The 288,358-nt window shown below is 43.1% G+C and overlaps 5 protein-coding genes across 13 annotated transcripts; 2 read left to right on the top strand and 3 right to left on the bottom strand.

Moving 5' to 3' along the window:
- Window positions 1-53,799: 53,799 nt before the first annotated feature.
- Window positions 53,800-134,516, bottom strand: LOC126947233 (arylsulfatase F). 4 transcript variants are annotated; one of them, XM_050777952.1, is made up of 11 exons: window positions 134,403-134,516; window positions 101,509-101,580; window positions 97,544-97,693; window positions 92,727-92,848; window positions 89,226-89,348; window positions 85,389-85,812; window positions 80,009-80,145; window positions 68,214-68,348; window positions 65,462-65,624; window positions 56,537-56,661; window positions 53,800-54,286 (listed from the first exon to the last, which is right to left on the bottom strand). In XM_050777952.1, exons 1-11 carry the CDS (start codon window positions 134,486-134,488, stop codon window positions 53,904-53,906), a joined length of 1,920 nt encoding a protein of 639 aa, XP_050633909.1. In that variant the 5' UTR covers window positions 134,489-134,516; the 3' UTR covers window positions 53,800-53,903. The 4 variants fall into 4 exon arrangements, with proteins under 4 accessions (XP_050633909.1, XP_050633910.1, XP_050633911.1 ...); XM_050777953.1 differs by having other exon boundaries at window positions 80,009-80,058; XM_050777954.1 differs by lacking the exon at window positions 134,403-134,516 and adding an exon at window positions 133,100-133,926.
- A 6,551-nt stretch (window positions 134,517-141,067) lies between these two features.
- Window positions 141,068-168,989, bottom strand: LOC126947234 (arylsulfatase H). Its single transcript, XM_050777957.1, has 9 exons — window positions 168,898-168,989; window positions 165,074-165,195; window positions 161,644-161,769; window positions 159,421-159,844; window positions 155,803-155,939; window positions 150,643-150,777; window positions 147,122-147,284; window positions 145,266-145,387; window positions 141,068-141,435 (listed from the first exon to the last, which is right to left on the bottom strand). Exons 1-9 carry the CDS (start codon window positions 168,987-168,989, stop codon window positions 141,068-141,070), a joined length of 1,689 nt encoding a protein of 562 aa, XP_050633914.1.
- A 17,709-nt stretch (window positions 168,990-186,698) lies between these two features.
- Window positions 186,699-189,480, bottom strand: LOC126947235 (endogenous retrovirus group K member 19 Rec protein-like). The gene is made up of 2 exons (XM_050777958.1): window positions 189,277-189,480; window positions 186,699-187,559 (listed from the first exon to the last, which is right to left on the bottom strand). The coding sequence occupies exons 1-2, from the start codon at window positions 189,478-189,480 to the stop codon at window positions 187,503-187,505; spliced, it is 261 nt and encodes an 86-aa protein (XP_050633915.1). The 3' UTR covers window positions 186,699-187,502.
- Window positions 189,481-201,273: 11,793 nt separating this feature from the next.
- LOC126947231 (arylsulfatase L) lies at window positions 201,274-233,342 on the top strand. 4 transcript variants are annotated; one of them, XM_050777949.1, is made up of 11 exons: window positions 201,274-201,449; window positions 209,331-209,373; window positions 210,989-211,150; window positions 213,879-214,000; window positions 216,175-216,297; window positions 219,687-220,110; window positions 223,592-223,728; window positions 226,557-226,691; window positions 229,583-229,745; window positions 230,966-231,087; window positions 232,971-233,342. In XM_050777949.1, the coding sequence occupies exons 2-11, from the start codon at window positions 209,351-209,353 to the stop codon at window positions 233,324-233,326; spliced, it is 1,767 nt and encodes a 588-aa protein (XP_050633906.1). In that variant the 5' UTR covers window positions 201,274-201,449; window positions 209,331-209,350; the 3' UTR covers window positions 233,327-233,342. The 4 variants fall into 4 exon arrangements, with proteins under 4 accessions (XP_050633906.1, XP_050633905.1, XP_050633908.1 ...); XM_050777948.1 differs by having other exon boundaries at window positions 232,968-233,342; XM_050777951.1 differs by lacking the exons at window positions 201,274-201,449; window positions 209,331-209,373 and adding an exon at window positions 209,550-209,827 and having other exon boundaries at window positions 232,968-233,342.
- Window positions 233,343-238,645: 5,303 nt separating this feature from the next.
- LOC126947230 (arylsulfatase D) lies at window positions 238,646-267,875 on the top strand. 3 transcript variants are annotated; one of them, XM_050777945.1, is made up of 10 exons: window positions 238,647-238,788; window positions 241,575-241,724; window positions 245,537-245,658; window positions 246,799-246,921; window positions 252,132-252,555; window positions 254,651-254,787; window positions 259,588-259,722; window positions 260,410-260,572; window positions 262,803-262,924; window positions 264,242-267,875. In XM_050777945.1, exons 1-10 carry the CDS (start codon window positions 238,745-238,747, stop codon window positions 264,616-264,618), a joined length of 1,797 nt encoding a protein of 598 aa, XP_050633902.1. In that variant the 5' UTR covers window positions 238,647-238,744; the 3' UTR covers window positions 264,619-267,875. The 3 variants fall into 3 exon arrangements, with proteins under 3 accessions (XP_050633904.1, XP_050633902.1, XP_050633903.1); XM_050777946.1 differs by lacking the exon at window positions 238,647-238,788 and adding an exon at window positions 238,843-239,338; XM_050777947.1 differs by lacking the exons at window positions 259,588-259,722; window positions 260,410-260,572; window positions 262,803-262,924; window positions 264,242-267,875 and adding an exon at window positions 255,581-259,577 and having other exon boundaries at window positions 238,646-238,788.
- The last annotated feature ends 20,483 nt before the right edge of the window (window positions 267,876-288,358 follow it).

Here is a 288,358-nt window from a genome sequence, read left to right as displayed (position 1 = left end):
ACTAGGATTGCAACCCCTGCTTTTTTTTTGTTTGTTTTCCATTTGCTTGGTAGATCTTCCTCTATCCCTTTATTTTGAGCCTATGTGTGTCTCTGCATGTGAGATGGGTCTCCTGAATACAGCACACTGATGGGTCTTGACTCTTTATCCAATTTGCCAATCTGTGTCTTTTAATTGGAGCATTTAGCCCATTTACATTTAAGGTTAATATTGTTATGTGTGAATTTGATCCTGTCATTATGACGTTAGCTGGTTATTTTGCTCGTTAGTTGATGCAGTTTCTTCCTAGCATCGATAGACTTTACAATTTGGCATGTTTTTGCAGTAGCTGGTACTGGTTGTTCCTTTCCATGTTTAGTGCTCCCTTCAGGATCTCTTGTAGGGCAGGCCTGGTGGTGATAAAATCTCTCGGTATTTGCTTGTCTGTAAAGGATTTTATTTCTCCACTTATGAAGCTTAGTTTGGCTGGATATGAAATTCTGGATTGAAAATTCTTTTCTTTAAGAATGCTGAGTATTGGGCCCCACTCTCTTCTGGCTTGTAGAGTTTCTGCCAAGAGATCCACTGTTAGTCTGATGGGCTTCCCTTTGTGGGTAACCTGACCTTTCTCTCTGGCTGCTCTTAACATTTTTTCCTTCATTTCAACTTTGGTGAATCTGACAATCATGTGTCTTGGAGTTGCTCTTCTCAAGGAGTATCTTTGTGGCATTCTCTGTATTTCCTGAATTTGAATGTTGGCCACACCTTGCTAGGTTGGGGAAGTTCTGGATAATATCCTGAAGAGTGTTTTCCAATTTGGTTCCATTCTCCCCATCACTTTCATTTACACCAATCAGACGTAGATTTGGTCTTTTCACGTAGTCCCATATTTCTTGGAGAGTTTGTTCATCTCTCTCTCTTTTTTTTTTTTTTTTTTTTTTGAGACGGAGTCTTGCTCTGTCTCTCAAGCTGGAGTGCAGTGGCATGATCTCGGCTCACTGCAAGCTCCATTGCCTCCCAGGTTCACGCCATTCTCCTGCCTCAGCCTCCCAAGAAGCTGGGACTACAGGCACCTGCCACCATGCCTGGCTAATTTTTTTGTATTTTTAGTGGAGACGGGGTTTCACCGTGCTTGCCAGGATGGTCTCGATCTCCTGACCTCGTGATCCGCCCACCTCGGCCTCCCAAAGTGCTGGGATTACAGGCGTGAGCCACCACACCCGGCCTGTTCATTTCTTTTTATTCTTTTTTCTCTAGACTTCTCTTCTCACTTCATTTCAATCACTTGATCTTCAATCACTGATACCCTTTCTTCCACTGCACTGAAGTTTGTGCATGTGTCACATAGTTCTCGTGCCATGGTTTTCAGCTCCATCGGGTCATTTAAGGTCTTCTCTATGCTGTTTATTCTAGTTAGCCATTCATCTAATCTTTTTTCAAGGTTTTTAGCTTCTTTGCGATGGGTTTGAACATCCTCCTTTAGCTCACAGAAGTTTGTTATTACCAACAGTCTGAAGCCTTCTTCTCTCAACTCGTCAGTCATTCTCCATCCAGCTTTGTCCCATTGCTGGCGAGGAGCTGCGTTCCTTTGGAGGAGAAGAGGTGCTGTGATTTTTAGAATTTTCAGCTTTTCTGCTCTCGTTTCTCCCCACCTTTTTGGTTTTATCTGCTTTTGGTCTTTGATGATGGTGACATACAGATGAGGTTTTGCTGTGGATGTCCTTTCTGTTTGTTAGTTTTCCTTCTAACAGTCAGGACCCCCAGCTGCAGGTCTGTTGGAGTTTGCTGGAGATCCACTCCAGACCCTCTTCACCTGGGTATCACCAGCAGAGGCTGCAGAACAGCAAATATTGCAGAATGGCAATTGTTGCTGCCTGATCGTTCCTCTGGAAGCTTTGTCTCAGAGGGGCACTTGGCCATATGAGGTGTCAGTTGGCCCCTACTGGGAGGTGCCCCCCAGTTAGGCTACTTGGGCGTCAGGGACCCACTTGAGGAGGCAGTCTGTCCATTCTCAGATCTCAAACTCCATGCTGGGAGAACCACTACTCTCTTTAAAGCTGTCAGACAGGGACGTTTAAGTCTGCAGAAGTTTCTGCTGCCTTTTGTTCAGCTATGCCCTGCCCCCAGAGGTGGAGTCTACAGAGGCAGGCAGGCGTCCTTGAGCTGCAGTGGGCTCCACCCAGTTCGAGCTTCCTGGGTGCTTTGTTTACCTCTGCAAGCCTCAGCAATGGCAGGCGCCCCTCCCCCAGCCTCGCTGCTGCCTTGCAGTTTGTGCTAGCAGGGAGCGAGGCTCTGTGGGCGTGGGACCCTCTGAGCCAGGCACAGAATGTAATCTCCTGGCGTGCCGTTTGCTAAGACCATTGGAAAAGCACAGTATTAGGGTGGGAGTGACCCGGTTTTCTAGGTGCCGACTGTCACAGCTTCCCTTGGCTAGGAAAGGGAATTCCCTGACCCCTGTGCTTCCCGGGTGAGGTGATGCCTCACCCTGCTTCAGCTCACGCTCCATGGGCTGTACCCACTGTCCTACTCCCACTGTCTGACAAGCCCCAGTGAGATGAACCTGGTACCTCAGTTGGAAATGCAGAAGTCACCTGTCTTCTGCGTCGCTCGTGCTGGGAGCTGGAGACTGGAGCTGTTCCTGTTTGACCATCTTGAAACCTCACATTGTAGCTTCTTTCATAAATTCCTTTTTCTTTTTGCTTTCCATTTAGTCAAAAAACAATTCTGGGAAAACCAAACATGATCTCATTATGTGTTGGAGTTTCCTGTTCTTCAAAAAGTTTAATTAGTCAAGATTTGCTTGGTCTCACAGTGTCTGGCATTTTTTCCAGGGCAGGCAAGAGGTGGATGAGTTTCTAATTCATCGGATCTGATAATATGAATTGTAGAACTTAGGCATCCCCTATGGTAAAGAAGACATGAAATCATCATCAATTTCACTAATCAAGACCACTTTTCCTTCCTTATTCATCTTCATGGCCATCAATATTTCTTGCTCATGATCCTATAAATCAATGGTGTTGAGAAAATCTGTAAAAATTGCAGTAAGAAGATATGAGTAATTTGTGTGTGCATAGTAGTCCATGGTTTTCTTCTCATTTAATTCCTTGTGAAGAAGATATAGTCACTGTGGAGATGTGTTACAAAGGAGCATGCTCGTGTGTGGTGAGGGCATAGATCTACTTTCAGGAATCTACTTTTATTTTCTACCCTGTTGTAAAATACCTCTACTGTTTTTTTCCCCAGAAAACAATATAACCGCCAAGCTTAAGGAGAAGTAAGTTATAAATCCTCCCTAACACAAGCCACTCTTTATTCAAATCTAACTATATTTTGAATTAATATTATTTTGGAGTACCAATAATTCTTGATCACCAATTACACACACACACTCTTAAAATCAACCATAGCCCCTAAATCCCCATTGCCAATGCTCTAATATCACCTCACATGTGTTCATTTGTATACTGTTTTTCTCCTTTTTCTAGGTCTGACTTCTACCTGAATTGGTCATATAATTGGCATATGTTGGCCAGCTCCAGACAAATTTATAAACTAAGTAAATTTCTCTCCCCCTCTCCAACCTCTGTTGCCTCTAAATTCAACCACTTTATGCTTTAAAATTCACCCTTGCCTCTCCCCTTCTCACAATGCAGGTCTTTGTTCTGTCACTCATGAGAAAAGTAACCTGAGATGCCAGTTCACAATGAGGTATTAAGGGCTTTGAGGCGTATAGAAAGCCTCCCCCCACACCCAGAGTCCCAAGCCTGTGGAAGAATAAAAACACATGCAATCGTGACACATGTTCTTCATCTAAAGGACTAAAATAATTCAAAGGAGGTCAGCATTTTAAAAATTAATTAGCGCTTTGCCTTTTGGTGAAAACCAAGGATTCGTCTGTTTTGCAGAAAACTGAGGTCATGATTTCTTTTTACTTCTTTCTTTTTCTTTTTCTTTTTTTTTTTTCATTGAAGCAGACGGCTTGCATTAAAAAATGATCTTTGCTAAGGGAATTCCAGACTTTGGGGAGAGTCCTCAAAATGAAGTTTCAGGAGGTGCCACTCCAATCTCAGCCAATTTGCAGAAAATAACCCTACACAGCAAGACACAAAGGCAGCTCACATTTCTGTCCTGCAAAATACTAGAAGGCAACGAGTCTCAAGGTCACCAAGAGGGGCAGCTTCTGTCTCTAGCCAGATCCTGGTAACTCCCCAGGAACTTATTAGGGAACTTGGACATGCAGTCTCTTTCTGGAGCCAGAATGGCCATCACGGATTCAGCTGATTCCCTCCATTTCCAGAGCCCAGAAAGCCTTCTGAGCTACCAAGAGTGCAAATCTTGGTCAGCCCTGTGCTTCCCCAAAAATGCATACTCTCTGGGAGCAGTTCTCTAGATAGGCCACGCACCCAGTTACCTCATCACTTGCCTCTGATAGTCTATGCCCCTAGTCCCACCCACAATCCCCAAGTCCGTTCTGCTCTGTGCTGTCTCTGCCTCTGAGGCAATTCTTTAGAGGGCATAACATTCCTCGGGTCTCCTCCGCAGTCTTGTTGCATGGTTTATAAACTCCCTAACTCCTGCACATTGTAGGAGAGAAAAAGTAAGATCTTTTCCTCACCCGTCACAAGGTTAATGGCTGAGAGCCTGATAAGAAAAGACAGATTAGCCAGATAAAAGAAAGCATACATATTTATTTAGTATAAATTGTATATGATACAGGAGCTTTTAGGATAAAAACCTAAAGACCCAGGGAAAACTATATATAGAGAAATAGTGTCAGGCTGGAGTGCAGTGGTGCAATCTTGGCTCACTGCAATCTCTGCCTCCTGGGATCAAATCATCCCCCCACGTCAGCCTCCCAAGTAGTGGAGACTACAGGAATGCACCACCTCACCCAGCTAATATATATATATATATATATATATATATATAGTAGAGACAGAGTTTCGCCATGTTGCCCAGGCTGGTCTCGAACTCCTGAACTCAGGCAATCCACCCTGCCTCAGCCTCCCAAAGTGTTGGGATTACAGGCGTGAGCCACCATGACCAGTCAGAAAACTATATTTTTGTGGGAGATCATACAGAGGTGTGATTGAGGGACAACAGGGTGTGATCTAAGGGGAATAAACTGGGGTGGGGGAACTTAGCAAGGGCTGCAGGTTAAGATTCTTCTCTGTGTCTGCGTCTTCAGAAATAAAGATGTTCTTTCTCTCTGGAGATAGAGAGGCCACTTCTTGAATGAAGGTCCTAGGACCTGCTTCAGGGAAAGGTTAGAGAACTCTTCCCAGGTTTCTTGACTTGCTTCAGGGAGCAAAGTGATTAGAGGAGGCGTCCTGATGCCTGTACATCTGCTGAACTCTTGCCGATGAGTGGCACGTGGAAAGGCTACCGTGAGCAAAAGAAGAAGGGAGTAGGGGTTCCGAGCAGGAAGGTGGGGTTTGAGACCAGCCTGGGCAACATGTTTCAGGAGAAAAGGCTGAGGGAAAGTAGGTTTTCTCCTTCTGCTTTTGTTTTTTGTTTTTGTTTTTGTTTTTTTCAAATGCCTAAATGCTGTATTTTGGGGTAGTGTGTGCTGAACCCCATCAGAGTTTCCCCTTCTGCATGCCTAACATGTTGGACACACTGGCCTCCTAGTTCCATGATTAACTTCCCCAGCCATCCTGATTCCATAAGGCACTTCCAGAACCACTATCTGCCTGTCATTACTCGAGACGCACAACACAAGTGGCTCTTTCTGCAATTCCAGCTCTCAGTGATCCCCACGGCACCTGCCATCTGAACTCATGGAAGCGCCAGTCCTTGACTCTCCCACTTCCTCTCTGTGAATACACCCTCTTCAACTTTCGATTTCATTATTTTCTAAGTTGGAAAATTGTGTTTCCTGTTCAACAAGGCTATCTGACCATATGTGGAATTGGCATCTCCTCTGCACCTCTATTATTTATTTTGCTTTATTATTTATTTATTTTTTTTGAGTCAGAATCTCACTCTGTCACCTAGGCTGGATTGAGATGGTGCGATCTCGGCTCACTGCAACCTTGAACTTCTGGGTTCAAGCCATCCTTCCACCTCAGCTAAAAATAATTCTCACACCAAAGTGGCATATTTGGAGATGACATACTCTGATGCCTTTCAGAGTATTTAGGGAGATATAACACACACACACACATACTTTATAAAATTTTATTTAAAAAATTATGCATTCGTACTTGTCATTATATTCACTGATGCAGGAACATAGCTGTTGAGACTTAAATAAGTAACCTAGAAAAGAAGTCATAAAATTTTGTCCCAAGAGCCAAATCTGGTCCACAGCCTGTTTGTGTAAATAAAGTTTTATTTAAACACAGCCCCACCTATACATTTTTGTATTGTGCATGACCGCTTTTGCAGTACAACGATAGAGTTGTGTAGTTGCAACAGAGACTGAATGGCTCATAAAGCCAAAAACATTTACCATTTGGCCCTTTGCTGAAAGCATTTCCCAATCCCTGAACTAGAAGATTAAATGGAAGAAATATCTGAAACTCAGAGTAACAATACAGAAATAAAAACCATGGAGGAAAAGACAAAAAAACTTGAATGATACATTTGGAGAGCAGTGATGCGCTGATGTGTGTCTTTTGCACACATCAGTGTGCAAAAACATGGCACAGATGCAGGAGAAAGAATGACAAAACAAGTAATAGAATAAAAATTCCCTGAGGTCAAAACACTTAAATAACTATTGTTCCTAGCATATGTTCTCAAATCCTTATCATTGAGAGAAATAATACACAAATAGACGGTGACTAGACCATGTATAAAGACAGAGGTCTAACCTATAAGCTGCAGTAACTCATCCAGGAAGCCAACAGCAAGGCCTGTAGCAACCAGCCCAAAATGTCCAGAACTTGATCAATAACTATGGGCTTCCCTAATTTTTCCCCTACTTCCAACTCAGGACCAAGCAGAGAAGCCCAAATGTGCCCCCTAACCAGTCACAAAGGATGCCTCACTTCTAGTGAGCCACCAACTGCCTCCAATCAGAACACACCTTAGTTTTCCCTTTTTCCCCACTATAAAGATTCCCCCATGGCTCTGCCGGCCTTTGAATGTCGGCCAGATGTGAATGATGATGGCTGATTCCTTTGCTACAGCAAGCTCTGAATAAACACCTTGCTTGTTTTCATGTGGGTGACCTTCATTTATTTCCACACCTTCATCTCTAAATTCATCGTTACCTGACCACTGTTGCCTGCCTCTTCAGTACCTGCTGCACACCAGCCAATGCTAACCAATTTTAGTTCCCCAATATCTGCTATTTTTTGCCTATGAGCCAAGGCACTGGGGCATCTTCCTGCTAGAAATCTCAAGCAGAAACCCCACCTTCCTGCTAGGAACCCCTACTCCCTTCTTCTTTTGCTCAAGGTAGCCTTTCCACTTGTCACTCATCGGCAAGGGCTCAGAAGGTGCACAGGCATCAGGAAGCCTCCTGTGATCACTCCATTCCCACCTTAAGATTACATCTAAGTCGTCTATCCCCATGCAACCTGTACCGGGGTAGCCAATGCCCACTAACTTGTCAGTCCTTTCTTCTAGTAATGAAAGTTGATGAATCCATCCTGCTCTTCACTGGACTGACAATGACAAGTGCAGTGCCAAGAATATCTTGGCTTGTCAGAATGCACCTATAGATGAATTACTGTACAAATGTTCAAGGTTTCTTTTTGTTACCAAAGTGATGGTTCTGCCATGAATCTGTCTAACGTGGAGTTTCACAAAAGGGTTTGCACAAATAGGAGAGGCTACCTGTGATCTGCACACTTTCTGTTTATCCCTGTGCAGAGAGGAGCTTTGCTTATGTCAGTTGGATCTTTACTTCTGGGCTAAAAATCCTTGATTTATGGGTTGGGATGATGTAGTCATCTTTGTCCATTTGTTTGTGTCTATTAAGGACAGAGGAGTAAGCTCACTTTGCTTGAAGCCAAAGTCTTTTTTTCTTGTCTTAGTCCATTGAGTCTGCTATAACAAAATACCTAAGATTGGATGGCTTATAAGTAACATATTGATCACGCACAGCTCTGGAGGCTGGAGATCCAAGAGCAAGGCGTAGCAGATTCTATGTCTGGTAAGGACTCATTACCTAGTTCATAGACCGTACCTTCTCACTGTGTCCTCCCATGGTGGAAGGGCCGAGGGAGCCCTCTGGGGTCTCTTTTACAAGGGCACTCATCCCATTCATTAGGCTCCATCCTCACGACCTCATCACCTCCCAAAGGCCCCAGCTCGTAACACCATCACCTTGAAGGGAGGATTTCAACACATGCATTTTGTGAAGACACAGACATTCAGTCTGTAACACACACCTCGTGGAAGTTTTTATCCTTTTACATCTCAAAGAGGAATTGAATAGCTATCTACTGTAAACTGATATACAAAGCATACAAACACACACACACAGTTATTTCATCATTTAAAAAATGGTATCATAGCACATATGTCTGATTGCCTGAAAACTATGTGTACATTGCTGGTTCTTCAGGCTTTTTATAAAATAGCAACAGACAGGACAGAAATGACAGACGCTATTCCCCAGTATTCCAAATACTATGTTTCTCTGTTTTCTTTTCTCACTATGTTTTAGATAAATGTGTTAAAAATGTTTACTATTTAAAGAATAGCTATGTGCAGTGGTGCACCTCTGTAATTCCAGCTACTCCAGAAGCTGAGGCTGGAGGATTGCTTGAGCCCAGGTGTTTGAATCCAGCTTGGGCAACATAGCAAGACCCGGTCTCTGTATAGATAGATAGATTGATTGATAGATAGATAGATAGATAGATAGATAAATGGAAAGATAAATAAATAAATAAAAATACAGACTACATGAAAGGGTAAGAACAAACATAAGCCTTTCCACCTCTTTATATTCCTGTAACTTCGGTTATAGCAACATATACCATTTCACTGGGAAAAGGTTTAGTGCATCTATTAACATGTAATTTTAACATAAAAGACATTATATTACAGATACTCTTTGGAACTACTTTGCTACTCAACTCTCTATCATCTTTTCGTTTGATAATGTAAATAAATACCTTGTCTTTTTCACAGCTATATAATATGCTGTTGTGTATATTTATTCTAGGTGATTTGTCAATCTCTCACTGACATATATTCACATTGTTTTTCTTTACTATAACGTTATCAACATTACAAGAAATATAATTGCATCCACAGCTGAAAGTATTTGTTTAGATTACATTCCTAAATGTGCAATGTGCTTAGTCCAAAGTTGCACATTCATAATGCTGGACTTAGTGTTGCCTGCAAGAGAACCCAATTTATACTATAGTGAGTGCCTGAAACCGCCTTAATTTTCATGTTCACATCAACATTGGTCATTGGGGAAACAGGATTGAGAGGCTTTGTAGGATTCTTGGACTGGTGATTCTTAGCCCTGCTTGACATTGTACTTTCCCTCCTCCCCATGTGTGTCTCAAATACACAGATACGTGGCTATAAATTAAATGAGCCCTACATTTTACAACTTAAGGTCTTCTACTCATTTTAAAGGTTGACCTTCCTAAGATGTTGAGTTTGAGACTGCCTTTAAAATTTTTTTTGAGCTGTAAAAACTTCTAAATAGACACCCAAAGTCTAGTATTTTATGAGTGGATATATCAGTGACTTCCCGAGGCATGAAAAAGAAGATGTAATTGCATATAATTGTGCCTCTCCATAGGGGAGGAAGACGTCTGGCTTCTCACTGACTTCTGACACACTATTAACTTCCCCTTCTTGAGCAATTACTGTTGAGTCCTATATAGCAGACTTCCCATCGAACGAGGATGTCTAACACATTGTAAATGGCTCCATAGGTAAAGCCATGTTAAAAAAAAATGTAAGTAAAACAAAATTATTATTTAAACAAAACATAAGCATGAATAAGAAAGAATAATGATTTGTTTTTCCAAGTGTCTCATCCACTGAGATCCTACCTTCTTGGTGGTTAGAATAGCAAGGGGCTCCATACGCAGTCCCTATAAAGAGTGTAAATTGATAAGATTCTTCAGCTTTTTCCCACACAGTGAACCAGTGTTCAACTCACAGCTTTAAAATAAGGTCTATAATGAGAAAATTAGGGAAAAAAAAAAAAAAAGCAAAATAAATTTCTTTGATTCACAGAGAGGGTAACTGCAGCATGACTTTTTCTCTGAGACCTCCCCTGCCCAGGCCTTGGGAGCTCACCCCTTGCACTGGGGTGCCCTGGATGGGAGATATGGAATCAAAAGAGATTATTTTGGAGCTTTAAGATTTGAATACTGCCTTGCTGAGTTTCAGACTTGCATGGGGCCTGTAGCTCCTTTCTTTTGGCAGATTTCTCCCTCTTGAAATGGGAGTATTTACCCAACGCCTATACTCCCACTGTATCTTGCAGGTCACTAACTTGTTTTTGATTTTACAAACTCATAGGCAGAAGGAACTTGCCTTCTTTCGTATGAAACTATGGACTGTAGACTTTTGAGTTAATGCTGGAATGAGTTAAGACTTTGGGGAACTATTGGGAATACGTGATTGTATTTTGCAGTGTGAGAAGAACATGATATTTGGAGAGACCAGGGGTGGAATGACATGGTTTGATTCTGTGTCCCCACCCAAATCTCATGTTGAATTGTAACCCTCAATTTTGGAAGTGGGGCCTGGTGGGAGGTAATTGAATCATGGGGATGGTTTCCAACGGTTTAGCATCGTCCTTCTAGTGCTGTTCTCATGATAGAGTACTCATGAAATCTGATTGTTTAAAAGTGTGTGGCATCTCCCTGCCTCTCTCTTCCTCTTACTCCAGTCATGTAAGACACCTGCTTCCCCTTCTGCCATGATTGTAAGTTTTCTGAGGCCTCCCCAGAAGCAAAAGCTGCCATGCATCCTGTACACCCTGCAGAACCATAAGAAAGTTACACCTCTTTTTTCTATAAGTTACTCAGTCTCTGATATTTCTTTATAACAGTGTGAGAACAGACTAATACATTCCCCTTGGATAAAATCTCCAGGGCTAAAGCAGAAATACTTGGTTGTCTTCCCTTTCAGGACAGTATAAACTGGCTGGTTCATTTTGTTTTTCTTAGTTGGGTCCCCAGTCTTTTTATTTTACAGTGCAGTTAGAATAAATTAATTTTCCAAGGTAGAACCTTCCAATCTAAAGTATTGATTCAAGAGTTTAGACAGCAATGTACAAAATGAAAGATTTGATTATGCTGCACTTTAACAATCATTCCTTTTATGTTTCAATTGTCCTCCCTGTAATATTCAAGGACAAAACTACCTTCTGGACAAAGTGACAGAAAATGCCCCTGTCAAATGTGTCTTGCCTGAAGATAGTGCTTTTTGGGTTGTTTCATTCAGAAAGCTGTTTTTCCACAGAAACACTAGTAGGGAAATCATGTAATAGATTAGCATATTTGTGATCCTATGGACCATTTAATATGTACCAAAATGTCTTCTTTAATTTTTCCTTTTTTAAGAATATGGAATATTTCTTTATATTTTTTTAATTTCCCACTTTCATTTTAAGTTCAGGGGTACCTGTGCAGGATGTGCAGGTTTGTTACACAAGTAAACATGTGCCATGGTGGTTTGCTGCACAGATCATCCCATCACCCAGGTATTAGGCCCAGCATCTATTAGCTGTTCTTCCGGATCCTCTCCCTCCTCCCATCTCCCACCCTCTGACAGGCCCCAGTATGTACTGTTCCCCCCTCCATGTGTCAGTGTGTTCTCATCATTTACCTCCCACTTATAGGTGAGAACATGCAGTATTTGGTTTTCTGTTCCTGTATTAGTTTGCTAAGGATAATGGACTCTAGCTACATCCATGTCCCTGCAAAGGACATGATTGCATTCCTCTTAATGACTGCATAGTATTCCATGGTGTATATGGACCACATTTTCTTTATCCAATCTGTCATCGATGGGCATTTAGGTTGATTTTATGTCTTTGTTATTGTGAACAGTGCTGCAATGAACAAAAGAGAGCATGTGTCTTTATAATAGAATGATTTCTATTCCTTTGGGTATATACTCATAAGAAGAAAGAGCAGAGAGGAATTATTTTTTCATTTTTCTTATAGAGGTGAAATTCACAAAAGAAAAACTGAACATGTTAAGGAGAACAATTCAGTGACGTTTCGCACATTCACAGTGATATGCAACCATTACCTCTACCTAGTTCCAGAGCATTTTCATCACCACAAAAGAAATCCCATACCCATTAAGGAGACATTTCCATTCTCTCCTCCCCCAGCCCCTGACAACTACTAAGCTGAGTTTTATCTCTATGGATTTCCCTGTTCTATACATTTAATATAAATAGAGCCATACAATATGTGACCTTTTGTGTCTGGCATCTTTCACTAGGCCTCATGACTTCAAGATGTGTCCATGTTATAGTAGTGTGTAGCAGAGCTTCATTCATTTTTATGACTGAATGGTATTCAGCCAAACAGAACGTGGGCTGGATGGCCCACGTTCTGTTTATCCATGGAACCATTGATGGAATTTGGGGTGGTTTCCACCTTTCATGTCTTGGGCACAGAACTGCTTTCAACATGCACACACCAAGTTTTTGCTTCAGTGCTTGTTTTCAGTTCTCCTTAATATATACCTAGGAAATGGAGTGATTGGGTCATATGGTTTAACATGGTTTTAAAGACAAATTTTGGCGAGGCATAGTGGCTCATACTTGTAATCCCAGCACTTTGAGAGGCCTAGGTGGGAGGATTGCTTGAGCCCAGGAGTTTGAGACCAGCCTGGCCAACATGGTGAAACCCTGTCTCTACAAAAAATTCAAACGTTAGCCAGGTATGATGACGCAAGCCTGTGGTCCCAGCTACTCGGGAGGCTGAGGTGGTAGCATTGCTTGAGCCCAAGAGGTTGAGGCTGCAGTGAGCCAGGATCACACCATTGCATTCCAGCCTGGATGACAGAGTGAGATCTTGTCTCAAAAGAGAAAATGTTTGTTCTTCTAAGGTTTCTTGACTTGCTGAAGTCATCCTCAGACTGAATACTTCACAGATTGTGCTAAGAAATATTGTTGCTCATACCAATAGCACTAAATGAGGATGTTGATAATCCTTTGAAAGAAGAGAGAAAAACACAACCATATTTGCAAAGGTAGACTCTCAAATTCATTGACTCTTTTGCTTAATCCCTCTTCACTAGTGCCACTTCCTCCATTTTGCAACACACCCAACTTAAATTCCATGGTCCAACACCTGAAGAATTCTCCACAATGTTTAATTATTTGCCCCATTGTCTATGCAAACATTTACCTGGAAAACTACCATAAAGATGGTAGCTCACTCAAAGGAGTGTGCCCAAATGCCAGAGATCCCCTTTCTACCCAGGGAGCTCATGTCCGCTAACAGTGCTGGTGCCATGGCACAGTTGGGTCCCTAATTGCAACCAGGTCTCCAAAGTGCCTTGTCATCCTACTCGTTGCCATTGACAAAATCAGTGTTTAACTCTCTGCTATCTTCTAACATTAGACCCTTCCACTGCCAATCCCACCAACCTCCCATCTCCCCAACACACAAACACACTCTTAATAGGTAACTGTAGGAGGGGAAAAAATAAAACCTTTGTTTTTTTTATTTCGTTACTGTGAACAGCAAATTAAACTGACAAAAGACAAGTTTACAGAAGAAATGGTTTATTTTGTATGCACGTGGAGAGACCCATGGAAAAGAAGTGAGAACCCCAAAGAGGTGCTTGGGCCTAGGGGATTACATACCATCTTAACACAGGGTGATAAAGTTTAGAGAAGGAACTAGAGAAAGGCAAATGGAATTTAAGCTTCTAGGATGGGGGTAAGTTTGTAGAAGGTGACTAGAAAATGCCTGGTAAGTATAGATTATTATATAGACTCAAGTCATCTCAGGTAATCTCTATCTCTGGAATCATCCACGAGAGGACACCTTTATAAATGAAATTTTTCTTTACAAATGAATTTTCTTTTCAAATGGAAAACATATGCCCTGCTTTTAAGCAGAAAGTGGGAGGGTAGAGAGCTTGTTCTGTGCCTGCTTTTATTCAGTAGTCTTTAGTTCAAAGTAATGCTTGCACCAAAATGTCATATTTTGGGGTGGCATATGCTGATCCCCTTCATAATCTTACCACATACTTCCTGGAAATGGAAAAGCCATCCATAGGGAATTCACTCCATTTCTCAACCTCAGCCCTACCAAACTTTTTGAGTATCTTTCCCTCCTGTGGTCACAGAAGATTACAGAAGGTGTGTCCTTGCACTTTTGCATGTTATAGTGAGCTAAGTAGTATTCTCCACTGATAATTCATAATCTGTGCCCATCTGGAACTTCACAATGTGTCCTTATCTGGAAGTAGAATCTTTGCAAGTTAAGTAGGCCCTAAATTTAATGACTGGCACTCTTATAAGAAGAGGAGAGGAGGATTGAGTGTGGTGGCTCATGCCTGTAATCCAAGCACTTTGGGAGATGACGTAGCTGGATAGCTTGAGCCCAGGAGTTTAAGACCAGCTTGGGCAACATGGTGAAGCATTGTCTGTACAAAAAAACACAGAATACAAAAATTAGCCAGTCTCATAATCTGGTCTCGAAAAAATAAATAAACAGAAGAGGAGATGACACAGAGAGATATAAAGAAAAAGACCATGTGAAGATAGAGATGGAGATTGGAGTGATGCATCTACAAGTCAAAGAACGTCAAGAATGGCTGGCAACCACCAGAAGCAGGAGTGTCATAAACAGTGTTTCCTAGAGCATCCAGAAGGAACCCTTCCTACTGATCTCTTGATTTCAGATGCTTCTGGCCTCCAGAAGTCTGAGAGAATAAATCTCCATTAGTTTAAGCCACGCAGTGTGTGGTAATTGTGATGGCAGCCCTCCAGAAAACCAATGCACACGCCTTGCTGGGGTGATGTCATTCACATGCACCTTCTCCATCCTGGGTCCTGCTGTCTCTTTGGGTAGACCATGTCTTACTAATTATTCTATTTCTTGCAGCTTTAACCGCTTACTATTCATGTAGCCTTCCCTCAGCAACGCCACAAACTGGTGTTTGTCATCATAGAAATAAAACAAAACAAACAATAACAACAACAAACTTTTTTTTTCTACCTCAAGTAAAAGAGAGAATTTCTACTGATGAGAAGTAAAACACAATGGGCTAGTGCAAAGTAGATGTAGAAGCTTATTTTTTCTATTTGTATAAATTTTGGGATATAAGTGCAGTTACATGGATACATTGCATAGTGGTAAAGTCTAGGCTTTTACTGTATCTATCACCTGAATAGTATACATTGTTGCCATTAAATAATTTCTCATCCCTCACCCCCTCAGCCTCCTGCCCTTCTGAGTCTCCAATGTCTATTTTTCCACACTGGATGTCCATGGGGACACATTATTTATCTCCCACTTATTAGTGAGAGCATGCAGTATTTGATTTTCTGTTTCTGAGTTGTTTCACTTGAGATAATGGCCTCCAGTTCTAGCCATGTTGCTGCAAAATACATGATTTTATTTGTATGATTGTATAGTATTCCATTGTGTATATATACCACATTTTATTTTTCCAGTCATCCATCGATGGACACTGAGGTTGATTTCATATCTTTGCTATTGTGAATGGTGCTGTGATAAACACACGTGTGCAGGGATCTTTTTGATATAATGATATCTTTTCCTTTGGGCAAACACCCAGTAGTGAGGTTGCTGGATCATGTGATAATAGAGCTTTATGTACGATTTTGGTTCCCTGTTCCAAGGTGAAACATTGATACCTGTAAGACAGCCATGAAAACACAATAGTTCACAAAGGTAAAAATATGTGGAAAGTATTTCCCTCTCCCCTTCTAGATATGGCCAAATGGGAGGTCACAGAAATCCCTTTTGCCTTTTCAGTTTTTAATTTTGTTTTGTTTTGTTTTTGAGAACGGGTTTCGCTCTCGTTACCCAGACTGGAGTGCAATGGTGCAATCTTGGCTCACTGCGACCTCCGTCTCCCGGGTTCAAGTGATTCTCCTGCCTCAGCCTCCTGAGTAGTTGAGATTACATACAGGCACTCACCACCACGCCCGGTTAATTTTTTTGCATTTTTAATAGAGACGGGGTTTCACCATGTTGGCCAAGCTGGTCTCAAACTCCTGACCTCAGGTGATCCGCCCACCTCAGACTCCCAAAGTGCTGGGATTACGGGTGTGAGCCACCACATCCAGGCAGTTTTTAATTCTTGAATGATACTCTCTGAAATTTTACACAAGATAGCTGTATTTATTTGCCAATCTATTTTAAGCAGGATGTTTTGACTTCCAGATCTGAAATATATGAAATTCATTTCCCATTCATCTCTCTCTTCATCTTTCTTCTCCAAATAGCTGTTAAATGTGTATCTTGTTTTAAATTCTTCTAGTCACATCTACTGATTTTGAAAAAGGTACTTAAGCTTTTTTTCATGTTCCACAAGTTTTATACTGTTTTCAGCAGAACACCACTGAGAAGAATGGAAAATTTAAATAAATTTCAATCAAAGTGGAGTCTTTGGATACCAATAAGAATTTCATCAGCATAGTCTCTCACCTGGCCAACAAATGTTTCATATTATATATTTTCCTTTACTGGGTCTCATTTTTAATTTTATTTTGTGAAGCACCAACATAATCTTAGCGTTTTAATGTCAAATGTCTTCAATTAGACTTCAAAGCTGGTTCCATTCAATCAAACCTGCTAATCACACCAAACGTCTGTTCCCTTCCTGATTTATTCAGTCTCTAACTCCACGAAACACTCACACAAACTTCACCCTTCCCAGAAAAAAACTATTTCTTTTAACTCTTTTCAGGAAAATAACAAAATAAAATAAAAACCTACACCCTAATACCACAGGTTTTCATCAAAACTTTAGTTCTTCAACTTTTATTTTATACCCTTCTACATCCACTTTGGAAGATTGAAGAAAAAGAAATGAATCAAATTTGCACCGTTCTCCATGCTTTGTTTCTGTTTTTTCAAGTGTTAACCTTATGGCTTTGAAGCCACTATTTTTGGTGGGAAAATAGAAGTAAAAAACAAGCAATAAAAAGCATAATAAAGCAGAAAAGTGTCTCTTGCAGAATAAAACATTGTTTGTGGTATGTGTGTGACTGTGTGTGTATATGTTTGTGCCTGTGTGACTGTGTGTGTGTGTGAGTCTATGTGTGTGTGTTTACCAGGATCCCAAGGTCTGTAACCCCCGTGAGAGATGAAAACAAAATTTCACCCACATCCTAATCCAGATGACAGTCTCCCAAGTTGCATTGGAAAGAGTAAAAAGTCCACTGTGTTCTTGCAAACTCACAGACTTATCTGTTCTTTTTTTATACCACAGTGACAAAAATGTTGAATTATGTTTCAATACGGTAAGGCTCCAACGGAGAAGGGAGCGGTGAATTATGGAGTACATTTTTGGAAAATAAAATGGAGCTTTCAGAATGGAGCAGTAAGGGATGAAGACAGGTGCTCTTACTCTACCTACAGTCACTTCAGTCAACGCTGGCAACTATAGAGACTCACGAGGTCGTGACTCCCCTTGTTCATGCTTCATGAAAGTTTTTACAATTTGTGAACGCTCATCCTTAAAAAGAAGAAAAGACAGTTTCAAAAATTAAAAGGGAAAAAGAGACATTCCTCCTACCTCACCACCCCACAGAAACCTGAAAAGGCATAGCAACAAAACTAAAATCCTGAGATAGCAAGTTTTTTCTTACTTGGAAATCCCATTAGAGCTTACACCATGAAAAGTCCTAACATGCATATTCCCATATGGTTGGGAGAAAACAGCCTCACCCCTCACAAGGTGGAAACCACTAGTGCTAAGGACAGAAACATAAGTCCTGGGAAAAGGGACCTGTGACAATTTGTGCCAGAGAAGAAAAGAGATTTCTTCTTAGAGCTTGTCCACAGGCTCTTAGAATTCTAGATATCCTTGCAAGGTGTGGTGGCTCATGCCTGTAGTCCCAGCACTTCGGAAGGCTGAGGCAGGAGGATCACTTAAGGCCAGGAGTTCAAGAACAGCCTGGGCAACATAGCAAGGTCTTATCTATATAAAAATACAAAAATTAGCTGGGCATAGTGGCATATGCCTGTAGTCCCAGCTACCTGGGAGGCTGAGGTGGGAGGATCGCTTGAGCCCAGGAGGTTGAAGCTCCAGTGAGCTGTGATTATCCAGCCTGGGTGACAGAGTGAGACCCTGTCTTAAGAAGAAGAAGGATGAAGAGGAGGAGGAGGGAGAGGAGGCGGAGGAGAGAGAAGAGGAGGACGAGGAGGACAAGGAGGAGGAGGAGGAAGGGGAGGAGGAGGAGAAGGGAGATGAAGAAGGAGAAGGAGGAGGAGGAGGAGAGAGGAGGAGGAGGAGGAGAGGGAGGAAAAGGAGAGGGAGGAGAAGAGAAGAAGAAATGTGAACATTCCCATGCGTGGTGACCAAAAGCAGAAGAATCCTTGTTGTTGTTGTTTTTCTTTTTTTTTTCTTTTGTGGAAAACCAAATGTAATTCAGGAGACAGCAGAGGGAAAAGGCACAGAAGTGAAGTGAAGATGCGGGCAATTTCTGCTTAGAGCTGCTTTCCACTGTCCCCTCTTCAGAGACTCAACACCCTCTGCTCCCTTCCTCCCCCATGAATGCTCATGACACCTGGGGCTGGGGTTGAGAGTCTTTGTTTTCCTTCCCTCCTGCTGGCCTCAGACTATCACAGATGCTGGGAAACTTTGATCTGCTGAATCCTATTCCTCCTAGGAAGCCACACTGGGGTCTGCATAAACACCCCTATGACCTCCGAAGCTCCTGTCCCACTGAGCTGTCCATGAGGCGTCCAGGGAGTCAGTGGGTCAGCTCCTTTGTGTGTGTGGCATGGAGGAGGGGGAACCAGAGGTCCCCTTCAATCCCTTTTAGCTCTTGGTGAGCTTTGTACACGCAACTAGAAACCAAGTTGATGCTAGGCAGGTTAACAAAGGAAAACATATAGATTTTGTTAATTTTTCATGGACCATGGGGATCTTCCTGAGCCTGATGTCCAAAGAGGTGACCAAACCAAGATGCTTTTATACTTTTTAAACAAACAAAGACAAATTTGAGAAGAAATGAAAAACAAAGGGGATCTGGCTAGGGGCAGTGAACTTCTGGGAAAGTCACAAGGAGATATATAGGAGGGGTTAAGCCAGTGGGAATTGCATTTGTTGAGGTCCACTGCAGGTCCCAAAGCCCAGTCTCTGGTGATGAGAACTATTTTCTCACCCTGGTATGGGGAGGAGTCCCCTCCCAGTGGAATCTTTATGGCTTGCTGCCTGCAGGAAGAAATAGGTCGGCTAGCACTTTCTGAAACTACAATTTCTCTAGTGTTTTCAACTCAAAATATGCAAGATACCAAACCGGCTTATTTTGGGAAGACACATCCTTCACTCCTTCAACAGCCCAAATAGGTAATCACATCCTAGGGTATATATGAGCCACCCCGGTGATGTCTAGAAATCTCAACGGCTAGAAGAAATGAGAACGCTTTGCAAACTTTAATGGAAAAGGAGAGGTGGGCGGGAGAGAGGAAGAGAGGGAGAGACAGAGAGAGAATAAGAAAAATGAGAGACAGAGAGAAGAGAGAGGGAAAAGAGGAGAAAGAGAAAGAGAGAGGAAGAGAAGAGAGAAGAAAAAGAGGAGAAAGAGAAGAAGATAAAAGGAGAAGAAAGGAGGAAGAGGAAGAGATGGGGAAGAAAAGGAGAAGGAGAAAGATAGGGCAAAGAAAGAGTAAGAAAGTCAGAAAGGAGAGAGAAAGTGGACAGAAAGACAAGAGAATATGAGAAACATGGAGACAGAGAAAGAAGAGAGAGGACAGGAAGGAGAGAGAGAGAGAGAGACCAGGGAGAAAAGAGAAGCAGAGAGAAAGAAGAAAGAAAGTAAGGAGAGACAATGGAGGAAGACAGGTAGAGAAAAGAGAGAGAAAAAGGAAGGGGGGGGAAGGAAAATGGGGGAAAGTGTATGAGAGAGAGGGAAAGAGAGAGAGAGAGAAAGAAAAGGAGAGAGAGAGAGAGCACGCAAAAACACCTGGGGCAGCTATACTAAAAAAGCCAACAGGCCCAGGACGAGAGAGAAAACAAATCCCTGTGTTCTATCAGATACAGGTTTTTTCTCTCTTCCCAAAAACGTCATTATTTTTCTCACCCCTGACTCAAAGGAATGTCAATGAAAAGAGTCAAACTCTGTAAAATATTTGAAGAGATTTATTTTGAACAAACATTGGTACAGGAAAGGGGTCCAGGAAACAGACCCCAACAGAGAGAGTTCTTGAATCTGGCACAAGAAAGAATTCAGGGCAAGTCTATAGAGTAAAGTGAAAGCAAGTTTATCAGGAAAGTAAAGGAACAAAAGAATGGCTATTCCATAGACAGAGCAGCCCTGAGGGCTGCTGGATGCCCATTTTTATGGTTATTTCTTGATGATATGCTAAACAAGGGGTGGATTATTCCTGCCTCTTCTTTTTCGACCATATGGGGTAACTACCTGACGTTGCCGTGGCATTTGTAAAATGTCATGGTGCTGGTGGGAGTGTGGCAGTGAGGACGATCAGACATCACTCTACTCGCCATCTTGAGTATCTCAGTCCCATTCTCACCCAAGGCACTGTAGAAATTAGAAACTCTCCTCCCCAAGGCGAGTCCTAGAAACAAGACCCCCTTTTCCCCAAAGCCAAGCATAAAACCTAAAAATATAACTCTAATTCCCTCCACCTGCCTTTCCATGTAAAAACTGGCCATAAAGAAATGATCTGAGGGCCAGGAACAGTGACTTATGCCTGTAATTCCTGCACTTTGGGAGGCCAAGGCAGGAGGATCCCTTGAGTCCAGAAGTTCGAGACCAACATGGGCCACTATCTTTTTCTCCCCTGTAAGGGACAAACTTTCCGTTCCTCCCCAGTGCAAGACACACTTCCTGTGTCTCCCCTGTGAAGGACACACTTCCTGTCATTCTCCTAAGAGAGACACACTTCCTATTCCTCCCCTGTGCAGGACACACCTCCTGTGTCCCCCTGTGAAGGACACATTTTCTGTTCCTCCCCTGTGCAGAATACACATTCTGTTTCTCTTCTGTAAAAAACAGATTTCCTCTTTCTCCCCTGTGTGGCACACACTTCCTGTTTCTTTTCTGTACAGGACACACTTCTTGTGACTCCCGTGTGCAGGAGAAACTTCCTGTTTATCCTCCACGCAAGGCACACTTCCTGTTCCTCCTCTGTGGAACATACGCTTTCTGTTCCTTCCCTCTGCAGGACAGACTTCTTGTTACTCTCCTGAGACAGACACACTTCCTGTACCTCCCCTGTGCAAGACACACTTCCTGTGTCTTTCCCGTGAAGGACTCACTTCCTGTTGCTCTCCTGAGAGAGACACACTTCTTGGTCCTGCCCTGTGCAGGACACACTTCCTGTATCTCCCCTGTGAAGGATACACTTTCTGTTCCTCCCCTGTGCAGGACACACTTCCTGTGTCTCCCATGTGAAGGACACACTTCCTTGTCACCCCTGTGCAGGACACACTTCCTGTTACTCTCATGAGACTCACTCTTCCTGTTTCTCCCCTGTGTAGTATGCACTTTTTGTGTCTCTCCTGTGCATGACAAACTTCCTGTTCCTCCCCTGTGCAGGATACATCCCCTGCATTTTCTTTTTGTAGGACACACTTCTTATTCCTACCAGTGAAGCACACACTTTCTGTTCCTCTCCTGTACAGGACACACTTTCTGTTTATCCTTTGTGCAGGACACACTTCCTGTACCTCTCATATTTAGGAAACACTTCCTGTGCCTCCCCTGCTTTGGACATATTTCCTGTGTCGCCCTTGTGCAGGACACACTTCCTATTTCTCCTCTGTGTAGCATGCACTTTCTGTTCCTCTCTTGTGCAGGATACACTTCTTGTTTCTCCCTGTACAGGACACACTTCCTGTTCCTCCTCTTTGTGAGACACACTTCCTGTGTCTCTTCTTTGCAGGACACACTTCCTGTTCCTACCCTGTGCAGCACACACTTTCTATTCTAGTCCTGTGCAGGACACACTTCCTGTGACTCTCCTGAGACAGACACACTTCCTTTTCCACCCTTGCTTTTCTTTTTCTTTCTTTTTTTTCTTTGTCCTTTCTTTCTTTCCTTCTAATTTTTCTTTTTTCCTTTCTTTCTTCCTTTCTTTCTTTCTCTCCTTTCTTTGTCTTTTTCCCTCCTTCCTTCTTCCTCCTCCTCCTTCTTCTTCTTTTCTTTCTTCTTTCTTCTTCTTTCTTCTTTCTTTCTTTCTTGTCTCTCCTTTCTTTGTTTGTTTTGCTTGTGTCTTTATTTCCTTTCTTTGTTTCTTTCCTTTCTTTCTTCCTTTTTTTTTTTTTTTTTCTGTAGAGACAGGGTCTCACTATATTGCCCTGGCTGATCTTGAACTCCTGGACTCAAGCAATCCTCCTGCCTTGGCCTCTCAAAGTCCTGGGACTATAGGTGTGAGCCACCGTGCCTGGTCCATCCTTGTTATCGATCTTTGTAGCCACAGATAATTATTTCAAAACAATTACGTAATACTTCTCTTACAAAAAATCTTTGTCTTCCTTCCCCCACCAAATATGCAGATAGTTTCCTGTGGTATGCACATTTCCATTGCAATGCTACATTCTCAAATAAATATCTTTTCTTTTACAGAGGCTTTCTCTGTTATTTAGGGTGACATCAGTTTATTTCAGCACACTTAAATATTAAAACTTTAGACATTTTTTCAATTGATGGCCTGATTCAAATCAGCATAACCTGTTTGTCAGGAAATCCTGGTTGACAACTCTAAACATTGATAAAGGTGGTGTTCAAAGTTATTAATAAAGCTAAGAAAATATCCAAGAATGATAGACTTTTGTACACTTTGGAAAAAGAGAAGTCTGCAGAAAAAATAAGTTTTAAGACATTTTTGTTCCCTATTTGACATGTGTGTCTCAATATTGATTCAATTGCATAACAAAGTTTAATTCTTAACTAATAAAAGTGGAGGGAATTATAGTGGGATTTATCAACATACTTACTCGTTATAAAAATTGTGCTGGGATTTTTTTCTGTCTTTACAGCATTTAGATGAGGAGAGGCTCAAAGAAACTGACAATGTCTCTTGGTTGGAAGTGATTTTAAAAAACCACATCCACCATGATGATATGATTCAATGCATTTGGAAGTTACGATTCATACTGGATAATTAATCCACTCGCAATGAATATGAACAATGTCATATGTTTTTATAGGATGAGCTTAATGAGCTGGAAAAGAAATGACTTTGAGGCCACAGTACAATTCAATCAATCTAATTAGAAAAGTTTTGGAACAAGTTAACTTTTATTTCTAGTCTATGGAGACTAGCAGGATGACTTGCACGGATTTCCTGGCTAAATTTTTGGCAGTGCAGGGGATCTGGACAGCAGGGATGACGGAATCCAAGAGCACATTAGTTAACAGTCTTTACTAATGAAAAGCCCAGTCTGTGTTGAGAATCCAAAATGGTAATCATGTGTGCATTTTAGCACTGTCGTTTTCTACCCTCACTCTCAGTGATGCCTGGAGGTTACCCTCATGTCTTTAGATAGTTTCTTATTGCCATTTTTATTTTTCCCACCCACCCTTCATCTCCTATTGCCTATGGAAGCATTTGGTGACCATGGTCTTGTTCAACACTAGACACCAGAAGTGGGGCATTGCAAAACAGGTGATGTAGTTGTTTTTTGTTGACCTTCACATCCACATTTCCATTATCATCACACAGCAACTCACCTTGATTGTCTGCATATTATAAGGACCACCTCCAAGCTAACAACTTTCTCTGCTTGATTTTAATCTGTCTTCACCATCTGTAATTGTTTTTGGCATACTATGGCTATTTCAATTAAGTGGATGCTCCTTTTTTCTATCCTATACAAATATTTTTCTTCTGCATTTTTTCTTTTTGTTTTTTTGTTTTCTTGAGAGTCTCCCTCTGTCACCCAGGCTGGAGTGCAGTGGTGCAATCTTGGCTCACTGCAGCATCAACTTCTCAAGCTCAGAAGATCCTCCCACCTCAGCCTCATGACTATCCGGGACCACAGGTGTGTGCCACCATGACTAGCTAATTTTTTTGCATTTTTTGTAGAGACAGTGTTTCACCATGTTGCCCAGGCTGGTCTCAAACTCCTGGGCTCAAGCGATCTTCTCGCCTTGGCCTCCCAAAGTGCTGGGATTACAGGCACGAGCCACTGTGCCAGGCCTGCATTTTTTCATTCTAGCCCTTGCTTTTATTGAAGTGTCCACCCTACTCCTGGTGTGTTTTTATGAATGTGTGTGTGTGTGTGTGTGTGTGTGTGTGTGTGTGTGTGTGTTGTACTTCCTGCATAAATGTCTCTCTGAATTCCTCCTCCCTTCCTGTCTTTGGTACCTCATTCTCCCCCAAGAAACTAGAATTTCTCCATAGAAGTTAGATTTTTCCCCATAGAAACTAGAATTTCTTTTTTTCAAGGTGGATCATAGAATCCAGAACCTCTTTTCTTCATGACCAGCCATAAGACCTAAAAATATTACTATAGCTCCCCCTGCCTTTCTGGGTAAAAACTGTCTCATCTCCGTGTTTCTTTTAAACCCAAATGAACTCGGTAGAAGTTGACTCAAGTACATGGTTACTGTAATATTAATTTGGTAAAATTATGCCTAAGCATTTTCATAGAAACACAATTGATTACAGCAGCAATTATCCAACTTTCACTCTCTTTAATTATAGTTAGATGTTGCATTTCCATCTTTGTGTATTTGCATGCAAGGAGGTTATATGGATTCCAAATATAAGTGCAGGCTAGGAAGAGGTGTCACCAGTCATCGATTCTGAGAAAGGTCCCTACAGAGCCTGCCTGAAAAGCATTTCAACAAAAAGGATGCTGTATCTGGAATTCCAGTGTGAATTCATGCATGTAACACAATCCAAGGAAAGAGAGGCCCAGTGAGTCCCTCAGAGCTTCTCGGTGGTATCTCAATACTTTCTGCTTTATGTTAAGTAGAGTTTCACAAGACCCACAATATTTTATGGTTTTACTTTGATTTTCCCAGTAAGAAAATTGCAATAAAATTCACATTAAGATGTCAAAGGGAAAGGAAAGAATTATTTACCAGTATTCTACCAAGTGAAAAACCAAAACTTCTCTAATGTATCCAGGTAACCCAGGTAGACTATTCCATTTCTAAATGAGTTCCTCTCTCCTTTGATTTCTCTAACTACTAACTGTCTACATGAGGCATTTCTCCAACATTCTTTTGGTCTTCTTCTTCACTTGCCCATCAAATATGCAATAAAACAGAAGACCAGTGATAATAAAACATGAATTGTTTATAGGAATGGCCTTTCCCTTATTCCTCAAAGAGATGATCGCTCATAAGAACATTTACTTATTTGTTTGTTTGTTTGTTTGTTTGTTTAGACAGGGGCTCACTCTGTCACCCAGGCTGGAGTGCAGTGGTGCAATCTCAGCTCACTGCAACTTCCGCTTCCAGAGTTCAAGAGATTCTCTTGCCTCAGCCTCTCGAGTAGCTGGGATTGCAGGTGCATGCCACCATGCCCGGCTAATTTTTGTACTTTTAGTAGAGACAGGGTTTTGCTATGTTGGCTAGGTCTTGAACTCCTGACCTCAAGTTATCTGCCCGCCTCGACCCTCCCAAAGTGCTGGGATTACAGGCGTGAGCCACCGTGCTAAGCCTGCTCATAAGAACATTTTGTGTGTAGGAAATCTCAACTTCGTGGTGGCTTCAACCTGTCTAATGGTACCTGGATACAAATAAATGAAGCCTAAGGTCAAAGTCAAGATCAAGGTATTCTGATGGTCAATGGCAGACCTGGAGTTTCCAAAAACAAATGTAGAGTCAACAGCAAAGGGCTCAAAAGCAATGAAGCTCACATGCATACCCTGCCTGAATTTGGATTCTCTGAGCTGTATTGTAAAATGAGGATGTGAACACTTTATTCGCAAAGATGTTAACAACTAAATTAGGTAAGGTATATACCATGTCTGACACATAGTAATTACTTAAACATCATTTTGACTAAAAAATAATGGTTTTTTTCCAAAAGAAGTAATTCAGAATGTTATTTTTTAAAGTTAACTCTGCTGCATGCTTTCAATTATATGACATTCTGGAAAAAAAAACTATGGAGACATTAAAAAGATCAGTTGTTGATACAGGCTGGGGGAGGATGGATATAAATAGGTGAAGCACAGAGGATTTTAGGAAAAGTGAAACTATGCTGTGTGATAGTATCGTGCGGGATGCATGACATTATGGATTTGTCAGAACCCTCAGAACACACAACACCAACCGTGAACTTAAACTGTGGACTTTGGGTCATGAAGATGTGTCAATGTAGGCCCATGGATTGTAGCAAATGCACCACTCTAGTGGGGGATGTTGACAGTGGAGGAGGCTGTGCATGTCTGGGGGCACAGAGTATGTGGATAGTCTCTGTATTTTCCACTCGATTTTGCTGTAAACCTAAAACTGCTCTAAAAATAAAGGTCTATTAAAAATAATAATGTGGCAGCTGGGTGTGGTGGCTCATGCCTGTAATCCCAGCACTTTAGGAGGCCGAGGTGGGCAGATCACCTGAGGTCAGGAGTTCAAGACTGGCCTGGCCAACATGGCAAAACCCTGTCTCTACTAAAAATACAAAAAATTAGCCAGGTGTGTTGGTGCATACCTGTAGTTCCAGCTACTAGGGAAGCTGAGGCACTAGAATCGCCTGAACCCAGGAGGCAGAGGTTGCAGTGAACCGAGATCGCACCATTCCACTCTAGCCTGGGTGACAGAGTGGGACTCCATCTCAAAATAATACTACTAATAATAATATGGCGGAAGGATTGCTTGAGGCTCATAGTTCAAGACCAGCCTTGGCAAGATGATGAGACCCTATCTCTATATAAAATAGAAAAATTTCCTAGGCAAGGTGATGTGCATCTGTATTCCCAGCTACTCAGGAGGCTGAGGTGGATGGACTGATTGAGCCCAGGAGGTTGAGATTTCAGTGAGCCATGATCACAACACTACACTCCATTCTGGGCAACAAAGCAAGATCTCACCTTGAAAAATAAATTACTGCTACTACTACTAATAATAAACAACTGTATGATCTATGGAAACTTTGATGTATATTAAAAATTCTTGACCAGGTATGGTGGCTCAGGCCTATAATCCTAGCACTTTAGGAGGCTGAGGCAGACAGATTGCTTGAGCCCAGAAGTTCAAGACCAGCCTTGGCAACATGGCAAAACCCCATCTCTACCCAAAAAAACTACGAAAAATATTAGTGGGTTGTGATGATGGCATGTGTCTGGAGTCCCATCTACTTGGGAGGCTGAGGTGGGAGGATCACTTGAACCTGGGAGGTGGAGGTTGCAGTGATCCAAGATTACATCACTGCCCTTCAGCCTGGGTGACAGAGCCAGACCCTATCTCAAGAAAAAAAAAAAAATCTGTGTCATATGTCATATGGCAAACACTAGGGATTAACATCATTAATTTTAGATTCTTTGTTGACTCACTCAACAAATTCTTGATGTCTACTGTGTGATAAGCCAACTCTAAGTGTAAAGAATACAAGAACAAAAAAAACCTGTCAACATTTTCATCTGAAAAACAAAACTGTAAATTAAGTCAACACTTTATTTTAAAAAATCACTTAATTTTTGGAGTAAATTGCTATTTGTGTAAAGTGAGCTGTGTCGGAGGCTCAATCCTGGCTCACTCAAAGTGATGTCTGTGTGAAACAAAGCCTTTCTGTTTATGAATGGGTGCACTGAATGCAAATGATGTTGCGAAGAACGATGCCCATCGTGTAACAGGATATCTCAGAGGTGCAGGGAGGTGGGAAGATCACATCTTGACTGAGCTTTAAAGCTGAGATTAAAATCAGGTTGGGGGTGCGCCCAAGATGGCCAAATAGGACCAGCTGCAGCCTCCAGCGCCCAGCATGAGTGACACAGAAGATGGGTGATTTCTGCATTTTCAACTGAGGTGCCAGGTTCATCTCACTGGGGAGTGTCAGACAGTTGGTGCTGGTCCACGGGAGCAGCCCGACCAGCGAGAGCTGAAGCAGGGTGAGGCAATGCCTCACCTGGGAAGTGCAAGGGGGAAGGGAATTCCTTTTCCTAGCCAGAGGAAATTGAGACACACAACACCTGGAAAATCGGGTAACTCCCACCCTAATACTGCGCTTTACCAAGGGTCTTAGCAAACGGTACACCAGGAGATTATATCCCACACATGTCCCAGAGGATCCCACACCCACAGAGCCTCCCTCATTGCTAGCACAGCAGTCTGAGATCTAACTGCAAGGCAGCAGTGAGGCTGAGGGAGGGGCGGCTGCCATTGCTGAGGCTTAAGTAGATAAACAAAGCCATGGGGAAGCTCCAATTGGGTGGAGCCCACCGCAGCTCAAGGAGGCCTGCCTGCCTCTGTAGACTCCTCCTCTGGGGACAGGGCATAGCTAAACAAAAAGCAGCAGAAACCTCTGCAGATGTAAATGTCCCTGTCTGACAGCTTTGAAGAGAGCAGTGGATCTCCCAGCATGGAGGCTGAGATCTGAGAACGGACAGACTGCCTGCTCAAGTGGGTCCTTCTATGCAAATAAACTAGAAAACCTAGAAGAAATGGATAATTTCCTGGACACTTACACTCTCCCAAGACTAAACCAGGAGGAAGTTGAATCCCTGAATAGACCAATAGGAGGCTCTGAAATTGAAGCAATAATTAATAGCCTACCAACCAAAAAAAGTCCAGGACCAGATGGATTCACAGCTGAATTCTACCAGAGTAACAAGGAGGAGTTGGTACCATTCCTTCTGAAATTATTCCAATCAATAGAAAAAGAGGGAATCCTCCCTAACTCATTTTACGAGGCCAGCATCATCCTGATACCAAAGCCTGACAGAGATACAACAAAAAAAGAGAATTTTAGACCAATATCCCTGATGAACATCGATGCAAAAATCCTCAATAAAATACTGGCAAACCAAATCCAGCAGCACATCAAAAAGCTTATCCACCATGATCAAGTGGGCTTCATCCCTGGGATGCAAGGCTGGTTCAACATATGCAAATCAATAAACATAATCCAGCATATAAACAGAATCAAAGACAAAAACCACATGATTATCTCAATAGATGTAGAAAAGGCCTTTGACAAAATTCAACAGACCTTCATGCTAAAAATTCTCAATAAATTCGGTATTGATGGAACGTATCTCAAAATAATAAGTGATTTATGACAAACCCACAGCCAATATCATACTGAATGGGCAAAAACTGGAAGCATTCCCTTTGAAAACTGGCACAAGACAGGGATGCCCTCTCTCATCACTCCTATTCAACATAGTGTTGGAAGCTCTGGCCAGGGCAATCAGGCAAGAGAAAGAAATAAAGGGTATTCAGTTAGGAAAAGAAGAAGTCAAATTGTCCCTGTTTGCAGATGACATGATTGTATATTTAGAAAACCCCATTGTCTCAGCCCAAAATCTCCTTAAGCTGATAAGCAACTTCAGAAAAGTATCAGGATATAAAATCAATGTGCAAAAATCACAAGCATTCTTATACACCAGTAACAGACAAACAGCCAAATCATGAACGAACTCCCATTCACAATTGTTTCAAAGAGAATAAAATATCTAGGAATCCAACTTACAAGGGATATAAAGGACCTCTTCAAGGAGAACTACAAACCACTGCTCAGTGAAATAAAAGAGGACACAAACAAATGGAAGAACATACCATGCTCATGGATAGGAAGAATCAATATCGTGAAAATGGCCATACTGCCCAAGGTAATTTATAGATGCAATGCCATCCCCATTAAGCTACCAATGACTTTCTTCACAGAATTGGAAAAAAGTACTTTAAAGCTCATATGGAACCAAAAAAGACCCCGCATTGCCAAGACAATCCTAAGCCAAAAGAACAAAGCGGGAGGCATCACGCTACCTGACTTCCAACTATACTACAAGGCTACAGTAACCAAAACAGCATGATACTGGTACCAAAACAGAGATATAGACCAATGGAACAGAACAGAGCCCTCAGAAATAACACCACACGTCTACAGCCATCTGATCTTTGACAAACCTGACAAAAACAAGAAATGAGGAAAGGATTCCCTATTTAATAAATGGTGCTGGGAAAGAAAGCTGAAACTGGATCCTTTCCTTACTCCTTATACAAAAATTAATTCAAGATGGATTAAAGACTTAAATGTTAGACCTAAAACCATAAAAACCCTAAAAGAAAACCTAGGCAATACCATTCAGGACATAGGCATGGGCAAGGACTTCATGTCTAAAACACCAAAAGCAATGGCAACAAAAGCCAAAATTGACAAATGGGATCTAATTAAATGAAAGAGCTTCTGCACAGCAAAAGAAACTACCATCAGAGTGAACAGGCAACCTACAGAATGGGAGAAAATTTTTGCAATCTACTCATCTGACAAACGGCTAATATCCAGATAAAGAACTCAATTAAATTGACAAGAAAAAAACAAACAACCCCATCAAAAAGTGGGCAAAGGTTGTGAACAGACACTTCTCAAAAAAAGACATTCATACAGCCAACAGACACATGAAAAAATGCTCATCATCACTCACCATCAGAGAAATGCAAATCAAAACAACAATGAGATACCATCTCACACCAGTTAGATTTGCAATCATTAAAAAATCAGGAAACAATAGGTGCTGGAGAGGATGTGGAGAAATAGGAACACTTTTACACTGTTGGTGGGACTGTAAACTAGTTCAACCATTGTGGAAAACAGTGTGGCGATTCCTCAAGGATCTAGAACTAGGAATACCATTTGACCCAGCCATCCCATTACTGGGGATATACCCAAAGGATTGTAAGTCATGCTGCTATAAAGACACATGCACATGTATGTTTATTGCGGCAATATTCACAATAGCAAAGACTTGAAATCAACCCAAATGTCCATCAGTGACAGACTGGATTAAGAAAATGTGGCACATATACACCATGGAATACTATGCAGCCATAAAAAAGGATGATTTGTGTCCTTTGTAGGGACATGGATGCAGTTGAAAACCATCATTCTCAGCAAACTATCACAAGAGCAGAAAACCAAATACCACATGTTCTCACTCATAGGTGGAAATTGAACAATGAGATCACTTGGACACAGGAAGGGGAACATCACACACCGGGTCCTATTGTAGGGAGTTGGGGGGAAGGGAGGGATAGCATTAGGAGATATACCTAATGTAAATGACGAGTTAATGGGTGCAGCACACCAACATGGCACATGTATACATATGTAACAAACCTACACATTGTGCACATGTACCCTAGAACTTAAAGTACAAAAAAAAAAAAAAAAAAAAAAAAAAGCTGAGGTTAAAATGCAGGTCTAACTGGCTTGCAAGTCCTGTTCTTTGTGCTGTGTCAGACATCATTAAACTGTTCTTTTCTCAAGGTTGGGTCAAGGTTGGACAGAGGCAAGCAGGAGCTTTAATCCTCTCTCCCCATCCCTGCATGCTCTTGTGAGTCAAAAAGAACTGTGCAGAGTCCACAGGCAAGGGCTGCCTTGAATAGGACTGAAGTCACACAGAGCATTGATGCAACCAGCGGACTTGCAACGGTGGCTGTCACCTGCTCTCCCGCCTCATCCCATTCCACAGCGTTGACAGCTTTCACGTTCTTTCTTTACGGTTGAGTGCTAACCTGCAGGTGTCTCTTGCATTAGGAGCTGGGGCAGTGACTCCTAGTGCTAAACAGAGCACCTTGCTGCTGAAAACAAGGAGGTCTCAGTGTGAAGAACAAGGGAATGAAAATCAAGGGACCCTCTCTTGTATCTGAGAAGGGCTTTGGCTAGCACTGTTTCAGAGGCATATGGAGAATTTAGGTTCAATAAATTATGTTCTTTATCCTGCTGTCCAGACCATTTATTCTTTCTGTTTATTTCTATCTATATATCTATGTATCTATTTATCTATCATCTATCATCTATGTATGTATGTATGAATTAATGTATCTATATATCTATCTATGCATCTATCTGTATTAGTCTGTTTTCAGGCTGCTGATAAAGACATACCCGAGACTGGGTAATTTGTATGGAAAAAGGGGCTTATTGGACTTACAGTTCCACGTGGCTGAGGAAACCTCACAATCACGGCAGAAGGGGAGGAGGAGCAAGTCACTTCTTACATGAATGGCAGCAGGCAAAGAGAGGGAGTTTTTGCAGGAAAACTCCTCTTTTTAAAACCATCAGAACATTCACTATCATGAGAACAGTGCAGGAAAGACCTGCCCTCATAATTCAGTCACCTCCCACTAGGTTCCTCCCACAACACATGGCAATTGTGAGAGTTACAATTCAAGATGAGATTTGGGTGGGGACACAGCTAAACTATATCACTATCCAGCTAGCTACCTAACTACTTAGCTACCTACCTATCCACCCATCCATCCATCAATTTCATCTATGTATTTCATCTATCCATTCATCTCTCTAAACATTCACCCATATATTCTGTCTTTTTATCTATCATTTATCTATGTACCTAGCTACCACCTATCCATCCATCCATGTATTCTTTCTTTCCTTTCTTTCTCTTCTTTCTCTCTTCTTTCTTTCTTTCTTCCTTTCTTTCTTTCTTCTTTCTTTCCTTTTTCTTTCTACCTAGCTACCTACCTAGTTTATCTATCTAATCTATTATATTTATCTCATCTATTAATTATCCATTTCATTTATCACCTATCTCTGTCTAATTATCTATCTTATCTATCTAGTCTGTCACTTATTCCTCTATCTATCTACATCTATCACCTGTCTATCTATCTCTACTTGTCTATCTAATTAGGTATCTCACCTATTTGTCATCTCTATCTATCTTATCTATCCTATCTATCTATCTATCTATCTATCATCTATCTATCTATATCTAATTTATCTTCTCTCTCTCTGTTTCTCTCCTCTCTCTCTTTCTCTTTCTCTTTTTTCTCTCTCTCTCCCTGTCTGTCTGTAAAGTTTCACCACTTTTCTAAGCTACCACGTGGAGTTGACCATGTGAAACCAAGTATCCGCTACATTTTCACCAGAAGGCATTGTGTAGGTTGCATTTGTAATGAATTCCCCTCTCTCTCACTCCAGGAAGTGATCGGAGCCATTTGGCATTTAATTCAGCTAAACTGTGATTCCATTTGGACTTAATCAACATTTCCATGTAACTCTGCAAAAACAACAAGTGGGTCTACATTTCATCCACAGTGTCAGAAAATCTGGGATATGCATTAACTAGAGGCGATGATTAACTTAACATTTGCATGGCATAAATAAAACTTGCCATAGGTCATTTTGTGTGTGTTTATGTGTGTGTATTCCAACTATAGTTGCATCATCAATTTTTCAAATGACTTTCTCATGCATTTGGGGAAGGTCATTGATTCCATATGGTTATGTAATAGCCATCTGTTCAAAATTTTTTCAACATTTAAGCAATTTCCCTTAATATTTTAACTCTACAACTGAAGATCAGAGAGCTAGAGAATTTTGATTCTGATTTGATTCCATTGTTTCAAAAGCACCCATTGGACTTACGCTATTTTAAGTAGAAGTATGTTTTTTCATGTGAGTGGAATTTCCACATGCTTTGAAAAAATAAGCGGTGATTCACGAGTTTCCCCATAATATGCTTCCCCACAATTGAAACTGGGTGTATACCAAGTACTTGCAAATCCAGGAAGACATGATAACCAATAGTCTTCATTTAAGTTTACCAATAACCAGAATCAGTATAGGTAGACATATTTCTTTGTACACCAAATCCTGCATAACATGAGTAAAAGCATGAGTCCCTATGCTCACATTAAATGCATGTAAATAAATCAGATTAACAGAGCACATGAAACAGAGAGTTTCAAAGAACAATTTCAAAATCCCTTTCCACTAAGGTTACGTTATATTTTCAGCTATTCACTTACTGCTCATATCAATGTTTCACTCCAAATCTTAGAATTTGTTCCTTTACAAAAAAAGTGCTTCACTTTCTTTTATCTCGGAACCAGCAAGTTTTGTTTTTTAATGAAAGGAAATCTTGAAAATTACTCTCTGTTCATTTTCCTAGTCTTTTCCACCCAGCTATTTTTTCCATTGACGTAGATGTGGACATGGAACTCTCCTCCTTCAAAAATTATATTTCGTGTGCTGCTCCTGAAGCATTAAAGGTGTCTGGTGAGCTGGCAGGAGGTAGTAAGGTTTTAAAAACTTTTAAGTTTTTCCCTTAATTCATCCAAGTCTCAGATCACACCCATGATACTTAATTCCCTGCTACTTATTGTAAAGATTCATTAAGCAAATCTGGGGAACTTTTATTTTGCTAAAATACAAGGGTATTTCAGGAATGATAATTATTCCTTCCTTTTCAGCTCTTAAAAACACACAGAAATCCAGTTTACATCACTGGATGCTGGGCAAATATGTCCCATGGAAGCTGTAATAGGTTGAATGGAGACATTTAAAATATGAGTTCACATCTTAACCACAGAACCTGGGAATAGGACCTTATCTGGAAATAGGATCTTTGCAGATGGAATCAAGTTAAGGATCTCAAAATGGGATCATCTTGGATTATCTGGGTGGGCCCTAAATCCAATGACCAGTGTCTTTCTAAGAGGTGTCCTCTTGGGGTCATATGCAAAGCAGACACCTTGTTCTTGGTGAACACAACACACTTTTTTTTCTCCATCTTTGGGCTTCTTCTTGGGAGTATAACTTTTATAACCAAGCATCAAAGTGTCCCACTGGGGGTCAGGCATGGTGGTTCATAACTGTAATCCTACCACTTTGAGATTCCAATGTGGGAGGATCACTTGAGGCCAGAAATTCAAGACCAGACTGGACAACATAGCAAGACTCCATCTCTATTTTTTTAAAAAAGTGCTCCACTGGGAAAATTCTCCTCTTTCACTTGCTACCACCGTCTCCCTCTCAATGTCACCACTACTGCCGAAGCAATGCTGTCAGACCTTTGCCGTTCTCAGAGACAGACACAGAGGAGAAGGGCCATGTGGAGATGGGGGCGGAGACTGGAATGATGCGGCCACAAGCCCAGAGATGCCAGGAATCCCCAGGAGCTGGAAGAGGCAGGAAGGATCCTCCCCTAGAGCCTCCGGAAGGAACTGAATACAAATGTAGTGGACTAAACAGTGGCCCCCAGAAAAATCTGTCCATATCCTAAAGCCTAGAACCTGGAATGAGACCTTATTTGGAAACAGGGCCTTTGCAGATGTAATTAGTTAAGGATCTTGACATGAAATCATACTGGATTACAGTGATTCCTAAATACAATGACAGGTGTCCCTATAAGAGACAGAAGAGCAATGACCGATTCAATGCAGAAAAAAATAAATAAAATAAGAGACAGAAAAGGAAACACAGACACAGACACAGAGGAGCAGGCCATGTGGAGACGGAGGCAGAGACTGGAGTGGTGCAGCCACAAGCCCAGGGACGCCCGGAGCCCCCAGGACCTAGGAGAGGCAGGACAGAGCCTCCCCTAGAGCCTCTGGAGAATCGTGGCCCTGAGATGTTTTGATCTCAGGCTCGGGTCTTCCGAACGGGGGGAGAATAAAGTCTTGTTCTTTTTAGCCACCCAACATATGTTAATTTGTTAGGGGCCTCAGGAATTCCTCCAGAAGCTTTCCTGGAAGCTGCCAATTTTATCGTTTTAGCAATACCCGTTTCCTTGGTCCCATAAGGCAGGAACCATTCAGGGCAAAGAGAACAGCTGGGGTGCAGCCTGCCTTCTTCCAAGTGCACTTCTGCAGGTCACGGGCTTCATCTCTGTCTGGATCCTGCCTGTCCAAGATGGTCACTGGCATCAAACTCTGTCTTGATTTCATGGCATAATAAAATTGTCCCATGCAATTCCTCCCCTCTGCTTTACAGCTTGCCTCCCTTGTCCTCTTCTGTTCTGGGGAAAGCTATAAAATTACACACTGAAAAGAACAGACTTGGCACCCCAGTCTCCTAATTCCACATGTCAGAGAGGCTGCATGTAAAAAAATAAACAGACCGGGTAGATTGTCTTCCCTTTATCGGAAAGTAGGAAAAGTAAACACTTGTAGAGAAAGGGGTTTCTGTTTAGAAGGAGGAAACGTCACTTTTTTTTAGCATAAGAGTTTTGCAAAATGAGCATAGTTGTCGTGAATGTATAAATCTGAATCATAATGAAAACACTGGCTTTTGACTCGGGAGCAAATCGAACTTTGAAATCATGAATGCTGGTGTGTTCTCTCTTTTACTCTTGGGTCTCTACTCTTGAGGGACTTGGAACTTTCTGCAAATTCTTCTCCAAATATTTGGGAGGGGCTCCCAGATGATCCCTCTTGGGGTTATATGCAAAGCAGACACCTTATTTTTGGTAAACACAACACACGTTTTTTTCTCCATCTTTGGGCTTCTTGGGAATATAACTTTTATAGCGAAGCACCAAAGTGCCCCACTGTGGGTCAGGCATGGTGGCTCATACCTGTAATCCCACCACTTTGAGAGGCCAATGTGGGAGGATCACTTGAGGCCAGAAGTTCAAGACCAGACTGAACAGCATAGCAAGACCCCATTTCTATTAAAAAAAAAAAAAAAAAAGTGCTCCACTGGGAAAATTCTCCTTTTTCACTTCCTATCACCATCTCCCTCTCAATGTCACCACTACTGCTGAAGCAATGCTGTCATCTCTTTGCCACTCTCGGCAGCATGGGATATAAGCATGCCTCTCTCTCGCGCTCGCTGTTTCTGTCTGAGAAAACCCCAGAAACCTAGCTCACACCCAAAGCCTCACATAGATTGCAATGAAAGATCTCTTTCCTCTCTTCTTATACCTTCTTATTACTTCCTAAAAGGACTACAGATGTTGATCCAAACATTTACTAATAGTATAACCCCATTCATGGAATATCTTTACTATGTAGTTTTTTGTTTTGTTTTGTTTTTTGGTTTTTGAGATGGAGTCTCACTCTGTTGCCCAAGCTGGAGTACAATGGTACGATCTCGGCTCACTGCAACCTCTGCCTCCCAGGTTCAAGCCATTCTCATGCCTCAGCCTCCCAAGTAGCTGGAATTACAGGCGTGTGCCACCACGCCCGGCTAATTTTTGAATTTTTAGTAGAGACAGGGTTTCCCCATGTTGGCCAGGCTGGTCTCGAACTCCTTATCTCAAGTGATCCTCCTGCCTTGGTCTTCCAAAGTGCTGGGATTACAGGCATGAGCCACTGTGCCTAGCCTGGAAGTTACAATTATTAACAAGACAAAATAATATATAGGTCAGAGGTACGAAAACCAAGATAGAACTCTTTTAGCATCCTCAGGTAGGCATGTATTCAACTTCTGGTCAAGTGTAGATGTCTATTTTAAAAAAATATTTGGTTGGAGAGGACACAGAGAAGGTAAAGGGGTTGGTGAATGCAAATGGGAAGAAAGAATGCTTAATGCAGTTTGAGAAAAGTAGAAGCAAGCCCTGCGATCTAGTCAACAGTTTTCTAAGAGCATCATTAAAAGATGGCATCAGAATCCTTACTCTCTGTCTCCACAGATGTTCACAGCTGAGGAGAGAGGAAGCTGCACTGTCTTATTACAATGGAGTGATTTCTTCTATCAAAAGCAATCAGCAGTGGGATCTGTAGAGACCTGTCCAAGCTCCCTTCCAACCGTATATTTCCATGAACGTGCCCCAGGTTATGAAATCAGTTCCAGGACCAGAGTTCACAGTCCCTCCGAGCCCATTTAGACACGCATTACAGAAAACGACAGTGGTCCTCAACTCTGTATTTGAAAAATAATATGGTCCTAATTATACTAACTCCCTTTGCATGCCAGAAGTCTTATCCATCTCACCTTAAGGTCATGGTTTGGGAAAGGACAGCCTCACACGTGGAAGCCATTTCTCTACAATTTACTAGGTGATCACAGGCTTCGTTTCATCAAACCGTTTTTCTACAGTAGCCTCATAACATTCCCAGAGATACCAAGGTGAGGAGTGGCCATTTGCTGCTATGTTCTTTCCTTGGTTGGTTCCATTATAGCCCTTCAAGGATAGAGCAAATGGGAGTGATGGCCCACACCTGTAATCTCAGCGTTTTGGGAGGCCGAGGTGGGTGGATCACTTGAAGCCAGAAGTTTGAGACTAGCCTGGCCAACATGGCAAAACCACATCTCTACGAAAAATACAAAAATTACCTGGGCTTGGTGGTGCACACGTGTAATACCAGCTACTTGGGAGGCTGAGGCAGGAGAATTGCTTGAACCTGGGAGGTGGAAGTTGCAGTGAGTCAACATCATGTCACCGCACTCCAGCCTGGGTGACAGAGAGACTGTCCCCACCCACCACCCCCCAAAAAAGGAAAGAAAAAAAGATCAAAGAAGACCTCTCACAATAATCCTACTTTTTTCTCAGAGATGGTGGTCTGGAACAAGAAAACAAGGATGAATAATAGTGAAATCAGTTTATTGGAGGCTGTGGATATCATTTAATCATGAATCATTTAATCTACTTGTCTTGTGGCTTGACCCTAAATAGCTCCTGGACCAGTCCACATCGTTCCAGCTCTCATAATGCCAGGAGCCAGGTGGAAGATTTCATTATCTCTTCCCTGTCTTGATTACAACATCCCACTAACTGGTACCGCCTCAATTCCCAGCCTTATTCTTCTCTAGTCCAAAACCCTCTTGACACAGTAGGAGATGAGATTATAGACCTGATTGTGCTGTGTTCTGTGTAGACCCATTTCATGGTTTTCCTCTGTTCCTGGAATAAAGAAGAAGCTCCTCATCTTGGACCACGAGGTCTGAATCATCTGTACTTGTTGCTTCTTTCCTGCTACCTCTCCACCCTCAACGTCTGCCATCGTTTACCTCATTCTGTGTCTCCCAGCCACACTGGGGTTCTTACTACTCCTCAGGGTTGCACCACCCATTTTGTTACTGAGCAATGGGCTTACTGCTTGACATGTCTATAAGCCAATACCAGGGCACTGCTTTGGGGGGTTTTGCTGTTATTGTTTAAGACAGGGTCTCACTCTGTTGCCTGGGCTGGAGTGCAGTGGCACGATCTTGGCTCACCACAGCTTCTACCTCCCAGGCTCAAGTAATCCTCCCCTCTCAGCCTCCCGAGTAGCTGCGACCACAGGCACACACCACCATGCCTAGTTAATTTTTGTATTTTGGAGTAGAGACAGGGTTTTGCTACGTTTCCCACGCTGGTCTCCAACTCCTGAGCGGAAGCAATCCACCTGCCTCAGCCTCCAAAGTGCTTGGATTACAGGTGTGAGCCACCACACCCTGCTGTAGGGTACCATTTCGGTTTTTGTTTGTTTGTTTTTTTCTTTTTAAGGCTTTACTGTGAGGTCAACTGGCAAGGAGATAGGGGGCAGGGTTCAAATCTGTCTTCCTGATCTGGGGAGTTAGCTCAAATGTTTATGGGTTAAGAAGTATGTGGCTGGGCACAGTGGCTCATGCCTGTAATGATGGCACTTTGGGAGGCCGAGGCAGGAGGATTTCTTGAGGCCAGGAGTTCAAGACCAGCCTGGGCAACATAGCAAAACCTGATTTCTACAAAAAATACAAAAACTAGCCTGGTGCGATGGCGCATGCCCGTGGTCCCAGCTACCCACCCAGGAGGTTGATGTGGGAGGATCAATTAAGCCCAGGAGGTCGAGGCTGCAGTGCACCATGATCATGCCACTGTACTCCAGCCTGGGTGAAAGAGCAAGACCCTGTCAAAAAAAGAAAAAAGAAAAAAGAAAAAGAAAAGCAAAGAAAAAGAAGTGAATGGAAGTGCTGGTGTGGCAAGTTTGAATGGAACAGTGGATTTCAGCGCGAGGTCTTCAGGACGGCAGACCTTTCGCTTCTGAGTGGGTTTCTGCATCCTGCTTCCAGTCATGTCCTACTGTTTTTGGCATCAACAGTTCTGGGTGTGATTGGAGGTCAAAGCTTTCTCCCTTTGCCTGTGCCCAGGCTACACAACGTGCAATGTTGGTTCTGTTACAACTGTGGAACAGCTTAAACAATGGTTAAACAATTAGTTGAACTGGTTCAACCTGATCTCATGATTACAGTTTCTGTACTCCATTCCTCGCTAAACTCTACCAGGAAGGACCCAGTGCTTCATATGACCACCCCTTACCCTACTCACCCATCAGATTTTCCTTCAAACATCACTTTCTTGGGGAATCCTTCCTTCCTTTCCAAACTTGGGGAATTTCCTCTACCGTTCCTCTATATCTACTGCCAAACACTCCTCCAGGTACTAATGAAGTAGGAAGTAGTACTTTGTTATTTCTTTCTCCACTAAAACATAAGAGAAAGATAAATATGGTATCCACATTGCTGGCATGCTCCCTCAGGGGTATTCTGTACTCATTACATGCTTTTTGAATATGTAATGTGTAAATTTGTCAATGTATAAATATTCAATATGTAAATAGGCCAATGTGTGAATATTCAATATGTAAATATTCAATATGAAACATATTGAAATCTACTTCAAAGCTCACGGATTTTTTGAAATTTTCTTTGTTTTTTTCACTGATGTGTAATGGATCTACTTAGTTTGGGGATACATGTAATAATTGAATAGATTCATATAATTTGTAAAAATCAAATGAGTACTTGGGATCTTCATCTCCATAAACATTTGTCTTTTCCTTATACTAGAACCACTTGAATTCTTTTCTTCTAGCAATTTTGAATATGTAATAGATTACTGTAAACTATAGTCACCCTACTGACCTATCTAACATTAGGACTGTTTTCTTTCATGGAACTTTATATTTGTACCATTGAATCAACAAAACTGATGTTGATTCATGAGATTAAACAACTACATCTGAAGAGATTTCATCAGTTCTCACTTTGCTGGGGACACACTTCATCCCCCTGTAGGTAATAATTGTATCTACACTGATGACATGTGACTCTGAAGTACTCTGGTTTTTTTATTTTTATTTTTTTGTATAAATAGAAATGGAGTCTCACTATGGTGTCCAGGCAGGTCTCGAATTCCTAGGCTCAAGTGATTCTCCCACCTTTGCCACCCAACATGCTGGGATTACAGGCATGAGCCACCAAGCCCAGCTTATTCTGTTTTTGTTTGTTTGTTGTTGTTGTTGTTTTGTTTGTTTTCTCAAGACGGAGTCTTTCTCTGTTGCCCAGGCTGGAATGCAGTGGCACAATCTCGGCTCACTGCAACCTCCACCTCCCAGGTTCAAGTGATTCTCCTGCCTCAGCCTCCCAAGTAGCTGGGATTACAGGCATGTGCCACCAGGCCCGGCTAATTTTTTGTATTTTTAGTAGAGACGGAGTTTCACCATGTTGGCCAAGCTGGCCTCGAACTCCTGACCTTGTGATCCACCTGCCTTGGTCTCCCAAAGTGCTGGGATTACAGGCATGAGCCACTGTGCCCGGCCTGTTTTTTGTTTTGTTTTGTTTTGTTTTGTTTTTAGACAGGGTCTCAGTCTGTTAACCAGCTTGGAGTGCTGTGGCATGATCTCGACTCACTGCAATCTCTACCTCCCAGGCTCAAGCTATTCTCCCACCTCAGCCTCTTGAGTAGCTGGGACAGCACGCAGTACCACCATGCCCAGCTGGTTTTTGTGTTTTTTGTAGAGACAAGGTTTCCGGACGGGCGCAGTACCTCACACAGGTAATCCCAACACTTTGGGAGGCCGAGGCGGGCAGAGCACTTGAGGCCAGGAGCTCGAGACAGGATTTTGCCGTGATGCCCAGGCTGGTCTCCAACTCCTGGGCTCAAGCGATCCTCCCACCGCGGCCTCCCAAAGTGCTAGGATTACAGGCATGAGCCACCATGCCCAGCCATTGAAAGTGTTCTTTCACTGAAATGCACTGTCTTGTTTATTTTTTTCTTTTCTTTTGAGATAGGGTCTCACTCTGTCGCCCAGGCTGGAGAACAGTGGTGCATTCTTAGCTCACTGCAGCCTCGAACTCCCGGGCTCAAGCCATCTTCCTGCCTCAGCCTCCCGAGTAGCTGGGCCCACAGGCATGAGCCAGGGCACCTTAAAAGAAGTATGCATTGGAGCTTTTGTAGCATCAGAGGAGTAAACAAAAAGCAGCAACAACAAAAGAAACATATTGGGACTGTGTCCCCAGAAGGCCAGATATGACCTGAACTAGTATGAGACATAAATTTACATGTTAAAGAAAATCTCCCAGTGCGGCTGAAGCCGGGATCCCCTAGTGCTTCTGTCTCACCTGCAGAACAACAGTCTCCTGTCATCCAGACTTCCACTCCTTCCTCCGCATTTCCCCTGAGGTATCTCAGTGGCATCTCCAACCCAGGGTTTGCAATGCATAGGTTCTTCCATCAGACCTGCCAGTGGCACCAGGATTCCTCTAGCAACTAAAGCCAAAAAAAAAAAAAAATTGGTTTATACCTATGGTCCCAGCTACTCGGGTGACTGAGGCAGGTGGGGGGCACCTGTAGTCTTAGCTATTTGGGAGGCTGAGGTGGGAGGATTGCTTGAGCCCAGGAAGTTAAGGCTGCAATGAGCTATGATGGTGCCACTGCACTCCAGTTTGGGTGACAGAGTGAGAACCTGTCTCTAAAAAATAAAAATAATAATAACAATATATAAGTAAAATAAATTTAACAGAGTTTAACTGAGCAAAGAATGATTCACAAATTGGACAGCCCACTGAACCAGAGTAGGTTCAGAGAGACCCCGGCACTGTCTCATGGTGAGAGAGGATTTATGGACAGAAAAAGAAAAGTGATATGCAGAAAACAGAAGTGAGGTACAGAAACAGCCAAATTCGTTACAGCTCACCATTGGCCTTACTTGGGCATGGTTTGGACAGTTGACTTCCTTCGGACAAAACTTTGTGATTGGCACAAAAGTGCCAGGTTCCAGTCTGTTTACACATCCAGTTAGGTTTCAGTGCACTGCGTACGGGGAAACCTTTAGGCAAACCTTAAAACATGTCACGGGGCAGCTTTAGGCTAACTTTCATTCAGCACATCCTTTGGCGCTCAGCGCAAATAGAGCTCTTGCCTTAAACATGAACAGTCTGAGAAGAGGGCTGCGCCTGTCTAGTCAGACCTGAAATTTCAGCGGGGTTTTGGAAAACTGGTGACACTTGCCCTAAGTTACCGTGAAGGCTCCAGGCTTGGTCTGGGTGATATTACCCATGTTCAGGGTGAACTTCATGATGAAGGACCTCCACTGTTGCACAAGGCCCTGTCATCAGAGAGACCAGAATAAATGCCCCTTTAGCAACTAAAACAGACCCTAAGGTTAAGGAAAGAAAAGTTAGCTACAGGCTGAGTTCACAGAGAGGCTAGCATGGCAACTTCCTAAACCCCTAAAGTTGTAAGAAAAACCACACTCTTGCTAAACTCCCGAAGAAGAGGAGCTACCAGGCAAATTATCAGACCTTCTAACCCTTTTTTTAAAACAAGGTCTCACTCTATAGCCCAAGCTGGAGTGCAGTGGTTTGATTATGGCTCACTGCAGGCTCAACCTCCTGGGCTCAAGCGCTCCTCCCACTTCAGCCTCCTAAGTAGCTGGGTCCACAGGTTCATGCCACCATGCTCAGCTAATTTGTGTGTGTGTATTTTTTGTAGAGATGGAGTTTCACCATGTTGCCCAGGCTGTTCTCAAACTCCTGAGTTCAAGCAAAATGCCTGCATCAGCTTCCCAAAGTGCTGGGATTACAGGCGTGATCCACTGTGCCCAGCCCCTTCTAACTCTTGACAACCCAGACTACTATTCAGACAGAGGAGCAGCTTTACACACACTCTTTTCTGATAAGCAATTGCAGACCTTACTCGTTTCACCAGCTCATAGAGGCTTCACACAAACTGTCTTTGTGTCCTGTAGTTCACCTCTTCATATGAAGAGCCAAATCCCACCTTTTTTTTTTTTTTTCTTTTTGGATACAGGGTCCCACCTTGTCACCCAGGCTGGAGTGCAGTGGTGCAGTCCTGGCTTACTGCAGCCTCAATCTCCTGGGCTCAACCAGTTCTCCCACCTCAGCCTCCCAAATAGTTGGGACCACAAGTGTGTGTCACCATGCCCGGCTAATTCTTTTATTTTTATTTTTTGTAGAGATGATGTTTCACCCTGTTGCCCAGGCTGGTCTCGAACTCCTGAGCTCAAGTGATCCACCCGCCTTGGCCTCCCAAAGTGCTAGGATTACGGGCGTAAGCCACCATGCCCCACCTCATTTTAATGCTAAAACATAGCCCCTAAATGAACATGGGACATATATTACGTATATGTTTACCCATTGGGCATGCACTCAGCTCCCCTCATAAATATGCATAGCTTCTCCTCCAAACCTGCTGAATATGCATGACTCTATTGTGTAATATGATCCCTATGAGGCATGAGACCCAATCTCTCTTTTCCCTCTTCAGAGAGAGAGCACCTTCTGTTTACGCCAGGGACACTCACTCCCCAGTTTGCAAACTGACATCACCAATAAAACTCTCCTTTCTATTACACTATTTGGCCACCCCGGTGGTCTTTTGCACGACAGCTCTAAACTTTGCTTAAGGCTCTTGTAGGAGAGCAGGATAGGTCACCCCAGAAGATATCACTTTGGCATAAGGGTTATTTTGAGCTGAAGACAAATGGGAAGCAAGAGCTGCTAAAAGAAAACAGAATAAAACTCTCATGGGGGTTTGTTATACAGATTAGTTCATCACCCAGGCATTAAGCTTAGAACCTGTGAAAGGATAAAATATCTTGGGGCCCCCAAGTCACTAAGCTAAAGGGAAAAGTCAAGCTGGGAACTGCTTAGGGTCTCTGACTCCCATTCGAGTCAAAGTCCCCCCTCCTGCTCGCTGAGAGTCGAGTATCTGATCGCCTCCTTTGGAAAGGCTCATCAGAAACTCACATCAATGCAACTGTTTGTGTCTCACCTATCTGTGACCTGGAAACTCCCTCCCGGCTTCCAGTCTTCCTGCCTTTGCTTCAAGCTGTCCCGCCTTTCTAGACCGAACCAATGTGCTTCTTACGTATACTGATTGATGCCTCATGTCTCCCTGAATGTATAAAACGAAGCTGTGCCCCGAGCACCTTGGGCACATGTCGTCAGGACTTCCTGAGGCTGTGTCACAGGGGCACGTTCTCAATCTTGGCAAAAGAAACTTTCTAAGTTAACTGAGACCTGTCTCAGACTTTCTGGGTTCACATACCCATTCGTTATTTTTCCTGATCCTCTCCCGCCTCCCATGCTCCACCGTCCGAAAGGCCCCAGTGTGTGTTGTTCCCCTCTTTGTGTCCACGTGTTCTCATCATTCAGCTCCCACGTATAAGTGAGAACATGCGGTATTTGGTTTTCTGTTCTTGGGCTAGTTTGCTAAGGATAATGGCCTCCAGCTCCATCTGTGTTCCCGCAAAGGACATGATCTCGTTCTTTTTTTATTCAAACAATAAAAGCAAGTCAGCTAAGGGACTGGGGGAAAAAAAAAAAAAGCAAAAACCAAAACCTCTCTGCACTCTCCTATTTGCCGGAAAGTAGGCTTAGACTGTTAATTATCAGAGACACAGGCCTAGAGCAATCTACATAACAAACCTTTACTCAATTCGCCTTTATCTTCCATTTCCCTCCTGTATTTGTCTTCCCAAAGTCTGCAGCTCCTAGGAGCTTAAAAGGCCTTTTTCCTTTGCCTTTTTCCTTCCAGACAAATGTATTGTTCTTGGCTGATTTCTTCTATGCGCCCCAAGTTCTAACCATGTTTTTGAGTTACTCATCACTGAGTTTCACCCCATGTGGATGTGCACTGCATGTCTTAATAAATTCTCCTTTTCTTTTCTTCTTTCGACAGTTTAATTTCCAGGGCGGTAGCTGGAGAACTGAGGAGGACAGAGGCAAAAGTTGTTACTGTTGTTGTTTTTCCTTGTGCTCTGCTGGCACCCTGTTGAAATTCTTAAACATTTTGGAACAGGGAGCTGTTAAAAGAAAACTTCAGACAAGTGAAATTTGATGGAGTTTAATTGAGCAAAGAAAATATTTGATTGAATCAGGCAGCCTCCAGAAACACATCAGATTCAGACAGACTGCAGGGGTGCCTCGTAGTCAGAACAAATTTATAGACAAAAAAAGTAAAGTGGGCCGGGCGCGGTGGCTCACGCCTGTAATCCCAGCACTTTGGGAGGCCGAGGAGGGCGGATCACGAGATCAGGAGATCGAGACCATCCTGGCGAACACAGTGAAACCCGTTTCTACTTAAAAAAAAAAAAAAAAAAAAAAAAAATTAGCCAGGCATGGCGGCGCCTGTGGACTCGAGAGGCCGAGGCAGGAGAATGGCGGGAACCCGGGAGGCGGAGCTTGCAGTGAGCCGAGATCGCGTCACTGCACTTCAGCCTGGGCGACAGAGCGAGACTCCGTCTCAAAAAAAAAAAAAAAAAAAAAAACAGTAAAGTGAGGTACAGGAATCCGAAGTGCGGTACAGAAACAGTGAAATGGATTACAGCTTGGCGTTTGCCTGATTTGAACGCAGTTTGAACACTCAGCAGTCTATGAGTGGTTGAAGTATGGCCACTGGGATTGGCCAACACTCAGCTATTGGTACAGATGCATATTTTTAAGTTAGGTTTTCAATTTTGTTTGCCTGGGGTACCCTTCATCTACAAGGACTCAAATATATAAGTACAGAGTCCTTCTCGGGCCATATTTAGTTTGCTTTAGCAGACGTAAGCATTTTATTTTTACTTTTACCTGTTTCCCCAAGAGCTAAGCATTTTCATTTTGCACTCGGCCTTGCAAACTATATACCTGGTTCTATCCACAAAGGAAAGATGCCAAGAACTGAGGTTGCTTAAGTCATTATTACTCATATTGATAGCAAGAGTGGGTTTCTGCAAAAGTTTGCTCTTAAATGTGCATATTTCCTAAGTCTATACCATCAATAGCATTTCTCTGGCAAGGACTTACATTTGGCTCTTGGGGTTAAAGTTAGGGAATCTGGATTGCTGATCAAAATTCTGCTTAGAAGAAACAAAACTAGGCTGGGCATGGTGGCTCATGCCTGTAATTCCAGCACTTTGGGAGGCCAAGGTGGGCGGATGGCTTGAGCCCAGGAATTTGAGACCAGCCTGGGCAACATAGTGAGACTCCATCTCTATGAATTATACAAAAATTAGGCGGGAGTGGGGGCTCGTACCTGTGGTCCCAACTATCTGGGAAGCTGACGCAGGAGGGCACTTGAGCCTGAGAGGTCGAGGCTGCAGTGAGTCATGACTGCAGCGCTACACTGCAGCCTGGGTGACAGAGCAAGACCCTGTCTCAGAAAAAACGGAAGGAAGGAAGGAAGGAAGGAAGGAAGGAAGGAAGGAAGGAAGGAAGGAAGGAAGGAAGGAAGGAAGTCTTTACTGTTTAAAGAATGAATACAGACTGGAGATGTGGGTGGATATTTGGCATTTTCCAAGTGGGTGTTTCACTTGCATGTCATCTAAATGCAATGGAAAATCAAATCAGGCACACTTGAAGAGGCAGGATTTTTCTAAATCAGAATCCAAGCTTTCTATTCTGTGGAATCTGACTGCCATCCTGCCATCTGCAGCTGGAAAATGTCCATTGCTCAATTACCATCACCAAGAGGTGGCCGGGCAACTAACCACAAATCACCCCAAGGTATCCACCCATACAAACTGTGCTTCCATGCAATGTGTACTTCCTGTGTCCCCCGCTGTTTTTTACAACAGTGCTAAGGAAACCCGCTCCAGCCAGAGGCAGGGCTTCTGAGACCACTGGCAGATCTGAGTAAGGAAAACCCTATAACCCTAACCCTAGGAGTCTTTACTATTTGTGGGTCCATCCGATTTGGGATTTGCTCTTGAATCCCTGTACCACCCAAGTCAAATTTCATAAAAGATTTGGATTGGAAAAAATCATTGCAAGTAGGCTCCTAAATACACTGCTTCCTTAGCTAAATTATAGCCAAGATCTGAGGTGCGGGTGCTGCTTTCAGCCAAGCCTTTTGAGATTATTTATTGTTGGCCCATCTCAACTCTAATTCACATTGCTTTACTCATCCTCGGAACACGGCCTTGAGACAGAAGAAACTATGTATCTTTTCTCCAAATTTAGACCAGTGTCTGGATTATTCTAGGTTCTCCATTTATGTTCACCCTCTGAGGGGTGAATGAGTAGCACAGATCACACATACTAGTTGTAATTAAAATGTATGTGCTTAGAAAAATCCAGATGATAAATGATGCACTTTGATACTTCTGTCTCTCTCTCTCTCCACCGCTACCCTTCTGTCTGTCTTTCTCTAATTTTTGCTTTCTGTTATTCCTGTCTGAAACTTTAGGCAATGCATTCCATTCCTTCAAAGCTATTAAGGGTTTGAGGAGCTTATGTAAAATACTGACCATCTCAGATGGATAAAGTAGGTGGAGGTGAATTTCTGGATTCAATCAAACAGCATGGGTTGAAAAAGGTGTCTTTCCTTTACAAATTCCTCTTCCAAGAATAAAGTTAAAATGTACGCTATCTTTACAAAAATGCAATCAATGTACACATTTATCGTATTAGGAATCTGGAGCAAGCTGTGCAGGCAGCTGTGTTAGCATGCCACCTAGTGTTTACATTCATCTAATGGTTAAAAACACGCACTGCTCAATCAGGCTTGTGTTCCTCGATGCGAAGGAAAGAATATAAATTATTTAAAGGATAATTCAGAATGAGGAAATAATAGACATTCCTTAAGTAACTATATTTGTAAACTGAATTGTATAATTTATCTTTCTATTTAGGGAAAAAGGCTAATTAAGGGCTTAAGGGGCATATGGAAAATATTGACCACCTCAGATAGACAAGGCAGGTGAAGGTAATTTTCTTGATGCAATGGGTCATGATAGGTTAATCAAGCATTGAGTTTGGAGTGTTTAGACCAATGGCAAAGGTTTGTATCATTTTGATAGATGACGTTCTTTCAATTTTAATCTTAAGGTACTTTCAAAGTAACCACTGGAAAAGGAAATATAATACTTATTAAGAGCTACCTATGGGCCTATGGGCTGTGTGCAAAGTCTTTTAGAGATAGTATCTCCATTAATCTTTGTAAGTCCCGTAATAAACTTTTTAGTTGCATTTCACAGATGGAACAATTGAAGTATACATAGATTAGGGAATATGTCCAAAGATATTTAGTTGGTAAGAAGAACAATTCCCATTCACCCCATTGTGTCAAACCCTAGAGAACATTCTTTCCACCTCTGAACACCACTGTGTGGAAAAGAACGTGTTCCCTTGGTGGTACATAGCTTGCTTTTATCTACTACCGTCTCCTTGGCATGTGGTTAAAGAAAATGGAAGGACAGGAGCCAGGGAGGGAGAAGGACCTTGCATGTGGGGTTGACAACCTTGGGTCCAGACCTCATGGTCCTGCTCCCTTTACAGTGTAGACTCACCAAAGCCTCCTCATGTCTCCACACTCTGTGTTCTTCATCTGCAAAAATAAGAGCATTTGAGAAGAAGATTTCAGAAGTTATTTCTCAGGCTAAAATCCTAAGATTCTGTTCTAGGGTATTCTAAATTCAAGGTGAACCTCCTCCTAACAGTGATGAGAAAATGACGATGTTTTAGAGATCTTATAACAAAGAGTGGCAGAGAAATTGCTCAGCCTTTGTAAGGAATTCTTTTGTGGACAAATAAGATCTAATATGGTTGCCCCAAATCACTTAGGAAAAAGATATCCTAGTTTAATAGTTAATATTAAGACAGTTATTTGTCTTTCACTTGACACGTTCATATTACTCCTTAGTAAAGACAAGGCAACAGTATATGTCCATTAAATTAAGACGAACACACATAGTTTTCTAATTTTTTTTTATTTCCATAGGTTTTGGGGGAACAGGTGGTGTTTGATTACATGAGTAAGTTCTTCAGTTGTGATTTGTGAGATTTTGGTGCACCCATCACTGAGCAGTATACACTGCACTCAATTTGTAGTCTTTTATCCGTCACCCCCTTCCCACCCTTTCCCCCAGAGTCCCCAGAGTCCATTGTGTATACTTAGGCCTTTGCATCCTCATGGCTTGGCTCCCACTTATGAGTGAGAACATACGATGTTTGGTTTTCCGTTCCTAAGTGACTTCACTTAGTCTCCAAACCCATCCAGGTTGCTGCGAATGCCATTAATTCATTTCTTTTCATGGCCGATTAGTATTTATTTGTACATGTACATACCACAATTTCTTTATCCACCTGTTGATTGATGGGCATTTGGGCTGGTTCCACATTTTTGCAATTGCAAATTGACGAACACACATGATTATGTCACTCCTGGGGTTGCACCTTTGAAAGACACTCCTGGAGGACAGGTGAGTCTCAAAATGGTTCAGGTTAAGGTATTTTCAGAATAGCCCACAAGGGTTCTTGGCTTAGCTTAGGAAAGAATTCAGGGGCAAACCAGAGGTAGAAGAAAACTGCTTTAAGGAAGTGACAGTGTTACAGCTCCGTGACTGCTCCTGCAGAACAGGGCTACCCTGCAGGCAGAGAGGAGCAGCTTACGGCAGTTTTGAAGTCATATTTTTATACCCATTTATTTTTATTTTTATTTCTTTCCTTGTTGGAGACTGTGCCTCACTCTGTCACCCAGGCTGGAGCACAGTGGCACAATCTTGGCTCACTGCAACCTCTGCCTCCCGGGTTCAAGCGATTCTCCTGCCTCAGCCTCCTGAGTGCCTGAGACTACAAGCATGCTCCACCACACCCAGCTAATTTTTTTGTAATTTTAGTAGAGACAAGGTTTCACCATGTTGGTCAGGCTGGTCTCAAACTCCTGACCTCAAATGATCTGCCCACCTCAGCCTCCCAAAATATATACCCATTTTTAATTGCATGCAGATTAAGGGGTGGGTTATGCAGAAATTTCTAGGGGAAGGGTAGTAATCGTTGAGTTATTGCGTCATTGCCATGGAAAGGGGTGGTAACTCCTGGGTATTGCCATGGCAATGGTAAATTGACATGGCACACTGATGGGCGTGTTTGACTGAAAGCTGCTTCAGTCTGCCCTGTTTTAGCTAGCCCTCAATCTGGTCTGGTGTCCAACCCCCACCTCTGGAGTCAAGTCCTGCCTCCTACTTCAACATCATAGGGTTGATGTACATGGAAATTTGGGGTTGGCATGGCTAGGGTCCCAGTCCCAGCCCAGTAACACCTAAGCTGTGTTCTCCTGAGCAAGTTACAGAGCATTTCCAAGTCCCAGGTGCTCTTCTTGGTATATAGGGGTGCAACAGATTAAATTATGACCTCCTCAAAGGTTACATTAAAGTCCTAAACCTTGGTACCTGTGCATGAGACTTTATTTGGAAATAGGATCTTTAAAGATGCCATCAAGAGAAAACAAGGTCATACTAGATGAAGGTGGGTTCTAAATTCTGTATGACTATACTCTCTCTATATAAGGAGAGAAAGATTTAAAGACCCAGGGCGTAGACATTCATGTCATGACAAAGGCAGAGATTGGAGCGATGTGTCCACAAGCCAAGGAATGTCAAGGATTGGCAAGGATAGATTCTACCCAGGGCCTCCGAGGAAGCACCTTGATTTCTGAACTTCTAGCCTCCAGAGTGGTGGAAGAATGAACGTCCGTTTTCTTAAACCACCAAGTTTATGGTGATTTTTATGGCAGCTCTGGGCAATCTCACACAAGTGTTTATACCTAAATCAAGAGGCTGAATTAAGAAGGAAATAAGAGACTTCATCAACGCTCTGGCACATTCTGGGGGAATCAAAGCAGTGCTCCTCCCAGGTTGCTAATGCCTACTTCCCTTTGCTTTCTAGAACTTGGCTGCTCAGGAGAGGCAATGGCTTATCAGCTGTTGCTGAAATTTCCAGACTGCCAGGAGACCAATTGCTATGTCACTCAGTGCTAGCACGTGTGAAAGGAAAATATCCTGGGCCCCCAAAATGACTCAGGAAAACTCAAGCTGGAAACTGCTCAGGGCAAACCTGACTCCCATTCTAATCAAAGTCACCCCTCTGCTCACTGAGATAGACGTACATCTGATTGCCTCTTTTGGAAAGACTCATCAGAAACTCAAAAGAATGCAACCGTTTGTGTCTCACCATCTGTGACCTGAAAGTCCCCTCCCACTTCAAGTCTTCCAGCCCTTGCTTCAGGTGGTTCCCGACTTTCCAAAGCAAACCAAGGTACTTCTTACATATGTTGATTGATGTCTCATGTCTCCCTAAAATGTATAAAACCAAGCTGTGCCCCGACCACCTTGGGCACTTGTTGTCAGGACTTCCTGAGGCTGTGTCACGGGCACGTCCTTGACCTTGGCAAAAGAAACTTTCTAAGTTAACTGAAAAAACTGTCTCAGACTTTCTGGGTTCACACGCGTTTTGCTGAATTATTGCACCACTCTTGATTCAGTTTCTATGTACTGTTGACAAACATAAACCCTTTTGGTTGGTTAGTGGCCACGTTCAGACTTGTTTCTCTTAATGCACTGTTTCAATGCCTGCTATGTTGCCTCCTGTTGACACAGGGCCTTATATTTAGAGCAAAGCAGCTGGGCAGATGGCACAGGTGTCTGTAGGTGCCTGTTTTCTGGCACGGAAAGACATGTTTAGAAAATGGAAACGAGGCTTGGTGCAGTGGCTCATGCCTATAATTCCAGCACTTTGGGAGGCTGAGGCAGGAGGATCACTTGGGGACAGAAGTTTGAGATTGGCCTGGGCAACATAGCAAGACCCATTCTCTACAAAAGAATAAAAAGAGCTGGGTGTGGTGGTATGTGTCTGCAGTGCCACCTACTCCAGAGGCTGAACTGGGAGGATTGCTGTGGAGCCCAGGAGTTCAAGGCTGCAGTGAGCTATGATTGCACCAGTGCACTCAGCTGTCAACATGAATGACACGGTAACTATCTACACAGGAAGGTCATGAGCTACCAACTTCTTCAGAGGCAACAAATGGTCATCGATGTCCTTCACCCCAGGAAGGCAACAGTATCTAAGACAGAAATTCAGGAAAAGCTAGCCAAAATGGACAAGACCACACAGAGGATGTCCTGTTTTTGTTTTTGTTTTAAATGGAGTCTTGCTCTGTCACCCAGGCTGAAGTGCAGTGGCGCAATCTTTGCTCACTACAACATCCACTTCCCAGGTTCAAACAATTATCCTGCCTCAGCCTCCCAAGTAGCTGGGATTACAGGCATGTGTCACCACGTCTGGCTAATTTTTGTATTTTTAGTAGAGGCGGGGTTTCATGATGTTGGCCAGGCTGGTCTCGAACTCCTGGCCTCAAGTGATTCACCCATCCCGACCTCCCAAAGTGCTGGGATTACAGGAGTGAGCCCCTGTGCCCAGCCAGGATGTCCTCCTTGTATTCATATTCAGAACTCATTTTGGTGGTAGCAAGATGACTGGTTTTGGCATGATTTACAAATCTTCAGTTTATGCAAAGAAAAATGAACCCAAACATAGACTTGCAAGACACAGTCCATGTGAGAAGAAAAAGACCTCAAGGAAACAGCAAGTGGAATGTAAGAACAGAGCAAAGAAAGTCACGAAGACTGCAAAGGCCAATGATGGTGCTGGCAATAGGCAAGGTGGAGACTGGGCGAAAAACAGAAGAAGTAGCAATTCTGCAGTGACATTATCAGCAGTCATTGTGTGGATATTTTACGAGAGAATTAATAAATTATAGACTTTCGGGAAATAAAACAAATTTCAATCAACATTTATCCACAGGAATCCAAAAAAAAGCAGCAAGTGGAATCACCAGTGGGCCTTTAATAATCTGGAACGGTAGATTAATTTATTGGCTCTTAAATGCACTCCTTGCAAACTTGAAAGCACCAAAGATAGTGGTCTCTGGTAGCCTGATTGTAATTATCTCTTCTCATTAGGAGCCTGGGACTGAGAGAGTTCCTCTTCCTTGTCACACAGACAAAATGGGAACACCCCACAGCAAGGCTTCAGCCACATCCTGCCCTGATTCAGTTCTGAGAGTTGGTAAGTCACAGGCATGATGGTTTCCCGGTGTTCCTTCAGGGCGTCGGCCACCTTTTTAATCACAAAATCATGGAGGGGCTCTGTGGCAGGTGTCAGGGGTGTGGACTCCGAGGGGTCCCTGGAGAGATCGAAGAGCAGAGGGGGGTTGTGGTAGGTAACCTGTTCTCCGAAACATCTGCATAACGAGGTGACATAGCAGCCACCAGCTTCTGGTGGCTGGAACACCGGGGTCACATAGTGAGCCTTCCAAACCGCCCCACCTGGAGGAGAAAAGAGAGACTCGTCAAATGATGCGCATTTCAGCCACATCAAAGGAAGTCCTAGCGTTCTATAGCAGGGGCCCCCAATCCCCAGGCCACGAACTGGTACCTGTTCGTGTCCTGTTAAGAACCTGGTCACACACACAGGAGGTGAGTGGTGGGGCGAGAGAGTGAAGCTTCATCTCTGTATTTATAGCCACTCCCTGTTGTTGGCATTACTGCCTGAGCTCCGCCTCCTGTCAGATCAGTGGCTGCATTAGATTCCCATAAGAGCACGAACCCTATCGTGAACTGCCCGTGCAAGGGATCTAGGTTGTGTGCTCCTTATGAGAATCTAATGCCTGATGATCTGTCACTGTCTCCCATCACCCCAAATGGGGCCATTAAGTTGCAGGAAGGCAAGCTCAGGCTCCCACTGATTCTATATGATGATGAGTTGTAGAATTATTTTATTATATGATACAATGTAATAATAATAGAAATAAAGTGCACAATAAATGTAATGTGCTCGAATCATCCCAAAACCATCCCCACACCCCAGTCTGCAGAAAAATTGTCTTCTACAAAACTGGTCCCTGATGCCAAAAAAGTTGGGGACCCCTGTTCTAAACACTGTAGAATGACTATAGTTAATAATAACATGTTACATAGTTACAAACAGCTAGAAGGAGGATATTCAATGTTCCCAACACAAAGAAATTATGCATGTTTGAGATGATGGATGTGCCAATTATTCTAATCTGATCACTATGCATTGCCCATCTCAAAATATCACTAGATACCCCCAATTTTCATGTGCAATGTGTGCATATTATTACGTGTGTGTCACTTTTAAAAAAATTTTAAAACTTCCAATTTCTGGGTCATAAACTCATTTTCTTCTAACACTTTTAATCTTACATTTTATCTTTAGTCTGTCTAGAATTGATTTTTATAAATGAAAGTTTAGCCATGACCGGCCAGGCGTGGTGGCTCACACCTGTAATCTCAGCACTCTGGGAGGCCGAGGCAGGCAGATCACAAGGTCAGGAGATCGAGACCATCCTGGCTAACATGGTGAAACCCTGTCTCTACTAAAAATACAAAAAATTAGCGCGGGTGTGATGGCGGCGCCAGTAGTCCCAGCTACTCGAGAGGCTGAGGCAGGAGAATGGCGTGAACCCGGGAGGCAGAGCTTGCAGTGAGCCGAGATCGCGCCACTGCACTCCAGCCTGGGCGACAGAGTGAGACTCCGTCTCAAAAAAAAAAAAAGAAAGAAAGAAAGTTTAGCCATGACAACTTATGCCTACAAAATAACCTGCCCATAGAAGATACGCAATAAGTATTTTTTTATCTCCAAAAAAAAAAAAAAAAAAAAAGAAAGAAAGAAAGTAAGCACATCAGAGGCATGCGCCCACGGTGCTGGCTTCTCTTGTCTTCTTCCATCTTCTCAAGGCTGGTCCTTGGGTTTCTTTTTGCCCACAGGTCAATGCTAAATATTATGCAATCCTTACAACAAAATGAGAACATTAGAATCCCCTGGTAAAATGATATACACATTTCCCAGCAGACATCAGTCCTGTTTCTAAAAATGTATATATATATTTTGGCTTTGTTTTTGTTTGAGATGGAGTCTCACTCTGTCTTCCAGGCTGGAGTGCAGTGGCGTGATCTCAGCTCACTGAAACCTCTGCCTCCTGGGTTCAAGCGAGTCTCCTGCCTCAGCCTCCCGAGTAGCTGGGACTACAGGCGTGTACCACCGCATCCGGCTAATTTTTGCATTTTTTAGTAGAGACAGGGTTTCGCCATGTTTGCCAGGCTGGTCTCAAATTCCTGACTTCAACTGATCTGCCCGCCTCAGCCTCCCAAAGTTCTGGGATTACAGGCGTGAGCCACCATGCCCAGCTAAAAATGTATGTTTCTTAAAAGTGGCTCCCTGACTTTATAGGCAAATCTTATGTTCATACATCTGTTTTCTTTATTAAGGTGTAATTGATAAGTAAAAATTGCATAGATTTTCCAGGCACAATGTGATGTTTTAATGTATGTGCATCTGCTGAGATAATTAAGTGAAACCAGTTAGCATCTCCATTACCCCCACCTGCCTTTCTGCAAAAGAGCAATTCTGAGAAACTTCTCCAAAAACATGTGTTCAGTGACAGCCCTGGAATGAAAGGACCGGTCCAGGGAGGAAAGGAAGAATGTGTTCAGGATACACCTGAGGGACCCTGCTCCTGGCAGGGAACAGGAAGCAACGGGTTGAGCACTCACTGTCATCCTTGGGGATCCACCGCACGGCGTGCAGCTGGGAGCCACAGTAGTGGAACAGAAACTCATGTTCCGAGTGCCTGGCGTTGCCCTGCAGCAAGGGCATGAGGTCTCGACCGTCAATGACCCTGCAGAGACACAGACAGTGCAGACAAGGAGAAGGGAGAGAAGGGACGTTTGGTCCCAAGCTACCTGAAGAGTACTTGGTGAAGACTGCGTCATGCCTGAGGGCCAGACGACAGGTACTAAGTCTTTAGGAAAACTCACGCATGCTCTCTGGGAGATTACACTCCAGTGGGTAAGGGAAGAAAGCTAAGCTTTGATCCTGAAATGATGAGGCCGAGGAATGTGACAATGCATGCCCCAAAGGCGAAAAGATCGGATCGCCTTGGCTGTGACACAGAGGCTCTCCGCAGCTCAGCAATTGGTGGCAATTTCATAAATCTGAACTTCATTTGCAATCATATTGCTACCCTTTGAAAAAATTTTATGGAATCATTAAAAGTCACATACTTCTAATTTTATATGAGAAATGGAGTAAATGAACGCACAAACAGAAAACCAAGCACCATGTTCTCACTTATAAGTGGGAGCTAAACACTGGGTACACATGAACATAAAGACGGGAACATGAGACACTGGAGGGCTCCAAAACGCAGGAGGCAGGGAGGAGGGAAGGGTTGAAAAACTACCTGCTGGGTACTATGTTCACTACTTGGGTGACGAATTTGATAGAAACCTCAGCATCACACAATGTATCCAAATAACAAACCTGCACATGGGCCCCTGAATCTAAACTAAAATGAATTTTAAAAATTTATATTAGAGAATAGATCTCATGCCTTATATTAGAAAGCAATAATAATAAAAGCTGCTTTGTAATGGGACACATAATAATACATCCCAGATAAGGATTTTTCTCTTTTTCTTTTTTGAGATGGAGTTTCACTCTTGTTGCCCAGGCTGGGGGCAGTGGCGTGATCTCTGCTCACCACAACCTCTGCTTCCCGGGTTCAAGGGATTCTCCTGTCTCAGCCTTCCGAGTAGCTGGGATTACAGGCATGTACCACCACACCCAGCTAATTTTGTATTTTTAGTAGAGATGGGGTTTCTCCATGTCGGTCAGTCTGGTCTTGAACTCCTGACCTCGGGGGATCCACCCGCCTCAGCCTCCCAAAGTGCTGGGATTACAAGCATGAGCCACTGTTCCCAGTTAGGAATTTTTTTTTTTTTTTTTTTGTCTTGGAGACGGAGTTTTGCTCTTGTTGCCCAGGCTGGAGTGCAATGGCACGATCTCGGCTCAATACAACCTCCACCTCCCAGGTTCAAGCAATTCTCCTGCCTCAGCCTCCTGAGTAGCTGCGATTACAGGCTTGTGCCACCACGTCTGGCTAATTTTGTGTTTTCAGTAGAGAAGCGGTTTCACCATGTTGGTCAGGCCGGTCTCAAACTCCTGACCTCAGGTGACCCATCTGCCTTGGCCTCCCAAAGTGCTGGGAATACAGGTGTGAGCCACCGCGCCCCACCTAAAAAGGATCTGAGAAGAAATAAAACTATATTTACTATCAGATACAATGATTTCCTATGTTAATTATCACCGAAAAACCTGCCAGAAATAATGAGTAAGATTAGCAAGATCACACAGTACAACATCAACCTTTAAAAATGACTATATATTTGCAATGAATGGCTGGGAATGACATTATGTTAAAAGTATCATGTACTATAACATGAGAAAGCACGAAGTATTTAGGGATAGCATTTTTATGTGAAAAATTTGTATGAGAAAAGCCACAAAGCACCTAATAAGAGAAATAAATGGAGAAATGAACTATATTTATTGATTGCAAAATTCAGTGTTTTAAGACATCAATTTTCTGCAAATTGATCTATAGATTTAAAGCAATCAATTTCAGAAAGGTTTATGATGAAATGAGGAAACTTATTCTAAAATTTACATGGGAACATAAAGATCCTAGAGTGGTTTAAAATTTTTTGAAGAAGAAAATAGTTTGAAGACTCACTACATAACTCCCAGATTTACTATAAAGCTAGAGTAATTGAGACAGTGTAGTGTTGAAATAAGCGTTTCTTTTTTTTTTTTTTTTTTTTTGAGACGGAGTCTCGCTCTGTCCCCCAGGCTGGAGTGCAGTGGCCGGATCTCAGCTCACTGCAAGCTCCGCCTCCCGGGTTCACGCCATTCTCCTGCCTCAGCCTCCCGAGTAGCTGGGACTACAGGCGCCCGCCACCGCTCCCGGCTAATTTTTGTATTTTTTTAGTAGAGACGGGGTTTCACGTGTTAGCCACGATGGTCTCGATCTCCTGACCTCGTGATCCACCCGTCTCGGCCTCCCAAAGTGCTGGGATTACAGGCTTTAGCCACCGCGCCCGGCCGAAATAAGGGTTTCAATGGATCAATGAAATAGGATAGTCCAGGAATTGACCGATACGTATACTGCTTTTCAACAAATGCTCAAAATAGTTCAGTAGAGATAGGACTGTCTTTCAATAAATGACAGTAGAAAAGTTGGATATCCTAATGCAAGGAAAATAAATCTCAGCCTATACCTCAAACCACATTAAAAAATTCACTCAATGTGGATCATAAGCCTAAATGTAAACCTGAAACTATAAAACTTCTAAGTGAAAACATAGGAGAAAATCACTGTGATCTTTTGATAAGAAAAAAGTTTAAGTTTTATCACAAAAATCACAAGTTATAAAAGAAACAAAGATAAATTAGCCATTATCAAAATATAAAACTTCTGCTTTTCAAATGGCAATGTCAAGAAAATAAACATGTGACCTCAGTCCATTAGTGGGGAAAAAGAAGAAAAGAAAACAATTAAAATATTAAATATTAATTTTAAAAAGTTTAGAGCAATAGAACAAATACTTAATGCATGCAGGGCTTAAAACCTAGGTGACAGGTTGATGATGGGTGTAGCAAATCACCATGGAACATGTATACCTATGTAACAAATCTGCACGTTCAGCACGTGTATCCCAGAACTTAAAGTAAAATTTTAAAAAATAATGTTTAAAAGAAAAGAAAAAGACAAGCCATGGAGTGGAAGAAAATAATCATCCTTTGTATCCACAGGTTTTTTTTTTTTTTTTGAGACAGAGTCTCACTCTATTGCCCAGGCTGAAGTGCAGTGGCGCGATCTCGACTCATGGCAACCTCCCGGTCCTGAGTTCAAGCGATTCTCCTGCCTCGGCCTCCCAAGTAGCTGGAATTACATATGCCCGCCACCACGCCCGGCTAACTTTTGTATTTTCAGTAGAGATGGGGTTTCACCATGTTGGCCAGGCTGGTCTGGAACTCCTGAGCTCAAGTGATCCACCTGCATCGGCCTCCCAAGGTGCTGAGATTATAGGCGTCAGCCACCGCGCCCGGCCCAGAGGTTCTGCATCTGCGAATTCAACCAACTGCAGATCAAAAATATTTCATACGATTTTCTCCTATTTTTTCACCTAGAAGTTTTATAGCTTCAGGTTTACATTTAAGCTTATGGTCCGTATTGAGTTAATTTTCTAATGTGGTGTCAGATATAGGTTGAGATTTATTTTTCTTGCATTTTGATGTCCAATTGTTCTAGTGTCATGTATTGAAAGACAGTCCTACCTCTACCGAATTATTTTGGGCATTTGTTGAAATGCAATATATATATTGATCAATTTCTGGACTTCCCTCTTCTGTTGATCCACTGAAACCCTCATATCAACACAGCACCATCTTGATTACTCTAGCTTTACAGTAAATTTTGGAATTATGTAGTGAGTCTTCAAACGATTTTCTTCTTCAAAACATTTTAGTCTATTCTAGATTCTTTATTCTAGAAAATCCTATGAAATACTTTTGATCTGCAGCGGATTGAATTTGCAGATGCAGAACCTCTGAGTTCAGACAGATGACTATTTGGTTCTACTTCACGGCTTGTCTTTTTCTTTTCTTTTCAACTTTCTTTTAAGTTCGTATTTAATATTTTAATTTTTTCTTTCTTTTCCTTTTTTCTCCACTAATGGACTGAGGTCACATGTTTATTTACTGGATATTGACATTTGAAAAGCAGAAATTTTAAATTTTGATAATGACTAATCTATCATTTTTTTCTTTTATAGCTTGTGACTTTTTTGATAAATCTAAAAACAATTATTTTCTTATCTGAATATTACAGCAATTTTCTCCCATGTTTTTATCTAGAAGTGTTATAATTTTGGATTTACATTTAGGCTTATGGTCCTTTTAGGGACGGTCTTGTCTGTACTGAATATGTACAGGCTTTTTCTTGTCATTATTCCCTAAAGGATTCAATATAACAACTATTTTATGTGGCATTTACGTACATTGTATTAGGTATTATGAGTAATCTAGAGATGATTTAATATATACAAGAGGATGTGTGTAGGTGATATGCAAATATTACAGTATTTTATATCAGGGACACGAGCATCTGGGTATTTTGGCATCCATGTGGGGTCTTAAGACCAACCCCCCACGGATACCAAGGGACAGCTGTATTGGTAAACCACATACCTGATAAGTCATTTTTCCCCAACACTTTGATAAACCATTGCATCCTCAGATTCCCATGTTTCTACACATTAGTGGTTTCCTCTGTTTTATCTTTACTTTTCTTTTTTGTTTATTCTACTCTCTTGTTCAGGATCTCTGGTTATAAATCTGTCCATCTCTATTTTTGGTTGTAATTTGCTTTATCTGTTTTCTGTGGTGAGGTGGTGAAACAAATTGTGTTAATTCTAAAAATAAATTACTATTTGGCTTTTAGAGTATTAGCATCCTTCATTTCTGTACAGGTGAGAGCCGCTTTTGAGTTCTTCTTGTTGATTTCATTGTGTTGGGGATTGAAGGAGATGGGAGACAGGTATCCATAGGCCCTCATGCTGCTGGTGTCATAGACAGTGAGCCTGATACTGTGAATTTGCTTTTTGTTCCCTTCTACATAGTAGAGCTATTCTCTATTAGCAAGGATGTATTTAACTGGTCAACGCACATGCCAAAGAAGTCATGAATTCAAATAAAGAGGCTTGGGAGAACCAAGCATAGGAATAACCAAAAAATCAACCTGATGAGTAGTACCCCGCACGCCAACCTGTACGTGAAACTGAGGTTAGGTCTCCCACCACAGTGCCTTAGACATCTTCGCGATTTTCTTCCACTTCACATTTAACTACAAAGATGGTGCATCCTCTGAGGACTTAGCCTGTGGCTAGTGGAGTCATGGTTGCAGGCAGGAAAGGACAGCTGTACTATACATCTTATCAAGGACACCAAACTCATAACCCTAAACCTCTGATCAAATAAGCGTCTAATCTCATGGCGCAGAATGCACTGGAGTGATGAGTGACTCCAATCAACTCGTTCTTCTTTTTAACATGAGGACAACGGCTGGAACTTGGCAGCAGTTGCCTTCCACCCTCATGCAACGTAGCAATATTGTGCCAGGACATTTCCCTTCTCCCTAACAGGCTGTTGGGCTATGTGGAGTGACAGACTTCTTAAAACAACTATTTCTAAATGGTAGAACATGGAAACTGGGCTTCTCCATAGTTTTTCGGATAGGTTCTTTTTGCAACAACTTCACAGTGGTTTTTTAAATATTTTTTCTGGGCTGGAAACGATGGCTCACACCTGTAACTCCCAACACTTTAGGAGGCTGAGGAGGGAGGATCACTGGGGTCAGTAGTTCAAGACCAGTCTGGCCAACATGGTGAAAACCCATCTCTATAAGAAATACAAAAATTATCCAGGTGTGGTGATGTGTGCCTGTAGTCCCAACTACTTGAGAGGCTGAGGCATGAGAATTACTTGAACCCGGGAGGCAGAGGTTACAGTGAGCTGAGATCGTGCCACTGCACTCCAGCCTGGGCAACAGAGCAAAACTGTCTCAAAAATAAAATCAATAAAAATAAAATATAAAGTATACTTTCTTTCCGTGTTAGCATCATCAATGCCTAACTTCTTTTCAGACAGAAAATAAAAACATCTTTATCTAAAGTTCAGTCCTGAAAATTATAAAATAAATTCCAGCCTTAGTGTGTTGACACTATCTACTAACATCAAACATATATTTTTAAATATTAGAAAGGCAAACTTGGGGGTGTGTCTTGTCTTAATTAGTTCTTGATAGTTTGTTTTTCAGTAAGTTAACCATGACTTCTAAAATATTTTTCTTTTCTGTATTAGTGCCAACAGAACCTAACATTTTTTTGGAGAGGGAGGGGAGAAAATATAAAAATTTATAACAAAAATTTTGAAAACCATGAAATATAGTCTTAATTTCTTTGTCTTATTTTTTTAAGCTGCTTTTCATCCTGGTCAATATCTGTTTGACTTTATATGAATAACTAAGTAACAGCAAAACACACAGGTTTTTATCTATCATCAAATACACAGGTTTTATCTATCAATCCAAAATAATTGCCTTCACTGGCTAAAACCAAGTGTAAGCTTCCTTCATTGGATGGGGGCAACTTTCTTTTTCTTACGAGCTTTGACACATCTGATGGATCTGCTTTTTTCTTGATATAATAAAAACTACTAGAGACTTTTAGCAAAATGGAGTGACTTGTAGTTTCACCAAAGTATTCACATCTTCTAGAATCATTGCAGTAATTCACCTTTGTTTTCTATTGAAGTGTGAAGTCAAATGCAGAAGGAATGGGAATGAAGATGTAATATTTTTAGAGCTTATTCTGACAAAATCAAAATAAAAATCAAATTCTTTCCCTTTTTTTTGTGAGACAGGGTCTCATTCTGTTGCCCAGGCTGCAGTGCAGTGGCAGGATCATAGCTCACTGCAGCCTCAACCTTCCCAGACTCAAGCAATCCTCCCACTTCAGCCTCCTGAGTAGCTGGGACTACAGGTGTGCACCACTATGCCTGGCTAATTTTTGTATTTTTTGTAGGAATTTCACCATGTTGCCCAGGCTGGTCTCAAACTCCCGGGCTCAAGCAATCCACCTGCCTCAGCCTCCCAAAGTGCTGGCATTACAGGTGTAAGCCACTGTGCCTGGCCTAAAAATAAAATAATTTCTGTAAAGGCAAATCCTCATCAGCATCCACAGACCAATATTCCATGAGACTGAGATTCTCCTCAGCACTTTATAAGTCCAAAATATAGCCTATACCAATATCCCAAACTCAGCGCATTTCACTCATATCTTGGAAGATTATTGATTATGATTGGCTCAGTAACTTAAAATATTGGCATTAGTACTAATACTATTACATAATTTTTTGGAAATGTATTATTTAGCTCAAATTGATAAATACTTTTTTTTCAAAGTAGAAGGAATCTTTATTCTGTTATTATTTTACATAAATTCTCAACAAATTCCCTTACTGGCTAAAGCAAGTAAGAAAAGGGGGAGTGGGTGCCAGTTGTGGTGGTTCATGCCTGTCAACCCCCAGCACTTCAGGAGACTGCGGCAGGAGGATCGCTAGAGACCAGGAGCTGGAGACCAACCTGGGCAACATAGCAAGATCCCATTCCTACAAAATGACAAAACTGGTTAGGTGTGGTGGTGCATGCCTGTGGTCCCAGCTGCTCAGAAGTCTGAGGTGGGAGGATCGCTTGAGCCCAGGAGGTAGAGAGTGCAGTGAAATAGGACTGTACCACTGCATTCCAGTCTGGGCAACAGAGCAAGAACTCACTTTTTAAAAACTATGTACATAAATGAGGGATCTTTTTGTTTACAATTAACATTGAGATTTATCCTATTTTTCTTCAGAAATAGATTAGCTTTGTTACATGAAGAAAGAAATATTACAAGAACTCTGTGGGCTTGGAGGAGAGACATAGTTGTGGTTCTAACCTATCTGGATTCCCTTGCAGAGCTGTGATCAATGAACTGTCAATCAATCAGCAGCAAACCTGCCTAGGTTGGTTGCTGCCGGGGAATGCAGCAATGTAGTATGAACGATTTCCTCTTGATGAAATTCAAAGTATTCATGATAGAGTTCAAAGCACCCTCAAACATCCTACCTTCTTCACAGTCTTCCAGATCTTTCACACCAGAGACTAGGATTATTTTTCCCTTTCTTATAGAGATGAGTGAGTTTTACCTACCATGTCTTCATCTCCAAAGCTTCCTGTCTCCATCTTTCTCTCAATTGAAAATGTTAAAATATCTAAGATGGGCCACATTAGATTAGTATCTAAGACTGGTCTCTGACAATATGGGGGTTCCTCAGAAAACCAAAACTAGAGCTACCATGTGATCCAGAAATCCAACTACTTGGTATATACCCAAAAGAAAAGAAATCAACAGATCAGAGGAATGCCTGCACTTCCATGTTTATCACAGCGCTCTTCACGATAGCCAAGCTATGGTTCAACCTAACTGCCTATCAGCAGACAAATTCCTTTTTAAAAAAATGTTATATACGCACAAGGGAATACTATTCACCCCTAAAAAAAGAAGGAATGCCTGTCATTTGCAGCAACATGAATGGAACTGGTGGCCATTGTTTTAAGTGAAATAAGCCAAGCCCAGAGAAAGGCAGACATCACATCTTCTCACTCAATGTGGGAGCTGAAAAAAAAATGGTGAAACTTAGGAAGATAGAAAGTAGAATAGTGATGACCAGAGGTCAGGAAGGGGAGAGACGAGAGGAAGATGAAGGGGAAAACAAGAAAATAAATACATTTATTACCACTGAACTGTATACTGAGAAATGGTAAAGATGGTAAATTATATATGTATATTTTACCTCAATAGAAAAAAAGAAAAGACTGGTCTCTGGCGTATGAAGAATGCTGAATAGACACAGTCATATAGGAAGGTAAAACTGTGTAGGTATTAGGGAAAAAGTGGGTCTGCCAGGATAGAGTCACTCTCATCTTCTGAGAGGGAAGAAGGGTGAAAATAAGCTGTTGTTAACAGTTTATATGACATCACCTGTCCTGAGGGAGACTTCCTCCTGACACTGAGGCGACAGTTGGTAAAATATCCATTAAACTTGTAGGCTCCTTAATCAACCGTCCAGCTGGTACCTTTCCAGGCCATCGAACAATTCCTGGGACGCGGATTCCACCTTCCCAGCCCCCCATGCCTTTTCCACCTATAAGACAATGCAATTACATTCAATTATTGTGCCTAGTTAAAATAGTCACAGTGTTGAATATATTTAAAAGGTAAACTAGTATCAAAAGAGATCACATTTGTATAGTGTCTATTCTATGTAGAGTCCTAGTGGAGTAAGTAGTGCACGTCTACAGAATTATATTTTCCTGTGCTGCTGGTAGGTTTTTGATTAAATAACTAAACATATGTAATATTGGACACTTACATTCTATTTGCATGGCTATTTTCTCTACTTAAAGTGTTCTTATCTCAAATACACACCTACTTCATCTCCAACCTCCCTCATATCTTTGCTCAAAGTAATTTCCTATATTTTTTTTAATTAGTATTTTTCTTGTATCCAGCCCCCAAGATTATGGAACTCACAGTAACCTCAATGAGGCGTGCCTGAACATTTTATTTGAAATGGCAGTCCCACCCCAGAATTCTTTATTCTCGTGTTTTTTCATATTTACTGCCGCCTTCTAATACATCATTAAATTAAATTTTTTAATTAAAGTTTTTAATTTAGTTTTAATTTTTTTAATTAAAATTTTTTGTCGTGGTTGTTTTTTGTTTTGAGATGGAGTCTTGCTCTGTTGCCAGGCTGGAGTGCAGTGGCGTGATCTCGGCTCACTGCAACCTTCGCCTCCTGGGTTCAAGCGATTCTCCTGCCTCAGCCTCTTAAATAGCTGGGACTACAGATGCCCGCCACCATGCCCAGCTAATTTTTGTATTTTTAGTAGAGGCGGGGTTTCACCATGTTGGCCAGATGGTCTCGATCTCTTGATCTCGTGATCTGCCTGCCTCGGCCTCCCAAAGTGCTGGGATTACAGGCATGAGCCAAAAATTTTTAAAAACAGTTATCATAAGCAAACAGAGAATATCTAACATGCACATGCATGTTTACAGCAATGCAATTCTCAATTGCAAAGATATGGAACCAGACTAAGTACCCATCAACCAACAGGTGGATAAAGAAAATGTGGTGTACATGCACCATGGAATTCTACTCAGCTATAAAAAGAAATGAAATAATGTCTTTTGCAGTAACTTGGATGGAGCTGGAGGCCATTCTTCTAAGTGAAGTAACTCAGGAATGGAAAACCAAACAGCCTATGTTTTCACTTATAAGTGGGAGCTAAGCTACAAGAATGCAAAGACATAAGAATCATATAATGGGCTCTGGGACTTTGGGGAATGATTGGGAGGGGGCTGAGGAAAAAAAACTACACGTTGGGTACAGAGTAGATGCTCAGGTGATAGGTGCACTAAAATCTCAGAAATCACCACTAAGGAACTTATCTATGTAACCAAAAACCACCTGTATCCCCAAAACTACCGAATGTTTTAAAAATAGAATGTCTATAATAACAATTTCCACCAAGGATTTGTTTTGGGTCCTAAATACACACTTCAGTGCTACACGCTCTAAAGAGTACACATTCATCACCCTCTGCAAGATGGAGGCAGAGCCTTTACCTCGTTCATACAGAAATTATAATTTCCTACCGAACCCAAGACTGTGGAATCTGTAGTTGCATGAATAACCACGTATTTTCCTATAGAAAATACTTTAAAATCTCTCTCAAGACATATGATAAAATATACTTGACATTTTCCAGATAATTATCTTTGTTTTTCTTTTTCTTTTTTTAATCCTCATTTCACAGATGAAGATAACATTCTTCTAACATCAGGTTACACATTATAGACCTGGCCAATGTAGTACCTTATGGACCTATTTTGTGGACTAAATGTTACAGCAGGACATAAAGTCAGTACATGTGAATTTAATCATGAACATCAAGACAGGCTTCGCTACTTTCTATGCTATACTATATCCTTGGAAGATAGCGTCAGACTTGCTTTTTTTTTTTTTTTTTTTTTTGAGACGGAGTCTCGCTCTGTCGGCCAGGCTGGAGTGCAGTGGCCGGATCTCAGCTCACTGCAAGCTCCGCCTCCCAGGTTTACACCATTCTCCTGCCTCAGCCTCCCGAGTAGCTGGGACTACAGATGCCCGCCACCTCGCCCAGCTAGTTTTTTGTATTTTTTAGTAGAGACGGGGTTTCACCGTGTTAGCCAGAATGGTCTCGATCTCCTGACCTCATGATCCACCCGCCTCGGCCTCCCAGAGTGCTGGGATTACAGGTGTGAGCCACCGCGCCCAGCCCAGACTTCTTAATGATGAAGGATCCCTGGTTTCTGACCTCTATTCTCTAGGAACCACATTCCCCCTCATTTAATCTCTCAATAGTCTCACAAACTAAATGAATGTGTGGATATTTCTTTAAAGACCCCATAAAAGCATCTGCTTGTGCTAACTCCTCATAATTTGATAGGGTTGTCAGAAAGGCATATTTCTAGATGCTCCCTCTACATACATGGCTTCCCTCCACAGAAATGTTAACAAATATAAGACCAATTTTCTTGACCTTGGTCCGATACTTCATTTTACTAAGAGTCAAATTAAACAAACTTGCTCAGGTTTTCAGGCCTCATTCTTTGGCGTCATGCGCTTTAATTATAAGAACCATAAAAAAAGCTTATTCACCACCAGATCACTTGCGTGAGTTCCTCTCCTCACCTTTATATATTCCATTCCATCCACCAAGTTGGGCATGCCCTCGCCTAGCTTCCAAATGCCCTCCATGGTCTGATGTAAAGTAGACAATGGTGTTGTTCCTTAGGCCAAAATCATCGATAGCATCAAGAATCTTGCCTAAAATAATATACAAGAGACAAGTAAAAATAATGACATTATGAGGTATTTCACCCCTAAGTCTAATGGGCATGAGCTATCTAAAGGAAAACAAGGATGGTGTGACCCTTACTATGTCAAAAGCCACAAAAGAAAAGAAATGTGCATTAACAGTTTAAATTGACAAACAACTGAAAGAAAAAAAACTGAGAGGCCGGGTGTGGTGGCTCACGCCTATAATCCCAGCACTTTGGGAGGCTGAAGCGGGTGGATCACAAGGTCAGGAGTCCAAGACCAGCCTGGCCAAGATGATGAAACCCTGTCTCTACTAAAAATACAAAAATTAGCTGGGCATGGTGGCAGAGGCCTGTAATCCCAGCTACTCGGGTGGCTGAGGCAGAGAATTGCTTACACCTGGGAGGCGGAGGTTGCAGTGAGCTGAGATCGTGCCACTGCACTCCAGCCTGGGCAACAGAGTGAGACTCCATCTCAAAAAAAAAAACAAAAAAACTGAGAGCCCAAAATTTTTAAGAAATAAAAGATGACCTGCTTCAAGAAGAAATTACTATGGCAATACAAATCAACATCAGTTGCTACTAATAACATTTAAAAGGGCAAATTCTCCTTGATAATTTCCTTCATGTAGAATGAAAACATTAAACAGAGAAATACAGTTTTTCCCATTGGATATGAAAAGAAGGACTGTGGTGGTATTCTGATGTTGCACAGAATGGCAGCCATGGTTTATGCACCCTCTCTGCTCACGGAAGGCAGACATTGTTACAGAATTTGAGGAGACAGAGGCAAGAATAAGACACTCCCACTGTTGGGTTCACATAATTTATTTGACATATTCTTGCAGATGATTTAGGTAGGTAATTCTTTATCTAACCATTTTCCCTTCCCTTCTTATTTGATATTTTAAATAGAGAATAGGATGACTAGGTGGGGAGAATTAGACTCAATGGGCAAGTGAAAAGAGGAAGAATGTATTCAAAATAAACCACAATTTCAATCATTTTTATAGGAAAATAGCCAAATTCCTAGAGTTCCCAAACCCAGTCTGTATTATGCATAATTATGAAAAAACCTATTAGTCTCAAATGTGTCTAATTCTGTGTGTTCTGCTGTTGGTTATCTCAGAAAACATTACATTAACATTCCTAAGGTACTATACCTTAGAAATTTTCTTCTAGAGCCAAGGCACACAGGTAAGGGCAAGTTAAGAAGTAATTTATACTTTAAAATACTTTTAAAATTTTACCACAGCACTTTTAGCAAAAAATCGCACTGAAAATTGATTCAAGAGAAAATGATCAATGGATGCTAAACCTGACATTGAATGTTTGATAAGAACCAAGATATTGGCTTCATCTCAAAGTATCTCCCATAAAATCGTTAATAATTTCAAATTATTAATGACAAAATAAGTAACTTTATAGTGGGGAAAACTGGAAGACACCATTTAATCCATTGATGAAGAATTTTATAACCATTGTTGGGGCTAATTGACTTCCTTATCTACTGGATTGAGAACACACCATCACTTCTATTTCCATTGAAGGAAATGTCAAACCAACCCAATTCAAGGGACATTCTACATGATACCTGGTCTTTATTCTCAAAAAATGTCAAGGTCTTTGAACTCAAGAAAGAATAGAGATTGCTCAGTCTTTGTCCAGATCAGAGGAGTTTAAACAGATACGACAAGAAAATCCGTGGACCAGAACAGAAAGAGGGTGGAGAAAGTAGGGGTTTTGTTGGTTGGTTTTTGTTTGTCCATTGGTCTTGCTTGCTGTGTATAAAGTTTCTTGTGAGCACAGCTGGAGAAGTTTGGCTGGGATTTGTGAATTAAATCGTAGGAATCCATCCATGTTAATTTCCCGATTTTGATGATTTGCAGTGATGATGTAGGAGAATGTCTTTGTTTTATAAAATACACACTAAAGTTTCTAAATTTAATGAACATCATATCTGCATCTTACTCCCAAATATTCAGAAGCATAAGAAACATGTGGAGGTGGAAGAGAGAAAGAGAGAGAGAGGAAGAAAGAGGATGATCAGGAGAAAGGAAGAGGGAGAGAGAAGATATATTTGATAAATTGCTAACAGTTGGGAAAGATGGGTGAAGGGGACATGGCAGTTGTTTTTACTCTTCTTGCTATTTTTCAGTAAATAGTGAAAAGTAGCAAGAAAAAACAACAAGGCTAACATTTTTCTGATTATAAAAATACAGCATAGCTTGGGAAATACAAAAAATAAAGAAAATTATAAGGAGGAAAATAAAGACCACCAATTTCCTGCCCCCATTGCCATTTGACTATTTAAAAAAAATTGTTACATACTGTATTAGTCTGTTTTCACGATGCTAATAAAGACATACCTGAGACTGCGTAACTTATAAAGAAAAAGAGGTTTAATGGAATCACAGTTCTACGTGGCTAGGGAGGCCTTACCATCATGATGGAAGGTGAAAGGCATATCTTACATGGTGGCAGACAAGAGAGAATGAGAGCCAAGCAAAAGGAGTTTCCCCTTATAAAACCATCAGATCTCATGAGGCTTATTCACTACCATGAGAACAATATGGGGGAAACCGCCCCCATGATTCAATTATCTCCCACCAGATCCCTCTGCAACATGTGGGAATTATGGGAGCTACAATTCAAGATGAGATTTGGGTGGGGACACAGCCAAACCATATCACATACTCTTGTAGATGCATCTCTATATATATTTGGGTTGATATTGCATGCACAGTTTTCAACTTGCTTTTTTCATCCAATATTATTTCTTGGAAAATCTACGTGTTAAAAAATTACTCAAGGCTGGGCATCGTGGCTCACATCTGTAATCCCAGCAATTTGGGAGGGCAAGGAAGGAGGATCCCTTGAGCTCAGGTGTTTGAGACCTCCCTTGTCAACACAGTGAGACCCTGTCTCAATTAAAAAAAAAAAACTAAAAAACTTATTTGTACAATTTAATGGTTGGAAAAGTGTCCATTGTGTGTGTGTGTGTATATATATATGTATATATACATATGTGTGTGTGTGTGTATAGTTTTTTTTGAGATGGAGTTTTGCATTTGTTACCCAGGCTGGAGTGCAATGGCATGATCTCAGCTCACTGCAACCTCCGCCTCCCAGGTTCAAGCCTTTCTCCTGCCTCAGCCTCCTGAGTAGCTGGGATTACAGGCATGCGCCACCACACCCAGCTAATTTTGTATTTTTAGTAGAGACAAGATTTCTCCATGTTGGTCAGGCTGGTCTAGAACTCCCGATCTCAGTTGATCTGCCTGTCTCAGCCTCCGAAAGTGCTGGGATTACAGGTGTGAGCCACTGCACCCGGCCTAAACAATTTATGATGCTTTATTTTTAAGTACCATAAATTATTTAACCATTGTACTGTTGTTCACTATTCTGGTTAATTTTCATACTTTGCCATAATTTCAAATGCCATAATGAACAACTTTCAGCATTAATAATAGTTCATTTTTTCAATTCCTCATCAGTATCTAATGTTTGATAGGTGATTATGGTACATTATGAATGATCATGGGTTTCCTTCTGTGTCCACTCTAATATTTGTACTCTTAATCTGTAAAAAATGTTTAAATTTTGCTGATATTTTTGGAAGGAATTATGTGTTTCCATTATTGATTTATAAGAACTCTTTATTTGTTAAGCAGTTAAAACAATGTCATGTTGTTGCTAATATTTCCTCAGTTTGCATAGGGCCTTTAGTCATGCTACTTATCAGATAACCTTTTGTTATTACTAACACTATACCTCATCCAGATGTAAATTTACTGTTTAACTATAGCTTCTTCCAATTTTTGTTTTGTTTCACTCAATGTCCTCAGTGTGTATGGAAAAGCATGCTAAATCGAATTGGTAATGGTTTTTCCTAAACTAACTCTGTGAATTTCCTTAGGCTGCTGAAGCAAATTAGTACAAATGAGGTGGCTTAAAACAACGAACATTTATTCTTTCACAGCTCTGGGGGCCAGATGTTCAAAATTAAGTTATTGGCAGGGTCACTCTCTCTCTCTCTCTGAAGTTTCTAGGGGAGGATCTTTCCTTACTTCTTCCTCGCTTTGGACAGCTGGCATCAGTCCTTAGCCTTCCTTGGCTTGCAGCAGCCTCATCCTAATTCACCATATCGGATTAGGACCCACCCCCAATGACCTCATCTTAACTTGATTCCACCTGCAACGACCCTATTTCCAAATAAGATCCCATTCTCACATACCTTGGGTTATGACTTGAACGTATCTTTTTGGGGGGATGTAACTCAACTCATAATACAAACTTTCCCCAACACCTTTCAGCCCTGCCACCTTGATTTAAAAACTTTATTGTACCGAATGTAATGTCCTTCTCTTTCCCAGACCTGCTCCAAGGCTATTATTTTCTGCTTCATTGATCTAAAAGTCAAATCTTGTATTTCTGTGTTTTAATTTTTGTAGTTTGCTTTTTGATAGCATTTCTTATGATCACAGAAGTGTTTCTTGATGTTTTCTACCAAAGACTTTCTCATCAGATGTTTCTGGAAAGTTTATTTCCTATCAGTTTATTCGGTGTGTATTTCATCATCACCTATATAATGACCAGTCCCCAGAGGATAGTAATTAATGCTCTAATCAGAGCTACCTTAGCCTTCAATATTAACTTCAAAATAACTAATACATTTATACAATCCACTCTTCCCTTCCATGTATTCAAGTTTTCTTTCATGAGTCAGTTTCAAGATACTCATTTACTGCTTGAAAAATTATTTCTAAATATTTCAGCTATTGACATTGGAGCTATAATGAATGGTAGCTGGTGATCCATCGTATCTTGAAATGCATTATTTTTAACAAAAAGAAAAGGTCTTAATTTTGGTGCATATACCCAACAGAGAAACATTGTAGACTTCATGTATAACTAATGTATTTTTATATATAGCTAATATATTTATGTATAGCTAATATATATATGTAACTGATTATACTATTGGACTAATACTATACTAACATATACTATACAGAAACAAATGTATTTATTATATTGTATGTCAATCTTTAGAAGATATATACTACATAACGTAGTATATATGTATTTATGTATATAATAAAAATGTTTCATAAGTTACATTGTTAAAATATATATAAAATATAGATAATATTAACAGCATGATAAATAACATGTATATAGTTAGGCAATACTAGAAAGCATGCAAGAATTTTCCTGGCTACTATCTAATTAATGCATATGTTATAAGTCTCTCAAAATATTAAGAATAGAAAGATTCAAAGTGTCAGCCAACATTATGCTTAAAAGTAAAAATTGGAACTATTTCATTAATACCAGAAAAATAAGAATATTTTTGTCATTATGTAACCTATTTTTCTACATAACCTGACTGATGCAATTAACATTAAAGTTAAATACATACTTTAACACATAAAATACAAACTTAACATTAAATGTAGTGAACATAACTATGTTGGAAACCCCAGAAAGTTTAATGAAACCTCTATAGTACTGATATATATATGTACATAATATATAATATGCATAGCATAATTGCGATATATATAAGATAGAACCATATACTATATTAAAATCTAATAATTGTATATTAATGATATGTTTATATTATATGAATACAATATATTATAACAATGTATATAAGTAATATAACTATAATATAAATTGTATGTAATATAATTTTATTATAATACCATATGTCATCTATGTGCTAATATGTGTTCTATTAAACTCTAGGGTTTTTAACATAGGCAATTCTGTTCTTTGCAAATAATACTAAATTACTTTGAGTTGTTTGTATTCTTAATATTATTCAATTATATTCAATTATTCTATTTATATCTTAAAATTTAGAGAGATTACATAGTGGCCATGGAAATGATTATTTCTGAGACAGGATTTTGCTCTATCACCCAGGCTAGAGTGCAGTGGTGCAATCGTGGCTCACTGCAGCCTCAAACTCCTGGGCTCAAGTGATCCTCCCACCTCAGTCTCCCAAGTAGCAGGGAATACAACCATGGAAATGATTCATACCTTTCTAACATCAACTGAAATAAATAAATAAATATAGAAATTATATGCTACAGAAATACATAATATATATGCATTATGTATGATAAAACTTTCAAATTATTAATATTAATATGTATAACAAATAATATAAATATATAATATAAAGAGTTAAGTTATATTTTATATATGTATCTCATATATTGCATATAAATTATGTATATATATGGCATAGAAATACATGTTTACAGCCTCCTTTGCAGTTCTGCCCTGTCTGGGGGAGCTGCCCAAGCTGTGTTGCTGTCCACAGACATGCCTGCCCTGGGATTCCACCACTCACAATTGTCTGTACAACAGGCTCAGCCAGAACCCTCATCCTTGTCTCATCTCCTGCTGATAAGGCCATTTCTCCTACTCATTGTTCCACATTTTACTTTCTTATCTGCATTCTTGAGAAACCTGCTCTTCAGATCCAAGTTGATGGACTTTCTCCCATGCAGAAATGCATGACTCATCTGGCATCAGAGATTTTCCCCCTGTGTGGGGCAAGGGTGGTATCTCCATTGAAAGCCTCTCACTGGGCTCGAAGGAAGCAGGAAGCCAGGTTGGGGGAAGTTTTTGGAGTTTTTCTGACTCCTGTGAAATGACAGTCTGTAGGAATCTAACGGGGCTACAGGAGGCTTCAGAGAAGAATGTAGCTCTCCTTCTTCATCTTTCAACCTGACTTCTTTGCCCTGCATAAGAGGCAGCTGAGCTAGGGAGTAAGAGTTCTGGAGCCCAACCCTGGCTTATCTCCAAGAGCAGCCACCAAAGGCCATGTACTTTTGTCTCCTTCTCTGTGAATGGGGATAAATTTGATGATGAAGATGGTACTCGTCTGTGAGGATGTTGCAGGGATTCATCCAGAATACACTGGTAACAGTGCATGGCCCATGGGAAGTATCACTTTTAAAAGTGTTTATTACACCAGCTGGAAAGGCTACTATTAGGTTGATGCAAAAGTAATCGAGGTCTTTGTCATTGAAAGTAATGACAAAGACCTCGATTACTTTTGCACCAACCTAATAAGTCAAAGAAATGTAAAAAAAGGAACAGATGCTGGTGAGGCTGCAGAGAAGATGCAACACTTATATACTATTGTTGGGAATATAAATTGGCTCAGCCACTGTGGAAAGCAGTTTGGAGATTTCTCAAATAACTTAAAATAGAACTACCCTCTGACCCAGTAATCCCATTACTGGGTATCTACCCAAAGGAAAATAAATCATTCTACCAAATAGACACAGGCACTTGCATGTTTATCACACTATTCACAATAACAAAGACATGGAATCAATCCACATGGATAAAGAAAATGTGGTACAGATGCACCATGGAATACTATGCAGCCATGAAAAAGAACAAAATCACATCGTTTGCAGCAACATGGATACAGCTGGAGGCCATTGTCCTAAGCAAATTAACACAGAAAAAGAAAACCAAATACCACATGTTCTCACTTATAAGTGAGAGTTAAACATTGGGTACTCATGGACATAAAGATGGGAACAATAAACACTGGGGACTCCAAAAGGGGAGAAGGAAGGTGGGGGACAAGGGCTGAAAATCTATCTATTGGGTGCCATGCTCACTCCCTGGGTGACAGGATCTATTGTACCTCAAACCTCAGCATCACGCAATATACCCAGGTAACAAACCTGCATGTGTGCTCCCTGAATCTAAACTAAAAGTGGAAATTATTAAAAAATGAAAATAAGTGTTTATTCTATCAGCAGACTCCATTATTCCAGGGCACTGCTGTGGAAAACCCATGATAATTTTTTTTTTTTTTTTTTTTTTTGAGACGGAGTCTCACTCCGTTGCCCAGGCTGGAGTGCAGTGGCGCGGTCTCAGCCACTGCAAGCTCTGCCTCCGGGGTTCACGCCATTCTCCTGCCTCAGCCTCCTGAGTAGCTGGGACTGCAGGCGCCTGTCACCATGGATGTGTTTGTATTTTTAGTTGAGACGGGGTTTCACAGTTAGCCAGGATGGTTTTGATTGCCTGACCTCGTTATCTGCCTGCCTTGGCTTCCCAAAGTGCTGGGATTACAGGCGTGAGCCACCGCGCCCGGCCACCCATGATAATTATAAAAGGCAGGAATGTGATATCTCTACCAGGAATGGCCACAAATAAACTTTTCTAATAAGAAAAGCAACAATTCCGGCTGGGCGCGGTGGCTCATGCCTGTAATCCCAGTACTTTGGGAGGCCGAGGAGGGTGGATCACGAGGTCAGGAGATCGAGACCATCCTGGCTAACACGGTGAAACCCCATCTCTACTAAAAATACCAAAAAAAAATTAGCCGGGCGCGGTTGTGGGCGCCTGTAGTCCCAGCTACTCGGGAGGCTGAGGCAGGAGAATGGCGTGAACCCGGGAGGCGGAGCTTGCAGTGAGTCGAGATCGCGCCACCGCACTCCAGCCTGGGCGACAGAGCGAGACTCCGTCTCAAAAAAAAAAAAAAAAAAAAAAGCAATAATTCCTAGAACTTGGGGTATTGTTACAGCTTCTGGGATAAATAATTTCAGGGTAAATACATGTTTGTTTGAGAATTGCTAAAATCATATATTAAAGCAAATGTTTATTCTTCCTAAAGGCTTGATCCTGGCTGTGTGGACAAAACATTCAAAAACTCTGGGCACCAGCATCATGTACATCTCAGTTGCGCTTTTTCAAAATATAATTTTCAGATATCACAGCTTGTCCACCCAGATTCAACATACCCATCCATTTGTGTAATACTATCTGAATGTCACTAGAAAAATCCCGTTGAAATTAAAGTCACACCCAAAGTGCCTTGTTCGAACACTATGACACATCATCAGTTTTATTAAATTAGATACTTTGGGAACTTTGTTAATTTACATTTTTAAAGCAAATAGTAATTTCTTTTGGTTATCACAGCCTGAGTTTGAATGACCTATTTCATTGATTTTCAAAGATCAAATCAAAAATAGGATCGCTCACACTTTTTGAGATTGAGTGCAATATTAAGAATGTAAACTGTAAGGACTTGCTGCGTTGCCTAGTGCTGGTGGAGGCAGAAAGTAAGAGGGGTATGCATAGCTATCTATCTATCTATGCATCTATCTATGTATCTATCTATCTATCATGTATCTATTTATCTACCTATCATCTACATATCTGTCAATCTATCCTATCATCTATCTATCTTATCTATCAATCAGCTATCTTATCTGTCATCTATCATCTGTCGTATGTATCATGTATTTATCTATATATCTATCCATCTATCATCTATGTATCTGTTTATTCATCTACCTATTCATGTATTCATCTATAATCTATCAATCTATATCTGTCTCTCTATCATCTATCATCTGTTTATCTACGTATCTATCAATCATCTGTTGATCATCTATCATCTATCTATCATCCATCCATCATCTATCTACCTATCATCTATCAACTATCTATCAATCCATCATCTATCTATCCATCTATCATCTATTTACCTATCATCTATCTCTGTCAATCATCTGTTTCTAAACATATGTACACAAACACTACAGACACAAACACACTTATACCTACATAAACATCCATTCATGTGTATGTATTTGGTTTGAATATTATTTATATTTTTAAATACTTTATATTTTTTATGTGTTTAAGACTATGCAAATTGGCTTTGCTTTTTCCAGGTTTAATTTTCCAAAGTGTCTTTTTATTTAGTGACATATATTTCACAATATCTGTATCTGGAAAATATTATACTTTAAATTTGTGTCCTGCCCATATGTGAGTTTCACTCGTGGTTTTCTTTCATTAATGTTGGAAAATTGAAGCCATTTTGCTAATCAATATATTTACCATGTAAGTCTTAGGAAATCCCATTTACATTGTTCTCTCTACAGGATGAGTTCATGAGGGTACTGGATTCTGACTTACCAGTTAATTCCCAACCCCCAACTAAGATCTTGGTGCTCAACAGACCTGAAATAAAGGTTGGCTATGTCACTAAAGAGTCTAAAAATACGATTTCTCCTTCTGTCAAAAAGATACGTGGGCTGGGTGTAGTGACTCATGCCTGTCATCCCAACACTTTGAGAGGCTGAGGCAGGCATATTACCTGAGCTTGGGAGTTCAAGAGCAGCCTGGGCAACATGGAAAAACCTTGCATCTACAAAACATACAAAAATTACTCGGGCACAGTAGCATGTGTCTATAGCCTTAGCTACTCAGGAGGCTGAGGCAGGAGAATCGCTTTACCCCAGAAGGCAGAGATTTCAGTGAGCTGAGATCACATCATTGCACTTAAGTCTGAGGGACAGAGTGAGATCTTGTCTCAAAAAAAAAAAAAAAAAGACATGTGCACTCTATGTTCATCACAGCACTATTCACAAGAGCAAAGACATAAATCAACCTAGGTACCCATCAGTGGTGGACTGGATAAAGAAAATGTGGTACATATACACCATGGAATACTACACAGCCATAAAAAAGAACAAGACCATGTCCTTTGCAGCAACATAGATGCAGGTGGCGGACATTATCCTATGCAAATTAATGCAGAAATATAAAACCAAACACTGCATGTTCTCACTTATAAGTGGGAGCTACTGTCACCCAGACTGGAGTGCATGGAGTGCAGTGGTGTGATCATGGCTCACTACAGCCTCAATTTATGGGCTCAAGCAATCTTTCTGCTTTAGTCTCCTGAGTAGCTGGGACTACAGGTGCATGCCACCACACCCAGCTAATTTTTGTATTTTTGTAGAGACAGGGTCTCACTATGTTGTCCAGGCTGGTCTCAAACTCCTAGGCTCAAATGATCCTCCCATCTCAGCCTCCCAAAGTGCCGGGATTACAGATATGAGCCACTGTGCTCAGCTGGATTTTTGTTAAATAGATTTTAGCTGATCTTGTCACAAAAAAGTAGCAGTGTGAGATGATAGATATACTTGCTTACTGTATTACTATTACTTAATATTACTATATTATGTTACTTAACGATTACTATTTGCTTCACTATAGTAATCATTTTACTATCTATATGTATCTTTTAACATTATGTTGTGAATCTTAAATATACACAATAAAATTTATTTTTAAAAACAAAACAAAATAAGCAGGAGCATAACATCAAGTATACGTGGACACACAGATCAGAGCAATAGATACTGGGGACCACTAGAGGGGTGAAGGAAAGAGTGGGGGAAGGATTGAAAACTAACTATTGGGTGCTACGCTTAGTGTCTGGGTGAAGGGTTTGATGAGATCCTAAACCTCAGCATCACGTAATACACCCAGGTAACAAACCTGCACATGTACTCCCTGAATCTAAAACAAGAGTTGAAATTTTTGAAAAGAAGATTTGATGTGTTATCTGGCCAGCACTGGAGATGCAGTCAAGTAGACAAAGACCCCAGTTGATAAGTGAACGGCATACAAAGAAAGGAGAGGAAATGCATATAGTTTTTTTGCTGACTTTCTCAATTGCTTGCAACTATTACCTCATTTATGTCTCAGACCACCCTGTCCCATAGGCATAATTCTCTTCACTCTACAGGTTGACCAAGAGCAGTTTTCAGGTGTCCTGTCCTATTAGTTTCTGTCCACTTAGGTCCTGTGTCTTACCCATCATGGAGTCCATCTCTTCCACATTATCCCCATACAAGCCATGCTTGCTGGTGCCAATGAAATCGTCCGTGGTGGGGAGAGGTATGTGCACATGAAGAAAGGAGAAAAAAAGAAGGAAAGGTTCCTTGCGGTGCCTGAGAAGACATCAATGAAACTACTTGTGAGTTTTCAACATCCATGAATGTGAAAAATACTGTTTTGGCTTCTCATAGACATGACCTGCTTCCTTCTTCTCCATGCTGCAGAAGATAGAGTGTGTCCACCCAAGGGCCCTATCCTGCATGGAATGGATTCCATGATCCTGCAGCACCTCAACTGCTCCCTAACCCCTTTGGTGATGCTACTGAAATCATCTCTATAAACTTCATAAAATCAATCAGAGAGGAAGGGAGGGGGAGAAACAAAAATGAACTAAGCTTGCAGCATACTCAGCTTTGATCCTGAGGTCAGCTTGCTCTCTGATCTATGTCTTCCTACTTGTTTGGTACCTATTTGTCCTAGAATCACAAAGACCCACAGGATGGTAACATAACATTATGAAATGTTAAGTTTTCCATTTGCGGTAATCTTTCAGGCTGTGCATACCAGGGAAACTACTGATGTCTGCTTCTCTGAAGGACCCTGTGAGAAGCTGACTTACTAAAGCATGCCATTTCCACATTCTGGTGATTTCATTCCCTCTTACCCCAACCCATCAATGACCCCAACAACCTCCATGATTCCCCTAAAAAATCCAGCCCAGAACTCCTTGGAAAGATGGATTTGAGGACAGGCACAATGGCTCACGCCTGTAAACACACCACTTTGGGAGGCTGAAGGAGGCAGATCACCTAAGGTTAGGAGTTCGAGACCAGCCTGTCCAACAGGGTGAAATCCTGTCTCTATTAAAAATACAAAAATTAGCCAGGCATGATGGTGGGCTCTTATAATCCCAGCACTGGGGAGGCTGAGGTGGGAGAATTGCTAAAGCAAGGAGGCAGAAGTTGCAGTGAGCTGAGATTGCACCACTGCACTCCAGCCTGGGCAACAGAGTGAGAATCTGTGAAAGAAAGAAAGAAAGAAAGAAAGAAAGAAAGAAAGAAAGAAAGAAAGAAAGAAAGAAAGAAAGAAAGAAAGAAAGAAAGAAAGAAAGAAAGAAAGAAAGAAAGAAGGAAGGAAGGAAGGAAGGAAGGAAGGAAGGAAGGAAGGAAGGAAGGAAGGAAGGAAGGAGAGAGAGAGAGAGAGAGAGAGAGAGAGAGAGAGATGGATTTGAGGTCTCCTCTCATGTTTGCACTAATTGCCCTGCAATTATTAAACCTTTCTCTACCGTAAACCCTGCTGCCTCAGTGTATTGGTATGTTACTGTGTGGCAGGCATATGAACCTGGTAGTCCTGTGACACCATCACAGTTCCTTTGATTCTCAGATGCCAGGACAACTGTAGAACATACTGCAAGCCAACACAGATCTCCCATATCATGAGAGTGTGAAAAGTCAAATCCAGCTCTGTTTGGGGGATGTTCTCACTGCTCATGAAGCCTCAAACTAGAGTCACACCCTGAGACACATCAAGAGATGGTGGTATGGAAGTCATTTCTTACCAAGATCAAGAGTTTCACAAGCCATAAGCCAGTACAAACAGGAATGCCTTGGCAAGCCATTTGCACCCTGTAGTTTCTCACATGAGGATACACGGAATTAGGCTGACCCACTTTTAACTTTGATAATCCACCTGCCTGAATGATAAGTCCTCAGCTACCCAGGGAAGCACAAAGCACAAATGCCATTCATTGGGAAATTTCTGCTCTGATGAGATATCAAAATATAAATAAATAAAAATAAATGAATTTTAAAAACAAGACTTATGTCATGGTGTCTTGAACAGTGACCCCTCAAAATTCATGTTCACTTCAAACCTCAGAATGGGACCTTATTTGGAAATGGGGCCTCTAGATATTTAATTAGTTAAGATGTGATCATTCTGGATTAGGATGAGTCCCAAGTCCAATAACGCTGTCCCTATAGGAGAAGAGGAGACACAAGCACAGAAGAAAAGTCCATGTGGAAATGGAGTAATGTGACCACCAGCCAAGGGGCATCTGGAGCCACCAGGAGCTAGAGGAGGCAGAAGGGATCCTCCCCTAGAGCCTCCAGAAGAAACCGAATACAATTGTAGTAGATTGAATAGCAGCCCCCAGAAATATATACATCCATATATTTTAAAGCCCAGAACCTGGAATGAGACTTTATTTGGATATCAAGACCTTTGCAGAGGTAATTAGTTAAGGATCTGAAGATGAGCTCATCCCGGAATTAGGATGGGCACTAAATCCAATGACCATTGTCATTATAAGAGACAGAAGATGAGACACAAATACAGAGGGGAAGACCATATGCAGATGAAGCAGAGACTGGGGTGATGCGGCCACAAGCCCAGGGATGCCTGAAGCCACCAGGAGTGGGGAAGGGCAGGAAGAATCCTCCCCTAAAGCCTACAGAGGAAGTACAGCTCTGAACATTAAAGATTTAAAATTAAATAGTTTTCACCCCAAACTAAGCTGCCAAAATAAAGAGTCATGGTCAAAGTGATCAGCTGAATAATGCCCCATTCCAAAGATATCCACATCCTAATTCTCAAAACCTGTGAATATGTGATTTTACATGGTAAAAGGTCTTTGCAGATGGAATGAATTAAGGATCGTAAGATGAAGTGATTATCCTGGGTTATCTGGGTGGGTCCAGTGGAATCAGAAATGTCCTTTTGTAAAAGAGACACAGAGTGTCTGAGTCAGAAAACAAAACCCTACAAGCTAAGGAATGCAGGCAGCTTCAAGAAACTAGAAAAAAGAGAAAACAGATTCTCCCCTAGACCCCCTAGAAGTAACTAGCCCCACCAACATCTGATTTTAGCCCACAAGGTTAATTTTGGATTTCTGACCTCAAGAACAGCAGGATAATAAATTTGTGTTGCATTAGGCCACTATATTTGTGGTAATTTTTTTTATTTTTCGAGACAGGGCCCTCACTCCGTTGCCCAGACTGGAGTGCAGTGGTGCAATCATGGCTCACTGCAGCCTCAACCTCCCAGGCTCAACTAATCCTCCCACCTCAGTCTCCTGAGTATCTGTGACTACAGATGCATGCCATCATATCCAGCTAATTTTTTGTGTTTTTTGTAGAGATATGGTCTCCATATGTTGCCTTGGCTGGTCTCAAGCTCCAGAACTTAAGTGATCCACTTACCTTAGCCTCCCGAAGTGCTGGAATTACAGGCACTAGCCACTGTACTCAGCCCTATAGCCATTTGTTATAGCAACTGTAGGAGATTCATACACTGAGAATCCAGATAAAAATAGTTTCTAGCATTCATGAACCTAAGCCATTAGCTTATTGTCACAACGTCCAAATCTTTATATTTCCTCTTCACCATTGTTTTTTCCATTCAATATTGTGTTATTGTGGATCATATGTAACTTTTGAAACTCGACAGAGGTTTTGGTGAACAATGTACATCTCAACAATAGGATCTGTTCTTCAAGTACTAATGTAAAGTCCTAAGGAGAACTGTGTGGGAATGTTTGAAGACTCGAACTGGCAGACAGAAGAGAATGGGATTGCTTATCTTATACTCTCAGAGTGGTTGGTGCTAATTTGCTCATATTGATGCTCTTTCTGTAAAAATTCATAGAACTCTGCACATTTGGAAAGGTACCAGGGAACAGAAGGATTTGCTCTAAGTGACACCAAGCATTCAGTTCCATCTACAGAGCAAATACGGCTTCATTACTCCCAGATAACATTTTTTTTAAGACAGACTCTCCCTCTGTTGCCCAGGCTGGGGTGCAATGGCATGATCTCAGCTCACTGCAACCTCCGCCTCCTGGGTTCAAGTGATTCTCCTGCCTCAGCCTCCCAGCTAATTTTTGTATTTTTAGTAGAGATGGTGTTTCACCATGTTGGTCAGGCTGGTCTCAGATGATCCACCTGCCTTGGCCTCCCAGAGTGCTGGGATTACAGGCATGAGCCATCATGCCCAGCCCCAGACTACATATTTATCACCTTCACTTGGGCTACAGAGTAAGGACAAAGCTATGTACCAGAGTACACAAGACACCTTACATCCTGAGAATCTAGATCCTAGAATGGCTATTGGTAAAGATTAAACCTCAATCAATATGGAAAAAGCAAATGAAAAATGTGCTCACAGACTTTTTTTTAAAGAAAGAAGGTCCAACAACAAGAAGATAGATACCCTTGAAAATTTCCAGCCATTGTGTTCTGGGATGCATAAAGTTTTTATAACAATCACCTTTGACCATTTACCTCATCCAATTCATGAAATAGCCCTTCCATATCACATGCTCAAAGAGAAGCCTTCCAATTTTATTTTTCCCAAGTAGGTTTTTTTGTTTTTTAACAATAGGGACATAATGCAATGGACAACTTACTTTTTTCATCTGATTCCCTGATATGTATATATATATTTATCTATATCTATATCCATCTATATCTATATGTATCAGGGAACCAGACAAAAAATATTATAAAATATATTATATATATACATGATAGCATATGTATACATATATACATACATATTGTATGTGCATGTATACATATATACATACATATTGTATGTGCATGTATACATATATACATACATATTGTAAGTGCATGTATACATATATACATACATATTGTAAGTGCATGTATACATATATACATACATATTGTAAGTGCATGTATACATATATACATACATATTGTAAGTGCATGTATACATATATAGTGTATGTATATATTTCCTGTTGTAAATTAACATGATGACAAGATGCATTGTAAATTAACGTAAACAATTTGTGAGTTTGAGTTACTAGAGTCTGCCTCCATGGTCTGACCACATATAAATTTCAGAGCCAATAGAGAGACCATGATTTTAATAACAGGAGCCCAAACAAGGTACCACCTCTTTAGGTACAAACTGATGAGTCCAACTGGTCTTCAATACACTTCATATTTTTATCTAACCCTATTACACCATTTAGCAATATTCCATTTCCTAACTCAATATTTTTAATACCATCATCCCCTATTATTTTTATTAATGCATTGTAGATGTGCATAGTTTAAGGGTACACATTACAATTTAATACATTCATATAATTTGTAAAGAATTATTACAAATGATTTATTGTTTTAAATCAGTGTTAATTGGGGTGTCCATCACCTTAAATATTTGTCTTTTCTTTATTCTAGAGTCATTTGGCTTATTCTCTTTTAGCTATTTAGATGTGTACAATAGATTATTAAAAACTACAATCACCCTGCAAATCTATCTAGGTCCTTTTAAAAAAGAGATAATTATGATTATTACATGAATTTTTAATTAGTACGCTTACCTTTCTAAAAAGGAAATCGCCTCCTTTACCATAATGGATCCAGCTCGTTCGGCCTTCATGGGCTGCTCCGTAATCTCGTGCCCCCGCATGAGGAGGCAGTCCCAGTATAAAGGGGACGTGTAGCTGGAGAACCAAGCATAACCCAAGAGGAAAATAAACAGAATCATGGAGAAGATTAAGAGCAAGGGAACGGAGACCCAGCCACTCAGCTTTCCAAAGGTTAGGGTGAGGACAGCAATGGCAACCAGCTGCACGCAGAGCCAGAGTTGACTCTCAAAGGTTAACTCCGTGTTACGAGAGGGGTCCGGCCAGCAGCTGTCAACGAGAGTGAACGGCATGCCATAGTAGTAGTCAAACCCATAATTATATGGATGGTGGCAGTGGTCACTTCGGGAGTCGCAGTTCAAGCCTTGGTGCCATTTGCCTAAAACCAAACACACAAACACATCTACACATCAATATGTCAACATATGCCAGCACATTACAAAGAACATGTGAGCATTCTTCACATCAAACAATCAGCTAATGCACAAAAATAAAGTAGCAGAGATATTTTCCTTGGTTTAAAAAATCCGAGTTCCACTTAGCCACATTGTTGTTGTTGTTGTTGTTCTTTAGTTTACAGAGAAAGTTTGTATTCAGATCTGGTTGTGAGCAACAGGACAGGATAAAAAATAAGGGAGAAAAGTAGAATTGTGAGTTTCTTTCAAGGATGGGAACTACAAATTTTCTCATTCACTGAGACGACAAAGTCATAGCCACAAAGATAGATACATCACAGAGGCAAGGCAGGTTGCAGATGATGGAAGAATAGATACATCACAGAGACAAGGCAGGTTACAGATGATGGAAGAATAGATACATCACAGAGACAAGGCAGGTTACAGACGATGGAAGAATAGATACATCACAGAGGCAAGGCAGGTTGCAGACGATGGAAGAATAGATACATCACAGAGACAAGGCAGGTTGCAGATGATGGAAGAATAGATACATCACAGAGACAAGGCAGGTTGCAGATGATGGAAGAATAGATACATCACAGAGACAAGGCAGGTTGCAGATGATGGAAGAATAGATACATCACAGAGACAAGGCAGGTTACAGACGATGGAAGAATAGATACATCACAGAGACAAGGCAGGTTACAGATGATGGAAGAATAGATACATCACAGAGACAAGGCAGGTTACAGACGATGGAAGAATAGATACATCACAGAGACAAGGCAGGTTGCAGATGATGGAAGAATAGATACATCACAGAGACAAGGCAGGTTACAGACGATGGAAGAATAGATACATCACAGAGACAAGGCAGGTTGCAGATGATGGAAGAATAGATGTATACATAGATATAGCTAGATGGATACAGATGATAGGTAGGTAGATAGATAAATAGATAATACATAGACAGAAAGATAGGAAGATAGATAGATGAATAGATGTATATGTAGATATAGCTAGCTAAATAAATAGGGATGATAGATAGAAAGATAGATGATAGCTAATATGTAGACAGAAAGATAGGCAGATAGATGATAGAGATAGAGTGAGTGGTTAGATAGATAGATAGATAGATAGATAGATAGATAGATAGAAGAGAGGAGAGGAGAGGACAGATTCAAATAAGTGATGGAGGATAGATGGAGCATGTATAGATGTGTGTGTAGGTGGATGGATGGATCGATAGATGACTGGGTAATTAGATAGATGCATAAATAGATCTGTGTTGTGGGTGGATGAATAGACAGATGGGATATGATAGATGAAAATAAATTATGGAGTGTACATCTATGTATACACATGTGTATGTATATATCAATAGAGAGATAGATGTGATAAATATGATAGATACAAATAAATGATGGATGGATAGATGGGGCATGTATGTATGTGTAGGTGGATGGATGGATAGATAGGTGGGTGGCTGAGTAGGTGAGTAGATAGATAGGTGGATGGATATATATGGGCGGATAGACAGATGGATAGATAGATAGACAGACAGATAGATAGATAGATAGATAGATAGATAGATAGATAGATAGATAGACAGACAGAGACAGACAGATAGATAGATAGATAGATAGATAGATAGATAGATAGATAGATAGGATGGATAGATGAATGAATAGATGATAGGTAGATAGATAGATAGATAGATAGATAGATAGATAGATAGATAGATAGATAGATAGATAGATAAACAGACAGGGATAGAGATATAAGGGTGGATGGGTAGATGGATAGAGAGATGTCTAAATAGATAGGTGAATGGATGGCTAGATAAATAGATAGATACAGATGATAGATGGATAGACAGATACATGATAGATGAATGGGTGGATGAATAGATTATAGATGATAAATAGATAGATGATGGGTAGATAGATATATAGATGATAGATAAATGATAGATGATGGATTGATCAATAGACAGACAAAGAGGTAGATAGACAGGTAGATGGATGGACAGATAGATGCATAGAGATATATGGATTGATAGATGGATGGAGAAACAGAGAGAGATGACCAATGGTAGCTATAGATAAATCATGGAGGATGGACCCAGCATGGATGGATGAATAGCTGGCTGGCTGGAAATCCTAGGAGCTCTCATTAAAACTGATTGAAGTAAGGGACTTATTCAGTAAAATGTACCACACCTTGAATGATCACCAAAGGGTGCATGTGAGTCCTGCTAGCATGTGGATGCCCAGCAAACCCCCAGAGGCTGTGATAATGTGTATCTACTAGGAATATTAACAGTTTCCTGTATGTGGTGAGGGCCCAATCAAGAATGCCTGTGCTTCCATCAACCTCTGAGTGTCTATGGGAGTAGGTAGAGAAGAGGCAATGCTACTGGCTTAGGCTTCCTGTCCTGCAACCCCACAGAGATTGCCTTCTCTTATCAACAGCAGATGTGTTACAAAAATTGAAGGGATTTAAAATAGCACGTGATTCTCACGCCAGCTGAAACCCAGGCTTCCCAAACAGGAATGGTAGCTGGAGTTACAACTACTGGGTGGCTGAAGACTTCTATCATCCCTAGCAGTGGGAAGAAAACCTGTGTGGTCCAGTCTTAGTGAAATGAAGAGGCAGGTGACAGGATACACGGTGAGAGACTATGCGGGCAGGCAGAGCCAGAAAAATTTTATGTTCTTGTAATATGTTCATTTTAAAACATCTCCTATCACTGAGCTGTGTGAAGAATCAGACTGGGTGTGGTGGCTCACACCTATAATCCCAGCACTTTGGGAGGCCAAGGCAGGCAGATCACTGGAGGCCAGGAGTTCAAGACCAGCCTGGCCAGCATGATGAAACCTCATCTCTACAAAAAATACAAAAATTAGCCAGTCGTGGTGGCACGCGCCTGTAGTCCCAGCTACTCGGGAGGCTGAGGCATGAGAATCCCTTGAACCCAGGAGGTGGAGCTTGCAGTGAGCTGAGATCGTGCCACTGCGCTCCAGCCTGAGCGACACAGCAAGAGTCTGTCTTAAAAATAATAATAATAATAAAAGAACTCCTGGCACAAGCAATCCTCCCACCTCAGCCTCCAGAGTAGCTGGGACCATAGGCACATGACGCCATGCCCAGCTAATTTTATATTTTTAGAGACAAGGTCTTTCTATGTTGCCCAGGCTGGTCTGAAACTCCTGGCTTTCAGTGATCCTCCCACCTTGGCCTCCCAAAGTGCTGGGATTGTAAGAATGGTCCACTGAGCCTTTACATAAGACATTGTAAAATAAAGTGTTTCCGAGAAAGTCATAAATCAAGGGTAGAACAAAGGACATTATTACCTTATGATCAATGACTAACACCAATCCTTGTGTCTTACCTATAAGCCCCGTGCTGTATCCTTGCTTCTTTAGCAAGGCTGCAAATGTTGTCTCATTAAGAGGGAGGCCTGCGGGAACTGCAAGATTATGGACGACACGTCTATTACCACTAGAAACCATACCTAGAAGTAGCGTGGAAAAAAGTACAATGAGTAGGTGTTGCTATGGAGGGAATATTTTTGTCACTCCAAAATTTGCACATTGAAACCCTCACCTGCAAGGTAATGTTTAGGAGGTAGGGCTTTTAGGAGGGGATGAAGTCAGGAGGATGGAGCCTCAAGAATGAATCAGTATCCTTACAAAAGGGACCCCAGAGAGCTCCCTCATCCCTTCCACCATGTGAGGACACAGCAAGAGGGCACTGTCTATGAACCAGGAAGCAGGTCCCCAGCAGACACTGAAGCTGGCATGCCTTGATCTTGGCCAGCCTCCAGAATTCCTGACCTCAACTGATCTGCCCTCCTCAGCTTCCCAAGGTGCTGAGATTACAGGTGTGAGCCACTGTGCCCCAGCCCACTTCCCTCACCTTTAAAAATAGAACCATATGATTGGATGTGGTGACTCACACCTGTAATCCCAGCACTATGGAAAGCCGAGGCAGGAGGATTACCTGAGGTCAGGAGTTTGAGACCAGCCTGACCATATGGTGAAACCCAGTCTGTACTAAAAATACAAGATTAGCTGGGCATGGTGGTACATGCCTGTAATCCCAGCTACTTGGGAGGCTGAGGCAGGAGAATCTCTTGAACCCAGGGCCAGAGGTTGCAGTGAGCCAAGATTGTGCCACTGCTCTCCAGACTGGGCAACAAGAGTGAAACTCCCTCTCAAAAAAAAAAAAAAATAGAACCATGCAACCCAACAATTTCACTCTTGGGGAATATCAAAAGAATTGAGGTTCCTGAGGAACTCAAAAGGATTGAAAACTGGTATTCAAAGAAAAACTTGCACATGTATGTTCATAGCTATATTCCTCACAATCACTAAAGGGTAGAAACATCTTGTTGTCCATCAATTGATGAATGGATGGAGAAACTGTAGTGAACCCATGCGAGGGAATAGTATGCAAAATAAAAATAAAGCTCTGGCCCAGGCTACCATAAGACATTATGCTCAGTGACAGAAGCCAGTCACAGACTGTCACATACTGTATGATTCCTTTTATGTGAAATGTCCAGGACAGACATGTTCGTAGAGATGGAAAGTGGATTTTTGGTAACCAGGGGCTGGGAGAAGGGAGAATGGGGAGTGATTGCTTCATGGTGACAAGATCTCCTTTGTGGGTGATGGAAATGTTCTAGAATTTGATAGAGGTGATGGTTGTACAGTATTGGAAAAGAGCTACAAGCTACCGAATTGCACACTTTAAAACAGCTAATTTTGGCCAGGCGCGGTGGCTCGTGCCTAAAATCCCAGCACTTTGGGAGGCTGAGGTGGGCGGATCACTTGAGTGCAGGAATTCAAGACCAGCCTGGTTAACATGGTGAGACGCATCTCTATCAAAAATACAAAAATTAGCCGGGCATGCTGGTGGGTGTCTGCAAGCTCAGCCACTCAGGAGGCTGAGGAGGGAGAATCGCTTGAGCCCGGGAGTTTGAGGCTGCAATGAACTGAGATTGTGACACTGCACTTCAGCCTGGGCAACAAAGGGAGACCCTATCTCAAAAGTAAAAAACAAAACAAACAAAAAAAGTCACCAGGTTGGGTGCAGTTGCTCATGTCTGTAATCCCAGGACTTTTGAAGGCCAAAGAGGGAGGATGGCTTGAGTTCAGGAGTTCAAGACCAGCCTGGGGAACACAGCAAGACCCTAAGTAATTTAAAGATTAGCCAGGCATAGTGGTGCACACTTGTGGTCCCAGTTACTTAGGAAGCTGAGGTGGGAGGATCACCTGAGCCTGGAAGGTTGAGGTTGCAGTGAGCCATGATTATACCACTGCACTCCATCCTGGGCAACAGAGCAAGACCCTGTCTCAAAATAATAGTAATAAATTAAAAAGTAACGAGAACATGACAATTAGAGATTAGGATAATTTCCTTCTTCTCGTTTCATTTTTGTTTTATCTAAAATTGATATATGGCCAGGCGTGGTGGCTCACATCTGTAATCCCAGTACTCTGGGAGGCCGAGGTGGGTGGATCAACTAAGGTCAGGAGTTCGAGACCAGCCTGGCCAATATGGCAAAACCCCATCTCTACTAAAAATACAAAAATTAGACGGGCCTCGTGCCACGTGCCTGTAATCCCAGCTACTCAGAAGGCTGAGGCAGGAGAATCGCTTGAACTCAGGAGGCAGAGGTTGCAGTGAGCCGAGATTGCACCACCGCACTCCAGCCTGGGTAACAGAACGAGACTCCACTTCAATAATAATAATAATAATAATAATAATAAATAAAATAAAGTTGATATAAATTGAGCAAAGGGATAATACTACTGTCTCCATGGGTAAAATGTTGTGATGAAAGTTGTCCAAAAATCAGATAGCTATTTCTTGGTTTATGACTTTGTGGGTTTTTGGTTGTTGCTGTTTGTTTGTTTTGAGACGGAGTCTCACTCTGTCACTCAGGCTGGAATGCGGTGGCACAATCTCGGGTCACTGCAACCTCTGCCTCCCGGGTTCAAGCGATTCTCCTGCCTCAGCCTCCTGAGTAGCTGGGACTACAGGTGCCCGCCACCACACCTGGCTAATTTTTGTATTTTTAGTAGAGACGAGGTTTCACCATGTTGGCCAGGCTGGGCTCAAACTCCTGACCTCAAGTGATCCACCCTCCCAAAGTGCTGGGATTACGGGCGTGAGCCACCGTGCCCAGCCATGACTTTGTGGTTTGAAAGAAAAAAAATATATTTTTTGGTGACAGACTGAATGTGTAAACACATGTGGTATTAATTATTTCATTCCAAGAGAGTTTGTCTTTGTTGACCCGGGAAACTCAAACGTACACCTTATGGCTTGGAATTCAGGTAAAAAGCTGTCATTGCATCAAAAGACACTCAGTCACACAGGGCGATCTTGCATCTCTTAGAAGTGCAGTGATTCTGGGGTGGGCGGTGGTAGCTGTGTATGCCAGTGCATCTATGCACATGTGTGCTTTTTCTTTTCTTTCCTTTGTATCTTTTTTTTTTTTTTTTTTTCTTTCTAAGACATGCTCTATCAACAAGGCTAGAGTGCAATGCTGTGATCACACTCACTGCAGCCTCAACCTTCTGGGCTCAAGCGATCCTCCCACTTCAGCCTCCCAAGTAGCTGGGACCACAGGCGCATACCACCATGCTCAACTTATTAAAACATTTTTTTGTGGAGATGGGGTCTTGCTCTGTTTCCCAGGCTAGTTTGAAACTCCTGGGCTCAAGCAATCCTCCCACCTTGGCCTCCCGAGTTCTGGGATTACAGGCATGAGCCATCATGCCCAGCCCTTTTTTACTTGTTAACGTAGCCAAGCCACATTTTTATTTCCTCTCATCCTAACATGAGGGCAGAGTCCAGCAGAGCCCGCCAGTTTGCACACCTGATCGGATGGGGTATCTTCCCGTCAAGAACGCGGACCGGCTTGGGCTGCAGAGGGAGGCGGCCGAGATGTGTTGAGTCAGTCGCACGCCTTCCCTGGCAAGGCGGTCGATGTGAGGCGTCCTGAAGCAGGAGAGGCAAGGTGTATTGGAGAGAAGGAAAAGGTGGGGGGCAGGGGAAGCAGAGAAGAAGAGTGAGAGAAAGACAAACAGAAAGGCACAGGTGGAAAGAGAGAGGAGAAACAGACAGGGAGAGAGGGAGACACCCAGAAAGCGAGGCAGAGAGAGACAGAAAGAAAGGATAAGAGAGAGAGAGATGAGAAAGAGAGCAACAGAGAAGGACAGAAAGAGGCAGATGAAAGAGAGAGATGAAAAGAGAGAGAGAGAAAGAGACAAAGGGTAAGACACACAGAGAGAAACAGAAAGAGATGGAAAGAGAGAGACAGACAGAGGGAGAGAGAAAGAGACAGACAGAAAGAGGGAGAAAGAGAGAGACAGAAAGAGGGAGACAGAGAAAGACAGAGAGGGACAAACAGAGAGAAGATGAGAGAGAAAGAGAGAGAAATAGAAAGAGAGAGATGGAAAGAGACATACAGAGTTTAAGAGAGAGACAGAGAGAGAGACAGAAAGAAATGGAAAGAAAGATAAACAGAGGGAGGGAGACAGAGAGAAACAGAAAGAGAGGTGGAAAAAGAGACAGACAGACGGAGGGAGATAGAAAGACAGAGAGAGACGAACATAAAGAGAGATATGAAGAGAGAGAAAGAGACAGAGAGATACAGAAAGAGAAATGGAAAGAGAGAAGAAGATAGAGAGAAAGAGAGAGACAGAGAGTGATGGAAAGACAGAGAGAGGGAGAGAGAAGGAAAGACAGAAAGAGAGAAAGAAATGGACAGGATGAGATAGACACAGAGAGATGGAGACAGAGACAGACAATCAGAGGGAGACATAGAAAGACAGACAAGCAGACAGAGAAAGGGGGGAGACAGAGAAACGGAAAGAGAGAAGAAGATAGAGAGAAAGAGAGAGACAGAGAGAGATGGAAAGAGACAGAGAGAGGGAGAGAGAAGGAAAGACAGAGAGAAAGAAATGGATAGAATGAGATAGAGAGAGATGGAGACAGAGACAGACAATCAGAGGGAGACATAGAAAGAGATACAAGCAGACAGAGAAAGGGGGGAGACAGAGACAGACATAGAAAGAGATGGAGAGACAGAAAGAGATGGAAACAGAAGGACAGAGAGAGGGAGAGAGACAGAAAGAGATAGGAAGAAATGGATAGAATGAGAGAGACAAGGAGAGAGGGAGACAGAGACAATCAGAGAGAGAGAGAAAGAGAGACAAGCAGACAGAGAGGGGTGACACAGACAGGCATAGAAAGAGATGGAGAAACAGAAAGAGGAGAGAGAGAGAGAGAGAGACAGAGAGACAGACGGGGAGATCTGAAGATAAACAACATCTCTGTTTGTTATGATTTCCAGGTGCCCAGAGGTAACTGCACACGGAGTTCATTTTTCTTTTTTGCCCGTGTCAAGGTGAAGTATAACTGAGATTCCAGGCAGCTGTTGTTCTGCGGGGATCGTATACCTGGGTGCCGCTATATGGTGTCCATTCGCTGTACTACAGCCTTACAAAATAAAATGCTTAAGGGATGGGGTCTGAATCATCGAGGCTAATTGCTTACAGACCTTACTTATGCCTGACTACTTACAGACCACCCACCCACCGGTTTGATAGATACATTTCCCTGCAGTCTATGTAGGTTGCAAAACTGTCATATGATTAAATAACCAAAAGAAGGAAATCCCATCATTTTTGACAACACAGATGAACTGGAAGGGTATTAGATTAAATGAATAAAGCCAAGCACAGAGAGACAAACATCGCATGATCTCACTTATGTGTGGAATCTAAAATAGCAAACTCAGAAGTAGACAGTAGAATGGAGGGTATCGGGCTGGGGTGAGGGTCGAGAACAGGTAGGTTAAAGGACACAGTGTTTCACGGAGCCAAACATGAATGAATCCTCTATTTGATTTATTCCTCACATAGAGGAATAAATTTAAGAGATCTGTTTGCAGATTGTGGTGACTATAGTTAATAAGAATGTATTCTATTCTTGAAATGCCATAATTTTAACCATTCTCACCACATATAAATCATAAGTATGTGTGGTTGTGCATGTTAATTAGCTTGATTTAGCTATTCCACAATGGATCCATGGATCGAAACATCATGATGTACACCAGAAATACACACAACTGTAATTTGTCAATTACAAAATAATTTCACAAGAGACTTCTGGAGGCCGGAGAGACTTCTGAAAAAAGAGTCAGTCTCCTCTTGGATGAAAAGAAAATATAATGAGTTCTGCATTTATTCATGAGAGAAATTATGACAGGTAACTGGTGCAAGAAGAATTTCCAGCTTTACCAAGGTGCGTATCTAACTTTTTTTTCAGATATGGAAGTCACCTACCGACTTTTTTTTTTTTTTTTTTTTTTTTTTTTTTTTTTGAGACGGAGTCTCGCTCTGTCGCCCGGGCTGGAGTGCAGTGGCCGGATCTCAGCTCACTGCAAGCTCCGCCTCCCCAGTTCATGCCATTCTCCTGCCTCAGCCTCCCGAGTAGCTGGGACTACAGGTGCCCGCCACCTCGCCCGGCTAGGTTTTTGGGTTTTTTTTAGTAGAGACGGGGTTTCACCGTGTTAGCCAGGATGGTCTCGATCTCCTGACCTCGTGATCCACCCATCTCGGCCTCCCAAAGTGCTGGGATTACAGGCGTGAGCCACCGCGCCCGGCCCACCTACCAACTTTTAAAACATTATTTATTTTGCAAAGAAAAAAATTGTAAACTGCATTCCTGGAGCACATGTGCCTGGTTTTAGATTTCGCATTATAATCTCACTTCTCAAATTGCTAGTATTTTCAGCAAAACACCGATACCCCACGCTAACATACTCTCTGTAAATATCTGCTATTTATGGACACCATGTTTCTGTGCTTTTGGGTGAGTCCTCCCTTCTTTTCTCATAAGTAATGGTTGATTTTTGGCGACTACTTTTTCATGACTCTTAGCTCTGTTGTCGAAAACTGTGATGACTACCTTCAGCATCTATTAGTCACACAATGCAATGATCTTAAAAGTGTATGATGTATGTCTTATAATGATGTACTCCTAAGCTCAGTATAAGAACGGCTAATACAGATGGCTTCTATAATCCACCACAAAGCTCTGAGTTTGTTTCATATCTGTTTTTCTTCTTTCAGAATGCCCATTGTTAAAAATACAAGCTCATCACCTTAAAGAATCTGTTGGCTCCCCAAATTAGGAAAACAGAATGAATTCTACTGAATAGACATATTCACATTTATATATTTATGAATATATGTAATTGAATATATAAATATATATTCATAAATGTATAAATTTATGAACTTATGAAGAAGGAAATCCCATAATTTTCAACAACACAGATGAATTCATAAATATGTATAAGGTTATGAATATATTTATATATTATGAATATGAATATATATTTATAATAATATTTTTATATATTAATATATATTTACAATATATACTATATATTATTAATATATTTACAATATATACTATATATTATTTATATATATTAATAATATATACTATATATTATTTATATATATTAATATATACTATATATTATTTATATATATTAATAATATATACTATATATTATTTATATATTAATAATATATACTATATATTATTTATATATTAATAATATATACTATATATTATTTATATATTAATAATATATACTTTTATATATTATGAATATGTATGAATATATATTTGTTTTATATAAATATTTACATAAATTTATAAATATATAAATATTTATTATTTTATATAAATATTTTACACATATTTATTTAAATATACTTCTATAAAATATACAAATATGTGTTTATATTTACTTAAATATATTTATATATAAATGTGTATAAATTTATTTAAATACATTTGTATGAAAATGAATATATATTCATAAACATACAAATATGTATCTATTCATGTATATATGAATAACATATTCATATATATTTGTAATATATTATATACTCATATATTATAAATCTATTCATAAATGTTTATATATTGAATATACATTCATATATTCATAAAAGATTGATATATAATATAATAAATGTATGATATATATTTTATGTTATAGAATATATTCATATATGAAATATATCACATATATTTATAATTATATTTATGTGTTTATGTCTACAATGTACATGTATATACAATCATCATGCTTCATAATAGACTGCATGATAGAGGGTAGTTGTGTGTTAGGTACTATTCTAAGTTCTTCACACATATAAACTCAGGGGTATAAAGTCTTCTCTGCATTAGACAAATAAGAAAACTAAGACACAGAGAGGTTCAGCGACTTCTCCAAGACTTCAGAGCTAGTAAATGCAGAGCCAGGACTCGGGTCCGGACAGCCATGCTTTTACTATGACTATCCTGGTTAATGCTAGAGGCGCTGGATGAGCTGATTACCCTGATCTGATCACTATACATTGTATGTATCCCAATCTCACTGTGTACCCCGTGAAGATGGACAATTATTATTTCTTAAGTTTAAAAACTGAATGAGATTCAAATTAAAAGTATTAAAAATGTAATTGTAAAACTATTAAATAATCTAAATAATTTAAAACTATCAAATTTGGTTTTGCATATAGATGCAGTCATATAATTTATCAGCCTGCGGAACCTGAATGACTGATGAATGTATGACTCGCCATGAAACCGCCTTACCTGATGGTGTCATTGCCATAGCAGCCCAGATCTCCAATACCCAGGTCATCAACCATGATCAGGACAATATTAGGCTTGTCGTCATGCACCCTGTGTGCCTGGCACGTGTTCAAGAATGTGCACACCAAAGACATGAAGACCAAGGGGCTCCTGGAAAGCAAGCGGGGATTTTATTGGTATCAGGCTTCTCTGGGTGGATTCAGGATCCACCTCCCAACACAACACAACAGGGGTCTTTGGAGATCACGTGGATCTCCCAGACGTCTACCTAAGCTCAAGAGTGTCTCTCTCCAAGCACCAAGCACTGCTGCTGAATGGTAGCAGAAGTGCCCAAAGGAATGCTCTCTTGCCTTCTCACTTTGCATAAACTAAGGCTAAAACAACAGATGTTAACGTGGATGCAGTGAAAAGGGAACCCTTTTACACTGCTAATGGGGATGTACTACCGCTGTGGAAAACAGTATGGAGATTCCTTAAAGAACTAAAAGTAGATCTACCATTTGATCCAGCAATCCCACTCCTGGGTATCTACCCAGAGGAAAAGAAGGCATTATATATAAAAGACACTCGAAGCCGGGTGTGGTGGCTCACACCTGTAATCTCAGCACTTTGGGAGGCCGAGGCGGGTGGATCACCTGAGGTCAGGAGTTTGAGACCAGCCTGGTCAACATGGTGAAACTCTGTCTCTACTGAAAGTACTAAAATTAGCCGGGGGAGGTTTCAGTGAGCCAAGGTTGCACCACTGCACTCCAGCCTGGGTGACAGACCGAGGCTCCATCTCAGAAAAAAGAAAAATCAAAAACAAAAAAACCCCACAAAAAACAACAACAACAACAAAAACAAAGACACTTGCACATACATGTTTATAGCAGCACAATTTGCAGTTGCAAAAATGTGGAACCAACCCAAATACCCATCAATCAATGAGTGGATAAAGAAAATGTGATGTATAGAGATACATATCTATAGATTTTATGCAAAGTGAGAAGCCAAGAGAGCATTCCTTTGGGCACTTCTGCTGCCATTCAGCAGCAGTACTTGGTGCTTGGAGAGAGACACTCTTGATCTATAGATATCTATATATACCACATTTTCTTTATCTATATAGATCTATAGATATCTATCCATATCACATTTTCATATACATATACATACACACACACCATGGAATACTACTCAGCCATAAAAAGGAATAAAATAATATCATTTGCAGCAACCTAGATGGAGTTGGAGACAATTATTCTAAGTAAAGTAACTCAGGAATGGAAAACTAAATGTTGTATGTTCTCACTCGTAAGTGGCAACTAAGCTATGAGGATACAAAGACATAAGAATGATGCAATGGACTTTGGGGACTCAGGGAAAGGGTGGGAGGGGAGTGAGCGATAAAAGACCACACATTGGGTACAGTGTACACTGCTCGGGGGATGGGTGCATCAAAATCTCACAAATCACCACTAAATAACTTATCCATGTAATCCAACATCACCTGCTCCCCAAAAACTATTGAAATTTTTTTAAAGGCTAAAGTAGATGCCCTTCCAGGAGGGAAGTCTGAAAACATGTACTCAGAGGCAAATCATTGCAGAAGATGGAGACGATAAGACTCCTGAGGTTAACTCCCTCTTCCAGGGTCTTAACCTCATTTAAGGGACTTAAATGAGTCTCTAAGGTTAAGGGATTTAACCTTAACTTAATTCTAAAATTAGTTTTTATTCCAATGTAAGGGCATGTGGGTGTATGTGTTCCTTACAGTACTCTTCACAATGGCCAAACACCTCAGTGTCCATCACTGGATGAATGGATAAAGAAAATGCGGTGCACATACACCATGGAATACTATTCAGCCTTAAAAAAAGAATGAAATTCCGTCATATATGACAACATAGATGAACCTGGAGGTCATTATGCTAAGGAAAATAAGCTTGGCACAGAAACACCAATACCACATGATCTCACTTGTCTGTGGAATCTCAAAAAGTTGATCTCATAGAAGGAAAGGGTAGAATGATGCCCCCTAGGAGCTGGGGGACCAGTGGGGGGCTTGGGGAGATGTTGGTCAAAGGATAAAAAATTTCAATTTAACAGGAGAAATAAGTTCAAAGAATCTATTATACTTGTGTTGACTATAGTTAATAAGAATGTATTTTAGAGTTGAAAATTACTGATAAAATCTACTCAAAGTATTCTCATCACAAATAGGTAAGTGGATGAGGTACCTTGTATTAGCATAATTGAGCCATTCCAAAATACAGGCATATTTCAAAACATCAAGTTGTACACCGTAAATCTACACAATGTTTATATGTCAGTTTTTTTGACTCAAGGGACAATAAAAAAAGAAAAAGAAATTTAAAAAAGAAAAAAAAGAAAAATGAATTTAAATAAAGAAACAAAAAATAAAAATAAAATATTCATAAATATCATTACTCCAAATTTTTAAAAAGTCAGGCTGCAGTGGCTCACACCTGTAATCCCAGCTTTTTGGGAGGCTGAGGCAAGAGAATCAGTTAGTCACCAGCTTGGGCAACATAGTGAGACCCCATCCCTACAAAATATATAAAAATGAGCTGGGTGTGGTGGTGCATGCCTATAGTCCCAGCTATTCTGGAGGCTGAGGTGGGAGGATTGCTTGAGCTCAGGAGTTCAAGGCTGCAGTGAAGTGAGATCGTGCCACTGTACTCTAGCCTGAGCTACAGAACGAGACCCTCAAAAGAAAAAAAAGTGTGGGGATAGCAGCTTTTGTTGGAGAAAAGAAAACAAGCAAAAAATATATAGGTAAATAAAATAAGGAATTACCAAGTAAAGGAAAAGTGGAAGTTGGGGGAAGAACTGAAATGAAGAAAAGAAAGAAATGTGGAATCTGAGGATCACTTGAGTCCACTTCATGGTTTTGCTCAGTCCCAGCTGAGGTCATATTTTCTTAAGGAAACACATGACGCTCTTCTCAGCATATCCCTACTCAGTTATCAGGTAATGAACATTGGACATGTGGATTATTGATTCAATCCCTATCTCATCTCTATATAATGTTTCAAAACCCACTTCAAATATCTCCTCTGAGAGGAAAAATACAAACAGGAGTTCATCCCTATTGGCTCTCAGAGTCCTTTGTAAATACTCTGAAACAATTATAGCCACAGAAGTTTACAATTTTTTTTTTTTTTTTTTTTTTTGCTTTATGCGAACATCTCCTTGAAGATTGAGAATGTCTTGCAGGCAAAAGCTACATGCTCAGGACTGTGGGCCAAATTCCCGAAGTTACAGAAATGCTTTTCATCTGTGCAAAGTTAGTTGAATTGTTTTATCACCCCCTGTTTTTACAATGCTTTAAAATCATATATACGGTTGGGCACAATGGTGACTCACACCTGTAATCCCAGCACTTTGGGAGGCTGAGGCGGGAGGATTCTTTGAGCCCAGGAGTTCAAGACCAACTTGGGCAACATAATGATAACCTGTCTCTACAAAAAATAAAAATAAAAAATTAGCTGGGCATGGCGATAAGCACCTGAGGTCCCAGCTACTCTGGAGACTGAGTCTGGAGGATCACTTGAGCCCGGGAGTTGAAGGTTTCAGTGAGCTATGACTGCACCACTGTAGTCTACCCTGGGTGACAGCAAAACCCTGTGAAACCCCGTCTCTAAAATAAATAAAAATAAACATAAACTCATATATATCTGTTGGAAATTTACAGTTTGTATTTATATCAATTGCCTAACTCTCTCCTACCTTTTTTTAAAAGTCACACACTTACTAAGTTGAGAGAATGAACTTAGTCATCTTATGGCCAGTCATATAAAGACAGCATGTTGACTCATAGTAGGTTACAAGAAAAGAAAAAGAAAAAAGAAGAAAAAGACAGATGATATTAAATGCCTCCATCCGTAAGGCTGAATTCACAAATACACAGAATTATACATTAGATTCAATGTGCTCACAATGTATTATGCAGCTTTACCTACCTGGGCCTCATTGTGCAGCTCGGAGAACCTTCTTGCTGTCTTTGGCAGAAGACACAGACAGGATTAAAAAGACTAAAAAAAAAAAAAAAAAACAAGTATCATTCATGTGTCAGTTAAATTAGTTCCCAGCATGAAATTCTCACTAGAGACTTGGGAGCCGTATCCATAATTCCAACATTTTAAAATTGATTTTCCGAGGTCACTACTACACGAATCCTGAACTCTCAATGAGTTCATTATTTTGACCTTTTTTTTTTTTTTTTTTTTTTTAGATGGAGTCTCGTCTCGTCCTGTCACCTAGGCTGGAGTGCAGTGGTACGATCTTGGCTCACTGCAACCTCTGCCTCCCTGGTTCAAGCCATTCTCCTGCCTCAGCCTCCTGAGTAACTGGGATTACAGGTGTGCACCACCACGCCCAGCTAATTTTTGTATTTTTAGTAGAGATGGAGTTTCACCGTGTTGGCCAGGCTGGTCTCGAACTCCTGACCTCAAGTGCTCTGCTCATCTTTTGGCCCATTTTTAAAACAACTCCTGCTGCCCCAAGTCCCGGGGCTCTTGGCTGAATTGTCTCGGTGGAAAAACCTACCCTGAAACACGCTGGCACAAGAGAATTGTCTCAGTGTCCTGCCAAGCCTACAAGTTTAGACTCAGAAAGCCTCTGTGTCCTGAATAAGGAAAGGGGCAATTAATCAAAATGAGCTGCCTCTTTTTTCACTGCATTAATGCAAATGCAGAAACCACTGAATGACTAATGGTTGTATTTAATTGGCAGTGGCGGGGGCGGGCGGGTGGGTGTTTAGGACTAAGGGATATGACAGCCAAATGCATTACAGTGAAAGAAAAGCCCGTCTGTAGTCTGCAAGTTACTACCCATATTTGTACCTTAAAATAACACTAAGGACAAAATACAAACTCATTCCTCCTTAAATTCATTTTGCTCCAAAGCATGGATACTCTGGTCACATACTACACACACTACATACACACACACACACACACACGCACACTCACACACACGATCTTGGTTAAGAAAGAAAAAGAAGGAAAGGGAGGGAGGGAAGAAAGAAGAAAGGGTATGAGAGTAACAGAAAGGAGAGAAACTTACCCACACTAAAATTGGCTTGGAATCAATTTCTCAATGCCTAAGCTGATCCATTGAGTTTCAGAGTACAATAGGTCAAAGGATCTTTCGACTCTGCCCTTTTCAACGAGAGGTTATAAAACAAAAAAAGGCTGAGAAAATGTGTCCAAACAAACCTCCCCCATCTCACCTATCAGCCGTCTTGTCTCTCTAATGTCTGGGAACAGAACAAACAGGCTGTTCTGCAAAGGCTTGGCCTCTTCTGGCAGCTGCCTTGAATCATTGCCAAAGCGTTAGCCGCTCCATCTCACCTCCCTCTGCCATGGGAGGGCTGGTCCATGCTAGGCTCACCCAGATGGTTCATCTTAATTATGTGCAAATGAGGCAATCTGCACCCCACATTTGCAACTCCTACTACACATCCAGGAAAAGAAAAGAAAAACAACAGCACACCGACAACAAAACATCACATTCAGCGACACACCTACAGCCTTTCTTGCTAACGCTGAATGTTCTTATATGTGATGACCACCAAAGCCATTCATCGCACCAGAATTAAGACTGGTTGTTTTGAGCCAGAGCAATCCTGTTTGATGTCCCTTGCATTGCAGTGACCTCATGGTCTATAGCAGTGCCTCAGGGACATCTGTGCTCCCAATTAAAAGTGGTGGGTGGGTGGGTGGGAGGGAAATGGAAGGTCTTCCCTCTCTTTATATCTTAATAATATTCAACAAGGTGAAGTGTGGGAAATAATTTGGAAGATGGTAGGTGTACTGTTCATCCACACCCTGCCCCAAATGGATGGCTATTATATTAAACAACACAGATGCAAAGCCAGAGAGTAACTCTCCCAGCATTTTAAATAAAGAGTTGAAAATATCAGAGGGCATACATAACCCTCTCCCGACAAAACACCATTTTGCGAGATGGAACACTCCATTAAACATGCTATTGTATGATTCCATAAACTCTAGAAACCGGGTGGGTTTTTTTGTTTTTTGTGTTTGTTTGTTTGTTTTGAGACTGGGTCTCTCTCTGTTACCCAGGCTGGAGTAAAATGATGGTGATCACAGCTCACTGCCGCCTCAACTTCCCAGGCTCAAGTGATCCTCCTGCCTCAGACTCCCGAATAGCTGGGACTACAGGCACCCACCAGTCCATGGATAATTTTTATATTTTTACATAGTCTCACTATGTTGCCCAGGCTGGTCTCAAACTCCTGGGCTCAAGCAATCCTCCCATCTTGACCTCCCAAAGTGCTGGGATTACAGGCGTGAGCCACTGCATCCAGCCTGGAAACCAGATCTTGCATCAGACCAGAGATGCCGATTTCTTCAGGTAAATGTACCTGGAGAGGAATTTTGAACTGGAATGGTCTGAAAACACCAAAAGTACACATGTTAAGAAGATGTGAACTTATTCCCTAGAATGAAAATTTACATATAAAGGGCTGTGCTTTTTTTTTTTTTTTTTTTTTTTTTTGAGATAGTCTCACTCTCTTGCCCAGGCTGGAGTGCAGCAGCACAATCTCAGCTCACTAAAATCTCTGCCTCCTGGTCTTAAACGATTCTCCTGTCTCAGCCTCCTGAGGAGCTGGAATTACAGGTGCCTGCCACCATGTCTGGCTATTTTTTTTCTTCCTGATTTTATTTTATTTTATTAATTTATTTTTTTTATACTTTAAGTTCTAGGGTACACGTGCACAGCATGCAGGCTCGTTACATAGGTATACATGTGCCATGCTGGCCTGCTGTATCCATCAGCCCGTCATTTACATTAGGTATATCTCCCAGTGCTATCCCTTCCCCGCCCCCCACCCAATGGCAGGCCCAGTGTGTGATTTTCCCCAGCCTGTGTCCAAGTGTTCTCATTGTTCAATCCCCACCTATGAGTGAGAACATGTGGCATTTTGTTTTCTATCCTTGTGATAGTTTGCTCAGAATGATGGTTTCCAACTTCATCCATGTCCCTGCAAAGGACATGAACTCATCCTTTTTTATGGCTGCATAGTATTCCATGGTGTATATGTGCCACATTTTCTTAATCCAGTCTATCGTTGATGGACTTTTGGGTTGGTTCCAAGTCTTTGCTATTGTGAATAGTGCTGCAATAAACATATGTGTGCATGTGTCTTTATAGTAGCATGATTTATAATGCTTTGGGTATGGGTATATGCCCAGTAATGGGATCGCTGGGTCAAATAGCTGTAGATCCTTGAGGAATCGCCACACTGTCTTCCACAATGGTTGAACTAGTTTACAGTCCCACCAACAGTGTAAAAGCGTTCCTATTTCTCCACATCCTCTAGGACATGTTGTTTCCTGACTTTTTAGTGATTGCCATTCTAACTGGCGTGAGATGCTATCTCACTGTGGTTTTGATTTACATTTCTCTGATGACCAGTGATGATGAGCATTTTTTCATATGTCTATTGGCTGCATAAATGTCTTCTTTTGAGAAGTGTGTGTGCATATCCTTTGCCCACTTTTCAATGGGGCTGTTTGTTTTTTTCTTGTAAATTTGTTTAAGTTCTTTGTAGATTCTGGATATTAGCCCTTTGTCAGATGGTTAGATTGCAAAGATTTCCTCCCATTCTGTAGGTTGCCTGTTCACTCTGATGGTAGTTTATTTTGCTGTGCAGGAGCTCTTTCGTTTAATTAGATCCCATTTGTCTATTTTGGCTTTTGTTACCATTGCTTTTGGTGTTTTAGTCATGAAGTCCTTGCACATGTCTATGTCCTGAATGGTATTGCCTAGGTTTTCTTCTACGGTTTTTATGGTTTTAGGTCTAACATTTAAGTCTTTAATCCATCTTGAATTAATTTTTGTATAAGGTGTAAGGAAGGGATCCAGTTTCAGCTTTTTACACATGACTAGCCAGTTTTCCCAGCACTGTTCATTAAATAGGGAATCCTTTCCCCATTTCTTGTTTTTGTCAGGTTTGTCAAAGATCAGATGGTTGTAGATGTGTGGTGTTATTTCTGGGGCCTCTGTTCTGTTCCATTGGTCTATATCTCTGTTTGGGTACGAGTACCATGCTGTTTTGGTTACCATAGCCTTGTAGTATAGTTTGAAGTCAGGTAGCATGATGCCTCCAGCTTTGTTCTTTTGGCTTAGGATTGTCTTTGCAATTTGGGCTCTTTTTTGGTTCCATGTGAACTTTAAAGTAGTTTTTTCCAATTCTGTGAAGAAAGTCATTGGTAGCTGGATGGCGATGACATAGAATCTATAAATTGCCTTGAGCAGTATGGCCATTTTGACAATATTGATTCTTCATATCCAGTGAGCATGGAATGTTCTTCCATTTGTTTGTGCTCTCTTTTATTTCATTGAGCAGTGGTTTGTAGTTCTCCTTGGAGAGGTCCTTCACATCCCTTGTAAGTTGGATTCCTAGGTATTTTATTCTCTTTGCAGCAGTTGTGAATGGGAGTTCATTCATGATTTGGCTCTCTGTTTGTCTGTTATTGGTGTATAAGAATGGTTGTGATTTTTGCACATTGATTTTGTATCCTGAGACTTTTCTGAAGTTGCTTATCAGCTTAAGGAGATTTGGGGCTAAGACGATGGGTTTTCTAAATATCCAATCATGTCATCTGCAAACAGGGACAATTTGACTTCCTCTTTTCCTAATTGAATACCCTGTATTTCTTTCTCTTGCCTGATTGCCCTGGCCAGAACTTCCAACATTATGTTGAATAGGAGTGGTGAGAGAGGGCATCCCTGTCTTGTGCCAGTTTTCAAAGGGAATGCTTCCAGTTTTTGCCCATTCAGTATGATATTGGCTGTGGGTTTGTCATAAATCGCTCTTATTATTTTGAGATACATCCCATCAATACCTAGTTTATTGAGAGTTTTTAGCATGAAGGGCTGTTGAATTTTGTTGAAGGCCTTTTCTGCATCTACTGAGATAATCATTTGGTTTTTGTCTTTGGTTCTGTTTATATGCTGGATTATGTTTATTGATTTGCATATGTTGAACCAGTCTTGCATCCCAGGTATGAAGCCCACTTGATCATGGTGGATAAGCTTTTTGATGTGCTGCTGGATTCGGTTTGCCAGTATTTTATTGAGGATTTTTGCATTGATGTTCATCAGGGATATTGGCCTGAAATTCTCTTTTGTTGTTGTGTTTCTGCCAGGCTTTGGTATCAGGATGATGCTGGCCTCATAAAATGAGTTAGGGAGGATTCCCTCTTTTTCTATTGATTGGAATAGTTTCAGAAGGAATGGTACCCCTCCTCTTTGTACCTCTGGTAGAATTCGGCTGTGAATCCGTCTGGTCCTGGACTTTTTCTGGTTGGTAGGCTATTAATTATTGCCTCAATTTCAGAGCCTGTTATTGGTCTATTCAGAGATTCAATTTCTTCCTGGTTTTGTCTTGGGAGGGTGTATGTGTCCAGGAATCTATCCATTTCTTCTTCTAGATTTTCTAGTTTATTTGCTTAGAGGTGTTTATAGTATTCTCTGATGGTAGTTTGTATTTCTGTGGGCTTGGTGGTGATATTCCCTTTATCATTTTTTATTGCATCTATTTGATTCTTCTCTCTTTTCTTCTTTATTAGTGTTGGTAGCAGTCTATCAATTTTGTTGATCTTTTCAAAAAAACAGCTCCTGGATTCATTGATTTTTTTGAACTTTTTTTGTGTCTCTATCTCCTTCAGTTCTGCCCTGATCTTAGTTATTTCTTGCCTTCTGCTAGCTTTTGAATTTGCTTGCTCATGCTTCTCTAGTTCTTTTCATTGTGATGTTAGGGTGTCAATTTTAGATCTTTCCTGCTTTCTCTTGTGGGCATTTAGTGCTATAAATTTCCCTCTACACACTGCTTTAAACGTGTCCCAGAGATTCTGGTATGTTGTGTCTTTGTTCTCATTGGTTTCAAAGAACATCTTTATTTCTGCCTTCATTTCGTTATTTACCCAGCAGTCATTCAGGAGCAGGTTGTTCAGTTTCCATGTAGTTGTGCAGTTTTGAGTGAGCTTCTTAATCCTGAGTTGTAATTTGATTGCACTGTTTTCTGAGAGACAGTTTGTTGTGATTTCTGTTCTTTTACATTTCCTGAGGAGTGCTTTACTTCCAACTATGTGGTCAATTTTGGAATAAGTGCGATGTGGTGCTGAGAAGAATTTGGGGTGAAGAGTTCTGTAGATGTCTATTAGGTCTACTTGGTTCAGAGCTGTGTTCAAGTCCTGGATATCCTTGTTAACCTTCTGTCTCATTGATCTGTATAATGTTGACAGTGGAGTGTTAAAGTCTCCCATTATTATTGTGTGGGAGTCTAAGTCTCTTTGTAGGTCTCTAAGGACTTGCTTTATGAATCTGGGTGCTCCTGTATTGGGTGCATATATATTTAGGATAGTTAGCTCCTCTTGTTGAATTGATCCCTTTACCATTATGTAATGGCCTTCTTTGTCTCCTTTGCTCTTTGTTGGTTTAAAGTCTGTTTTATCAGAGACTAGGATTGTAACCCCTGCTCTTTTTTTGCTTTCCGTTTGCTTGATAGATCTTCCTCCATCCCTTTATTTTGAGCCATTTGTGTCTCTGCACATTAGATGGGTCTCCTGAATACAGCACACTGATGGGTCTTGACTCTTTATCGAATTTGCCAATCTGTGTCTTTTAATTGGGGCATTTAGCCTATTTACATTTAAGGTTAATGTTGTTATGTGTGAATTTGATCCTGTCATTATGATATTAGCTGGTTATTTTGCTTGTTAGTTGATGCAGTGTCTTCCTAGCATTGATGGTCTTTACAATTTGGCATGCTTTTGCAGTGGCTGATACCAGTTATTCCTTTCCATGTTTAGTGCTTCCTTCAGGAGCTCTTGTAAGGCAGGCCTGGTGGTGACAACATCTCTCAGCATTTGCTTGTCTGTAAAGGATTTTATTTCTCCTTCATTTATGAAGTTTAGTTTGGCTGGATATGAAATTCTAGATTGAAAATTCTTTTCTTTAAGAATGTTGAATATTGGCCCCCACTCTCTTCTGACTTTAGAGTTTCTGCAGAGAGATCTGCTGTTAGTCTGATGGGCTTCCCATTGTGGGTAACCCGACCTTTCTCTCTGGCTGCCCTTAACATTTTTTCCTTCATTTCAACCTTGGTGAATCTGACAATTAAGTGTCTTGGGGTTGCTATTCTTGAGGAGTATCTTTGTGGCGTTCTCTGTATTTCCTGAATTTGAATGTTGGCCTGCCTTGCTAGGTTGGGGAAGTTCTCCTGGATAATATCCTGAAGTGTTTTCCAACTTGGTTTCATTCTCCCTGTCACTTTCAGGTATACCAGTCAAATGTAGATTTGGTCTTTTCACATAGCCCCATATTTCTTGGAGGCTTTGTTCGTTTCTTTTTACTCTTTTTTCTCTAAACTTCTCCTCTCGCTTTATTTCATTATTTGATCTTCAATCACTGATGCCCTTTCTTCCACTTGATGGAATCAGCTACTGAAGCTTGTGCATGCATCACGTAGTTCTCGTGCCATGGTTTTCAGCTCCATCTGGTCATTTAAGGTCTTCTCTACACTGTTTATTCTAGTTAGCCATTCGTCCAATCTTTTTTCAAGGTTTTTAGCTTCCTTGTGATGGGTTCGAACATCCTCCTTTAGCTCAGAGAAGTTTGTTATTACCAACCTTCTGAAGCCTACTTCTGTCAGCTCGTCAAAGTCATTCTCCATCCAGCTTTGTTCCATTGCTGGTGAGGAGCTGCAATCCTTTGGAGGTGAAGAGGCACTCTGGTTTTTAGAATTTTCAGCTTTTCTGCTCTGGTTTCTCCCCATCTTTGTGATTTAATCTACCTTTGGTCTTTGATGTTGGTGACCTACAGATGGAGTTTTGGTGTGGATGTTCTTTTTATTGATGTTGATGCTATTCCTTTCTGTTTGTTAGTTTTCCTTCTGACAGTCAGGTCCCTCAGCTGCAGGTCTGTTGGAGTTTGCCGGAGGTCCACTCCACTCCAGACTCTGTTTGCCTAGGTATCACTAGTGGAGACTGCAGAACAGCAAATATTGCAGAACAGAAAATATTGCTATCCGATCTTTCCTCTGGAAGCTTTGTCCCAGAGGGGCACCTAGTTGTATGAGGTGTCAGTTGGCCCCTACTGAGAGGTGTCTCCCAGTTAGGCTACATAGGGGTCAGGGACCCACTTGAGGAGGCAGTCTGTCCGTTCTCAGAGCTCAAACACCATCCTGGGAGAACCACTGCTCTCTTCGGAGCTGTCAGACAGGGACGTTTAAGTCTGCAGAAGTTTCTGCTGCCTTTTGTTCAGCTATGCCCTGCCCCCAGAGGTGGAATCTACAGAGGCAATAGGCCTTGCTGAACTGCAGTGGGCTCTGCCCAGTTTAAGCTTCCCTGGCCACTTGTTTACCTACTCAAGCCTCAGCAATGGTGGATGCCCCTCCCCTAGCCAGGCTACTGCCTTACAATTCAATCTCAGACTGCTGTGCTAGCAGTGAGCAAGGCTCCGTGGGCGTGGGACCTGCCAAGCCAGGTGCAAGATATAATCTCCTGGTGTGCCGATTGCTAAGACCATTGGAAAAGCTCAGTATTTAGGCAAGAGTGTCCCAATTTTCCAGGAACAGTCTGTCACGGCTTCCCTTGCCTAGGAAAGGGAAATACCCCCACCCCTTGTGCTTCCCAGGTGAGGCAATGTCCTGCCCTGTTTTGGCTTGCCCTCTGTGGGCTGCACCCACTGTCCAACCAGTCCCAATTAGATGAACCAGGTACCTGAGTTGGAAATGCAGAAATCACTAGTTTTCTGCATTGATTACTCTGGGAGCTGCAGACTGGAGCTGTTTCTATTTGGCCATCTTGGAATGGAATCCCAATTTTTGTATTTTTAGTAGAGATGGGGTTTCACCATGTTGGTCAGGCTGGTTTCAAACTCCTGGTCTCAGGTGATCCACCCACCCCAGCCTCCCAGAGTGCTGGGATTACAAGCATGAACTACTGCACCTGGCTGCATTTTCAACCCAAACAATAAAATACAAAGAATAAAAGTGTCTGTAATTCAGATTCCCATGGCAGCTCCATGACCGTCAGTTTGCAGTCCCATTGGTGAATTAGTTAAGTGACTCAAGTGATTCTGCTTTCTACAGATTCCTCTCCTTCCAGCTTCCAGGACTCTCTTGATTCATTCTGTTTCTCTGTGGAATGAGTGTTCACTTTGAGGACTTCTTTCAGAATCTCTACTTATAATCACAGAAAGGTTTTCCACCTTCATGCAACTGCTCATGGTAAAATCTTGGTTTCTAAAGAATTTACTAATCTCTTTTTGTCTTTTTCTTTTTCTTTTAGAAACAGGGTCTCATTCTATCACCCAAGCTGGAGTGCAGTGGTATGATAAGAGCTCGCTGTAGCCTCAGCCTCCTAAGCTCAAAAGATCCTCCAGTCTCAGCCTCTGGAGTGGCTGGAACTACAGGCATGCACCACTGTACCTGGGTAATTTCTTTATTTTCTATTTTTTTGTAGAGATGAGGTCTCTATATTGCCTGGGCTAGTTTTGAACTCCTGGCCTCAAAGAATCCTCCTGCCTTGGCCTCACAAAGCACTGTGATTATAGGTGGGAGCCATCATGCCCAGCCTAGATGTACTGATCTTGATATGTTCTGCCTTTTCTGACTCCCTTTTATGTTGACAAAAACAGCAAGTAGCATGCCTGTGGTCCCAGCTACTCAGGAGACTGAGGTGAGGGATTGCTTGGTCCTAGAAGTTCTGGGCTATGGTGCGCTATGCGGATCAGGTGGCTGCACTAAGTTCAGCACCAACATGGTGACCTCCCAGGAGCAGAAGACCATCAGGCTGCCTAAGGCCAGGTGAACCACCCTAAGTCACAAATGCAGCAGGTCAAAACTCCCGTGCTAATCAGTGGTGGAATCATGCGTCTGAATAGTCTCTGTACTTCAGCCTGGGCAACACAGCAAGACCCTATCTCCAAAAAAAAACAAACAAAACAAAACAGTAACATAGCCACACTTAGCTAAATTCTAAACTATGGTTCATGCTACCTAATCAGTCGTGTCTATTTAATGCAATAATGCCATTGCACACAACAGTCATAAGAGCAGGAAAAGAAAACACTAGAACACACAATGAAAAGGAACAAACCTTTGACCAAACCAGGTGTTGTTTCTTGAGTCATGTAAGTCAAAGGCAGTCCTGTTAAAGGTCATGATTTGCAATGTTCTGGTGTCCATTGAGTGGTTGTCAGGGTAGGGTGCATGTGTCTGATTTTACCCAAATTGTTCAGAAATGGCACTTGCCTGCCATCTCTGAAAGATACAGATGAATCTTAATATAGTCCTTGTACATAGCTTTTCTATGTTTTTTTTTCCAGTAGGACAAGAAATACATGGAAGACTTCATTGTCATGCTGGGTATAGTGACCCAGTGAAGATAAAGGTCCCCTAAGTAAATTGATAGCATGCGTATTTTATCAAAGTTTGCATTTCTTTCGAAGTGTAGCATCTGGCCAGGAAATATAATGTTCCCTCTTCTAGGAAATAGAGTGAAATTGTAATGAATGCAATACTTATCATTGACATGTCTATATCCCTGAAACTCTTGGAGTTCACTTTTCTCATGGGTGAAATCAAGATTGGTGAGTTATCTGTGCATAGCCTTTGATGTAAAGATAACGACACTCTCTAGCCACATTCCCTAGAAAATTTCAGCTGCCCCCTAGTAAGACGTTATGACTGTTACTCTTCAGAATTATGGGATGAAGAGGGCTCCATAAACCATCTCACTGAAATAGAATCAGAACCACCCACTCTTCTAGGAGCTGAAGGGAGCTTTTAAGCAGATCACAGATGACTAAGTGTCCTGGTAATGTCAGAGTTTCTGGGGAAAAAAAAAAAAAAAACCCTAATAAAGAACAAAAGTGCTCCCTGCATTTCTGATGCAGGAGATAATTCTTGCTGAAGCAAAGCAAAACAAACAAATTTTTTTGCTTCTCATTCATATAAATTTTGCTTAACAATATTCAGCTCCAAAGAAGATATGACACATGTCATTTTGCAATAAGCAATCTGCTAGGGTGTTTTTAATGAAAAAATATCCAGGGATCTATCAAATGATGGGCAACCGACTCTTTTACCCCAAAACCAAAGTTCATCTGTTCATGGAAAATTTATAAAATGCCAGCTGAGCATCTGACTTCCAGGGTAGACTCTGGAGTCACAACGAATGGAATCAGAATAGCTCCTCTCTCAGCAAAGAGGATCAGTGTCAGTCGTGGCTATTAAAAAGTGCAATAAAGTGTTACAGGCAACAAGCTGAATGTATCCTGGGTTGAAACAGACACAGGTTAGAAAGTGAAAGGAATTCTACCTAGGGTGATCAGAGGAGAATCACAGAAAAAGGTCAATGTTTTCCCGTTTTCTAATAAAGTAGTCAGCCTGTCTACAAGAAAATTGAGTGAAGCAGATTTTGTTTAAGATTTGGGTTAAAGTCAGCACTGCCTCCATCTATTTCAGGTTGGGTGGAGAGGGTCATTCTCTTTAACAAGATGTTGTTTTGATATGATCCAGTGTGTTCAATTCTTTTAAATGTCTAGACTCGACATTGAAATTAAGAATGATGCTTCCTCCGGGAGTGGTGGGCCACGCCTGGAATCCCACCACTTTGGGAGTTGAGGCAAGCAGATGGCTTGAGCCCAGGAGTTCGAGACCAGCCTGGCCAACAGGGTGAAACCCCGTCTCTACTAAAAATACAAAAATTAGCTGAGTGTGGTGGCACATGACTGTAATCCCAACTACTCGGGAGGCTGAGACAGGAGAATCACTTGAACCCGGGAGGCAGAGATTGCAGTGAGCCGAGATGACGCCACTGTGCTCCAGCCTGGGCGACAGAGGGAAACTTCATTTCCAAAAAAAAAACAAAAGGAATGATGGTGCGACCCGGCGCAGTGGCTCACGCCTGTAATCTCAACACCTTGGGAGGTTGAGGCAGTCAGATTGATTGAGCCTGGGAGTTTGAGACCAGACTGGGCAACATAGTGAGACCCTGTCTCTACAAAAAATATTATACAAAAATTAGCCAGGTATGGAGGCACACACCTGTGGTCCCAGTTACTCAGGAGACTGAGGTGGGATGATCACTTCAGCTCAGGGGTTTGAGGCTGCAATGAGCTGTAATTCCGCCACTGTCTTACAGCCTGGGAAACAGCCAAATCCCATCTCAAAAAAAAAATTTTTTAATTAAAAATTTAAGACAAAAAGAATGATGCTGCGTTTTTTTTTTCAAACCATATATCCAAGTAGGTTATTAGGGAGGTAATTGAGGGAGCATTGATCAGGGAAAGAGGAAGAGAGGCAGGGAAAGGCAGGAAGCCAGTAGAGGTTGTACTTATGAAGCAGCTTGCCACCGGGCTATTGAAGCTGAGTCCTGTGCAGAAACACGGAGATTCAATGACAGACCCTCAGAATTATCCAACCCAGGGACGATGAAGATGAGATATTTATCCTAGAATTCCTTTTCATCCTTCTGTCCCAGCACCTTTATTTGGTCTTCCATGTAGGGGCTGAGAGCAGAGTCAATAGGACAATTTTGCCATGTGCTATGATGGCTAGGACCATGGAGCCATAAGCTGCGTGCAGGCAGCATTCGCCATAGATACGTATTTCTGTGTTAACTTGGAGGTTTTCTTGATCATTCTTTATATTTCCTCTCTGGATGACTTGACCAAGAGGGATGAGGGGAAGCAGAAACTAGGCAATCTTGTCCAGCAATAGTTTGAAATAGGCATAGTTTACTCCCAAAAGTAGGAATTGGGGACAAAGATTATATATATATATAGAGAGAGAGAGAGAGAGAGAGAGATGGAGTTTTGCTCTTGTTGCCCAGGTTGGAGTGCAATGGCGTGATCTCGGCTCACTGCAACCTCCGCCTCCCAGGTTCAAGTGATACTCTTGCCTCAGCCTTCCGAGTAGCTGGGATTATAGGCATGTGCCACCATGCTCGGCTAATTTTGTATTTTTAGTAAAGACGGGATTTCTCCATGTTGGTCAGGCTGGTCTTGAACTCTCAACCTCAGGTGATCCATCCACCTCCGCCTCCCAAAGTGCTGAGATTACAGGCATGAGCCACTGCACCCAGCCAAAGATTGGATTTTAAGTGCAGTTTTGGCTGGGTGCGTTTGGCTCACGCCTGTAATCCCAACACTTTTGGGAGGCTGAAGCGGGCAGATCACCTGAGGTCAAGAGTTCAAGACCAGCCCGACCAACATGGTGAAACCCCGTCTCTACTAAATACAAAAAAAATTAGCCAGGCGTAGTGGCACATGCCTGTAATCCCAGATACTCGGGAGGCTGAGGCAGGAGAATCGCTTAAACCTGGGAGGCAGAGATTGCAGTGACCCGAGATTGTGTCATTGCACTCCAGCCTGGGCATCGATGGCAAAACTCTGTCCAAAAAAAAAAAAAGAGAAAGAGCAGTTTCATGCATTGATCCTAAAGGTTGGGTTTATCTCCAACTTATCTAAACTGTCAGGAATGCTTTAGCGATTTGAATTCCATAGAGAAAAGAAGACAGCTTTGAAAGACTTCATGGGTTTTAAGAGGACACTTAGTCGGGTGCGGGGGCTCACACCTGTCATTCCAGTACTGTGGGAGGCCAAGGTAAGAGGATGGCTTGAAACCAGGAGTTTGAAACCAGTCTGGACCACATAGTGAGACTCTCCCCCTATTTCAAGTAATGATAATAACAATAATAATAATAGAGGAAGCTGATTGTAAGCTGCAAATTTTTTAATAAAGAAAAAGGTCATTGTGGAGTCACATTCCTGAGGAAAGGCATTTGTAAGAAGCTTGTGAGGAGACGCCCTGAGAACCGGGGGTGATGTCCCTTCAGGAAGAAAAGAACAGATCGTCAATGCCGGGACCTTGGAGGTGGTCATAGAGAATTTGGGTTTTATCTGACAGTGAAGGAGAGCTGTCTCATGATTTATGACCAAGGCCCATCCACTCTGGCTCGTGTTCCAATATCAATACACTTGACCAAGTACAGCACACACTGTAAAGTGAGTGTGCAGCTGGGACCAGGAACAGGCATTCTTTCTTGAGAAACCACAGTGTGTCTCTGAAAAAAAGTCCAGTAGGTAGGCTGGGTGCAGTGGCTCACGCCTGTAATCCCAGCACTTTGGAAGGCCCAGCACTTTGAGTCGAGGAGTTCGAGACGAGCCTGGCCAAAATGGCGAAACCCCATCTCTACTAAAAAAAAAAAAAATTAGGCCGGGCATGGTGGCTCATGCCTGTAATCCCAGCACTTTGGGATTGGGAGGCCCAGGCGGGCAGATCACCTGAGGTCAGGAGTTCGAGACCAGCCTGGCCAACATGGTGAAACCCCGTCTCTACTAAAAATACAAAACGTAGCCAGGCATGGTGGCGGGCACGTGTAATCCCAGCTACTTGGGAGGCTGAGGCAGGAAAATCGCTTGAACCTGGGAGGTGGAGGTTGCAGTGAGCCAAGATCATGCCACTGCACTCCAGCCTATATGACAAGAACGAAACTCCATCTCAAAAAAAAAAAAAAAAAATCACCCAGGTGGGGTGGCATGCACCTGTGGTCCGGAAGGCTGAGGCAGGAGAATGGCTTGAACTTGGGAGGTGGAGGTTGCAGTGAGCCGAGATCACGCCACTGCACCCCAGCCTGGGCAACAAGAGTGAAATTCCGTCTCAAAAAAATAAATAAATAAAATAAAATAAAATAAAATAAAATAAAAATAAATTGCAAGCAGTGACAAGCTGAGGGCTAAGGATGTTACAGGGTAATAGCTTGATAGTTTTGCAAATCTGCCCAAATTTAAAAATTAATTTGTAATTAGCCAGGTGTGGTGGCACATGCCTATAATCCCAGCTACTCGGGAGGCTGAGGCACAAGAATTGCTTGAATTCGGGAGGCAGAGGTTGCAGTGAGCTGAGATCACGCCACTGCACTTCACCCTGGGCAACAGAGCGAGACTGTTTAAAAAAAAAAGGTTGTGGACAGAGCATTCACACCTGCTGAACATTTATTTTGACCAAGAAATGATCTCTCAATGTACAACTGCAAATCAAGGAAGTTCAAATTATCAGAGGACATGTCAGAAATTCTCCCTAAATAAAATGTGTGAAAAAGTGTATTTCAAAATGTGGTCCATCTCACCTACAGTGTCCTCCCCTGGCACTTCATATGCAGCTCATTATGAATGCTGGGAGCTTTCTCATGATGTCAGGCTAGTTTCTGGGCATAGTTTCCAGGAAACCAATTTCCTGCAACTGCCTCACCCATGCCAGAACTTGCTAACAGAACTTGCTAATTTGCAGCCTGTTCACTTCTTCTTGTTTCACATCTGCTAATTGTGGGGTAGCCACCTCACCCAGTCTTTCTCAGCAATAATAATTAAGAAAATAATTTCCTTGCCAGACAAGTTAGACAAGCAGGATGAACTTCAGAGAGACACAGGTTCTTTAAAACATTCCTAGATGACCTCAGCGTGCGATAACAATAATTCTGAAATATTTTTAGTGTGTGATAGGTGAAAAAGGATTGCAGGCGTGTGCATAGAAAGAGGTAGCTGCAATCAGGGAGATAGGTTTCACACTGTTTTGTTTTGACCTCTTTGAATGTATCTTTTTTTTTTTTTTTTTTTTTTTTTTGAGACAGGGTCTCACTGTCACCCATGCTAGAGTGCAGTGGTGTGATCATAGCTCATTGCAGCCTCAATTCCTGGACTCAAGTGATCCTCCTGCCTCGGCCTCCCAACATGTTGTGATTACAGATATGACTGACCGTGCCAGGCTGAATGTATCATGTTTGTAGTAGAATATAATTTGAGCTGTTTCTTTTTCATCAGTGATTTCAAAAACTGTAAAAGAACCTCTGTTGGTAATAGAAGAAAATTACACCCATGCTTAAGATAGGATATTTAGGGCTACACTTAAAGAATCAAAGCTTTTTGGTCAAAGTGGACTAGCAAAGCCAAAATATGAAGGACATGCAGAAAAAATAAATGAAGTATTGCAAATGTTTGAATTTGACAAAACATAGGTGAAAGTACTACACTGCTGAAGACTAAATGAATGCTTAAATACAGCGAGGCATAGACCCTGTCATAGGATATAGGTTATGCAGAGTTATGCATTTGTTTTTTCTTAGCAGAAGCTTGGTGTCATAACAAGTGCAGTTGACAAGGCAGTTTCATTTTACAATGATGCCACTGGAATAGAGAATCTCAGAGGTGACTCAACAATAAGTGATTAAAATAAAATTAGTTAAAAATAATGTGATGAGTGACAATAGAATACAAGATTTTCGGGGTTTTTTTGTTGTCGTTGTTGTTGTTGTTTTGAGACAGCATCTTGCTTGATTGCCCAGGCTGGAGTGCAGTGGTATAATCTCGGCTCACTGCAACCTCTGGCTCCTGAGCTCAAGCAGTCCTCCCACCTCAGCCTCCCAAGTAGCTGTGATTACAGGTGTGCACCACGACACCCAGCTAATTTTTTAATTTTTTGTAGAGACGAGATCTCTCTATGCTGCCCAGGCTGGTCTTGTACTCCTTGGCTCAAGCTATCCTTGGCCTTGGCCTCTCAAAGTGCTAGGATTACAGGAGTGAGCCACCACGTCTGGCCAATTTTTTAACCTCAATCAAGCAATAAAGGAAAGTGTACACCATCTCCAACTTTGCCACTTTTTTCCTGAGAGATAAAAATGAACACACTAATAACTTTGGAAGGCAAAAATCTCTTCTTTGTGATCAGTGCTTAGAGGGAAACATTCATGACCATCTCCTAGGCTGTCCCAACTCCCTGCTCAGTAAAAGTCACAAGGAAGGGTGACATGAGGAAATGGCTTCAAAAGACCACACCTGTTCCATTGGCCTTGAAGTTAGATAATCTATTTCTGCCTTTGCCAAAAATGTAACTCTATCTTTGGACAAGCTCCTTTCTGTCTCTTAGTCTCTGTTGCCACATATGCAAGACGCAAGGAATGCTTTCCCCATCTAACCGGTGTAGGTGCCTGTGTGAAAAGAAATAGAATGCGGAGCAGAGTGGATGCTACACTTTAAAGGTCAGTTTCTCTCTCCATCTCCTTGGGAACTGCATCTTCCTTACAGTTAAAACCCTGTAAATGCTACATACGTTTTTCTCACTTTTAGGGTTGAAGGGTGTGGAAGTTGCAGTGAGCTGAGATTGTGCCACTGCACTCCAGCCTGGGCCACACAGTGAGACCCTGTCTCAAAAAAAAAAGAAAAAAGAAATATATATATGTTTGCACCTACCATATATACACTATATATAGCCGACATATGCAAAATACATGTGCACCATATGTCTATACACCTCTGCACACTATATATGTACATTTCGCATCTCCTATATACATAACTCTATACCATATATACATATCATATATACATATACTCACACCATATATATACACATACCACATATATACACACCCTATATTTATATACACACACACACCATAACCATCCATACCATCCATATATACTCATATAGTATATATGGGATGTGCATGTGTATGTGTTTCTGTGTATACATAATATACACTGCATATAAAATATTGGCCCACCATATACGTCTATACATAATACATATACCACATAAATATATATTCCCTCTATAGATACATACCCACCATGTACACATATATCCAACATATATGTACATGACATATGTATACACACATATATACACACACCAATTACACCAGATAGATATATATGCACCATTTATACACCATAAATATACTCCATATATAATACACACCATATACATACACACATTATATATATATATACACTCCATATATAATATATACTCTCTGTATATTATGTATAATACACAGTTATATGTATAATACTGTATTTGAAGAGGTTTATCTAAGGAACATTACTCAAGAGGCTTCTTCCATAAATACAATGATTCAACTAATGAGATTCTGCTCACTAACCTGATGCTACAATGGGATAAGACTTTTGGGGGCTTTGGAACGAGGTAACAATATTTTGCATGTGACAAGGGTATAAAGATTTGTGACCAGATATCAGAGTCTGGCACTTGTAGGGGTATGTCTACAAATTACTGATAGGCAGCAATGGACAACTATTTTTGTTAGGCAACCATAAACAACTAATACAATGAGCACACACACATTTGTAAAATAATAATAATAATGATTATTTTAATAAAAAGAATAATGAAAATATATGGCAGGAATTTAACTGTTATTTCTGGGTGATGGGATTATAGAGTCTTGTGATTTTCTTCTTACTATTTTTTCTGTATTCTTATTTATTTTATTTTATTTTTTGGAGACAAGGTATTGCTCTGTCATCCAAGCTGGAGTGCAATGGCATAATCACGGCTCACTGCATCTTTGACCTCTTGTTCTAAAGTTGGGACTACAGGCACATGCCACCACACTCAACTAATTTTTTATATTTTTTTTGTAGAGATGGGGTTTCGCCATGTTGCCCAGGCTGGCCTTGAATACTGGACTGAAGCAATCCACCTGCCTCAGCCTCCCAAAGTGCTGGGACCACAGACACGAGCCATTGCACCTGGCACTATTTTTCCATATCTTTGCATTTTCCGTTTTTCAAATTTAAACCCTAAAAAGTAGGATGAACAAAGTTTGTCCAGAAATCCTTTTACAAATGTTTACCTCATTTTGTCCACTAGCAACGAGGGGTCAGTTTGAGCTCTTGGTGCTATCAGAGTTCCTACCTCTCACTTACATGCAAACCTGGGCATGTCTCATTGCTTATTAGCCTCCTGTACTCTGATGTGCACAATTCAACATAAATGACCACTAAAGTTTAATTTTGTTCCATAGCATTGCCAGGGTGGCATGACTGCCTGCTCCTGGCCCATCTGGCCCCTTGATGGAATTCCCCATGGCCAAGGTGAGAGAATAGGAAAGAAGAAACCAGCTAGGCAGACAGTTAGGGTGGGTCCTCAGTTGAATCCTTTCAAACAAAAGAACAGCCTGCAGGAACTGCAGATAAGGGAACTTGCACGGGGGGTTGCCTAAGACATGCCCACAGCTGCACAGATAAGAGAGGGTGCACAGGCGACTTGCCCAGACATGACCACAATGGAAAATTCTGTGCTCTGAGACATGGGCAGTGAGCGGAATAAAACAATATAGAGTAACTCAAGCTAAGGGTCTGTGTATGCTCTAGGAGGATGTTATGAAGTTACCAGGAATTTGCACCATGTGCAAATAAGATGCCCAGCCCTCATAGGTTTCTTATAAAAGCCTCTGCATTCAACTGTGAAACAGAAACCCTGTTCCGGGCCCCCTCTCCGTGGTGGACAGCGTTCTTCTTTTGCTTATTAAACTTTGGCTCCAACCTCAACCTTTGTGTCCATGCTCTTTAATTCTCTTGGTTGTGAGACAAAAAACTCCAGGTGATACCTTACAATGAGAGACTGCTACATTGTGGTGCATTGGCAAGAGAATAACAAAGGGGCTTAGAGCCCAAAGACTTACAGCCAATTTAAATGTCCTAGGACAGATGGGAATGAAGGCGGACAGACATTCATCAACCTTTAAAATTCTTTAAGCAATACAAAAGCCAAAAAGCCAAAGCCAAAAGTGAGGTTACAAAATTAACTTCTCTTTGCCTTCTATGCATCAAGCTACTGTGTTCTTGGTTGCAGTTACAGACTAGTAGCTACTAGCTACACAAAATATAAGCATGGCTAAAACCTTTTACACTAAGGAATTTAGAGACATTTAAAACCTTTTAAGCTAAGGAATTTAGAGAATTTTGTTGTGTCGTAATGCTTTTTACAGACTTTTTAGTAATTTGTCCTAAGTTGGCTGAAAAAAAATTATATACATATAATATATGTATATTATATATAGTGTATACATGTATATATATAATATGTGTGTGTGTGTGTGTATACACATAAATCATACCTTGGAGTATTATACCAAGGAGGATTTGTCATGAAGTACCTTTATCCTCTCAGTAATTTTCTTTTAATTCTATGGGGAGCAGGAAATTTGTTATGGTTTGGATGGATGTAAAGGGTAATAACCCAGGAGGCAAAAACTGCTTGTTTTACCTGCTGTTTAGTATCCATCCTTGATTTGAAGGGTCTGAACTAATTCTCTCTCTCAAAATCGGCTGCTACAATCTCACGCTCCCATCTCTTCCATGATAGTCCCTGGGTCTAGAGTGAGGGTGCTTGTATAGTTTTAGCAGCAGGGCATTGGCAATGAAAAATAGTTTTGGCCCAATGGGATGCCAGATGAGGGATATTTACAGGCTTTGTCAAATTATCTCTGATCATCAGAATACCATGATTCCGGTTTTCTCAGAAGCAAAACAACAAGGGATAAATAACATTCATAATTTTGACAATCAAGAGAATTTGTGTGTCACAACAGAAAAAAAGAACTTTTCTATTAGGGTGCCAACTAAAAGCATCATGAATAAAATTATAACCTGTTTCATCTTTAGAGAATTATTGTAGCCAAGAAATAATTCATGATTCCATCTGCATTTAAAAACGAAGGTCACAGCCAAGCACTGTGGCTCACACCTGTAATTCCAGCACTTTGGGAGGCTGAGGCAGGCAAATCGCTTGAGACCAGGAGTTTGAGACCAGCCTGGGCAACATAGCAAAACCCCATCTCCACTAAAAATACAAAAATTAACAGGGCACGGTGGCATGCACCTGTAGTCCCAGCTACTTGGGAGGCTGAAATAGGAAGATCGCTTTAACCCAGGAGGTAGAAGTTGCAGTGAGATGAGATCGCGCCACTGCACTGCAGCCCGGGAAAGAGGGAAACACCCTGTCTCAAATGAATAAATAAGTAAATAATAAAAGCAAAGGTCAGGGCTGGAATCTAGTAACAGGTGTGTTATAGTTGAAACAACTTTTCTGTCTCTCTAGCCCTCCTTTTCTACTGAAGAAAAATATAGGAAGACCAATACATCTGCAAAGTAAGTTTTAGGCTTATTATACTTGAGTATTTGCATGAAGCACAGCAAGAATTGATTGGTCATATGGGCTCTTCTCAGGCTGACTTTGCTGGAACTTTACCTAAAAATACATTATTTTAGTCAAAGCCTTGGTCAAATAACCAGTGTCTACAATTGTGTCCTATTTCAAAAGAAAACAGTCCTGCTAAAGTCATGAAAACCACTATAAATTGCCATAAAATAGGAATAGTCAGAAATAATTTCCAAACTGTGGAGAACTCGGGTAGAGAGAAAGGTAAATTTTGCTCACAATAAGATATGCTATCCAATCACTCTAAACTGTAAATATCTCGAAAGAAAAAAAAGTCCTTAAAGCTTCTTTAACCAGAGCAACAGCCTTCCAAACAAGATGTTGTTTGTTTACCTTGGAACTGCAATTCATATGCAAAGAGCTATTTATCGGGCACTGTAAAAACCAGCAGATCCTCACATAATTACAGAGTCAGTCTGAAGAGGAAAAAGAGGCTCCCTCCTTGTATATTATCTTTGCATTCCCCAGGTAGCAGGTCCTATATGAACCATTTATGTTTCATCATGGAACTCTTTTGGACATCATTATTTCCATTAGCTTCAGTTAACATCCCATAGCAAGGGTGTAATTGCCTCTGCTGACGAAAAAGGTCAAACTCTATAAACTATTCTAAGAGATTTATTCTGCGCCAAATATGAGTGACTACTGGCCCTCAGGAGATCCTGAGAACATGTGCCCAGGGTTGCTGAGTTAGATTGGCTTTATGCATTTTAGGGAGACATAAGACACCCCTCAACACATGTAAGATGGACATTGGTTCAGCCAAGAAAGGTGACACTCTTCAAAGTGGGGGCTTCTAGGTCATAGATAGATGCATAGATTTTCTCATTGGAAATTGGTTGAAAGAGTTCAGTTATTGTTACAGTAGGTAGCTACTCAGGCATAAGCAGGGCAGGAAAGGCTCTCCGCAACCCCACCAGGAATGTCAGGCGAGCATCAGGTGGTTATTAAACCGTCTCTCTAAAATAATAATTGGTCACAGTCAGCACCAGGGAAAGGCCGTCTCCTAATAAATAGAAAACACCTGAAACTGGTGGTCAGCAGCTTCCCAATACGATCTCAGCAGGTGAGTGAGTGGGCTCAAGCATGCGCACTAAGAGGCAAAACGGCGGAGTTTAACTGGTCTACAACCTTCTTTTTTTTTTTTTTTTTTTTTTTTTTTTGAGACGGAGTCTCGCTCTGTCGCCCAGGCTGGAGTGCAGTGGCCGGATCTCAGCTCACTGCAAGCTCTGCCTCCCGGGTTTACGCCATTCTCCTGCCTCAGCCTCCCGAGTAGTCACAACCTTCTAGGAACACGCGGCTGGTAAGGGAAGAACGCCTCAAGTGAGCACGCGTACAACTCCAGTAAACACACTGCGCATGCTCCCCTCCCGAGCGCCGGCAGGCCTCTGTGCATGCGGACAGCCCACACCAAGGGAAGACTCAGGGGAGAAGGGACACAAGACTACAGTCTAAAGGTCAGTGCATAAAACCTCAAGTCTAAACGCCAAACCATGCACTTGATCTCTTAGGTCAGCTACTTGGCCATCTTCCAAGTGTTCTTTCCTTCTTTTTTTTTTTTTTTTTTTTTTTTTGAGACAGAGTTTCACTCTTGTTGCCCAGGCTGGAGTGCAATGGCGTGATCTCGGCTCACTGCAACCTCTGCCTCCTGGGTTCAAGCGATTCTCCTGCCTCAGCCTCCCCAGTAGCTGGGATTACAGGCACCCGCCACCATGTCCAGCAAATTTTTTTGTATTTTTAGTAGAGACAGGGTTTCACCATATTGGACAGGCTGGTCTCGAACTCCTGACCTCAGATGATCCGCCCACCCTGGCCTCCCAAAGTTCTGGGATTACAGGCGTGAGCCACCGTGCCTGGCCTCAATTGTTCTTAAACTTCTCCAGTCTGAGGCAAATGAAGAAAACTGGCATGGGGCCCCTTAATGTTGGGGGACCAGTTGGGGCTCCCTGTGGCCCACTCAACCTTTGATCATGTTGTAAAGACTTTTTGCTTTAATTCCATCAATTTTCCTTTTCTTTGTTTCATTTCTTAATAATTATCTAAACATTCCAGCCTGGCCAACATTGTGAAACCCCGTCTCTACTAAAAATACAAAAAAATTAGCCGGGTATGGTGGCACTCACCTGTAATCCCAGCTACTCGGGAGGTTGGGGCAGAAGAATTGCTCGAACCAGGGAGGCGGAGGTTGCAGCTGAGATCTTGAGATCTTGCCACTGCACATCAGCCTGGGCAACAAGAATGAAACTCCATCTCCAAAAAAAAATTAATAATAATAATAAAATTATTATCTGAAGATTTCCACCCTCTGGCATGAGCCCTTTGACTCACTTTTCCCTTCCCTGTTTTTGTTTGTTAATTTATTAATTTTACTTGTTAATTGGTGAAAGGAAACCAAAATCCCCAAGCCAAGGGGAAAAGGCAAGCTGGGAACTGCATCAGAAAAACTGCCTCCCATTTTTTCCTAAATAAGACAGCTATGAAGACAAAAACAAACAAACAAAACAAAACAAAACCAAAAAACTACATACCGCTTTCACAATTTGCCCACAAAGAAAATTTTTGTGCACCTCAAGATCTTTACCCTAAAACTGTTCTGTTCAATTTCACCTTGGCTTATCTTCAGAGATGTGCGACAAAGGAGAGACAGAAGTGAAAGTCAGCCCTCTCTGCTCACCTGAGACAAATGCATATGTGATAGCTTCCCCTGCCCTATTGTTTACGCAAACATGCAGATTCACTGAACAGGCATCAGTCACTATTCCTCTACCCACCACCGCCACCCCCCAATCCCCGTCACATGTAAATTGTGTATTCTGATCAAAGACGGAAAAGAATGCAACTTTTTGTGTCTTGTCCATCCATGAGTTGGAATCCCCCACTTTGAGTTATCTCACCTTTTTGGACTGAAACAATGTACATCTTACATGTATTGATCGATGTCTCATGTCTCCCTAAAATGTAGAAAACCAAGCTGTACTCTGACCACACTGGGCACATGTTCTCAGGATCTCCTGAAGTCTGTGTCATGGGCGGCCATGGCCATTCATATTTGGCTCAGAATAAATCTCTTAAATAATTTTACAGTTTGTCTCTTTTTGTTAACACCCTAGTCTTTTAGTAGCATCTGTAAGACCCATGAGGGAAAGCTACAACAGCAAATTTGATAAGTTTTGTCAAACCATTGTTTGATTCTGCAAGAGTAATGTCACCTGGGGTGCTCTTGTAGAAAGGGAAACTTGAACCACAACATTTGTAGAAATGAAGCTTTCCAAATGTGTGAACCTCACAGTTCTTCAACTAACATCGTTAATACACCGAGAATCTATTGTGAACCCAAAATGTCTGAGACAGGTCTCAGTCCATTTAGAAAGTTTATTTTGCCAAGGTTGAGAACATGCACCCGTGACACAGCCTCAGGAAGTCCTGACGACGTGTGCCCAAGGTGCTCAGGGCACAGCTTGCTTTTTTACATTTTAGGGAGACATGAGACATCAGTCATTATGTGTAAGACATACATGGGTTCAGTTCAGTAATTCAGGACAACTTGAAGTGGGGGCTTTCAGATTAGAAGTAGATACGAGACAAAAGGTTACATTCTTTTGAGTCCTTGATCAGCTTTCCACTGAATACACAATTTAGGCTGGCTCAATGAATCTGCACTTTTACATAAGCAATGGCACAGAGGAAGTTATCAGATAAGCATTTGTCTCAGGGGAGCCTTGGAAGGATGACTTTGAGTTGCGTCTGTCCTTTGTCCACAAGGAATTTCCTTAAGCACAAATTGTGAGGGGAGTATGTAGCTTCTTATCTTTGTAGCTGTCTCATTTAAGAATCAAATGGGAGGCAGGCTTGCCTGACACAGTTCCCAGCTTGACTTTTCTCTTGGCTTAGTGATTTTGGGGTCCTGAGATTTATTTTCCTTTCACAGAATGACCTGAATGATATAGTTTGGCTGTGTCCCCACCCAAAGCTCATCTTGAATTGTATCTCCCATAATTCCCATTGTTGTGGGAGGGACCTGGTGGGAGATAATTGAATTATGGTGGCGATTTCCTCCATATTGTTCTTGTGGTAGTGAATAAGTCTCATGAGATCTGATGGTTTTATAAGGAGAAACTCCTTTTGCTTGGCTCTCTTTCTTTGCCTACTGCCATCCATGTAAGATGTGACTTGTTCCTCCTTGCCTTCCTCCATGATCGTGAGGCTTCCCCAGCCACGTGGAACTGTAAGTCCAATTACCCCTCTTTCTTTTGTAAATTGCCCAGTCTCAGGTATGTCTTTATCGGCAGCATGAAAACGGACTAATACATTGGGTAATGGGCATATTCAGCTGGTGAATATCCCGGTCATCATAAAGCCAATCCCACATGGCTTGCATATGAAGCACATCAGCTGTTTTATCAGGGGTGCTCCACTTGGCATTTTATAGGGAAGGCTGGACAGTCCCCTTCTCAGGATAAACAGACCTTGTGGTGGTGTTTACCCAGTCCACCAGGCTGGCCATTTCCTCCGGAAAAACTTCCTGGGCATCTGGGTCCTATACACTCATCAGCAAGTGTTTAATAGTGAGGGAGCTGCAGGCCCTGCACCAACCCAAACATGCTCTTTCTTTCTGTGGCATTTAAAAATTAAACATATTGGCTGGGCAGAGTGGATCACGCCTGTAATCCCAGCACTTTGGGAGGCCAAGGTGGGCAGATCACCTAAGGTCAGGAGTTCAAGAGCAGTCTGGCCAACATGGTGAAACTCCATCTCTACCAAAAAATAGAAAAATTAGCCGGGCATGGTGGCATGTGCCTGTAATCCCAGCTTCTCAGGAGGCTGAGGTGGGAGAATCACTTGAACCCCAGAGGTGGAGGTTGCAATGAGCTGAGATCATGCCACTGCACTCCAGCCTGGGTGACAGAATGAGATTCTTTCTCAAAAAAAAAAAAAAAATTTAAACATACTGTTCTTAGTCATTCTTACAACCCATTTTTAGAAAAGGGAACTCAGGAAGCTGACGATACCAATCTAGAAGACAAACCAATTCCTTTTCAAGCTTGTCCTGCCCACAGCCTCTGCGCGGCACGTGGCTCAGGACAGCTTTGAATGTGGCCCAACACAAATTTGTAAACTTTCTGAAAACATTATGAGATTTTCTTGCCTTTTTTTTTCTCATCAGCTATCATTATTGTTTGTGTATTTTATGCATGGCCCGAGACAATTTTTCTTCCAATGTGGCCCAGGGAAGCCGAAAGATTGAACAGCCCTGTAAATACCCTGAGTTTAATAGTTACTTGGTTTTGCCCTTCCTCCACATGTCTATCTTCTTGGTAATCACAGGTCTCAGAAGTAACTTTTGGTTGGCCTGGCTTAATTTTTCCTTTTGTAGGAAGCTTTGATCTGAGACAGACCCACATCTGAGCTTGGTGTGGCCTTCACGCCCAAGCCAGCACTCTTTTACTTTCATTTTAGTAACTACAGAGGCAGTAAGCAAGCGATTGAATAGTTCACTTTTTCCTTATTAATTTGCATTTCCTATATATCCAGTGAACTAAATTCCCTGGGAGTATGAGTAGGATCCATCTCTAAATTTGTCGGGTGGCTTTGACCTTTAGTGACTGAAGACAAGCCAGCTGCATCTCCTTACTGATAGAGGAACTAGAAAGAAATTATTCAGGCAGATAGTGAGGCTAAAATAGTCCTTGGCAGAATTTCCCTTTTAAAAAAGGAGCCCTCAAATCATTTCTTTTTAACAAAGAGCAGCCTGGAAAATCGAGCTGCAGGCATAGATAAGCAAGCTGGAAGCTCGCGTAGGTAAATGCTGGCAGCTGTGCCAATGGAAAAGCGCTACCTGGAAGCCAGGTATGTTCAACATGGAGGCTCCCTCTTCCCTTTTCTTTGTCACCACGTGTACAGTTAAAAACCAGAGGCCAGGCACAGTGGCTCACACCTGTAATCTCAGCACTTTGGGAGGCCAAGGTGGGAGGATCATCTGAGGTTAGAAGTTTGAGACTAGCCTGCCCAACATGGTGAAACCCCATCTCTACTTAAAAAAAATACAAAAATTAACCAGGCGTGGTGGCACACGCCTGTAATTCCAGCTATTCAGGAGGCTGAGGCAGGAGAATCGCTTGAACCCGGGAGGCAGAGGTTGCATTAGGCAGAGATCACACCACTGCACCCCAGCCTGGGCAACATGAGTGAAACTGCGTCTCAAAAAAACAAAACAAAACGAAACAAAAAACAAAACAAACAAACAAAAAAGGCAACATGGCACTAGCCAGGTAAATAATCCATCTGCATAATAAAAGATTAGGCACCAAGGTGGACAGATTACCTGAGGTTAGGAGTTTGAGACCAGCCTGACCAACGTGGAGAAACCCCATCTCTACTAAAAATACAAAATTAGCCAGGTGTGGTGGCAGGCACCTGTAATCCCAGCTACTCAGGAGGCTGAGGCAGGAGAATCGCTTGAACCTGGGAGGCGGTGAGCCGAGATGGCGCCACTGCACTCCAGCCTGGGCAACAAGAGCAAAATTCTATCTCAAAAAAAAAAAAAGATTAGGCCAGCTTTTCATGCCCTATTCAAATGACACACCTAGTCCTAACCAGTTTTACGTGCCCTATGCAAATGGTACACCTGGTTCAACCAATGTTTTGCGTCCTATGTAAATCATAGCCACCTCCTCAAGCTCATCTATAAAACTTGCTGCGTTTCAGCACCGAAGCAGCAACCCAGTTCTCCAGGACCCCGCTCTGCTGCAGAGCGCTCTTCTCTTTCTTTTGCCAATTAAATTTCTGCTCTCAACTCATTCTGTGTGTCCACGTCCTCGTTTTCTGTGGCCATGAGACAATGAATCTCGGGTATTTACCCCAGACAATGATGCCGCTTCAGTACCATGTGTGACCACGTGGCCACCCAAAAATCAAAGGTTTCTCATTTCCCACCTCTATTTTTCTTTCTCCAATGAGTTTCGTCTGTATAATTTTCCATTTATTTTAAAGTGACCTTTAAATAGCCTGTAAATATTACATAATCTTTGGCAAAAACCACATCTTTATGTTTTTATAAACCTCACCAAAAATACATCTTACTCTCCTACTATCCCAACTCCCAGTAACCCTAATTTCCAGTGCAAAACCTGGGATTACCTAATTTAATCTAACATTGATACAGGACCGCTGGGCTCCCGGCTAAACTGCAGCCTCAAGTCTGGAAGCTCAGCCCTATGTGAAAGCAGCTGGCCTCGTTTTTCTGCCCAAATGATGGCCTTTCTGGCCTTCCCTGCCCCTATCCGGTGCCCATAAAGACCAGACCAGCTGGCAGGAAAAAAAAGAAAGAAAGAAAAAGAAAAAAGCAACACAAGCAGCTGACTGGCAGGGATACAAGCTGCTGAGTGGTGAGCAGAGAAGTAACTGAGCATTGGAGACTACAGATAAACACGACTAACTTCAGACGACGTGGTTTTGGAGGGCAGCCCAGCCAGAGAAGGCTAGGCTTCAGAGAAACATCACCTTCACACACCACCCCCTTTCCAGCTCCTCTTCCACCGAGAACCACTTCCACTGCTCATTAAAGTCCTCCACATTCATCATCTTTCAAACAGTTTGTGTGACCTGATGATTCTTGAATACCAAACAAGAACTCGGTGTCAAAAAGGACAGGTGCAGAAGGCTGTCACCTTGACCCTTCACTGAGCTGTTAACACAAAGCTGTCCATAAACTGCAGGCTGAGTAACATGAGTCACTCCAGTTCCTGCCCATGAAGGGGGTCAAGGTCAAGGGAACAGTCCCGTCTAACATGACTCTAAGATTTTAAACCACTGGACAGGATTTTGAAATTAAATTTATCAAATTAGTATTACTAAAGATTACTAAAGGAATGTGAATTAAAAGCATCTGAGCTAGCTTCTGGTTGTCTGATAAGCACTTACTTTTCTTTAAGCTGTTTGATTACAGCTCTTTCATGTAATTTGGTACTGAAATATTACTTCCTCACCACATATAGAAACTTACAGACAATGCCAGGTATGGTGCCACACGCCTGTAATCCTAGCACTTTAGGAGGCCAAGGCAGGTGGATCGCTTGAGCTCAGGACTGAGACCAGCCTGCCAACATGGAAAAATCCCATCTCTACAAAAAAAAAAAAAAAAGAAAAAATTAGCTGGACGAGATAGTATGCACCTGTGGTTCCAGCTACTTGGGGGACTGAGGTGAGGCAGGAGGATCACTTGAGCCCAGTGCTCAAGGCAACAGTGAACCAAGATCACACCACTGCATTCCAGCCTGGGTGACAGAGTGAGACCTTGTCTCAAAAATAAACAAATCAATCAAACAAACAAACAATAAATAAACATATAGACAGACACACAGATAGAGGCACATCCTATACAATTTTTCATTTGCCTGTTTTCAAAAATTCTCTCTCTTCCTTTAGACTATTAATTTTTAAAAAATTACAGGAGCCAGCAAAAGTTGAAGGAGAGAATTACCATCCCAGGCCTTTTCCTTTTCAAAAGAGGGAACGCTCTGAGGTGAGCAGGATGCAGCAGAAGTTGAACCCCTAAGATGTCAATCTGAAGAATTTCAAGAAGAGATGATGGAATTCAAAAATTAAAAACTTCTTGCAGTTTCACTAAGAGTACATCAGTATTTTAAGAAAATCTTGTTCTAACCAATTATCTCCTTTTGCATTACTGTATTTTTATTATTGAAGTCCAATACCTAGAATGATTATAATTTCCTTTTAATTATAGAAAACTTAATTACATACAAATTTTTTTGAATTCCTTTTTTACAGACTGTATTATGACATGCACAGACCATATACAACCTGCTTGAACTTTCTGTTCTGTCCTAAACATCTCTCTTAAACAACCAGTTATTTTATGTGAAAAGAAAAATTAAACATACAAGATTCTTTCTCATACAAAATTATTTTTCTTTTAACATTTCTTACCAAAAATACCTCCTTGTAACTTTTTTTTTTTTTTTTTTTTTTTTTTTTGAGCAGAGTAGTCTCGCTCTGCCACCCAACCTGGAGTACAGTGGCACAATCTCGGCTCGCTGCAACCTCTGCCTCCCGGGTTCAAGCAATTCTTCTGCCTCAGCCTCCTGAGTAGCTAGGATTACAGGCACATGCCACCATGCTTGACTAATTTTTGTATTTTTAGTAAAGATGGGGTGTCACTGTGTTGGTCAGGCTGGTCTCAAACTCCTGACCTCATCATCCGCCTGCCTCAGCCTCCCAAAGTGCTGGGATTACAGATGTGACCCACTGCACCCAGCCTACTTTCTTTATATCTCTTATTTCTTGGTTCCTTTTACTGTATTTCATAAATAACCCTTAAATAAACCTGGAATCTGGCCAGGTGCAGTGGCTCACACCTGTTATCCCAGCACTTTGGGAGGCTTAGGTGAGTGGATCACCTGAGATTAGGAGTTTGAAACCAGCCTGGCCATCATGGCGAGACTCCTATCTCTACTAAAAATACAAAAATTAGCCAGGCGTGGTGGTGGACACCTGTAATCCCAGCTACTAGGGAGGCTGAGGCAGGAGAATCGCTTGAACCTGGGAGGCGGAGGATGCAGTGAGCTGAGATTGCACCACTGCACTCCAGCCTGGGAGACTGAGCGAGGCTCCATCTCAAAAAATATAAATAAATAAACATGGAATTAGATGAAAATAACTTAGATTTTAATAAGAACATATTTTTTAGAAAAGTTTTTCTATAATTTTTTAACATTGAAAATGACCCAGATATTTAATGAATATCTATTATTTAACTTTAGATTCTAAATTATGTTTATTTACAAGCATTTGTTTCATTACGTTTACCTAATTAATTTTGTAAAATCTTTTACCTAGATCATCTGTGAAAACTGTGATAGTCATCGTTTAAATTTATTTCCCTGTTAACCATTTTTATAGTCTATGAATTTTGTGTTTACCTAAGCAAAAATTTTAAAGTTAGATATATAGATATTTTACTGATAACTTAGGATTTAGCTATTTTTATTACACTAATCACATTAAACATCTTATTTATCAAAAAGTACACAAACAGAGATTATTCTGTTTCATGCTGAGTTGCTGGGTTTATAGTTTTATAAGCCATATGCCAAATTTTGACACCTTATAATATCTGTCGAAGGTAAATATGAAACTGCTTGATCAGTAAATGGAAACAAACATGTATGCTGACAATTTTTTAAATGTTTCTAATACTATTGTACCAATAATTTTAAAGCCAGCTTATTTATTAAAGATTTATGTAAGTCACGTGAACTTGAAAAGCGTTTTGGCTTAGTATTTAATTTATGAATACTCTTTAACTTGAAGCCAGTTTGACACTTCATGGCTAAAGCACATAAAAAAAAATGTATGTACACATATTTGCACGTACATAAAGAAATCAAACACGCATACACACTCATACAAAGATCCTATAGCTTTTGCTTCGGAACTCTAGCCAAGAGATATCAACACAGACTCACCAGTTTACACAAACAAAAAGGTTGGATCCCAACAGTGACTTCTATCTCAACAGCAATGGAAAAGTAACAGAAAGGCCAGGAGTGGTGGTTTGCGCCTGTAATCCCACCACTTTGGGAGGCCCAGGCAGGTGGATCACTTGAGGTCAGGAGTTCGAGACCAGCCTGGTCAACATGGTGAGAGCCTGTCTCCACTAAAAATACAAAAATTAGGTAGACGTGGTGGTGCACATCTGTAATCCCAGTTACTTGGGAGGCTGAGGCAGGAGAATTGCTTGAACCTGGAAGGGAGAGGCTGCAGTAGATTGCGCCATTGCACTCTAGCCTGGGTGACAGAGCAAGACTCTGTCTCAAAAAAAAAAGAAAGAGAAAGAAAGAAAAGAAAAAGAAGTAAACAGAAGATTTAAAGTAGGCAGAAAAGAAAATAGCAAAATAGAGGACTTAGAAACTGAATGGTTGCAGGTTGAACTTTGGGCTGGAATTTTCTCTGATGTAATGTGTGCAGCGGTTTAAAGTGTGAACAAGCACAGACATAATATGTAACAGGGAAGCTTTTTGTTTCACCGGGCATGCCCTCAAGCTTTTCCTACTTACACAAATACTTACAAGTAGAGGAACCATAAAACCAAAAGGGGTGCCCAAATGGGGGTCGTTCTCTCTGCCTTTCCTCATTCTTACGTGCTATGTCTCCCACTTTTTTAAAAAACGAGGAACTCATCTGTGGCCTAGGTTTTAGTAGGGTGGATTGAAGTGTGCTGGCTGTGGAAGGGGCTACACTGTATGTCACCACTGAGTCATTCTACCCTTTTACCTGTCTCCGTTTCTCTCTCCAGAGGTCTAGACCTCCAAGAGGGCTCAACATGGCAAGTGATGAGCTCCTACACCTGTCTCCTGGGTGAGCCTCTTAGAATTAATTTTGTTGTGCGGTTCCCTGTAGGGTCACTGCACATCATGGTGGGAGCCAATCCCCCAGACACTCCCACTCAACCCTTACCACCCAGGGGTGTGTTTTGGTTAGGAGAAGCAAAACCCCCTTTCTTTTACAAGCTGAGGAGCTCAGCCTCTCATTTATCTATGAAAGCGGCAGTTCAGTTCCTCACGCAAATGCACACACAGGCCAATCGAGATTAATTTGAGGGGAAAAAGGCAGTGGAGAAGACCCTTTATAATGCACCACCAAACCTAAATTAGGATCCTATACGACAACTTCCTAGGAGAAAAAAAAGAGGAAGAAGAAAGAAAAACAGCTCAGAATGAATCAAGGACCATCAACCAAATGGAAGGTCCAGAGCTCCGGAGGACTCACCGGTTCCACTGGAGGAGAAACCTGAAGCCAGGGAGGGCTTCCAATGGCCCCGCTGGTACCTTAGCTCCGGGTTCAGGCAACTGCATCAAGGATTCTGAGTCTTTTCTGAGGCCCCACGTGTAGGGCACCAATTATTGTCCACGAAAAGAGTCAAACTCTGTAAAATATTTGAAGAGTTATTCATTTAACCAACGGCTCACAACACAGCCCCAAGGAGGTCCTGAGAACAAGTGCCCAAGGTGGTTGGGTGACAGCTTGGATTTATACAATTTATGGGGACAGGAGACATTAATCAATACATGTCAGATGTACATTGGCTTAGTCCAGAAAGGTGGGATTCCATTCAAAGTGGGGGGCTTCCAGGTCATAGGTGGATTCCAAGGATTTCTGATTAAAGACCTATAATCAATAGAAAGGTAATGCCTGGGTGAGGATAAGGCGTTGTGGAGACCAAAGTTTTTATTATGCACATGTAGCCCACAGGCAGCAGGCTTCAGAGAAACTAGATAGTAAATGTTTCTTATTAGACTTAAAATGGTGCCGAACTCTTGCTTAACCTTTCCTGGATCAGAGAAAAATAATAATTTTACAGTGGAGATCTCCAACAGACACCACTTAATCCAGGTGATCAAATTTAGCATCACCAGGACAGGACATAAAGACATCATGCACTCCGTAACATGACACACTGAAAACTTACATCAATTCTGATGATTTTTTTTTTGCCAAAAATGCATAACCTCAGTCTAATCATGAGAAAACACTGGACAAAACCAAACTGAAGTCAGGGCACAGTGGCTCATGCCTGTAATCTCAGCACTTTGGGAGGCCGAGGTGGGTGGATCACCTGACGTCAGGAGTTTGAGACCAGTCTGGCCAACAAGGTTAAACCCTTTCTCTCATAAAAATACAAAAATTAGCCAGGTGCAGTAGGGGGTACCTCTACTACCAGCTATTGCGGAGGCTGAGGCACGGGAATTGCTTGAACCTGGGAGGCAGAGGTTGCAGTGAGCCAAGATCAGGCCACTGCACTCCAGCCTGGGGGATAGAGGGAGACTCTGTCTCAAAACAAACAAACAAAAACTGAAGAACAATCTATAAAACAATTAACCATTACTTAGATTGGATAGTGGAACAGAATATCAAATGCATCCATTTATTTTCAACATTTTGTTTGTTTGTTTTTAATTAAGCTGCCTCCTGCACTACTGTATGTCTGGATTTTATGTTTATTTTTCCATTCAGAAAGCCTATCTTTTTAAAAAGGAATTTTAATCCATCCATGTTTATTATGACCACTGTTATATTTGGATTGAGTCCTGCAGTTTTGTTTCATATTATTTTCCCTTTTTTACATATATCAGACTTTCTACTTCAGTGTAATTCTTTCCCACCCACCTCTGATTGCATGAGTCAGGTTTTCTTCAATTCACACATTTCCCATTAAGGCTCTGAAACTTGTACAAATCTTTTCTAGTTTTCTGGTGGTAACTACCTTTAAACTGTCAGCACACATATTTAAGCTTATATTTTCTATCAAATATAAAGTCATTACTTATGTCTTCTTCCCAGATGAAACAAAAACATGAACATATGCTCATTCTCTCTTTCTGCTCTGCTCTTTCAATTACCTCCCATGTGAAATGTTAATTCCAGATTATTTTCACAACTATGCACTAACACATTCAGACTTTGTTTTATACATTTATGTATTCAGCACTGCTTCTTGTGTGCTCTCTTCTATTTTAGTAGTAGTAGTAGTAGCAGTAGTAGTAGTAGTAGCAGTAGTAGTAGTAGTAGCAGCAGCAGTAGTAGTAGTAGTAGCAGTAGTAGCAGTAGTAGTAGTAGCAGCAGTAGTAGTAGTAGCAGTAGTAGTAGTAGTAGTAGCAGTAGTAGTAGTAGTAGTAGTAGTAGCAGTAGTAGTAGTAGTAGTAGTAGTAGTAGTAGTAGTAGTATTTTGAGACAGGGTCTTGCTCTGTCACCCAGGCTGGAGTGCAGTAGTGTAATCACAGCTCACTGCAGCTTCAGTCTCCTGGGCTCAAGTGATCCTCCCACCTCAGCCTCCTGAGTAGCTGGGACTTCAGGCATGCGCCACTGCACTCAGCAATTTTAAACAAATTTTTAGTAGAGATGAGATTGCACTATGTTGTCCAGGCTGGTCTTGAACTCCTGAACCCAAGAGATCCTCCCACCTCAGCCTCCCAAAATGCTGTGGTTACAGGTGTGAGCCACTGTGTTTGGCTACTCTCGCCTTTCTTGGATTACATTCCATTTTGCTGGAGTCAATCAACCAACTTTTTCCTCAAAGGTCTTTGAGGGATAACATTTTTGAGCATTTGCAAATTTGAAACACTCTGTAAAGACGAAAAATGGCACATTCATTTCTTCAGTCTCTTCATACCTGAGGTGATGTGGTTTGGCTGTGTCCCCACCCAAAGCTCATCTTCAGCTGTAGCTCCCATAATTGCCACGTGTTGCAGGAGGAAACCAGTGAAAGAAAATTGAATCGTGGGAGTGGTTTCCCCCATACTGTTCTCATGGTAGTGAGTAAGCCTCATGAGATCTGATGGTTTTATAAGAGGTTTCCCCTTTCACTTGGCTCTTTTTTCTCTCTTGCCTGCCACCATGTGAGACGTGCCTTTTGCCTTCCACCATGACTGTGAGGCCTCCCCAGTGATGTGGAACTGTGAGTCCATTAAACCTCTTTCCTTTATAAATTACCCAGTCTTAGGTATGTCTTTATCAGCAGCATGAGACTAGTACCTGAGGAATATGTTCTTTCTGGCAAACATGCAGGGCAGCAAACACAAAGGCACTCTGGGGCTGTTTCTTACATCTCTCTCCTACCACCTTAACAATTATCCAAAATATTGCCACGAGTTTTGGAAAATATAATAATGAAAGAAGGGTTTGCTCCCATTACCGTGTTGCGAGCTCTCTGGCAAAACCACAAATCCCAGAAAATCCCTTCTTAGACACCTTCCAGAACTCATGTCTTTAAGGTTCATGGTAGGAGGCTTCCCGTGGGGGAACGTCCCTGATGAAGACTCTGTCTGTCCTTCACTCTCTCTCAATTCCCCCAGTGCTCTGAATATGTGGCTTTTCATGTCCCAGCATGGGATGATGGACAGATCAGGGCAGATGGTTTGAGTAAGACTCCTATTTCACCTACCTCATGTTTCTTATGCATTCATTTAACACCTTTTATTTTGTCAGCATTTTATTTTTATTTTTAATTGACAAATAATATGTATATATATGTATATGTATGTGTGTGTGTATATATGGTGTACCATGGAATGCTTTGATATATGTTCACAATGTGGAATGATTACATCAGGCAAGTTAATAAATTTATCCCCTCCCAGGAGCAATAAGTTTAATGATCTACTGCACAGAATGGTGACCATATAAGTAATAATGCATGATATATTTTAATGACCACTTCTTCCTAATCTAAGTTCTGGGTTAAGAAAATTCAACCTCAGTGTTTCTTGTAATAAAATAAAATTACTATCATCTTAAAATGCCGTTCCAGCCTCTTGTGTTTTAGCATGTTTATCTATTTAATCTTTGCAACAACTCTATGCAGAGTTTGCTATTGTAGTCATTTTAAAGTTGAGACATTGCACTACAGAGAAGTTAAGTGACACTTATTTTTCCCTAGCCAATAAATAGAAAGAACTTGAAAAGCAGACATTCAGTTTTAGAGTCTGCATGTTTCACCACCATTTTTTGTTTCTCTAAAAATGCTGAATTGTGGAGGACAGATTGGCTACTTTGACTCAAATCCCCTGGATTAACATAAAACAAACCGAGTCTTTTCCTCATGGCCATTTCCTTCCAATGGCTCAAGAAAACCTCAATGACAAGTCTCTAGCATGAACACCTGTGGCATGCTTGAACGCATTGACCGAGTAGTTGAGAAATATTTGTCTAGCGCCTCCTAGTGGCACATTAGTGAAGTGGAGGCATAATTAATTGGTTCCTTCAGGTCAAAGTCTGCACTGTGGCTACAATGTAAAAAGGAATAAGAAATAGCAGAATCGGGGCGGGTGCGGTGGCTCACGACTGTAATCCCAGCACTTTGGGAGGCCGAGGTGGGTGGATCACCTGAGGTCAAGAGTTCGAGACCAGCCTGGCCAACATAGCGAAACCCCGTCTCTACTAAAAATACAAAAAATTAGTGGGGTGTGGTGGCGGGCACCAGTAATCCCAGCTACACGGGAGGCTGAGGCAGGAGAATCGCTTGAACCTGGGAGGCAGAGGTTGCAGTGAGCCGAGATCGCACCACTACAGAATTGAATAAAGAGAAAATGATGGATTTTCGGGTGATGTAGGGACCTGCTAGCTGCTCCCTCTTTCTCTCTCTCTACACACACACACACACAAACATACACACACACGCACACACAATTTGAGAACAGCATTAAAGACAAGCAATACAGGGGAGCTCTGAGTGAAATAAGTAATCTTCAAACTTAAAAAATTGCAGAAGATGTTGTTATTGCATTTGTTTGTTAGGTTGTTTTTTGGGGTTTTGCTTTGTTTTTGAGAAAAGATCTCCCACTGCACCCCAGCCTGGGCAACAGAGCAAGATTCCATTTCTGGTGGCGGGCGCCTGTAGTCCCAGCTACTCGGGAGGCTGAGGCAGGAGAATGGCGTAAACCCGGGAAGCGGAGCTTGCAGTGAGCTGAGATCCAGCCACTGCACTCCAGCCTGGGCGACAGAGCGAGACTCCGTCTCAAAAAAAATAAATAAATAAAAATAAAAAAATAAAAAAAATAAAAAATTAATTATGGTAAAATAACACATAACAAAATGTACCATTTTAAATCATGTTTAAGTGCACAGGTTAGTGATATTAAGAACATTCATTGTTGCTGACGCAGTGGCTCATGCCTGTAATCCCAGCACTTTGGGAGGCTAATGCAGGTGGATGGCTTGAGGTCAGGAGTTTGAGACCAGCCTCCTCAACATGATGAAATCCTGTCTCTACTAAAAATACAAAATTTAGCTGGGTGTCGTGGTGTGTGCCTATAATTCCAGCTACTCGAGAGGCTGAGACAGGAGAATTACTTGAACCCAGGAGGCAGAGATTGCCGTCAGCTGAGATCACACTACTGCACTCCAGCCTGGATGACAGAGTGAGACTCTATCTCAAAATATAAAGTATAATAAAATAAAATAAAGAACATTCATTGTTGGCCACATGTGGTGGCTCACACCTATAATCCCAGCACTTTGGGAGGCCAAGGCAGGAAGATTGCTTGAGCCCAGGAATGGTGAGAAGAAGAAACAGAAGCAGACAGAGGACCAAATTGAGGACCAGTTAAAACATGGAAGCCGCTTTCCATAAGACATGCCCACCAGCATACCATATCAGTTTACCATTGCCATGGCAATACATGGGAGTTACTGCCCCCTTCTATGGCAATGACTTGAGCACTCAGAAGTTGCCACCCTTTTCCTAGAAATTTCTGCATAAACTGCCCATTAATCTGCATGTGATTAAAAGTGGGTATAAATATGACTGCAGCAGTGCCCTGAGCTCCTGCTCTCTGCAGGAGCAGTCACAGAACTGTGACGCTACCTTCTCCATAAAGCTGTTTCTTCCACCACTGGCTTACTCTTGAATTCTTTCCTGTGGGAAGCCAAGAACCCTCCCAGGATAAGCCCCAATTTGAGGCTCACCTGCTCTGCATCCATCTGTGATCTTTTCTTTGTCTTTCGTAGTCTGCAGTCACAGATGCTTCAAATTTTGGATTTATGTTTGTTTATCCTGCTTAGAACTACTTCCTATGTGTATTGCCAAATGCCTTCCTTCAATTAAATAATTGTTTTAGTCATGTTTATTTTTTCTTAAATGTTGACTCTTCACCATTTTTCTTATTTTGTGTTTAAGGAATCGTAATTAACTGCAATTGATGATGCTTACAACAACAACATTTGTAATTATAATATTTATTGACTGCTTATTCTACACAAGGTAATTTCACATTAATTAATGCATGTAATCCTCATAGCTACTCTGTGAAGTAGACACTGGTTTTCTCATTTTACACATGAAGAAACCAAATCACAGAGATGATATAGCTACCAGGAAGCAAAGTCAAGAACTTCAGCCCAGTATTTTTTCTCATAACCAGATGTGTATTGGACAGGAAGAGAAAAGAAGGAAAGAGAGAAAATCAAGAAGTCAATCTGACTATAATAGTACTACTTCAAATTTTATGTGACCCTCTGCTTCATGAAAAAATTAAGTACTTATCATGATTTATTAGAAAGCTAGCATGCCTGGGTATAGAATCTGCAAGCAGAAGTTTCTAACTTATGACATTGGACCTGATGCTTCCATGAATTCTAGGAACAAAAAGCTCTACAAGATTCTGCTGAAGTCACCTTGATCTGCTCTTTCCCTTGGGCAATGGCACAATTATATACTAGAAAAAAATTGTACAACAAATGCTCCCCTCCAGGTTCACTGTTATATATGGACCCACTTTAATTTCACTGAGCTCTTGAAAGAACTGATTTCTGAGGATAAAACAGTGGGTGAGGCCATCAGTTTTTATCCCAAATGGAATGAATCAGTCAGGTGAGCTCTGCTTCTATGACCATTGTAACAGTAAGTTTGTGGTGGGTAACACATGGTCCCCATGGTCTCAGGGAGCTGTGGGAAGGATGTCATCTTCCTTGTCACACCCACAGAAGGGGAAGGTCCCACAGCATGGCTGCAGCCATGGTTTCCAAATTGTGTTGAACACAGAGAACTGCTGTGGGACAGGTGTTAGTGTCCTACGATGCTCTTTTATGGCTGCCTCCATCTTCTTGATCACGGAGTCAAATAATGGTTCATTGTCAGGGTTCAGTGGAAGGGCTTCTGAAGGGTCTCTTGAGATGTCAAAGAGGAGTGGTGGGTCGTGGTAGGTTACATCCCCTGAACATGAACATATTCCACTCCCATAGCAGGCACCAGTTCCATCAGGGTAGAATTTGGGAGTCACATAATGAGCTTTCCACACAGTTGCACCTAAAAAGTAAGTTGCATTATGATACCATCTTGGTGGTGATTTTAGGACTCTTTTCATTAAAGATGTTTTTCTCAAATGCTTTTTCTAGTGATTGATAATACTCTTCTGCACAAAATTACACAGCAACAGTAGCATGTCTTCAACTCTAAGAACAATGTACAATTTTACTGCAAACTTGAAGACATTTTTAGAAATCTTGTCATGAGAACATTTGGAGATAACAATGACGACCCAAGTGGGAATAGGGTAATTCTGGGAATACCAAATTAAAATTCTACCTCAATCTGATTAGGTACAAACAAAATTAAAAGTGATCCAAGGCTAAATACCACTTTCACATCTGAAATTGACAAAAGTAATTTGGCAAAATTAATCATTCTTTATCCTTTTCTCCTTCCCTCTTCTGTCTTTTCCTCCCTCCTCTTCCCTTCCTCCCTCCCTCTTTCTCGCTCTCTTCTTTCCTTCCTTCCTTCTTTCCTCCATTTCTTTTTTCTTCCTTTTCTTTCTTTCCCTCCTTCCTTCCCTCCCTCCCTCGCTCCCTCCTTTCCTCCTTTCTTTCCTTCCCTTCCTTCCCTTCCCCTTCCCCTTCCCCTTCCTTCCTTCCATCCTTCCTTCCTTCCTTTCCTTCCTCTCTCCCTCCCTCCCTTTCTTCTTTCTTCTGATATGAAATGGTTAGCAAATCTATTTTCAGAGATCAATTTTTTTTTATGTTTTATTATTTACTTATTTATTTTGAGGTAAGCTCTCGCTCTGTCGCCCAGGCTGGAGTGCAGTGGCAGCATCTAGGCTCACTGCAACCTCTGCCTCCTGGGTTCAAGTGATTCTCCCACCTCAGCCTCCCTAGTAGCTGGGGTGCCACCCTGCCTGGCTGCAGTGATCAATTTTAGATAGAAAACATAAGCATTGCCCAGCCTCTGGTCAATGAGAATTTTACCGAAGTCTACTGGTGGAGTCTTGCAGAGAAGCTGTGCTTTCCTACTAAAATAGGATTAAATCATCTAACTGGATTCTTTACCGCCTTTGGTTTTTTCCCTCCTTACTGCATGGAGTGCAGGTGTGATGCCTGGAGGAACTGCAGCCACTTTGCAACCATGGGGTGAGACGCATAAGAATGAAAGCTAGTGTGTCAGAGGTGGCTAAGTGGAAACAAGAATCCTGGTCCCATGACCGTGGTACTGAGCACTGTGTCAGCCCCATGCTCCCAACTTCTGGAATTATGGTGAGAAAAAATAATAACAAAAAAATTCTACTGTATAATCCTCTATAGTTAAATTTGGGAGGCTTATGCTGTTTACGGGGCTGTTTTATTTATCATTGATCATGTCCTGCACTCATATAGAATCTTAAAAACATAGGTTTTTACTTATTTTTGTTTTTGTAATTGTTTTATGTAGGACTATCTGCATCAAAATGAAGATACATCACACCACAAGTGACTGATCCCATCAGAGAAAATTCCTCCTGCAAATAAAGTTAAATCCAACCAAGTAAGAATTCTGGAATTCCATGCAATGACTCCAGAAGACCTTTCTTTACAGGTGTAAGGCAATCAATACTATTTGTTAATTTATATTTGTTTGTATTGACTCCCATAGCGTGAATGTGGGACAGAAACAATCACTAGGATGTTAGAAAGGAAGGAAGGTGGAGAGAAGCAACCACCATGCAGGCCACGTTGAAAAATGTACTTCTCGTTGCTAGAATAATTACTTCAGTCATCCCTAAGTTGTGGGTATTCATAGTCTCTCTCTCTTGTTCTCTCTCTCATGTATACATTCACACAAGCTAATGCATACTTACACACACACATTAATCATGTTTTCTTAATTTTCTGTATCCTATAATGTTTTGACTTTTTTTTTTTTTTTTTTTTTTTTTGAGGCAGGGTCTCACTTTGTCACCCAGGCTGGAGTACAGTGGCACGATCACTGCCAGCTGCAGCCTCAGACTTCCCACTCAGCCTCCTGAGTAGCTGGACTACGGTTGTATGCCACCATTCCTGGCTAATTCTTTTTCTTTTTTTTTTTTTTTTCTTTGTAGAGACAGGGTCTTGCAATGTTGCCCAGGCTGATATCAAACTCCTGGGCTCAAATAATCCTCCTACCTTGGCCTCCTAAACTGCTGAGATTACAACTGTAAGCCACTGTGCCGGGCTAGTATTTTGACAGCTTGAGGGGCCTGATAGACTCGGGGAAAGACGGCTCCTCCCAGGGCTAGCTGATTCCTAAAAATAGTGATATGGTTTGGCTCTGTCCCCACCTTAATCTCACCTTGAATTGCAATAATCCCCACAGGTCAAGGGCAGAGCCAGGCAGAGATCATTGAATATGGGGGCAGTTTCTGCCATACTGTTCCCATGGTAAGGAATGCGTCTCACGAGATCTGATGGTTTTATAAGGCATTTCCCTTTTCGCTTGGCTCTCATTCTCTCTTGCTTTCCACATGTAAGATGTGCCTTCTGCCATGATTGCGAGGCCTCCCCAGCCATGTGGAACTGTGAGTCCATTAAATCTCTTTTTCCTTTATAAATTACCCAGTCTTGAGTATGTCTTTATCAGCAGCATGAGAATGGACTAATACAAATAGTAACAACTCACTTAGGAACACACCCTTCCTATGCAAGCAACCACCTCCTTTACCTAACTCTCACACAGTCAGCTGATACTTGATCTGACCTAAATCAACCAAGCACTGGGTACCAGGCAGCTAGCGACAGTCCCTGTTGCTCCAAACTTACTGTAATTACTCAAACTACCAGTCTGAAGCTGTTCATCCTGCCCTGCCTGACCTTTCCCTTGGAAACCCTAATAATAAAGGCTGCGGCCTGGGCTCTTCATTCCTTCCTGCCTGTGCTTCCAAGTCAAGCCCTGGTGCTTCCCACCGTGAACCTGTGTGGTAGGGTATAGCCCCTTCTCTCGGAAAATCTAAGTCATGAAAATATTGCAATGGCATTGGTCTGTCTGTGTCAACACTCACCTCCCTAAGCTAAAACGCTTTGGGTGGATTGGCTGTGGTGGGTCACACCTGTGGGAGGCCAAGGAGAGAAGATTGCTTGAGCTCAGGAGTTCGAGACCAGCCTGGGCCACATAGTAAGATCTCATCTTTATTTTATAAATATTTTTAAAATTTAAAATGAAACCCTTTGGGCACAAATCTCTCTCACAAACACATCCCCCTAAAATCCTACTGCAGGCCAGGCGCAGTGGCTCACGCCTGTCATCCCAGCACTTTGGGAGGCCGAGGTGGGCAGACCACCTGAGGTCTGGAGTTCAAGATCAGCCTGGCCCACATGGTGAAACCGCATCTCTACTAAAAGTACAAAAATTTACAAAACACTAGCCGGGAGAGGTGGCGGGCGCCTGTAGTCCCAGCTACTCAGGAGGCTGAGGCAGGAGAATGGTGTAAACCCGGGAGACGGAGCTTGCAGTGAGCTGAGATCCGGCCACTGCACTCCAGCCTGGGCGACAGAGCGAGACTCTGTCTCAAAAAAAAAAAAAAAATTAACTGGTTGTGGTGGTGGGTGCCTATAGCCCCAGTTACTCAGGAGGCTGAGGCAGGAGAATCACTTGAACCCGGGAGGCGGAGGTTGTGGTGAGCCAAGATGACACCGCTGCGCTCCACCTGGGTGACAGAGAGAGACCCTATCTCAAAATAAAATAAAATAAAATAAAAATCCTACTGCAGTGCACTGTGTATGTGGCTTTCCCAGCGAAAAAGCACCATCATGGCTGAGCAATATCCGCACATGGTACAACTTCCTCCAGGAGACGAAGGAGACAGGAACAGGGCCCTTATCATCTTTCCACGTGTCCGCGGCCTTCATACTTACAGTCCTTCTGATGCCACCTGACCGTGTGCAGATAGACCCCACAGTAGTGGAATAGGAACTCATGGTCGGAGTAGGACGCCCTTCCTTCCAGCAGGGGCATTAGGTTCCGGCCGTCAATCACTCTTGGGAGAGAAGGGGGCATGTAGAAGGTGATGAGAGAGGCATGGTTCAGTCACGCATTTTATAGCAGAAGAAAGAGGAGGAGGAGGAGGAAAAGGAAGAGGAGGAAGAGAAGGAGGCAAAAGATAAAGAGGAAAAATTTCCTTTTTCTTTTTTTGAAACGGAGTCTTGCTCTGTCGCCCAGGCTGGAGTGCAATGGTGCAATCTCTGCTCACTGCAAACTCCGCCTCACGGGTTCAAGCAATTCTCCTGCCTCAGCCTCCCAAGTAGCTGGGATTACAAGCACACGCCACCATGCCCCGCTAATTTTTGTATTTTTAGTAGAGACGGGGTTTCACCATGTTGGCCAGGCTGGTCTTGAACTCCTGACCTTGTGATCCGCCCGCCTCAGCCTCCCAAAGTGCTAGGATTACAGGCATGAGCCACTGTGCCCGGCGGAAGAAGGAATTCTTAAAACTTTCTCCTTTTCCCTCATTTTATAACAAAAAGAAAAAGAAACAAAACATTCATTTTCTGAGGTCATGGAAGAAGAGAACAGCTGGAACTATTATCCTGATACCTTGCAAGACAATATGAGTTAATGTTGTGGACTGGAAAAATTAAGCTATTTACGCTCTTTTGATTCCAGTGAAACTTCACATTTAATGAATAGATATCACCCCACACACATGGAATTAAATCGTTAAAGCACAGGATGTATGTGTTCATTTTAAAGCTCATAGACAAGGCCAGACCCGGTGGCTCATGCCTGTAATCTCAGCACTTTGGGAGGCCGAGGTGGGTGGATCACGAGGCCAAGAGAGCAAGACCATCCTGGCCAATGTGCTGAAACCCCATCTCTACTAAAAATACAAAAATTAGCTGGGCATGGTGGCGCCGGTCTGTAGTCCCAGCTACTCGGGAGGCTGAGGCAGGAGAATCGCTTGAACCCGGGAGGCAGAGGTTGCACTGAGCCAAGATCACGCCACTGCACTCCAGCCTGGGCGGCAGGACGAGACTCTGTCTCAAAAAAAAAAAAAAAAACCTCATAGACAAAGTGCAAACCAGAAACAATAATACCATTTAGCACACATGCAATCACACATACGTGTTTTGTTTTTGTTTTTGTTTGAAACAGGGTGTCACCCTGTCACCCGGGCTGGAGTGCAGTGATGAGATCTTGGCTCACTGCAATCTCCACCTCCCGGGTTCAAGCGATCCTCCCACCTCAGCCTCCCAAGTAGCTGGGATTACAGGCACGTGCCACCACACCAGACTAATTTTTGTATTTTTAGTAGAGATGGGGTTTCAGCATGTTGGCCAGGCTGGTCTGGAACTCCTGACTTCAAGTGATCCGCCTGCCTCGACTTCCCAAAGTGCTGGGATTACAGGCATAAGCCACCGCACCTGTTCTATGCATACATGTTTTTATTCAGTAATCATTTAACATTTAATTGTGTAATGGTCTAGAAGCTGTGAGGGATGTGATGATGTATGAGAATCAGATCCCATCCATGAGAACAGTCAAACACACACCTTCATAAGTGTAATATGACAAAGAATATTAAGGTATACTCTAAGAAGAAAACAAAATATTCCACCATGCACCAAGGGGAGAAAGACATCTGGCCCTATGGGCAGAATATTGATAATTAAGTAATATACTATGCATATACACACACACATAGAATTATCAAGTATATCCACATATGTTCAAATATATCACCCTAGGTTAGAAGCAACCACTGTTTCCATACCTGTCCTGGGGCAAGATCCCTCCGCCTATATAAGACAGCGTCGGATAGATGTCCATTAGGCTAGTGGGCTCATTGATCACTCTCCCAGCCTCCAAGACCGACGGCCACCGGAATATCCCTGGCACACGGATACCTCCTTCCCATCCTCCCATTCCTTTGCCACCTAAAACCAAAGATTACAACACAACCAAAGATGAGTTAAAACCCAACCATACTGGCCGGGCGTGGTGGCTCACACCTGTAATCCCAGCACTTTGGGAGGCTGAGGCGGGCGGATCACTTGAGGACAGGAGTTCAAGACCAGCCTGGCCAACATGGTGAAACCCCGTCTCTGCTAAAAATACAAAAACATCAACTGGGCATGGTGGTGGGCGCCTGTAATTCAAGCTACTTGGGAGGCTGAGGCAGGAGAATCGCTTAAACCCAGGAGGCGGAGGTTGTGGTGAGCCGAGATTGCGCCACTGCACTCCATGGTGGTCCATGCCCGTAGTCCCAACTACTCGGGAGGCTGAAGTGGGGGGATCAGAGACGAGGAAGTGGAGTTTGCAGTGAGCTGAGATTGTGCCACTGCACTCCAGCCTCGGTGACAGGGTGAGACTCTGTCTCCAAAAAAGAAAAAAAGAGAAAGAAAAGAAAAAGACGGGTTTTATCCACATTATACTGATCCTTGAGGAACAAGCTAAAAAATTTTACCCCGTGATTTCCCCTATAGAGGAAGAAAGAGAGGAGTGTGAGTAGAAAAATGGCCAGAGGCAGAGTTAAGAATCACTTCTTAGACAAAAGTCCCCTTGGGTGTTTCTGAGCACAAAACAAATGAAGCCCTTGCCTTAAGATCACTGGTGAGATTCAGGTGGTTGTTACAGAGTAGAAAAATGGCCCTATGCCAAATGCCAGTGTCAAGACCATATGTCTAGACTCTTTAAGAAAAACTAAGAGCCTCTCTGGAGGAAAAGGTCTCTTCCTATGTGAAATGTTTATTGAATGCCTTCTATGTGTGCACCTGTCTGGCAGGCAGCATTACAAAGAAACACAAAACCGGAAGCCTCTAGCAGAAAATTAGGTAAAATTCACTGCAGACACATTCACTGATCTACCAGTCTAACCAGTGTTGAAAGGCAGCTCAGCTTCTTGGCACCATTTTTTTTTTAAATTGAGACACTGTCTCCTTCTGTCGCCCAGGCTGGAGTGCGGTGGCGCGATCATAGCTCACTGCAGCCTCCAACTCCTGGGCTCAAGCAATCCTCCCTCCTGAGCCTCCCGAGTAACACCATTCTTCGTTATAAGAAAAACTTGACAAGCTCCCTGAAGCAAATCTATGTGTTTTTAACACACAATCATAAAGCCATCCTGATGTTTTCTTCATCTTATTTAATAACCTGTATCTTTGTGGGGCAGAGTGGGGGGCGTAACTAGACTAGAACAAAACCAATTGTTTACCCGGGAGATCTAAATCTCTCCATCCATTGAATTCATTGCTTCACAGGGAGCACCCTGAGAAACAGGTATCCTGTCCCAAAGCCTGAGAAATGCTCACAACAATTTTGCCAGAGTCCTATTCCAGGGTTATGTGTGCTTTTTAAGGACAGGGGCTTTACACTCACACATACTCATGCAATTATAATAATTATTACAATATACAATATGTACAGTTGTTAGAATCATCATGACTGTAATAATCACATTTCATTAGATGGTATGTATATGGTGACTCAAACCTGTTCCTCACTTTTTCTACTAGGCTTAGTACCAATATAATCTTTGCTAATTAACAGTGATGACTACAGCAAGACTACATGACAAGTCAGAGGAGGTGAATGCTTTCAGGAGCTCACTTCTATTAATTTGCAATATATAATCCAGTATATACAATCCTATATATATATGTACATATATATATTCACTATATATAATCCTATCTGTGCATGCATATACGTAGGGTTTTATATTGTAAATATAATGAATATATAAAGTGAATATATATATTGAATTATATATATTATATATAATGGATATAGTGACTATATATACTTAGTAAATGTATATAGGATTATATATATTATACTGAATATAGTGAATATATAAAATTATATATTATATACAATGAATATTGTAAATATATATAGGGTTATGTGTAATATATAATGAATATAGTGAGTATATATAGTGAATATGTGTAGGGTTATGTATACTCTATACAGTGAATATATAGAATTCTATATACTATATATAATAAACATAGTGACTATAAACAGTAAATATATGTATAGAATTATATATTATATTATATATACTGAATATATAAAATTATGTGTAATGATCTATACAATAAATATACTAAATACATAGAATTATGCATATATAATGAATATAATGACTATATATACATAGTGAATATGTACAGGATTATGTATATTATATGTAGTAAATATGTAAAATTACATGTATTATATGTAATGAATATAGCGAATATATAGGATTATATGTGTTATATGTAATGATATAGTAACTATACATACATAGTGACTATATATAGGATTATATATCACATATGATGAATATATGATTATATATTATAAACAATATGGTGAATATGTATACATAGTGATTATATAGATAGGAAAATATATATATAAGACACACACACAGAACTTTTTAATGAAATACAAGGAAGTTCAAACATTCTGATTTTATAATGATGACAATTTTGATACCCTTTTAGTTTTTTTGTTTTACTTGGAAGGTTAGGGGGTAGTGGGAAAACAGCAAATACCGAATTCTTTTTTAAATTATTCTTTCTGTTGGTATGCCTTTGGTGATGCCTAAGTGTGGGTGCTATGGAGTTCTTGAACAACCCGGCATGAAGTCTATCAAAGTGAGCTGGAAGAATCTGCTGGCCATGAGGAGATAGGCACCCCAGTCAAATGAAAAACTATTTTTTCTGATAGACATAACACTCGTTAAAGCATAATAAATAGCATCATTGATGTTACCGAATTAAAAACCTGCATCTGAGAATCCAAGTGAGGATTGATCTAAAGGAGCAGTTCTCACCTAGAAATGACCTTGCCGCCAGGGGGCACTGGGCAATGTCAGGAGACATTTCTGGTTGTCGCTGCTCTGGGGTGGGTGCTACCGGCACTTGTGGGTGGAACCCACAGACGCTGTTCAACGCCTACAATGGCACAGGAGGCCCCCAGCCAAAGAATCCTCCAGACTCAAATGTCAATCGTGCGGAGGCTGGGAAATCTGCCATAGATGGTCATTGAGATCCTATGCCCTCTCTCATGGGGTTGGCATTGCTTCAAACATTTTACTTTGAAGCTCTTGGAAACTGCTCCAAAATTTGCAGCTTTTTTTTTTTTTTTTTTTTTTTTTTTTTTTTTTTTTTTGGTCTAGCTTAATAAGAGTCTGACTCACATAAAAATACCTGAACATCATGGCAAATGACTTCAAGCAAACGCAAAGCCAGTAGAGACTACTGATTTTCAATGGACAGGTGTTGGTTCTCTGCGCACAATCACCTTTGTAGATCCCGTTCCAGCCGCCCAGCTGAACAGCCCCGTCCAGGGGCTCCAGGTGGCCCCCGTTGTCAGAGGTGAAGTACACCAAGGTGTTGTTGGCCAGGCACTCCCGGTCTAGGGCATCCAGAATTTTACCTGGTGAGGGTCAGAGACACAAAGACGTTGACCTCTCGATGCAGATCACCACTGCTTTATTATATGTTTGCTATTATGCATTTATTACACATAGCATTTAAATGTTATTCTGCATTACACAATATTGTATAATTAATCATATAATATTGTAATATATACTATTTTAAACTGTATGTAATATAGTATATATAATATATATTATATCCAGCAGTTAAAATATTTAATATATAATGTAATAATGTATATGTTATATTTAATATAATATACACTTTCATACATTTTAATTACCAACTATATATTTATTATATATTGTATGATATATAGTACATATTTCTTACAAATACATATTAATATATAACATGATGTATTAGAAATGCATAAAGAATTGTTATATATTAAAATGTAATCAATTATGGAATAGAATAAAATATATTGCAATATGTATAATCAATACATATTATGTATTATTATACCATATGACTTTACAATACTAGAAACATCATAATAGTTTATGATTATTAATACACTATATCATTGTGTAAAAATTGTTATATAATTATAATAGCATGTAAATATTTTATTATATAGTATTTTGTACATCAATGTAATATGTAAAAATATGTTTATTTATAGATATATAGGAAAAGATATTAAATATAAGATAAAATATGAGTATATGTAATAAATGTAAAATATATAAGGAATATATAAAATTTTATAATATATCTAATATATGAAATTTTATCATAAATTTATATCATTTATATGAATATATACTATATTTTATACAATTGTATGATATTGTGTGTCGCATATCACATTAATTTTATTATATTAATGTAATTATATAAATTATATTAAATATACTAAATACATTAATTATATTAATTTAAAATATAGAATAGTTTGTATATAATATATAAAGTATTGGTTTATTATATAATTTTATTGCATATGTTCATTATTTTATTATTTAATATATAATAAAGTCTATTTTATTATACAAATCGTGTAATAATATATAACGTCATCATTGCCCCAAACGATTCAAATAGACAATGCCAACTAGGCCCAGCAGTTAAATGAACCGATGAACATTAATTTTTAAAAATACAGTTTGCAAAATGACACCTCCAGGAACACCTGAGCAAAGCCATCCTCGTACTCCAGGGCACGGCACCGCCTCCCTTAGAGATTTTGCTGTCCTGGCTGCTAGCTGAAGTCTACATGGAAATTGCAGGTTATTCTTGCTGTCCGGGTTATGGTTAAGATCTAATGACAATTAATGCTGCGCTAGACTCAGCAGACACTGTCTTTAAGGTGTTGACAATCCCTCAGGAGGACAGTTTTTTAAAATAATAAGTAGAAAGCTGTTCTAGCAAAATTCCAAACAACATTCATTTCCTTTCTGATGTCTGTTGAGCATTTGCTAATCAGCAGATAACATCGTCCTGGGCCTGAGGTCCCAATGCACTTCTCGTTTACACTAGATCATCTCTGTGATGCTCTTGTCCCGTTCAGAGATAAAAGAAAATGTAAGGAGCCGCACAGAAAACTGTTTATACGTAAACTCATTAACCTTTGTTATCTACTGTTCAAAAGTGATTTGTTTTACAAGTGACATATACTATTTTTTAGAAATGTTATCATTAGAAATTAAGATATTTTAAAGCCCAGGGTTTGTAAGATGAAAGATTATAAAGGCTTTCTGGGAAGAGAGTAATTATATGTAAATTATCAATTCACATTAGATCTGGCTATAATATCAAAAAAATCATAAAAGTGATTTGTAATTTATACTGTGCAAATATAGTAGCTGCAAATTCTTTTTCTGTTTCAAAACAAATACATAGGCAAATAATTGTCCGTAGAGTGTCTAAAGTGAAAATAGACAGATGCATATGAATATATAAATACTAACGGTAATAGATCACTTGTAAGACCTCTTACCAAAGACAACTGGAAAGAAACCAATAATGAAAAGTGATTAAGGTTGGGCCCAGTGGCTCACACATGTAATCCCAGGACTTTGGGAGGCCGAGGTGAGAGGTTTACTTGAGCCCAAGAGTTCGAGACCAGCCTGGGAAAGATGGCAAAACTCCTTCACTACAAAACACACACACACACACACACACACACACACACAAATTGGCCAGACATGGTGGCGCACACTTTTAGTCTCAGCTACTCAGAAGGCTGACGTGGGAGGATCACCTGAGCCCTGGAAGTCAAGGCTGCAGTGAGCTGTGATCGCACCACTGCATTCCAGCCAGACTGGGCAAAAGAGTGAGACCCTGCATCTTAAAAAAAAAAAAAAAAAAAAAAAAAGGGAGGGGGGGATTAAAAGTGTTTTTTAATAGGCACAAGTTTCTTTCATTGGAAAATTTAAAATGTCATTGAATTCTTGAAGATTCATTAAGTTCATTTTGCACCTTGTATTTGCATTTGCACGAGTATAGCATTGTTAAGGTTTATTTTTGAGTAAAGTTAATAAATTACTAAACCTGTGAGTTTTATACTCATATTGTTAAATAGTAAAATAATACCCACAGAGATACCTGTCTGACTTTCAACATGTCTTCATTTTGGTAGAATTTTTATAAGAAATGATGGAGAAAACTCAGAATATTGGGAGATGTTTTGCAGAAAAATAGCTACTCATCATTTCTCCTGTGTCAAATAATATTAGCCATTTAATAATGCAATTGCTAGCTTCTGTAACACGTCTTCATCATGTATTTACATATACCGTAAAACAAACATAATTATTTCTCAGTGATAAATACTCAGATATTGACTTTAACAGAAATTCCCTTTGCAGGAAACTGTCCTTTGACTAAGTACAAATATAGTAAAAGCAATTTCAAAAGAAGCAAAGAAAAAAAAATCCCAATTATATAATTCCATAAAGGCTATAATGTTATAGCGGTTTTTAACTGTAACACATTTCAATGTTTGTATTTCATTACCAAGGAATTAAATTATATATAATAAATGTGTATATATGCAACATACAGTACTATGTGTGTATATATATATATAACATAACATGTGTATACATATAAACCATATGGTGTGTGTGTGTATATATATGTATATAACATATGGTGCTTAATTCCTATTAAAACTAGCTATAGTATTATGCATAAAAGTGATTTGTAATTTATACCATGCAAATAAAATAACTGCAACTGGGTGTATATATATATACACACACATACACTTCCCACAGCAAAGATTAAATTAAGAAATACAGAGCTTAGCTTTAGTTCAACAAGCTTAAAAAGGGTTTGGATGTCAGGGATTAGTTCCCTTTAAGCCCTTAAGTTTTTCCCTTTAATACATTCCTTTTTTCTCCCCATTTCTGCTTAAATGCCTTACTGGCAGCCTGGCAGCACTGCCTTTCCTTGTATTCTTTTTTTTTTTTTTTTTTTTTTTTTGTTGAGACAGGGTCTCACTCTGTCACCCAGGCTGGAGTGCTACCTCCACCTCCCAGGCTCAGGTGATCCTCCCTCCTCAGCCTCCTAGGTAGCTGGAACTCCAAGGCGTGTGTGTGACACCATGCCTGGCTAATATTTGTATTTTTCTGTAGAGATGGAGCCTTGCTATGTTGCCCAAGCTGGTCTCAAACTCATGGGATCAAGCAATCCTCCCGCCTCGTCCTCCAAAAGTGCTGGGACTACAGGCATGAGCCACCACGCCCCGCCCCTCTCTGTACTTTATCTCCTCTTTGGGATTAAATATAGATGGTAAATATTACAATGGTACCTAGAATTTGAGGGAAACACACACAGTGGAAATGTACAAGAGAAATTTATCCCATGACAGGATTCCCCTCTTTGTCCTATCTGACACCACTAGCTCTTTGGTAATTTTAACTAGTTTTTTATAGCTCACTTAGATTGTGGTTTTCAGGGAAAAGAAAGTTATTTATAATAAAATTTGATTAACACCCCTTAAATGCATTTAAGTTAAAATAGCTCCATTTCTTTCAAAGGCACTCCATATAAATAGACACAGGCGGCTGATAACTGGGAGATTGTTAGTTTAGATGGTTTGGCAGAGCACCGTTTTCAGAAGTTTGCACTCAGAAGAAGAAAAGTACTGTATTCCAAAATGAAACACCATTGCTGAGAAGAAGGACAACTCTGTCAGGCACATAGAGGCTGGGTGGGCGAATGCAATTCAACTAGCACAGCCAGTTATTATTCTGGAATGCATACAGTGACGCCTCCTGCCTGCTAATTTATTATCCTCAGCATTTCTTTATAGTGAACACTATGCCTTTGAAATAAATTGCTTTAGTTGTGTTAAATCCCCATCCCAAATTTCTATGTATTTCCTGTAGAACTGACTAATCAGAATAACATTTCCCTTTATATCCATCAAAATAACCAGGAATTGAAATTACAATATTCTTTTGTTTTTTTTGGAAACGGAATCTCGCTGCGTCACTCAGGCTGGAGTGCAGTGGTCTGATCTTGGCTCACTGCAACCTCTGAATGCTGGATCCAGGTGATTCTCCTGCCTCATCCTCCCAAGTAGCTGGGACTACAGGCCCACATAACCATGCCTGGCTGATTTTTATATTTTTAGTAGAGACGGGGTTTCACCACGTTGGCCAGGCTGATCTAGAATTCCTAACCTTATCAAGTGATCTGCCAGCCTCGGCCTCTCAAAGTGCTGGGATTACAGGTATGTGCCACTGTGTGCCCGGCCAGGAATTACAGTATTCTTTACAGTGCAACTTTATTTATCCTGCCAATGAGTTTTTCAGAAAAGTGACTGTCTTTATTTTAAAGATGGGAAAACTTATATTTACAAACTGTGACTTCTGTTGGGGAATATATTTCACTGGTATTGCTGAACAATTAAAAGCCATCTTTTAATTCAATTCAGGGATGAAACAAACACTTAACAGGTATTTATGCTATGCAAGGGGCTGGACATAATTTGAGACAGTACAGATTTATTTTTCTGTAGCCCGTACTTCAGATATTTACAGTTCTGTCACTGAATACTTACCCACCATCCAATCCATTTCTTCTACATTGTCCCCATACCTGCCATATTTACTGTGCCCAACAAACTTCTCTTTGGAGATGAGTGGAGTATGTACGTGCAAGAACGAAAAAAAGAGGAGAAAAGGTTCCCGTTTGACCCTAAGGGGTAGAAAGTTACCAAAATTACCTTCACAAATAAAGCCATTTCCACCATTTAAATGCGATTCTGCATTGATGAAAAGATCTCATAATGGTTGCTGGAGGTTTTCTATGTACTTCAGATGACAATACCTCTCCTGTGAGTCGTAAATACCACGAGGTTTATGTTGAAAGGATATGAAGAGGAACGAAGGATAACAGAACATTTGTGTTCCCAGTGAAATGTTTCATGTAGCTAGGCGCAGTGGCTCATGCCTATATTCTTTGCACTTTGGGAGGCTGAGACAGGAGGATTGCATGAGCCCAGGAGTTTGAGACCAGCCCGGGCAACAGGGCAAGACCCCGTCTCTACAAAAAAATTCAAAAATATAGCTGTGCATAATGGCACACCTGTGATCCCAGCTACTCAGGAGGCTGAGGCAAGGGGTTCACTTGAGCCTGGGAGGTGGAGGCTGCAGTGAGCTATTATCACAACACTGCACTCCAACCTGGGCAACACAGTGAGACCCTGTCTTAACAACAACAACAAAAATGTTTAATGCGGTTCATTTTATACTCTCTTGTGTCCAGTTTAGCATCTGACATAAAGTAGCAGCTTAATAAATCTTTTAATCTTTGCTGAATAGGTTATAAAGTATGAATTCTCCTCATCTATTGTCTCAAAGTGTTCTTTTAGGTATGAGTTCAGAAGAATCATATCTTAAGGACAGACTCAGATGTGCCACAGTAAGGATTTGATGCTCCTTACTTTCCATTTTCCCTTCTTTCTTTCTTCCACCTCCTTCATGGCTCCTGGAACATAAGTCTGATGGCTGGAGCTTTGGCATCCACCTTGGGCCATGAGGCTGCTCACAAAGGTGGCAGAGAACAAGATAAAAGCTGAGGTGTGAATAACCTCACTGTATCTGTAGCCTGCCTACCCCAAGAGAGAAATAAATTCTCCTCATTTACATCTTGCTTTTTGTATTCTGCATTTTATGTATTTATTTATTTTGAGACAAGGTCCAACTCTGTTGCCCAGGCTGGAGTGCAGTGGTGCAATCATGACTCACTGCAGCCTCGACCTCCTGGGCTCAAGTGATCCTTCCACCTCATCCTCCCAAGGAGCTGAGACCACAGGTACATGCCACCAAGCCTGGCTAATTCTGTACATTTTTTGTAGAGATGGGAGCTCACTATATTGCCCAGTCTGGTCTCAAACTCCTGGGCTGAAGCAATCCTCCTGCCTCAGCCTCCCAAAGTGCTAGGATTACAGATATGAGCTACCACGCCTGACCTTGTGTTTTGCATTGCCACATACAGTCATTCTAAAGCTACTCCTTTACACATTTTTACAACCAGCATAGAAAGAAGGGAAGGAGTTGGAGATTGAATATGTTCCCAAAAAGGTAGCCCAAGCAAATGGGTTGGGATGGGAAGAGAAGGTAAGATGAACGGAGAGCTGAGTGGGTGGCTGTATCACTGTTCTCATGGTTGTGTTGGAATAAATAATGAATCTGACGGGCACAGGGGCATATGAGTGAATGATATTCCACTGCATACCCTTCAGCCTGGTGGAGTAACAATATAGCCTCCCCTCTCCACTCCCTGTCAACCCCACTAAGGAAGGTGACAAACAGTGTCAATGAGAATCCACACCAACAATTTTAATGTGCCTCTAATTTGTAATCTAGGCTGGGCACAATGGCTCACACCTGTAATCCCAGCATTTTGGGAGCTCAAGGCAGGAGGATCGCTTGAGCCCAGGAGTTTGAGACCAGCCTGGGCAACATAGCAAGGCACTGTCTCTACGGAAAAATAATTTTATAAAATTAACTGGGTCTGGCCATGTGCGTCTGTAGTCCCAGCTACTCAGGAGGCTGAGGTAAGAGGATCACTGGTGCCCAGGAGTTTGAGGCTACAGTGAACTATGATTGCACCACCGCACTCCAGCCTGAGTGACAGAGTGAGACCCTGTCTCCAAATAATAATAATAATAATAATTTGTAATGTAGAAGTGAGCTGGTATGGGATGATGAGAGCTCATTACAGTCATGCCTGCATAGCTTGTGTTGAACATAGAAAACTTAAAACTGGGTATCTATAAATACAGAGCCACCTCCCAACAGTTCATGGACAGAGAGCTCTTCCGGCTGTGTCTGAGTATGTGTCTGGGTATGTGTCCGAGACAGAGGAAAAAATTTACCCCCCAAGTTTAATCAATTTACACAACAATCCACACTGAAGCAAAATAGAATAAAATATGGCAACTCCAGTTTTTGTTTTCAGAAAAGGGGTAAGTGGCCGGGCATAGTGTAATCCCAGTACTTTGGGAGGCCGAGGTGGGTGAATCGCTTGAGCCCAGGAGCTTGAGATCAGCCTGAGCAATATGACAAAACCCCCTTTCTTAAAAAAAAAAAATGCAAAAATTAGCCAGGCATCATGTGTGTGCCTGTAGTCTCAGCTACTCTGGAGGCTGAGGTGGGAGGATCACTTGAGCTTGGGAAGTCGAGGCTGCTGTGAGCCATGATCGCACCACCGTACTCTAGCCTGGGTGGCAGAGTGAGATCCTGTTCCAAAAAGTAAAAAAAAAAAATAATAATAATTAAAACATTAAAAATGGGAAAGCGAGCAAAATATGTGGGTTTTTTTGTTTTTGTTGTTTTGCCTTTTGAGCATTCAAAATTTGCAGGAAATTTAACTGTTTTATTCTACCTAAGAGGAGACTCAAGTCTATCACAAATGTCACCTACATTTTTTTTCCTCAGCTTTTATTTTAGATACAGGGTCTCCATGTGCCGGTTTGTTACCTGGGCCTATTACACTCAGGGAGTAAGCAGAGCACCCAATAGGTAGTCTTCCAACCATGTCCCCCTGTCTCCCTCTCTCCTCTAGAAGTTTGCAGTCTATTGTTTCCATGTTTATGTCCATGGAGGCTCAATGTTTAGTTCCCATTATATCCCATGAAATACTACACAGCCATGAAAAAGAATGAGATCATGTCTTTTGCAGCAACACGGATGCAGCTGGAGGCCATTATTCTAAGCAAATTAATGCAGGAACAGAAAGCCAAATACCACACATTTTCTCCAAAAGATTTGTTGTTGTTGTTGTTTTTGAGACAGTCTTGCTCTGTCGCCCAGGCTGGAGTGCAGCGGTGCAATCTCGGCTCACTGCAAGCTCCGCCTCCCAGGTTCACGCCATTCTCCTGCCTCAGCCTCCCAAGTAGCTGGGACTACAGGCGCCCACCGCCAGGCCCGGCTTATTTTTTTGTATTTTGGTAGAGACACGGTTTCACCGTGTTAGCCAGGATGGTCTCAATCTCCTGACTTCGTGATCCGCCAGCCTCGGCCTCCCAAATTGCTGGGATTACAGGCGTGAGCCTCCGCGCCCGGCCTCTCCAAAAGATTTTTAAAGGTCCGTGTTATCAAGGTGTGACGACCTGCCATGAAATAAAAATAAAATTTCCACGCAAGAAATCAGACAAGAAATGGCTAAATACCTTTCAATGAAAGCTAGCGCCTCCTTCAGCATGAGGGAAGCTACTTTCTCCTCTTTCATCGGCTGCTGGATAATTTCATGGTTCCTCATAAGGATGCAATTCCAACGTCGAGTAAATCCATAACTGGAGTACCAGGAAGTGAAAAACAGAAAGGCCAGGAGAGCAAAGACAAAGATGACCTTCCACGGCACTGAGAACCAGCGGGCGAACTTGGGAATGAGAAGCAGAAAAGGAACCAGGGCAATGGCCACCGTGGAGATCCACAATTTGATCCTGAGCCAGCGGTGCAGTTCTGGTGTCTTGGATGCCTGGCAGTCGCTTAAAAGTCCGAAAGGCACCCCATAAAAGTAGTGAAAACCATGGTTGAGCGGGTGGTAGCAGTGATCATTCCGAGAGGCGCAGCTCAAACCCAGGTGCCATTTGCCTAAAAGTAAAATAAAATCATACCACGGCAGCAGGGCAGCATTCAGTGCTGGTCTGTTTTTAGAATGTGGGCTTCCCTTTGGAAAACTCAAATGTAACTTTCATTTTGTGGTCGTCATGGTTTTTTCTTGGTGTCCCCGAATACCTCCCTGGCATAGACATGGGCCAACAGCCTTCTCCCTGCAATGTGTCTCTTTCAGACAAAAGCCATGCAGCAGGAGCCGCTTTGCTTTTGCTACAAGAAGAGGAGCCTAGTGTTCATTCAGAAGAAATCTTTTGCTTGGTACCAAACAACCTCATGAACAATGAGAAAGTTTCCAGGTATCTGGAGCTTGCTAGGAAGCCAGAATCGATGTCTTGGTTGTTTGGTGGGGACAATACCAAGGACTCTCGGTGCAGCTTGCACATTCATGCTTTTAGCTAGCAGTGCCTTCCCACCCTCTTATTCCATCTCACTGAAAGGTAACCAAGATTTTATTTACAGATGGAACACCTCTTCTAGGTCCGCAAGCTAGGGATGACAAACTAGCCAAAGAATTTCATCAAGAACCAAATGATTCTGATGATGCAAGTAATTCCTTTTATCAAGCACATCCTCTAGGGGGCCAGGTCATGTTCTGATTTGTCCACACACATTATTGTATTCAACACTTCACAGACCCTGTATTATGAATAGAAAACACATTGTCTAGATTATTTTTTTAAGAGACAGAGTCTTGCTCTGTTGCCCAGGCTGGAGTGCAGTGGCATGATTATAGCTCACTGCAGCCTCGAACTCCTCGGCTCAAGCAATCCTCCTGCCTCAGCCTCCTGAGTAGCTGGGACTATAGGTGTGTGCCACCATGCCCAGCTAATTTTAAAATTTTATTTTGGTAGACCCAGGGTCTTGCTCTGGTGGCCTAGGCTGGTCTTGAACTCCTGGCCTCAAGCAATTCTTCTGCCTCAGCCTCCCAAAGTGCTGGGATTACAGGTCCGTGCCACTGTGCCCAGCTATCTAGATTTATTCAGAAGCCCGAGTCACATTAATGAATAATGGCAGAGTGAGATCTGAATCCTGTGCTCTAATGATGTGAGAACGCTGCTCAAAGCTAATCTGGAGAACTCCCACTCACAGGACACTGCTGGGAGTTGCATGGGAATACCTGCCCTACTGATGGAAAATCTCTTAACCTTTTTTTAACTGAGGATATCTCAGAGCTGTGGCTTACAATTCATATTAGGAATCCTCAAAAATAGTGAACCATACAATGCTTTGGGGTAGCATTTCCCAAAAGGATTTGATCACACAAGTTATTCTTAGAGGAATATCTTCTAGGACTGGAATTCTACAAACTTATTTCTCGGTGAAAGTCTCCCTCACAAGCTCATGTCCCCCCCAACACCCCACCCCCGCCAAAAGGGCATAGAATATTATGTGATCTAAATCGACCAGCAACTGCCTCCATTTGACAACTCTTAATGCTTTAAGTTTTCAATTTCAACAGTACTTCGCTACAAATTTACGAGTTTTTCTGCTAATAATGGTGTCACAAACATCGTATCCCTCCAACACAATATTCCATTTTAGTGGCAACTTTGGATACCCTTGTTTGCTTTCTGTTCTCATTGTTTTTCCAATATTATGCCCTTGATTCTACACATCCCCAGTCAATGTGTGATCAATTCCTTCTCCAAGTGTCTTATCTCAAAGAGAAGTCGGTCAAACTGGCGCGCACAGAGCCAACATCCCCGGAAACACCTTAGATACTATGACAGAGGCCGCAGGATCACGTTTCCACGAGCAGAGTTCAGGCGCCATACCTATGAGTCCCGTGCGGTAGCCACGGTGCTGCAGCAGCTTGGCAAAAGTCGTTTCATTGGTAGGAAGACCACCTGAACCACCAAGCCACGTGAGGGCACGGTTGAGGTTGTAGGGAGACACCATCCCTAAATTCACAGGAGTCAATAGGTTAGCACCATAGTCTTTGCTAATACCGAATTTATCCCGACATGCTTCAAGCCCTTTCCTCCTGCACCTCCTCAAAGCCATTCTTCCCCAAGTTTTCTGTTGCCTTTCTGGCTGTACATCCTTGACTCTCCTTTTCCCACTTGCTAAATGCAAACATTCCCTTGGAATTAGGGCTGCCAGAATAAATATGGGATACTCAGTTACACTCCTTTGAATTTCAGACTAACAACAAATAACCTTCGTTAGTTTTTCATGTAGAGGCTGATAACCTTCATGCTTCAATAGAATCTGAGGACACCACTGCATTTTAGCTGTGTATAAATACTCGGATATTTAGCTGGGTATAAATACATTTTTTAATGTATCATTGGGAATCTGAAATGAAGAATTGTAGGAGTGACAATTTCTTTTTCATATACGTGTGTGTATATATGTAATTTTTTTTTGTTTTGTTTTGTTTTTTTTTGAGATGGAGTTTCGCTCTGTCACCCAGGCTGGAGTGCAGTGTCACCATCTTGGCTCACTGCAACCTCTGCCTCCCAGGTTCAAGCAATTCTCATGCCTCTGCCTCCCTAGTAGCTGGAATTACAGGCGTGTGCCACCACACTTGGCTTGTTTTTGTTTTTGTTTTGTATTTTTAGTAGAGACAGGGTTTCACCATGTTGGCCAGGCTGGTCTCTAACTCCTGACCTCAAGTGGTCTGCCCACCTCAGCCTCCCAAAGTGCTGGGATTATGTAGATTTATACTGGCAGACAAATGTATACACCTATAGTTTAAAAGGAATTCACAAGAAAACCACAAGTGAAGATCAGCAAGAAAGAAATAAATGACCATTTCAGGACAGGCACAGTGGCTCACGCCTGTAATCCCAGTGTTTTGGGAGGCCAAGGCGGGGGGATCACCTGAGGTCAGGAGACCGGCCTGGCCAACATGGTGAAACCCTGTCTCTACTAAAAATACAAAAATTGGCTGGGTGTGGTGGCAGGCACCTGTAATCCCACCTACTCCGGAGGCTGAGGCAGGAGAATCACTTGAACCTGGGAGGCGGAGGTCGCAGTGAGCTGAGATCATGCCATTGTACTCCAGCCTGGGTGACAAGAAGGAAACTCCATCTCAAAAGAAAAAAGTACATTTCAAGGATCCTACCTTGGAAGAAGAAGAAGGTAGACTCTAGACAGTGTTATTGATAGGAAAGAGAAACAGTTTTACTAAGGGAAGCATTAGACCATTATCTTGCTGTTGAACTATTTTGCTGAAATTTTTGATAAGTAGAATGAATTAAACTGAACCGTTTGTGTGAAATTATTAAAAATATACACATGGCAATGACTTGAAATCTCTCCACCAATCACCTAATTTTTTTCTTATTTTTTTAAAATAAATTTTTTTTTTTTTTTTTTTTTTTTTTTTGAGACGGAGTCTGGCTCTGTCGCCCGGGCTGGAGTGCAGTGGCCGGATCTCAGCTCACTGCAAGCTCCACCCCCCGGGTTTACGCCATTCTCCTGCCTCAGCCTCCCGAGTAGCTGGGACTACAGGCGCCCGCCGCCTCGCCCGGCTAGTTTTTTTGTATTTTTTTAGTAGAGACGGGGTTTCACCGTGTTAGCCAGGATGGTCTCGATCTCCTGACCTCGTGATCCGCCCGTCTCGGCCTCCCAAAGTGCTGGGATTACAGGCTTGAGCCACCGCGCCCGGCCTTTTAAAATAAATTTTATTTCACCATAATCAATACTTAAAATTCCCTGAAATTAGGCTGAGCATGGTGGCTCACTCCTGTAATCCCAACACTTTGGGTGGCCAAGGCGAGTGGATCACACATGAGGCCAGGAGTTCGATACCAGCCTAGCTAACATGGTGAAACCCCATCTTTGCTAAAAATACAAAAATTAGTCGGGCGTGGTGGTGCATGCTTGTAATCCCAGCTATTCGGGAACTGAGGCAGGAGAATCACTTGAACCAGGGAAGCAGAGATTACAGTGAGCTGAGATTACACCATTGCACTCCAGCCTGGACGACAGAGCGAGAGTCTGTCTCAAAAAAAAAAAAAAAAAAAAATCCTGAAATCCTGAAATTAGAAGTGTGATTTTTTTTTGGAAACTCATACAGACTCATGTCTTTATCCCTGTTCATACACGGTACTGTGTTATACAGAGACTGCTTATCTAGAAATCAAACTATTTTGAACAAAATGGAGAACCTTGAATTATGAAAGAAGGTCATTAGGCAACAAAAAAAGATAATAATAAATCAATATTTATAGGACAAAAACTTTCAGTGTTTACTTTTATTTTTAGTATAATTCTCATTAACCTAATTAGTTCATTCCTTGAATGTATCAGATGAGAAGTTACTACTTAGAAGGAAGAAAATTCATACAGAAAAATTTTTCACTGAAAAATTAAACTGTGAAGGCAGGTATACTAAAATTATGACAAGCAAATACTAGAATTAAATAAAATGCAGCAGTATGGCACAATATTTCACATAGAGGCTGATAACCATGAACACTTCAATAGTGTCTAAGGGGACCACTATATTTTAACTGGGTATAAAAATTGTTGTTCATAATATTGATGTTGAGTGGATGTTTGTAGGTATTGATTCTAAGCTAAGCAGCAAAGGAAAACATTTAATTGTCATTATATCAACTTGGTAAGTCTGAATCTTGAAATGATGGGGTCCAGTAAGGAAGCATGTAAAAGTTTCATTTCCTTGTTTTTTCTCACTTATACTTTTTTTCCCAACTGTGTCTAGTTTTCCAATCTCATCCTCCGAGATAGATTAGATCCACTTATCTCAGAACACTGCATGGTCTCCGCTAGCTTAAAGACATCAGGGGCCTCTTGAGAAATCTTAGCACAAGTACCTGAAAATGGGAGTGTTGACCGTAAGTTGGCAAATTGCCCCCAACAGGCCTAAACCCTGTCACTATATGCACAGAGATGGGCAGGTGCAGTGACATTTTGCAGTTCTCCCCGGGGACCTCTGCTATTCCTGCCAATAACATCAGACAATGACTTCTCTCCAGAAACCCTTCTCTACAATGGCAAAGACGTGACCACTGTGGCACGGGAGACTCCCACCTACAGGGAGGGGGTCAGAGTCCAACTTTACCTCCCTGAGAGGCACACATGTTTAAGCTGTCCAGGGATAACAACGCCCTTTGATTTTAGATCCCTAATATTCTGAGTGACATTTTGAGAATTCTTATAAAGATTTGAAAAACTAATCATTAGAATGCATTCTGGTGAGACTGAAATGTTGCTGCCTTTTCATTGCCTCACCTGATCTGATGGGGTACCGGCCGGTCAGGAAGGCAGCCCGACTTGGGGTGCACATGGAAGCAGCTGCGAGATGCTGGGTGAGCCTCACTCCCTCATTCGCCAGGCGGTCAATATTAGGTGTGCTGCAGACCAAAGAAGAATTCGGCAGGTGAGTTTCTAAAAATTCTCTATACGATGATCGAGGATCAAAGCTATTCTAGTTGACTCTATTTCTGGTAAACCTAAAATTCATTTTTTTAAAACTTTAATCTACTTCCTTAGATGCATTGATGGTTAAAAGCAAAGGGAAATGTAAGTTTAAAATATATCTTGAGTCAAAACTATTACAAATGAATACAGGTCACTCAGTATACAGTTTTATGAGTCTGAGAAAAAAATGTATTTCAATGAAAAAATTAGCCAATTTCTTCTTATCAAGGACCTAAAATTAATGGGTAATTTAGAGTAAATAAATTGTTAATGTGTTTCATATTTTTTTAAAAGACAGTCTCTTGCTCTGTTGCCAGGGTGGAGTGTAGTGGTGCAGTTATAGCTCACTGCAACCTGGAATTCCCTGGGCTCAAGTGATCCTCCCACCTCAGCCTCTCAAGTAGCTAGGTCCACTGGTGTGCACCACCATGCCCTACTACTTTATTTAAATTTTTATTTAATTTTTTTTTTTTTTTTTGGAGACAGGGCCTCACTCTGTTACCCATACTGGAGTACAGTGGCACGATCCCGGTTCATTGTAATCTCCGCCTCCCGAGTTCAAGTGATCCTCCTGCCTCAGCCTCCCAACTAGCTGGGATTACAGGCGTGAGCCACCACGCCCAGTGGTGTATTTTTAGTAGAGATGAGGTGTTACCATGTTGGCAAAGCTAGTCTTGAACTCCTGACCTCAAGTGATCCGCTTTCCCCAGCCTCCTAAACTGCTGGGATTGCAGGTGTGAGCCACCACACCTGGCCTTAAAGTTTTATGCAGAGATACAGGTCTTGCTATTTTGCCCAGGCTGGTCTCAAACTCCTGGCCTCAAATGATCCTCCCACCTCAGCCTCCCATTAATATATATTTTATGGTAAAATTGACCTATTTTATAACCAAATTGTGACATTTTGGAGTTTAATTTATTTCCCATTTTGTCTAATATGTTGCAAAAATTTTGTAAAACTTACAGAATTCTACAGGTTGAAAAAAAGACGTGCCTGTTCTCCTAAAAGCTAAAGCATACCCAATCTTAATCCCATGTGTACAACATTTTTTTCCCACAATCTCACAGAAAGATTATAATGAAGGCTGAGCGTGATGGCTCACGCCTGTAACCCCAGCACTTTGGGAGGCCAGGAGGGGCTGAACACTTGAACTCAGACCACAGTGGGCAATATGCCAAAACCCCAACTCTACAAAAAAAAAAAAAAATTAGATGGGCATGGGGGCTCATGCCTGTAGTCCCAGCTGCTCAGGAGGCTGAGGAGGGAGGATCACTTGAGCCTGGGAGGTCAAAGCTGCAGTGAGCCAAGATCATGCCACTGCACTCCAGTCTGGATGACAGAGTGAGATCCTGTCTTAAAAAGAAAAAAAAAAAAAAAAAAAAAAAAAGAAAGAGATAAAGAGGAAAGAAAGAAAAAAAGAAAGGAAAAGAAAGGAAGAAAGAAAGAAAGAGAGAAAGAAAGAGAGAAAGAGAAAGAAAGAAAGAAAGAGAGAAAGAAAGAAAGAAAGAAGAAAAGAAAGAAAGAAAGAAAGAAAGAAAGAAAGAAAGAAAGAAAGAAAGAAAGAAAGAAAGAAAGAAAGAAAGAAGACCAATGCCTTTCAATCAACAAATATATGCTTAAAATATAGGACTAGACTGTGATCTGCATTCCAAGAAGAAACAATGTTATTTAAATCCACACTAAAAGATGCTATGTGTTTTCACAAGTGCCAGATTGGTCTATCAAAAGAGAGTAGAGAAATAAAGAGCCCCGGGGACCAGAGACTTTAGAAATAATTCAAGGAAGATATTTTTAAAGCTGTAGACTAATGTAGTGTATCTATATAATGAAAAATTATTCAGCCATGGAAAGGAATGAAGTACTGACACATGCTACAATATGAATGAACCTTGAAAACATTACGCTCAGTGAAAGAAGCCAGTCAGTAAACACCACATAGCATATGTTATGAGCAAAATTGTGTTCCTCCCAAATTCCTATGCTGAAATCCTAACCCCCAGGACCTCAGAATGTGACTGTATTTGAAGATGGAGTCTTTAAAGAGGTGATTAAGGTAGCATGAGGTCATTAAAGTAGACCCTCATCCAATAGGACTGAAGTCCTTATAAGAAGAGGAGATGAGGACACAGACACACACAGAGGGATGACCCTGTGAGGACACAGGGAGAAAACCGTGTCTACAAGCCAAGGAGAGAGGCCTCAGGAGGAACCAGCCCTGCCCACACCTTGATCTCAGACTTCCAGCCTCCAAGAATGTGGGAGAATCAATGTCTGTTGTTTTAAGCCACTCCAGTCTATGGTATTCTTTTTTTTAGACGGAGTCTTGCTCTGTTGTCCAGGCTGGAGTGCGGTGGCGCGATCTCAGCTCACTGCAAGCTCCACCTCCCGGGTTCACGCCATTCTCCTGCCTCAGCTCCCTGAGTAGCTGGGACTACAGGCACCCGCCACCACGCCCAGCTAATTTTTTGTATTTTTTTAGTAGAAACAGGGTTTCACCATGTTAGCCAGGATGGTCTGGATCTCCTGACCTCATGATCCGTCCACCTCAGCTTCCCAAAGTGCTGGGATTATAGGCGTGAGCCACCGCACCCAGCCTATGGTATTCTTTTATAGCAGCCTGAAATAGACTAAGACATCTCATAATAAGAGGAGATGAGGACACAGACCCACATAGAGGGACGATCCTGTAAGGACACGGGGAGAAGATGGTATCTACAAGGACAAGAGAGAGGCCTCAGGAGGAACCAGCCCTACCCACACCTTGATCTTGAACTTCCAGCCTTCAGGACTGTGAGAGAATAAGCTGATGTTATCTAAGCCAACCAGTCTGTGGACCTTTGTCATGGCAGCCAGAGAAAATACATACTTTATATGATTATTTGTATATGAAACTCCAAGAAGAGACACATCCATAGAGACAGAGGGTACATTTGTGGTTAACAGGGCATGGGGATAGGATGGGTAATGGGGGTCTTCTTTGGGACGGTGAAAAATTCTACAACTACACAGAGGTGATGGTTGTCCAACACTGTGAATGTACTTACCACTGAATTGTTCACTTTAGAATGGTTAAAAGGTGATTTTTTTTTTTTAAACAGAGTCTCCCTCTGTCACCCAGGCTGGAGTGCAGTGGTGGGATCATAGCTCACTGCAGCCTCAATCTCCCTGGCTCAGGCAATCCTCCTGCTCCAGCCTCCTGAGTGGCTGAGACCACAGACGCACGCCACCATGTCCCAGTAGATTTTTTTTAATTTTTTTTCGTAGAGACAGGGTCTCCCTGTGTTGCCCAGGCTGATCGCAAACTCCTGGGCTCAAGCAATCCCCCCACCTTGGCCTTCCAAAGTGCTGGGATTATAGGCTTGAGCCACCATGCCTGACCAAAAAAGGCCAATTTTTAAACGTAAATTTTGCACAATAATGAAAACGCCACCACCAACAGCTAGAAACTAAGGGAACTGAGATGTTAAGCGGTCTCCTGACATTTTGCAGTTTTCCCCGGGGACCTCTGCTATTCCTGCCAATAACATCAGACAATGGACTTCTCTCCAGAAACCCTTCTCTACAACGGCAAAGACGTGACCACTGTGGCACGGGAGACTCCCACATACAGGGAAGGGGTCAGAGTCCAACTTTACCTCACTGAGTTATTACCGTAGCAGCACAAATCCCCCACTCCAAGGTCATCTGCCATCAGCAGGACGATGTTGGGTCTGGCGTTTCTTGTCATAAATGTGCCATCAACACCGCAAAACAAATAGCACAGGGACACTGACAGCCAGCAGCTCCTGAAAGCATTTTTAGAATAAGCAAACAAACAAGCAAGCAAAAAACCAGGCACTATCAATTAGCATTTGCATTTTAGATAACTTAAAATATGAAATCGTGATATTCGTTATCAGGTCTCACTGTGCAATGTACCTGTGTTGGCTTACTCAGAAACTAGATTCAACAACAACAACAAGAAAAACTACTGTTCTACACCAGAGGTCCCCAATCCCCTGGCCATGGACCAGTACTGGTCCATAGCCTGTTCGGAACCAGGCCACACAGCAGGACGTGAGTGACGGGCAAATGAGTGAAGCTTCATCTGTATTGACAGCCACTCCCCATTGCTTGCATCGCTGCCTGAGCTCCGCCTCCTGTCAGATCAGCAGCAGCATTAGATTCTCATAGGAGCGAGAACTCTATTGTGAACTGTGCATGCAAGGGATCTAGGTTGCGTGCGCTTTATGAGAATCTAATGCCTGATGATCTGTCTCTGTCTTCCACCATCCCCAGATGGGATCATCTAGTCACAGGAAAACAAGCTCAGGGCACCCACTGATCATACACTACTATGAGTTGTAGAATTATTTCATTATATATTATCATGTAATAATAATAAAAATAAAGTGCACAATAAATGTAATGTGCTTGAATCATCCTGAAACCATCCTGCACCCCCTTCCTGTCTGTAGAAAAACTGTCTTCCACAAAACCGGTCCCTGGTGCCAAAAATGTTGGAGACCATTGTTTTATATGAATATGGTATCAGATTTTACCAATTCATTTCACAAGCATGATGAGGTTTAACTCTTATAACATATTTTGATATTGTTTTAGTGATATCAGAGGCTTAAAATTTATAACAGTGGTTACAGTTGAGGGTAAGGTCTAAAAATTTAATTTTGCTCAGTGCTGTGGCTCATGCCTGTAATCCCAGCACTTTGGAAGGCCAATGCAGGTGGATTGTTTGAGCCCAGAAGTTTGAGACTGGCCTGGGCAGCATGGTGAAACCCCATCTCTACAAACAATACAAAAATAGCTGGGCATAGTGATGCATTCCTATAGTCCCAGCTACTCAGGAGGCTGAGATGGGAGGATTGCTTGAGCCCAAGAGGTCAGGATTGCAGTGAGCTATGATTGTGCCACTGCACTCCAGCTTAGACAACAGAGCAAGACCCTGTCTCAAAAAAACTTCTTTATTTTATTACATAAAAATGTAACCAAGGCCGGGCACAGTGGCTCATGCCTGTAATCCCAGTGCTTTGGGAGGCCGAGGCAGGTGGGTCACCTGAGATCAGGAGTTTGAGAATAGCTTGACCAGCATGGTGAAACCCCATCTCTACTAAAAATACAAAATTAACCAGGTATGGTGGCACGCACCTGTGGTCCCAGCTACTTGGGAGGCTGAGGCAGGAGAATCACTTGAACCCAGGAGGCAGAGGTTGCAGTGAGCCAAGACTGCACCACTGCACTCCAGCCTGGGTAACAAGAGTGAGACTCTACCTCAAAAAAAAAAAAAAAAAAAAAAAAAGTAAATAAAATGGAAAATCAGAGACTAAGAGCTAGCCAGTTTTGATTTTTCAAGTGTTCAGTTGTACTTTTTAATACATTTTATAACCTCAAAGTTTTTCTCTAAGCCACATGGAGCGGGGTGGGGGCAATGACAACAGAAGCTCTAGTAACTTATTAGATCTGAGCCCAGAACTAGATGCTGAAACACTGATATTTTGGGATGGAACACATGTGTGTATACGAAGTGTTTTCTCCTTTTGTTCATCAAGAACATATGTCCACAGAAGAAATCAGGTGGAAAAAATTCCACTTCAAAAAAAACCTAGAAATTACTTAAAATCTATGAAAGAAAATTTAACATTCTTAAGATTCTGCTAAATTTTTAAAAATTTGTCAATTAGTTCAACAAAAGGAAGATTTTACTAAATTTTATTTTATTTTTTAATGGGTCAATGTTGGAATAGATCTACTAAATTTTATTTATTTATTTATGTATTTTTTGAGACAGAGTCTCGCTCTGTCACCTGGGCTGGAGTGCAGTGGCGCAATCTCAGCTCACCGCACCCTCCGCCTCCCAGGTTCAAGCAATCCTCCCACCTCAGCCTCCTGAGTAGGTGGGACTACAGGTGTGCACCACATGCCTGGCTAATTTTTGTATTTTTAGTAGAGATGGGGTTTGCCATGTTGGCCAAGCTGGTCTCAAACTCCTGACATCAGGTGATCCACCTGCCTCGGCCTCCCAAAGTGCTGGGATTACAGGTGTGAGCCACCGCACCCGGCCTAAATTTTAGATTGTAAAAGAACTCTCTTGTAACAGCTGAATTGTACAATATCCTGAAACATCCACAACAGTCATTGATGAAAAATGATCACTATGAATTGAAGACCAATATCCCCTCAGTCAGGTTCCACAACTCCAAATTCCATTCAGTCAATTCCAAGTCCTCCTAATTCAACCTCAAATATTGTGTCATAAATCCTTTTATATCCATCCATCTTCCCTTCTATTTCATGTTTATAGTTTTATTTTTAAAACTTTTTTAGTTGAGATGGGGGGGTCTCGCTATGTTGGCCAGGTTGGTCTTAAACTCCTGAGCTCAAGCAATTCTCCCGCCTCAGCCTCCCAAAGCACTAGGATTACAGGTGTGAGGGACAGCGTCTGGCCTATTTCTTTTTAAAATATTAATAGTAGTAATTGTATTAAATCTCGAGCTCATTTTTTTTAATAGATTTTTTTTTAGAGCAGTTTTAGGTTCACAGAAAAAAATTGAACATAGGTACGGAGAGTTCCCACACACCCCCTGCCCCCACATATGTAATAGCCTCCTCCATTATCAACACCCAGAAACAAGATGGTACATTATCTGATACAATCAATGAACCTACATTGAGAAATCATTATCTCCCAAAGTCCATAGTTTAATTTAAGGGTCACTCTTGGTGTTGTACATTCTGTGGTTTTGCACAAAAAGTCCCAGCCTACCATTAAGAGGGTTTAAGAATGAGGATAGGGAGATGATACACTAAAAGAAATCTTGGCTAAGAATTTTTCAGGATTGAAGACAGACATAAGTTTTCAGACTGAACCCAGTTAAAAAAATAAAAAATCTCCAGTTAGACCTGGCTCAGTAAAGGGCAATGATGGAGACAGAGACACTTGGTTTAAACACAACCACAGATAACCTAAAATGGGAGGATAACTGGAATGTCAAGAGACTTCCCAACAACCACAGTGGATGCCTGATGACCAGGGACCACTGCTTCCAGAGTGCTGAGACAAAAGTCACTCTGAACTCAGAGTTCCAAACCGTTCTAATACATCATTGAAGAAAGAGTAGGGATTACGGGCATGTGGGATGTACATGAACCCAAAAACTCTTGATGAAAAAACTACTAAGGAATATTTTCAGCAAAAGGCAAACTTAGAAAGAAAGAGTACACAGGCCAAGTACAGTGGCTCATGCCTGTAATCCCAACACTTTGGGAGGCCGAGGCAGGTAGATCACTTGAGGTTGGGTGTTTGAGACCAGCCTGGTCAACATAGTGAAACCCCATGTCTACTAAAAATACAAACATTAGCCAGGCATGGTGGCACATGCCTGTAATCCCAGCTACGAGAGAGGCTGAAGCAAGAGAATCGCTTGAACCTGGGAGGCAGAGGTTGCAGTGAACTGAGATCACACCACTGTACTCCAGCCTGGGTGACAGAGCAAGACTCCATCTCAAAAATAAATAAATAAAAATAAAAATAAAAGAGTAGACATAAGAAAAGATGTTGAAAAGAGATAAAACATGTTGATAACATTAAATACATATTGACAGAAAGTATTATTAATTATTATTTTGGAAAGGAGTAAATAATTCACTAAGCAATAATTACATGGAAGAAGAGGGGGTAGGACTATGGTGCCTATCCTTTCTTCTAAAGGAAGCTGGAAATAGAGATTAACCATCATATTTTGGTAAGTTAATAATGATGTCAATATGATGAAGGGAAACATGAGGTATAGTTTCCAGGCCACTTGAGGGGAGAAGGATGGGCCGGTGTATTAGTCTGCTCTCACGCTGCTAATAAAGACATATCTGAGACTGGGGGTAAATTATAAAGGAAAGAGGTTTAATGGACTCACAGTTCCATATGGCTGGGGAGGCCTCACAATCATGGTGGAAGGCAAAGGAGAAGCAAAGGCACATCTTACATGGAGGCAGACAAGAGAGCTTGTGTAGGAGAACTCCTATTTATAAAACTATCAGATCTCATGAGACTCATTCACTATCATGAGAACAGTGTGGGGGAAAGCACTGCCATGATTCAATTATCTCCACTGGGCTCCACCCTTGACACATAGGGATTATTACAATTCAAGCTGAGATTTGGGTGGGGTCACAGCCAAACCATATCAGCCAGGAAATAGAGAAACCTTAATGCAGCCTGTAAAAAGCAAGAGGGGAAAAAAGGAAACCACAGGAGAATCTTGAAAATATAAAATAGCATGGAAGATGACAGAAATAAGGATCAACTATCTTAATATTTATAACAAATGTGGGTGGGTTTACCTGCCTATTAAAGAATCCCATACTAATTTTTAAAAATCTGTCCTATGTTTTTCTTAAAGGACACACCTAAAACCTAATTACAAATAAAACTTGAAACTAAAAAGATGTAAACGTCTATGTAGGCCAGCCAAGTAGTAATCAAAAGAAACTTGTTGCAGCAATAACATCAGCCAGAAGTAAATTACAATTGAAAAATCATTAATATAGAATGGCAAGGCTATTATAGAATAATAAAAATATAAATCCACAAAGATGATATGAACATCATAAACCAGTGTGAATTTAGTTATGGCTTCAAAATATAGAAAGTAGGCTGGGCATAGCAGCTCATGCCTCTAATTATAGCACTTAGGGAGGCCGAGATGGGAGGATCCCTTGAGTCCAGGAGTTTGGGACCAGCCTGGGCAACATAGTGAGACCCCATCTCTATAAAAAAGAAAAAAACTAAATAAATAAATAAAAGACAAAATATAAAAAGCATAGCTTGAATAAAATATGAGGAATAATTGATAATCCACCATCATAAAGGACATTTTAAGCACATATTTAACCGAAGCCCTCCAGGATAGAGAAAACCTTGACAAAGAATCCTTCTCTCTAGAAATGGAGAGTGATGAATGTTCGTGAACTTGCCAGCTCACCAGTCATACAGCAATTGTTTCATGGCTTCTTCTTAGATTATCTAAGGAAGAGAAAAATAAAATAAGAGCATCTGCAAAGCAAATGTTTTCCTCATAGCTAGGCAGATAACGAATGGTCCAAAGACTTAACTAGACTGTTTTGTGGTGACCCAGTAAATCCAGTACATTCTTTTTTTTTTTTTTTTTTTTTTTTTTTTTTTTGAGACAGAGTCTTGTTCTATCGCCCAGGGTGTAGTGCAGTGACTCGACTCACTGCAACCTCCACCTCCCAGATTCAAGTTATTCTCATGCTTCAGCCACCCAAATAGCTGGGGCTACAGGTGTGCACCACCATGCCCGGCTAATTTTTTGTGTTTGTAGTAGAGATAGGGTTTCACCATGTTGGCCAAGCTGGTCTTGAACCCCTGACCTCAAGTGATCCACACACCTCGGCCTCCCAAAGTGCTATGATTACAGGTGTGAGCCACCATGCCTGGCCAGCCCAGTACATTCTTTAAACCTATTTGCAAATAAGTGATATTTGCTCACAAATAATAAGGCAACATTCTATGCATGGTCTATGCAGCTCAGGATAATTCTAATGGCAGAGTTACAAGAAATTATGTTGGTATAGCAACAAAAACCTACTATTCTGGTGTCAGTAAAATAAATCAGTAATCAATGAATGTGTGTATATTCAATAACTGCTTGGTATCAGATCTAATTTATGTGTGGTACTGTTCTGGAAAGCACTTTGTTTTTATACATAGTGGATCAACTGTGGTGTCTACCTTAAAATGCACAACAAGAAACACCATAGACCTGTGATAGTCGTGGTGGCCAAACTGGCTTGGTGGAGGAAGACATGTTTAGCAGCTGTCATTAAGATCTTTTTACAAGAATGCAACGAGTGGTACAATCTGATGTTTCCCTGCCTAGAATCCTCAAGTGATTCCAAGTTGGTGAGGCTTTATAGGCTGAGGAACTGCCCCGCAAGACAAATAATATATAATAAAAATTCATAGCACCGCCATACTGTTAGCAGAGCTCTATAATTCCCCAGGCATTTCCACACACTTGTTACCATTTGCTCCTCAAAATATCTCACCCCGCTTGCCTCAGAAGGTTAATGATGACTCTTCCATTTTGGTCATAGAATACCATAGGAATTGGGTATCATAGAGCTTAAAAGACTTGCACAAGGCTGGTAAATTGAAGAGCTGGGATTCAAAATGAGGACTGATTCTCAGGAGTGTGTGTGTGTGAGAGAGTGTGTGTGTGTAAATTAGCCAATTCCCAAAGCCATCTTCTTAACTTCAACCCTCCAATATGGCTCTCAAATGTAATATCCTTAGAGACTAACTACCTTGGGCCATTTGGTGAAGCCCACGTTCTAACCGTTGAGTAGTGGTCCATTTTCTATACCCCACAACTTCCAATTAATACCTCTATATTAGACTTGCCCACAATGTGACATTTAAAAATATCACATTCTGGTTCTCATGTCTGTAACTCCCCTGCCTAATATACTACATAGTATTCCCATAAAGTGCACACCGAGAAAATCCAGAGTTTCCCAATAGCTAGGTGAGACAGAGACAGAAACATGGATGAATTGAGAATATTGTCTTTTTATTCACCATATTTAGCCATTTCCACCCTCCTTTAATAAGTATCTCTCCAGGACAAGATTAGTAAGAATCACCATGAATGGTCCTAGCCACCTGTGCAATGTTCTATCCAACTAGCAAGGAATAAAGGTTATTTTTATTTATTTATTTATTTATTCATTTAGAGACAGGGTCTCACTCTGTTGCCCAGGCTGGAGTGAAGTGGTGCAATCACAGCTCACCATAGCCATGATTGTATTGTTAGATTAAAATAGCAAAGACGTGGAATCAACCCAAATGTCCATCAATGATAGACTGGATAAATAATGTGTACATATACACCGTGGAATACTATGCAGCCATAAAAAGGAAAGAGATCATGCCCTTTGCAAGGACATGGATAGAGTTGGAAGCCATTATCTTCAGCAAAGTAACGCAAGAACAGAAAACCAAACACCTCATGTTCTCACGTATCGGTGGGAGCTGAACAATGAGAACACATGGACACAGGGAGGGGAACACCACACACTGGGTCCTGTTGCAGGGTACGAGCAGGGGGAGGGAGAGCATTAGGATAAATAGCTAATGGATGCTGGGCTTAATACCTAGGTGATGGGTTGACAGGTGCAGCAACCACCATGGCACACGTTTGCCTGTGTAACAACCCTGCACATCCTGCACATGTACCCCAGAACTGAACATAAAAATCAACAGTGAAAAGAAAATGAGAGATTTTCTTTTGCACACACACATATTTATGTATGTAAGAAATCTGAGATACATATATCTATATCTGGCCATTCTGTGTGTTTTGAAATAAATAAATATATATATACATATCCGATTTATGTAATATACTCACACACGCACTCAACCATAAAAAATGGATGACATCAAGTCTTTAGCAGCAACATGGATGGAACTGGAGGGCATTATGTTAAGTGAAATAACTCAGACACAGAAAGTCAAATACTGCATGTTCACTTATAAGTGGGAGCTAAATACAGTGTCCACATGGACATAGAGAGTGGAATAATAGACACTGGAGACTTGGAAGGGTGGGAAGGTGATGAGGAATGAGAAATTACTCAGTGAGTGCAATATACACTATTCGTGATGTATTCACTAAAAACCTGGTCTTCCCCACTGTGCAATCTATCCTTGCAACATAACTGCACTTGTAGCCCTTTACTTTATACTAAAAACTAAAATAAATGGTCACTGAGCACTATCTGCACATCATCAACTTGGTTGAGACTCTTAAGTGGAAAAAAAACAGAAGGAAACACTGTAGTGGGAAAAGGGAGAAGAAGAAAGATCAAATATCACAAAACCAAATTCTGGGCTCCATTTCAGAATGGTGGACTTTGACCATGGCTGGGCCAAAGTTACACAATGAGACAAAGATTGCAAGAGCGCAGTCATGCTTTAAAAGCAAGAACGATAAGGCTTTTTGTTGTTGTTGTTTTTGTTTTTTTAAAGTCATTCTCTAGAAAAGAAGGAAGACAGATGGGAACCCACAGTAGCTAGCAATGTCAATGCTGGAAGCATCAGAGGGTGCCAGAGAAACACCTCTAAGACTGGAGTGAGATGTCACCAGCCAGGACACAGGGAATTTGATGATGGTCAATGATGGCCTGTTATGGAGTCACCACACAGTTGGGGTCAGTCAACAGCAATGAATGAGGGAAATTATTTGTGCACAAGTCCAGTGAATTAACAGATGACTCAGCAGCTGGGCATGGTGGCTCACACCTGTAATCACAGCACTTTGGGAGACCAAGGCAGGAGGACTGCTTGAGCCCACAAGTTCAAGACCAGCCTGGCCAACATGGTGAAACCCCATCTCTACTAAAAAAAAAAAAAAGATCTGGATGTGGTGGCACATACCTGTAATCCCAGCTACTCGGGAGGCTGAGGGAGGAGAATTGCTTGAGCCCGGGAGGTGGAGGTTGCAGTGAGCCAATATCCTACCACTGCACTCCAGCCTGGGTGACAGAGTGAGATCCTGTGACAAAAAAGAAAGGAAGGAAGGAAGGAAGGAAGGAAGGAAGGAAGGAAGGAAAGAAGGAGGGAAGGAAGGAAGGAGAAAGAGAAAGAGAGAGAGAGAGAGAGAGAGAAAGAAAGAAAGAAAGAAAGAAAGAAAGAAAGAAAGAAAGAAAGAAAGAAAGAAAGAAAGAAAGAAAGAATCTTACCCTGAGTCATCTGTTTTTTGTTGTTGTTGTGTTTTGTGTGTGCGTGTGTGTGTGTGTGTTTTTTTTTTTTCTTGAGACAGAGTCTGGCTCTCTCTCCCAAGCTGGAGTGCAGTGGACTCTTTCTTCCTTTCTTTCCTTTCTTTCCTTTCTTTCTTTCTTTCTTTCTTTCCTTTTCTCTCTCCTCTCGCTCCCTTCCTTCCTGCCTTCCTGCCTTTCTTTTTCTTTCTTTTGTCACGGGGTCTCACTCTGTCACCCAGGCTGGAGTGAAGGGATGGGATCTTGGCTCACTGCAACCTCCACCTCTTGGGCTCAAGTCATCCTCCTGCCTCAGCTTCCTGAGTCGCTGGAACCACCGACACAAGCCACCACACTAGGCTAATTTTTGTATTTTTTGTAGAGATGGGGTCTTACCATGTAGCCCAGGCTGATCTAGAACTCCTGAACCCAAGTCATCTGCCTGCCTTGGCCTCCCAAAGTGATGGGATTACAGGTGTGAGCTACTGTGCCCGGCCAGGATAGGACTTTAAAGTAGCTATATTTAAATTCCTCTGATTAAATAAGGGAGTGGAATCGCTTATAGGCTGAACTGTGTCTGCCAAAAAGTCATATGTTGAAATCCTAGCTCCTAGTCCCCCAGGATGGGACTGTATTTAAAGACAGGGCCTTTAAAATTATAATTAAGGTAAAATGAGGTCACTAGGGCTGGCCCTAATCCAATCTGACTGGTGTCCTTATAAAGGGAGAAGATGAGGACACAGACACACACAGCGACGGCCATGTGAGGACACAGGGAGAAGACAGCGTCTCCAAGCCAAGGAGAGAGGCCTCAGGAGGAACCAGCCCTGCCCACACCTGGATCTCAGACTTCTGGTCTCCAGTACCAGGAGAGAATAACTGTCATTTTAAGTCACCCAGTTTGCAGTATTTTGTTACAGCAGCCGCAAGAAACTAATATAAATAACTGAAAACAGTTTTACAGACCATCAACAAAGCAAAAAGGAGTTACAGGGAAGGAAAAAATATCTGTAACATTTTCCTTTTTTTTTTTTTTTTTTTTTTTTTTTTTTTTGACAGGGTGTTGCTCTGTCACCTAGGCTGGAGCACAGTGAGCTGTAGGCTGAAGCAGTTTTTCTGCCTTAGCCTCCTGAGTAGCTGGGGCTAGAAGCGTGCGCCATGCCTGGCCAATGTTTTACTATGTGTTGAGATAGGATCTCACTATGTTTTGCAGGCTGGTCTTAAACTCCTTAAGGCCTTAAGTGATCCTCCCACCTCGACCTTCTTAAACTGTGGCAGGCCAGGTCTCACTAACGCAGGCCTCCATGACATCTGTTTCAGCACTGACCGAGTGGTGAAGTTAAATATTTAAAGCTGAGAGAGCCAGCGCCCTTATACAAAGGTCAGAATGTCACAAAAGCCCACCAACAGTTTTGCCCGGGCCTCTCCTGGGCCTTGAAGCAGGACAAGATAACGAAGGCATTCTTAACAGGACCCGTTTAGGATTAAACAAGTTTTATTGGGGGTCTGAAGAAACTCCCCAGACCTCCACAAACAAGTTTATAGAGGATCTCAAAGAACTCCTCAAACCTCCACGATTTAGCGAGAGACAAGATAAGGGTCATCACCCCAGCACCTGGACCCATTGAGATTCAATAAATTCACCGAGGCTCCAGAGGAAGCTCTTCAGGACTCAGACCTTAGTTACAGATGAGAAGAAGCCAGTCACTTACGTCTTTAGATGAATTCACGCTTACCCACAGACACGTTGCTTAGAAGGTATATAAGCTCTAGAAAACTTTGTAACTTTGAGTTGGTCTGGCAATAATTTCTAGGCCTTCTCCCTGTACCTGGTTACAGAAATAAAAACTCCCTTCTCTCCTAGTTCATCTGCATCTCGTTATTGGGCCGCAAGAAATAGCAGCCAAACCCTTGGTTTGGTCCAAGAACAGAAGCACTAGGATTACAGGCATGAGCCACTCCACCTGGCCATATTTTCTATAAATAAATTAGAAAAGAGACCCCAAAAATTACAAATTATCAATAGGCACATAAAATATTTTTAACTTTCCCATCAACTAGGAAAAGTAAATTTTAAGGATAATGAGAATGTCTCACTATCAAAACACCAAAAACTTTTAAAGTGTGGTAATATATGTTATAAGAAGAATTCACAGAACATTACCTTCATAGTCCTGCTGAAAGTATTGGTGTTCCTCAGTTGCCACTAAATATCAAGATTTAAAAGTGAGCCTAAAGTTTAGCAAAGCACTTGTGCTTCTAGCCCCACACTCAGTCCAGGGAGCCAGGATGCAGGAAGGATGTTTAATCCAACATTGTCTTTAAGTAGAGTCACATTGAAACCAACTGAAATCTCCACTCTGTGAAGTAGATTGGCTAAATACATTGGTCTATATTTTTACTATGAGATTCCATGCATCAGATCAAGAGTGAGACAGTTCTACGTCTAGTAAGAGCAGTAGATTCCCAAGATACATAGTACAGGATTTTGTTCATTTAAATAAGTTTTCTGAAATATACATTATGATACCTTTTATTTAACACATGCACACATCAAGATTTCCCTTTTCGTGAGTGTTTATAAAAGTGGGGCAGATGTCTGGAAGGAAAAGACTCGTAGGAATTGTGGCCGCCAGGTAAAGTCAGGAGCCGCAGTGGTGAAGACAGGTTTTGGCCAAGATGAACTTTACCTAGAATAGTTGTTTAAAATTTAACTTAAAAAAAAAAAACAGAGATGATGCCTATTTCACATTAATTCACTATGTGACTTTTGCAAGTCTTCGTACTGAATCTGGAATGCTGTTTCCTTTAAAATAGGGAGACTGGGGCCACTGGGGCCAGGTGTGGTGGTTCACGCTTGTAATCCTAGCACTTAGGGAGGCCGAGGTGGGAGGGTCTCTTGAACTCAGGAGTTCAGGACCAGCCTGGGCAACTTAGTGAGACCTTGTCTCTATTTATTTTATTAAACTAAAAATAGGCCAGGCATGGTAGCTAACACCTATAATCCCAGCACTTTGGGAGGTCAAGGTGGGAGGATCACTTGAGCTCAGGAGTTCAGGACCAGCCTAGGCAACATAGTGAAACCTTGTCTGTATTTTATTAAAACAAAAATATGCCGGGCATGGTGGCTAACACCTATAATCCCAGTCCTTTGGGAGGCCAAGGTGGGAGGATAGCTTGAGCTCAGCAGTTCGAGACCAGCCTGGGCAACATGGTGAAACCCCATCTCTATTATGAAAAAATAATAATAATAAATTACTAAATAAAATAAAAACAAAAAATAAAATAGGGAGATTAGATGATTTACTGCGTATTTCAAAATAGCTAGAAGAAAGAATTGTAATGTTTCCAATACAAAGAAAAGATAAATGAGGTGATAAATATCCTGATTTCTCTGATTGGATTATTACACATTGTACACAGGTCTAAAAATATCACATGTACCCCAAAAATATGTATAAATATGATTTATCAATTAAGATGTAATTTTAATTTTTTTTTTGAGATGGCACCTCACTCTTTCACTCAGGCTGGAGTGCAGTGGCGCAATCTCAGCTCACTGCAACCTCCACCTCCCAGGTTCAAGCGGTTCTCCTGCCTCAGACTCCTGAGTAGCTGGGACTACAGGCATACGCCACCACGCCTGGCTAATTTTTGTATTTTTAGTAGAGACACGTTTGCACCATGTTGGCCAGGATGGTCTAGAACTGCTGATCTCAGATGATCCACCCACCTCTGCCTCCCAGAGTGCTGGGATTACAGGCATGAGCCACCACATCCAGCCTAAGATTTAAAATTTTAAAAATTAAAATAACAAGAGAGATGCCCTCAGTCATTTTGGTTTCCTAGGTCACTTTGATGGTAGAACTGTATAATTCTACAAGGCATTTCCCAACCGCAGGTGAAACCAAAACAATAATTACTTTTATGAGAGCATTCATCTCAGGAAATCGCAATGCTACCCAGACACCACCCTCTGAACCTTTCCGTTCCCAATGACGAAGGATGGTGTTAACATCACTAGTCCTGAGTCTATGTAGGTAAATCGGGCTACATGAGCAAAGTGCTGTTTAAGGTCAACTAATAAAATCCAAAGCAGCCTCTGCATTCATTAAAATACTCTATTAACATTCATTAACAAAAATATTATAGGCACTGAAGCTACTCTTTAAAGTGTCTGTGTTCTCCAGATAAAAAAAATAAGCTCTTTTCTTCCATTCTCTACACACCTGCAAAATGTGCTGTCCTGAATGAAACCTACAGTGAATTTTCACCAAGTCATCTTGATGATAAGAGTTTAGACAAGAAAGTCTAAGACATAATTACAACCCAGGCAAAATTCAGAAGGATTCAGCAGTTGATACTTTAACGTGGAGAAATGTAATTTATCACACTTTTCATTGGAATTTCTTCTTCCTTTCTTGACTCAGAACAGAAACCTAGAGAGGGAGTCTGTAAAGGCAGCAAGAGCAGAGGCGATTCCTGAGGATCTCTACAGAAGTAAAGCTCCACACGGACGGGGGACACACAGGGGTGAGAGGGGCTTTGAAGAGCTGGGTAAAATGCACTGGACCAGGCTTTTTCCATCTTGGTCCAGCTGACATTTGGAGCTGGATGACTTGGTGGCCACGTGCTTGGTGAAAATTCACTGTGGGTTCCGTGTAGGACTGTGTGTTTTTCAGGGGTATAGGGAATGGAAGAAAAGAGCTTATTTTTTTTTCTGGAGGACGCAGGCCGTCCTGGGCACTGAAGGGTGTTGAGCAGGGTCCCTGGGCTTCATTCACCAGGTTCCAGGACCACCCATGCCCCACCAATGTGACAACAAAAATGTCCCCAGACATGACCAAGGGAGCAGAATGACCTCCTCCTCACAGTGAAACAAAGTTAAAATAATGGGAATTTATAAACTAGAACTAGTCATGATAAAACTAGAATAAGAGGGCCAGCATGGTGGCTCACACCTGTATTCTCAGCACTTTGGAAGGCCTAGGCAGGAGGATTGTTTGAGCCCAGGAGCTTGAGATCAGCCTAAGCAACACAGGGAGACCTTGTGTCTACTAAAAAATAGAACAAAATAAAATAAAAATAGCCAGGCCTGGTGGTGTGCACCTGTAGTCTCAGCTGCTTGGGAGGCTGAGGCAAGAAGATCATTTGCGCCCCAGAGTTCGAGGCTACAGAAAGCTACAGTCACACTGGTGCACTCCAGTCTAGACGACAGAGTGAGACCCTCTCTCAAAGAAAAGAATAAAGACACCAAATGTTACTTGCAACTAGAATAGGGGAAAGTTATAAAAAGTGTCTTCTTGGATGACACCAAATGCTGCATTGTATATTAATGAGTCAAAATTCTGGCTTTTTCATTCAAAGAGTTATTGATTTGGAATATAAGCTATGCTATCCTTAGCTGATAGTATTTTATTTTTTAAATTGAAATAGTTTAATAATTAAAACTTAGCAGTGCCTTATGTGTTTTATTTTACTCATTCACTGCTGGAAGAAACTTATTACTAGATCACTGCTTTCTTATGTGATTTCTCACCTACACATAGAAGTAATTTTTAAAGATTTCTAAAGAAATTTACACATATTCCCAAACTTCCCCCAAATGGTCTGATATTAAATAATTCTTGGAATGTTATTACTATAAAGTAGAAAGAAAACTACTCAGCAGTATAGAAAAATTATAAATAAGTAACTATAAACCTTTCTTTTTCTTTTCTAACCATTAGGTTCTTACACTGAATAAGATACTTCTTAACAACTCATTATTTGTTTTTTACTCAGAAAGACACTACCAATAAAAAACAAAGTAAAATGAAATATACCCAGTATGAAAGTAAATGTAACGTAAGAAAGTCTGCTCTATAAAGTGGCAAAATTTTTGTATTATACAATGTAAGTAAACTTTGGATTTTTTAAAAAGTGAAGAAAATACAATATTCATTTATTCATTGCAATGCTGTGAGATGCACAATCCCCTTCAGATATTATAACAAATACCCTCTTAGAGAGTTAAAAATAAAATACAAGCCTTTGGGTCTTCACACTTACTTGTGTAGACTTCCTAATTCTACCACAAAACAATCTACCTCTGTGGTCTTGGATATGTCTACTTTGTTCTCTTCTCTTTCTGAAATTAGCATCACTAGTCTTAAACAGGAATGCCACCGATGGCTATAAAATTCACTACAGAAAATATGATTTGACACCCAAAGTGTCCATCCACTCACAGGTGAGTGGAAAATCCACTCCGGGACAGCCAGAATCCAATGGAAGTCAACTCGACAATAACTAGGAATCAACTATTGCTATAGGCAACGATATTCATGGATGTCATGAGAAGCCACACAGAACAGTATGTATTGTATGAGCCCATTTAGATAAAAATCTAGAGACATGCTAAAAAAAAAAAACTAGATAAAACAACTACTCAACTCTTCACTCTCAACCCCATTGCTTACCTAAAATTTTAAGTCTGCTCAACTACAATTACAGGAAACTTAACATATTTTACTCACTTGCAACAAGTTGATTCCCCAGCTCCTGCATTTGCAGACACCGGTTCTACAATTCCAGGATCCTGTCATAGTCCTTAGTTGCTCTTGTCATTATTATAATTAAGTATCTATTAAAGTGCCGAGGCTGGACACTGTTCTAGTCTACCAATTATTTTTATATTAAACATAACCTACCATGACAGCTGTTACATAGTTATTTAAGAAAGGAATAATTTATCTCAGCCTTTCAACTGACACTCATACATATGGAATGAAGGGAGTTATGTAAAATTGAATATGCTTTCCATCAAGATAATTTTTTTTAGAAAAGTTAACTAAGAGCTACAGTTAGGCTTAAAAGGAAGGGAAGAGGGAAGAGAATTATAACAAGGTGAATTTCAGCATTTGAAATATGAGTGCAGGCTTTACAGTACAGCTTCCACCTTTGGGTCTAAATGCATCTTACAAGCAGTACATCATAAAGCCTCAACGCCAACACTCTCCTCTGAGGTGGGTGAACGTTATTACCTGCATTTGTATGTGGAAGTATCGAGACGTGTTTCATGTGAGATTAGCTTAGGCATTCCTCATGAAGCACTTTTCTCACAAGACATTTTCTCATTTGTTTTCACCATTGATTAAAGTCTTTTTTTTTTCGAGACAGAGTCTAGCTCTGTCGCCCAGGCTGGAGTGCAGTGGCACGATCTCAGCTCACTGCAATCTCCACCTCCCAGGTTCAAGCAATTCTCCTGCCTCAGCTTCCCAAGTAGCTGGAACTACAGGTGCGTGCCATCAAGCCTGGCTAATTTTTTGTATTTTTAGTAGAGAGGGAGTTTCACCATGTTAGCCAAGCTGGTCTCGATCTTCTGACCTCCTGATCCACTCGCCTCGGCCTCCAAAAGTGCTGGGATTACAGGCGTGAGCCACTGCACCCAGCCTGATTAAAGTTTTATTCTGAGGAAAGTGTTCTTTTGCAGAATTATCCATATATTTACACATATTTAGCAAGAGAAAGCTAAATTAGAGCTGAATGCTGCAACACATTCACAATTGTGATTGGACACAATCAACTAGAAAGATTGAAGAAAAAACAATACTGCATGGAGTCCAAACCTAAATGCCCTGGTTCAGACAAGCTGGGAAGGAGGATTGAAACCCACAATTTGAAAAACTGTCTGAGGCAATTCTGGTACAGAGCCAACCTGTAGAAATTCTGACTTACAGGTTTTTTGGCTGTTTTTCTTTTCTTTCTTTCTTTTTTTTTTTTTTTTTTTTTTTTTTTTTTTTTTTGACAGTATCTCACTCTTACCCAGGCTGGAGTGCAGTGGTACAATCTTGTCTCACTGCAGTGTCAAACTCCCGGGCTCTGAGATTCTCGTGGCTCAGCCTCCTGCACAGCTGGGATCACAGGTGTGCGCCACCACACCTGGCTAATTTTTGTATTTTTAGTAGAGACCAGGTTTCGCCATGTTGTCCAGGCTGGTCTCCAATTCCTGGACTTAAGCAATCCTCCCACCTCAGCTTCCCAGAGTGCTGGGGTTATACTAACAAGATATAGATCAATTTTTTAAAAAATAACAAAAGTAATCTCTATGCTGGGGGAAAAAATAGTGGTTCTCCCAACCCATGTAAATCCCTTACTTGCAGTCATAAGAAGACATACCTCTCCTCGAGGGTCTGGGAGTTCCCTAGCGGCCAGGCCATCTCAGCCATCCCTTTGCCTGGTGAAGGTGACAAATCACCACCAAGAACTCCCTGGAGTTCTCTGCATATTTTCTGCTGTTCTCCCAACAAAGCATGCCCCAAAGGACCACCAAACTCAAAAGAGCAGGTTTTTTCTCTCCACGAGAGTTTTTTCTGTCTTGTTTCTCACAAACACGCCTTAGGAGATGCCCCACTTTGATAAAGATAAAATTGAAGGGGCGGCCTGCCGCTCCACACCTGTGGGTATATCTCGTCAGGTGGGATGAGAAACTGAGAAAAGAAATAAGACTCAGAGAAACAACAGTGGGCCCGGGAGACCGGCACTCAGCATACCAAGGACCTGCACCGGCACCGGTCGCTGAGTTCCCTCAGGTTTTATTGATTATTATTTTCATTATCTCAGCAAGAGGAATGCGGCAGGAGAGCAGGGTGATAACAGGGAGAAGGTCAGCAAGAAAACCTGTGAGCAAAAGAATCTGCGTCATAATTAAGTTCAAGGGGAGATACTATGCCTGGATGTGCACGTCGGCCAGATTTGTGTTTCTCTCCGCCCAAGCATCTCAGTGGAGCAAAGGATAACAGAGCAGCATTGCTGCCAACATGTCTCACCTCCCGCCACAGGGCGGTTTTTCTCCCATCTCAGAATTGAGCAAATGTACAATCGGGCTTTATACCGAGACATTTAGTTTCCAGGGGCAGGCAGGAGACAGTGGCCTTCCTCTACCTCAACTGCAAGAAGCTTTCCTCTTTTACTAATCCTCCTCAGCACAGACCCTTCACAGGTGTCAGACTGGGGGACGGTCAGGTCTTTCTCATCCCATAAGGCCATATTTCAGACTCTCACATGGGGAGAAACCTTGGACAATACCCGGCTTTCCAGGGCAGAGGTCCCTGCGGCTTTCCACAGTGCGTGGTGCCTCCGGTTTATCCAGACTAGAGAATGGCGATGACTTTTACCAAGCATACCGCTTGTAAACATTTTGTTAACACAGCATATCCTGCACAGCCCTAGATCCCTTAAACCTTGATTCCATACAACACATGTTTTTGTGAGCTCAAGGTCGGGGCAAAGAGGTTGGGGCAAAGTGGCTGGGGCAAAGTTACAGATTAACAGCATCTCAGGGCAAAGCAATTGTTCAGGGTACATGTCAAAATGAAATTTCTTACTTATATCTTCCCTTTCTACATAGACACAGTAACAGTCTGATCTCTCTTTCTTTTCCCTACATATCCCCCTTTTCTTTTTGACAAAACTGCCATCATCATCATGGCCGGTTCTCGCTGGTCGTTGTCTCTCTGGAGCTGCTGGATACACCTGTAGACTAACAACAGAGAGAACACACATACAAGGATTGATACAAAATTTGCAATAGTGGAACTTCCAGTGGTTTTAACCCAAGTGGCGGGGTTAAGATTTGTGAGGCCATCAGCAGCTTTCACCATTGCCTCAGTTTCTGGCACCAGATTTAACTGGACTTTTGATGCCTTAAAATTTGTTTTTTTAATTTTGAAATATCTAAAGTAAGATTATCTTCTCTTCCTTGTAGATGGTGTCTAACCATTTCCCAGTGATGTTTAGATTCATTATAGGCTCGAGGTGTAATACAAAAATCTGATGTATTCCAGTCACACTATAACTGAAAAAGATATTCCAAGCTCATGAGCCTATCTCCCATCCAAATGACAGTTTGTCTAAGATCATTAATTTGATTTGCCAATTTTTGATCTATTTGGGTCTGAGAATTCCACAATTTTGAGAAATTCTTTTGCCAATTATTTACGTATTCTGCAATTTGAACAGAGGAATGTAAAGTATTCCAGCAGCCGCAGCAGTAGCTGCAATAAGACCCATAATCACTGCAATGAAAGTAAAAATGAGTCTTTTGGATCTAGTTAGAACTCCTTTTAATACTTCTGTTAAAATATGGACGAATGGGGAAGCTTCCCATGGTCGGTCGATGGACACAGGGATCCACACGCCCTCTCTTACCCTCACTAGCAGAATACGGTGCTATCAATCAAAAGTTGAATCAATGCAAGTAAACAATCTACAATTTGTACAGGTTATAGTGTGGGAATCTGGTTTAATAACTATGTTTTCTACAACTAGCATATAAGGGGGTTTTACACTACTTTGTAAAGGAATTGTCAGATTGGAATTTAGGTTAATAGTATAATATGGCTTACAATTTTTTGTAAAGGCCACAGTAAACTTCCATAATTCTGGATGTTCAGGACCAGTAACAGGACTAACTAACTTTGGTCGAGATGATGAAATTTCCTTTCCCCCCCTTTTCCATGGATAGGGTGATTTTAACCTTCTATAAACCTGGTCCAGTCTTTTAGTTAAATCACTATCATAGGCAGGATTAGTGGGCCAGACAGATGGGCCTGTGAACATGAGTGAGTCTGGCCCGTACAATTGTAATATAATTGGCCTCGAGAGGCCCAGTCTATAACAGTTCCAAATTCATTGTTTTGTAATACCACCGCAGTGTCAGCCACACATTCTCCCCAAACTAAGACTTCTGGGTCTTTTGATTCTTTGGGAATTTCCTTGGGGCAAGGTTTTCCCTTAGGCCTAAATTTTAATTATCTTTGATAAGAAGAGTCCTGTAAATTATTTATCTGTGGCCCGAGTGACATTCCACTTACCATGTGATAAGTAAATTTACTGATGGCACTGACAGTAGGTGCTTCTACCAACCAATTTTGGGTTGTAGGCATTAAGCATCCTGGTGCCTTCCCCAGGCAAATAGGAGAATAATGATACCCAGTGGAAATGTTTATCATCATTTCTTCTTCTTTAGGTCGGGCAGGGCCATGGTCATCTGTAGGGCCTGGTACCCATGCACTATTGTTAACATATACTTTAATAGAATTATCCATCCAAGTGACTGCCTGAATTAAGGGCATGAAAGGCACATAGGCCCAGTAAGTATAATTAGCTGCAGTTGCTCCTGCAGACATAGGGAGACTTACCACCGTTGATACAACCATCAAAGCTGCAAGCAGCATATTCTCTCGAATTTGTGTTACCCTTGTGCTCTTCAGGCTTTTTTCAACTAACTGTGTCAGCTTCTTTAGTTGGGCCCAGGTCGGTGGCTCTGCTTCCTTGGTGGATGGCCACTGCATCTGTTCTTCTGATACCACCGTTTTGTTTACCTGAAGAGTCGATGATGCTTGATTGCGGGTTTTCCGTCTTTGCGGAGGCGCTTTTCTTTGCATCTCCGATGGGTTCATTGTAGAACTTTAAATGTCTAGTGGGTATCCAGACAGGAAGCTGATTTTCTCCTGGTGAAAAACAAACAAAACCTCTCCCCCATGTTATTACCTTCCCTATTTCCCATGTCTTCTTTTTGTTGTCTTTCCACCAGTTCAGTTTTCCCTCATGTGGGCTGTTCTTTGTACCAGTGAAATGTCGTTCTGCAGAAGTAGTGGTCTGATTTCCATAAACGTTTAAAACATTTAAAGTATAGAGTGCTAGATTAAGTTGCATCTGGGGAGTGTTATACTCCTTATTCTCTTTTTCCTTTTTTTGTTTAACCAATTGAGCTTTTAGTGTTCTATTAGTTCTTCCAATTATGGCCTGTCCTTGAGAATTATAAGGGATTTCTGTTGTGTGTGTAATTTTCCACTGATTTAAGAATTTTTGAAATGTTTTGCTACGGTATCCTGGCCCATTATCTGTTTTAATTTTTTCTGGAACTCCCATGACAGCAAAACAAGATAATAAATGTCTTTTAACATGGGAAGTACTTTCTCCTGCCTGGGGGGTTGCCCATATGAAATGTGAATAAGTATCAACTGTCACATGAACAAATGACAATTTTCCAAATGAAGGTACATGTGTGACATCCATTTGCCATAACGCATTAGGACATAGACCTCTGGGATTAACTCCTGCCTCCTGAGTGGGCAGATGTAGGACTTGACACTCACTGCAATGTTGTACAATAGTCTTTGCCTGTTTCCACGTGATATCAAATTTACTTTTTAGTCCTGTTGCATTTACATGAGTCAGGGCATGAAGTTCTTGTGCTTCCATGAAGGCAGATGATACTAGCAAGTCAGCTTGTTCATTTGCCTTAGTTAAAGGCCCTGGTGAATTAGTATGTGCTCAAACATGACTAATATAAAATGGGAAATTTCTTTTTCTTACAGTTTGTTGCAACAAATTAAACAGCTGATTTAACTGATCATCCATACTAGATTTGATTAGGGCTGTCTCGACATCCTTTGTAGCCTGTACTACCTATGCAGAATCTGAAACAGTGTTAATAGGCTGATTAAAATCTTGTAACGCTGAAATGACAGCAACCAACTCTGCTCTTTGAGCTGAGTGATATTGAGTTTTAATGACTCCTTCTTTTGGCCCGGTGTAAGCCACTTTTCTATTGCTGGAACCATCAGTAAACACCGTCAGAGCATTTTCTAAAGGTTTATGTGTGGTAATTGTAGGTAAAATCCAAGTAGTCAATTTTAAAAACTGGAAGATTTTTGTTTTGGGGTAATGATTGTCAATAATTCCCACAAAATCAGCAAGACCAATCTGCCATGCAGCAGAATCGATAGAGGCTTGTCTAAGCTGTTCCTTGTTGAAAGGAACGATGATTTTATCTGGGTCACTTCCACACAATTTTACTATTTGTAGTCTTGCCTGACCAATTAATGTAGCCATTTGATCCAAGTACAATGTAAAAGTCTTAATTGTACTGTAAGGAAGGAACGACCACTCCACAAGATCTGTATTTTGAACAATAATGCCTATTGGAGAATATACAGTAGCAAAAATCAAAAGTTGGAGTGGGGCTAAATGATCTATTCTATTTACTTGTGCTGACCGAATTTTTTCTTCAACTAATTCTGTTTCTTTGGTTGCCTCTGGAGTTAATGTTCTTTTACTATTCGAGTCCGGATCCCTTCTCAAGATAGAGAACAAATTTGACATGGCATAAGTAGGGATGCCTAGAGTTGGCCGAATCCAATTAATATCTCCTAGCAATTTTTGGAAGTCATTCAAGGTTCTTAATGTGTCTTTTTTTATTTCTATTTTTTGTGGTTTAATCTTTCTTTCCTCTACCTGCATTCCCAAATAATGAAAAGGAGTGGAAGTCTGAATCTTATCAGACGCTATTGTCAGGCCTGCATTTACAACCTCCATCTGCAGAAATGTGTAACAGTCAATTAATTTGTCCCTCATTTCTACAATATCATCAACATAATGAATGATGTAAGTCTGAAAACTTGTCTCTAACTGGTGGAAGAACTTGAGCTACAGAAGTCTGACAAATAGTTGGACTATTAAGCATTTCCTGAGGCGAGACTTTCCACTGAAATCTGGTGGCTGGTTCTTTATTATTTATGGCTGGTACAGTAAAAGCAAATTTTTCAAAATCCTGTTTTGCCAGAGAAATGGTAAAAAAGCAATCCTTTAGCTCAATTATAATTAAAGGCCAATCTTTGGGAATCATGGCCGGAGAGGGCAGCCCGGGTTGGAGAGGCCCCATGGGTTGAATTCCCGCATTAACGGCTCTTAAGTCAGTTAGCATGCGCCATCTGCCGGATTTTTTCTGAATTACAAACACAGGAGAATTCCAAGGCGAAAATGAAGGCTCAATATGTCCCTTTTCTAATTGTTCCTTTGCCAATAAGTGTAAAGCCTCCAACTTTTGTTTTGGTAGTGGCCACTGATTTACCCATACAGGCTTTTCTGTTTTCCAAGTTAATGGAATGGGTTTTGGAGGCTCTGCAGTGGCCACTCCTAAAAAGGATACCCTATTCCTTTTTCTGGATTTTCCTCAGTCTCAATTGGGACTTTAATGCCTTCTCCATTTTTCCCTAGTCCTTTGCCAGGGAGATATCTCATTTTAGTCATGATTTTTTGACTCGTGGGGCTGTATAGGGAGACTGGAATAGTAATCTCTGCATGCCACTGTTGTAACAAGTCTCAGCTCGGCCCCATAAATTAATTGGAATACAAGTAATCATAGGCTGAACTGGACTTTCCTGATTATCAGGTCCTAGACAATGTAAAATCATAGCACTCTGATACATTTCTGAGGCGGTGCCCACACCGACAAGTCCTGTAACAGGCTTTTGTTTAGGCCAATTTTTTGGCCATTGATTTAAGGCGATCATAAAAACATCAGGCCCAGTATCCACTAATTCTTTCAACGGCTTTCCCTGAATAGTGACTGTACACACAGGTCTATTCTCTGAGACCTGACTAGCCCAATAAGCAGCTTTTTCGGCAGGGTTGGTGCTTCCAAACCCTCCTGTTCTTTCTGTTTTGCTATCCCCAATTTTAATATAAGGCAAAAGCAGTAATTGAGCAGTTCTATCGCCTGGATTGGCACTCCAGGGCACAGTGGAGCTGATCACTAACTGAATTTCCCCTTTATGATCTGAATCAATTACCCCAGTATGAATTCGGACTCCCTTCAGATTTAGACTTGATCTTCCTAAAATAAGGCCTACCGTCCCTTCTGGCAGCGGGCCATATACCCCTGTAGGAATGTTTTGTGGGGGCTCTCCAGGGAGCAAAGAAATCATTTGAGTGGAACAGAAATCTCCTGCTGTGCTGCCTGCTGCGGCGGGGACAGCTGTTGTATTGTTGTCATTGGCTGATTTCCTGAAGTGGTGGGATTTGCTGTGGGGGTCGTTGTCCCTGAAAACTCTGAGGAACAAACGGCTGAATCCTGAATCGGGAACGCCCCACTTTGTTGCGGGACCTGAGGCTGGCCCCTCTTCCCATTTCCCAGCAATGGTCGCCCATTTTTATCAAATTTAGAACAACATTCCTTAGCCCAACGTTTTCCTTTTCCACGTCTTGGACACAGGCCAGTGGCTCTTTATATTTATCTGTTTATTTAAGACTGGGCAATTCATTTTTAGATGACCGATTTGACCACAATTATAACATTTCCCCCCAAATGTTCTAACTTGTCCTCCTAAAGAAACCATTGACACAGCCAGAAAACAGAGAGATTTGGAGGCATGGCAATACCCGGTAATTTTACAACCGATACCGGCCGGGAAAGGGAGTCAAGCAGGAGCGTCTGTCCGAACTGAGCCTAGATATGAATCTTTCACCATGAAAATGTTAAAAGACATGAAGGAAGGAGTTAAACAATATGGACCCAACTCTCCTTATATGAGAACATTATTAGATTCCATTGCTCATGGAAATAGGCTTATTCCTTATGATTGGGAAATTTTGGCTAAATCTTCCCTTTCACCCTCTCAGTTTCTACAGTTTAAAACCCGGTGGATGGATGGAGTACAACAACAGGTACGGAAAAATCAGGCCATTTCTCCTGCTGTTAACATAGATGCAGACCAATTGCTAGGAACAGGTCCAAATTGGAGCACTATTAATCAACAATCAATAATGCAGAATGAGGCTATTGAACAACTAAGGGCTATTTGCCTCAGGGCCTGGGAAAAAAATTCAGGACCCAGAAACCTCCTGCCCTTCTTTTAATTCAATCAGACGAGGCTCTAAAGAGCCATATCCAGACTTTGTGGCAAGGTTGCAAGATGCCGCTCAAAAATCCATTGCAGATGATAACGTCCGAAAAGTTATTGTAGAAATAATGGCTTATCAAAATGCAAATCCAGAATGTCAGTCAGCCATAAAGCCATTAAGAGGAAAAGTTCCAGCAGGAGTTGATGTAATTAATATGTGAAGGCTTGTGATGGGATTGGAGGAGCTATGCATAAGGCAATGCCAATGGCTCACGCCTTAAGAGATGCCCCACTTTGATAAAGATAAAATTGAAGGGGCGGCCTGCCGCTCCACACCTGTGGGTATATCTCGTCAGGTGGGACGAGAGACTGAGAAAAGAAATAAGACACAAAGACAAAGTATAGAGAAACAACAGTGGGCCCAGGAGACCGGCACTCAGCATACCAAGGACCTGCACCGGCACCGGTCTCTGAGTTCCCTCAGGTTTTATTGATTATTATTTTCATTATCTCAGCAAGAGGAATGCGGCAGGAGAGCAGGGTGATAACAGGGAGAAGGTCAGCAAGAAAACCTGTGAGCAAAAGAATCTGCGTCATAATTAAGTTCAAGGGGAGATACTATGCCTGGATGTGCACGTCGGCCAGATTTGTGTTTCTCTCCGCCCAAGCATCTCAGTGGAGCAAAGGATAACAGAGCAGCATTGCTGCCAACATGTCTCACCTCCCGCCACAGGGCGGTTTTTCTCCCATCTCAGAATTGAGCAAATGTACAATCGGGCTTTATACCGAGACATTTAGTTTCCAGGGGCAGGCAGGAGACAGTGGCCTTCCTCTACCTCAACTGCAAGAGGCTTTCCTCTTTCACTAATCCTCCTCAGCACAGACCCTTCACAGGTGTCAGACTGGGGGACGGTCAGGTCTTTCTCATCCCACGAGGCCATATTTCAGACTCTCACATGGGGAGAAACCTTGGACAATACCCGGCTTTCCAGGGCAGAGGTCCCTGCGGCTTTCCACAGTGCGTGGTGCCTCCGGTTTATCCAGACTAGAGAATGGCGATGACTTTTACCAAGCATACCGCTTGTAAACATTTTGTTAACAAAGCACATCCTGCACAGCCCTAGATCCCTTAAACCTTGATTCTATACGACACATGATTTTGTGAGCTCAAGATTGGGGCAAAGAGGTTGAGGCAACGTGGCTGGGGTAAAGTTACAGATTAACAGCATCTCAGGGCAAAGCAATTGTTCAGGGTACATGTCAAAATGAAATTTCTTATATCTTCCCTTTCTACATAGACACAGTAACAGTCTGATCTCTCTTTCTTTTCCCTACATAAAATAAAGATGGGATAGGCTAGAGATGAGATAAAAAGCACACACCAAGGAAGAAGATTTCACCCTTTATCTTGCCATTTACGTCTCCTCTTCTATTCTTTGTGGACCCGAGCTGGTATAAATTCAGCGTTGGACCTTAGAAGGAGCATTTAGTCATCCTGATTTGTAGGTTTACAATGAACTTGGGTTCCTTCTTTATTGTCCTAATGGGACTCTTTACCTGGTTTTTTGAAGTTGCCGCTCAGAGTTCAGACACTTCTCTCTCTCTCTCTCTCTCTCTCAGTTTTGTTTAATCTTTTTCTACCTTATTTTATGTCTCTTTGGTACAGAATGGATGGCTCCTGGCTAAACTCCACCCTCAAGCCTGGAACCTCAGACCACAAGTGAAAACGACTGACCTCTTTTTTCTACCCAAATAGTTGCCATTTTGGCCTGTCCCACCCGCTATCCTGTGCCCATAAAAACCAGACTTCAGCTGGCAGAGCAACACAGGTGGTTGGGGATACAAGCTGCTGAAGGCTGGGATACAAGCGGCTGAGCATCGGAGACTACAGATAGACATGGCTAACTTCAGACAATGCAGCTTCTGAGAGGAGCCCGGCCAGAGACAGCTGGGCTTCAGGGAAAGATCATCATCTTCCCACACCATCCCCTTTCCAACCCCCCATTCCACTGACAGCCACAGCCATTGCCCAATAAAGTCCTCCACATACACTACCCTTCAATCTGCTCATGTGAGCATATTTTTCCTGGATGCTGAACAAGAACTCAGGTGTCAAGAAGGGCAAGTGCAGGAGGCTGTCACCCTGACCCTTCACTGGGCTGTTAACACTTAGCTGTCCAGGAATGGCAGGCTGAGTGAAACGAGCCACTCCGGTTTCTGCCCATGAAGGGGGTCAAGGGAACAATCCCATTTCATTTGGAGGCTTGTCCAGGATACAACAAAGCGTGGGTTAAAATGCGGAATTGTTGGATCTGTCTCTTTTCTGAGACCCTGCTACCTCTCTCTTGTCTTCAGGTAAAATGAATGTTGGCTCTCTTTCCCTTCATGAAAGTCTAACTAGTCTGAACCGGGGAAGGGATACAGTGATCAAAGGAACCCATTTCCAAAGAGCAAGAGGCTCTTTCCCCATGTTCCCCACCCCCACCATGCACTTTAAGTTGTTTTTCTTCTTTTCCAAGTAAGAGAGTTCTCTTTCTACGTCAGCACTCTGCTTATGATAGGGAAACGACAGAGGAGCATCTTCTGTGGGCTGTTAGCTGTAAATTTGGCAAGGCCTGTTTGGGACTTGATCTAAATAAATCTCTGCAGCCCCTGAAATACTTTTTTTTTTTTTTTTTTTTTTTTTTTTTTTTTGGTCTCAAACTCAATTCTAAGCTCCAGGTTGAGGCCCTAGAAAGGAAAACCAGATCTGAGCCAGGCAACAGGCACAGTGTAAATAGGCAGGACCAATTCCTGTCAATTAAACCCCCACTTTACAGAAGGAGGCCATACTCTATGGCATAAATGAGGCCCAGGAAACTCAAAGGTTGTCAACAGTAAGGGAGGTAGAGGCATAGGTGAATGCAAATAATTCCTATTCTCTAGGCTCTCCCTGCTTCATGGGTGCAAGCCACATTGGCACCCATGGGTGGCACCTGTCAAGGTTGCTGGGACTTGGGGATGAAAAGATAAAAGAGGAAAGGGGGATGCCCACTTCCTCTCTGCCTCATACCCCAAGTTATCACTGAAAGAAGAAAGGGAATTGAGGGATGCCTAATTCTCTGTCTTTCAGACTGGGCAACCAACACACTTTTCCACCTCCCGTTTATACTCAGAAACAGACCCTGGGACCAGATAGTACTTTAGAGGACATCCTGAGAATGACCACCTTGGTCTTTTAAACACAAGAAAGAGGCAGAAGCTTTATTGCCCACCGTGCATGCCCACAAACCTCAGAATTTCTAAGGTTCACCTGTTAACTCCTACAGATGTGGCAAGAGCACTTACTGTCTCATAAAGTTTAACTGCACCCATACGAGGTTTACTTTCTTTCACCAGGGTGAGGCAGCTTGGGGTACAATGCTGTTAGCAAGTTTTACTTCTTGTTTCTGAGATGTTTGGCACTGGATTCTTTCTTTGTATAATACACATGTTTGACCCATGCCTACTTAACCTTGTAAAGCTTATTTCTTCTTTCACCTAGAGGCCATCAAGACTCCAAATGGGCAGGCAGCTGGAGCCTCAGATGATGGCTTGCCTTTGCTGGGGACCCATTGGTAGACCTCTGCGAGGAATCTGACTGCCGTTTTCCCCAAACAGCGCCCTCTTTCAGCAGGAAGTAGCTAAGACTGGTTGTCATCCATTTCCTAACGGCAGTTAGATGTGCCTCTCCAGAGGGGGGAAATGATACAGAACACCTGGGCTCCTGGCTAAACTCCACCCTCAAGCCTGGAAACTTGGTCCTAAGTGAAAACAGCTGAACCCATTTTTCAACCCAAGTGATTGCCCTTTTGGCCTACCCTGACCGCTATCCTGTGCCCATGAAAACCAGACTTCCGCTGGCAGAGCAACACAAGCAGCTGATGCAAGCAGTCAGGGATGCAAGCTGCTGAGCGTTAGGTATACAAGTGGCTGAGCGTCGGAGACTACAAATAGAAGCTAACTTCAGATGGTGCAGCTTCAGATGGGAGCCCAGCCAGAGATGACTGGGCTTCAGAGAAAGATCATCTTCTTCCCACACCATCCCCTTTCCAACTCCCATTCTGCTGAGAGCACATCCATCTGAGAGCCACATCCATCGCCCGGTAAAACCCTCTGCATACACTACCCTTCAATCCATTCCTGTGAGCACCTGGATGCCAAACAAGAACTCAGGTGTCAAAAAGGGTGGGTGCAGAAGGCTGTGACCCTGACCCTTTGCTGGGCTGTTAACACTTAGTCATCCATGGACTGCAGGCTGAGTGAAATGAGCCACTCCAGTTCCTGCCCATGAAGGGGGTCAAGGGGAAAATCCCATCTCATTTTTTAAAATTCATATATCATCATTGTACATTTTTTTCATGAGAAAGGGCCTCACTCTTTTGCCCAGGCTAAAGTGCAGTGGTACAATCATAGCTCACTGCAGCCTCAACCTTTTAGTCTTAAGCGATCCTCCTGCCTCAGCCTCATGGTAGCTGGGGCTACAGGTGTGCACCACCATACCTGGCTGTGTACAAATTTTGGGGATATACGTAATCTTTTGAAACACGCATACAATGTGTCATGATCCAGTCAGGGAATCTGGGGTATCCATCACCTCAAACATTCATACTTTCTTGGTGTTTGGAGCACTACAATTCTTTTCTAGCTATTTTGAAACATAAAACAAATCATTATTTTGTTTTGTTTTCATTTTAATTTTTGAGACATGGTCTCACTGTGTCATAGGCTGGACAAATCATTGTTCACTATAATTTCCCGACTGTACTATCAAATACTAGAACTTATCCCTTCTATCCAATGGTATTTTTGTACCTCTCCACCGACTTCTCTTGATTTAGGGCATGTAATATATGTGCAACGTAAGAAATGTATTGCTATTTAAAATTAGATGCATGCTGACATGCACATCTTCAGAATGGATGAGAGATTAGGAGTCCAAAGAGATTAGAAAAGATTTGATACTTATGACATAAAATAGTAAGAGCAACATTTTTATTAAAAAAAACAAATTATTAGAGACCAGGACTCACTATGTTCCAAGATTGGTTTTGAACTCCTAGGCTCAAGCAATCTTATATCAGCCTCCCAAAGTTCTGGGATTACAGGCACGAGCCACTGCACCCAGCCAACCTTTTCTTAAGTCAGGTTCTGTTCAAAGTAGACGATGATAGTTGAGATAAAAATAGCTTTTCATAGGTTTTCTTAAAAATACATCACCCTATATAAGACATTTTCTCATGTGGGCAAACCATCCATTTTACCCGCATGGGCATTTCTTTTTCTTCATGATGTCAAAGCTGAAGCAACTACTTTAGAAACACGGATTTCAAGATTGTCTTCTTGTGTGCAACCCATATGAAAATTTTAAGTTATGGCTGAATATTTTCAAGTATTAACTGTGCAAGGAATATGGAAAATGGTGGCCAGGTAGAGAAGGAATTCTGCCCAAAAGGAGTGGCTCCTTAGGTCACCCTTTACAGTGACACTTTAAACCATAGCCCAGGATAAATACATTCCAGCTAGAGTGGAATATGAAGTGGTTGTTTGGGAAAGATGGATGAAACCACCTTTACAGAATTATAAATAATGAGAGAAATCGAACATGACCGATTCCATCTTGCTTCTAACCTCACAGGCTACACTTCTGTTGTTGTTGTTGTCTTGTATTTGTTTTGCTTATTCTAGCATGGTGCCCAAGATAACAATGAGATCAATTTACTTTGTAGTTAAACTTGGAGTCAAGGGAAAGTGAATATCCGCCTTGTTCAGAGATGAAAGCTGCATGCAGAAGACAAGGTTAGGATTATGGTAGGGATCTGAACTTTGCTAAAGAATATGTATTGTCAGGCTGGGTACAGTGGCTCATACCTGTAATCCCAGCATTCTGGGAGGCTGAAGCAGGAGGACTGCTTGAGGCCAGGAGTTAGTGATTAGAGGGCGCAACATAGCAAGACCCCATTTTCCCAAAAAAAAAAAAAAAGCTATCCACATGTGGTGGCGTGTGCTTGTGGTCCCAGCTACTCAGGAGGCTGAGGTGGGAGGATCGTTTGAGTCAGGAGGTCAAGGCTGCAGTGACAGTGATTGTGCCACTGCACTGCAGTCTGGGTAACAGAGTGAGCCCGTCTCAAAAAAAAAAAACAAAAAAAGAATAAATGAGTTTACTTGATGCTAAGAGAGTATTTCTTTTGGAATGCTCGCATTGTAAATGCAGCTGGCAAGTACTGGTGTATAACGTTCGTGCTAAGAGATTCAGGTGTGGAACTTGATTCTGCTACCAGCTCTGAAGGACATGGGAGTATGAGAAAGAAATTGAAATTGCTTACCCAGCATGATCGTAATTAAGTGTTCTCCAGTCATCTGCAAAGTACGTCCTTAACACCAGTGTTTTCAACCCGAGTGATTCTGCACCCTGGGAGACATTGTGCCATGACTAGAGATATTTCTGGTTGTCACGACTGGGGAGAAGGTGGTGGTCACTCCCTGCTTCTAGGGAATGGAGCCCAGGGATGTTTTTCAACATTCCACAGGACGGCCCCTACAATAAAGAATCATCCTCCTCAAATGTAATAGTAGGGTAGTGGCGTAACCATGCCTCATCCCAGAACACAGAAAGTCAGGCTGAAGGTCAGGCAACCTGGGAGTTCCAATTTGGATCCTGGTTTTATCTCCTTGATGTTCAACTTGTGCAAAAAATAACTGTATGAGTGTTGACAGCCTTCCCTCAAGAGCAACATAATCTAGTAGACTTGGCCTAGAGTGCTAGGTGTTCTTAAGCCCATGGAGCCTGTGCTTTGTTCTTTCTGATGTGTCAGACTCACAAAGAATGCATGGAGCTACAGGTTTGTAAGACGGCTTATTTGGCAAGCGGGGGTCTCAAATCCAAACTCTGCAATGTTCAGGCTATGGAGACTATAAATGCATTAGGATGAATATTTTTGTGAGTCAAGACGTAGAAGTGTGCAGACAGCTCTTATTTGAAAAAAAGTCCTTGAAGTGATTCATTTTACATCTAACGTTGCCTGCAATGTATGCTCCGCCTCAATATGAAAACAGAAATGGCGCTCCCTGGCAAATAGATGAGAAAACACCCTGGTGCACAGAGCTAAACAGAAGTGATAGTGACAGAGTCACATGGGTCAGCAGCTGTACACATATGGTAATAGTTGCGGCTATGTACGCACAGTCATAGTTGCAAGTGTAACCTGAATCGTTTTCTGTCTTCTTTTTATGTTTGAGGCAAATAGCAAAAGGAAAGAAAAAGGCATGAAATTTAAGGGCTATGGAGTGATTATTCAAGATGAATTTCAAGAGAAGCACTTTTCCATTTTGGAAAATGCACTCTGTCTAGATCAAAAGCCAGAAGGGATTCCACCTTCCTGCCATTGAAAAACTCCGTGTTCAGCACCAGATGTCTGGGCTCCTTCCCTGAGAGTGAGGTTCTGCAAATAGAACAGAAGGTCTTTTGTGGACGCCTGAAAGAGCCAGCAGTACATTCCTAGGGGACTTGCCTGATCTGTTCCTGGGACAACCTAACTTGGTTTCTGCGGAATTCCTGTTGCTGCTTTTCAGAGTGAATCAGCTACGCACATGCGTGAGCCAGCCGTTCGGTGCTGCCGAGACAGCCTGTGCGTGTCTGTTTTGGCAAGCAGAAGACGTTTCTTCCAAGGAACAGCCTCCCTGCTGAATCCAGCCGCTGTCGCCCTGACACAACTGCATCTCAGGTAACTGGCCTTCCTTGGGCTTCTTCTCACAGGCCGGCTTTTGCACGTGCAGAGACGCTCCAGGGCGTATTCTTTTGTGCCAAACTGCGTCTTTTCAAACAAGTCCCTGTCAATGTTTTAAAAGTAATTTCCTTTCAAAATAATAATGATAATAATCAGTGCAAATATCAAGAACAGATTTTACATGGGAGATTTCGAAACGTAATGCGTAAGAAAAAGCAACAAGGAAAGATATACCAAATGGGAGACATGGCATCCACACTAGATTCTTATCTTAGCGCTGCTGAAGGCACATGCACTGAACATTGAGGAGATACTGGAGGTGAAAAGCGAAATTGGGTTTGGGAACAGGGCCCAGGCAAAACGCTGAACACAGGCTCGCAGCCCGGGGCTGAGATCAGGGCGGGAAGAGAATCAAAGGCTACATTGTCAGTCTCGCATGGGCGCTTCCTCGTCTTTTTCTTTTGTCTTTACTTGTATTGTATTGTATTATATTTTATTGCAGTCTATATTTTGTTATTTTGTTTTATTTTAAATTGAGACAGGATCTTGCCATGTTGTCCATGCTGGTCTCAAACTCCTGGCCTCAAGTGATCTTCCCATCTCGGCCTCCCAAAGGCCAGAGTGTGCCAGCTGAGATTACAAGCGTGAGCCACCGCGCCCAGCCTTGTCTCTTTCTAAAGATATCTTGTATCTTTAGAATGAAACAGTAGAAAATTTTATTCAGTAGTAAAAACTCAATCTGGACCAAAATGTTTAACATTCTAAGGGTTAAAGTGCAGAGTTCTTTGGAAAAGAAAAATCTGCTTTTATTGTGTCGCTAAATACATAAATACATCACTTCAGAGGTAGGCCACAGACTTGATATATAACCGTACATCATACGACTGTTCAACCATGATTGAGGGTCCTATATTTAGACACCAAAATAACCAGCCAGATAAAACAAACAAACCATGTTCCCCAGGCAAGTCAGAAGCAGCCCTTAATATGCTTTTTCTTAGAAAAATCATATACATATGTATGTTATATGTATATATGTACTTGTTTTATATGTGTATATGTACTATACATACACTGTAAACATTTTTATTAAAAAATGTACATATATTAATGTATAGATGTACATGCTTTGTATGTATATATATTATGTATATATGTATGTTATATATACATCCATGTACATATATACATTATATGCATGTACATATATACATTATATGCATGTACATATATAAAAAGACGTGAACATATAAACATGTATATAGATGTCTATATCTACATGTTTACATATGTTTTATGTTTATATTTATATGTGCATTTTATAACATGTATTTTATGTATATGTGTACATACATGTACATATTTTATGTATCTATACATATATGTACATATATATTTTAAAGTGCATATTATTTTTATAAAGAAAAACATGCATATTTTAATAAAGAAAAATTATGCTTTATTATATATTTATATATTATATATTATATTTATAAATTTTATTTTATTATTATTATTGGATTTTTTTTCTAGAGATAGGATCTCACTTTGTTGCTCAGACTGATCTTGAACTCCTGGGCTCAAGCAATCCTCCCACCTCCGCCTCCCAAAGTGCTGGGATTATAGGCGTGAGCCACCACGCCCAGCCTTATTTACACATTTTACATACATTTATACTATGTATGATATACAAAAGTTATTATATATTATATGTAATAAATATGAATATACAAATTGAAATATAGATGAAAATATTCCTTTAGGCCCCCTATGAGGAAATGACTTAAGATTTGTTGCCAAAAATCACAAAGTCAAAGCAATTACCATTAGGGCACACACCTGTGGCAGGAAAAGAACGCGTTTCTGACACCCCTTCTAATACTCATTTGGAGACATGCCATCAAAACCGTTTACTCGTAAAAATGAGTCAGGCCGGAGTGTGCCAGCGTTTCAGCTCCTCATCCAGGAAGCAGGGTGGTTTCCACAGCCACGTCAGGAGGAAGTGAGGTCAGGCGGGCTGTGTGACTTTTCACAGACCCAGTATGTGGCTGCATGTGAAGTTGTGAAGAGACAGCAGGTGGAACTCTATGGAACCCCGTCCTTGTAAGTCAAGGATGGTTGAATAATAGGGACCGTTGTGTAAGTTTCCATTCCATAGAGTAACTTCCCCACAATGATCATGCAGTGCCTCAGAAACTGCTTCCTGCCCCCTTGATCTTGTCTTGTCTTTTCTTTTCTTTTTTGAGACGGAGTCTCACTCTGTCGCCCAGGCTGGAGTGCAGTGGCACAATCTCGGCTCACTGCAACCTCCACCTCCTGGGTTCAATTCTCCTATTCAGCCTCCCACGTAGCTGGGATTACAGGTGTGCACCACCACACCCAGCTAATTTTTGTATTTTTAGTAGAGATGGGGTTTTTCCATGTTGGCCAGGCTGGTCTCAAACTCCTGACCTCAGGTGATCTGCCCGCCTCGGCCTCCCAAAGTGCTGGGATTACAGGCGTGAGCCACCATGCCCAGCCCATCTTTTTGTTTTAAAATCAAGCACTGCTTGAAAATAATCCTTTTTTCACTTTTTTTTTTTTGCTTATTTTTTTCTTTTTATTTTTTCTTTTCTTTTCTTTTTAGTGTTTATTATTATTATTATTATTATTATTATTGAGACAGAGTCTCTCTCCGTTGCCCAGGCTGGAGGGCAATGCTGCGATCTCGCCTCACTGCAACCTCCAACTCCCGGGTTCAAGCAATTCTCTTGCCTCAGCCTCCCGAGTAGCTGGGATTACAGGCATGCAACACCATGCCTGGCTAATTTTTGTATTTTCAGTAGAGACAGGGTTTCACCATGTTGGCCAGGCTGGTCTCGAGCTCTTGGGCTCAAGTGATCAGCCCACCTCATCCTCCCAAAGTGCTGGAATTACAGGCATGAGCCACTGTGCCTGGCCTTTTTACTTCTTTGTTTGTTTACTTAAAAAATTTTTTTTCTTTTTTATCTTATCTTTATTATTTCTTATTTACTTCATTTACCACTAAACAAATAACTTCTTGAAAAACAATTTTTTTTGAGGCCAGGTCTTGCTCTGTCACTCAGGCTGGAGTGACACTGCAGCTTCAACCTCCCAGGATCAATCTTTCCACCTCAGCCTCCTGAGTAGCTGGGACTAGAGACGCATGCCACCGTGCCTGGCTAATTGTTTTATTATTTGTAGAGACAGGGTCTTGCTATGATGCCCGGGCTGGTCTCGAAGTCCTGGGCTCAAGCGATCCTCCTGCCTCAACCTTCCCAAGTGCTAGGATTACAGGCATGAGCCACAATGCCCAGCCTAATTTTTTTTTATTTTTGAAGAGACAGCATCTCACTTTGCTGCCCAAGCTGCTCTGAAACTCCTGGCCTCAAGCAATCTTCCTGCCTCATCCTCCCAAAGCGCTGGGATTACAGGCATGAGCCACCATGCCAGGCTGGATATGATCATATTATAGCAAGCGCCCTGTGTAACAGCTAGGCAGTCACTTAAAAACCTAAGGACATTGGCAGAGCGTGGTGGCTCACGCCTGTAATCCCAGCACTTCAGGAGGCCAAAGAGGACAGATCATTTGGGCTCAGGGCTTTGAGACCAGCCTGGGCCACATAGCGAAACCCTGTCTCTACAAAAAATAAAACAAAATAAAAACCTAAGGAAACTGACTACTGGATTGGTAGACGTGGGCGTGGCTTTGAGACTCCCCCATGCTGCGATGTAGGGGGAGTCTGTGCTCGCTCGGTCTGTCCTTACTCTCTCTGATCTTCTGACATGGGAAAAACAAACTCAAAGTCAATCATTCCCAGCTCAAAGCCTTGTGGGAGTGCTCTCTGCCTTCACGCTTGCTTCCTTTGGAAGAGAACCTTCCTTTTCTTGATCGGGGGTTCAGGAGGGAACCCAGGAGCAGAGGTGAGTCCTGTGAAGGTTCGTTTGTGCTGGAATGGGACTCCAGCCCCAGGCATGAGGCAGTGTGGTGAACAAAGAGATCCCCGTTCCCTTTTCTGTCTCTGAATAATTGCCCAGTTTGTTTTTATAAAGCAGTACCAGTGACTTACAGGCCTAGGAATGTAGCTCTTTCCTGGAAAAGGGGGATTTGTTTTCTAATCTGCAGGAGAGGCCTTGGGCAGGCCCCAGGCTCTGGGTCACCTCAATGTCACAGCTTCCAAAATTAAACTCATTCAAGGCTTTTATCACCATCTCTTTATTTTTTTAACGTTTTTCTCCAAGAAAAAATTTCATCTTTTTACTTATAAATACATAACATTGCAGAAGAAAGAAAAATTAGGTCGAGCACGGTGGCTAAAATCTGTAATCCGAGCACTTTGGGAGGTCGAGGTGGGTGGATCCCTTGAGCCCAGGAGTTTGAGACCAGCCTGAGCAAAAGAGGAAATCCCACCTCTACTTTAAAAAAAAAAAAAAAAAAAATCAATAACCAGGCATAGTGGCAGGTGCCTGTAGTTTCAGCTACTTGGGAGGCTGAGGTGGGAGGATCGCTTGAGCCCAAGAATTTGAGGCTGCAGTGAACTATGATCGCACCACTGCTCTCCAGTCTAGGTGAGACGGCAAGACCCTATCTCAAAAAAAAAAAAAAGGAAAAGAAAAGAAAAATTAGAAAAAGAACACTTTAACTAAATCGCCACACCCAGAGATAAACCGCTGCTGGGCAGGATTGCTGCAAACCGTCTTCCCCTATTGGGTGGTGGTTTGGGGTTTTCTCATTACATTTGTACAGTATTTTGCTTCTATTCAGTTTTCTGACCATCGGCAGCGTGACATTGTAGGTCAGAAAGCAAAGCTGAGGGTGTTAAATGCTCATTTTGGTTTTCCCTCCATGTACAATTTTAAATCAATCTATTTCCCGGTGGAGGTGCCATTAGGTTGGTGGAAAGTAATTGCGTCTTTTGCTATTGCTTTTAGAATATGAGAATTGTGTGTGCTCTCTAGGGTAAAACAAACAAACAAACAAACAAACCTCACGAGCAGGGCGTACACCTTATCCCTTCCTTCTGTGTTCTAAACAAAGCACAAATGATATCTGAGGTCTTTTTCTCTTCAACAGACGGAAAATTACTGGAGATGTAGCAATTCAGTGTTAGACATCCATCAATAATGTCAGAAGCACACTGGTTCGGTCTGGAAAGGCGGGACAGCTTGAAGCAAAGGCAGGAAGACTGTCAGCAGGGAGGGAGCTTCCAGGTCACAGACAGGGTGAGAGAGGAACAGTTGCCTTCTTTTGAGTTTCTGATGAGCCTTTCCAAAGGAGGCGATCAGATACATGTCATCTCAGTGAGCAGAGGGGTGACTTTGACTAGAATGGGAGGCAGAGGCCCTAGGCAGTTCCCAGCTTGACTTTCAGCTTTAGCTTAGTGACTTGCGGGCCTCAAGATTTATTTTCCTTTCAGAAAGCTCATTGTCTTTCTCAGAAGACTGGTTTTGTCCCTGAATCCTGCTAGGAGCAAACACCCCTCCCAGCATCCCCTAAAAGGCGATAAGGGGAAATCCCTCAACCAATCGCTTCTCTCCCACTCACACCCTGGGGTTTTGCAGCCCTTCGGACCTTGCCCACCCCTCCTCTCTGCCCTCCCCGCTCCCACACCAGCTGTGTCTATCCTTGGTCAGGTTTCACCGGGACAGCCACCATGGCCACCTCTAGGCTCTCAGTGCCTGCTGGCTCCAGTGTGTCCTCACTCACTGGCTGCTCGGCCCTTCTAAAAGTGGCCAGGTCACTCCCCTGGTTACTCAGAGGCAGAAACCCAACACATCTGCACGCTCCTGTCTCTTTATCTTCTAGGCATGCCCACGTCCACTCAACGAAAAGAAGCGAACTCTGTAGAATATTTGAAGAGATTTATTCTGAGCCAAATAGGAATGATCATGACCCATGACACAGTCTTCAGGGGGTCCTGAGAACATGTGCCCAAGGTGATTGGGGTGCAGCTTGGTTTTATACATTTTAGGGAGGCATGAGACAGCAATCAAATACATTTAAGAAATACAGTGGTTTGGTTCAGAAAGGTGGAACAAGTCAAAGCCAGGGGACTTCCAGCTTATACATAGATTTAAACATTTCCTGGTTGACAATTGGTTGAGTTCGTCTAAAGACCTGGGATCCTAGGAGGCTGAGGCAGGAGAATCACTTGAACCCGGGGGGCGGAGCTTGCAGTGAGCCAAGATGGTGCCATTGCACTCCAGCCTGGGCAACAGAGCGAGACTCCGTCTCAAAAAAGAAAAAAAAAAACAAACAAACAAACCTGGGATCCCTAGAAAAGAAATGTTCAGGTTAAGATAAAAGATTGTGGAGACCAAGGTTCTTCTGGAGTCTTATAGTGGCTGCCCTTAGAGACACTAGATGACACTATTCAGACCTTTAAAAGGTGCTAGAGTCTTAGTTAATCTTTTCAGGATTGGGAAGGTCTGGAAGAAAAAGATGTGAATCTCTATGTGAATAGAAATTATTTACATCTTTACAGATGCAAATTTTTCCCCACAAAGGACAGCTTTACAGCACCATTCCAAGATATGGCAAAGAAACATGTTTTGGGGTAAAATGTTTTGATTTTCTTATTTGTCCCATGTTATGCCGGAGTCAGATTGGAAAGCAAGTCACGATATATAGTTAAATGAAACCCTTCTGATGAGAATTTATGGTTTGTAGTGCACGACTCTCCAGACCCCTTAGATAGGAATTCAGGCAAGATAAAAAGAAAAATCCGAGCTTTGTCCTCAGTCCCATGCACAAGCCACATGGGGTGAGACCACTGCAGTACCCTGAAGGCGACCTCTTGCTGTCTGCAACTCTAATTGTTATCTTCCATCTCACTCCTTTCCTGCTCTCCACCCTGGGCTCTGCACCCTGGGCTCTCCACCCTGGGCTCTCCACCCTGGGCTCTGCACCCTGGGCTCTCCACCCTGGGCTCTCCACCCTGGGCTCTGCACCCTGGGCTCTCCACCCTGGGCTCTGCACCCTGGGCTCTCCACCCTGGGCTCTCCACCCTGGGCTCTCCACCCTGGGCTCTCCCTCACTTTTTGGAGAGACTGAGGGGCCACCCCTCTGTGCTTTGGGGTCGCCCGTTTCCCTCCATGGACAGAACATTTCCAAGTGTGGGCAATGGTCGCCCCGTCTTCCTGCAGCACCTGCCCCTAGCAAAGAAGGCGAATGCTTCTCTCCTTCATGCAGCACTCAGTGCCTGCGAGTCCTCTAGGCCTTTTTCCTTCACACTGACACTCCCAGTTCTGTTTTCGAGTCCGCACCTCCTGGGCTCCAGCAATCCTCCCACTGCCGCCTCCCAAAGAGCTGGGATTACGGGCATGAGCCACCACGCCCAGCCTCTCATTGTATTTCTGATCTTCATACCCTCTACTCAGATTCTTTCGTGTATCATCCAAGCTTTGATCTTGCCCCGCTTCCCCCTTCCAAATCAGGACTCTCTCTGCGTTTCTGGACATTAGCAATCACCCTCGCCCTGGGCTCAGGAAGCAGAAGACAAAAGAAGCTGCTTCCGGACACTGGGATTCTCTCCTCACTTGGCGATCTTCTGCCCTGACCACGTCACTCGTGGGCTATGAAAGCTGGTAAAGGGGATGGAGACCCTGTGATCACTTTCCTCCTCTTTCTCTGAAGACTCCATCTGGCTGTGTATTGAAACATGCTTTACATTCTTAACATAGCATCAAACATTTTCGAAGCCTTTTCACTCGGGAAGAGCATTCCTTTATGACATTTTGGTCATTGTTTTAAGATATTTTTGCTATTGATATCATGAACGGGAATCAAAGTTCCCCTTTCTAATTACTTACTGTTTTATTTATAATCAGTTCAATTTCTGCTGTCAATGTGATTGTGGACATCTTTATGTCTTACAGGAAGTAGAGATAGAGACAACATGTTACGTCTGCACCATTCTTGGTAAGATACAATTATATGCACTCATTAATAGTCTTTTCTTTCTTTCTCTTTCTTTCTTTCTTTCTTTCTTTCTTTCTTTTTTTCTTTCTTTTTCTTTCTATCTATCTTTCTTTCTTTCTCTCCTTCCTTCCTTCCTTTTCTTCTTACTTTTTTTCCTTTCTTATATAGAGACAGGGTCTCACCATGTTGCCCAAGCTGGTCTTGAACACCTGGGCTCAGGTGATGCTACCGCCTTGGCCCCCCAACGTGCTTGGATAATGGGCATGAGCCACCACGCCTGACCACTTCTGGATCTCTTGATGGTTCTTTCTCAGAATGCACTGATAGTGATTGATCCTGCATCTGGAGAATGAAGCATGAGACCCGTGATTAATAGATGTGCTCCATGCTCCCTTGATCTGATGTTGTCCCAGGCAGCCTCAGAGGGAATTGTATTTAATTCTTGGCAAATCGGGTGGGCATCAACCTCTACCATCGGCCAGGTGTCTGGTTTTCCAGGGAAAATCAGGGTTTCCCCTACTGCAAACCTTCTTGGAGACTCAGATTATATCTTTACTGCATCCCACTGGGGATTGGGACACTATGGCCCTGCTGTCCACATGCATTCCCAGGGTGGCATCGATGAAAGAGGCAGCAATGATAGTGGCAGGCTGTATGTCACCAAGCCCTGTGGAAATGCTCCCTCGGGGTACGCAACTACCAGGGCTTTCTCCTCCAGGCTAGAACCTCCTTCACCTCCAAACCCACTTCTCCTCAGATACCAGTGGGCTAAAGAAGTCAGTCCTGGGTATGTTCATCTGCGCGCTGCAATGCGCAGAGGGTTTTCATAGACTCAGAAGTAGCAGCTCACTGTGTCTCACCTTGCCCCAAGCTTGTGTCTCTTCCTTGCTCTGCTGGGTGGTCCAACCCCTAACCCCAGCCCCCATTCCCTGTATTCAACACAATTTGCTTAAGGAAGAACAATGAAGAAGAGGCAACGGAGAAGGGACAATAGCTGTTCTGGGGACCCGATCCATCCAAGAAACCATGACCAAGGCAGGCTTTCTGTCTGTTTCTGCTTTTTATGGTTGCTGTTGCCGTAGTTTTGAGACAGCTTTGCTCTGTTGCCCTGCAGTGTTGCGATCTCAGCTCGCTGCAGCCTCAACCTCCCAGGCTCAAGCAATCCTCCCACCTCAGCCTTTGCAGTAGTTGGGACTACAGGCACATGCCACCATGCCCAGCTAAGGTTTGTATTTCTTGTAGAGATGAGTTTTCACCATGTTGCGCAGGCTGGTCTTGAACTCCTGTGCTAAAGCAATCCACCCGCTGCGGCCTCACAAGATACTGAGCTCACAGGAGTGAGCCACTGCACCCCACCAAGGCTTTCTGTTAATCGTGAGTTTAAAACAACAGACTTTAGAGCATCCAAAAACAAACACTTAAAGGCCAAATAAAGTCATCAACAGTATCAGTTAATTGTAACCAGAGAAAAACAATCAAATGCCTAAGAGATGTCCTCAAAGCTATTCTGAAATGTGATGATAATATCAATACCTCTTAACATAGTGATGCCACCTTCCCCCATACACAAGTTCTGCAAGCGAGATGGACAGGAGCGTGATGCAGTCTCTGACAGGTTGTGTTTCAGGAGCTGGCTGGCCGGGATGCTGTCTGTGCTGCTAGGTTTGGTGCCATCAGCTTCCAGCAACATTTCCACCTCCCGACCGAACATCCTTCTTCTGATGGCAGACGACCTCGGCATCGGGGACATTGGCTGCTATGGCAACAACACCATGAGGCAAGGGACAGAGAATTACTCACCTGGTGCCCCCAGTGCAGACACCAGAAGAAAGAGAAGCCACTGAAAATGCATATAACCCTTGATCTTGGCAGTTCACACTTCAAGAGTTCTGCACTTCTGCGTTTTCTAACACTCCCTAATGTTACTTTCTTCCCACGCCAGCACTAACCCCACCTCAATCCATCCTACATATGACTGCTCATTTCATTTTTATTTCTATTTTATTTATTTTTTTTTTTTTATGTTTATCTGAGATAAAGTCTTGCTCTGTGGTCCAGGCTGGATTGCACTGGTACAATCACAGCTCACTGCAGCCTCGACCTCCCAGGTTCAAGTGATCCTCCTGCCTCAGCCTCCCGAGTAATTCTGGGACTGCAGGTGCCCACCATCATGCTTGGGTAATTTTTAAATTTCTTATGGAGGTGGAGTTTTGCCATGTTGCCCAGGCTGGTCTCCAACTTCTGGGCTCAAGTGATCCACACGCCTCAGCCTCCCAAAGTGCTGGTATTGCAGATGTAAGCCACCATACCTGGCCTCATTTCTTTTTTTTTTTTTTTTTTTGAGAGAGTCTCACTGTGTTGCCCAGGCTGGAGTACAGTGGCGCGATCTCGGCTCACTACAACCTCCGCCTCCGGGATTCCAGTGATTCTCCTGCCTCAGCCTCCAGAGTAGCCGGGATTATAGGCGCCTGCCACCGCGCCTGGATAATTTTTGTATTTTCAGTAGAGACAGGGTTTGCCATATTGGCCTGGCTGGTCTTGAACTCCTGGCCTCAAGTGATCCACCCGCTTCAGCCTCCCAAAGTGCTGGGACTACAGGTATGAGCCACTGTGCCCGTCCTCGTTTCATTTTTTAAATATGATTTTTATCCACCCAGTACATAATGGACAATGCTTTAGAAATGCTATCAGCCGGGCATGACTGTAATCCCAGCTCTTTGGGAGGCTGAGGCAGGAGGATCACTGAAGGCCGGGAGTTCAAGACCAGCCTAGGAAACAGTGAAATCCTACCTCTACAAAATATAAACATTATTTTTGTTTGTTTGTTTGAGATGGAGTCTTGCTCTGTCACCCAGGCTGGAGTGTAGTGGCACGATCTTGGCTCACTGCCAGCTCCATCTCTACATGCCATTCTCCTGCCTCAGCCTCCCGAGTAGCTGGGACTACAGGTGCCCGCCACCATGCCCCCCTAATTTGTTTGTATTTTTAGTAGAGACGTGGTTTCACCGTGTTAGCCAGGATGGTCTCGATCTCCTGACCTCATGATCCGCCTGCCTCAGCCTCCCAAAGTGCTGGGATTACAGATGTGAGTCACCACTCCCAGCACATTTTAATTTTTTTAATTAAAAAAAAATTAGCCAGGCATGGTGGATGCACCTGTAATCCTAGCTATTCAAGAGGGTGAGGTGTGGGAGGATCACTTGAGCCCAGGAGTTTGAGGTTGCAGTGAGCTGTGATCAGACCACTACGCTCTGGGCAGCAGAGTGAGACCCTGTTTCAAAAAATAAACAGGCTGACCATGGTGGCTCACGCCTATAATCCCAGCACTTTGGGAGGCGAAGGCAGGCTGATCACTTGGAGGTCAGGAGTTCAAGACCAGCCTGGCCAACATGGTGAAACCCCCGTCTCTACTAAAAACACAAAAATTAGCTGGGAGTGGTGGCAGGCACCTGTAATCCCAGCTACTTGGGAGGCTGAGGCAGGAGAATCACGTGAACCCGGGAGGGAGAGGTTGTAGTGAGCCTCAAATAGTGCCACTGCACTCCAGCTTGGACTCAGTCTCAAAATACAAACAAACAAACAAACATACAGAAGCCGTCAGTGTCGTTGCCTGTAAGCGGAAGACCAATATTGATCTCCGTCTCACTCCCAACCCCATCCATCTAGCCAAGCCCAGCACATACGCGGGATTTCAGTCCTCCCTGCTGGAAAGCTCTGCTTTTCATTAGGAGGGTCCACACCCTCTTAATGCCAAAATCGGGTGTGTCCATCTGTCATGAGCTAGAGCTAGTCCATCCTCCTGTCTGAATTCCAGCCTTCCACCCTCATGTAGCACTTACAGTGTGTTGGCGTCCATGAAGTCAAACCTTCTCATGAACACTGTGAGTCCCGGAGAAGGTGCCCTGGGCTCTCAGTTCTGCATTCCCTCTGAGGTTGCTCTCTCAGTACCAATAGTGCCTTATGGAAACTTAGTCACTCTATCTACTCATTCATTTATTTATTTCAGAGACAGGTTGTCTCTCCGTCACCTAGGCTGAAGTACAGTGTTGCAATCACAGCTCACTGCAGCCTCGAACTCCTGAGCTCAAACAATCCTCCTTCCTCAGTCTCCCAAGTAGCTGGTTCTACAGACATGCGCCACCATTCCTGGCTAATTTTTCTATTTTTGTAGGTTTTTTTTGGTAGAGACAGGGTCTCGCCATGTTGGCCCGGCTGGTCTTGAACTCCTGGCCCCAAACAATCCTCCTGCCTTGGCTTTCCGAAGTGCTAGGATTACAGGCATGAGCCACCGCGTCCAGCCACTCACTTCTATTTAAATGAGTTGATGTTTCCTTAAAGGTTCAGAAAACATTAGAAATCTTTGACATTACGTTTAGGTCATTCCTAAGAACATCTTGAAGCGCTCTACAATGACCAGCAGACCGTCTATTAAGTAGCATGTAGCTGTGCTTATGAAAATCCTGTCTAATTTTAACAAGTAAAGCTGTTAATGTGTCCCTCCATAGGACTCCAAATATTGACCGCCTCGCAGAGGACGGCGTGAAGCTGACCCAACACATCTCTGCCGCATCTTTGTGCACCCCGAGCAGAGCTGCCTTCCTCACGGGCAGATACCCTGTTCGATCAGGTTAGTCTCTCTTTCAACTGCACTAGGGTGCGGCCTGGTGTATTAATCATAGTTTTTAGTTTGTACATTTTGGTTTTTTTATTAGGTTTTTTTTTTAATTTAAATAGAGATTGGTGGGGCGGGAGTGTCTCTCTCTATCTTGCCCATACTGATCTTGAAATGCTGGGCTCAAAAGATCCCCCTTCCTTGACCTCCCAGAGTGCTGGGATTACAGGCGTGAGCCACCGTGCCCAGGCAGCTTTTATATTCTGATGCTTTGACATCTTAGGGCTTTGCTGACCTTGGCAGGACTGGCCCTCCCAGGGCTAGCCAGTTCTTAGAGACAGCAAACAAGTCACTTGGGAGTGCACCTTTCATAGATAAACCAATCAATCCAGAGCACACACCCCTAACCATCACCTTTATGAGGTTTTCATATATGGGGCCACTCTCTCTTTGCCCTAATGCCCCCAGAATCAGGTACCAGCTTTCTAGGGACAGCCCCTACAGATGAAAGCCCACGGAAATTGTACAAACTGGCCAGTCTTAAGCCGACTTACCCTACCTTGCCAATTGCTTTCCAAAAAAGAAAAACAATAAATAAGAAAGGCTTTTTCCATGCTTTCCCCTCACTCCCTCTGCCTCCTGACCAACCCTGAAGCTTCCCCATATAATCACACAGCATGGCTCACCCCTGCCTCCTCTTAAACTGTGAGTAATAAACTATCAAGAACTGTGAGTAATAAACTATCTCTCCAATGACAGTCATCTCCTGATCTGTTGGCCTTGCCATAGCTAAATAATGATAAAACTTTAATAATAATAATAATGATACGTAACACCTACATTTTAAAACACTTGGGTAGAGGCTGGGTGTGGTGGCTCATGCCTGTAATCCCAGCACTTTGGGAGGCTGAGGCAGGCAGATCACTTGAGGTCAGGAGTTCGAGAGCAGCCTGGCCAACATGGGGAAACCCCGTCTCTACTAAAAATACAAAAATTAGCTGGGTGTGATGATGAGTGCCTGTAGTCCCAGCTACTTGGGAGGCTGAGGCAGGATAATTGCTTGAACCCGGGAGGTGGAGGTTGCAGTGAGCCGAGATCACGCCACTGCACTCCAGCCTGGGTGACAGAGCAAGACGCTGTCTCAAAACATACAAACGAACCCTTGGGTAAAGATTTGGAATGTCTAGAGAGCAGAATAAAATTTTATCAGTGGCTACTAACCTTGTCAGTACGTTAGAATCATCCAGAGGATATTCCTACCATCCGAAAGCCCAAGTTCCACCCAAGACTGATAAAAATTAGCACCCCTGGGGTGATAACCAGGCATCAGAATATTTTGAAGCTCCCCACACGATTCCAATGGGCAGACAAGTTTGAGAACCTTTGGATTATATCAAGAGTTTGATGAAATTATAAAATCATTTTTAGCTCAGGCACAATGGCTCATGACTCTAATCCCAACACTTTAGGAGGCTGAGGTGGGAGGATTTACTTGAGTCTAGGAGTTCAAGACCAGCCTGGGCAACATAGTGAGATCCCATCTCTACAAAAAATTTAAAAATATTAGCTAGGCATGGTGGTGTGCCCCTGTAGTCCCAGCTGCTTGGGAGACTGAGGTGGGAGGATCAGTTGAGCCCAGGAGTTCAAGGCTGCAGTGATCTATAGTCATGCCACTGCACTCAAGTCTGGGTGACAGAGTGAGACCCTGTCTCTGCAAAAAATTTTAAAATTAGCCAGGTGTGGTGGTGCGCACCTGTAGTCCCAGCTACTCAGGTAACTGAGGTGGGAGGCTCGTTTGAGCCCAGGTGATCGAGACTGCAGTGGGCATTGATTACACCACTGCATTCCAGCCTGGACGACAGAACAAGACCTCATCTCTAAATAAATTAATTAACACAAAAAAAAAAAACATTGTAAGTGTTTTATTCCTTGTTCACTGAATTATATTACTTATAACCTGCACATAACGGGAAAGTCCATCTTCTCACTAACGTTTTCAACAAATTAATCATTTACTTTGCTGCCAAAAATGCAGTCCACTAGGCAAAGTCATATAGGAAGTCCATTTTCAATTTAATTTTAAGTAAGAGAGATTTTTACCAAGCGTTCTATTTTTAAATAAATAATAAATAACAAACAGAAAAAAAAAATGTGTAACAGTAGTTCTTTTTCTTAATAATTGCTCAAAGGGATGGTTTCCAGCATTGGTTACCGTGTTCTTCAATGGACTGGAGCATCTGGAGGTCTTCCAACAAATGAGACAACTTTTGCAAAAATATTGAAAGAGAAAGGCTATGCCACTGGACTCATAGGTATGTACGTTTTTAAAAGTGGTACGCGCATGACTTTTACATGGAAGGGACATTCAGCTAAAAAGTTTGGAAAGGAAAATGGGTGAGGTGCTGTGGGATTTTCCACTAGACAGAAAGCTGCATATATCTAGGAACCATGTTACTTTCCAGGTTGTTTACTGCAAAGTAGATACTCAAGAAATACCAGATCAGGCAAGGTGGCTCATGCCTATAATCCCAGTACTTTGAGAGGCCAAGGTGGACAGAGTGCTTGAGCCCAGAAGTTTGAAACCCACCTGGGCAACATAGCAAGACCCCACCTCTACAAAAAAATAATTATAATAATAAATTTAAAAAAGAAATAAAATGTGCTCATGCCTATGGCATACACTCCAAGCTCTGTTGCACAACACGCAATCGCTGCTTTGTTCTGTGGGATCCTCTCCCGCCCTTCACATGGACTTTGTGTCTTAGACATTAGTGTCTTAGACTGAACACCTTCAGCTCTTTCATGGTTGGTTTATGGATCAATTGAGCTAGTTTAGCGCTGTGATCTAAATGTTTGTGTCCCCCTAAAATTCCTGTGTTGAAACTCTTACCCCCCAGGTAATGGAGTCAGGAGGTGAAGCCTTTGGGAGGTGATGAGGTTGTGAAGGTGGAGCCTCATATGTGGGATTAGTGCCTTTACAAAAGTGACTCTGGTCAGGCGCGGTGGCTCATGCCTGTAATCCCAGCACTTTGGGAGGCCAAGGTGGGTGGATCGCTTGAGGCCAGGAGTATGAGACCAGCCTGGGCAGCATGGCGAAACCCTGTCTCTACAAAAAAAGAAAAAGAAAGAAAGAAAAGGAACATCACCTTAATGAAATATTTGGCATCTCACACAATGTTCTCGTAGACCATGATAAAAAAAAATAAGAAAAAATACATTATTTTATCAAAAAGGTCTGTAATGCTACCTATTTTTCCCTTCAGTGTGTATGAAGATGTCTACTAGAATTATACCTCCCTGTCAGCTTCCATAACTAACATGGTTATTCTTCTACAAGTCAACAAAGCATGTTATGTACTGGATGAAAAACAAAATGAATGGCAATAGTTCCTTGAGAGGAGACCAAGTTGCCATTATCATTATTGTGTTATAGTAATGATTTTTATCAATAGTTCCATTTATTGATAACAAACAACATGACTAGTGGATACAATGAATATAAAATTCAATAAATTATATATTTCTAAAAATTAAAAATTATAAAATGTTCTTTAATTTTTTACCAAAAAAAAAAAAAATCTGGGGAGATTCAGTCATCACTGTCACACAAAGGTGCATTTTCTCCAATGGACATTTGGTTTTTTTGAGACAGGGCACTCACTCTGTTACTCAGGCTACAGGGCAATGGTGCGGTTATGGCTCACTGCAGTCTCGAACTCCTGGACTCAAGTGATCCTCCCACCTTAGCCTCCCAAGCAGCTGGCACTACAGGCTTGCACCACCATGCCTGGTTAATCTTTTCTATTTTTTTTTTTTTGTAGAGACAGGGTCTTCCCATGCTACCCAGGCTGGTCTCAAGCAATCCTGGGCTCAAGCAATCCTCTCACCTCGGCCTCTCAAGGGACTGGGATTATAGTTGTGAACCACCATGCCCGGCCAACTATAATTTTTCTAAAACAGAAGAGTCTATCCTTATGGGATATTCATTGGGCAATCATGAGGTTTTCCAGATGGCAGACAGCACTGGAGTGGTTGACATCTCTTTGTCAACACCATAGTAGTGGCCGCATGGAAGCAAAGGCTATGCTTTGACTGAATTTGAAAGGTGCGCCTTGCGAAACCCACCACCGACTTCAACCGTGGCCACTATGATAGTGGTTTCTCAGAGAGAGGACAATTCCAAAGCCCAGAAGTCTTCTGCCCATGCTGATGATATCACATGGTGCTTTCTGGCCTTCATCATTGCACTGCAGAACAAGGTGCGATAGACTAAATAATGGTCCCCAGAGATGTCAGGCCCTAACCTCTGAATCTAGCAAATATTAGCTTATATGCAAAAAGAGTCTTTGTAAATGTGATTAAGTGAATGATCTTCAGGTGAGAAAATGATCCTGAATTATCCAGCTGGGCCCACTGTGCAAGGACAAGGCTTCATTTAACATGGAGGTACAGGAAGATTGGGCCACAGAGAGGAGAAAGCAGTGTGATTAAAGTGATGTGACCACAAGCCAAGGGATGGCTGGAGCCACCCACAGCTGGGAGAGGCAGGAAGGATCCTCCCTAGAGCTTCTGGAGAGAGTATGCATGTGTCTGTGCCCTAATATCCTCTTCCTATGGGACACAAGTTCTATCAGATTAGGGCCTGTATTAGTCTGTTCTCACGCTGCTAATAAAGACATACCCAAGGCTGGGTAATTTATGAAGAAAAGAGGTTTAATGGACTCCCAGTTTCACATGGCTGGGGAGGCCTCACAATCATGGTGGAAGGCAAAGGAGAAGCAAAGCCATGTCTTACATGGCGGCAGGCAAGAGGGCATGTGCAGGGGAACTCCCATTTATAAAACCATCAGATCTTGTGAGACTCATTCACTACCGTGAGAACAGTATAGGGGAAACCACCTCCATGATCCAATTATCTCCACCCGGCCCCACCCTTGACACATAGGGATTATTACAATTCAAGGTGAGATTTGCATGAGGACACAGCCAAACCGTATCAGTGCCAAACCAATGACCTCATTTTACCTTACTTATCTCTTTGAACACCCTGTCTCCAAACACAGTCACATTCTGAGGTCCTGGGTGTTAGGGCTTCAACTCAGAAATTTGAGGCAGGCCAGGATCCAGCTCACAACAGTCATTGCAGATATAATCAAGTAAAGATGAGGTCTCTACGGTGGGTCCTACTGCAAAGACTGCTGTCCCTATAAGACAAGAGATTAGGTCGCAGACACACACAGAGGACAACGCCATGGAAACATGGAGACGGAGACTGGAGGGATGCGACCACAAGCCCAGGGAGGCCTGGAGCCCTCAGGAGTTGGGAGAGGCAGGAAGGATCCTCTCCTAGAGCCTCCAATTTGAGTGTGGCCTGGAGACACTTCGATCTCAGACTCCTGGTCTCTAGGACTGGGAGAGGATACATTTCTGCTGTATTAAGTGAACAGTTTTACAGTACTTTGTTCCACCTGTCACAGGTAACTCATATTTTGGTTAAAGCTGACACACGGGGTCCTCATTCCCCTGAAACGATGAGGCCAGATTGCGGGGTGCAAGTAACAGCTAGTGCTGCCCACACTTCTCTGCAATCTCCCGGCCCCTCAGTGTCTAACAGAGTATCAGGAATGCGACAAACAGTCAATATCGACATGTCCAGTTGTGCTCAGATGCTTGTCACATCAACATCCTTTTTGCCTCTCAGGAAAGTGGCATCTGGGTCTCAACTGTGAGTCAGCCAGCGATCATTGCCACCACCCCCTCCACCATGGCTTTGACCATTTCTACGGAATGCCTTTCTCCTTGATGGGTGATTGCGCCCACTGGGAACTCTCAGAGAAGCGTGTCAACCTGGAAAAAAAACTCAACTTCCTCTTCCAAGTCCTGGCCTTGGTTGCCCTCACACTGGTAGCAGGGAAGCTCACACACCTGATACCCGTCTCGTGGACGCCGGTCATCTGGTCAGCGCTTTGGGCCGTCCTCCTCCTCGCAGGCTCCTATTTTGTGGGTGCTCTGATTGTCCATGCCGACTGCTTGCTGATGAGAAACCACACCATCACGGAGCAACCCATGCGCTTCCAAAAAACGACGCCCCTTATTCTGCAGGAGGTCGCGTCCTTTCTCAAAAGGTCAGCAGAAAAGTGTCAGCTTCCTCCAAGCACTCAGCTTTGGAATGAAAATGCATCCTAAATAGTCTTCTTCAGTCAGGCATGGTGGCTCATTCCTGTAATCCCAGCTGTTTTGGAGGCCAAGGTGGGAGGATCACCTGAGGTCAGGAGTTCAAGACCAGCCTGGCCAACATGGTGAGACCCCGTCTCTACTAAAAATACAAAAATTAGCCCAGTGTGGTGGTGCGTGCCTGTAATCTCAGCTACTCTGGAGGCTGAGGTGGGAGAATCACTTGAACCTGGGAGGTGGAGGTTGCAGTGAGTTGAGATCACATCACTGCACTCCAGCCTGGGTGACACAGGGAAAACCTGTCTCAAAAAAAAAAAAAAGCCTCTTCTTTAATTGACATTTGAAGAATGGGATAGCCATGACCTAGAAGGACAATTTTTTGGTAAAAATGGGGCATAGATGAGGGTCAGTGGAGCCTTGTGACTTGCCTTGTGTCCATTAAAACATTGTTACTGCTGAGCTGGGTATAGTGGTACACACCTGTTATGCCAGCTACTCAGAAGACTGAGGAAAGAGGATATTTTGAGGCCAGAAGTTAGGGACCAGCCTGGACAACACAGCAAGACCCCATTTCTACAAAGATTTTAAAAATTAGCTGGCTGTGGTGGCATGCACTTGTAGGCCCAGCTACTTGGGAGGCTGAGGCAGGAGGATCACTTGAGCCCAGGAGGTTATGGCTATGTAGTGAGGCTATGAAGGTAGCCTGGGTGACAGAGCAAGGCCTTGTCTCAAAAAGAAATTGTTACAGGTCAGCTGGAATTTGCTGTTACTCTAGGGTCAGTCTTACTCCATTGGCATCCTCGGATCACCACAGGCACTATTTAAGTAAACTGCATCACCTGAAGGGCTTTATAATAAATTATAAATTTTAAAAATGTCTGTCATCAGAAGTCAGATGTCTTATGGCAGAACTTAGCCTGCAGTCAACTGTATGGCAGGGAGACTTCCTGTGTGGGACCAGGAGAAATAGGATGAAAAGGGTTCTCAACACTACACAGCTATTTTCATGCTCGCCAAGGGCATTCTAGGAAAGATGAGGATACCATCAAAAGTCACCTTACCTGGTGACAGTGAGGTTGTCATCATCTCCTACAACATTCATATATATATATATATATATATATATATATATTTTTTTTTTTTTTGAGACAGAGTCTCAAGCTGTGGCCCAGTCTGGAGTGCAGTGGTGCAATCTTGGCTCACTGCAACCTCTGCTCCTGAGTTCAAGTGATTCCCATCCCTCAGCCTTCCAAGTAACTGGGATTACAGGCATGCACCACCATGCCCAGATAACTTTCATATTTTTAGTAGAGATGGGTTTTGCCATGTTGGCCAGGCTGGTCTTGAACTCCTGACCGCAAGTGATCCACCCACCTCAGCTTCCCAAAGTGCTGGGATTACAGGCATGAGCCACCGCACCCAGCCTCTTAGAGAGAGGTCATCCCGGCAATACCTAATGTATGACAGAAAGGACATTGACAATTAGCTTGCAAATTAAAGCAGGTAAGACTGTTGCATTCTTTTTGATTTCTAATGTGACAGGATCTGGCTATGTTGCCCAGGCTGGTCTTGAACTCCTGGGCTCAGCCTATCCTCCTGCCTCAGCCTCCCAAAGTGCTGAGATTACAGGCATGAGACACCATGCCCAGCCTGATGTGTTCTAATTAAGGCTAACACCTTCACCATTGCTCTTATGCTTTAAGGTTCTAGATTAGACCATGAAGGCCAGGTGAAGGGAGGGAGAAGCTAAAGCACTACTTTCAAGGAGGACAATGAAAATAATATTAATAACCCAATATGCCTCATTTTTTTTTTTTTTTTTTTTTTTTTTGAGACGGAGTCTCGCTCTGTCACCCGGGCTGGACTGCAGTGGCCGGATCTCAGCTCACTGCAAGCTCCGCCTCCCGGGTTCACGCCATTCTCCTGCCTCAGCCTCCCGAGTAGCTGGGACTACAGGCGCCCGCCACCTCGCCCGGCTAGCTTTTTGTATTTTTTAGTAGAGACGGGGTTTCACCGTGTTAGCCAGGATGGTCTCGATCTCCTGACCTTATGATCCGCCCGTCTCAGCCTCCCAAAGTGCTGGGATTACAGGCTTGAGCCACCGCGCCCGGCTGCCTCATTTTTAAAGTGTGCTTTTTATAACTATTTTATGTCCTAATCCTCACTACGTGATAGCAATTATAAGAAAATTGAATGTGCAACACCACCTATTCTATAAGTTAAGGCTTGAGGTCAAAAATATATATTGAAATAACTGAACAAAATAAAAGTCATGTCAGACAGTAACCTGCAGTTCTTTTAACTTTGCATTAAGTATGTAGAGTTAGAACATAATAATATTCAGGGGAAAAAAGATGCACTAAATCAGTATGGTTTTTTATTTATTTATTTATTTATTTTGAGACAGGATTTCACTCTGGTTGTCCAGGCTGAAGTGCAGTGGTGAAATCTCAGCTCACTGCAACCTCCTCCTCCCAGGGTCAAGCAATCCCCCCGCCCCACCCTCCCGAGCAGTCGGGAGTACAGGTGTATGTCACCACACCCCGCTAATTTTTGTATTTTTAATAGAGATGGGGTCTTGCTGTTTCCCATGCTGGTCTTGAACTCCTAGGCTGAAGCAATGCTCCTGCCTCAGCCTCCCCACATGCTGGGATTGCAGGTGTGAGCCACCACGCCTGGCCCAGTGTGGATTTTTAAATAGATTTCAGAAGGGAAGGGAAAATTCATGATGTTAATGAGTCTTAAACAGGATGGGCGTTGTGGCGCATGCCTGTGATCCCAGCTACTTGGGAGGCTGAGGCAGGAGAATTGCTTGAACCCAGGAGGCAGAGGTTGCAGTGAGCTGAGATCATGCCACTGCACCCCAGCCTGGGCGACAGAGCCAGGATCCATCTCAAAAAAAAAAAAAGAAAAAGAGAGAGAGAGAGGTAACAGACCAGAAAGGCATGGTGGCTCACGCCTGTAATCCAGCACTTTGGAAGGCTGAGATGGGCAGGAGCAGGTCACGTGAGCCGAGGAGTTCAAGACCACCCTAGTAAACATAGTGAGACCCTGTCTCTACCAAAAAAAAAAAAAATTAGCTGGGCCTGTTAGCACATGCCTGTGGCCCCAGATACTTGGGAGGCTGAGGTGGGAGGATCACTTGAGCCTGGGAGATTGAGGCTGCAGTGAGCTGAGATCATGTCACTGCACTCCAGCCTGGGTAACAGAGCAAGGCCCTGTCTTTAAAATAACAACAAAAAAAGGAAGATTGTTAAACATAAGAATTATTTTTCTGTTGAAGAAGAGTTTTGAGTGCTTCTTTTTGGTGAGCAGAGTTGAGAAGACATTTGAGTAAGGATGTGACAAGTGAGATCCATATTTAGTATCTACAGGACTTCAATCTCTGTTTTACCAAAAAAGTAACCTTAATTGCTTTGTATTTATTTTTAGGAATAAGCATGGGCCTTTCCTCCTCTTTGTTTCCTTTTTGCACGTCCACATCCCTCTTATCACTATGGAGAACTTCCTCGGGAAGAGTCTCCACGGGCTGTATGGGGACAACGTAGAGGAGATGGACTGGATGGTAGGTAAGTGCCCTTCCAGGGAAAACGGGCTGCTTCCCCTCCAGCAACAGAAGCAGGAAAGGAAACAAAGAACGAGAAGGTTAAAGACAGAAGAGGCAGAATAGCGATTGCAGTGCGACTGGATTTTAAGAGTCCAAAATATTATAGGACAGATCTTCACTCCATTAGCAGAGAGTGAATTCCATAACACGTGCATGGAAGGCATTGCTATTCGACCAAAGATGTCCACGTCTTAATCCCATGTGCAGAAAGAATGATAGCCCCAAAGCTGTCCACTCCCTAGACAGAATAATGGCTGCAAAGACGTCCACGTCCTAATCTTGATATGGTAGACAGAAAAATGGCCAAAGGTAGCCACTTTCTAATCCCCATGTGGGAGACAGAATAATGACCCCAAAGATGTCCACATCCTAATTCCCATGTGGAAGACAGAATAATGACTCCAAAGATGTCCACGTATTAATCCCCATGTGTTAGATACAATAATGACCTCAGAGATTTCCATGTCTTAATTCCCAAGTGGCATACAGAATTTTGGCCCCAAAGATGTCTACATCCTATCGTCGTGTGGTAGACAAATGAAAGAAAGAGCAGAGAAAATTCCTCTCTGCTGTAGAGTGGCTAGTGGCTCCCCTGCACTAAAAATAGGACTACATTTCCTCCTCTCGCCTACAAAAGCCCCATGACCTGCTGCTGCCCAGATCCTCGTCTGATCTCCACCCAACCCCTTTGTCCTCCCCACCTGCTGCATTCTGGCCACGTGGACACCACACAGTATCTTTCACATTTGTCCCCTGTCAGGGCTTCCACACCTGCTGTTCCCTCCTGGAATGCTTCCTCAGGCTTCGCTGGCTCCTCTTCAGAGCCTGCCCTGACTCACCCCTAACGTAGCTCCTCCCCAATCATCTTCTCCCCCATTCTCCTGTGGTCCTTTTTTGTTTTGCCTTTGTTTTCCTCCTCCTCTTCCTCCTTTCTCCTCCTCCCCCTCCTTTCTCCTCCTCCCCCTCTTCTTCTTCTTCTTCTTCTTCTTCATATTTCTCCTCCTTCTCCTCCTCATCCTCCTTCTTCTCCTTCTCCTCCTTCTCCTCCTCCTTCTTCTTCTTCCTCTTCCACTTCTTCCTCTTCTTCTTCTTTCTTCTTTCTGTCTTCTTTCTTCTTTTTTTCCTAACACAGCACCACCATTGTTTCTCTTCATGACCATGTGTTAGGTGGGTCGATTTTCCATGTTCCCCCAGGAGAATGTAAACTCCTGTGGGTCTGGATTGTTTTGCCTCATTCACTCATCATATTTCCTGGGTTTAGAACAGGATGGAAGGGGAATATCGCTTGAGTGAGTCAGGGCTGGGTGAGTACCTGTATATGGGCACAGCACATCCCTGCCTCCCAAAAAAGAACTTAGGAATCCCAGGGTTTAGGTGGTGGTGGGCTTGAGAATCCCAGGATCCTCAGAATAATTGCCGTCAGAGATCTGGGTGAAAGATGTGTTTTTAAAACATTTTGTTTCCTTAACAAGCTAGGCAAGGAAGGAGAAAAAGTTAATTGTGTGTGTATGTGACAGGGTCTCATTTTTTTTTTTTTTTTTTTTTTTTTGAGATGGTGTCTCACTCTGTTGCCCAGGCTGGAGTGCAATGGCACGGTCTCGGCTCACTGCAACCTCTGCCTCCCAGGTTCAAGCGATTCTCCTGCCTCAGCCTCCAGAGTAGCTGGGATTACAGGCACCTGCCACCATGCCTCGCTAATTTTTATATTTTTAGTAGAGATGGGGTTTCACTATGTTGGCCAGGCTGGTCTCGAACTGCTGACCTCATGATCTGCCCGCCTCGGCCTCCCAAAGTGCTGGGATTACAGGCGTGAGCCACCGCGCCTGGTCGACAGGGTCTCATTCTTACCCAGGCCGGAGTGCAGTGGTGCAACCACGGTTCACTGCACCGTAGTTTCCCAGGCTCAAGCAATCCTCCCACCTTAGCCTCCCCAGTACCTGGGACCACAGGTGTGCGCTACCACACCCGGCTAATTTTTTTATTATTTGTAGAGACGAGTTTTTGCTGTGTTGTTCAGGCTAGTCTTAAACTCATAGGCTCAATGAGCCTCCTGCCTCAGCCTCCCAAATTGCTGAGATTTCAGGCATGAGGCACTGTGCCCGGCCTGTGAGTGGCATTAATGACACGAGTGCCCTCGTGTGTGACTGCAAGAAGCTCAGCGTCACTGTTGAGGACTGGTCTGCATTTTCAGCCCATGCTTCCTTCTCTGGAATGTTCACATGCCTCACTTTTTTTTTTCTTTTTTTTTTTTTGAGACCAAGTCTCACTCTGTCACCCAGGCTGGAGTGCAGTGGTGTGATCTCGGCTTATGGCAATCTCCACTTCCCGGGTTCAAGCTATTCTCCTGCCTCAGCCTCCCAAGTAGCTGGTACTACAGGCATGTGCTACCACGCCCGGGTAATTTTTGTATTTTTAGTAGAGATGTAGTTTCACCATCTTGGCCAGGCTGGTCTCCAACTCCTGACCCCAAATGATCCTCCTGCCTTGACCTTCTAAAGTGCTGGGATTACAGGTGTGAGCCACTGCGCCCAGCCTACATGCCACACTTTTAAGTTTTTGATATTTTGTCCTTGTAGGTTGCCTAAAATTCTGAGCAAAGGATGGGGTGCACATAAAGTCAGACATCAATCTCCAACAAATGATATCAAAATTAAACAACTGACTTCCATTATGCGTTAAAACTAAGGATTCATTCTTGTGGATAGCCTCCAAATACTAAAGCATACACTTCGGGCTTCATTTCTGATATTTTTCTATTTCGACGGCCTCAAAAACATCTGTTCTTTGCAGGACAGATCCTTGACACTTTGGATATGGAAGGTTTGACCAACAGCACCCTCATTTATTTTACATCAGATCATGGGGGTTCCCTAGAGAATCAACTTGGACGCACCCAGTACGGTGGCTGGAATGGAATTTATAAAGGTGAGGCTAAGATGCTCCCAGATCCTCATCTTGCAAGTTTATCTCTTCCCCGCAATTCCCAACAGGGCAGTCTCTTCCAGGAGGGTCAATATTATTGCTCAAGGACAGTGATTTTTCCTCTCCAGGGCAAAAGTGATAATTTGACATACTCAGTTTGAATTTTTGTTCCTGGACCAAACTGAGGGTCAGGCTGCTTATTCTGGTGGTTCAAAACTGAGATGCAGATGACCTGGGAGAGGAGGGAGTTTATTTCTGTGACCGGTTACAGGGAGGAGGCCTGGACGTTATTGCCTGACCAACTCACAATTACAAAGTTCTCCAGAGCTTCTATACCTTCTAAGCTGTATGTCTACGTGTAAGTGTGCATTCATCTAAAGACATTAGCGATTAACTTCTCATCTATAACTAAGGTCTGAGTCCTGAAGACCTTCCTCTGGAGCCCCAGTAAATTGACTTAATCTAGATGGGTCCAGGTGGCCGGGCATGGTGGTTCACGCCTGTCATCCCAGCACTTTGGGAAGCCGAGGCGGGCAGATCACCTGAAGTCAGGAATTTGAGACCAACCTGGCTAACATGGTGAAACCTCGTCTCTACTAAAAATACAAAAATTAGCTGGGTATGGTGGCACACGCCTGTAGTCCCAGCTACTCGGGAGGCTGAGGCAGGAGAATCGCTTGAACCTGGGAGGTGGAGGTTGCGGTGAGCTGAGATCGTGCCACTGCACTCCAGCCTAAGCAATAGAGGAAGTCACCATCTCAACAACAACAAAAATAATAAAATAAATAAATAAATGAATAGGTCCAGGTGCCAGAGCTGATTATCCTTACCTTGTCTCCTGCTAAATCACAGAGGTCTGGGGAGTTTTTTCAGACCTCCAATAAAACTTGTTTAATCCTAAACGGATCCTGCTAAGAATTCCTTTGTTATCTTGTCACACTTCAAGGCCCAGGAGAGGCCTGGGCAAAACTCTTGGGGGGCTTTTGTTACATCTCAGCCTTTGCATAAGGGCACTGGTGGTTTCAGCTTTTAAGATGTAACTTCACCACTCGGGCAGTGCTGAAACAGTTGTTACGGAGGCCTGCGTTACTGAGACCTGGCCTGCCACGTTTTTGTGCATAATTAAGGAGTTTTTAGATTATCAAGTTGTGTAACCATCATCATGTGGCCCACCACTGTTTATCTTCAGAACATTTCACCACCTCACAAAAAAATCCTGTACTCATAGCAGTCACTCCCTGTCCCCCGTGCTAACATCCATCACCCAAAAACTTGTTTTTGGTTTGTTTACTATTTAATTTTTTAAATTATTTTTTGTAAAGATAGGGTCTTGTTATGTTGCCCAGGCTAGTCTGAAACTCCTGAACTCAAGCAGCCCTCCCAGCTGGGCCTCCCAAAGTGCTGGGATTCCAGGCGTAAGCCACCATGCCTGGCCACAACATTATTTTGTATCATTGTGTATTTTCCTACTCTAGACATTTATGTAAATGAAATCATACAATATGTGGGTTTTCTTGTGAATGGTTTCTTTTACTTAGCGTGATGTTTCTGAGGTTCATCTGTGTTGTGGAAATGTTTCATTCCTTTCCATGGCTGAATATATTCTATTGTATGGACTCAGGTTTGAATTTTACCTTCAGACAATGCATCCAAGAAGGATAAGGCCAGGCGCAGTGGCTCTCACCTGTAATCCCAGCACTTTGGGAGACCGAGGCAGGCAGATCACTTGAGGTCAGGAGTTTGAGACCAGCCTGGCCAACATGGTGAAACCTCATCTTTACTAAAAATACAAAAATTAGCCAGGCGTGGTGGCACACGCCTGTAATCCCAGCTGAGGAGGCTGAGGCAGGAGAATTGCTTGAACCTGGGAGGTGAAGGTTGTAGTGAGCTGAGATTGTGCCACTGCACTCTCGCCTGGGTGACAGAGTAGGACTCTGTCTCAAAAAAAAAAAAAAGGAAGAAGGGTAGACACCTAGCTGGCCACATTATATTCAAACCTGGATTCCATTGTTTCCAAGCACGCCATTATTTCATGTCCCACAAAGATTCTAAAATGTGCTGCCCTGTGTACATGACTTCACACTGTTGTGCTTACACATTTTGTCATCTCCCTGCTTACAGAGCTTTATTTTTCAGTCCTTGAAAGAACCTTTGTAGGCTGATGTTGGCAAATATACCTATGATGTATATTTGCTTTGAAGTAGATGGATCCATCAGTCTAGTACACATGTAAAACGGGATATATAAATGCCAGCTACATCCACTAATGCCTTCCCGAAACAACTTCACATTGAAGGCCTGACTCCTCAGAAACCTTTATCTCATTGCCATTGATGTTAATGTATTCTCTACCCAGTCTGGTTCTCTGTGCCATGAAGAACGTCAGTATTATAAACTGGGGCAGTTTAAACAACAGGAATTTATCCTGTCCTGGCCCTGGAGACCAGGAGTTTGAGATCAAGGTGTCTCAGGGAAATGTGCCCTCCAGAAGCCCTAGGGGAGGCTCCTTTCTGCCTCTGCCAACGCCTGGGGGCCCCGGGTGTCCCTGGGCTTGTGGACACACCACTCCAGTCTGCCTCCGTCTCCGCGTGGCCTTCTGCTCTGCGTCTGTGTCTCCTCTTATAAGGACAACAGTCATTTGCAGTGAAGGACCTAACTTAATCCAATGCACACTAACCAATAACAAGGTTAATAAAAAATATAAAATCAAACCTCTACAGGGGAACTACATGAGATTGAATGTTTTAATGTCACTAAAACAAAGAGGGAGAAACTGAGAGACTCAGGGAGAGAGAAACTTAAAACAAGTGAAACATGCAGAAAAGTGAAAGCAGCCAGGCTGAGCATCTATTTCTGTTTTTTAACCACTTTCTTTTGTCTGTGTTCAAACACAGGTGGGAAGGGCATGGGAGGATGGGAAGGTGGGATCCGCGTGCCTGGGATCTTCCGCTGGCCCGGGGTGCTCCCGGCCGGCCAAGTGATTGGCAAGCCCACAAGTCTGATGGACGTGTTCCCCACCGTGGTCCAGCTGGCAGGCGGTGAGGTGCCCCAGGACAGGTACAGAACAACCCAAAGAAACAATTCAGCTTTGCACAGACACAGCAACACTTATGACAAATGAAAATGTCACTCTGGCATTGCAGTAAGGCATCCATGAAATTGTTCCCAGACCAATCCGAGGGTCGGGCTACTTATTCTCATGGCCCAATAACGTGATGCAAATGAACTAGGAAAGAAAGGAGTTTTATTTCTGTAACCAGGTATGGGGAGAAGGGCTGGAAATTATCACTAGACCGACTCCAAATTACAAAGTTTTCCAGAGCTGCTATATCTTCTAAGATGTATGTCCACATGTAAGTGTGTACTCATCTAAAGACATAAGTGATTCCACTTCCTTTTATCTATAATTAAGGTGTGAGTCCTGAGGACCTTCCTCTGGAGCCTCAGTAAATTGACTTAATCTAAATGGTTCCAGGTGCTGGGGTGATTACCCTTATCTTGTCTCCCGCTAAATCATGGAGGTTTGGGGAGTTCCTTTAGACTCTCAATAAAACTTCATTGTGAAGGTCTGGGGAGTTTCTTCAGACCCCCAATAAAACGTGTTTAATCCTAAACGGGTCCTGTTAGGAATCCTTCATTATTTTGTCATGCTTCAAGGCCCAGGAAAGGCCTGGGCAGAACTTTTGGTGGGCTTTTGTTACCTTCCAGTCTTTGAGCGCTGGCTCTTTCAGCTTTTTTTTTTTTTTTTTTTGAGACTGAGTCTCACTCTGTCGCCCAGGCTGGAGTGCAGTGGTGCAATCTCGGCTCACTGAAACCTCCACCTCCTGGGTTCAAACGATTCTCCTGCCTCAGCCTCCCGAGTAGCTGGGATTACAGGCACGCACCAGCATGCCCGGCTAATTTTTGTGTTTTTAGCTGGGACGGGGTTTCACCATGTTGGCCAGGCTGGTCTCGAATTCCTGACCTCAGGTGATCCACCTGCCTTGACCTCCCAAAGTGCTGGGATTACAGATGTGAGCCACCGTGCCCGGCCAATTAATTACTTTTTAGCCAAAGGTGACGTTTGGTGGTGACTAACGTGGGCCGCTGCTGCATTCTTCTTCTAAGCGTGCTAATGCACACACACGCCTTCCATCCATCTGCGCTCACACCCGGACTTTCCCTCCACTGATACAACATAGAGTGCAGCACCTGGGGTTGGGACTGGCAGATGTTGGAGGGACAAATGTCCAAAGTCCCTGTTCCAACCCTGAGCCATGCCATGTTCCTTCCTGCAGAGTGATTGACGGCCAAGACCTTCTGCCCTTGCTCCTGGGAACAGCCCAGCACTCAGACCATGAGTTCCTGATGCATTATTGTGAGGGGTTCCTGCATGCAGCCAGGTGGCATCAACGGGACAGTGAGTAGGGGAGCCCCTTCCTAACAGCCTTCGGGAAAGAGTCCCTCTGTGGAGGAAAGCACCGTGCCCTAGAACAGGCTGGGGGTGGAGCTGCATTCCAGAGTCCATCTCCACGTCTCCGCGCTTCCGTTTTTCTCCACGAGCTTTTTTTTTTTTTTTTTTTTTTGAGGTGGAGTCTCGATCGGTCCCCAGTCTGGAGTGCAGTGGCGCGAACCCGGCTCACTGCAACCTCCGCCTCCCGGGTTCAAGCGAGTCTCCTGTCTCAGTCTCCCGGGTAACTGGGATTACAGGCGCCCACCACCGCGCCGAGCTAATTTTTGTATTTTTAGTAGAGACGGGGTTTCACCACGTTGGTCAGGCTGGTCTCGAACTCCTGACCTCAGATGATCCGCCCGCCTTGGCCTCCCAAAGTGCTGGGATTACAAGCGTAAGCCACCGCGCCCAGCCTCTCCACGAGCTTTTTAAATTTGGTTTTTGTCAGTATGTGTCCCTCTCATTCCAGCGACATGCCTTCTGAGATCACCTGTCAATCGTCTTCAAACGATGGAGAATTGTTCCCCATAGTTTAAACACCATGTATGGGCTGTATTTCATTCTTTCTTCCCTGTGCTATATGAAGTGCAACTTTTGTCATCATCACACACACGTATGTGCATGCATACACACATGCACACACACATACTTGCACACACATGTGTTCAAGACTTTTCTAGTCTCCTTTTTTTCTTATTTTTTTGTAATTTTTTTTTGAGACTAGTCTTCTTTGTCGCTCAGGCTGGAGTGCAGTGGTGCGATCTCGGCTCACTGCAACCACAGTCTCCCGGGTTCAAGTGATTCTCCTGCCTTAGCCTCCTGAGTAGCTGGGATTACAGGTGCCCACCACTACACCTGGCTAATTCCTTGTATTTTTAGTAGAGTTGGGGTTTCACCATGTTAGGCAGGCTGGTCTCGAACTCCTGGCCTCAAGTGATCCACCCTCCTCGGCCTCCCAAAGTGCCGGGATGACAGGTGTGAGCCACCATGCCTGGCCTCCAATTTTTCTTTATTTATTAAATTGAAACAAGGTCTCAGTATGTTGCCCAGGCAACTCCTGGGTTCAAGTAATCCACCCATCTTGGCCTCCAAAAATGCTGAAATTACAGGTGTGAGCCACCACGTCCAGCCTTTTGTAGTCTATTTTATGCATCTAGATGTGCTTCCAAATGTTTTAATCACCTGACCTTAAAATGATTTCATCTTCTTTGTGAACAATTACAGGCGCATTCCTGTAATCCCAGCTACTTGTGAGGCTGAGGCAGGAGAATCGCTTGAACCCAGGAGGCGGAGGTTGCACCACTGCACTCTAGCCTGGGCGACAGAGCAAGACTCTGTCTCAAAAAAAAGAAAAGAAAAAAAAAAAACTGACCAAGTGCAATTCACAGGCACTTCGTGCTTTCACAGTGTTGTGCAACCTCCACGTCTGTGTAGCTCCAGAACATTTTCATCACCCCAAAAGCAGACACTGCCTATCAGCAGTCACTCCCCATTCCACACCCTACAGGCCCTGGAAACCACTACTCTACTTCCTGTCTTTATGTGTTTCCCTATCCTTGACATTCAATATGAATGGAATCATGCAATGTGTGCTCTTTTGTAACTTCTTTCTCTGAGCATAGTATTTTCAGGGTTCATTGATGTTGCAGCCGGTGTCAGTGTGTCATTGCTTTCCATAGCTACACAGTACTCCATGTAAGATGTACGATGTTTTGTTTATCTGTCCATCCAATGCATCCAATGGACGCTTGGGTTATTCCTACCCTTTAGCCCTTATGAAGATGCCATTCTCCAGCACTGCGCCCTATCTCTCTATACCAACTCGGTAATTATTGTCTTTCCACCAGAAGGAACCACGTGGAAAGTCCACTTTGTGACCCCGGTGTTCCAGCCAGAGGGAGCCGGTGCCTGCTATGGAAGAAAAGTCTGCCCATGCTTTGGGGAAAAAGTACTCCACCACGATCCACCTTTGCTCTTTGACCTCTCAAGAGACCCTTCTGAGACCCACGTCCTCACACCAGCCTCAGAGCCTGTGTTCTATCAGGTGATGGAACGAGTCCAGCGGGCTGTGCGGGAACACCAGCGGACACTCAGCCCGGTTCCTCTGCAGCTGGACAGGCTGGGCAACATCTGGAGACCATGGCTGCAGCCCTGCTGTGGCCCATTCCCCCTCTGCTGGTGCCTTAGGGAAGACGGCCCACAATAAATGTCTGCAATGAAAAGCTGGAACCCCGATTCCTAAATTTTGTCACTCAAAGTGAAACAAACCAGCTGACCGTGGTGGCTGTCATCCCAGCACTTTAGAAGGCCACCACGGGAGGATCACTTGAGGCCAGGAGTTCAAAACCAACCTGGGCAACATGATGAAACTCTAGCTCTACAAAAACAAAAATAAAAAAAATTAGCCTGCATGGTGGCACACGCCTGTAGTCCTAGCTACTCAGGAGGCTAAGGCAGGAGGATCATTTGAGCACAGGAGTTGGAGGCTGCACTGAGCTATGATCGCACCACTGCACCCCAGCCTGGGCAACAGAGCAAGACCCTGTCTCAAAAAAGAAAGAAAACAAAAAAATGAAACAAACTTCAGCATCATGTTAAGATATCTATTTGCATAAGGATGAATAGTTTCTCCCTGTGAAGAAAACAAAGAAAAAGGCAAGAAAAAGTAGAAATGAACAATAAACATTGGCCAGGTGCAGTGGCTCACGCCTGTAATCCCAGCACTTTGGGAGGCAGAGGCGGGCAGATCACTTGAGGTCAGGAGGTCGAGACCAGCCTGACCAACATGGTGAAACCCTGTCTCTATCAAAACAAAACAAAACAAAAAGAAGCCAGGCGTGGTGACGTACGCCTGTAATCCCAGCTACTCAGGAGGCTGAGGCAGAAGAATTGCTTGAAGCCGGGAGGCGGAGGTTGCAGTGAGCTGAGATCATACCACTGCACCGCAGCCTGGGTGATACAGCAAGACTGTCTCATCAAAAATAAACAAACAAACAAACAGTAATAATAAATCATTGAATGATCACTCAGACACCCAAACTGGAGAGGCAAAGTATCTCCTGGAGTCGGGGAGGATTCTGTCAATGGACCCCAGCTCGGTCTGGAAGAGTCTGCCCTGTAGCCCCAAACAGCCCAAGTCCCAGCAAAGGCGCCTCTGTGGCTTACAGATTTGCACATGAACAGGAGATAGGCCCCAAAGATAAAAACGGACACTGATGTGGCTTTGTCTGTGGTGCCCATTTATAGTGTTTGTTTATTGTTTAAAACCACAAGGATGAACTGTGCTTCCCGTTGGAACTGTTTTCAAGTGGTTTTCCTTTGTCCCCAATGCCCCAGGTGATGTGGGCAAACTCAGGCTATGGAAGTCGCACTGTACAGGCAGGGTCCGCCCCAGCTCTGAGCTGCGAGGTCATTGCATAATCAGGCTGTGCCTTAATTGTCTGGGCTGCTAGAATGAAAATACCACAAACTGGGTATCATCAAGAATATTTCTTGCAGTTCTAGAGGCTGGATGTTCAAGACCATGGCATGACAGAATCTGTGTCTGGGGAGAGCCTGTTTCTCGGTTCACAGCTGCCGCCTTCTTCCCATGTCTTTACACAGTCATCCCTCTGTGCCTGTCTGTGTCCTACCTCTGATTCTTGTTTTTTGGGGTTTTTTTTGAGATGGAGTCTTGTTGCGTTGCCCAGGCTGGCGTGCAATGGTGTGATCTCGGCTCACTGCAACCTCTGCCTCACGTTCAAGCGATTCTCCTGTCTCGGCCTCCCTCGTAGGTGGGACTACAGGCGTGTACCGCCACGCCCAGCTAATTTTTGTATTATTTAGTAGAGGCAGGTTTTCGCCATGTTGCCCAGGCTGGTCTGGAACTCCCGACCTCAAGTGATCCACCCGCCTTGGCCTTCCAAAGTGCTGGGATGACAGGCTGAGCCACTGCGCCCGGCCCTAATCTCTTCTTATAAGGACCCCACTCCTATTGGAATAGGGCCCCCTCTTGTGACCTCATTTTAAAGGATGAATAAAAACCTTATTCCTGTGAATTTGAGGGCAACACAATTCAGTCCCCAGCACATTCTCTCCTGGGAGTAAGGAGGTCTTTCCAGTAGTTCTTTCTGTCTCCAGGTTCAAGCAACAGGTCGCTCCTCCCACTCTTCCAAGCCTAGGTATGTGATGAGCAATGCCCCACCTTGTCACCACCTCAAGAACGTGTCCTCAATTTATCCAATCCATATCAGCCTCCAAGAATTCAGACTGTGCGTAGAGACCAAAAAAGTCAAATCCATCTCCAGCCAATTCTCTTGAGTCAAGAAAGAAATAGTAGGCCAGGTGTGATGGCTCACATCTGTAGTCCCAGCACTTTAGGACACTAAGATGGCTTGAGGCCAGGAGTTTCAGACCAGCTGGGACAACATAGCGAGACCCTGCCTCCACATAAAATTTAAATAATTAGGTGTGGTGACACGTGCCTGTAGTCCCACCTACTTGGGAGGCTGAGGTGGGAGGATCACTTGAGCCTTTGGCCTCCCAAAGTGTTCAAGACTACACTGAGCTATGATCGTGCCACTACACTCTAGCCTGGGCGACAGGGTGAGACCTCATCTCTAAAAAGAAAGGAAGGAAGGAAAGGAAAGAAGCAAAAAGAAAAAGGAAGAAAGGGAGGAAGGGGTGGCAGGGAGAACCAGTTAACCCCTATTGGTTTCCCATCGCCATGGCTATTGGAACAAGACCCAGTACTTCGGGTCAGCTGTGCCGGATGTTCCCAGCCCATAGAGTCACCTTTAAGTTCTTCAGCATCCACTGGGGAGAGTCACCTCTGTCTCCACACTTGGCCACACTCTTGACCTTGATGGCTTTGAAGCCAAAGTCCGCATGGAGGCTCCATGTGCTGAAAGTCATGTTAGACCCTCAGGGTCAGGGCTTACCCACCCTTTCCATCCCCACAACCTCCCGCAAATATGACTTCTGGAGCACCAGCTCCTACTGCCCCCAGGCCCCATTTCCAAATCCTGGGCACCCAAGACAGCTCAGTGTGTTTACATAATTTACCGAAGCGCACCCAAAGCTCTTTTCTCGCTAGTTCTCAGGAATCTCCACTCCCAGCAGCATAGAATTTCTTCCAAGGATCCAATCTCTGCTCCACCCCATTAAACCTCCCTGCAGAACTGCTTCTGGACTGTCTCCTGCCCGCCTCCCTCCAGGCCTAGGCCTGGCCTTCTCCATCTGTGCGATAGAGGCTCAGCAAGAAATCCCAGTTGGGAAGCCCTCAAAGATTAAAAAAAAAAAAGTTATTTAAAAAATTTTTTTAGAGACAGGGTCTTGCTCTGTCACCCAGTCTGGAGTGCAATGGTGCAATCACAGCTCACTGCAACCTGAAATTCCTGCGCTCAGGTGACTCTCCCACCTCAGCCTCCCAAGTAGCTGGGACTAGAGGCACACCACCATGCCCGGCTAACTTAAATTTTTTTTTTCTTTTTTTTTTTGTAGATACAGGGTCTCTCTGTGTTTCCCAGGCTGTTCTCAAACTCCTGGTTTCAAGCAATCCTTCCCCTTAGTCTCCCAAAGCACTGGGATTACAGGTGTGAGCCACCAAGCCTGTCTGATAAAAGCTCTTTTAGAGTAACAGGACAAAGAGAGAAGCAATAAACAGTGCTCAAGAACTAGCTCCAAACAGATGGCCAGCGTAATCAATGTAAATGAACTAAATTTGCCAATTAAAAGTGAATGGTCTTTTCTAAATAGAATTCCCAGCACCATTTTGGGAGATTCCAATTCACTAAATGCAGGGAGGGGGGCTCCTGACTGTATTGTCGTGAACAAGCACCCCCATCATCCCATCTCAGGGGCGTGTGGGGCAGCTCCCTCATTTATGAAAATCCTTACTCAGTGAATTTAAGGAGGGGCTTCTGAATCCATGTTTTCAACACAAACTTCCACCCCCGCCTCCCCGACCTTACTGATTCCATTTGGTAAGCATAGAGAACTGAGTTGCAAAGGAAAAAAAAAAAAAATGGCATAAATGTTGGAGGCAGAATAATGGTGAGGAGGACCTGGATATACTTCCCACCTATACACCCAACATAGAGTCTTGTGGCTGGTCAGGCACAGTGGCTCACCTGTAATCCCAGTACTTTGGGAGGCCAAAGCAGGAGGACTGCTTGAGGCAAGAGTTTGAGAACAGCTTATGCAACATAGTGGGACCTAGTCTCTACCAAAAAAATAAATTAACAAAAATGTGTCAGGGGTGATGGTGCACACCTGTAGTTCCACTTCCTTGGGAGGCGGTGACAGCCTCACCCTTGACAGCCTCAGCCTTGGAAGAAGAAAGTGCTGTTATCTTGAAGACTATGGAATCATTTTGCCCCTGACCAGTGGAAGAGAACCTAAGCAACCCCCTTTGAGGGAAAGTGGGTCTCTAAGCTAGCATTTCCTACAAAATACGAATTTATACTTTGACCAGATCTTGCGTTTTCTATGGGATGTGAGGGGGTGAGGTAAGACATGAAGGGGCTTGAGAAAATCAGTGACTAGAGGTCAAGAGAGACAAAAACAAAGGCTCACTGCAGCCTCAACTCTCAGCCTTGACCTTTCTAGAGGTCAAAAGAGTTAAAAACAAAACAAACAAACAACAAAAGGGGAGCCAAAGATACAAAAAAAGAATTAGGTGACAGGGTAATGAGCAAAACTGCATCATTCAAAAACAAAAGGATGAGTCACAGAAAAGATGGGGAGGGGTCGAGGGCCGGGCGGTTAATCAGAAGGAGTAATTTCAATAGCAGTCTCATGAAAGGAACAAAGATAAAAATAACAATTGGAATTAGCCGGGCGTGGTGGCGCGTGCCTGTAATTCCAGCTACTTGGGAGGCTGAGGCAGGAGAATCGCTTGAACCCAGGAGGCGGAGGTTGCAGTGAGCCAGGATCGCACCATTGCACTCCAGCCTGGACGACAGAGTGAGATACTATCTCAAAACAACAATAATAATAGTAATAAAAGAAGAAAGAAGGGCCCATCTAGCATTCCCGTTCCAGACTTAGAGAACAAGTCCAGCATCCGGAAGAGACATTTCAAACACCAAGTTTTGAGAAACTGAAATCGCAGCTTGATCGCTCTGGGCAGGTCCTAAGACCCTCCCCGACAAAAAGAAAAGGGGCTCCCTGTGCTCAAACCTAACTGGGTTTATTTTTCATTTTCATTTTCATTTATTTATTCTTTGGGACTGAGTGTCACTCTGTAAGTCAGCTAACACGCCCAGCTAATTTTTGCATTTTTAGTAGAGACGAGGCTTCACCATGTTGGCCAGGCTGGTCTCGAACTCCTGATCCCAGGTGACCCACTCGTCTCGGCCTCCCAAATTGCTGGGATCCCAGGTGGGAGCCACCGCGCCCGGTCAATCGTAACTGGGTTTAATCAGCTCCTCCTTAGCCCCGGCCTCCCCGTGTGACGACCTGGGAAAACCTGCTTCCAAGCGCAGGTTCCGGAGGTCCCGAGAGCCAGGAGATGACGCAGATGAAGGAGGGGCGGGCGCACACCCCAGATCCCGCAGCTGAGAGGGCGGAAGCCTTGGCACTAGCGGAGCCCAGGCGCGGAGTGCGAAGGGCAAGGTCCTGCGCTCTGGGACAGCGCTCGACCATGCGAGCCGCCGCGCGGAGGGGACGCGCCGCGCCCGCCGCCAGGTGCCAGGGACCCCGGGACGCGGCCCACACTAAGGCCTGGGGTGGGGACCTGGGGAGGGGGTCGCGAGCGCGGCGAGGGGCGCCCCAGGCGAGCCTGGGCCCCTGTAAAGGGCGTGGTTGTGTCCGGCGCCTTGTAGTCCCCAAAATGTAACTGGAGGCGCGTTCTGTGCCCGGGAAAGACGCCAGACAGCAGAGCCCAGGGATAGGGGGCGACTGAGGGGACGAGGGGGAGTGGAGGAGATCGAACTGAAGGGAAGCTGGAAGGGCAGGGAAAGAGAACAAAGGAGGAAGGGAAGGGAAGGCGGAGGAAGGCCGGCCGGGGCCTGGAGGGAGCGGAAACTGGGTCGGTCACGCCCTGCTGGGTCCTCCACCACCGGTAGAGGGTCGTGACTGCAAGTTGTCCAGGTTCTTGGCGTTTTGAACAAAGAGTTGGACAAAACGCCCAGCAAAGAAAGAATGAAGCAACAAAAGAAGGAAAGCAGGGATTTATTGAAAACGAAAGGACACGTCGCAGTGTGGGAGCCGACCAAGCAGCGGCTCAGGAGCCCGGGTACGGAATCTTCTTGGGTCCAAATACCCCCTAGAAGTTTCCCATTGGCCACTTCATCCTCACCTCATGTAACGGAAGTGTTGGCCCGCGATTAGTCTGATTGGTTGCAGACAGCAGCCAACCAGAGGCTGAAGTTACAAAATTCACAGTCCTGTGCAAACATCTGATTGGTTGCAAAAACCAACTAATCAGAGACTAAGGTGAAGTCACAAAGTTGCAAAGGAAGACTGGACCCGAAATCAATCTGATTGGTTGCAGACAGCCAATCTACCATCTGCCCAGCAGAAAAGGTCAAAGGGAAGCCTCTGGTCCTTTTGTTACCTAGGCATGGAAAGTTAGGATTTTCCCGCCAGGAGAGGTGGCTCATGCCTGCAATCCCAGCACTTTGGGAGGCCGAGGCGTGTGGATCACCTGAGGTCAGGAGTTTGAGACCAGCATGGGCAATATGGTGAAACCCGTCTCTACAAAAAATACAAAAATTAGGCCAGGCCTCTACTAAAAATACAAAAAAATTAGCCAGGCGTGGTGGCAGGCACCTGTGATCCCAGCTACTCAGGAGGCTGAGACAGGAGAATCGCTTGAACCCAGGAGGTGGAGGTTGCAGTGAGCCCAGATCATGCCATTGAACTGCAGCCTGGGCAACAAAAGTGAAACTCTGTCTCAAAAAAATAATAATAATAAAAATTTTAAAAATGAACAAAAAAGGAAAATTAGGATTTTCCTTTCAATTTAGTTCTAGGAAGTCGGCATGAAAACCCTTAGGTTCCCTGCCTCCAGACCCTATTCTCCTGCCTCAGCAGCGCTGCCCTGCCTCTCGCCACCCTCCAAGACACGCCCCATCCTGTCCCCTTCCGTGGCCATTACCCTGCTGGCCACACGGGATCCCTCCCCATGGCCTTATTCCTCCCCTGCTCCCCAGTACAGCCGTGTCCCCCCAAGCACCCTGAGACACACCCCTCGTTCGCGCCCTCCCCAGAGAGCACGGCCATGATCCCCCAACACTAAGACACCACCCACCCACTGCTGTTCAAGGACCATCCCCCAGCACTAAGCGACCACCCATCCATCCATCCATCCACTGCAGTTCAAGGACTGCTTGAGCCAATCCTCCCACCTCAGAATCAGGCAGAGGCTGCAGTAAACCACCATCATGCTACTACACTCCAGCCTGGGCAACACAGCAAGACCCCATCTCAAAACAAGAAACAAAAAGAATAATAAAGCAGACTGGTTGTTTCAAAGTAACTTTTCTTACAGGGTTAAAGCATGGGAGATTTTCTTAGCTCAGGTGAACTACACATCTTCTTTTTGCTTGCTCGAATCTTCTGATTTTCGGAAAACTGGCCTGTTTCCCTGTTCAGCTTGATGATGTGGCAATTAGCACGAGTGACTCCATTCCAGTTTGTTCTGAACTGTGTGGTCTAGTGTGGCAGGCCAGGTCTCACTAACGCAGGCCTCCGTAACAACTGTTTCAGCACTGACCGAGTGGTGAAGTTACATCTTAAAAGCTGAAACAACCAGTGCCCTTATGCAAAGGCTGGGATGTAACAAAAGCCCCCCAAGAGTTTTGCCCAGGCCTCTCCTGGGCCTTTGAAGCATGAGGAGATAATGAAGGAATTCTTAACAGGACCCATTTAGGATTAAACAAGTTTTATTGTGGGTCTTAAGGAACTCCCTAGACCTCCACAAACAAGCTTTACTGGGGACTAAAGGAACTCCCCAAAACTCTGTGACTTAGCAGGAGACAAGATAAGGGTAATCACCCCAGCACCTGGACCCATCTAGATTAAGTCAATTTACTGAGGCTCCAGAGGAAGGTCTCCAGGACTCAGACCTTAGTTACAGATGAGAAGTTAATCACTTATGTCTTTAGATGAATGCACACTTACCCTTAGACACAGAGCTTTGAAGGTATATAAGCTCTGGAAAGCTTTGTAATGTTGAGTTCGTTGGGAGAGAATTTCCAGGCCTTCCTCCTGTAACTGGTTACAGAATGAAAAGCTCTCCTGTTTCCCAGTTCATCTGCATCTCGCTACTGGGCCACGAGAAATAGCAGTCTGACCCTCGTTTGGTCCAGGGACACTAGTGCACTAATTCAGGCCGGGATAATAACCTCCCATAAAGCTGAACGTCTTAATTTAGTGATAAGACCTTTGCCTTCCCAGCGAGCTGCCTTGAAATGCCTGCTTCCCGTGCCAAATTGTAGATGGTCATTTCTGTTTCACTTTCTCTCCAGGGACTCTTTGCTGGTGCTGCTGTTTTTATGCTTGCTTCTGAAGACGTGTGAACCTAAAACTGCAAATGCCTTTAGACCAAATATCCTACTGATCATGGCAGATGATCTAGGCATTGGGGATCTCGGTTGCTATGGGAACAACACCCTGAGGTACAGCTGGTTGTTGTTATTGGTGGTGATGTTATGTGAGTTTGACTGAATGGTGCATTTAAAATCTGCCTAGAGAAATTAGGAAACTCCTTAGGACCTCAGAACTCAACACCACAAAAAACTACCAACAGGTAAAAAGGCCCTTTTAAACGATGCAGAACTGCGGTGAGTGGGTGAATGTATTATTACCACAAAATGGGTAGCTTAAAACAAAGGGAATTTGTTCTCCTAGTTCTGGAGACCAGAAACCTTAAATCCAGGTGTGGGCAGGGCCGGGCTCCCTCTGGGGGCCCTATGGGAGGATCCTTCCTGCCTTTCCCAGCTCCTGGGGGCTTCAGGTGTCCCTGGGCTTGTGGCCCCATCACTCCAGTCTCTGCCTCCGTCTCCACGCGGCCTCCTCCTCTGCGTCTGTGTCCTAATCTCCTCGTCCTATAAGGACACAGGTCACTGCAGCAAGGCCCGCCCACTGTAAAGGTCTCATCTTCTGTTGAGTACGTTTGCAAACGCCATCGGTTGCTGGCTGAGTTCTGGTCTCCTCCAAATTTATAGGTTTAAGCCCTAACCACCGGTACTTCAGGGTGTGACCGTATTCAGATGGGGTCTCTGAAGAGGTAATTGAGTTAAACCGAGGTCCTTAGGGTGAGCCCTAATCTGATATGGATTACCAAAAGAGGAGATGAAGACACCGACGGAGCTCCCTGCGAAGCTGTAGAGAAGGACCCTTCCTGCTTCTCCCAGCTCCTGGGGGCTCCAGGCATCTCTGGGCCTGTGGCCACATCACTCCAGTGTCTGCCTCCGTCCCCACGTGGCCTTCTCCTCTGTGTCTGTGTTTCCTCCTCTGTCTTTTAGAAGGACACTGGTCATTGCATGTAGGGCCCTCTCTAAATCAGGATGATCTCATCTCAGGATACCTAACTAACAACATCTCCAAAGACAGTTTTTCTAAGCAAGGTCCCACACACAGGTTTGGGGGGTCAGCACGTGGACAGATCGGTTGGCAGACCCCCATTCGTTCAGCTCACTGCAGTGGCATGTGCAAACACAGAGTAGTAGCCTCTATGCCAGCCTTACCAGCAGAGTGCTTGAGTGGTGCTCACGTGCCTTCTACAACAGGAGAAAAGGTGAGAAACCTCCTTATTCCGTTTAGTGGCCTTTTCTCCTAGAAGGATCGCCCCAGAGCGCAGGCTGCATCTGCTTTTCAATCGCTGCCAACCTCAGGAGTGGTCCCCACAGAACAAGGCCTCCCTTCTTTGCAGTGGACATTGCAGCACCTGCAGCAGTGTGCCCTGTGCGGGCCGGGCGCGGTGGCTCCTGCCTGTCATCCCAGCACTTTGGGAGGCCAAGGAAGGTGGATCACTTGAGCCCAGGAGTTTGAGACCAGCCTGGGCAATATGGCAAAACCCTGTCTCTATGAAACATACAAAAAATTAGCCAGGTGTGGTGGCACACGCCTGTAGTCCCAGCTACTCGGGAAGCTGAGAGAGGATGGCTTGAGCCCGGGAGGTGGAGGTTATGGTGAGCTGAGATCGCACCACTGCATTCTAGCCTGGGCCACAGAGCAAGACCCTGTCTCTAAATCAGTCAATCAATCAATCAATCTGGCCCCTGTCCAGGGATCCCCTTGCGAACACCCTGAGCAGGCCTGGTTGTAATTCACAGAACATGTGGTTCATCTGTTTATAGTGTACAGTTCAGGGACTTCTAGTCTATTCACAGAGCCATCCATCCATCACCACAAACCATGTTAGAGCATTTACATACCCCCAGAGAAACTGCGCCCCTTTAGCCATCACCTTCAGCTAGGGGCAAATCTGTGTCCCCTAAATGCCTACGTTGAAGTCCTAATCCCCAGGACCTCAGACTGTGACTCTATTTGGAGACTGAGTCTTTAGAGAGGTGATTCAGGTAAAATGAGTCACTAGGGTGGGCCCTGATCCAATAGGATTAGGGTCCTCATAAGAAGAGGAGATAAGGACACAGACACGCATAGAGCAGTGACCACCTGAGGACACAGGGAGAAGATGGTGTCTATGAGCCCAGGAGAGCGACCTCGGGAGGAACCAGCCCTGCCCACGCTTGATCTCAGACTTCCAGCTCCCAGAAATGTGAGCGAATAAATGTCTACTGGGTTTGTTTTTCTGTTTTATTTTGTTTTGTTTTTTGAGACAGGGTCTCACTCTATTGCCCAGGCTGGAATGCAGTGGCGTGATCACAGCTCACTGCAACCTCCGTCTCCTGGGCTCAAGCAATCCTCCCACCTCAGCCTCCTGAGTAGCTGAGACTACAGGCACATGCCACCGTGCCCAGCTCATTTTTATATTTTTTTGTAGAGACAGGTTTTCACTATGTTGCCAAGGCTTGTCTCGAACTCCTGGCCTCAAGTGATCCACCCACCTTGGCCCCCCAAAGTGCTGGGATGACAGGCGGAAGCCACTGCACCCAACCAATACCTGGCGTTGAAGCTGCCAGCTGTGTAGGACTTTGTTACGGCAGCCCCAGCTAACACTCCTCCAACTCTCTCAGCACCCTAACCCTCGGCCTCTGGCAGCCACTAATATACTTTCCATCTCTATAGACTGCCCTGTTAGGGACCTTTCATACAAATGGAATTATATGACCTGTGGTTTTTTATGTCAGGGCGCTTTCACAGAACACAGTGTTTTCAGGGCTCCTCCCCGTGGCAGCAAGTGTCAGTACTGTTCCTCACCCTTGCAGTGGCCAAGTCATATTCCATAGGTTCCATTCTATGTGGATGCTTCTTTTGACTTCTCTTTCTTTTTCTTTCTTTCTTTCTTTCTTGACTTCTCTTTCTCTTTCTTTCTTTCTTTCCTTCCTTGCTTCCTTCCTTCCTTCCTTCCTTTTTTTTTAGTTTTTTGAGACAGGGTCTCACTCTGTTCTCTCACCCAGGCTGGAGTGCAGTGGTGTGATCTCGGATCACTGCAACCTCCACCTCCTGGGCTCAAGCTATTCTCCTGTCTCAGCCTCCTGAGTAGCTGGGATTACAGGCATGCACCACGTTGCCTGACTAATTTCTGTATTTTTTTTAGTAGAGATGGAGTTTTACCATGTTGGCTAGGCTGGTCTTGAACTCCTGACCTCAAGTGATCCGCCCGCCTAGGCCTCCCAAAGTGTTGAGATTACGGGCATGAGCCACCGTGCCCGGCCCTCACTGTTTTTTGATATCTGATGCTGAAAGCTTTTAGGCCTCTTCTGTCTGGCTCCACATCTGGACGAGTAGATAAGAAAGCACAGGGACTGTCTCCTTCAGTGCTGACGGCAGATTCAGACCATAAACGCCCCCACCCTTGCATGGGAGCCCTCATCCCAGCCCCACACCCTCACCACAATTAAAAACAAAAATCTCCTTTCCTTGCTTCCTTAATTTCACATGAGCTTGGAAGGCCTGCCCTGCTCTCCCCGGAAAGCCTCATTATGAGAGTCATAAATTGTCTCATATACTGTGTGTGTGTGTGTGTGTGTGTGTGTGTGTGTGTGTGTGTGTGTGATGTCATCCATCTCAACATCAACACCAAAGGAAAGCCTCATTATGAGAGTCATAAATTGTCTCATATAGTGTGTGTGTGTGTGTGTGTGTGTGTGTGTGTGTGTGTGTGTGAGTGATGTCATCCATCTCAACATCAACACCAAACTTAGGACAGGGGTCGATCAGCCTCTACAGGAGACCATAATGCTACTAATTCTGAAATCCGGTGAAGTCTTTGCAGTCTATTCCTCTGCCTTTCAGAGCAGGGATCTGCTTAAGCCAAATGCACGTCTCCCTTCCAACAATGACATGTGTGTGCTTTGCTCAGAACGCCGAATATTGACCAACTTGCAGAGGAAGGTGTGAGGCTCACTCAGCACCTGGCGGCTGCCCCGCTCTGCACCCCGAGCCGAGCTGCATTCCTCACGGGGAGACATTCTTTCAGATCAGGTTGGTGTCATGGAGATGATGGAGAAATGGGTACATCTGTGTGCACTCATTCTATCATCTGTAACAGTTGAGTACTGATGGTGAAGATATAGGGGCAATAGTACAAAGATCATCTGCAATTCATCATCTTCCTTGTATTTATGTAAGGAATATTGTATTGTGTGCATACACATAAAAGTTGTGATCATTAGGATGTGAACAGAAAAACCAAGTCTGGAATATTTTAAAGAGGTTTATTCTGAGCCAGTATGACTGATCACAAGAGCAAGTGTCTCTTAGAGAGAGCAAAGTTTCCCCAAGTTGAGAGTCACTCTGATACAGCTAGATGTCAGATAGATAGATAGATAGATAGATAGATAGATAGATAGATAATTGATAGCTAGATACACACTAGATGGATGATAATGACAGATAATGGATGATTGATAGCTAGATATCTAGATGATGATACATAATGATAGATGATGGATAATGACGTGATAGATGATAGGTAGATAATAGCTAACTGATAGATAATGATAGATGATAGATAAGTGATAGATGATAGATAATGATAGCTGATTGATAGCTAGATGATTAATGATAATGATAGATAATACATAGATAGATGGATAGATATAGATGATGGATACATATTGAGATAGACAGGTGACAGGTGATAACTAGGTAAACAGATAGATAGACATATGATAGATCACGTAGAGTGTGTCATCCTAAGGTAGGGTGTCTCTGTTTTGGCATGATGGACATTTGGGGCTAGATGATTCTCTGGTGGGGCCGTTCTGTGCACTGTATGTCGGGTCTTGAGCAGCATCTCTGGACTCCACGCTCCCGATAACGAGTAGCACCACACCCCACCCTTTCTGAGTTGTGACACCACAAACATCTCCAGACATTGGCCATGCTTATTATTTCAAGAATAGTGTGATAGATAGGTAGGTAGGTAGGTAGGTAGATAGATAGATGACAGATGATAGATGGGTAGATAATTGATAGCTCCATACATGATAGATGGATGATAGATAATAGCAGCTTGGCTCGGGTGCACAAATCCAGATCTCAGACACCAAATCCCCCTGGTTGAGAAGTGCTCATCTAGAGAAGGGAAAGTAAATTCTTCCTCTTTTCCCTGCCCCACAGGCATGGAAGCCAGCAATGGATACCGGGCCCTTCAGTGGAACGCTGGCTCAGGTGGTCTCCCTGAGAACGAAACCACTTTTGCAAGAATCTTGCAGCAGCGCGGCTATGCAACTGGCCTCATAGGTGTGGATATGTGGGAGCCTAACATTATACGGTGGTTGAGAAGATTCGTGATAAAAAAGATCCCAGGCCGGGTGCAGTGGTGCACGCCTGTAATCCCAGCTACTCAGGAGGCTGAAGCAGGAGAATCACTTGAACCCGGGAGGCGGAGGCTGCAGGGAGCCAAGATCGCGCCACTGCACTCCAGTCTGGGTGACAGAGCGAGACTCCATCTCAAAGAAAAAAAAGAAAATCCCGTTTTCCTGCAAAGGAAAACAATGCTGTGTCCTCTGAATCAGAAGTTGGTGCCTGGTCCATCTCAGGCCTATCGGATTGTCCCCAGTTTTTGATGAGTTTTTTTTTTCTTTTTAAATTCAAAATCCTAGGAGATTGCCCTCTTTTCTTCTCTGGACCTATCAGTCTTCAGCTTGTCCCCATTTATCACGACCTTCTTCAGATATTATCTTTCTCTGCATGGCCACTCACCATCTCAAAACCCCCAGAGTTAACCAACACTGCCTTCCTTTAGACAACAAGCCCCGGCAGGGCAGAACACCCTCTTTATAACAGACAGCGTGTCAGGGGTCTCCAAGAGCACCCAGTATAACAGACAGCGTGTCAGGGGTCTCCAAGAGCACCCAGTATAACAGACAGCGTGTCAGGGGTCTCCAAGAGCACCCAGTATAACAGACAGCGTGTCAGGGGTCTCCAAGAGCACCCAGTATAACAGACAGCATGCCAGGGGTCTCCAAGAGCACCCAGTATAACAGCGTGTCAGGGGTCTCCAAGAGCACCCAGTATAACAGACAGTGTGTCAGGGGTCTCCAAGAGCACCCAGTATAACAGACAGCGTGTCAGGGGTCTCCAAGAGCACCCAGTATAACAGACAGCGTGTCAGGGGTCTCCAAGAGCACCCTTAAGTTCAGACAGTTGCCAGGAGGGTTTGGCATGCAGTCGTGCTCATGAGTGATTGATGACAGTCAAAGGAGGTGAGGCAGAATCAGTGATGGGAATTCCATGGAATGAAGCCCAGGGCAGACCAGACACAAGCTCCCAAGAATCCTCCCCCAGTGGGATCACACAGGATGCACCATATTCCCCAGAAATGAGTTTTAACAGCAGCATGGAATGCTGTCCATTAGGGGAGCTCCCGGAGACTCAGCGCCCCGGGGTTTCTGTTGGGGGCTGGTTCTGCAGGCACTCACTGCCTGGCAGCTACCCGAATTCCAGACTCCCAGAACCGAAAGAGGTGCTTAGCATGAACCATGCTGCTTTTGCATATAGTTTAGGCACAGTCAGCTTATTATTTTAATAGTGTGAATTCTCCATTGGAAATCCAGATCTCAAACACCAGCCACGGGGAATCTTACAAGCTGGCCTTTGTAAGGGGCACTAGCTCAGGCCTGCCCCTTAGACTCCTTTCTGCATGGAGAGGAAAGGAGGGAGATGTTGGTTTATGCCGCCAAGCTCCAGGCAGTCTGCTGGTTACCTCCTTCATTCCTTGCCCAGCCTGTGGGTTTAGAGGTGCTGTCCCCGTCATATACATGAGAACATGGGAGCTCAATGGTGTGGTGAGGTCACCGCCCTGACCTGGTGGTGAGATCTTTGTGCAGGGTCCCCAGTTCCTCTCTGTGCTTTTCTCACACTCAAAGCCACTGTCCCATTCACAGGAGCTGCAACATCCCAACTTGTTCAAAACTGTGGTTTTCTAAAGGAGGACAACCATTGTTCCTCCTTTTCAAGTTTCCTGCCACTTTATTTTTATTTTTAAATTTTTTAAAAGTTTTTTCTTCTTTTATTTTTTATTTTATTTTTTTGAGACAGAGTCTTGCTCTGTCCCCTAGACTGGAGTGCAGTGGCGTGATTGCAACTCACTGCAGCCTCCACCTCCTGGGTTCAAGCGATTCTCCTGCCTCAGTCTCCCAAGTAGCTGGGACCACAGACATGTGCCACCATGCTCGGCTAATTTTTTTTTTTGCATTTTTAGTAGAGCCAGGGTTTCAGCATGTTGGCCAGGCTGGTCTTGAACTCCTGACCTCAAGTGATCCACCTACTTTGGCCTCCCAAAGTGCTGGGATTACAGGGCCAGTGCTTTATACTGTAGAACTCTGTGTATCTCCTACTCTGAGGGTGGATCCTTCCTTCCTTCCTTCCTTCCTTCCTTCCTTCCTTCCTTCCTTCCTTCCTTCCTTTCTTTCCTCTTTCTTCTTGAGATAGGTCTTCTCAGGTGATCCTCTCACCTCAGCTTCCTAACTAGCTGGAACCACAGGCACGTGCCACCATGCCCAGCTAATTTTATTTCTTGTTTTTGTAGAGATGGGGTCTTGCTATGTTGCCCAGGCTGGTCTTGAACTCCTGGCCTCAAGAGAGCCTCCCACCTTAGCCTCCAAAAGTGATGAGATTACAGGTGTCAGTCACTGCACTCAGCCAATTTTTCTTTCTTTTGTTAACTATATAAGTGGATTTACTTTTCTTTACCAAGATTGCAGACCTTGCATACCTCTGCATCTTGGTAAACATTAGCATTTCTTCTAAGAGTCTTCATTTTGTGGTTCACACACTCAGTCTGTTTTGGGGAAAGCCTGTTCATGTTCCAGAGACACTCCTCACCACATCCAAGCATATTTTTTCCTTTAAACATAAGAAGGGGGAATAGGAGTGTGTCTGGGTTTGGGAAAAAGATACATTTTTACGGGTTCTGGAGTTCTGAGGACAGTTTGTGAGGAGTGGTCAGGAGGAAGTGGGGAGAAACCAGCTTGAACTCCTCCACTTTTTTTTTTTTTTTTTTTTTTTTTGGAGACAGGGTCTCCCAGGCTGGAGTACAGTGGCATGATCTTGGCTCACTGCAACCTCTACCTCCCAGGCTCAAGCAATCCTCCCACTTCAGCCTCCTGAGTAGCGGAGGAGGTGCCTGCCACCATGCCCGGCTAATTTTGTATTTTTAGTAGAGTTGGGGTTTTGCCATGTTGCCCAGGCTGGTCTTGAACTCCTGGACTCAAGCCATCCACCCGCCTCTGCCTCCTAAAGTGCTAGGATTACAGGTGAGAGCCGCCGCACCTGGCCTGATCTCCTCTAGTTTCAAGTGGGGCAAATAGGGCCTTGAAGCCTTTCCCATCTGTTCTGTACCTCAATTTGAGTTGGCGGATGGTCTGGACGTGAGATGGACAGAAGGTCCACATGGACAGCCCAGTTCTTGGACATTCTCCTGAAATTTGAGGTGTGGGCTTCCCCACGTTCTACCTCTATGATATTGTTCTAACAGTTACTGCCTTAGGAAAAGTTGTATAAGGGCATTTTGATTACAAGTTGGTGGAGAGAGCCAGTTTCTGCTACTATGTTACAGAATTATTCAGGAGTCGACTATCATTAGTAACTGGTTACCTTTTAAGCAACATAGATTTATATACATACAAAACATAATTATATTTTTATACACTTAATATATATTTATATACTTTATATACTTTAATACTTATATATAACTTATAATACTTATATTTACTTATATATGTAACATATTAGTTATATATAACTTATAATATATAACCTTATAAAATATATAAGTATATATTTTATATGATATATATAATATATAGGTAATATATACTTATATATATTTTAGGTAATATATATGTTACTTAAAATTATTTACTTGTGGCCGGGCGCGGTGGCTCATGCCTATAATCCCAGCACTTTGGGAGGCCGAGGTGGGCAGATCACCTGAGGTCAAGAGTTTGAAACCAGCCTGACCAACATGGAGAAACCCCATTTCTACTAAAAATACAAAAAATTAACTAGGGATGGTGGCGCATGCCTCCAATCCCAGCTATTCAGAAGGCTGAGGTAGGAGAATCTCCTGAACCTGGGAGGCAGAGGTTGCAGTGGGCCAAGATTGTGCCATTGAACACCAGCCTAGGTGACAGAGTGAGACTCCATCTCAAAAAAAAGAAAATTATTTGCCTGTATATATAGGTTATATATATTTATATATTAATTATGTATATATAAATATTAATAGTTATACAGGTTATATATATACAGATTATATATAATATATGTTACCTATGTATAAATATTAATATAGTTTATATTATATTTATATATACATAGGTAATGTATAAATATATATAACCTATATATACAGGTAAATAATTTTCTCTTTTTTGAGATATGAATACAGGTTATATATAATATATTTTATCTATTTGTATTTCTGTATATATTTATATATATAAAAATTTATGTGTAGGGCCCCTTTGATGTATTGTGTACTCTTACATTATAAAGATTTTCTTTTTTCAGTATAATATAATATGTAATACATGTTATGTAATATATAACAATGTATATTTGTAATGTATATAATACATAACATATTTGTATATATATAAATATAAATATTTTCAAATGTATGCAACTGTTATATTGAAAGGCACGTAACGATCACATTTTAAATATTTATATTTATCACATTATAAATATTTATATTTATATAGGTTATATATTACATATATAAGATATAAAACCTATATTATAAGTAATATATATCCTATAATATAAATACATGTATTACATATATATAAATGATATTTTGTAAATTATTTAATAGCAAAATGGTCTAGGGTTGCAAGCCTGTAAGAGCAACATTCTGGAAAGTCTTAAACCTTTTTTATTTTATTTTTTTATTTGTTTGTATATATATATATATATTTTTTTTTTTTTGAGATGGAGTCTCGCTCTGTCTCCCAGGCTGGAGTGCAGTGGCACGATCTCGGCTCACTGCAACCTCTGCCTCCCGGGTTCACGCCATTCTCTTGCCTCAGCCTCCCGAGTAGCTGGGACTACAGGCTCCCGTCACCTGTATCGTATTTTTTTTAGTAGAGACGGGGTTTCACCGTGTTAGCCAGGATGGTCTCGATCTCCTGACCTCGTGATCTGCCCGCCTCGGCCTCCCAGAGGGCTGAGATTACAGGCGTGAGCCACCGCGCCGGGGAAAGTCTTAAACCTTTAATCATTTGCCAACGGTTCTGACATGGATACATTCATTAGTCTCCACGGGTTAGAATGCATTCATTTAAACACCCGTATCCAGTCCATTCATTGCCTTTCCATTTCCAGTTTTGTTCTTTGCAGACTTTTCTTTTCCTGCCGACGCGGAATGATTCCAAGGTTCTTTGCAGCAGACAGGGCTGCTTCAAAGCGGGTCTCTGTTGAACGTTTTGCGTTTCTTTTAGGAAAATGGCACCAGGGTGTGAATTGTGCATCCCGCGGGGATCACTGCCACCACCCCCTGAACCATGGATTTGACTATTTCTACGGCATGCCCTTCACGCTCACAAACGACTGTGACCCAGGCAGGCCCCCCGAAGTGGACGCCGCCCTGAGGGCGCAGCTCTGGGGTTACACCCAGTTCCTGGCGCTGGGGATTCTCACCGTGGCTGCCGGCAAGACCTGCGGTTTCATCTCTGTCTCCGGGAGAGTGGTCACTGGCATGGCTTGCGTGCTCTTCCTGTTTTTCATCTCCTGGTACTCCAGCTTCGGGTTTGTGAGACGCTGGAACTGTGTCCTGATGAGAAACCATGACGTCACGGAGCAACCCATGGTTCTGGAGAAAACAGCGAGTCTTATGCTAAAGGAAGCTGTTTCCTATATTGAAAGGTAAGCAACCATCGCATCTTAAAGAGGAGATGGGGCTGGGCGCGATGGCTCATGCCCGTCAACCTAGCACTTTGGGAGGCCAAGATGGGAGGATCTTTTAGCCCAGGTGCTTTAGACTAGCTTGGGCAACATAGGAAGACTGGTTCTACAATAAATAAAATCATTAGCCATGCATGGTGGTGTGTGCCTGCAATACCAGCTACTCAGGAGGCTAAGGTGGGAGGTTCGCTTCAGCCTCGGATGTCGAGGCTGCAGTAAGCAATGATCACACCACTGTACTTCAGCCTGGGTGACAGAGTGAGACCCTGTCGCTAAAAACATAAAAATAAAATTTAATTTTAAAAAAAAGGCAGTAACTGCTCAGAGCATCTGAGAGTCTCGTTATTATCTTTGGGATCTCAGACACAAACCCTCAGAGGAGAAGGGGATGCGGAAGCCAACCTTTTCATATGACTGGGTTTCCCATAGGAGAGTCTCGTTGTGGATGTCATGTGATGGCTCGAATAGCATTGACATACACGCCATTGGATTCTGTACATTTTTATTGACAGTTTTTTAAACTTCTTTTTTTGCATTCTTTGTAGAGATGGGGTCTCACTATGTTGCCCAGGCTGGTCTCAAACTTCTGGGCTCAAACAATCCTCCCATCTTGGCCTCCCAAAGGGCTAGGATTACAGAAGTGAGCCACTGTGCCTGGCCTTTTTCTAATGTCTCATTTTGGGTTTTTTTTGTTTTTGTTTTTTGTTTTGAGGCAAGGTCTCACTATATGGCCCAAGCTGGTCTTGAATTCCTGGGCTCAAGCCATCCTCCCACCTCTGCCTTCCAAAGTGCTGGGATTATAAACGTGAGCCACCATGCCTGGCCCTTACTTTTAAATTTGTACAAATGTATGGGGTATGTGTGAAATTTTGTTATGTATATACACTGAATAGCGAGCAAGTCAGCATACTTACAATATCCATCTCCTGAGTACAATACATTTCGTTAGCTTTGGTCACCGTACTCTGCTGTCAGACATTGAATGTACTCCTTTAAGCTTACTATATGTTTGTACTCTTTAAACCACTTCTCTTTGTCCTTCACCCTTCCCAGGTCTCTATCATTCTATTCTCTATCTTCATGTGATCAATTATTTTAGCTCCCACATATGAGTGACAACATGCAGTATTGGTCATTCTCTGCCTGGCTTATTTTAGTTAACATAGCGACCTCCTGTTTCATCTGTAAATGACAGGATTCCATTCTTTTTGATGGCTGAATAGTATTCCATCATGTACATAGACAAGGTATTCCCTTTTTTTCTGAGACAAGGTTGGCTCTGTCTCCCATGCTGGAGAGCAGTGGTGTGACCATGGCTCACTGCAACCTCTGTCTTCCAGGCTCAAGCAATTCTCATGCCTCCGTCTCTTGAGTGGCTGGGATTATAGGCACCTGCCACCACAACCTGTTAATTTTTTTATTTTTAGTAGAGACAGGGTTTCACCATTTCACCATGTTGGCCAGGCTGGTCTTGAATTCCTGACCTCAACTGATCTGCCAGACTCAGCCTCCCAAAGTGCTGGAATTACACACTTGAGCCACCGTGCCCAGCCTCCATTCTGTTTTATGGCTGAATAGTATTCCATTGTGGACATATACAATATATTCTTTTTTTTTTTTTTTTTTTTTTTTTTTTTTTTTTGAGACAGGGTCATGCTGGAGTGCAGTGGTGTGATCACGGCTGACTGCAAGCTCCACCTCCCAGGCTCAGGCCATCTCCCACCTCAGCCTCCCAAGTAGCTGGGACCACAGGCTCAAGCCACCATGCCCAGCTAATTTTTCTATTTTTGGTAGAGATGGCATTTCACCGTGTTGCCCAGGCTGGTCTTGAACTCCTGGCCTCAAGTGATCCTCCCGACTCGGCCTCCCAAAGTGTTGGGATTACAGGCGCGAGCCACCACGCCTGGCCACCATCTATTTTTTCTGTGTTCACCCACTGATGGACTCAGAAGGCGATCCCCTGCCTTGGCTCTTGTGAATAGTGCTGGAGTGAACATATGGGTGCAGGGGTCCCTTTGATGGACTGTGTATTCTCAACGAGGTTTTCATGTTTCAGACACAAGCATGGGCCATTTCTCCTCTTCCTTTCTTTGCTGCATGTGCACATTCCCCTTGTGACCACGAGTGCATTCGTGGGGAAAAGTCAGCATGGCTTATACGGTGATAATGTGGAGGAGATGGACTGGCTCATAGGTAAGTCAAGGTACCACAGATCCTCACTCCACCCTCGGCCTCAGGTTTGAACATGGGGCGTAACAGACTGGCCATCTGAATATGAACCAGGTTGCAATAAAGAATAAGGGCAGTGGCTCACGCCTGTAATCCCAGCACTTTGGGAGGCCAAGGCAGGCGGATCACCTGAGGTCAGGAGTTCGAGACCAGCTTGTGCAACGTGGTAAAACCCTGTCTCTACTAAAAATACAAAAATTAACCCAGCGTGGTGGTGTGCACCTGTAGTCCCGGCTACTCAGGAGGTTAAGGTACAAGAATCGCTCAAACACAGGAGGCAGAGGTTGCAGTGAGCTGAGATCGTGCCACTGCACTCCAGCCTGGGCGAAAGATCAAGACTCCATCTCAAAAAACAAACAAACAAACAAAAAAAGAATAGGAGTTACTCTTAGGACTTTGGGAGGCCCAGGTGGACAGATCACTTGAGGTCAGGAATTCAAAACCAGCTTGCACAACATAGTGAGACTCCATCTCTACAAAAATAAACGCTTAGCCAGGCATGCTGGTACATGCCTGTAGTCCCAGGTACTCAGGAGGCTGAGGCAGGAGGATCGCTTGAGCCTGGGAAGTCAAGGCTGCAGTGAGCTGAGATTGCACCACTATACTCCAGGCTGGGCAACAGAGTGAGACCCTGTCTCTTTAATAATAATAATAGTACAAAGAATGGGGACAGAACGCACTCCCATATCATTTATTTGCTCCTTCAGTATTCCCAAGTACTTGGTCTAATTCTGCACAAAATCAACCTTCTACACAGCCAGTGACTTCATGTCATCATCAGAAGTTACCGAAAGTGAAGCAATAAAGTTAACGTTCAGGACAATGCAGAGACACTGCCTTCCTTCTATGGCCTTCAAGAAACCCTGGAGAGGACCAGTGAGGCTGCAGATTCTTAAAAGACCGTAGACATTAAAAGTCTTGCAGAATCTGAATGTGTCTCCTGAGACAAGCATAGTGATAGAGTTCACAGTCTTAAAAGTCTGCATTTTCAGATGGGACAAGGTGGCTCATGCCTTTAATCCCAGCATTTTGGGAGGCTGAGGCAGGGAATTGGCTTGAGGCCAGAGTTCAAGACCAGCCTGGGCAACATAGTGAGACCCCCCCATCTCTACAAAAAATTTTAAAAATCAGACAGGCGTGGTGGTGTGCACCTGTGGTCCCAAATACTCCAGAGGTTGAGGTGGGAAGATCGTTTGAGCCCAGGAGGTCGAGGCTGCAATGAGCTATAATTATTGCACCACTGAACTCCAGGCTGGGCAACATAGCAAGACCCTGTCTCCAAAATAAAAAGAAATAAAAGACGAAGTATAGGGAGAAAAACTTCTCTCATATCATTTATTTGGTCCTTCAGTATTTCTGATTACTTAGTCTAATTTTGCACAAAATCAACTGTATTAGTCCATTCTTGCAAAGAAATGCCTGAGACTGGGTAGTTTATAAAGAAAAGTGGTTGGATTGGCTCACGGTTCTGCAGGCTGCTCAGGAAGCATGGTGGTGTCTGCTTCTGGGGAGACCTCGGGAAGCTTTTGCTCATGGTGGAAGGCGAAGGGGAAGCAGGTGTCTTGTGGCAGGAGCAAGACCAAGAGAGGCGGGGAGGAGCCGCACACTTTTCAACAACCAGATCTCAAGAGAAGTTACTCACTTTGCAGCACCAAGGGGGGGATGGTGCTCAAACATTCATGAGAACTCTGCCCCCATCATTCAGTCACCTCCCCCCAGGCCCCGCCGCCAACACTGAGGATGACAATTCCACATGAGATTTGGGTAGGGACAGACATCCAAACCATATTGTCAACCTTCTACACAGTCAACGACTTAACGTCCTCATTAGAAGTTACAGAAACTAAAGCAATAAAGTTTGGGACCATGCAGAGACGTCACCTTCTGTCTATGGCCTTGAAGAAACCCTGGAGAGGACCAACAAGGCTGCAGATTCTTAAGAGAGTGTAGATGTTAAAATCCTTGCAGAATCTGAACGTATCTCCTGAGACAAGCACAGTGATAGGGCGGGATTGGTTCACAGTGTAAGCCAAAAATAAATTCAAAGGCCCCCCACAACCATCTGAATGGATTCCCTCCTTTGCCAGAGTACCCTAAAATTTAACCTGAGAGACTGGATCATGCCATGACGGGAAGAGAGGGTTGGGCTTGCCTCATGCTACCCCTCCAGCATGAACATCCACACAGACCTTAACTCTGATAAGATCCATTTACAGTCTATTCTCTCTGAAGCCTGCTACCTGGAGGCTTCATCTGCGTAATAAAACCTTGGTCTCCACAACTCCTTATCATAACCCAGACATTCCTTTCTATTGATAACTCTTTCAATCAATTACCAATCGGAATATGTTTAAATTCCCCACTTCCAGTTGTTCCACCTTTCCAGCTCAAACCAATGTACATCTTACATATAGTGATGGATGTCTCATGTCCCCCTAAAGTATACAAAACCAAGCTTTGCCCCAACCACAGTGGGCACATGTCATCAGGGCCTCCTGAGGCTGTGTCTTGGGTGCATTCTTAACCTTGGCAAAATAAACTTTCTAAATGGATTGAGAGCTGCCTCAGGTACTTTTCAGTTTACAGCAGTCTTCAAAGTCTGCATTTTCAGAGTTACAGGTGACCATGCGGTTTATATCATTTTGACTTTCAGTACTTTCAGTGACCAGTGGCCTCCAGGGATAAAGCAATTGCTTGGTTTGCAGGGCATCCTTTGCACTGCTGAGCCATCAACCTCCAAGATGCCAATGCCCATAGATGCTAGTGACAGCCCTGCTTCCTCCTACATAGACGGGGTTCTGTCATTACTGAGTCTCACCATTTCCCTCTCCCCAACATCTTTATTATGTGACACACACACATGGCACTATGTTTAAAAAAGCATGCCCATCGGCAACCTCTTGGTGTTGTCTGTTCATTCTGTGTTTTGTATTGGTGGTATCTTGGGGTCGATCAAAAGAGTCAAACGCTGTAAAATATTTGGAGAGATTTATTCTGAGCCAAATATGAGTGACCAGTGACCCCGTGACACAGTCCTCAGGAGGTCCTGAGAACATGTACCCAAGGGGGTCAGGGTGCAGCTCAGCTTTATACATTTAGGGAGAAATACGGCATCAATCAATATATGTAAGACGTACCTTGGTTCGGTCCAGAAAGGCAAGACCACTGAAAGGGGGGACTTCCTGGTCAAAGCTGGATTTACAGATTTTCTGATTGGCAGGTGGTTGAAAAAGTTATTATCTGAGAATCAATAGAAGGGAATGTCTGGGTTGTGATAAGGGGTTGTGGAGGCCAAGGTTTCATGATGCCAAAGAAGCCTCCAGGTAGCAGGCTTCAGAGAGAATACAGGGTAAATGTTTCTTATCAGACTTAAAGAGTCTGTTCTATCAGTCTTTTTTTTTTTTTTTTTTCAAACAGGGTCTCACTCTGTTGCCCAGGCTGGAGTGCAGTGGTGCAATCTTGACTCATTGCAGCCTTGATCTCCCAGGCTCAGGCAATCCTCCCACTTCAGCCTCCCGAGTAGCTGGGACTACACACAAGCATGTGCCGCCACACCTGGCTAATTTTTGTAATTTTTGTAGAGACAGGGTTTTACCATGTTGACCAGGCTGGTCTTGAACTCCTGAGCTCAATCTTCCTGCCTCAGCCTCCCAAAGTGCTGGGATGACAGGAATGAGCCATCGTGCCTGGCCTTCTCCCGGTCATAAAGTCTCTGTTTTAATGTGAATGCTGGTCAGTTGTGCCTGAATTCCAAAGGGAAGAGGGTATCATGACGCATGTCCACCCCCCGCCCCCCACCCCCACCACTTTCCATCATGGCCTGACCTAGTTTTTGTTTTTTGTTTCGTTTTGTTTTGTTTTTTTGAGATGGAGTCTTGCTCTGTCACCCAGGCTGGAGTGCAGTGATGCGATCTTGGCTCACTGCAAGCTCTGCCTCCCGGGTTCACGCCATTCTCCTGCCTCAGCCTCCCAAGTAGCTGGGACTACAGTTGCCCACCACCATGCCTGACTAATTTTTTTGTGTTTTTAGTAGAGATGGGGCTTCACAGTGTTAGCCAGGATGGTCTCGATCTCCTGACCTTGTGATCTGCCCGCCCCGGCCTCCCAAAGTGCTGGGATTACAGGCGTGAGCCACCGTGCCCGGCACTCTTTTGTTTTGTTTTGTTTTGTTTTGTTTTGTTTTTTTGAGGCAGTCTCACTCTGTTGCCCAGGCTGGAGTGCAGTGGTGCAATCTCACCTCACTGCAACCTCTGCCTCGTGGGTTCAAGCCATTCTCCTGCCTCAGCCTCCCAAGTAGCTGGGATTACAGGCGTGCACCCCCACACCTACCTAATTTTTATGTTTTTGGTAGAGATGAGGTTTCACCATAGTGGCCAGGCTGGTCTTGAACTCCTGGCCTCAGGTGATCCACCCACCTCAGGCTCCCAAAGTGTTTGTTGGGATTACAGGCGTGAGCCACCATGCCTGGCCTGACCTAGTTTTTCAGGTTAACTTTGGAATAGCCTTGGCTGAAGGGAGAGTCCATCAGTCGTTGGGGGGCTTAGACTTTTATTATTGGTTTGCATTGTAAACAGTCCTGTGGCATCACAATGATTAGCTATGTCTTACACTTTGGGATCACATCGTAACCATGGCCTCAAGTAACTGTGGTCTCTTCTTACGACTTCCTGGCAAGAGGTGTCTCATGCAGAAAGGAAGAAGTGCATTGAACTAGCAGATGCTGCTTTGTTTTCTTGGTCCTGAAACTTTCCATTTTCTGTAAAGGTAAGATTCTTAATGCCATCGAAGACAATGGCTTAAAGAACTCAACATTCACGTATTTCACCTCTGACCATGGAGGGCATTTAGAGGCAAGAGATGGACACAGCCAGTTAGGGGGATGGAACGGAATTTACAAAGGTGAGTTGTGGACACCGGGGACACATATGCATTCAACCAAATAGCTCCCACCACTGAGGGTCCAAGAACAAGTTGAACTGAGAATGAGTTTGCTCATTTCAAAAAGAATGCATTGAGCACCTACTGTAGTACAAGTTCTACCTAGATGAGCAGGGCAGGCAGATAAAAAGTCACATCCCCTTCCTTTAAAGGGTTTACACTTTAGTAGAATAGAGAGAGGTATAAATAAATAATTCTGATAAAATTAAAATTTATTTTATTCTTAATTTTTAAATATTTAATAAATTTATTACTATTTTAACTTTAGTATTTTAAATACATCAATTAATATTGATGCATAATATTAATCCATATTTTTAAAATTATTGATAGTTAACAAATATTTTTAAATCATTAAATTTAATGAATATTTTAATACATTCTTTTATTCTAAATAAAGGTCGCATAGAGTGACTAGAACAGTTGAATCAGCCACAGTGACCCACTGATATTCAAGAGGCCGGGGAGTAACACAATTCTGGAAATATTGCTGTGGCTGTGTTTGGGAGGCTGGGGCTGGCTGCCGCAGTGTGCGTGTGTGCGTGCGGGTGGCTGTGCATATTCACACACCTATGCACAGATACATCCAGGTGTGTGTATAGACTGGGCAGTTTCTGGCAAAATCCTAATGATGTCTTTTATTTACAGGTGGGAAGGGCATGGGAGGATGGGAAGGTGGGATCCGCGTGCCCGGGATCTTCCACTGGCCCGGGGTGCTCCCGGCTGGCCGAGTGATTGGAGAGCCCACGAGCCTGATGGACGTGTTCCCTACTGTGGTTCAGCTGGCAGGTGGCGAGGTACCCCAGGACAGGTATGTGGAGATAAGGCCGCCTGTTCCCTGATTTTTTAAAATTGTTTTTATTTTTTATTTTTTTTATGTCAATAGGATTTTGGGGAACAGGTGGTGTTTGGTTACATAAATAAGCTTTTTTTTTTTTTTTTTTTTTTCTGAGACAGAGTCTCACACTCTTGCCCAGGCTGGAGTGCAATGGCACGATCTCGGCTCACTGCAACCTCCGCCTCCCAGATTCAAGTGATTCTCCTGTCTCAGCCTCCCGAGTAGCTGGGATTACAGGCAGGCACCACTGTCTCCTTTACCCATGTGACCATGTATCTTGGGGTCTGTTATGATTAAAAAGTAAGAACAGGTCGGCTGCAATGGCTCATGCTGATAATCCTAGCACTTTGGGAGGTTAGATGGGCGGATCACCTTAGGTCAGGAGCTCGAGACCAGCCTGGCCAACGTGGTGAAACCCCATCTCTACAAAAAATACAAAAATTAGCCGAGTGTGGTAGCTTGTGCCTGTAGTCCCAGCTACTCAGGAAGCTGAGGCATGAGAATCGCTTGACCAGGAGGCAGAGGTTGCAATGAGCTGAGATTGTGCCACTGTACTGCATCCTGGGTGACGGAGCAAGACTGCCTCATAAGAAAAAGTAAGAAAAGTCAACTTAGGAATGTGGGCTGTCCAGCTGAATTTGAAGGCTTTGTGTTAACATCCAAGGTGACAGTGCTGTGTGTAGGGGTGTGTGTGTGTGTGTGTGTAGGGGGGGTGTGTGTGTAGGGGGGTGTGTAGGTGTGTGTGTAGAGGTGTGTAGGGGTGTGTGTGTGTGTGTAGGGGTGTGTGTAGGTGTGTGTGTGTGTAGGGTGTGTGTGTGTGTAGGGGTGTGTGTGTGTGTAGGGGTGTGTGTAGGTGTGTGTGTAGGGGTGTGTGTGTAGGCGTGTGTGTAGGGGTGTGTGTAGGGGTGTGTAGGGGTGTGTGTGTGTAGGGGTGTGTGTGTAGGGGTGTGTGTGTAGGGGTGTGTGTGTAGTAGGGGTGTGTGTGTGTAGGGGTGTGTGTGTAGGGGTGTGTGTGTGTAGGGGTGTGTGTAGGTGTGTGTGTAGGTGTGTGTGTAGTGTGTGTGTGTGTGTAGGGGTGTGTGTGTGTAGGGGTGTGTGTGTAGGGGTGTGTGTGTAGGGGTGTTTGTGTAGGGGTGTGTGTAGGTGTGTGTGTAGGGGTGTGTAGGGGTGTGTGTGTAGGGGTGTGTGTAGGTGTGTGTGTAAGGGTGTGTGTGTGTATGGGGGTGTGTAGGGGTGTGTAGGGGTGTGTGTGTAGGTGTGTGTGTAGGGGTGTGTGTGTAGGGGGTGTGTGTAGGGGTGTGTGTGTAGGGGTGTGTGTAGGTGTGTGTGTAGGGGTGTGTAGGGGTGTGTGTGTTTAGGGGTGTTTGTGTGTAGGTGTGTGTGTAGGTGTGTGTGTGTAGGGGTGTGTGTGTGTAGGGGTGTGTGTAGGGGTGTGTGTGTAGGGGTGTGTGTGTAGGTGTGTGTGTGTAGGGGTGGGTGTGTAGGGGTGGGTGTGTAGGGGTGTGTAGGGGTGGGTGTAGGGGGGTGTGTGTGTAGATGTGTGTGTGTAGGGGTGTGTGTGTAGGGGTGTGTGTGTAGGGGTGTGTAGGGGGTGTGTGTGTGTAGGGGTGTGTGTGTGTAGGGGTGTGTGTGTGTAGGTGTGTGTGTAGGGGTGTGTGTGTAGGGGTGTGTGGTGTAGGGGTGGGTGTGTAGGTGTGTGTGTAGGTGTGTGTGTAGGTGTGTGTGTGTGTGTAGGTGTATGTGTAGGGGGTGTGTGTGGGGGGTGTGTGTGTGTAGGTGTGTGTAGGTGTGTGTGTGTGTAGGTGTGTGTAGGGGTGTGTGTGTGTAGGGGTGTGTAGGGGGTGTGTGTGTGTGTAGGGGTGTGTGTGTGTGTAGGGGTGTGTGTAGGGGTGTGTGTGGGGGGGGTGTGTGTGTGTAGGGGGTGTGTGTAGGTGTGTGTGTAGGGGTGTGTGTGTGTGCATGTGCACTTTGCTTATGCAGTGCCGCATAACAAATGACCCCTACACTTAAGAGACACTGTGTCTTGAAATAACCACATGTGTCCTGCTCAGCAACCTGCAATCTGAACAGCGACTGGAGAGAGCGCTCATCTCTGCTCCATTTGCTGGGGAGCCTTGCATTCTGGGAGATGTGTTCCCAGGTGCAAAAGGCTGCCTAGGAACCCGTGGTCTGACTCTGCTCCGTGGTCTCTTCATGAAATCAGGGTGATCGACGGCCACAGCCTGGTGCCCTTGCTGCAGGGAGCTGAGGCGCGCTCGGCACATGAGTTCCTGTTTCATTACTGTGGGCAGCATCTCCACGCAGCACGCTGGCACCAGAGGGACAGTGAGTACACGCTGCCCACAGCCAGGGAGGTCCAGAGAAACAGCCAATAGGTCGTGTGGATGTGTGGATGGATGGACGGACGGATGGATGTGTGGATGGATGGATGGATGGATGGATGGATGGATGGATGGATGGCAGATACCTATAGAAATAGAGATAAATAAACCAATGAGTAGATTATAGATAGATGAGAGGAGGGCAGAGAGAGAGAGAGATGATAGATACATAATGGATAGATGATGGATAAATAGACGAGATGGATGATGGATAGATAGATAAGATAGATAATGGATAGATAAGACAGATGATGGATGAATAAACAGATGATAGATAATGGATAGATGATGGATAGATAGATGAGACAGATGATGGATAGATAAGATAGATGATGGATGGATAGATAGGTAAGATACATGATGGATGGATAGAGATAGAGATAGATAAGATAGATTATGATAGATAAGATACATGATGGATGGATAGATGAGATAGATGATAGGTAAGTGATAGATAAGATAGATGATGGATAGATAAGATAGATGATAGATAAACAGATGATAGATAAAAAGTAGAATCAGTTCATGGGTGGATGAATAGATGGATGGATAGATAGATGGATGAAAGGTAGATAGAGATATCTGGTGGGCTGTTAGAAAAAAGAAAGATGGATGGAGAGATAGATAATAGATAGATGATAGGTGATAGATTAAGTTGATAGATAAATAGATGATAGATGGTAGGTAGATAGACGATAGATATGTAGGTAGATAGGTAGATGGTAGACGGATGGTGGATAGATAGATAGGAGGTAAACAGATGATAGGTAGGTAGATAGATGATTGATAAATAGATAATGATAGATGAGATCGATAGGTAAGATAAATGGATGGATTGATAAATAGGTAGCAATAGATAGATAAGTACCCAATCATGCTGTTTAAAATATCATGGGTGTTTCTGTGTAGAAAGGTAGTAGATCGACGCTGAACAGTTTCAACACAGGGGAAAGGGTAAGAATTAAGGAACCTCTATGATTCTGATTTCTGAAAGCAGCCACAGTGAGCGTTCTGCAATGAGTCCCTTTGCCTGGGGCATGCGATGTAGAGACACAAACGGACACACACATGGGCGCGCGCACACACACACATGCTCTGACTTGACAAGCTGAAGGCTGTGATTGTGTGAACTGCCTCGTGTTCCCCCTCCTTTTCATTGAACAGCGAGGTTCATGCTGATTCCACAGGGCTGACACCTGCGTCCTGTGTTCACACCTGCATGGATTTCTGCCACCCTGACTCCCTTCTTGTCTGCATCCAGGTGGAAGCGTCTGGAAGGTTCATTACACCACCCCGCAGTTCCACCCTGAGGGAGCGGGGGCCTGCTATGGCCGAGGCGTCTGTCCATGCTCCGGGGAGGGCGTGACCCATCACAGACCCCCTTTGCTCTTTGACCTCTCCAGGGACCCCTCCGAGGCGCGGCCCCTGACCCCCGACTCCGAGCCCCTGTACCACGCCGTGATAGCAAGGGTGGGTGCGGCGGTGTCGGAGCATCGGCACACCCTGAGTCCTGTGCCCCAGCAGTTTTCCACGAGCAACATCCTGTGGAAGCCGTGGCTGCAGCCGTGCTGCGGACATTTCCCGTTTTGCTCATGCCACGAGGATGGGGATGGCACCCCCCGAATGCCGGGACTGTGAGAGAGGATCCAGGAGAGCCTGACTGCGTTGCAGACAAATTTCTCCAAGCTTGGTTCAATCTTCGGCTTCCCTTTTTGCAAGGAACATGCCCTGGACTGAGAGTGGGTCCCCATTTTCTTTCTTTTTTTTTTTTTTGAGACGGAGTGTCGCTCTGTCCCCCAGGCTGGAGTGTGATGGCATGATCTCTGCTCACTACAACCTCTGCCTGTTGGGTTCAAGCGATTTTCCTGCCTCAGCCTCCTGAGTACCCGGGATTACAGGCACCAGGCACCTGCCACCATGCCTAGCTAATTTTTGTAGTTTTAGTAGAGACAGGGTTTTACCATGTTGCCCAGGCTGGTCTTGCACTCCTGACCTCAAATCATCCAGCTGCCTCAGCCACCCAAAATGCTGGGATTACAGGCGTGAGCCACTGTGCCCATCTAGGGTTTCCATTTTCTGATTTCTGAAATGAGACTATCCCAGTAGGCACCCACTGATGCCTCCTCTTCCTCTACTAAGTCTCAGGGTTTGTCACTGTGCCAATGCCCAATGTTTTCACCCCTCTGTCTTAAAGCATTATTGCCATTTCATCACCTAGATGACATAACAGCCTTACAAACGGACAGGGAAGAGTGTCTGTTCCTACTCTCACATAGTGGAGGAAAGTTAAAGCTCTCAGTCTCTGTTTTTGAGGGCTCGTTGATCTCAAAGGGTTGATGCATTTTTCATACATTAGGGTCTCTGTCCATGTGTCTTCCTGATATTGTTAGAGAAATGGCTTCAGGCTGCTGGTAACAGATGCTGGGAAAAAAGAATGCATTAAACAAAGCCAGGCATGGTGACTCACACCTGTAATCCCAGCACTTTGGGAGGCCACGGTAGGAGGATCACTTGAGCCTAGGAGTGAAACACCTACCCAGCCTGAGCAACACAGTGAGACCTCATCTCTACAAAAAACAATTAAATAACTAGCTAGATGTCATGGCGCATAGCTATAGTCTCAGCTACTTAGGAGACTGAGGTGGGAGGATTATTTGAGCCTGGGAGGTTGAAACTGCAGTGAGCTATGATTGCACTACTGCACTCCAGGCTGGGGGACAGAGGAAGACCCTGCCTTAAAAACAAAAAAACAAAGCCTTAAAGAAAAGAACAAGAAAAGGGTGTGTTCTCTTCCAAGTAGTGAGCCGATCAAGGGGAAGCACCCAAGGCTAGCAGGCTCTTTTCAACTCCCAGCTCTGCCACTCTTAGCTTGGCAGAGAGCCTCATTATGTCAGCATGGCTGCCACAGTGCCAGACATCACATTCCAGGCAGCAGGAAGGAGAAAGAACCAAAGGGCATCCCTTCCTCTTGAAGCAGTCCCTGTGAGGGGGGATTATCTGGAAGCCCCAACCCAATTTCTGCTTCCAACCATTATCCATAGAAACAACTGGAAGTTGAGAAGTGCAGTCTTTTAGGTGGGCACCTGGCTGCCCTGTATGAAACCAGAATTAGGTTAGTCAGCAGGAAAACAAGAAAACACTGAGTTGACTGAAGTTTTTGATGCATCGCTTTATTGTCAAACGACTCTATCTCATTCTGCACTGAAACGTACTACCATTGCCTATAATTGGCAAATGATCCTCAGATGCACAGAAGATGCCCAGATGGAAAGTTTGCCCCTTGGGCAAAGAGACAGCCGTGGGAACCTTCAGACCTACAGAGAGAAGGAAGCTCTTCTTCCTACATTCCTCGAATAGCTAAGATTTGACCAGTGTGTTTTCTAAGTCAGTTCTAGTGTGGCTTCCCTCTGTGGCTTTGATGATAGAAGCGTAGTCCTAACCTGGGACCCCTACCCCCAGATCCCAATACTGGGGATGGGAGGACCTTGCACTATTCCCCTGAGTCCATCTATCAAGGTCTTTGCAGGAAGCATACTGGGAATTGAAATGAGAGACTAAATGACATCTAAGAAAGGCAGTGTTCAATCCCAGGTATTAGGTGAGGATGGGATTCTAGGGACATCAGTGGGAGGCAGGGAGCCACTTTCAGACCTCGGCATGGAAGCTTCCAAAATCCAGAGGAAGAGGCAACGGGCTGTCCACAGCAGTGAGGGTCACGGGTAGAAGAATCATCACAGCCCTGCTAACCAGGCAGCTGATGGCCCTCTCCCCTGGCTCGCTGTGTCCAAATCCTACAGGGGCATCTGTTGGCTGAACTCAACCTGAAGCCAAAGAGAAGATGAGTGGAGAGAGGCAACATTTATAGAGTTCAGGTTTCTAAGGCTGGAGAGGGATCTGGAGGGACACACAGGAGATACCTGGAATAACCAAAAAATGATAAAAAAAAAAAACAAAAAAAAAACAAAAAAGAAAACATCTATGGAGCATGGGACACGGGGGGTTGGAGGCAGCTAAAAGCCATCTCATCTTTCACTGTATTCAACAAGCCCATTATAACAAGCCTTTCACACTCAACCATTCAAACGATCCCAGCCTAAGAATTTCCTGGCATTTGATGAAAATGGCTGTGGGTTTTGCTATCCTCAAGCTCCCTGGGAAGCAGGATATAAGCCCAGGGCTGACAGGCTCTTTTTGGCTACCTGCTCTTGCACGTAGAGTTTGCCTCATGGTCGCAAGAAGGCTGCCATAGCTCCAGATGGCACGCAGACATTCCAGACAGCAGGAAAAAGGAAGGAGCAGTTAACTGAAGGATGTCAGGGAGTTGGTTAGTCTCCACCTGAAGAAGGCAGCCATGAGCCAGCTTCAGTTGACTAATGGGCTCCTGTGAGTGCATCTTTGGACTTTTCTGTAGGTTGAAATCTAGATACAGTATGTGTCTTAAAGCAGTCACCAACTCCTCCCATTACCTTCCAAGTGAGCCCAACTACAGGATGGAGCCTCTTCCCTGCCCTTGGATCTGGGCTGAGCCTCTGACTTGCGTTGACCAACAGAATGCAGTGTAAGTGATGCCGATACTACCCTTCCTGCCCTAGACTTGGGATACCTGGCAGCTATATTCTTCCATTCCTTAGGACTTGCAAAAATGGGTCTCAACATGCCTTCCCAGAGCCATGAGGTGTTTCTTTGTCCATTCATTGATCTGAGAAGTGAATGTAAGGAGTTTAAATCAACCTCTGTTGTGTGCTAGTTAAGGTAATAAAGTTGCTGCAGTCCAGGGGGCAGGTACCTATGGATGACTCTGCGAATAGGACACTCGCGTTTCTTGGGAATCAAGTGCATCCCTAGGCTGGCAGTGCAGCAGAACTACTGAATAAAATATGACAAATCTCCCTGGATGGTGTCATTTGTTTGTTTTTATTTCCCATCTGCAATCCTACTTTTCCACCTCCACCCCTTCACCCCCTAGCTTTGAAGGAACTCACCTGGCATGGCTATTCACTAGTGATTCATGGAGAGAGGACTAAATAATCTAAACTCCCCCATTCTGAAAAACTTAAGTTACAGTCACAAGTGTACTCCTGTACTTTTAGGGTTATACGGGGGAGAAAGGGAGACTGGGAATAAGAACGCCTTAAACAAGAGAAAGATGTGTTCTCTCCCAGGTAATGGGAGTCACAGACGAAGCAATCCAGGGATGGCAGGTTCTTTCCAGCTTCCTGCTTTTGCACATAGAATTTGCCTCATGGTCACAAGATGGCTGCCACAGCTCCAGACAGCGTGTAGACATTCCAGGCAGCAAAAAGGGGGAAGGTGCAGTTCACTGAAGGATGTCAGGGAGCTGGTTAGTCTCCACCTAAAGGGGGCAGCCTTGAGCCAGCTTCTATTGACTAACTTGGGCTGCTGTTGGTGTATCTTTGGACTTTTCTGTAGGTTGAAATCTAGATGTGGTACATGTCTTAAAACAGCTGTCAGGTCCTCCCGTTACCTTCCACATGAGCCCAGCTACAAGTTGGAGCCTTTTTCCTCCCCTTGGATCTGGAATGAGCCTCTGATTTGCTTTGACCAACAGAATGCAGCAGAAGTGATGCTGATACTATCCTTCCTGCCCTAGACTTAGGAGACCTGGCAGCTTCTGACTTCTTTATGGAGTCAGGAGCCCCCATGTAAAGAAAAAGTTCATCTGCCCCTCTGGAGAGAACAGATGGGGTGAAAGAGAATGAGAGAAAAAGAAGGAGGAGATGGGAAAGAGGAGGAGAAGAAAAAGAGAGAGAGACAGGACCTGAGGTTAAAAGACCATTAGAGGAGTGTGTGAGTTTGCTATTGCTGCTGTAACAAAATATATCACAAACTTAATTGCTTACAATAACACAATTTTTCTTATAGTTGTGGTAATCAGAAGTTGAAAAATCAAAGTGTCAGCAGGCGGGTTCCTTCCGGAGGTTCCAAAAGAAAATCCATTTCCTTGCATTTCCCTCTCCTAGAGGCTGTGGCATTCCTTGGCTTATGGCTTCTTCTTCCATCTTCAAAGCCAGCAGCACAGTATCCTCCAGTCTCTCTCTTTCTCTGACTTCTGCTTCCCTCTTCACATCTCCTTCTCTGACTTTGACACTCCTACTTCCCTCTTATAAGGACTCTTGTGATTATTTAGAACCCACCAGGATAATCCAGGATCATCTCTTCATCTCAGGATTTTTTTTTTTTTTTTTTTTTTTTTTTTTTTTTTTGAGACGGAGTCCAGCTCTGTTGCCCAGGCTGGAGTGCAGTGGTGCAATATCAGCTCACTGCAAGCGCCGCCTCCTGGGTTCACACCATTCTCCTGCCTCGGCCTCCCGAGTAGCTGGGACTACAGGTGCCCGCCACCACGCCCGGCTAACTTTTTTGTTTTTTTTTTTTTTTTTAGTAGAGATGGGGTTTCACCATGTTAGCCAGAATGGGCTCGATCTCCTGACTTCATGATCTGCCTGCCTCGGCCTCCCAACATCTCAGGATTCTTAACTCATTATAGCCGCAAAGTCCCTTTTGCCATGTTAGCTAATATTTACAGTTTGTAATGTTTAGGACATTATGGAACTACAATTCAAGATGAGATTTGGGTGGGGACACAGCCAAACAATATCACCCATCTTGGTACCAATCATTATGGCTGAAGGACTTGGCCATTCCTGGATTAAATGTCCACCCATGGTTGGAATGGGATATCCACCTTAGAATCCCATCCTAATCTAATCACATGAAGTTGGCATGGCTGTTCCAGAGAAGAGGACGTGTCCAACAGACCAAAGGCAATCCATGGCCACAATCAGAACCAAAGCCCTGCCAATGGCTTAATAATGACCCCTCATGCTGTTCAAGATACAGATATCAGAATCCCTGGAGCCTATGAGTATGTGTGAATTAGTTTTCTGTGGCTGCTACAACAAGTTACCACAAACCAGGGGCTTAAACAACAGATACTTATCCTTACCCAGTCCTGGAGTCCAGGAGGCTGAGATCAAGGTGTCTCAGGGCTGCGCTCCCATGGGAGGCTATAGGGGAGGATCCTTCCTGCCTCTTCCAGACCCTGGCGACTCCAGGCATCCCTGGGTTTTTGGCAGCATCACTCCAGTCTCTGCCCCATGGTTTCCTGGTGTTCTCCTCTGTGTGTGTCTGTGTCCAAACTTCCTCTTTTCATAAAGACACCAGTCATGGGATTACAGCCTATCTTCCTGCAGGATGACCTCATCGAAACTAATGACATCTGTAAACATTGCATTTCCAAATAAGGTCACATTCACAGATGGGGGAGAGGGGATAGATCTTCCACCTATGAATTGTGGGGGAGGAAACACCATTCAACCCTTAACCACCTTGTATAATGTCACCTTGTATATTAGTCTATTTTCACACTGCTGATAAAGACATACCCAAGCCTGGGAAATATACAAAAGAAAGAAGTTTAATGGACTCACAGTTTCACATGGCTGGGGAAGCCTCAATCATGGTGGAAGGCAAGCGGGAGCAAGTCATGTCTTACAAGGATGGTGGCAGGCAAAGAGAAAAGAGCTTGCGCAGGGAAACTCTTATTCACTATCACGAAAATCGCATGAGAAAGACCTGCCCCCATGATTCAATTACCTCCCACCGGGTTCCTCCCACAGCATGTAGGAATTCAAGATGAGATTTGGATGGGGACACAGCCAAACCATATCACATTGCATGGCAAAACAGACTTCACAGATTTCATGAAATTAAGTGTCTTAATATGGGGAGATGATTCTGGATTATTTGGGTGGGCCTAATGTAATCATACAGTCACTTTTTTTTAAATCTGAACAGTTAGTTCTGAGGGTTTTTTGTTTGTTTCTTTTGTTTTGTTTTGAGACAGGGTCTTGCTCTGTTGCCCAGGCTGAAGTGCAGTGGCACCATCACAGCTCATTGTAGTCTCAACTACCTGGGCTCAAGCAATCCTCCCACCTCAGCCTCCCAACTAGCTGGGACCACAGGCATATGCCACCACTTCCAGCTAATTTTCTTTTTTTTTTTTTTTTTTTTTTTTTTTTTGAGACGGAGTCTTGCTCTGTCGCCCAGGCTGAAGTGCAGTGGCCGGATCTCGGCTCACTGCAAGCTCCGCCTCCCGGGTTTACGTCATTCTCCTGCCTCAGCCTCCTGAGTAGCTGGGACTACAGGTGCCCGCCACCTCGCCTGGCTAGTTTTTTGTATTTTTTAGTAGAGACGGGGTTTCACCGTGTTAGCCAGGATGGTCTCGATCTCCTGACCTTGTGATCCGCCCGCCTCGGCCTCCCAAAGTGCTGGGATTACAGGCTTGAGCCACCACGCCCGGCCTACTTCCAGCTAATTTTCTAAAATTTGTGTAGAGACTGGGTCTTGCTATGTTGCCCCGGCTGGTCTAGAATTCCTGGGCTCAAGCAATCCTCCCACCTCAGCCTCCCAGGCTCCCTTGGGACCACAAGCACACACCAACACACCCAGCTAATTTTTGTATTCTTTGTAGAGATGGGGTCTCTCTATGTTGCCCAGGCTGGTCTCAAACTCCTGACTTCAAGCAGTCCTCCCACTTGGCCTCCTAAAGTGCTAGGATTACAGGTTTGAGCCACTGTGCCAGGCAATTTTTAAAACTTTTAACTTTTATGGATACATCACAGTTGCACATATCTATGGGGTTGGTGTGATATTTTTGATACAAGCATACAATGTGTAGTCATCAAATCTGGGTAACTGGGCTATCCATTACCTCAAATATTTATCATTTATTTGTGTTGGGAACATTTCTAAATATACTCCTCTAGTTATTTTGAAATATACAATTGGCCGGGTGCAGTGGCTCATGCCTGTAATCCCAGCATTTTGGGAGATCAAGGTGAGCGGATCACTTCAGACCAGGAGTTCCACAGTGGCCAACATGGTGAAACCCCGTCTCTACTAAAAATACAAAAGTTAGCCAAGCATGGTGGTGGGCACCTGTAATCCCAGCTACTCAGGAGGCTGAAGTAGGAGAACTGCTTGAACCTGGGAGGTAGCGGTTGCAGTAAGCTGAGATGGCACTCCAGCCTGGGCAACAGAGCAAGACTCCATCTCAAAAAAAAAAAAAAAAAAACAAAAAATTATTGTTAAAAAAGCAAACATTTGGCTGGGCACAGTGGCTCACACCTGTAATCCCAGCACTTTGGGAGGCCAACGCGGGTGGATCACTTGAGGCCAGGAGTTCAAGACCAGCCTGGCCAACATGGTGAAACCCCATCTCTATAAAAAATACAAAAATTAGCTGGGTGTGGTGGTGCGCACCTGTAGTCCCAGTTACTTGGGAGGCAGAGGCAGGAGGATTGCTTGAACTGGGAGGCAGAGGTTGCAGTGAGCCGAGATTGCGCCACTTCAGCCTGGGCGACAAGAGCAAGACTCCGTCTCAAAAAAACACAAACACAAAAACAAAAACCAAACAAACAGCAAACGTTTTAAAAGGAAGAAAGCCTTGAGGTTAAAGGTCATCTCCAGGCTGAATATCTCACCCTCTGTCCTTGGCCTCCACGGTCACCGCATCCCACTACTTGGGCAAATAGCACCTTCATGCTATCCATTAAAAAAGAATAAATCACACTCCCCCAGGCCGCTGTGAGAACCTGGAATAGAAGAACGACATGTTTTCTTCTTCGTTTTCAAAAACCATAGCACATTCCCCACCCAGAGAACATGCTCAAAAGAAAAAAAAAAGAAGATTCAGAACTGCTCATCTTCTTTTTTATTTTTTTTAAATTTAAAAACCTCAACTTTCCTCCACACCTGTAAGACCGATGACATGAACAGATATGCTTTAAAGGTAGAGGTTCTGGCTGGCTTATAAGCACCCAGGATTTCTGCAGAAAACCCCACTGGGGCTTTTACAAATACATTATTTAAAACTTTCTTGTATGGCTCTTTGTTTTTGTTTTTTGTTTTGTTTTGGTTTTGGAGACAGGGTTTCGCTCTGTTGCCCAGGCTGGAGTGCTGTGGTACAATCACAGCTCACGGCAGCCTCCAACTCCCAGGCTTAAGCGATCCTCCAGCCTTAACCTCCAGAGTAGCTGAGGCAACAGGCACATGCCACCATGCCTGACTTTTTTTTAATGTATAGAGATGGGGTCTCCCTATGTTGCCCAGGCTGGTCTCGCATACCTGGGCACAAGCAGTCCTCCACTTGGGCCTCCCAAAGTGCTGAGATTATGGCGCCTTGAGAGTTAGGTTCCCTTTGAGTCAAATGGTGGCATGCCAGGTTTCCATCAGCAGCCGGAGCAACCAGTTTTTCCACTAACGCTTTATTATAATTCTGGTGAATGCATAAGTTAAACATTAAAGAACTGGAGAAAGTGTGCTGAGGAAGGACGGCCAAAATGCCAAAACAAATCTATGAGGCCCTGCCTGAGCTTCCTCAGACCCTAAAATCGGATCGAATAATAAAAGCATTCTTACACATACACCTCATAACAGGGCTCACTGAAGATTAAGAAACTTTCTAAGTGTCTAGAGAAAACTTCGCAGACCCCACACCCTAGTTAAAGATTAGATAGGGACTGACTGAAATACTCCGGCTCCTAGGCGCAATCATACACGTGGGCATAGAGCTTAACATGCACAGAAACCCTGGAGAAACGACTTGTCACTTTGAGTTGACCTGGTGAGTTAATCTGACCTCCCTGTAACCCGTTGCAGAAATAAATTCCCTTCCCCCCAATTTGTCTGCACCTCATTATTGAACCCCAAGAACAAGCAGCCAGCCCTCGTTCATTCGTCCAGGAACAAAATCTTTGTTAAAGAAAAAAATTATTCAGTGATATTAGGTTGGTAATTGCAGTTATTACTTTTGCACGAACCTCATACTTGTGAAAGCATCACCAAAAAGATAATGAAGACATTATCCCGGCCTAGCATGTGAAGTACAGGGACCACTGCAATGGGGGTTCACAGTGTAGGAGAGCGGCTGGCTCAACGTCCAATATGAATACAGCAAGGGCAAGTGAGAATGTACAGCCACGGGGCAGGCAGCGGGTGTGTAGATGGCAAAGCACAAGGAAACATCAGAGGTGAAGCGGGTTCTGGCTAAACCAACCTCACAGAATTCTTGTTAAAGCCAACCAGGGGGGGTCAGACATCACCCAGGGGTGGTGGGCGATGAGGAACCTGGTATCAAGCGTGGCGGCTTCTCACTAAAGTGTCTCAGCAGTTACTTTGCTGAAATCTAATTTTATAGGGAAACGCACAACCGGGCCTGGCAGGGGCTTCAGGAGCCTGGCTACGGTTTGGCCAGGCAGAGACTTTTTGTCACATCTCCTCACCTAAAAGTGTCCGCATTGAGTTCTTGCATCATTTTCTTTTCATGCATTTCCCCAGTCATGTGTTGCAAACGTAACCCTGAAAATACCAAGTATGCAGCCAGTCTGTGAGCCGAGGGAATATGCAGAGACCTGCAGAGCAGCAGTGTTGTCTGCAGATTTAAAGAGGAAGGAAGCAGGACTCCGATAAGGAGGGGCCAGCCAGAGGGGTGGAGGAGAGCTGACTTACAGCTGCCTTGCAGCGGGCCTGCCTTTATCTTGGGAGATGCCTGAAGTCTGGTCTTCGACTCTTGAGATAAGGGCTGGGATTTATGACGCGCTAGTTAAAGTTCAAACCTCCCCCCGATCCCAGGGTCTGTTTCTTTACTTAAGGTTTGCACGTTTGCAAGTGGCCTAACCAGTTAGACAGCCTGGATGCACTGAAGGACCGGAGTGGCAACCGCCTCCCCCACCTCCTCAATGTCTGGTTTGAGGCCCCCAAAACCAAGATTCCTCTCGCCGTTCTTGGTGTGCAACCCATGAAACAGAACGAAGGAGACCCTGAGAAGCTCGAGAAGCTGCAACGCTGGCGGCATGCCCTTTCTCTCCTTGCACTCTCACAGTCTTACACGAAAGCTCTGCTGGAGCATGAGCATGCTGTGTGGGGGCTGGGAAGTCCACTCAAATATCCAGACTAGAAACTGGCTGAGTGCAGTGGCTCATGCTTATCATCCCAGCACTTTGGGAGACCGAGGTGGAAGGATCACTCAAGCCCAGGAGTTCGAGACCAGCCTGGCCAACACAGTGGGACCCCGTTTGTACAAAAATATAAAATCAGGCAGGTGTGGTGGTGCACACTTGTGGTCTCAGCTACTTGGGAGGCTGAGGTGGGAGGATCTCCTGAGCCTGAGAGGTCAAGGCTGCAGTGAGCTTATCATGTGAGTACCACTGTACTCCAGCCTGGGTGACAGTCTCAAAAAAAAAAAAAAACAAACAAAAAGGGAAAAAAAGAAAAGAATAACTTTGCAGCGGGAAATTTTTCATATATTGACCTATTAGAAATCCAACTGCATGTTCCATGAATGGAAAACCCTGCACCAAAATTAACTCAAAGTGATCAGAGACCCAAGTGTAAGTGCAAACTCTATAACACGTGCAGAAGAAAACAGAGGAGAAAATCTTTTCCATTTTGGGTTAGGAAAACTTTTTAGATAAGACACCAAAAGCCTGACCCATTAAAAATAATAATAATAAAAAAATTAAAAAACTTGATTGAGTTTGCCAAATTCCGGCCGGGCATGGGGTGGCTCATGCCTGTAATCCCAGCACTTTGGCAGGCCGAGGCAGGCAGATCACGAGGTCAAGAGATGGAGACCATCCTGGCCAACATGGTGAAACCCAGTCTCTACTAAAAAATACAAAAATTGACTGGGCACGGTGCTCACGCCTGTAATCCCAGCACTTTGGGAGGCCGAGGAAGGTGGATCACGAGGTCAGGAGATCGAGACCATGCTGGCTAACACAGTGAAACCCCGCCTCTACTAAAAATACAAAAAAATTAGCTGGGCGTTGTTGTGGGGGCCTGTAGTCCCAGCTACTCGGGAGGCTGAGGCAGGAGAATGGCATGAACCAAGGAGGCGGAGTTTGCAGTGAGCCAAGAGTGCACCACTGCACTCCAGCCTGGGCAACAGAGCGAGACTCCGTCTCAAAAAAAAAAAAAAAAAAATTAGCTGAGCGTGGTGGCACGTGCCTGTGCTACTCAGGAGGCTGAGGCAAGAGAATCGCTGGAACCCGGGATGAGGAGGTTGCAGGGAGCCGAGATCGGACCACTGCCCTCCAGCCTGACAACAGAGCAAGGCTTCATCTCAAAAAAACAGAACAAAACAAAACAAAAATTTCTTTTTTTTTTTTTTTGAGATGGAGTTTTGTTCACTCTTGTTGCCCAGGCTGGAGTACAGTGGCATGATCTTGGCTCACTGCAGCCTCCACCTCGTGGGTTCAAGCAGTTCTCCTGCCTCAGCCTCCTGAGTAGAAACATAAGAAACAGCGAATGCACTGCCATCCCAACCCACAGCTAGACCTCGGATAATGGATAATCACCCTTCTCCCTGTGCCAGGATGTGGCCTCAGGATAAAAAATAATGAGTACAGTTGTGACATTTATTGAGTGCTTGACATGAGCCAGGCGTCTGCTCTCAGTGCTTTGCAGATCACAGCTTCTACAGCAATCATGGCTCTTTTGCAACTCCATATCTTGGGGCATTTTGCCAATTTAGCCATTAGTCTATGAACAAAGCCACATTCTGATCAGGTTGGAGAATCAGGAAGGGAGAATGTGGCGGTGTCACACAGCAATCTCGCTCTTACTGATATCACCTCATGTGGCTATGGCTCTTCTACTTCCCTACAGGGGACAAGGTGGGATAGTAGATCAAGGTGTTCTGCTCTCCCCCGACCCAAGCCAAGGAGGAGCCAGGGTCTCAGGCTTGGATCCTCCCATGTTCACCCTGAGCATCTCACCACAGTCATCCCATAAAGCCACCGCTGCATGCTTTCCACAGGCGGTTCTTGATTCCGCCATTTTATAACACTAGCCCTTCCATGTTCCTTACTCTCCGAATGACCCCACACACTCACCATGCATGGATGGTGTTGTTTATGCAATCCAGGTTCATTTCTGTTGCTTATGAGGGGTTTCAGGACATGCCGCTCCAAACCATGGCCCCTTGGCATTGGAGAAAACAGCAGAAGCGGGACGGTCTCTCTGACCTTCCTCTCATCTTTCTCTCCTGAAGCAGGGCAAACCACCCTGATCTGAAAGGTGCCTTAATACCCAGAGGAAAGAAACATCCTTAATTTATTTAAAAATTTTTTGTTAAATTTTTTTGTTTCCATAGGCTTTTGGGAAACAGGTGGTATTTGGTTACATGAGTAAGTTGGGTTTTTTTTTGTTTTTTTTTGTTTTCTGAGACGGAGTCTCGCTCTATCGCCCAGGCTGGAGGGCAGTGGTGTGATCTTGGCTCACTGCAAGCTCCGCCTCCCGGGTTCTGGCCATTCTCCTGCCTCAGCCTCCCAAGTAGCTGGGACTACAGGCGCCGCCACCACGCCCGGCTAATTTTTTTTTTGTATTTTTAGTAGAGACGGTGTTTCACGGTGTTAGCCAGGATGGTCTCGATCTCCTGACCTCTTGATCTGCCCACCTCGGCCTCCCAAAGTGCTGGGATTATAGGCATGAGCCACCACGCCCGGCCATGAGTAAATTCTTTAGTGATGATTTGTGAGATTTTGGTGCACCCATCACCTGAACAGTGTACACTGAACGCAATGTGTAGTCTTTTATCCCTCACCCTCTTCCAGCCCTTCTCCGCAAGACCCCAAAGTCCGTTGTATCATTCTTACACCTTTGCATCCTCATAGCTTAGCTCTCACTTATGAGTAAGAACATACAATGTTTGGTTTTCTATTCCTGAGTTACTTCACTTAGAATAATGCTCTCCAATTCCATCCAGGCTGCTGTGAATGCCATTAATTCATTCCTTTTTATGGCTGAGTAGTATTCTATCATCCATATATATATATCACAGTTTTTTTATCCACTCATTGATTGATGGGCATTTGGGCTGGGTCCACATTTTTTGCAATTGTGAATTGTGCTGCTATAAACATGTGTGTGCAAGTATCTTTTTCAAATAGTAACTTCTTTTCCTTGGAGTAGGTACCCAGTAGTGGGATTGTTGGATCAAATGGTAGGGAACATCCTTATTTCTGAAGATACAGGGACGCAGAAGAATCTGAACTGTTAAAGCAAACTAAAATCTGGCCTAAGAATGTCTCCGTACTCACATACTTGAGTCCTTGCGGGTGAACCGTAACCTAACTTGGCAGGTAGGCAGGCGGACTGAAAACCTAAGGTATTAGTCTGTTCCTGCGCTGCTATAAAGAACTCCCTGAGCCTGGGTAATTTATAAAGAAAGGAGGTTTAATTGGCTCATGGTTCCACGGGCTGTATAGAAAGCATGGCTGGGGAGGCCTCAGGAAACTTACGGTCATGGTAGAAGGCAAAGGGAAAACAAGCATGTCTTACCATGCCTGGAGCAGGACAGAGAGAGAGCGGGGACGTGTCACACGCTTTTAAACAACCTGATCTCGCGAGAACTCCGTCATGAGAACAGCATCAAGGAGATGATGCTAAACCATTAGAAACCGCCACCCCCATGATCCGGTCATCTCCCACCAGGCCCCGCCTTCAACAGTGGAGATTACAATTCCACATGAGATTTGTGTGAGAACACAGATCCAAACCATATCACCTAACTTAAGAGTATGCTTCTGTAACAATAGCTACATCTCCACCAGTCCCAGCAGCCATACTTCAACCACTCACAGGGAGCCAACTGTTCTAACCATGTTCAAATAAGGCAAACGCTGAGCTGTAACCAATGGAATGTTTCTGTATGTCTCTTTCATTTTCTTTCTTTCTTTGTTTCCTTTCTTTCTTTCTTTCTTTCTTTCCTTTCTTTCTCTCTCTCTCTTTCTTTCTTTCTTTCTCTTTCCTTCTTTCCTTCTTTCTTTCTTTCAACAGAGTCTTGCTGTGTCACCTAGGCTGGAGTGTAGTGGCATGACCTTGGCTCACTACAACCTCCGTCTCCCGGGTTCAAGCGGTTCTCCTGCCTCAGCCTCCTGCCACCAAGCCTGGCTAATTTTTTATATTTTTAGCAAAGATGGGGTTTTGCCATGTTGGCCAGGCTTGTCTCGAACTCCTGACCCCAAGTGATTTAAGGTTTCCTTCCATCTCCTCATTTGGTGACCCTATGATTAAACCTCTTTCTCTTCTGCAGCCCTGAGTCTTGTGGTATAGACATGCTACGTGTGACAAACCTATTACGGTTACCATTTAGCCTGGAGCAGGCAACAGAAGTGGGTCCTCACCAGACACTGAATCTGCCATTCTTTGACCTTGGACTTCAGCCTCCAGAACTGTGAGCCACAAATGCTGGTTGGGATAAGCCATGTAGTCTATGGGGTTTTCTTACGGCAGCTTAAATTGACTGAGACAGCTGGAGAGCAATTTTGGCAGGTAGTCGCTGAGGAATGCCTGTTACCTGTGATGTCCCATCAACATCTTTGCCTGAGTTGGTCCAGGTTTACATGATTTCCACCCATCACAATGGCTCACCTTTTTAATTTTATTTTATTCATTATTTTATTTTATTTTATTTTAAATTTTATTTTGTTTTATATTTTGAGACGGAGTCTTACTCTGTCACCCAGGCTGGAGTGCAGTGGCACAATCTCGGCTCACTGCAACCTCCGCCTCCTGGATTCAAGCGATTCTCCTGCCTCAGTCTCCCAAGTAGCTGGGATTACAGGTGTGCGCCACCATGCCTGTTTTTGTATTTTTTATAGAGACGTGGTTTCACTATATGTTGGCCAGGCTGGTCTCGAACTCCTGACCTCAGGTGATCCAGCTGCCTCGGCCTCCCAAAGTGCTGGGATTACAAGCGTGAGCCACCTGCAGCCCCTGGCCTGGGGTCCCTTTTATAAGGACACTTATCCCATTCATGAGTCTAGACCCCGAATTGTTTCCTAAAAGCACCATCTCCTAATACCATTGTTTTGGGGATTAAGTTTCAACACATGAATGTTCAAGGCACACAATGTTCAAGGCAAGCATTGAGACCACAGCAACAGCCAAATCCACAACACTGCCAAAGAATGCCCAAACAGCTGCCATTGTCTTCTGCGAGGCTCTACACAACTTCCTGAAGGGCAGAATGCCTGGACTGGCCTCTCTGCCAGCCACCAACAAGATTCCCGCTTTCCAGGCTCTCTGCCGACTCTATCCTATGAATTCTGGCTGGCCTTTGACCCTTCACTTCATCCCCAATGGACTCCCCTCTGAGAGAAGAAATCCATTTGAATGCAAGATCACTGACCAGTGTACAAAATGACAAATAAGGTGTCTCAGTGTTCTTGGACAGAGGCCAAGTCACCAAGTCACATGACGTGAACTGGGTTAGAGGGCGGTAATGAGGGAAGAAAGGAAAGGTTCAAAATTGCCCATGACATGGATGGGCCCTACTGAAGCTATTTCAGTCTTGCTGTCAGAGGCTTTTGAATGAGAGCGACTCCATCCTGAATAGGGCCTGGGTAAAATGAGGCTGAGACCTGCTGAGTGGCATTCCCAGGAGGTGTGGCATTCTAAGTCACAGGATGAGACAGGAGGTCAGCGCAAGACAAAGGTCACAAAGACCTTGCTGATAAAACAGCTTGCATGAAAGAAGCCAGCCAGAACCCACCAAAACCAAGATGGTGACAAATGTGACCTCTGGCCATCCTCACAGCTCATTACATGCTAATTAGAAAGCACAGACTACTAAGAGACACTCCCACCAGCGCCAGGACAGTTTACAAACGTCACGGCAATGTCAGGAGATTACCCTATATGATCTAAAAGGGGAGGAACCCTCAGTTCTGGGAATTGCCCACCCCTTTGCCAGAAAGCTCAAGAATAATCCACCCCCTGTTTAGCAGACAATCAAGAAATAACCATTACAAAAGTCCACCAACAGCCCACGCCGCTGCTCTGCCCATGGAGTGGCCATTCTTTTATTCCTCTACTTTCTCCATAAACTTGCTTTCACTTTACTCCATGGATTCGTCCCGAATTCTTTCTGGCCGCCAAGATCCAAGAACCCTCTCTTGGGATCCAGATAGGGACCTGTTTCCAATACCATTGCTGTTGTAATTTTTCACCCCTGGGTTTTGTCCCATCAGGGTACATCCGTTGGGTTATAAAATCCTTCCAAGGAGAAATTCCTGTGAAGTCATTTTCCTGCAGAGCCAAGAGTTAGGGCACTGTGAGAATGGAGAGCATTCGCGGAAAAGGAAACACCAGGCGGGGCAGGAGGAGAAGGGGAGGGCGGGGAGGAAAGGAAGCTCCGCCAGTGTGCCTGCTTGGTGAGAACGAGGAGATCTGGGGGTGCTTCTCCCATGGGGAAGACTTCTTGGTTTTAGTTTTCAAGAGCTCCTCATTGGAATCAGACAAGATGCTGCTGATAAAAACAGGAAAGCTCTAAAAGATTTGAAAAGATTTACTCTGAGCCAAATATGAGTGAGCATGGGCTGTGACACTATCAGAGGCATTGGAAGCAGAGCCACTCCATCTTGGATAGGGGCTGGGTAACATGAGCCTGAGACCTGCTGGGCTGCCTTCCCAGGAGGTGTGTGAGGCACTCCTAGTCACACGATGAGACAGGAGGTCGGCACAAGATACAGGTCACAAAGACCTCGGTGATAAAACAGGTTGCAGTCAGATCCCACCCAAACCAAGATGGTGACAAGAGTGACCCCTGGTGGTCCTCACTACTACACTCCCACCAGCGCTGTGACAGTTTACAAATGCCATGGCAACGTCAGGAAGTTTCCCTATATGGTCTAAAAAGGGAAAGAATGAATAATCCACCCCTTGTTTAGCACATCACCAAGAAATAACCGTAAAAATGGGAAACTAGGAGCCCTCGGGGCTGCTCTGTCTGTGGAGGAGCCATTCAGGTATTCCTTTACTTTCTTCATAAACTTGCTTTCACTTTACTCTGTGAACTCGCCCTCAATTCCTTCTTGCACGAGCTCCAAGAACCCTGTCTTGGGGTCTGGATCTGGACTCCTTTCCAGTAACACAGCTATTAACATTAAAGTGTTAACTGACTGTAAATGCCAGGGAAAAGAGATGAAATGGCGAAGTATGACCTTCCGGGAGCCTCCACCAGAGAAGGAAGAAAGCCTCAGATGGGCATTCGTACATTCCCTAAACACACTGCACATGCTCACTTTCCAAGGGTGAGGAGGGCACTGCTTATGTGGGCTGCCCATCCCAAGGGAAGAATCACGGGTAAGAAAGAGGCCAGCATGTAAACTCCCAGGGTCAAGGTTAAACTCCCTCCCTCTCGCTCTCTTTGACCTTCAGCTGTGCACTTGCCTCTCTTCCAGGAGTACCTTCCTTTCTTCCTGTTCTAAGGCTTTTTAAAATCAACTTCCACTTCTGCTCTGAAACTTGCCTCGGTCTCTTTTTCTGCCTTACACCCTCAGTCAAATTCTTTCTTCCGAGGAGGCAAGGATTGAAATTGCTGTACACCCTACAGATTCGCCACTGGTAACTCAGGGGAACTGAGATCTCCCCACTGCTATCAGGCACAGAGCTTCCGTTCTGCAAGATGAAAACGTTTTCAAGAGCCATGCACAGCAATGTGATTAGACTTAACTCTACTCAACTCTTCACTCTACTCCCCCGCTTCTTTTTTTAATTTTTGTATTTTTTTGTAGAGACGAGGTTTCATCATGTTGCACAGGCTCATCTCCATGTCCTGAGCTCAACAGATCCACTCACCTTGGCCTCCCAAAGTGCTGAGATTACATGCATGAGCCACCACAGCTGGCCTGAATTGTACTCTTGAAAATGGTTGGCCGGGCGCGGTGGCTCACGCCTGTAATCCCAGCACTTTGGGAGGCCGAGGCGGGCGGATCACAAGGTCAGGAGATCGAGACCACGGTGAAACCCCATTTCTACTAAAAATACAAAAAATTAGCCGGGCGCGGTGGCGGGCGCCTGTAGTCCCAGCTACTCAGGAGGCTGAGGCAGGAGAATGGCGTGAACCCGGGAGGCGGAGCTTGCAGTGAGCCGAGATTGCGCCACTGCACTCCAGCCTGGGCGACAGAGCGAGACTCTGTCTCAAAAAAAAAAAAAAAAAAAAAAAAGAAAATGGTTAAGATAGTAAATTTAATGTTTTGTGTTTTGCACTACAATAAAAAAAGAGAGACCCCAGTTTATGTTGCTTCAACTCTTGCCTCCTTTTCCTGTATTTTTCTCTTCTGTTTTCTCCTCTCCTCCTTTTTCGTTACCCCACTTTCCCCTGAACCTTGACATATCGCAAAGCCTTGCCAAATCAACCATCCTGAGAGTGCTGAAAAGGGATTGCACCCATAATGGAAGAAAGAGGCATTTAAACCACGGCAACGACAGCCTCCAATGGACACGGTGCCAGGTTTCGCAACAGCTGAAGATGAAGAAAAGCGTAATCTGTTTTTTTTTTTTTTAAACAGTCTTGCTCTGTTGCGCAGGCTGGAGTGCAGTAGCGCGATCTCGGCTCACTGCAACCTCTGCCTCCAAGGTTCAAGCGATTCTCCCGCCTCAGTCCCCCGAGTAGCTGGGATTACAGTGCACCACCACACCTGGCTAAGTTTCATATTTTTAGTAGAGATGGGGTTTCACCATGTTGGTCAGGTTGGTCTCGAACTCCTGACCTGAAGTGATCCATCCGCCTCGGCCTTTCAAAGTGCTGGGATTACCAGCGAGAACCACTGTACCTGGCCAGAAACGTGAAATGTGGGCCAGTCCTCAAAAACATGTACCCCTCTCTTCTCATCTTACAAAACTCGGATCCTGCTGTGCCACAGTGAATCAAATACCTGTGCACAGGGGCTGTCTGGTGCAGATGTGCTGGATAAAGGCCCATAGCTCTATTCAAGTCACTTCTTTTCCTTCAGCACGTGTTCAAGCAGAATTAATGAACAGGTGTCTAGCATGTTTACTAATATTTCTAAGTTTTTTCCTTTTTGAGACAGGGTGTTGCTCTGTTGCCCAGGCTACACAGTATGTGGTGCGATCATGGCTTGCTGCAGCCTTGACTTCCTGGGCTCAAGCAATCCTCCCACCTCAGCCTCCCAGGAAGCTGGGACTACAGGCATGCACCACCATGCCTGGCTATATTTGTGTATTTTTATAGAGCTGGGGTCTTGCTATGTTGCCCAGGGTGTTCTCAAACTCCTGGGCACAAGTGATCCTCCCACCTCAGCCACCCGAGTAGCTGGGACTACAGGCACACACCACCACAACCAGCTAATTATTTGTGTTGTTGTTGTAGAGACAGGGTCTTGCTATGTTGCGTAGGCTGGCTAAATTTGTAAACATTATCATACACAGTCATAAACATTTTTTATCTTAATGGTAATTTTTTTTCTTCTTCTTCTTTTTTTTTTTTTTTTTTTTTTTGAGACATAGCCTCGCTGTGTCACCCAAGCAGGAGTGCAGTGGCATGATCTTGGCTCACTGCAGCCTCCACCTCCCGGGCTCAAGCAATATAATTTTTAAAACCCAAGTTATTGGCAGTATCTCTAAAGATCTCAGTAAGGCCAGGGACGGTGGCTCACTCCTGTAATCCCAGCACTTTGGGAGGTAGAGGTGCGCAGATCGCTTGAGTCCAGGAGTTAGAGACCAGCCTGGGCAACACGGTGAAATCTGTCTCTACTAAAAAAAAATTAGCTGCACATGGTGGTGCATACCTGTAGTCCCAGGTACTTGAGGGGCTGAGGCAAGAGGATGACCTGAGCCTGGGAGCTCAAGATTGCTGTGAGCCCTGATGGTGCCGCCGCACTCCAGCCTAAGCAACACAATAAGACCCTGTCTCAAAAACAAGATTTCAATCAGATGTTGACAATGAAAGCAGCAGCTCATGCTTTCATGCTTAATAGTTACCACAGACTGTGCTAACAGCTTTCCGTTCATTGTCTCATTTTATCCTCAGAAAATTCCCATGAGCATGTGGTATTGTAATCCCTATTTTATAGATAAGGAGAGAAGATGTGGGGCTTAGCGTTCATTTGTTACAAAGATGTTTTTAAACTACTGGCTGTGTTTCCCTGATGAGGTGTGAAGTCAATTTAGAACATCAAAATTGGCTTGTTCTTAAAAATAAGACCTTGGAGAAATGTCTGGCCCCAGGTGTGAGGGGAGAAAATCTATGATGGTTCTGGAGAAACTCATTTTGCCAGGAAGCAAGGAAGTGATCAAAGACTAATGGGGGCTGGGCACGGTGGCTCACGCCTGGAATCCCAGCACTCTGGAATCCCAGCACTCTGGAATCCCAGCACTCTGGGAGGCCAAGGCAGGCAGATCACTTGAGGCCAGGAGTTTGAGACCAGCCTGACCAACATGGTGAAACCCCGTCTCTACTAAAAATACAAAAATTAGCCAGGCATGGTGGCACGTGCCTATAATCCCAGCTACTCGTGAGGCTGAGGCAGGAGAATCACTTGAACCCGGGAGGTGGAGGCTGCAGCGAGCCGAGATCGCGCTACTGCACTCCAGCCTGGATGACAGAGTGAGACTCTGTCTTAAACAAAAATGAATAAAAAGAAAAATAAAAAAAGACTAATGGGATCAGTTCATAGACTTAAGAATCCATCTAAAGAGAGTCCCACTGGTAAATCTGGTACAATTTGAGCCAGACGTGGTGGCTCTTGCCTGTAGTCCCAGCCACCTGGGAGGCTGAGATGGGAGGATCACTTGAACCCAGGAGGTTGAGGTAGCAGTGAGCTATATGATCACGCCACTGCACTCCAGCCTGGGCAACAGAGTAAGACCCTGTGTCATTACAAAAAAAAAAAAAAAGGAACCCTTTAAACATTAAAAAAATAATACATTGGACTGCTTTTTACATATTGAACAATCAAAACATAGTAGTGATATTCAAGAGGAGTGTGCTAGGGAGGGAAAGAGGAACAGCAAAGCTCTTTTGTACAGCTGAGTGTTGGGCGATGCATGCCGCAGTAACGGCAGACTCACAGAGCATCGGCATTTAGCAGCTGTGCAGCGGAACCAGGGCAAGCATCCTCAAGGCAGGCTACAATCCTATGGAAAGTATATTCTTGCACAGTATATGTCTCATACTGGGTATAGCTGGATTTCCACGAATGTGCTTCCAACAGGTATTGTCTGTGCCAAGAAAAACTTCATTTTGTTTCTTAGGATGATGGATAGAGCAGGGATAGAAGACATCAAGTTTGTAAACCTATGCAACTCCTTTGATCTATTAAAAAAAATTGGGGCCAGGTGCAGTGGTTCAGGCCTGTAATCCTCAGTACTTCGGGAGGCCAAAGCAGGAGGATTGCTTGAGGCCAGGAGTTGGAGACCAGCCTGGGCCACATAGTGAGACTCCTATGAGACCCCACCTCTACAAAGTTTAAAAAATTAGCTGGGTGTGGTGGCACAGGCCTGTAATCTCAGCTACTTGAGAGGCTGAGGTGGGAGGATCACTTAAGCCCTGGAGTTGGAGGCTGCAGGAAGACATGCTCAGGCCACTGCACTCCAGCCTGGACAACAGAGTGAGACTCTGCATCAAAAAAAATAAATAAAAAAAATAAAATAAAATAAAACAAAATAATTAAAATAGATTATTTAATTATTTTATTTTTCTATTATGGGTTTGTTTTGTTTTGTTTTGTTTTGTTTGAGACAGAGTCTCACTCTGTTGTCTAGGCTGGAGTGCAGTGGTGCAATCTCAGCTCACTGTAACCTCCACCTGCTGGGTTCAAGCGATTCTCCTGCCTTAGCCTCCTGAGTAGCTGGGATTACATGCATGCACCACCATGCCTGACTAATGTTTGTATTTTTAGTAGAGACGGGGTTTCACCATGTTGGCCAGGCTGGTCTTGAACTGCTGACCTCAGGCGATCTGCCTGCCTTGGCCTCCCAAAGTACCGGGTACAGGTGTGAGTCACTGTAATTGGCCAAATATACATAAATAATTTTGGAAATGGTACTGTACACTAAAGAGCAGAGGTCTATGAAACCAGAAAGAATTGCTCTGCTTTTCCTAATTCAACAGTGGTGATCAGAAAGAAACCCCTTTCTACTTCAAACTACAGCCCCACCCCAGAACGCTCTAACACTACGACCTGTTTGGTGCTTCCAAGTATCAGCCAAACGTTTCGGCAGGATTTCACCAAGTTACTTTGAGGAACAAAAATACTATAACTTGTTCCTGTGGATCTATAGGCATCAATCCACCCTGCCAATTCAATAGATCTAGAAATCCTTTCCTTCCCACATCATTTCCACCTGCCACCAAATAATAATCTCACAACCTTTATTTATTTATTTTTAAATAATTTCAACTTTTATTTTAGGTCTAAGGGGTACACGTGCCAGTTTGCTACTAGGGCATATTCAGTGGTAGTGAGGTATGGGGTATGCATGAACCCACCACCCACATACTGAGCACTGCACCTGTGAACCCTGAAAATCTGAGACAGGTCTCAGTTAGTTTAGAAAGTTTATTTTGCCAAGGTTGAGGACACATACCCGTGACACGGCCTCAGGAGGTCCTGACAACATGAGCCCAAGGTGGCCAGAGCATGGTTTGGTTTCATACATTCTAGGGACACATGTGACGTCAATCAATATGCCCATTTTTAACGACACTCTCGGTGGCCCCTGACAGCCACCAGGTGAGATACACAGCATATTGTGCCCATTGAATGAAGATACTTCTGACAATGAGACTTTCTCATGGAATAAAGTGTATATTCACAAACTTATGGTATATTGATTTATCCCATGTCACAGAGCTGGGTATAAAGAGAGCACTCAATATGCATATGACAAATGAATAAATGAATGAATGAAATTGACAAAGCAAAGTTCAGAAAATGGGTACCTTTCCTAAAGAGACCCTACAAGATTACAAAGGGTTAAGTAAACAGTTCTATGCATTTTACTGTGACCAGCAATTCTGAAAAATCCATCTGATAATTTAAATTTATTGTTGGAACTGACTCCTTCTATCTAGCTGTAATTTTGTACCCTTTAACAAATCTCTCTCTATCACCCCTTCTCCCTGCCCTTCCTGGCCTCTGGTATCCTCTGCTCTAGTTTTTACTTTTTAAGCTAGTTCTAGTGTTCTATTGCAGGGGTCCCCAACTCCTGGGCTGCAGACCAGTGCTGGTCCACGGCCTGTTAGGAACTGAGCTGCACAGCAGGAGGTGAGTAGCGGGTGAGTGAGCAAAGCTTCATCTGTATTGATAGCTGCTCCCCATCGCTCCCAATACCACCTGAGCTCTGCCTCCTGGCAGATCGGCAGCGGCATTAGATTCTCGTAACAATGCAAACCCTACCGTGATCTGCACATGCAAGGGATCTAAGTTGCGTGCTCCTTTTGAGAATCTAATGCCTGATGATCCGTCTCCTATCACCCCTGGATGGGACTGTCCAGTTGCAGGAAAACAAGCTCAGGGATCCCACTGATTCTACAAGTTGCTGAGTT

Source organism: Macaca thibetana, chromosome Y (assembly GCF_024542745.1).
Source record: "Macaca thibetana thibetana isolate TM-01 chromosome Y, ASM2454274v1, whole genome shotgun sequence".
NCBI classification, from domain to species: domain Eukaryota; kingdom Metazoa; phylum Chordata; class Mammalia; order Primates; family Cercopithecidae; genus Macaca; species Macaca thibetana.
Note: the sequence above shows the minus strand (reverse complement) of the source record. Positions and strands in the feature narration are given on the sequence as shown.

What these genes read in the sequence shown, in the direction of transcription:
- LOC126947233 (XM_050777952.1), bottom strand. Translation starts at nt 134,488, where the DNA reads ATGCAGTTGCCTGAACCCGGAGCTAAGGTACCAGCGGGGCCATTGGAA. An exon ending in ATGGAATGGAATATATAAAG is followed by an intron (nt 65,625 to 68,213) that starts GTGAGGAGAGGA and finishes ATTGTCTTATAG; the next exon opens with GTGGAAAAGGCATGGGGGGC. An exon ending in GGAAGTCTCCCTCAGGACAG is followed by an intron (nt 56,662 to 65,461) that starts GTGATGTCATAT and finishes GTGTCTCTGCAG; the next exon opens with GGTCATTGACGGTCGAGACC.
- LOC126947230 (XM_050777945.1), top strand. Translation starts at nt 238,745, where the DNA reads ATGCGAGCCGCCGCGCGGAGGGGACGCGCCGCGCCCGCCGCCAG. An exon ending in GAGACATTCTTTCAGATCAG is followed by an intron (nt 245,659 to 246,798) that starts GTTGGTGTCATG and finishes CCTGCCCCACAG; the next exon opens with GCATGGAAGCCAGCAATGGA. An exon ending in ACGCTGGCACCAGAGGGACA is followed by an intron (nt 262,925 to 264,241) that starts GTGAGTACACGC and finishes GTCTGCATCCAG; the next exon opens with GTGGAAGCGTCTGGAAGGTT.
- LOC126947231 (XM_050777951.1), top strand. Translation starts at nt 209,730, where the DNA reads ATGAGACCCGTGATTAATAGATGTGCTCCATGCTCCCTTGATCTGATG. An exon ending in GGTGAGGTGCCCCAGGACAG is followed by an intron (nt 229,746 to 230,965) that starts GTACAGAACAAC and finishes TCCTTCCTGCAG; the next exon opens with AGTGATTGACGGCCAAGACC. An exon ending in CAGGTGGCATCAACGGGACA is followed by an intron (nt 231,088 to 232,967) that starts GTGAGTAGGGGA and finishes TCTTTCCACCAG; the next exon opens with AAGGAACCACGTGGAAAGTC.
- LOC126947235 (XM_050777958.1), bottom strand. Translation starts at nt 189,480, where the DNA reads ATGAACCCATCGGAGATGCAAAGAAAAGCGCCTCCGCAAAGACGGAAA. An exon ending in AAAGCCTGAAGAGCACAAGG is followed by an intron (nt 187,560 to 189,276) that starts GTAACACAAATT and finishes CTCTGTTGTTAG; the next exon opens with TCTACAGGTGTATCCAGCAG.
- LOC126947234 (XM_050777957.1), bottom strand. Translation starts at nt 168,989, where the DNA reads ATGACAAGAAACGCCAGACCCAACATCGTCCTGCTGATGGCAGATGAC. An exon ending in CCGGTACCCCATCAGATCAG is followed by an intron (nt 161,770 to 165,073) that starts GTGAGGCAATGA and finishes CTGTGAATTTAG; the next exon opens with GGATGGTGTCTCCCTACAAC. An exon ending in CTGGAACGGGATCTACAAAG is followed by an intron (nt 147,285 to 150,642) that starts GTGATTGTGCGC and finishes CTTTGGTTTTAG; the next exon opens with GTGGCAAAGGAATGGGAGGA.